General features: G+C 43.2%; 1 protein-coding gene across 1 annotated transcript; it reads left to right on the top strand.

Moving 5' to 3' along the window:
- The first annotated feature begins 31,582 nt into the window (after positions 1–31,582).
- Positions 31,583–208,512, top strand: LOC124719659 (putative sodium-dependent multivitamin transporter). Its single transcript, XM_047244871.1, has 10 exons — positions 31,583–31,652; positions 68,748–68,846; positions 80,130–80,235; positions 157,309–157,477; positions 179,303–179,440; positions 182,673–182,897; positions 187,663–187,814; positions 194,624–194,819; positions 200,109–200,276; positions 208,153–208,512. The coding sequence occupies exons 1-9, from the start codon at positions 31,583–31,585 to the stop codon at positions 200,235–200,237; spliced, it is 1,284 nt and encodes a 427-aa protein (XP_047100827.1). The 3' UTR covers positions 200,238–200,276; positions 208,153–208,512.
- The last annotated feature ends 79,846 nt before the right edge of the window (positions 208,513–288,358 follow it).

A 288,358-nucleotide genomic window follows, 5' to 3' on the forward strand; every position in this document is an offset into this window, starting at 1 on the left:
CACCATATGTGGTCTATGGGATAAAAATGCCGTCATCTTTTGATATAATCAGGCAGAAAAACGGAAAAGTCGGAGAAACAGTAAAAGATTTCTGTCGAATGATGAAGGATGTATGGAAAAAGGTTCAAAAATCTAATACAAAGGCTTTGGAACGACAGGAAAGATTAGGTAATGCCCAAGCTAAATATCCACATCGGTCAGTGGGTGATGCTGTCAACCCCATACACTGCAAAAGAAAAAACGAAGAAATTTGTAACAAACTACAGAGGTCCTTATCAAAATATTGAGATCACATCACCAGTCAACGTTAAACTGAAACTGCCCACCCAAACTACCATTGTCCATGCAAGTCGTTTAAAGCCTTTTAAAGGCGCTCCAGATGTAATTCCTTCAACAATAGTGTCTGCTTTTCCGAAGGGTGGAGGAAGTGCCCGAAAAGGAAAAAGAGTGGCCATGCCAGCACAACATACAGGCATGGCACCATACCATATTCGACCAAGGGTGCAAATGTCCTAGTTGAATCATAGTAGACTGTGGATAGTATACAAATGTAAATAATTAATAAATGATAGTGGTTTATTTTTTAAGAAAAAAAATGGTTGAACGTAGAAACATGTAATTCTTGTAGTTAACAATATATTCCTTCTTTCCTTTGTTTTTGTTTTTACTAGCATTTCCTACACAAAACCTATCCTACGTCAATTACTCCCATGACAGTTCCCTTCTGAAATCATTAGATATGTTCATAAACTCACAGCAAGGCAAAATTGATGCGAATGTTATGATGCAACATGCCTTAAAGTTAAAAAGTGAACACAAAACTAAAATTATAATGCTAAGAACGGGTATATCTGGAACCTTGGTGTTGGTGTTTCTGCTTTGTACCGTTTTGTTTTATTTAAGACGAAAAAGTAAGCCAAATAATAATATACCACTTCATCAAATCCCTGTTAACTGGATACCACACTCCTAACTGGTTTGCTTCAGTGGTTACTTTTGAGCATTAGTGTATTAATTTTGTATATTGTACTTCAGTCTTTATTAAACAGTCTCATGTTAAAATAAACAATACTGTAGAATAGATATTCTTGCATTAATATAGGGTAGATTAAACAAGTGTTGCTATGTAATTTTCTAAGTGAAAAATATATTTTTGTTTATTCATTGTCATCAAGATTTGTTACACTTATTATAACGATTTATGTGTGAACTATGTGATTCATGAGCGTACAGTGCTTTAGTAAAGTGATAAAGTATTTTCAACATACTTAATGTGAAGCGTGTGTAATTGTCTAAGTCGAGAGTTTTCATAGCTTGTGTTAGTGCTTTTACCGCGTGAAGGGTGGAGGAATGTGGAGTGGTAAATTCGAGGGCGAATTTCTCCGAGGAGTGGACGAATGTTGAGTGGTACAAAACTTTCAATAAAAGGTATGTAAAAATGCTGTTTCATTCTACCTCATACCCGAGCCAAGGAAGAACTCACCCTGCCCCCATGTTGTGAAGAGAGAAAAAGTAATTTATTTAGTGTTTTTTCACCCTGTCATAATGCCTTAGAATCAAATGCCCTTTGCAGTAATGCTCATCCTGACAATTGACTAGCATCAAAAGAGAAAACCCAGTTACACCTGAAAATCAATCCTTCCAAGACCTAGGCAATCATCCTAGGTCGTACCATTCGCTCCTTCCGGCTCCTGGATTTCTCTCTTACCATCTGTGCCCATCATGTCCGCTCTCCCCCACCCTCACCTACCTTGGCCTTACCATTGACCATCACCTCCCCTGGATCCCTCATCTCCGCTCCATCCAATCCAAAGCCCACAACTGTCTCCTAATCCTCAAACTCCTCTCTGGCTGGACATGGGGTTTGCACCCCTCTACCATCCTCCACACCTTTAAATCCTTAATCCGTCCCATCCTCTGTTATGCCAGTCCTGCCTGGATATCTGCCCCCTCCCCCCCAAATTCTATTAGGCCCTCCAGATCAATGAGCGTCATGCACTCCACCTCGTCTTCCGTATACGCCTCTCGTCCCCCATGTGAATCCTCATTCCTTTCCCCCATCTGCTCCTATTCCTCGAACATATCCGCATACTCTACACCTCCCGCCACCTTGATTCCCCTCACCCCTGGTGGCTCTTCTCCTCTACTGTCCCCACCTCCTGCCACACCTACACTGTTGTGACCCCCCTACCCTCCATCTCTACACCCTTCATCTCCTTTCCAAAGGTGGCTTTCATCAACTCCCCCTCCTGGATGATGCCCTCTTTCCCTCCATCTATCCCTCCTATCAACTCTGATCCTCACCCCCCCTCCTTTCCTCCGTCCATTCCCTGGGCTCCCTCTTCCCCCCCCATCCATCTTGTTTTCTCCCCACCAAATCTCTCCATACCTCCCTTCTCCCCCCGAGTCCTTTTGTATTCCCCTCCTCTGCCTTCCTCACTCTCTGTCACATCTGCCCAGCACCCCCCCCCCCCCCCCGCTCTTACGGGTCCTCATCCTCCATTGGCTCCTTTCCCCTCTCCCCCATTTGCTTTTCCTCTCCTTCCCCCCTTTTTATTTTCGCATCATCTGTCCAGTTTCCCCCACCTGCTCCCAGCTGTGGTATGTCACATTTGCCAACTTTTTAGTGCAGTGTTCCAGTGAATGTTCAGTGCTGTTCGTCTTTCTAGTGTTGCGAACAGAAACCATGCAGTTGCTGGGTGTGAATTTTATGTCTTTTGCGAGCAGAAACCAGACTGTCACCCTGTGTTTTTAATTGTCTGTCTATTTTTTTACGGTCACAGCATAGCCAGTTATCGAAGTGTTAGGTGTTCCAGGACCTGCCAGCCTGCGAGCCCGGCAGCCTCTGCAGTCACCTCCTGCCAGCGGCAGTGGAGTGGGACTTTGGCCTCAGTCTTCTTTTTGTCCGTCTTTGTGAGCTCCTTGTTTTCTTCTTTAGTTTTGCCCAGTCCTGTCCTGTTCTTTTCCTTCTTTTCTCGTTGTAATCATGACAAGCACCACCACCACTACCACCACCACCACTATTGTATATAGCTCTCCCTCTGCCACCACCACCACAATTACGAGGTGTAATTGCCCCCCCTCATTCCATCCCTCAAGCTTCTCACCCTCCCTTCTCCTTCTCCTTCTCCTTCTCCTTCTCCTTCTCCTTCTCCTTCTCCTTCTCCTTCTCCTTCTCCTTCTCCTTCTCCTTCTCCTTCTCCTTCTCCTTCTCCTTCACTCTTCGTAACTCCGTTCCCTGCTCCTTCCTCCCTCACCTCCTCCTCTGATCCCTTCCTTCCATTCCCTCACCCTGTTCTTTCTGTCTTTGCAACCCCTGCCAGGGTGGAGGCCCATCACCATCCCCGTATTCGGAGCCAGCACCAGCATCCATGCTGGGACCTGCCACCTCCCGCCATCTCCCAGTTGCTCCTGTCCCACACACCTCCTCTTACCCTTCAGTCGCTGTTAAGTGCCCCTTTGGCACCCCTGCCTCCTCCACTCCCAAAACGTCCCAGTCCCCTCCTCCTACACCCCCCCTGTCCCTTCTGCCACCACCGCTCCCTCCTCCTCCACTTCTTCCTCCTCCTCCTCCTCATCCTCATCCTCCTCCTTACCTCCTCTTGCAAATACCTCCTATCCTGTCCTGACCCCTCAGTCCTCGAGGCCCAGAAACTCATGAAGCTCCTCTGCCAACACTACCCCGGAGTTCCCATCTGCCTCCTCACTCCCCGTCGGGACTCCATTCTCATCACCTCCCCTTCACTCAGACATCCTCTCCCGAATCCCCATCACCCTCTTTCGCCCCAGTGCCTCTCTCTACCCTGTTCCTTCCCCTTCCTCCTCCCGCCAACCCCAAGCCCCACATTGCCCGCCAACCCTTACCACCATGATCACTTAGCTTAGTCTGACGATCACAGAAGAGGAGGTACTGTTGGAGCTTAAGGCGCATCCCTACCTAGACGTCCGTACAGAGCACCGGAATTTCAATTCTGCCGACCCCACCCACCTTACTTGGGTGTCCAGTCCTGTCCTGTTCTTTATGTTCTTTTCTCATTGTAATCATGACAACCACCACTACCACCACCACCGCCTTTGTATATAGCTCTCCCTCTGCCGTCACCGCCAGAATTATGTGGTGTGCCCAATCGCCCCTCCCCCCCTCATTCATCCCCCAAACTTCTCACCCTCTCTTCTCCTACTCCTGAAGTAGGGTGCCCCTCTGTTCCATCGCTGGTACAAGGTTAACCCCTCCCATTCCCCTCCTCAATCCATCCGCTGCCAGAGGTGCCAGTGCTACAACGCACACCCAACATCAGAGTGCTGCGAGGCCCCCATCTGCCTGCACTGCAAACAGGTGCACTTCCTCAGGCTGTGTCCTGCAATACCTGCAACCTCCCGCATCCCACCTACTCCCAGAAATGCAAGGCCCCCCCTCCCCACAACTCCTGAACTAACCGTCCCCAACCGCCCTCTGGATGCCCCACTCCTCCTGGCAACTCCGTCCGTACCCCCCCCCCCCTCCCCACTTCTGAGGACATCATCTGGTTTGTCACCATCGTCCTCCAGAATGTCCACCCATTACAGCGCCCCCTCACCCACCAGCAGATATCCCTCGCCACCCAATCTGCCTTCCGCCTTAACACTTATGCGACTTATTCCCACAACCAAGCCCACTTCACCTTCTCCCGTCTCGGCACCCTTGTCTAAATTCCTGTCATGGCGCGACAGCACTGTATTTTGTTTAACATCCACTCCCTAGCCACCAACAAGAACCTCTTCATGCACACCCTTACGACCCATCGTGTGGATGCCTTCCTCTTAAACGAAACCTTTCTACAGCCCCAGCATAATGTCCACACTTCTCCCTACCTCCTCCACCACTCCGATAATCCCCTCCCGATCGTGCATGGCGGAGTCGCCCCCATCCCAATCCTCACATCACCCCTCCTCTGAAACACATCCATGAATAATCCCGTGTCAACTGGGATGCCTACTGGGATACCCTCTCTACCCAGGTCGATAGCCACTCCCTCACATTTTTTTTTTTTTTTTTGGTCATCAGTCTACTGACTGGTTTGATGCGGCCCGCCACGAATTCCTTTCCTGTGCTAACCTCTTCATCTCACAGTAGCACTTGCAACCTACGTCCTCAATTATCTCTGTCTTCCTCTACAGTTTTTGCCCTCTACAGCTCCCTCTAGTACCATGGAAGTCATTCCACATGTCTTAGCAGATGTCCTATCATACTGTCCCTTCTCGTTATCAGTGTTTTCCACATATTCCTTTCCTCTCCGATTCTGCATAGAACCTCCTCATTCCTTACCTTATCAGTCCACCTAATTTTCAACATTCATCTGTAGCACCACATCTCAAATGCTTCGATTCTCTTCTGTTCCAGTTTTCCCACAGTCCATGTTTCACTACCATACAATGCTGTACTCCAGACGTACATCCTCAGAAATTTCTTCCTCAAATTAAGGCCGGTATTTGATATTAGTAGACTTCTCTTGGCCAGTAATGCCTTTTTTGCCATAGCGAGTCTGCTTTTGATGTCCTCCTTGCTCTGTCCGTCATTGGTTATTTTACTGCCTAGGTAGAAGAATTCCTTAACTTCATTGACTTCGTGACCATCAATCCTGATGTTAAATTTCTCACTGTTCTCATTTCTACTACTTCTCATTACCTTCGCCTTTCTCCGATTTACTCTCAAACCATACTGTGTACTCATTAGACTGTTCATTCCGTTCAGCAGATGATTTAATTCTTCTTCACTTTCACTCAGGGTAGCAATGTCATCAGCGAATCATATCATTTATATCCTTTCACATTGTATTTTAATTCCACTCCTGAACCTTTATTTTATTTCCATCATTGCTTCCTCGATGTACAGATTGAAGAATAGGGGCGAAAGGCTACAGCCTTGTCTTACACCCTTCTTAATACAAGCACTTCGTTCTTGATCGTCCACTCTTATTATTCCCTCTCGGTTGTTGTACATATTGTATATGACCCGTCTCTCCCTATAGCTTACCCCTACTTTTTTCAGAATCTCCAACAGCTTGCACCATCTTATATTGTCGAATACTTTTTCCAGGTTGACAAATCCTACGAAAGTGTCTTGATTTTTCTTTAGCCTTGCTTCCATTATTAGCCGTAACGTCAGAATTGCCTCTCACGTCCCCTTACTTTTCCTAAAGCCAAACTGATCGTCACCTAGCGCATTCTCAATTTTCTTTTCCATTCTTCTGTATATTATTCTTGTAAGCAGCTTCATTGCATGAGCTGTTAAGCTGATTGTGCGATAATTCTCGCACTTGTCAACTCTTGCTGTCTTCGGAATGTGTGGATGATGCTTTTCCGAAAGTCAGATGGTATATCGCCAGACTCATATATTCTACACACCAACGTGAATAGTCGTTTTGTTGCCACTTCCCCCAATGATTTTAGAAATTCTGATGGAATGTTATCTATCCCTTCTGCCTTATTTGACCGTAAGTCCTCCAAGGCTCTTTTAAATTCTGATTCTAATACTGGAACCCCTATCTCTTCTAAATCGTCTCCTGTTTCTTCTTCTATCACATCAGACAAATCTTCACCCTCATAGAGGCTTTCAATGTATTCTTTCCACCTATCTGCTCTCTCCTCTGCATTTAACAGTGGAATTCCCGTTGCACTCTTAATGTTACCACCGTTGCTTTTAATGTCACCAAAGGTTGTTTTGAGTTTCCTGTATGCTGAGTCTGTCCTTTCGACAATCATATCTTTTTTGATGTCTTCACATTTTTCCTGCAGCCATTTCGTCTTAGCTTCCCTGCACTTCCTATTTATTTCATTCCTCAACGACTTGTATTTCTGTATTTCTGATTTTCCCGGAACATGTTTGTACTTCCTCCTGTCATCAATCAACTGAAGTATATCTTCTGTTACCCATGGTTTCTTCGCAGCTACCTTCTTTGTACCTATGCTTTCCTTCCCAACTTCTGTGATGGCCCTTTTTAGAGATGTCCATTCCTCTTCAACTGTACTGCCTACTGCGCTATTCCTTATTGCTGTATCTGTAGCGTTAGATAACTTCAAACGTATCTCGTCATTCCTTAGTACTTCCGTATCCCACTTCTTTGCGTATTGATTCTTCCTCTTTCATTCCTTGTCCCAAGCCCATATTCTCCTGTAACCTTTTCTTCTACTCCTTCCCCTACAACTGCATTCCAGTCGCCCACAACTATTAGATTTTCGTTCCCCCTTTACATACTGCATTACCCTTTCAATATCCTCATACACTTTCTCTATCTGTTCATCTTCAGCTTGCGACATCGGCATGTATACCTGAACTATCGTTGTCGGTTTTGGTCTGCTGTCGATTCTGATTAGAACAACCTGGTCACTGAACTGTTCATAGTAACACACCCTCTGCCCTACCTTCCTATTCATAACGAATCCTACACCTGTTATACCATTTTCTGCTGCTGTTGATATTACATGATACTCATCTGACCAGAAATCTTTGTCTTCCTTCCACTTTACTTCACTGACCCCCCACTATATCTAGATTGAGCCTTTGCATTTCCCTTTTCAGATTTTCTAGTTTCCCTACCACGTTCAAGCTTCTGACATTCCATGCCCCGACTCGTAGATCGTTATCCTTTCATTGATTATTCAATCTTTTTCCCATGGTAACCTCCTCCTTGGCAGTCCCCTCCTGGAGATCCGAATGGGGGGCTATTCCGGAATCTTTTGCCAATGCAGAGATCATTATGACACTTCTTCAATTACAGGCCACATGTCCTGTAGATACACATTACGTGTCTTTAATGCAGTGGTTTCCATTGCCTTCTGCATCCTCATGTCATTGATCATTGCTGATTCTTCCGCCCATAGGGGCAATTTCCCACCCCTAGGACAAGAGAGTGCCCTGAACCTCTATCCGCTCCTCCGCCCTCTTTGACAAGGCCGTTGGCAGAATGAGGCTGACTTCTTATGCCAGAAGTCCCACTTTACCCCCACAGGCCGTCATTCTCCTCCATGAATCCCAGCTTCCCTAACATACCTGGACACACTACAACACCATCGGCAACTACAAAGACATGTCCAAACCTTGGACACGGCTAAGAACCGCCGTGACTGGTGACAGACATGCACCCGTCTTACTGTTACACTTCCTATCAACTTGTCCAAGTACAGGTCTGCCTTCCGCCACCTTACCAGATCTAAACACCCCCCTACTACCCTATATTCATAAATCTTTTTAATAAGATATTGAGTAACAATTCAGCGATAACTTCAGCCTGGGAGAATGTTAGCCACAGATAATGCAGTGTCAACACCACAACCTGCCTTCCTATGAAACTAAAAGAGAAAATTAGTGAAGATCAGCTTTGCACTGCCTGTCTTAGTTAAGGCTGTAGATCACGAGTGTGTAAAAAGAGCACCGATGCTATTACACTGAACGATATAAGGATTGGTTCCAGTGTTTATCACAACATGTTCCCATTGCACACCTGGATATGCACAAAATGTGAACATATATTTCGTTACTTATTATTATTAATTTTTATTGCTGTTGTTGTGGCCTTCAGTCCAGAGACTGGTTTGATGCAGCTCTCCATGCTACTCTAGCCTGTGCAAGACTCTCCATCTCTGAGTAACTACTGCAACGTTCATCCTACTGAATCTGCTTACTCTGTTCATGTCTTGGTCTCCTTCTATGATTTTTACAGCCCCCTTCCCTCCCACCCCCACTTCCATCCAGTACTGAATTGGTGATCACCTGGTATCTCAGAATGTCTCCTATCAACCGATTCCTTCTTCTAGTCAGGTTGTGCCCCCACAACTGTATTTAGTACCTCCTCATTAGTTACACAATCTAGGCATTAAATTTTCAACATTCTTCCATAGGACCCCATTTCAGAGGCTTCTAGTCTCTTCATGTGTGAACTCTATCTTCCGAACATGGCTACATACACTGATAAAAATAGCTTCAGAAATGACTTCCTAAAGCTTAAATTGATAGTCAATTTTAACATAATTTCTCTTCTTCAGAAACGCCTTACTTGCCATTGCCAGTCTAAATTTTATGTCCTCTCTACTCCAGTCATACTAAGTTATTTTGCTGCCCAAATAACAAAACTCGTCTACTGTTTCAAGTGTGTCATTTCCTAATTTAATTCCCATAGCATAACTTGGTTTAATTAAACTATATCCAATTATCCTTGTTTTGCTTTAGTTGATGTTTATCTTATATCCTCCTCTCAAGACACTGTCCATAATTTTCAACTGCACTTTCAAGGCCTTTGCTGCATTACACTGTCATTGACAGACCTCAGAACTTTTATTTCTTCTCCTTGAACTTTAATGCCCACTCCAAATATGTCTTAGGTTTCCTTTCTTCTTGCTCAATGTACAGATTGAATAACATTAGTGATAGGCCTACAACCCTGCCTCACTCACTCAGTGACTGCTTTCCTCTGTTCCCTCAACTGTTATAACTTCCACATGGTGTAAATAGCCTCTTGCTCCCTGTATTTTACCCCTACTACCTTCAGGATTTAAAAGAGAGCATTCCAGGCAAGGCTGTCAAAAGCTTTCTTAAGTCTACAAATACTGTAAATGTAGGGTTGCCTTTCTTAATTTATCTTCTAAGATAAGTTGTAGGATCACTATTGCCTCATATTTTGCTGCATTTCTCCAGAATCTATACAAACTTTCCACCAGGTCAGCTTCTACCAGTTCTTCCATTCTTCTGTAAAGAATTTGTTTTAGTGTTTTACAATCATGACTTACTAAACTGATAGTCTGGTAATATTCACACACGTCAGCAACTGCTTTCATTCTAATCAATACTAACTTCTTGATTAGTCTTAACATTTCTGCATATATGAGTACTTCAATACATTTATACTGTTCCTAATAACTTATTGAAAAGCTATTGAAACACTGTGCATCTTCCACTTACAAGCAACTATTAATGAAATGCAATGTCTCATAAAATGAGATTAACATAAAATCAGCAAAGAATATACAGAAAACATTCAAATATGGCTCATAATAGTGGAATGAAGCATCACCTGAGAATAAAAGGATGGAAGTATGAAATAACGCACACACTATGGTGTAGTTTAGTAACCGGAAATAGTAGCGTTCAATTAAAATTCCGTATTGGCAGTAGAAATGTTGGAACACGTGAGACTATGCTGACCCTATGACTTATCTTAGAGAATAGATTAAGGAAAGGCAAGCCTGTGTTTGACAAAGTTGATTTGAATACTCTCTTTCAAATTCTGAAGGTGGCAGGAGTAAAACACAGGGAGAGAAAGATTATTTACAATTTGTACAGAAACCAGATTGCAGTTATAAGATTCAAGGGGCATGAAAGGGAAGCAGTGGTTGGGAAGGGACTGTGACAGGTTTGTAGCCTATTCCCAATGTTATTCAATCTGTATATTGAGCAAACAGTAAAGGAAGCAAAAGAAAAATTTGGAGTATGAATTAAAATCCATGGAGGAGAAATAAAAACTTTGACGTTTGCTGATGACATTGTAATTCTGTCAGAGACAGCAAAGGACTTGGAAGAGCAGCTGAACGGAATGGACAGTGTCTTGAAAGGATGATATAAGATGAACAACAAAAGCTAAACGAGGATAATGGAATGTAGTCGAATTAAATTGGGTGATGCTGAGGGAATTATATTAAGAAATGACACGCTTAAAGTAGTTAATGAGTTTTGCTATTTGGGGAGCAAAATAACTCACAATGGGCAAAGTAGAGAGGATATAAAATGTAGACTGGCAATGGCAAGATAAGCGTTTTTGAAGAAGAGAAATTTGTTAACATTGAGTATAGATTTAAGTGTCACGAAGTCGTTTCTGGAAGTATTTGTATGGAGTGTAGAAATTTATGGAAGTGAAATGTGGATGATAAGTAGTTTAGACAAGAAGAGAATAGAAGTTTTCAAAATGTGGTGCTACAGAAGAATGCTCAAGATTAAATAGGTGGATCACATAACTAATGAGGTATTGAACAGAATTGGGGAGAAGAGGAGTTTGTGGCACAACTTGACTATAAAAAGGGATCGGTTGGTAGGACATGTTCTGAGGCATCAAGGGATCACCAATTTAGTATTGGAGGGCAGCGTGCAGGACAAAAACTGATGCCTATAAATATCTAGGATACAGACAAAAAATAGGAATAGATAATACAAATATCAAAGAAGAACTAAAAGAAAAATATAGACAAAGACTAACAAAAATCCTGAAAACAGAATTGACAGCAAGAAACAATACTATACCACTATTGACCTACTCATTTGGAGTAGTGAAATGGACCTAGAAACACTCAATACACTTACACGATCACAATGCCACAAATGAAGAATACATCACATACATTCAGCAACAGAAAGATTCACATTAAGCAGAAAGGAAGGAGGAAGGAGATTTATCGACATAAAAAACCTACCTTATGGACAGGTAGACAATTTAAGAAAATTCTTTATAGAACGAGCAGAAACTAGCAAAATATACAAAGTAATCACTCATATAAATACATCGGCTACACCACTGCAATATCGTAACCACTTCTACAACCCTTTAGATACATAACATCAACAGATATGAAGAAAGTAAATTGGAAAAACAAAACACTACATGGCAAGCACCGTATCATCTAACACAGCCACACATCGATCAAGACGCATCCAACACGTGGGTAAGAAAAGGCAATATATACAGTGAGATGGAAGGTTTCATGATTGCAATACAGGATCAAACAATAAACACCAGATATTACAGCAAGCATATTATTAAAGATTCCAATAACAAAACAGATAAATGCAGACTTTGCAAACAACAAATAGAAACAGTAGATCACATCACAAGTGGATGTACAATACTAGCAAATACAAAATACCCCAGAAGACATGACAATGTAGCAAAAATAATACATCAACAACTTGCCATAAAACATAAACTAATAAAACAACACGTTCCCACATACAAGCATGCACCACAAAATGTACTGGAGAATGATGAATACAAATTATACTGGAACAGAATCATTATAACAGATAAAACACCACCACATAACAAACCTGACATCATACTCACCAATAAAAAGAAGAAATTAACACAACTAATTGAAATATCCATACCCAATACAAAAAATATACAAAAGAAAACAGGAGAAAAAATTGAAAAATACATCCAACTGGCTGAGGAAGTCAAGGACATGTGGCATCAGGATAAAGTTGACATTATACCAATTATACTATCAACTACATGAGTCATACCACACAATATCCACCAGTACATCAATGCAATACAGCTACATCCAAACTTATATATACAACTACAGAAATCCGTAATTATTGATACATGTTCAATGACCTGAAAGTTTCTAAATGCAATATAACATATACCGTACAGTTAAAAGGAAGTCACGCTTCATCAAGGTTAGCGTCACTTGCCTTCTTTGACCAGATGTGGCGTCTGAGGGGGGAGAGAAATAATAATAACTTATAGATCACTGCAGTAGCCATTACAATGTTACCAGTGGAAGCTGCTGTGTCAGAGCACAAGAGACCGTGAGCACCCTAACTTTTGACACCTTCTGGATTTATTGTTTTCTTTTATTTCTGAATGCCGTTAAAATGTAATGTATAATCTGAAATACACGGCACTAAGTCTACCGCGCTACTCCTCTAGATTTGGTGGAAACTGGCATCAGGATCGTGAGCTCACCTTTACTTGTGCAATTTTAAGGAGCTTCTGCGCATGCACAACTGGCGTGATGTAATTGCCTTACGGGCCAAATAGATACAAATTTGATAAACAACGTGTAGTGTTCACAGCGTGCACAGCTATACTCCATACGGCGAGAGAAGAGCTCCGTCAGTTGACGCGGCCTCGGCGCACTTGCTTTGCGCATCCGCGACGGCCGATCGGATCATGAGCTTTTGTTTACGTTATCGTGGCAACGGCCCAGTGTTGCCGTAGTGCTCGCCGGACCACTGCTTTCAGTCAGTTATGCCTCGTGTTATGTTCAGGTTTGTGTGTACACATGTGCTTGCTGCTACATCTGTGAGTATTGCCGTATAAGTGCAAAAGTGTGTATATGGGGAAAATGGCTTTTGGGAAAGGAGCTACGCTGAAATCCTAAGCACACGAATTTATATACAGATTGCTTGTTACACCAGGACATCAAACTTATTTGTGGTCAAATGAAGCTAATTTGGTGGACAATCTCAGAAGAATGAGCAATACTGCAGCTGAACCAACAGCAACACCAGGAGCTGAAGAGCCATCAGTAACAACAACAAAAGTGAATATGCGGTCAGGGTCATCAAGGAAAACACCAGAAACAGTTTTAGAAAAGAAGAAGGTATCCACAGTCAGCACTAAGTCACCACCAATATCCTATGCAAATATCTCGTCAAGTGCCGCAAATCAGTTAGCCCACGACATCCAAGTGGAAACAGCAAAAAATGTGCAGCCACACTCCAAATCAGTACCTCTGGAAACTGTGACAAGATCTTCAACACGAAAACGCAGACCTCCAGCCTACAGCCAAGATTTTTTATGGGCAAGAACACCAGTAGCTCCCTGCTAGCAGTAAACCAAAGGAAAACAAGTGCAGAGCAAATTCTTCATGAACCAAAACTACAAGAAAACCCGGTGAGTGGTGTCAAAAATCATTCCATTGGGAAACAGTCACTATTATCCTTTAAAATATTACACCATAATGTGCAGTCAATGTTTAATAAGTTACTAGAAATAGATCTCTTCCTAAAAACAAAGCCACACTTAGATGTTCTCTGTATTACTGAACACTGGTTAACAGAAGACAAAATTAAAAAAACGCCACTTGGCGAATTTACTCTAGCTGGTTATTCTTGTCGGAACAAAAGTAAGGGAGGTGGTACAGCAATCTATGTCAAAAAATATTTAAGATACAAAAGCCTCACAAAGTATAATAATATGCAAATAGAAACAGACTTTGAATTCTCCTTAATTATCTTAATGGACTATAACCTATTGATACTGAATGTATATAGAGCCCCTGATGGGAACATCCAAACCTTCAAACACTCCCTCGAAGCACTACTCACAAATATTCACTCACTAAACAAAAATCTATTAATAAGTGGAGACTTTAATATTGACTTCCTCACACCTGGAAAAAACAAAGATGAATTGTTGAATATTACAAATTCATTCAACCTATCCCCAACTGTAAACACACCAACCAGGATCACAAAAAATTCAAAAACAGCTCTAGATCAGATTTTCATAAACGTAGACAAACTACACCACTCAATCGAAGTCATCAGCACAGGTTACAGTGACCATGAATCCCAAATACTAACAGCAAATTTAAATTACACAGGACAATATCCCACAATAACCAAAATGCAAAGGCAATTTAATGATGATAATATAAGGCTTTTTAACTATCTGTTAACGGCTGAAAACTGGGCAGAGGTCTATAAAGAAAATGATGTAAACTACATATTTAATTCCTTCCATGAAACATTTCTCCACCACTTCAATATTGCATTTCCACTGAAATCCAGGAAAATCGGAAACAAACACACAAACTCATGGGTAACAAAAGGGATAAGGATTTCCAGCCAAAAAAAGCGTGACTTAAAAAATCACATGAAATACCATGATGTCGATGATCAGTTTAGGTCATATTGTAAGACCTATTTTGCAATCTACAGAAAAGTTATCCAACAAGCAAAAAAATTATACAATGATAAATTTATAAAGGAATCTAACAATAAAATGAAAGGCTTGTGGACAGTTGTAAAAAATGAAACAAACAGTAAGCAGCAGGTTATAAACAAAACATTAAAACTAAACCTAAATGATGAAGTCACATCAGATCCCCAAAAAATAGTAAATGGTTTTAATGACTATTTTAGCAAAATAGCAGAAAACCTGATAAAGAACAACTGCTACCAACCAAATACTCAACACCAAACACTAATAGAAACCATACCAGTACAGGCATCAATGTTTCTTCACAAAGTCTACATTACTGAAGTACTTACAGCTATAAAAGGGCTAAAGAATAAGTACTCCAGTGGTAGTGACAACATTCCTGATTTAATTGTAAAGAAATGTGGAGAATCCATTGTAGAACCCCTAACCCACATAATAAATGCATCCTTTACAAATGGAGTTTTCCCTGACCTACTAAAGACTTCTAAAATTACCCCACTTCACAAAAAGGGCTCTAAAAATGATGTAGCCAATTACAGGCCCATAGCACAACTCAGCTCATTCTCAAAAATATTTGAAAAATTATTTTACACCAGATTGGAAGACTTTACTAATAAACTATCCTTGTTGACAAAACACCAGCATGGTTTTAGAAAACAAAAGACAACTACCACAGCTATTTATGAGTATCTCAACAAAACCTTAAAAGCACTGGATAATAAGGAAATCACTACTGGTATCTTTTTAGATTTATCCAAAGCCTTTGATGTAATTGACCATACCATACTCCTTAAGAAGTTAGCAAATAAAGGTATAAGAGGAATTACAAACAAATGGTTAGAATCTTACCTGTCAAACAGATTTCAAAAAGTTGAAATTAATTTTGAAAAAAAGAATACAACCACCCATCGATCTACTGTCCACTCCTCTGACACAATGCCCATTAGATATGGTGTGCCACAAGGCTCAATCCTGGGACCCATACTGTTTCTGCTATACATTGATGATATAAGCACGAAGCTTGCTACAGGACATACCACACTATTTGCCGATGACACAAGTATACTAATAACAGGTACTGATACAGAGGACCTCAACCTAAAAATTAAACCGCTTATGTCGTCGCTCAGCAAATGGTTCAACGAGAACAAACTGATTATAAACATACAGAAAACAACGTACATCAACTTCAGACTCTCATCCCAAAAACAAGAAATGCCTGATGTGATTCTAAATAACCAAGAGCTTATGTGTGTGGACTCTGTCAAGTTTCTTGGCATATGGCTTGAAGGAAATCTTAAGTGGGAGACTCACACAAATTATATCTCAAAAAAGCTCTCAACTGTGTGTTACATTTTAAGAATACTCAAAAAATCAGTCACAAAATCTGTTCTCATACATGTATATTATGCTTACTTCCATTCTACATTACAGTATGGAATAATATTTTGGGGGAACTCACCTGGAGGTAGATATATTTTCAAAATGCAAAAACAGGCAATACGCATAATATGTAATCTAAGACATAACGAATCATGCAGACAACATTTCAAAACAAATGGCATTATGACACTGCCCTCTGCTTACATTTATAATATCATCTCATTTGTCAAGTCATACCTGTTAAACAATGACTGCACACTAAAATTCAATGGAGATATTCATAACTATGCAACAAGGCAGCAATCTGACCTACACATGATTCAGTCCAGAACTACCTGCTACCAAAAAAGTGTTTTAAATGTTGGGATACAAATGTATAATAAGTTACCCAATGAAATCAAAGCAACAAAGAACCCAAGAGCCTTCTCACATAAGTTAAAAAAATATCTCTTGGACCATTGTTTTTATGCAGTTGATCATTTTTTTGAAAGGGGTTAAAAATGTAAACAATATGAGAAATGTTCAATTAGGTCTGAAAATTATATACTGTGCATGTCTATAAAATATACTGGATTACTATATACTGTGCATGTCTATGAAATACACTGGACTACTTTACTATTACATTTGTACTGGCTGTTTGTATTTTACCATACAACATTTGTATTTACTGTTTTGTTAAAGATAGCTAACTTCCTCATTGCAAAATAATGTAAAATCAATTTATTAAATATTACTTGTAAATATGTTCCCTTGATGTGTCCAGTATCATATGTACAACCTTACAGTTCTATGATTTGTATTAACTGCTTTGTTTAAGATAGATAATTTCCTTGCTACAAAATAATGTAAACATCAATTTGTAAAAATTTGTATTAACTGTTTTGTTTAAGATAGATAATTTCCTTGCTACAAAATAATGTAAAAATCAATTTGTAAAAATTACTTGTAACTAGCTCTCTTGACCTATCCAATATCATATGTACAGCTGTACAATACTATGATTGCCTGGATCAATAAAAATACAATACAATACAATACAATACTTTGAAAGGGAAAGGGTAATTGGTGGGCCTTTTGTTATCAGTGAGAAAATTGGTTGACTGAAAGGCAGAAGCATTGCACATCTCTGCAGCGACAGTGAAGAGAGTTACAAATGATAAAGAAGCTGCCAATTCAGCTGCGAGCCCTGTTATTGTGATGCCTGGAAACCCCAGGAAGAGATCGTGTCGTGTGACTGAAACAGACAACTTTGTTGAAAGTGCTATCAGGCAACACATATACGCGTACTACAGCAGGAAGGAGAATTGGAAACTTAAAAAGTTGATGGCATCACTGTCGGACAGTGGTTTGTTTGCAGGCAGAAGGACAAGTCTCTCCATTGTTTTGAAAAAAAAGAAATTCGCTTCCATTGGAAAAAGTTCTCAGTACGAAAGGTATTAATGGAATGTGGAAACACTGTAGCACGGAGATGTTGTTTCCTGTGTGAGTTGCTAGCAGTCAATCTGGAAAATGTAATACGGATGGACGAAACGTGGGTCAATGTGCATCACGCACATTCTGTCACAAGGACAGACGACACGCGCCAAGGAACTATGTGTGTACCAACTGGTAAGGGAGGGCGACTAATTATATGCCATGCTGGCTCTATGAACGGTTTTGTGCCCAGTGCTATGATGATGTTTCAGTCAATAAAATCTCTCAACTACCATGAGGAGATGAATTCAGATACATTCAAAGACTGGTTTGTTATTCGTTTGCTACCAAACGTCAGTTCTGGTAGTGTTTTTGTAATGGACAACGCGCCATACCATTTGTACAATTAGATAAGGCACCAACAGTTGCTGCAAGGAGAGGTGGAGTAGTCAGCTGGTTGAAAGATAATAAACAGGCTTCGAACAGAATATGTGGAAAGCGGAACTTCTGGAAGTAGTCAAATGATACAAGCCACAGAAGACGCATTATGTGATTGATACGTTAGCAGATAACCACGGCTACAAAGTTATTTGTCTTCCACCGTACCACTGCCATTACAACACAACTGAACTCATCTCGGCTCAAATAAAAGTAGATATTGCGGAGCGGAAAAAAAAACCTTTACATTGGGTGACACAGAGAGGATGGTAAACGAGAATGTCATATGAATAACGCCAGAAAAATGGAAGAATGTCGTGAACCAGGTTTAGGAGATGGGTAGGGTTTGGGAAAGCCACCCAGAACACTGGGGCTGGGGAGACTTACCAGATGGATGAAAAGTAAGAAGTCTTTCCTTCTTCTGGTTCAATCTACGTTATACTGGGAAGAGAGGGCTGGGTATGTGTAAGGAGATCTTGGGTGGGTCACATTTTAACAACCATCTTTCAATTTTTTGACCTCTGATTTCTTTTTCTACATCTGGGAAATCTGAAGGGACTGATTTGTTAGGTTTGGTTTTTGTTGGGTTGCTTACATTGGTCAGTAAGAGATCTTTGCCTTCTTCACAGTCCAAAAGTTTATTAAATACTTCTGTCATGGTTTCAGCATTTTCTTTGTTACTGTGTGAGTGTCTTCTAGCTTTATCCTTAAATATTACCGTAGGTAGTTCATACTATTGCAATTAATTCCCAAGGATTTTGTAGAATCTCCTGGAATTTTTGTGATTTTGAGGTTTATGGTTCTTTTTAATTTAATGATTTGTTTTATTTGGTGGTACTTCTCATTTTTAATCAGCTGATGTAGGTTGTATCTAATTTTCTTTAAAGGTGTAAGTTTGATATTAATTTCAGCTATGTAGTGGTCTGAGCTAGTGTCTTCTGCTCTCAATGAAGACGTAATGTAATTTTGTAGATTCAGATCCACTCAATAACTGGTGGCACGAGAAAAGATATACAAAGATTATAGAAATGTGCAAGATTTTGGAGACAGTGGCTCAATCTTCTTGTAGAAGGATTGAAGAGGAAAGAAGAGGGGCAAAGGAAAAGGACTGGTTAGGTTTAGGAGATGGGTAAGTTTTGGGAAAGGCACCCAAAAACTGTGTCTGGGGAGACCTACCACATGGATGAAAAGCAAGAAGTCCTTCCTTCATCTGGATCAGTGTATGTTGTACTGGGAAGAGAGAGCTGTGTTTAATGCAGAGAAATAGCTGTAATCAAGACTTTAAAATTGCCCATGGACAATATTGTGAATAACTTGACCCAGTTATCAAAAGATAACAACTTTTAATAATGGATTAAAGCACTTGATCCTTCAATTACCAAATGTGGAGCACTGTTACCCACGAAACAAATTACATGTAAAACAAATGACGATCAACTCCCTAATGACAATAGCTGAAGGATACCACTTTTCTTGTTGTTCATCTTATACACTCTTTTAGAGACACTATTCCTTCCATTCAACTTACCCTCCAAGTCCTTTGCCAACAGTGACAGAACTACACTGTCATTGGCAACCCTTAAAGCTGTAACTTCTTATTCATGAACTGTAAAATCATGTCGAAACTTTTCTTGGTGTCCTTGACAGATTGTTCAGTGCACAGATTGAATGACATGGTGAATAGGCTACAACCCTGTCTCAGTCCCTTCTCAGCTACTGTTCTACTTTCGTGCCCTTTGCCTCTTACACTTGCAGTTGTAGGTTATGATCCATCTGTCCATTTTATGTCTAACAACGTACTAAATCCAGAGTATTTATGGCTGAAAAATACTATCAGGAATTGTATACAGAAGTAGTGAATAGAGAGTAAGACATGACCTCAAGAAAGATCAGATAAGATTTAGGAGTAAGGTAAGAACACAAGAAGCAATACTGAACTATTTTGTAAATGAATGGGAATATTAAGAAAATACACACATCCATTTTTTGACAACATTGAGTTAGGTAAGGTTTTGTGCTATAGTGATGTACTCTAATAAAGATGTATAAAAACCCCATATGTTCTGGTACTTTTTGTATTGTTATGCAGTCATTGTTATCACTTTCACTGAAGGGAATGCCCACAGGTACAAAAGATTGGCGCTCACACAAAATTTAATATTGTCAGCACAATTTTAAGAAGGGCAAATAATCATTATTGACTCATTCTCATTGATTAATCTCTATTATCATTGGTGATAAAATGTCAGACAGTCATAACATTAGTGACAAATGTCAGGGAGTGATGAAGAAAGAAAGAATGTAGTGGAGCTCCCAAAACATGTAACCATAGAGCGAGCAGAGTGAAAAATGAAGCTTGTATAAATTGGAGAGGGAACAGAGTTCAACCAAAACGTCATGGTTCTAACAGCATGTGAGTTCTAACCTGAAGTGTAGTATTACTTCAGAATTAAAGGGAGGGGGAGCTAGCGAAAGCCACCTTGGCAGAGGGTAAGGAGGGTTGAGAGATGGAGTCCAGGTGGGACGTGGGAATACAGGCGCGGCAGCGGGCGGGGGTGGGAGAGGATCGGGGAGACGAGCGGGTGAGGAGGGTCGAGTTTATGGGTGGTGTACAGGATCCGTACCCTTTCAAGGAAGAGGAGGAGGTGGGGGAAGGGGATGAGATCATACAGGATCCGCGTGGGGGAGGGGAGACGAATGCGATAGGCGAGGCGGAGAGCATGGCGTTCAAGGATTTGGAGGGATTTATAAAAGGGAGGGGGGGCGGAGATCCAAGCTGGATGGGCATAACAAAGGATAGGGCGGATGAGGGATTTATAGGTGTGGAGGATGGTGGAGGGGTCCAGACCCCATGTATGGCCGGAGAGGAGCTTGAGGAGACTGAGTCGGGAGCGTGCCTTGGCTTGGATTGTCCGGAGGTGGGGAGTCCAGGAGAGGCGACGGTCGAGGGTGACGCCAAGGTACTTAAGGGTGGGAGTGAGGGCGATAGGACGACCATAGATGGTGATGTAGAAATCAAGGAGGCTGAAGGAAGGGGTGGTTTTGCCTACAATGATCACCTGGGTTTTGGAGGGATTGACCTTGAGCAATCACTGGTTGCACCAAGCAGTGAACCGGTCAAGATGGGATTGGAGATGGTGTTGGGAGCGCTGTAGGGTGGGGGCAAGGGCAAGGAAGGCGGTATCATTGGCAAACTGGAGAAGGTGGACGGGGGCTGACGGCGGTGGCATGTCCGCCGTGTACAAAAGGTACAGAAGGGGGGAGAGGACGGAGCCTTGGGGCACACCGGCAGAGGGGAAAAAGGTGTAGGAATCTGTGTTATGGATGGTGACATAGGAAGGACGGCGGGAGAGAAAGGAACCGATCAGACGGACGTAGTTAATGGGAAGGGCGAAGGTTTGGAGCTTGAAGAGGAGACCGGAATGCCAAACGTGGTCATAGGCACGTTCGAGGTCCAGGGAAAGAAAGATGGCGGAGCGATGGGAATTAAGCTGTTCGGAAAGGAGATGAGTGAGGTGAAGAAGAAGGTCGTCGGAAGAGAAGGACGGCCGAAAGCCACACTGGGTAACGGGAAGGAGGCGGTGCTGGCAGAGATGCTGGTGGATGCGTCGAGTGAGGATAGATTCCAGCACCTTGCTGAAGACCAAGGTAAGGCTGATGGGGCGGTAGGAGGAGACGGCGGACGGCAGTTTGCCAGGTTTAAGGAACATGAGGATACGGGAGGTTTTCCACAGGTCGGGGTAATAACCGGTGGACAGGACTACATTGTAGAGCCTGGCCAGGGTGGAGAGGAGAGAGACAGGAGCTTCACGAAGGTGACGGTAGGTGACAAGATCGTGACAAGGAGCGGTGTTGCATTTTGTGCAGAGTGTAGCAATGAGATCCTGTGTAGTGATAGGGGCATTGAGTTCCGTGTGTGCAATGTTGTCCAAGTACTGGAAACCAGGAGCGAGGGGAGGGACAGAGGTGTCAGTTGGATCGCGGATATCCGGGAAGAGGGAGTAATCGAACTGGGAATCATCGGAGATGGAAAATACATCGGAGAGGTAGGAGGCAAAGTGGTTGGCCTTACTAAGGGTGTCAGGGAAGGGGTGATCATCATGGAGAAGAGGATAGTAGGGGGAGGGTTTAGTTCCGGTAAGGCGACAGAAGGCTGACCAGAACTTGGACGAGTTGATTGGTAGGGTAGCATTTAAACGGGTGCATGTCTGTCGCCAGTCCCAGCGTTTCTTAGCCGCGAGCAAATTGTGAATGTGTCGTTGGAGTTGCCGGTGGCGTCATAGTGTGTCCGGGTCACGCGTGTGGAGGAAGGCACGGTAGAGACGGCGGGATTCACGGAGGAGGAGGACGGCCTGTGGGGGTAAGGTAGGACGGTGGGGGTGGATGGCAACAGTAGGGACGTGGGCCTCCACGGCCTCAGACAAGGTCCGCTGGGGAAAGGAGGTAGCATGGGTGACATCATCGGGGTGGTGGTAGGTGAAAGGGTGACTATCGACCTGGGTGGAGAGGGTATCCCGGTAGGCATTCCAGTCGGCACAGGAATAGTCATGGACATACTTAGGGGGCGGGTCAGTATGAGGGTCGGGGCGAGAGCGACGACCGTCTGAAACGGTGAGGAGGACAGGGAGATGGTCGCTACCAATAGGCTCCAGGACATCCACCGTTATGCGGCCAAGGAGGTTGGGGGAGGAGAGGATAACATCAGGAGTGGAGTTGGATTCGGGACGGGTGTGCTGGGGGATGGGGATGAGGTCGTCTTGAAGGGAGGAGAGGAACCGATGCCACCGCCGTAACTGGGTGGCGGAACGACTATGGATGTTGAGGTCGGCGGCAATCACATAGGAGGAGAAGGTACGGTCAATGTGGGAGAGGATGTCGAAGGGAATAGGGGCGTTGGGACGGACATAGATGGTGGCGCAGGTAACGGCAAGGCCGGGGAAGAAGAGACTAAGGATCAAGTGTTCAGTGGGGACGGGAAGGAGAGGTTGGAGCCGAATGGGGATCTGGCGGTGGTGACCAATGGCAACTCCGCCACGCGCAATTGGGAGGGGGTTATCGGAGCGGTGGAGGAGATAGGGTGAGGTGTGGATGGAGTGGTGGGGTTGGAGGAAGGTTTCATTGAGGAGGAAGGCATCCACGCGGTGGGTGGCAAGGGTGTGCAGGAATATTACAATTTTTTTTTCTTTATTGTGATTTCATTCCCCTGCCCCATATGTCAGCAGCACAATCCGCCGCTCTTCAGCCGAGTGACATGTGACATGACAACTAAAATAAGAATAACAGAGTACATACATAAGGAGGTAAAAAAGGGGAACATAAAACAGAGTAAGGGGAGAAAATGGAGGTAAAAATACACTGACATGTAGATGTTCATTGGGGACAGTTAAAAAAGTCACCAGAAAGTTAAAAAACACAGTGGGCGATTCTTAAAACACAGAGAAGACTCTGGATGCGCACGCACAGGTTAAAAGATGGCCACAGTATTAAAAACACTCCGAAACAACACACTTACAACCCACTTGGAGCACACACGACGAAGAATAAAACTACCAGGCAGGACCTGCCGAGGGAAAGGTCAGACAGGATGGAAAAGGAGGGGAGAGCATGGGGCAGCGGGGAAGCGGCGGGTTGAAGAGAGGGGGGCAACCGTGGGTTCACGAAGAGGCAGGAGACACATGGGGCGGGAGAGGAAAAGGGAAGACTGGGCAGGAGGGAGCGCAGAGACACTGAAAGAAGGCACAAGAGATGGAGGGGGAGTAGGAGGGGAAATCCGCTCAGAAAGAGGGAGGGGGAGGAGAGAGAGCCCTGAGGAGGAGGCAGGAAGAGGGGGTTAGAGTTGGTAGGAAGCGTAGATGTCAGGGCGAAGCTCATCATCCGGGAGTGGTAGATGGTGGAAGTTGTGTTGGGAAAGGAGATGGAGGGTATGGAGATGGAGAGAGGGAGGGACACAACGGTAAAGGCGCGGCAACTGGTCGGGAGTGGAGAGGAAGGGAGACACCAGGGGGTGAGGGGAATCAAGGCGGGGGACAATATATAGTGTGCGGATGTGTTCAAGGAAAAGGAGAAGGTGGGGGAATGGGATGAGTTCATAGAGGATGCGCGTGGGGAAGGCGAGGCGGAGTGCATGGCGTTCGAGGATTTGGAGGGCGTTATAGAACCGGGGAGGGGCGGAAATCCAAGTGATGCTGGCAGAACAAAGGATGGGGCGGATCATGGATTTGTAGGTGTGGCTTATGGTGGAAGGATGCAGATCCCATGTCCGGCCGGACAGGAGTTTCAGGAGGCGGAGGCAGTTGTGAGCTTTGTGTTGGATGGTAAGGAGATGGGGAGTCTAGGTGAGGTGGCGGTCGAGAGTGAGGCCAAGGTATTTGAGGGTAGGAGTGAGGTGGATAGGACGGCCATAAATGGTGAGGTAGAAATCATGGAGGCAGAAGGAGCGGGTGGTGCGGCCTATGATGATCGCCTGGGTCTTGGAGGGATTTACACGAAGGAACCACTGGTTGCACCAAGTGGTGAATTGGTCAAGGTGTGTTTGGAGGGTACGTTGGGACCGTTGAAGGGTAGGATAAAGGGCTAGTAAGGCGGTGTCATCAGTGAACTGGAGAAGATGAACAGGAGGGGGAGGTTTGGGCATATCAGCAATGTACAGGAGATAGAGGAGAGGGGAAAGGCCAGAACCTTGGGGCACGCTGGCAGAGGGGTAGAAAGTACGAGAGTTGGAATTGTGGATAGTCACATAGGAGGGACGATGGGAGAGGAAGGAAGCAACGAGACGGACGAAGTTGATGGGGAGAGCATAGGTCTGGAGTTTGAAAAGGAGCCCGGGATGCCAGACATGGTCATAGGCATTCTGGAGGTCAAGGGAAACAAAGATAGCAGAGCGACGGGAGTTATTTGGAGGGAAAGAAGATGGGTAAGGTTAAGGAGCTGGTCGTCAGCAGAGAAGGAAGGCCGGAAGCCACATTGGGTAAGAGGAAGGAGGCGGTGCTGGTTAAGGTGGCGGTGGATATGGCGAGAGAGGATGGCCTCAAAGACCTTACTGAACACGGAGGTGAGGCAGATGGGACGATAGGAAGAGGTTGCAGAGGGGGGTTTGTTAGGCTTAGGGAACAGCAGGACACGGGAAGTCTTCCACAGGTCAGGGTAAAATCCAGTGGAGAAGAGGATATTGTACAGGATAGCAAGGACAGACAGGAAGGATGGAGAGGATTCCCTGAGGTGACGGTAGGCGACGCCATCATGACCAGGGGTGGTGTTGCGTTGGGAGCGGAGGACGAGTGTGATGTCTTGCATGGTGATGGGAGTGTTGATGTCGGAGGGGGGTAGCCGATCCAAGTACTGGAAGCTAGGGGCAAGCGGGGGGACCGAGGTGTCAGTGCGGTCAAGGACAGTGGGGAAGAGGGAGTAATCAAAGTGGGGATCGTCAGGAATGGAGAAGACCTCGGATAGGTGGGAAGCAAAATGATTAGCCTTACTGAGGTTGTCAGGAAAGGGGCGATCGTCATGGAGGATGGGGTAATGCGGGGTGGGATGGCTACCAGTAAGGCGGTGGAAGGCTGACCAGTACTTGGAGGAGTTGACAGGGAGGGTGGAGTTGAGGCGTGTGCATGTCTGACGCCAGTCCTGGCGTTTCTTTGCCGTAAGGAGGTTCCGGATATGTCGCTGTAATTGCCGGTGGCGGGTGAGAGTATCCCGATCACGAGTGTGGAGGAAGGAGCGGTAGAGCCTGCGGGATTCACGCAGAAGAAGGACGGCCTGTGGAGGAAGCGTAGGGCGATGAGGATGGATGAGTTTGGTAGGGACATGAGCCTCCACAGCGTCAGTGATGGTCTGCTGAAGGAAGGAAGAGGCATGGGTGATGTCATCAGGGTGGTGGAAAGTGAGGGGGTGGCTTTCGACATGTAAGGCAATGGATTCCCGGTAGGCATCCCAATTGGCACAGTGGTAGTCATGGATAGATTTTGGAGGGGCAGGTGGGCGGGTGGCTGCAGTGGCAGGACGGGTAGAGGAGATGGTGAGAAGGACAGGGAGATGGTCACTACCGACAGGATCGAGGACATCAACGGCAATGCGACCAAGGAGGTTGGGGGAAGCGAGGATAACATCGGGGGTGGAGTTACTTTCAGGACGGGTGTGCTGCGGGAGAGGAACAAGGTCACCATGGAGGGTGGCAAGGAACTGATGCCACCGCCGAAGGGTGGCAGGGTCACGGCTGTGGATGTTGAGGTCAGTGGCGATCACATAGGTGGAGAAGGTACGGTCAACATGGGAAATGAAGGCAAAGGGGAGAGGAGCTGCGGGGCAAATACAGATAGTGGCACAGGTGATGGTGAGGGAGGGAGAAAAGAGGCTAAGGAGAAGGTGTTCAGTTGGGTCATTGAGGAGGGGTTGTGGCCGGACAGGGAGATGCCTGAGGTGGCCGATAGCGACCCCGCCTCGAGTTAGGGGAAGGGGATTGTCAGTGTGGTGAAGGAGATAAGGGGAGATGCGGACCACATGGTGGGGTTGGAGGAAGGTTTTATTAAGGATGAAGGAGTCAACCTGGTGCTGGGAGAGGGTATGCATGAAGAGGTATTTGTTTGCAGGGAGGGAGCGAATGTTGAGGTAGAGGAGACGATACTGTTGACGAGCCATGTGAGTGGGTGCGGGAAGGGTGCGGGAAGGGGAGAGAGGGGCTTAGACGAGGGTGTCCAGGCGGGCGAAGGTAAAGTGGGCCTGGTTGTGGGAGTATGTGGCGTAGGTGTTTAAGTGGAAAACAGAGCGGGCAGCAAGGGAAATCTGCTGGAGTGTGTGGGGGCGCTGGAAGGGGTGGATGTTCTGCAGGACGACGGTGAGGAACCGGATGATGTCTTCTGCTGTAGGGGGAGGGCGGAGGGAATTGTTAGGGTGGATAGGTGGGTCAATGGGGCGAACGGGGACAGTGAGTTCAGGGTTGGTGGGAGGGGGCTTGGCTTTGCATTTGGAGGAATAGGTGGGGTGAGGTTCATTGCAGGTGTTGCAGGATGGGGGGGAGGCGAGGTTGGGACACTGTTTGAGAAAGTGGGAGGCTTTACAATGGGGGCAGGTGGGTCGGTTCTTGCAGTTTTGGGTGAGGTGGTCATTGTACAGAAGACAACGCTGGCAGCAGTAGGATTGAGGAGGGGAACGGGACGGGTCAACAGGGTGGCGGCAGTTGAAAATCAGGGCTCCCTGCGTGAGGAGGTGGTCGATGGAGGAGGCGGACTCTGTAAAGATACGCATGAGGAAAGTAGGGCCAGAGGAGTTGTAAATACAGCGGGCAGAGCAGACTTCCAGGGAGGGGTGGGCATTCAGTTCCGCCAACACCTCAGCCTCTGTGACCACAGGGCTGAGTTTTGTGATGACGGCAGTGAGGGTCGGCGGACGACGAGGTGGTTGGGGTTGACGAGGAGAGGAGGATGTAAGGAACGTGGTGAGGGATGCGTGGGGCCCAAAGGTGATGCGGGGAAGGCGCCGGAGGAGATCAGTATGGAAGGACGGAGAGGGAGACTTGATGAGAACAGAGTCTGTGCGAGGGATAAGTTGGGTGATAGGTGCACTGGGGATGTACTTCCGGATTTCAAGGGTGAGGGTGCTGGCATCCAGGAATTTCGGATCAGGGTTGGCTAGGACAAAGGTATACAGGGAGGGGGCTGGAGAGGAGGGAGGTGGGGTGGTATCCATAGCGGGGTCAGTGGAAGGTGGGGCGGACAGTGGCTTTTTGGAGGAAGGAGTAGAGGAGAGGTCGCCACTGGGCCGTTTGGAAGATTTTTTGGCGGGTGTTGCCTGGGAGGAGGGAGGAGGGACTGGATGGATGGAGAGGTGGTGGGAGGCAGGGCCCTCCTGTGAGGCAGTAGCACCAGATGAGAGGGTAGGGCGCTCTGTGGCGGCGACTGTGGCGCGGCGGGCGGAGAATCTGGCAGGGGAAGCAGTGGTAGTTGCAGGGGGGAGAGGAGGAAAGTCGTCTCGGCGGGCGACAGGAGCGGGAGGGGGGTTGGGAGCAGGGGCAGAGGCAGGAGCGGGAGAAGCAGCAGGGGCAGTAGCAGGGGTAGGAGCAGGAGTGACATACAGGTGGGGATACATCGATGGAGAGGAGATAGATGGGGAGGAGACTGTGAGTAGGGGAGGTGCATGAGACGAGTGAATCCCAGAGGAAGCACTCCATGACGTTACAGTGGGGGCAGGTGAAGGAGAGGTGTAGATGATGGTGGTAGTTGGGGCGTCCATGATAGCAGGCGGCAGCGAACACCGGGAGACGGCGGCAACGGCGAGCACCGAGAGACGGCGGCAGAAGAAGCGGCGAGCACCAAGAGACGGCGACAGCGGCGGCGGCGGCGGCGGCGGCGGAAGAAGCGGCGACCAGGTGGCGGCGGCAGAAGAGGAAGCGGCGAACACCGACAGACGGCGACCAAGCGGCGGCGGCGGCGGCGGGCAGCAGTGACGGCGTGCACACGGGCAACAACGCGACAAGTACGGTTGTGGCTCTTCCACGTCGAAGATACACCCTGAGAGTAGCCCAGGCAGTGCGAGTCCTCGATGAGGAAGTGAGGGAATCCAACCCTCGAATGAATATTACAATAAACTGAGTTGCGTATTGATTTATGTGCATTTATTGCACTGTATTCAAGAAGGCCATATGTTCACTTAGTAAATGTTAACAGAACATCAAGAAAATATATTAGGTTTACCAGCAGAGCATCTGCATTCATCCCTCCATAGAATAATGCTAGTGTTCACTGCAATTAGTCTGTGTTTGCTCCGCTATACAGGTACTGCAGAGCAGACGGCGACAGGAGGTGGAGGTGAAAGGCTCGCCATGTTTTCCCCGGCAGGCCTGCCGCGCTGACATCTGTCGGTGACGCCAAGCAACAGAGCTTTCAACCTACGGCCGATTATTCGATGTCGAAATAAGAAGCTCACCAGGAAATGGTTGCAAATAACAAAAACCTCCTTATCTACTGCAATTGAATATATTTAGCTTCTTAACAAAGGTGGTAAACTCATCCGTGTCTCTTTTTTATTTACAAAGACAATTTTTCACACTCAGCAATATTTGTGGTGACATGTTCGTTAAAAATGAGAAAGACATAAGTAGGGGTCTCACCCCCACCCTCACCTACCCTGGCCTCACCGTTGACCATCACCTCACCTGGATACCTCATCTCCGCTCCATCCAATCCAAAGCCCACAACCACCTCCGACTCTTCAAACTCCTCTCTGGCCGGACATGGGGGTTGCACCCCTCTACCATCCTCCACACCTACAAATCCTTCATCTGTCCCATCCTCTGTTATGCCAGTCCTACCTGGATATCTGCCCCCCCCAAATTCTATCAGTCCCTCCAGATCCTTGAGCTTCATGCACTCCGCCTCGCCTTCCTTATCCGCCTCCCGTCCCCCACGCGGATCCTCTATGATCTCATTAACATATCCGCATCCTCTACACCTCCCGCCGTCTTGAACCCCCTCACCCCCTGGTTGCTCCTCTCCTCTCCCATCCCCGCCCCCTGCCACGTCTTCACCGTTGTGTCCCCCCTACCCTCCATCTCTACACCCTCCATCTCCTTTCCCAAGGTGGCTTCCGTCAACTCCCCCTCCCGGATGATGCCCTCTCTCCCTCCATTTATCCTTCCTATCAACTCTGATCCTCCCTTCCCCTCCTTTCCTCTGTCCTTTCCCTGGGCTCCCTCTTCCCCCCCCTTCCGTCCTGTTTCCTCCCCACTAAACCTCTCCCTACCTCTCTTCTCCCCCCCAGTCCTTTTGTATTCCCCTCCTCTGCCTCCCCCACTCCCTGTCGCGTCTGCCCCCCACCCCTCTTATGGGTCCTCATCCTCCTTCAGCTCCTTTCCCGGATCCCCCCTTCGCTTTTACTCTCCTTTCCCCCCTTTTTTGTTTTCCCATCTTCTGTCCAGTTTCCCCCCACCTGCTCTCGACTGTGGTGTCACATTTGCCAACTTTTTAGTGCAGTGTTCCAGTGACTATTCAGTGTTGTTTGTCTTTCTCGTGTTGCGAACAGAAACCATGCTGTCGCTAGGTGTGAAATTTATGTCCTTTGCGAACAGAATCCAGACTGTCGCCGTGTTTTTTTAATTGTCTATTGTTTTCCCTGTCTGCTTCGTATGTATTTTTACTAGCGTCATCATCCCTGTGTTGTTGTTTTAAGTTCCACGATTTCTTTTCGCCTTGTTACTCTCTAAGTCTCCGATTTTATCGCCTGTTTTTATTATTTGTTCTCTTGATCTTTGTCACAAAATCTGTCGGCTGAAGAGCGGTATACTCAGCTGCTGCCAGCCCGCCCCCTTGGGGGGGAATTGAAATTCAATAAATGAAAAAAAAAAAAATTCAACAGTACCCCCACCCTGAAATACCTTGGCCTCACCCTTGACCGACACCTCACCTGGACCCCTCATCTCCTAACCATCCAGCAGAAAGCCCATTCCCTCCTCCGCCTGCTGAAACTCCTGTCCGGCCGGACATGGGGATTGCATCCTTCTACCATCCTCCCCACCTACAAATCCCTCATCCGTCCTATCCTCTGTTATGCCAGCGTCGCCTGGATCTCTGCCCCCACCCGCTTTTACAAGGCCCTCCAAATCCTTGAACGCCATGCGCTCCGCCTTGCCTTCCGTATCCGCCTTCCTTCCCCCACACGGCTCCTGTATGAACTGATCCCCTTCCCCCACCTCCTCTTGTTCCTCCAACATCTCCGCATCCTTTACATTGTACGCAGGGTTGATCCCCCCCACCCTCTGGTTTCCTCCTTCCTCTCCACCCCCTGCCCGTTGCCGCGCCTCTATCGCTGTATCCCTCCCTCTCTCCACCTCCACACCCTCCATCTCCTTCATCAGGGCAATTTCCAACGCCTCCCCCTCCCGGATGACGAACTTCGCCGTGACATATACCCTTCCTTCCAACTATAACCCGGCCTTGTTCCCCCCCCCCCTCCCCAGGGTCCCCTTCTCCTCTTTCCTCCTTCTCCCAGAGCGGATTTTCCTCCATACCCCCCTCCCCTGAGACCCTGCACCCCATACTTGCCTCTCTCCTTCCCACAACCCTCCCTACCTGGCCCTGTTCCGCGCGCCCCCCATTCCCCTCCCCCATCTCTTCCCCTCCCTCCCTTCTTCAGGTCTCCCTCATCTCCTTGAACCTGGCAGATCCTCTGTATTGATCATCATCAGTGTGCCACATCAGTGTTGTGTTTAGTGCTGTTTCTCGTGTGCGTCAAGAGGTGTGATTTTAATTGTGTACTGCCTTGAGGTTCGCCGTCAGTGTTACGTTGTGTGCTATGCCATCCGTCAACACCTTTATGCTCCAGTCATACTGTGCCTTGTGTTCTTTTAATCGTCGCAGTGTGTGGCTTTTTGTGTGTGCTACTTTTAAACAGTTTTTTATCTCCATTTTACAGTCACCCCGTTTTTTTCTTTGTCTATTGCCTTCCATGATGTTCTCCCTTTTTATATCTATGTTCGCCTTCTTCTCTCCTTTGCTGTTTTTAAATGTCTTCTATTGTTTTGTTCTATGTCTTTCGGCTGAAGAGCAGCGCATATGCTGCTGCCAGCCCGCCCCGATGGGGAATTGAAATACAATAAATAAAAAAATAAAAATAAAAATAAAATAAAAGTAGGGGTACGCAGAGTCGAGTTCGCGATGCCGACGAGCGAGGACGATGCGCGCGCGGCCGGGGCAGCCGCCCCGGACGCGCTGGAGTCGGCCGCTGGTCGGTCGGTTGGGCCTGGCCCGCCGGACGCTCCAGCGCCGCTCCACACAGGACGGATCCCAGGTTGACGACCCAGGCTACGGCACCGGTTCATGACAGGATAGAACGACGATCGACAGGCGCTATTCGACCGCAGAAAACTACACACCACACGACGAAACCGTATTCGGACGTCGGCCATACATCACATCACGAAGGACGCAGCAATGAAGACGACCGCCAGGACTACGCCAGAAAACTCGATATATGTCGGGAGGAGGACAAAGAAACGCTGAAGGACATACAACGCCTTATCCGCTATTCACGGGAAACACAAGAGCAGGATAACGACACCTGTCTGGCATCTCCATCTGTGGACTCAGATGTCGAATCACAGCATTCCCACCAAACGGTCGACGACGCGGAGATGGCAGCGGCCCTTCCAGCAGACAACGACAACGACTTCCTACACGTAGAGGGGGACTTTGCGCTCGTACACAACAAACGGCGCAGAAGCAACGCATTAGCCAAGGATTTAGCCAACCCGGCTAAGAGACGAACGGAGACCATCGCCACAACGAACCTATTCGCCCCACTGATACCTCAAGCTGCGCCTCTATCAACCACCAACAAGCCGCAGGTACAAACTTCTAATGCCGCAGAAGCCGTGGACAGAGACAAGAATGTGCTTCGCAAAGTACCCCCAGTCACAATTTATTACACAAAGGATTACGTTCACCTCAATGAAACGCTCAACGGACTTCTAGAGGGCAACCTTAAAGCTATATACCAAAAGGACCGCATCAAATACCACTTTGAGTCCTTCGAAGACCAAAGGCGTGCAATAAAATTCTTCACGAACCACAACTTCTCCTATTTTACACATCAAGCACCAGACGACAGGGAACTGAAAGTAGTTGTCAAACGCCTTCCGGCGGAAGTTACCGAAGAACAACTTCACTATGCCCTCAAGGAAAAAGGCTTCAAAGTGCTACAAGTCTACCAATTTAAGGAACGCGACGAGAAGACGAAACAATTGATACCGCAACCTGTGTACCGAGTCACCCTCCCATCCGGAAAAGACTGTGACAAGATATATGATGTCAAATACCTGCTCTACACACGAGTGATAATCGAAACCTATAATAGTAAAGAATGACCAGTCCAGTGCCGACATTGCCAACGTTTCGAGCATACAGCGAACTACTGCAGCATGCCAGCACGCTGCGTCCGCTGCGGTGGATCCCATAAATCATTGAATTGTACCCATCCTAGGACGGCGCTCCCAAAGTGCGCCAATTGTGAACAAGAACATCCAGCGACCTTCTGTGGCTGCCCCAAATTTCAAGAACTCCTACGGAAATATACTAGAAGGACACCAAAGAAGTCGACCCCACAACGGCCTATAATTTTTAAGAACTCGCTCATGGCAGCGATTCCGGCCACCCAACAACAAGCGGCACCTCTCCCTGTGGAAACAATCGCCTCTCGACCACAACCAGCACCCAGAGTGACTCTACGACAGACAAAACAACAGCGCTCGTACTCCGAAGCAATACATGCCCATCCGCCGACTCCAACACCAGCGGAGACGTCATCTGCCTGGTCGACCACCTTTACACCAGCGTTAACAGATATTCTTCAACTACTCACCGCCCTCCAGCAGAAGCTGACGTCTATCCTCTCGCTTGTAGAAAGCGTACTGACAGCTTTTCAGACACCCTAAATGGATAGACGGCATCACGCGAGGAGTCTTAACTTCTGCATTTGGAATGCCAACGGCCTGAAACTGAAGAAAATAGAATTCACGGACTTCTTACATCGCCACAAGATAGACGTAGCATTTGTCTCCGAAACACATCTCCGCGAGTCAACCGACCTCCGCTTGAGGAACATGCACATCTACCGGACGGACAGACGGGACCAACGGGGTGGAGGGACCGCAGTTCTAATCAAAAAATGTATTCGTCACCACCAAGAACGTTTACCCCAACTCCAGACTTTAGAGGCCACGGCAGTAACAATCCACACGACGCTCGGAAACATTACCTGTATTGCGGCTTACCTTAGCCCGAACAAGCCTCTCCACCCAGAAGATCTTTACTCCGTTACAGAGGGTTATGACAAGACCCTCCTTGGAGGGGATCTTAATAGTAAACATGTTGCCTGGAATTCCCGTAAGACTAACCCAAAAGGACATATGTTGTTTGCACTGGCTGAGAATTTACATGTTTCCATCCATGGACCACGGGAACCGACGAGGATACCTTACGTCCAGACACAAGACGCTGATGTTCTAGACATCGCCATAATCAAGAACATCAACCCAAATCTCCATCTGCGGACGCTGGATGATCTTTCGTTGGACCACAGACCGGTGTTAGGACTCATAGAGAGGGCTACTTTGCAACTCCCACTGCCGACGACAAGAACTTACGACTGGCAGCAGTTCCAAGCGTACCTCAACAACAATGTGCGACCAACCCAGGTTGTTACTACCAGAGAAGCGATTGATGTGGCAGTCGCAGTACTCACGAAGAAGATTACCAGTGCGAAACAACGTGCACTCACGGAGCACCTGCAACCAGAAGTCAATTATGACGAGTTTCCACCACCACTGCAGGAGCTTAAGACAAGGCACAATCGCTGTCGGAAGCGATGGGTCCGTTACCACCATCCAGACGATAGACGGGAAACTCACAGACTAACCCGAGAACTCCGGCGGAAGGTTCAGGACTGGAAGCAACACACGTGGGAAATCAAAATGGACAACTTTCTATTACGCACCAAAGATGAATGGCGAATAGTTAAAAGTCTCAGACAGCAACAGCCCCCCAAAAGGGCAATTCGAGGACCCCATGGCCTCTTGTACGACTCACTGGCGCAGGCGGAGCTGTATGCGGATACATACCAGCAACAGATGACTACACCCCCCACGGAGGATGGAGATGATGCACTCCACCGTGCAGAGGAGGACCCAGCGGCGGAATGGGAAGCTATTCGGGACGCCCCGACTAACACTATGCCCCAGCTGACAACGCCGGAGGAAATTCGGAGGATTATCAAGTATAGTAAACACACCTCACCTGGAGCAGATAGAATCAGCAATATGGAATTGAAACACCTCCCGAGAAAGCCTGTTGTGCTTCTCACCCGGATAGTGAACAGCTGCCTCAGGACTGGATACTTCCCAGAGGCATGGAAGATTGCCAGAATAGTGCCAATACCAAAACCGGACAAGGATCTCTCACACCCTGACAGCTACAGGCCCATAAGTTTACTGCCAACGCTGGGAAAGGTACTGGAACGTGTCCTACTGAAACGCATGCTGGACATCCTTGTGGCACACAACATCATCCGACTGGAGCAGTTTGGCTTCCAGGCGAAGCTATCGGCTGAGTTACAACTACTGCGCATCACGGAATCTATCCAAGACAATTTCAACAAGAAACGACATACTATTGGAGTCTTTCTCGATATAGAGAAGGCTTACGATAAAGTATGGCGACGCAACTTGATCGTCAAGCTCCGACGTACCACTCCCCTACCAGATTGCTATTTAAAACTTCTTGACAATTTTCTTCAGGATCGCAGATTATATGTTCGCATTGATGACAAGAATTCAACAACACGGCCTGTCCTTGAAGGACTTCCACAAGGATCGGTCATCTCTCCACTGCTGTTTAATTTATATATTAACGGCCTCCCGACGGTGCCACATGTTACTGCCAGTTTCTATGCCGACAACACAGCGCTCCTGACTGCAGGCACCAGAATGGACCACCTCGTCACACGGATGCAGCGCCAACTAGATGTAGTGGACCACTGGACCCACATGAACAAAATAATGATCAATGCAGAAAAAACAAAAGTTATTGTCTTCACACGTCGGAGACCCATCGACAATGACCGCCTGCGGATATCAGACCAGCCACTCCCCTGGGCAACAACTGTAAAATACCTGGGAGTGCATCTAGACGACAAACTGTTGTATAGTCATCACATTATGGAGAAGAAGACGTTTGGCCTCAAAATGTTGGGAGCTCTCCTCCCATTTCTGAAGAGCTCATACCTCAGCCAACGCACGAAACTCCAGTTGTACCACGCCACAGTCGAACCATCTATTTTGTATGGATCGACCTCTTGGGGTACTACGTGTGCAACTAACTACAAGAAGTTATAGGTTGTACAAAGCAGATGCCTACGATGGATCACAGGAGCCCAATGGTGGATCCGAAATCATGACATTCATCGAGCCTTAAGCGAATCTTACCTCTCAGACAAGGTCAAGGAGAAGGCACGAACCTTATTTCGGAAGTTGGACTTGATACGTGACAGTACACCACAACTCACCACATTAGGTGCGGTAGAACCCTTACGCAACCACAAATACAAAGTACCGAAGGCGATAGTATTTGAGCCTCCATAAATAATATCCCTACGGAATTCTCCATAATTTAAGGACATATCGTCCTTTAGCACTTCTACGCACATGTTTTCAAACACACACCAAAAGCAGCGAGTTAAAGGACCCTTCTGTGTGCCCAAACTAAAGCTGAAAGAAGAATAAATAAATAAAGAGAGAATTTTTATCCCTTCCATTCCCTACAGAAGTAAAAATCAACGAAGTTGATCAGACTTCAGCACCACCACAAAAAAAAAAAAAGTAAGGGTACGTGAATATAACAGTAAAAGGATCTATTTTTGGAGGGTTTGTGCCGTTAGGTGCGAACCGGCAATTAGATTGACGATGTTGTAAGGCGTTAAGTGCTGCGGCATGTCAATCAAAATGAGTTTCTGTGTTATTTTTTAATGATTTAACTACTTTAGTAGTTTCTTGAACGTTCTTGACTAGTAGCATAATATCAGCAATAAATCCCAAGCAGTTTAAGCTTTTATCAGTTTTCACACTTCCAGTTGTTATGTTCTTTGCGTTATTCTTGTAACATTCTCTCATTACATATTCCAGTGCTCAGTCGAACAGTAATGGTAATAGGCCTGTTTTTATGAGGAATGTTTCAGAATTTTTTTCTCTAAGCCTTATTTTCAATTTAGCGTTGTTTAGAGTAAGTTCTACTACTTTAATTAATTTTGGATAAAGTCTTAGATTTCTTAGAATTTTTAAAACTGGACTTCCATGGAGACATTGGATGGCTTCTTAAAGTTTACAAACGTTATTGCCATAGATTTGTTCTGTCTCCTACAGCACACCATAATCAACTTTAAACTAATGATCTGCTCTTCACAATTTCTCCATGGTCTGAAACCTTCTAGATTTCCTCGTAACTCCTGTTTTAGTTGTACCTAAAACTTTAAGTCGACAAACATTTTCAGTTACAATAAGCACATTAGGCCGAGGGAGCAATACGTAAATTACAATTCAAGGCAACAATGACAAATATATTTAGCAATTCGGAAAGTATATTCGTTTTGAAACGTCTACTTGCACGATGGCCAGAGATATTGGACTACCTTAGTGGTCATGGTTATTGTTTATGACAATGCTGTGTACAAATTATCGAGTTAATAAGCACTTTAAAACAAATGAAAAGGCATTTGTGATAAGATTGTATAGAAAAACCGTCTCTAATTCGTGATTAATGGGTTAGCTTCGTAAAATAGAGGTATGAACCTGGACATCCATGATGCCCTTTTGTCTACAATAGCTAAAATTATCTTTTGCATTAAAATTTAAAAAAAATAGTAAGTCATAGCACTACATTGGTATGCAGTGCCAAATAAAACTATTTCTAGTAATACCACATTCGGCTGTGTACAATTAGTACATGTTCACAAAATATTTGTTGTCTTGAGAAATAATATATTATACTCTTCTTCTCGTAACATTGGCCGATTTAGCAAGAGATTGTAAAAATTTTTACTTATATACCAAACTTTGAAGTTTGAAGGTATCACAGATTTTTAGAAAATGGAGTGAACGATTATTCAAGACACGTACAGAAACCAGACTGCAGTTGCAAAAGTCATAGAATGTGAGAGGAAAGCGGTGGCTAAGGGGGAAAAGTGGGTTGTAGTGTACGACTGGTGTTATTCAGTCTGTACACTGAGTAAGGAGAAAAGGAAACCAAGGAGTAATTTGTGAGCGAAATTAAAGTTCTGGGACAAACAACAAAGGCATTGAGGTTTTTTAATGATATTTTATTTATCTCAGAGACAGCAAAAGGCTATGAAGAGCAGTTGAACGGAATGAACAGTATTATGGCAAAAAAAAAAGCATTTCTTGTTGCTGAATAATGCAGCTAGCTACGAATACTTCCGAAATGTTACAAAATAACTTCACGTACTGAGACACTATATTGACATCTGCCATTTGGACCAGAAGAAAATTTGTGCCAGACCAGGATTCGAACACAGATTTGTCGCTTACCACAAGTGCTCGCCTTAAGAACTACAACTACCGGAGCACACTTCCAGTATCAATCGAAACTTACACGTGTCACATAGTCACAACCCTTATACTCACCTCGAAGAAATTGTCCACTTGGGACTGAAAGTCGTAGACATTATGTACATGTACAGCCTACCAAATGGCCACAACTGTAGAAAAATTGGTCGACTTATTCAAGAGAAAGAGCTCCACAAATTGAGCAAGTCAGTAAAGTGTTGGTCTACCACTGGTCCTTATATTAGCAGTTATTTGGCTTGGCATTGATTGATAGATTTGTTGGATGTCCTCTTGAGGGATGTCGAGCCATATATTGTCCAGTTGGCGCTTTAGCTCATCAAAATCCTGAGCTGGTCAGATGGCCTCGCCAATAATGTTACATACGTTTTCAGATGGGAGCGAACCTGCGACCTCACTGGCCAAGGAAGGGTTTTCAAGCATGAAGACAAGCAGTAGAAACTATCGCTATGTGCAGATGTGCATTATCTTGCTGAAATGTAAGCCAAGGATGCCTTTCCGTAGAGTGCTACAAATGGGTGCATAGAATATCACCCACATACGACTGTGCTCTAACAGTACTGTGGATGACAACCAAAGGGGTCCTACTCCAAAATGAAATGGAACCGTGGACCGCGGCTCCACATTGACGGTCATTGTGGTGGGTGACAGTCAGATTGGTATCCCATGGCTGTATGTAGCGCCTCCCGACACTTCTTTACTCCTCATCCAGGCTCAGTTACAAGTGGGATTCGTCACTGAAGACAATTCTACTCCAGTCAACGAAATTCCAGGTCTGATAAGTGTTTCAAGACGCCCTGGACAGCTGTGGGATGCCAACCTGAACGTCGCCCACCATGTGGCCTGAGAACTATATGGTCTGGGGTGCCATGTCTTTTCATAGCAGAGCCCCGCTGGTTGCCATCTGTGGCACCCATACAGTACAGAGATAAGTCGAGGAGATTCTATGCACCATTTTGTTTCCCTTCATAACAAGCCACCCTGGGCTTACATTTCAGCAACATTATATGCCTGTACACTGTGAGAGTTTCAAGTGCTTGTCTTTGTGGTTGTCAAACCCTATCTTGGACACCATAGCCGCTGGTTCTCTCCCCAACTGAGAATGTTTGGAGCATTATGGCCAGGGCAGGGCCATCAAACCTGCTCAGGATTTTCATCTATTGATTTATGTCTCATTTTGCCATTTCATGCATAGTATTATTTTGTGTGTGTTACCTCGTGATTTTTACGGTAGAGGAATAGATACATCATTGATTGTTCCAATATTGTGTTTATACAGTGACCGTATATTTACAGTATATTCCTTCAAACATCTATACACATCTGAGAGAGCAGAAACCTCACTGGCCATTACAGCAGTGGTAAACATTACAAAATAGCTTCGCTTACTGCGGTTATACATTGATGTCAGATGTGTGTGACACGTGAAAATTTGTTCCTGTCTGGGACTTAAATCCCTAATGTTCACCACTGCTATAATTGTCAATGACAGTGCCTGTTCCTTCAGATTTGCATGCCGTTCTGAAGGGCATAGTATTGTGAAGACACAGATACTGTATAAACAGTTTCGAAGTGCCTTATTTCAGTGCCATAACTGGCCTTGGGAATCTGTGCCCATCTTCACATGGCTGACGTTTCCAGTTACGTTTATGTATTCATCAATAGCATGTCGTCAGCTCCTGCACTATGTTCCAGTAGACTATGCTTTGTCTTGCATCAGTCCATATGTTTTTCTGCGACCTTAGCAAGAAAAAGCGTTGTGCATTGGAACATATGAAATAATAGACATCATCAGAAGAGTGGCACACCCAAGGGGAGAACAAGTTAAAAGAAAAATCAATAATAAATGGTTTATATAAGAAACGGCTTCCATAGAACCAAAATTGCACGTAATGCATAATATAAAAATACACTGAACAATATATAGGAAAAAGCAACTTAAAAGAAGAATAACCCAAACCAAAATTTTTTAAAAACTCACATCAGGATGTCAAAGTAATTCTGATTCTTCCAATTTAACAAGAAGGTCACTTTTTTTGCCACTTTCTGGCATAATTCAGAATCTGGAGATCCCACAGCATGGGTGGTCGATGCCCTGTTGACTTAAAATTCTCAACAGAGGCAGAATGCTGCTTCATCTGGCCAAAGTCTTAAACTTCCCACCAGTCATAAGATTGTGCTGGGTTTTGTTGTGGACTTCTAGAAGAATTGTAAATTATCAAACATGGATATGGAGTTAATGATCACCTGTTTAATGATCAGCTGATTAGTAAGGATCAGAACTACCTTGACACCACGATGTCAATTTTTGAAATATTTACTTAGCCAGTTTCTTTACTTTAGTTATTCTGCATTGAAATTGCTTTTTTTTTACTGTGTATTAATTTATGTATTTTTACATGATGCATTTCCAGCCAGTTTTTATGCTTCAGTTGGCTTTGTTTATGTTAAGTGTTTGATCAGTTTATTTGAGCCCTCAAATTGAACTCCCCTCAGGTAGCCCTTTTCTCTAAATGTTAATTCCTTTATATTTTTTATCCTGTAGATATATACATGCAATCTTTGTATTTTTCTAAAGCTACAAATTTACGTTTTAAATTTTAACTGCCAAACAGGATTTTGTCATTGTAATTCAAGTTTAGGTGGTAACACTTGCATATTTTACTTCACTTTCTCCTTCTTGCGGATCGTGTCACTCGCAATCTTGTGCACTACGCACGTGGCGTTATTAATTTGTAGTGTGTTTCCTGTCAGTCTCATTATTTCACTGTAGTTGTTCGTTTGTCCAAAGCTTTTCTGCTAGTGACAGCTTCCCAACGTTTTGTGAACTTCTGCATACCAGATAGAGCGCCTTCATTGTTGAGCTGTCTGATTATTCGGGTTACCTCACTGAAAGCCCGTGTACTCTTATGGAATTATGGGCAGCTTGGCAGGGTTCATGGTGTTATTTTCTTTTAGAACTACTTCAGACGTTAGTTGAGTCCATGCCATATCATGTTATGCCACCTCTACGTGCTCGCAGGGGCCCCACACCATATTAGGCAGGTACACCAGTTACTTTGCCCCTTCAGTTTATAATAGAAACATATACTTCCATAACGCAAATTAACTACTTTGTGCTCATTATCACATAGAAAACGTCCAACGAAGTCGGACATCCTGCCACTGTAGCATAATTAACCACACTCTGAACATCTACGTCTACATTTATACTCCGCAAGCCACCCAACGGTGTGTGGCGGAGGGCACTTTACGTGCCACTGTCATTACCTCCAGTTTCTGTTCCAGTCGCGTACGGTTCGCGGGAAGAATGACTGTCAGAAAGCCTCCGTGCGCGCTCGAATCTCTCTAATTTTACATTCGTGATCTCCTCGGGAGGTATAAGTAGGGGGAAGCAATATATTCGATACCTCATCCAGAAACGCACCCTCTCGAAACCTGGCGAGCAAGCTACACCGCGATGCAGAGCGCCTCTCTTGCGGAGTCTGCCACTCGAGTTTGCTAAACATCTCCGTAACGCTATCACGGTTACCAAATCACCCTGTGACGAAACGCGCCGCTCTTCTTTGGATCTTCTCTAACTCCTCCGTCAACTCGATCTGGTACGGATCCCACACTGATGAGCAATACTCAAGTATAGTCGAACGAGTGTTTTGTAAGCCACCTCCTTTGATGATGGACTACAGTTTCTAAGGACTCTCAGAATGAATCTCAACCTGGTACCCGCCTTACCAACAATTAATTTTATATGATCATTCCACTTCAAATCGTTCCGCATGCATACTCCAGATATTTTACAGAAGTAACTGCTACCAGTGTTGGTTCTGCTATCATATATTCATACAATAAAGGATCCTTCTTTCTATGTATGCACAATACATTACATTTGTCTATGTTAAGGGTCAGTTGCCACTCCCTGCACCAAGTGCCCATCCGGTGCAGATCTCCCTGCAATTCGCTACAATTTTCTAATGCTGCAACTTCTCTGTATACTACAGCATCTTCCGCAAAAAGCCGCATGGAACTTCCGACACTATCTACTAGGTCATTTATATATATTGTGAAAAGGAATGGTTCCATAACACTCCCCTGTGGCACACCAGAGGTTACTTTAACGTCTGTAGACGTCTCTCCATTGATAACAACATGCTGTGTTCTGTTTGCTAAAAACTCTTCAATCAAGCCACACACCTGGTCTGATATTCCGTAGGCTCTTACTTTGTTTATCAGGCGACAGTGCGGAACTGTATCGAACGCTTCCCGGAAGTCAAGGAAAATGGCATCTACCTGGGAGCCTGTATCTAATATTTTCTGGGTCTCATGAACAAATAAAGCGAGATGGGTCTCACACGATCGCTGTTTCCGGAATCCATGTTGATTCCTACAGAGTAGATTTTGGGTTTCCAAAAACGACATGATACTCGAGCAAAAAACATGTTCTAAAATTCTACAACAGATCGACGTCAAAGATATAGGTCTATAGTTTTGCGCATCTGCTCGACGACCCTTCTTGAAGACTGGGACTACCTGTGCTCTTTTCCAATCGTTTGGAACCTTCCGTTCCTCTAGATACTTGCGGTACACGTCTGTTAGAAGGGGGGGAAAGTTCTTTTGCGTACTCTGTGTAGAATCGAATTGGTATCCCGTCAGGTCCAGTGGACTTTCCTCTGTTGAGTGATTCCAGTTGCTTTTCTATTCCTTGGACACTTATTTCGATGTCAGCCATTTTTTTCGTTTGTGCGAGGATTTAGAGAAGGAACTGCAGTGCGGTCTTCCTCTGTGAAACAGTTTTGGAAAAAGGTGTTTAGTATTCCAGCTTTACGCGTTCATCCTCTGTTTCCATGCCATCATCATCCCGGAGTGTCTGGATATGCTGTTTCGAGCCACTTACTGATTTAACGTAAGACCAGAACTTCCTAGGATTTTCTGTCAAGTCGGTACATAGAATTTTACTTTCGAATTCACGCATAGCCCTCCTTACGCTAACTTTGACATCATTTAGCTTCTGTTTGTCTGAGAGGTTTTGGCTGCGTTTAAACTTGGAGTGAAGCTCTCTTTGCTTTCGCAGTAGTTTCCTAACTTTGTTGTTGTACCACAATAGGTTTTTCCCGTCCCTCACAGTTTTACTCGGCACGTACCTGTCTAAAACGCATTTTACGATTGCCTTAAAGTTTTTCCATAAACACTCCACATTGTCAGTGTCAGAACAAAAATTTTCGTTTTGATCTGTTAGGTTGACTGAAATCTGCCTTCTATTACTCTTGCTAAACAGATAAACCTTCCTCCCTTTTTTTATATTCCTATTAATTTCCATATTCAGGGATGCTGCAACGGCCTTATGATCACTGATTCCCTGTTCTGCACTTACAGAGTCGAGAAGTTCGGGTCTGTTTGTTATCAGTAGGGCCAAGATGTTATCTCCACGAGTCGGTTCTCTGTTTAATTGTTTGAGGTAATTTTCGGATAGTGCACTCAGTATAATGTCACTCGATGCTCTGTCCCTACCACCCGTCCTAAACATCTGATTGTCCCAGTCTATATCTGGTAAATTGAAATCTCCACCTAAAACTATAACATGCTGAGAAAATTTATGTGAAATGTATTCCAAATTTTCTCTCAGTTGTTTTGCCACTAATGCTGCTGAGTCGGGAGGTCGGTAAAAGGAGCTAATTATTAACCTAGCTCGGTTGTTGAGTGTAACCTCCACCCATAATAACTCACAGGAACTATCCACTTCTACTTCACTACAGGATAAGCTACTACTAACAGCGACAAACACGCCACCATCGGTTGCATGCAATCTATCCTTTCTAAACACTGTATGTGCCTTTGTAAAAATTTCGGCTGAATTTCTCTCTGGCTTCAGCCAGCTTTCTGTACCTATAACGATTTCAGCTTCGGTGCTTTCTATCAGCACTTGAAGTTCCGGTACTTTACCAATGCAGCTTCGACAGTTTACAATTACAATACCGATTGCTGCTTGGTCCCCGCGTGTCCTGACTTTGCCCCGTACCCTTTGAGGCTGTTGCCCTTTCTGTACTTGCCCGAGGCCATCTAAACTAAAAAACCGCCCAGTCCACGCCACACAGCCCCTGCTACCCGTGTAGCCGCTTGCTGCGTGTAGTGGACTCCTGACCTATCCAGCGGAACCCGAAACCCCACCATCCTATGGCGCAAATCGAGGAATCTGCAGCCCACACGGTCCCAGAACAGTCTCAGGCTCTGATTCAGACCCTCCACTCGGCTCTGTACCAAAGGTCCGCAGTAAGTCCTGTCGACCATGCTGCAGATGATGAGCACTGCTTTCATCCCGCTAGCGAGACTGGCAGTCTTCACCAAATCAGATAGCCGCCGGAAGCCAGAGAGGATTTCCTCCGATCCATAGCGACACACATCATTGGTGCCGACATGAGCGACCACCTGCAGATGGGTGCACCCAGTACCCTTCATGGAATCCGGAAGGACCCTTTCCACATCTGGAATGACTCCCCCCGGTATGCACACGGAGTGCACATGGGTTTTCTTCCCCTCTCTTGCTGCCATATCCCTAAGGGGCCCCATTATGCGCCTGTGTTTTGGAGAGATCATGAGTGCTGTGTATCACTGAAACTACATATTTTCGTACGACGCGTGTATAAATATGAAAAAAATCAATTACGGCCTGTTCGTTTGTAAGGTCTTGGTCCCTTCTGAAATCGCTGGTGAGAGTAGGAAAGTGGATTCACAAAATAATAGCGATTTTAATATTTGTGGCACAGTGTTTATCTTTCATCCCGTATGTTTGTGAAACTTGTCTGGTAATTACAGTAACTGCGGACGGAGTGTGCAGTACTCTCCACGTTCGTTTCGAGACAGATGCAGCTGATTTACGTGCATCTTATAACAGCAAAAGCCGAACTGCAGCACTCGTCTTCAAGCACAGAGGCGCCGTGGTATCCATCCCATCATTGTAGGTTAGAATATAGCCTACTTCATACATAAAATAGGTTCTGACCTAATCTAACCTCCTCGATCTCGTCAAAAACTAACGAATCAGGTGGGACGCACAGTGACCAAGCTGTCAGACGATGTTGGAGGTCAACCTTTGGCGACGGAGTCCAACGACCGTTGTCAGTGACAATGTGAGCGCAGCCTTATCGCACGTCTCACAATCTTCTGCACCACTGGTCCGTCACAAGTCAGCGTGGACGGCTTGCCATAGACGAAAACAAATTAATTTCTTCCTTCTATCGTCATCTGAATAGTGAAGCAATGGAGGACTGACCCCAAACCAATTGGAAGAAAAATGCAATTTCACGGCATTTATCCAGCACTTGACATCGTAACACGAAAGTCATAGAAGCTCTTTAGTTTTGAAATTTATGGTAACTGAAGTTGATGATTGGATGGGTAGGGAAAGAAATAAACAGCAGAGTAAAAAATTATTACGCTGCAGTTCTGTAAACTCGATAGTCCTTGTAAACAAAGCAAAAGCGTCACCTCTTTCCGAAGGGTAAAGTCTGGAAATACTACAGCTCGCGACTCTCGCGTTTTATTGCGAGAACTGTTGAAATCTGAGGGTTGGTTTGAGAGGAATGTGGAGTTGCGCTTGGGAGTTACCAGCATCACACATCTCACAACTCATGAGCATGCAGTCACCCACATCACACTCACTACACCGAGCGAGGTTGCGCAGTGGTTAGAGCGCTGGACTCGCATTCGGGAGGACGGCGGTTCAAACTCGTGTCCGCCAACCTGATTTAGGATTTCTGTGTTTTCTTCCCTAAATCGCTTCAGGCAAATGCCAGAATGGTTCCTTTGAACGTCACGGCAGACCCCTTTCCCGTCCTACCCTAATCCAATGCGACCAACGACCTCACTGTTTTGTCCCCTTCCCCTAAAACAACCAACACCCACTTACAATTATCTATCGTTTACTGGCTCGAATCACAGAATACAAGCTGTCCAAAATTGTCACATTGCTATCACATCACCATGAACGTTGCTGACATTGATATCATAACCAAAAATCGGCTTTCAAATATCTGTATCTTGAATTCCGTGTTCCTTTCAGGATGCTATGTTTGAGGTAACATGAATGATGTAGCAATTCCTGGTGCTTCCCAGGTGGTATCAACAACTCCTCCTCAGGAAAGGGAGCTGCACTGACCTACCTACTGGCATTTTCTTCTTACACACCCTCTAGCTTCAGGTGAAAAACAGCCCAGCAGAAATGCGTTGCTTGTTATTACCTTTTGCAAATTATTTGATTGCTGGACTTGCTTACTGGCAGAATTTAGAGAAGTTCAGCATGTCAGTACTTCATGTCTAAGTACCGGCACTAGTAATATTGTATAAAGCATTACAGTAGCCATTACATAGTCCCTGTTGTTTTACCACTTAGTATGTTTATCCGTTTCAAACGGAATACTGAACAAATCGAATTCAGTAATTGTCCACAGACATACAAGTAAAATTGCGACACACGCCTCATAAAGTCTGTAGCTGTAATTCAATGACTCGTGAACTGCCGCCACGTATTTGTCAGCTTCTGTGAAAATTCAGACGCCCATATTTTTCCTTTCCTTCGCTGCTTTGCTTTCTGCATCACCAACAGTGCAGCTGACATACACAACTATCCTGTGTGGATATCACGGCTTTTCATTGCAAGTATTTCGCTACAATAGCGCTCTATTGCATATGTGTGTGTGTGTGTGTGTGTGTGTGTGTGTGTGTGTGTAGCTCTGTGAGGTTTGCGTCTAAGAAAGAGAATCGCTTGTGTTCCTTAGCTCATTATTCGTCCGACAGTACTGTCTTTCATTCGTACTGCGTAAAATCTTGTTCGTAAGTTCAGGCCAACTGTAGTGAATACTATCATTGTTCTGATGACTGGTCGTTCGCCTGTTGTTTGCTCCGGCGTACAGGCATTGCAGAGGAATTGGAGACAGGAGACGGAAGTTTTTCCCGGCAGCGTAACGAGCTGACATCTGTCGGCGACGCCAGGCAACAGTGCATTCAACGGACGGCGTTTATTCGATGTCGCAATAATAAGCTTAACAGGAAACGTTTGGAAGTAAGAAAAGTCACCTTATCTGCGTCTATTGAGTATCGATTGTCTGTTAACAAAGGGGTAACCCCGTTCATGTCTCTTGTTTATTTCCAAAGACAGTTCTTCATACTCAGCAACACTAGTGATGATGCGTTCGTTAAAAAAGTGAAAGATATGCAACAAATTCCTCCCACCTACTCCCAAAAGTGTAAAGCCCGACCCCCTCCAACCACTCCTGAACTCACCGTACCTGTCCGTCCTCTGGACGCCCCCACCCCTCCTGGCAATTCCCTTCGTCCCCCACCCACCGCTGAGGACATCATCAGGTTCCTCACCATCGTCCTCCAGAATGTTCATCCCTTTCAGCGCCCTCACACCCTCCAGCAGATCTCCCTTGCTGCCCGTTCCATCTTCCAACTCAAGATGTACGCCACCTACTCCAACAACCAGGCCCATTTCACCTTCTCCCGTCTTGACACCCTCGTTTAAATCCCAGTCATGGCGCGACAGCAACGTATCCTTTTCAACAACATACGCTCCCTTCCCGCCAACAAAAACCTGTTCCTGCACACCCTTGCCACCCACCGCGTGGATGCCTTCCTCCTCAATGAAACCTTCCTGCAACCCCAACACACAGTCCACACTTCGCCCTACCTCCTCCACCGCTCCGATAATCCCCTCCCGATTGCGCGTGGCGGAGTTGCCATTGGTCACCACCGCCAGATCCCCGTTCGGCTCCAACCTCTCCTTCCCAACCCCACCGAACACCTGATCCTTAGTCTCTTCTTCCCCGGCCTTACCGTTACCTGCGCCACCATCTATGTCCGCCCCAACGCTCCTATTCCCTTCGACTTCCTCTCCCACGTCGATCGTACCTTTTCCTCCTACGTGATCGCCGCCGACCTCAACATCCATAGTCGTTCCGCTGCCCAGTTACGCCGATGGCATCGGTTCCTCTCCACCCTTCAAGGTGACCTCGTCCCCATCCCCCGGCATACCCGTCCTGAATCCAACTCCACTCCTGATGTTATCCTCTCCTCCCCCAACCTCCTTGGCCGTATCACGGTGGCTGTCCTGGAGCCTATTGGTAGCGACCATCTCCCTGTCCTCCTCACCGTTTCAGACGGTCGTCGCCCTCGCCCCGACCCTCGTACTGACCCTCCCCCTAAGTATGTCCACGACTATTCCCGAGCCGACTGGAATGCCTACCGGGATACCCTTTCCACCCAGGTCGATAGCCACCCTCTCACCTACCACCACCCTGACGATGTCACCCATGCCGCCTCCTTTCTCCAGCGGACCTTGTCTGAGGCCGTGGAGGCCCACGTTCCTACTGTCGCCATCCACCCCTACCGTCCTCCCTTACCCCCACAGGCCGTTCTCCTCTTCCGTGAATCCCGTCGTCTCTACCGTGCCTTCCTCCGCACGCGTGACCCGGACACACTACGACGCCACCGGCAACTCCAGCGACACGTTCACAATTTGCTCGCGGCTAAGAAACGCCGGGACTGGCGACAGACATGCACCCGTTTAAATGCAACCCTACCAATCAACTCGTCCAAGTTCTGGTCGGCCTTCCGTCGCCTTACCGGAACTAAACCCTCCCCCTATTATCCTCTTCTCCATGATGATCACCCTTTCCCTGACTCAATTAGTAAGGCCAATCACTTTGCCTCCTACCTCTCCGATGTATTTTCCGTCCCCGATGATCCGCAGTTCGATTACTCCCTCTTCCCAGATATCCGCGATCGAACTGACACCTCTTCCCCTCCCCTCGCTCCTGGCTTCCAGTACTTGGACAACATTACACACACGGAACTCAATGCCCCTATCACTACACAGGATCTCATTGATACACTCCGCACAAAACGCAACACCGCTCCTGGTCACGATCGTGCCACCTACCGTCACCTTCGTGAAGCTCCTGTCTCTTTCCTCTCCACCCTGGCCAGGCTCTACAATGTAGTCCTGTCCACCGGTTACTACCCCGACCTGTGGAAAACCTCCCGTATCCTCATGTTCCTTAAACCTGGCAAACCGCCGTCCGCCGTCTCCTCCTACCGTCCCATCAGCCTTACCTCGGTCTTCAGCAAGGTCCTGGAATCTATCCTCACCCGCCGCATCCACCAGCATCTCCGCCAGCACCGCCTCCTTCCCGTCACCCAGTGTGGCTTTCGGCCATCCTTCTCTTCCGACGATCTTCTCCTTCACCTCACTCATCTCCTTTCCGAACAGCTTAATTCCCGTCGCTCCGCCATCTTCCTCTCCCTTGACCTCGAACGCGCTTATGACCGCGTCTGGCATTCCGGTCTCCTCTTCAAGCTCCAAACCTTTGCCCTTCCCATTAACTACGTCCGTCTGATCGGTTCCTTTCTCTCCCGCCGTCCTTCCTATGTCACCATCCATAACACCGATTCCTACACCTTTTTCCCCTCCGCCGGTGTGCCCCAAGGCTCCGTCCTCTCCCCCCTTCTGTACCTTTTGTACACGGCGGACATGCCGCCGCCGTCGCCCCCCGTCCACCTCCTCCAGTTTGACGATGACACCGCCTTCCTCGCCCTTGCCCCCACCCTGCAACGCTCCCAACGCCTTCTCCAATCCCATCTTGACCGGTTCACCGCTTGGTGCAACCAGTGGTTGCTCAAGGTCAATCCCTCCAAAACCCAGGCGATCATTGTAGGCAAAACCACCCCTTCCTTCCGCCTCCTTGATTTCTATCTCACCATCTATGGCTGTCCTATCGCCCTCACTCCCACCCTTAAGTACCTTGGCGTCACCCTCGACCGTCGCCTCTCCTGGACTCCCCATCTCCAGACGATCCAAGCCAAGGCACGTTCCCGACTCCGTCTCCTCAAGCTCCTTTCCGGCCGCACGTGGGGTCTGGACCCCTCCACAATCCTCCACACCTATAAATCCCTCATCCGCCCTATCCTTTGTTACGCCCATCCAGCGTGGATCTCCGCCCCCCCCCTACCTTCTATAAATCCCTCCAAATCCTTGAACGCCATGCTCTCCGCCTTGCCTATCGCATCCGTCTCCCCTCCCCCACGCGGATCCTGTATGATCTCATCCCCTTCCCCCACCTCCTCCTTTTCCTTGAAAGGATACGTATCCTGTACACCTCACGTAAACTTGATCCTCCTCACCCGCTCGTTTCCCCACTCCTCTCCCACCCCCGCCCGCTGCCGCGCCTGTATTCGCACGTCCCACCCGGTCTCCATCTCTCTACCCTCCATGCCCTCTCCCAAGGTGGCTTCCGCCGGCTCCCTCTCCCTGATGATGTCCTCGTCCCCTCCATCTACCCCTCCTATCAACTTTGACCCTGCCCCACCCCCCACTTCCCGTGTCCTTTCCTTTCGGCACCCTCCCTCCCTTCTCTTCTCTTCCCTTCTTTTTCCATCTCCCTGTCCCCTCCCTTCCCCCTCTTCCCCCGGGCTTCCTCTCCCCCTTCCTCCCTCCCCCTATCTCCCCTGCCCGTGGCATCTCTGCTCTCCCCTCTCGCTCTCCCACTCCCCTTCCTCCTCCTCCTCTCTTGGCAGGTCCCCGGATTCGCACACGTATAGTGAACATTCGCGCGCCGGAGATCGTCGCCTTTTGTGCTTCGTGTGTGTGACGTCATATAGTGTTTTTGGTGTCCGCCGTCCCACTCCTACGTTCACTTGTGCCGTCGGACTCACCAGTGTTTTGTGCGCCGTGCCAACGTGTTTTCAGTGTTGTTATCATCACATGTGAACGACTCCGTGTTTTTTATGTCTCTGTGACCTCTCTCTTTTGCCCGTCACTTTGTTCATTGTCATTCACCATGTTTTATACTCTTGTACAACGCTATGGCTGAAGAGCGGCGTAGTGTGCCGCTGCCAGCCTACCTGAATTGTACAGGTTTTAAAATAACAATAAAGGGTTGGATTCCCTCTCTTCTTCATCGAAGAGTTTCACTGCCTGGGCTACTCTCAGGGTGCACCTTAGACGTGGAAGATCCCCGCCGTTTCCCTGCCGTGTCGTCTGCTTGCCGTCCATACTGCCTGCCGGTGCTCGCCGCCGCCGTCGCCGCCTGCCGGGGCTCGCCGCCGCCGCCTGGTCGCCGCCTGCCGGTGCTCGCCGCCGTCGCCGTCTGCGCCGCCGTTTGGCCGCCTTCCGGTCCTCGCCGCCGCCGCCGCCGCCGTCGCCTGCCGGGGCTCGCCGCCGCCGCCGCCGCCGCCGCCGCCGCCGCCTGCCGGTCGCCGCCGTCGCCGTCTGGTCGCCGCCGCCGCCCTTCTCGCGCGCCGCCGCCATGTCCCAACCCACCACCACCACCACTATCATTTTCACCTCTCCCTCCGCTGCTCCAACCACCATCACATGGAGCTCCTCCTCCACCCCACTCCCCGTCCTTCCTTCTCTCCCTGTCCACCCCACCCCTGCACCACATTCGGCTGTAACCACCCCCAACTCCTCCTCCCCTATCACTGTCGCCCCATCGACAGCTACTGACTTTCCGCCGCTCCCCGCACCGCCTCCGACAGGCTCCAAGCCAGCACGGATCTCTGCTCGACGTTCCACAGTCTCAGTGACACCCACGCCCCCTCCGTCTGCGTCATCCGCTGCTCAGGGTGGTCCTGCCCCCCGCCATCTCCCCCTGCAACCCATACCCCTGCCCCCTCTCCACCCAGTCGTGCCCGCGAAACCTTCAAAGCGCCCGAATGCTGACCCTTCCCCTGCAGTCTCCTCCAAAAAAACCCCCAGCCCCCGTAACCCACCCACCCCCATGGACGCGGCTCCGACCCCACCCCTGCCCCGCCTGCCACCCACACCTTTGTCCTCTCCAATCCTGACCCTCAATTCCTTGATGCCCGCTCCCTCACCCTCGCCATCCGGAAATACTACCCCAATGCTCCCATCTCCCAACTGATTCCTCGCAAGGACTCGGTCCTCATCAAATCCCCCAGTGCTTCCCTCCACACCGATCTCCTCTCCCGCATCCCCCGTATCTAATTTGGCCAACATGCAACCCTCACCCCCTACACCCCGTCCTCTCCCCGTCAGCCTCAACCTCCCCGGCGTCCGCCGACCTTCACCGCTGTGATCACGAAGCTTAGCCCCGTGATCACGGAGGCTGAGGTGTTGGCGGAACTCAACTCCCGGCCCGACATTGAAATCCGCTCGGCCCGTCGCATCTTCAATGATGCTGGGCCGACTTTTCTCATGCGGATATTCACCGAATCCTCCTCCTCCATTGACCGCCTCCTCACCGAGGGAGCCCTCATATACAATCAGCGCCATAAGGTGGACCCCTCCCGTTCCCCCGTCCAATCCTACCGCTGCCAACGCTGTCTCACCTACAACGACCACGTTACCTCCGCCTGCAGGAACCCCCCTACTTGTCCCTACTGCAAAGCTTCCCACTTCCTCAATCATTGCCCCAACCTCACCTCTCCCCCCTCCTGCAACACTTGCAACGAACCGCATCCTACCTACTCCTCGAAGTGTAAAGCGAAACCTCCGCCTGTAACCCCTGAGCTCACCGTGCCTGTCCGTCCTGTTGATGACCCCATCCACCCCAACAACTCGCTCCGCCCTCCCCCTACTGCTGAGGACATCATCCGTTTCACCACCATTGTGCTCCAAAACATCCACCCCTTCCAGCGCTCACACACTCTTTAATAAATCGCCCTTGCTGCCCGTTCCATCTTCCATCTTACCACCTATGCCACATACTCCCACAACCAGGGCCACTTCACCTTCACCCCCCTCACCACCCTTGTCTAACTCTCCAATCCCATGGCACAACAACCGTACCGTATCCTGTACCACAACATTCGCTCCCTGCCCACTCACAAACTCCTCTTCCTCCACACCCTACGTCAGCACCGCGTGGATGCCTTCGTCCTAAATGAAACCTTCCTTCAACCCCATCTCTCCGTCTCCACGGCTCCTTACACTCTACACCGCACCGATAACCCGTACCCTCTCGCGCGTGGCGGAGTTGTTATAGGCCACCTCAAGCACCTCCCTGTCCGGCCCCAACCTCTCCTTAACAATCCTGCCGAGCATCTCACCCTCAGCCTCTTCTTCCCCACCCTTACCATCACCTGTGCCACCATTTATGTCCGCCCTCGCACCCCCATCCCGTACGATTTCCTGGCCCACATTGACCGCACCTTCTCCACCTACGTGATTGCTGCTGACCTCAATATCCACAGCCATGATCCTGCCGACCTCCGATGGTGGCATCAGTTTCTCACCACTCTCCAGGGAGACCTGGTTCCCCTGCCTCAGCACACCCGGCCCGAATCCAACACCACTCCTGATGTGGTCCTTGCCTCTCCAAACCTCCTTGGGCCCTCACCGCGGATGTCCATGACCTCATTGGCAGTGACCATACTCCTGTCCTCCTCACTATCTCTAACGGTCGCCAACCCCGCCACGCTCCTCGCCCTGACGTCCCTCCTAAACTTGTCCATGATTACTCCCTTGCCAACTGGGATTCCATTCACACCCAGGTTGACGGCCACGACCTTACCCTCCAGTCTCCTGATGACATCGCTCGTGTTGCTGCCTTCCGGCACCAGACATTGTCTGACGCCGTCGCCACCCATATCCCCACCAAAGCCATCCACCCTCACCGCCCCGCCCTGCCTCCACAGGCCGTCCTTCTCCTTCGAGAGTCCCGTCGCCTCTACCGCTCTTTTCTCCACATTCATGACCGGGATACACTTACCCGCCACCGGCAATTACAGCGACACATCCGCAACCTGCTTGTTGCGAAGAAACGCAGAGCCTGGCGCCAGACATGTACACGACTCAACACCACACTCCCCATCAACTCTTCCAAGTATTGGTCTGCCTTCCACCGCCTTACTGGGAACCGCCCCACCCCCCAGTACCCTCTCCTCCTTAATGACCGTCCCTTTCCTGACAACCTCAGTAAGGCCAACCACTTTGCCTCCCACCTCTCTGATGTTTTTTCCATCCCAGATGATCCCCACTTTGATTATTCCCTCTTCCCTGATGTCATGGACGGTACGAATACCTCTGTTCCTCCCCTTGCTCCTAGCTTCCAGTACTTGGGCCACACCCCACCATCTGCACCTAACACTCCCATCACTACACAGGACATCAGCCTCACACTCCGCACTAAATGCAACACTGCTCCCGGCCACAACTGCGTTACCTACCGCCACCTCAAACACTGCCCTCCCTCCTTCCTTTCCCTCCTTGCCACCCTCTACAATGTCATCCTTGCCACAGGCTTCTATCCCGACCTGTGGAAAACCTCCCGTATCCTGATGTTCTCCAAACCCAATAAGCCTCCATCTGATGCCTCTTCCTATCGTCCTATCTGTCTCACATCGGTGTTCAGCAAGCTCTTGGAATCCATCCTTTCCCGGCGCATCCATCTCCACCTCCACCAAAACCACCTCCTCCCAAACACCCAATGTGGCTTTCGACCTTCCTTCTCTGCTGATGACCAGCTCCTCCGCCTCACTCATTTCCTCTCCCTCCAGCTTAACTCCCGTCGCTCCGCCATTTTTGTCTCACTTGACCTCGAAAAGGCCTACAACCGTGTCTGGCATCCCAGTCTCCTGTTTAAACTCCAAACCTACGCCCTTCCTATCAACTACATCCGTCTGGTGGCCTCCTTCCTCTCCCACCGCCCCTCCTATGTTACCATCCATCATGCCAATTCCCACACCTTCTACCCCTCTGCCGGTGTGCCTCAGGGCTCTGTCCTCTCCCCTCTCCCCTACCTTCTGTACACAGCAGATATGCCCCAACCCCCCCCCCCCATCCAGTACACCTCTTGCAATATGCTGATGACACCGCATTCCTCGCCCTCGCTCCTACCCTCCAACAGTCCCAACGCCTTCTCCAGAATCACCTTGACCTTTTTGCTGCATGGTGTAACCAATGGCTCCTGAAACTCAATCCTTCCAAGACCCAGGCAATCATCGTAGGTCCTACCACTCGCTCCTTCCGGCTCCTGGATTTCTCCCTTACTGTCTGCGCATGTCCTGTCCGCCTCACCCCCACCCTCACCTACCTTGGCCCCACCATTGACCGTCACCTCAACTGGATACCTCATCTCCGCTCCATCCAATCCAAAGCCCACAACCGCCTCCGACTTCTCAAACTCCTCTCTGGCCGGACATGGGGGTTGCACCCTCTCTACCATCCTCCACACCTACACATCCTTCATCCGTCCCGTCCTCTGTTATGCCAGTCCTGCCTGGATGTCTGCCCCCCCCCCCAAATTCTATCAATCCCTCCAGATCCTTGAGCGTCATGCACACCGCCTCGCCTTCGGTATCCGCCTCCCGTCCCCCACGCGGATCCTCTATGATCTCATTCCTTTCCCCCATCTGCTCCTATTCCTCGAACATATCTGCATCCTCTACACCTCCCGCCGTCTTGAACCTCCTCACCCCCTGGTTGCTCCTCTCCTCTCCCATCCCCACCCCCTGCCACGTCTTCACCGTTGTGTCCCCCCTACCCTCCATCTGTACACCCTCCATCTTCTTTCCCAATGTGGCTTCTGTCAACTCCCCCTCCCAGATGATGCCCTCTCTCCCTCCATTTATCCTTCCTATCAACTCTGATCCTCACTCCCCCTCCTTTCCTCTGTCCTTTCCCTGGGCTCCCTCTTCCCCCCCCCCCCCTTCCGGCCTGTTTTCTCGCCACTACACCTCTCCCTACCTCCCTTCTCCCCCCAGTCCTTTTGTATTCCCCTCCTCTGCCTCCCCCACTCCCTGTCGCGTCTGCCCTCCAGCCCTCTTCTGGGTCCTCATCCTCCATCAACTCCTTTCCCAGTTCCCCTCTTCGCTTTTACTCTCCTTTCCCCTCCTTTTTTCCCATCTTCTGTCCCGTCTCCCCCCACCTGCTCTCGACTGTGGTGTCACATTAGCCAACATTTTTAGTGCAGTGTTCCAGTGACTATTCAGTGTTGTTTGCCTTTATCGTGTTGCGAACAGACACCATGCTGTCGCTCGGTGTGAATTTTATGTCTTTTGCGAACAGAATCCAGGCTGTCGCCGTGTTTTTTAATTGTCTATTGTTTTCCCTGTCTGCTTCATATGTATTTTTCTTAGCATCATCATCCCTCTCTTGTTGTTTTAAGTTACACGATTTCTTTTCGCTCTGTTACTTTCTAAGTCTTCGATTTTATCGCCTGTTTTTTATTATTTGTTCTCTTGATCTTTGTCACAAAATCTGTCGGCTGAAGAGCGGCATACTAAGCTGCTGCCAGCCCGCCCCCTTCGGGGGGAATTGAAATTCAATAAAGAAAAAAAAAAAAAACAACAAATTCCATTCGAGGGTTGGATTCCCTCACTTCTTCGGCGAAGGCTTTCACTGCCTGGGCTACTCTCAGGGTGCATCTTCGACGTGGAAGATCCATTTCCTTGCCGTGTCGTCTGCTTGCTGTCAATACTGCTCGCCGTCCGGTCCTCCTCGCCGCCACCGCCGCCGCCTGCCGGTGCTCCCCGCCGCCGCCCTTCTCGCGCGCCGCCACCATGTCCCAACCCACCAGCACAATCATTTTCACCTCTCCCTCCGCTGCTCCAACCACCATCACATGGAGCTCATCCTCCACCCCACTTCCCGTCCTTCCTTCTCTCCCTGTCCACCCCACCCCTGCGCCACTTTCGGCTGTAACCACCCCCAACTCCTCCTCCCCTATCACTGTCGCCCCATCGACAGCTACTAACTTTCCGCCGCTCTCTGCACCGCCTCCGACGGGCTCCAAGCCAGCATGAATTTCGGCTCGACGTTCCACAGTCTCTGTGACACCCACGCCCCGGCCGTCTGCGTCATCCGCTGCTCAGGGTGGTCCTGCCCCCCGCCATCTCCCCCTGCAACCCATCCCCCTGCCCCCTGTACACCCGGTCATGACCACGAAACCTTCAAAGCGCCCGCATGTTGACCCTTCCCCCGAAGTCTCCTCCAAAAAAACCCCCAATCCCCGTGACCCACCCACCACCATGGACGTGGCCCTGACCCCCGCCCCCACCACGCCTGCCACCCACACCTTTGTCCTCTCCAATCCTGACCCCCAATTCCTTGATGCCCACTCCCTCACCCTCGCCATCTGGAAATACTACCCCAATGGCCCCATCTCCCTTCTGATTCCTCGCAAGGACTCGGTCCTCATTAAATCCCCCAATGATTCCTTCCATACCGATCTCCTCTCCCGCATCCTCTGTATCCAATTTGGCCAACGTGCAACCCTCACATCCTACCACACCCCATCCTCTCCCCGTCAGCCTCAACCTCCCCGACGTCTGCCAACCTTCACCTCTGTGATCACGAAGCTTAGCCCTGTGATCACAGAGGCTGAGGTATTGGCAGAACTCAACTCCCAGCCCGACATTGAAATCCGCTCGGCCCATCGCATCTTCAATGATGCCGGGCCGACTTTTCTCATGCAGGTATTCACATAATCCTCCTGCTCCATTGACCGCCTCCTCACCAAGGGAGCCCTCATCTACGATCGCCGTCATAAGGTGGACCCCTCCTGTTCCCCAGTCCAATCTTACCACTGCCAAAGCTGCCTCACATACAATGACCATGTTACCTCTGCCTGGAATAACCCCCCTACTTGTCCCCACTGCAAAGCTTCCCACTTCCTCAAGAACTGCCCCAACCTCACCTCTCCCCCCTCCTGCAACACCTGTAACAAACCACATCCAACCTTCTCCTAGAAGTGTAAAGCGAAACCTCCTCCACTCACCCCTGAGCTCACCGTCCCTGCTCGTCCTGTTGATGATCCCATCCACCCCAAACACTCGCTCTGCTCTCCGCCTACTGCAGAGAACGTAATCCGTTTCATCACCATTGTGCTCCAAAACATCCACCCCTCAGCGCCCCCACAGCCTTCCCCAGATCGCCCTCAATGTCCGTTCCATCTTCCATCTTATCACCTATGCCACCCACTCCCACAACCAGGCCCACTTCACCTTCACCCCACTCACCACCCTCGTATTGCTCTCGCCTCCCATGGTACAACATTCCTAACATATCCTGTACCACAATATTTGCTCCCTGCCCACCCACATACTCCTCTTCCTCCACACCATCCATCAGCACAACATGGATGCCTTTGTCCTAAATGAAACATTCCTTCAACCATGTATCTCCATCTCCACACCTCCTTACACCCTTCACCGCACCGATATCCCATACCCTCTGGCGCATGGCAGAGTTGCTATAGGCCACCTCAAGCACCTCCCTGTCCGGCCCCAACCTCTCCTTAACAATCCTGCCGAGCATCTCACCCTCAGCCTCTTCTTCCCCACCCTTACTGTCACCTGTGCCACCATTTATGTCCGCCCTCGCATCCCCATCCCGTACGATTTCCGGGCCCACATTGACCGCACCTTCTCCACCTACATGATTGCCACTGACCTCAATATCCACAGTCGTGATCCTGCCAATCTCCAGTGGTGGCATCGGTTTATCACCACCCTCCAGGGAGACCTGGTCACCTCCCCAAGCACACCCGACTCGAACCCAACACCACTCCTTATGTGGTCCTTGCCTCTCCCAACCTCCTTGGGCGCATCACCGCAGATGTCCTTCACCTTATTGGCAGTGACCATGCACCTGTTCTCCTCATTATCTCTAGTGGTCGCAATACCCGCCCCGCTCCTCACCTTGACGTCCCTCCTAAACTTGTCCATGATTACTCCTGTGCCAACTGGGATGCCTACCGGGACTCCATTCCACCCAGGGTGACGGCCACGACCTTGCCCTCCAATCTCCTGATGACATCTCTCGCATTGCCGACTTACTGCACCAGATCTTGTCTGACGCCATCGCCACCCATATCTCCATCTAAGCCATCCACCCTCACCGGCCCACCCTGCCTCCACAGGCCATCCTAATTCGATAGTCCCGCCACCTCTACCGCTCTTTTCTCCTCACTCGTGGCCGGGACACACTTACCCGCTACCGGCAATTACGACAACATATCTGCAACCTGCTTACTGCGAAGAAACGCCATGCCTGCCGCCAGACATGTACACAACTCAACACCATGCTCCCAATAAACTCTTGCAAGTATTGGTCTGCTTTCCACTACCTTACTGGAAACCTCCCCACCCCCCAGTTCCCTCTCCTCCTTGATGACCGTCCCTTTCCTGACAACCTCGGTGCGGCCAACCACTTTGCCTCTCAACTCTCAGATTTTTTTCAATACCAGATGATCCCCAATTTGATTATTCCCTCTTCCCTGACCTCATGGACCGTATGAATACCTCTGTTCCTCCCCCTCCCCTAGCATCCAGTACTTGGGCCACACACCACCATATGAACTTGACACTCCCATCAGTACACAGGACGTCTGCCTCACACTCCGCGCTAAACGCAACACTGCTCCCGGCCACGAGTGAATTACCTGCCGCCACCTCAAACACTGTCCTCCCTCCTTCCTTTCAGTCCTTGCCACCCTCTAAAATATCATCCTTGCCACTGGTTTCTACCCTGACCTGTGCAAAACCTCCTGTATCCTGAAGTTCTCCAAACCCAACAAGCCTCCATCTGATGCCTCTTCCTAACGTCCTATCTGTCTCACATCGGTGTTCAGCAAGCTCTTGGAATCCATCCTTTCCCGGATCATCCATCACCACCTCCGCCAAAACCACCTCCTACCCAACACCCAATGTGGCTTTCGACCTTCCTTCTCTGCCGATGGCCGACTCCTCCACCTCACTCATCTCCTCTCCCTCCAGCTTAACTCCTGTCGCTCCGCCATTTTCGTCTCCCTCGACCTCAAAAAGGCCTACGACCATGTCTGGCATCCTGGTCTCCTGTTTAAACTCCAAACCTACGCCCTTCCTGTCAACTACATCCGTCTGATGGCCTCCTTCCTCTCCTGCCGCCCCTCATATGTTACCACCAATAATGCCAATTCCCACACCTTCTACCCTTCTGCTGGGGTGCCCGAGGGCTCTGTCCTCTCTCCTCTCCTCTACCTCCTGTACATGGCAGATGTGCCCCAACACCCTCTCCAGTACACCTCTTGCAATATGCCGATGACACTGCATTCCTCGCCCTCGCTCCTACCCTCCAACGGTCCCAACGCCTTTTCCAGAATCCACTTGACCTTTTTGCTGCATGGTGTATCCAGTGGCGCCTTCTGTATACGCCTTCTGTCCCCCACGTGGATCCTCTATGACCTCATTCCTTTTCCCCATCTGCTCCTATTCCCCGAACATATCCACCTACTCTACACCTCCCACTGCGTTGATTCCCCTCACCCCCTGATGGCTCCTCTCTTGTCCTGTCCCCACCTCCTGCCACGCCTTCACTGTTGTGTCCCCTCTACCCTCCATCTCTACACCCTTCATCTCCTTTACCAAGGTGGCTTCCATCAACTCCCCCTCCTGGATGATGCCCTCATTCCCTCCATATTTCCCTCCTATCAACTCTGATCCCCTCACCCCCTGGTGGCTCCTCTCTTGTCCTGTCCCCACCTCCTGCCACGCCTTTACTCTTGTGTCCCCTCTACCCTCCATCTCTACACCCTTCATCTCCTTTACCAAGGTGGCTTCCATCAACTCCCCCTCCTGGATGATGCCCTCTTTCCCTCCATATTTCCCTCCTATCAACTCTGATCCTCACCCCCCCCCCCCCCGTCCTTTCCTCAGTCCATTCCCTGGGCTCCTTCCCCCCCTTCCATCCTGTTTTCTCCCAGCCAAACCTCTCCCTACCTCCGTTCTCCCCCCCCCAGCCGAGTCCTTTTGTAATCCCCTCCTCTGCATTCCCCACTGCCTGTCGCATCTGCCCAGCACCCCCCACCCCTCCATTGGCTCCTTTCCCCCCTCCATCCCCTTCGCTTACCCTCTCCATCCCTTCTTTTTATTTTCCCATCATCTGTCCATCATCTGTCTCGGCTGTGGTATGTCACATTTGCCAACTTTATAGTGCAGTGTTCCAGTGAATGTTCAGTGTTATTCGCCTTTCTAGTGTTGCAAAGAGAAACCATGCTGTCGCTGGGTGAGAATTTTAAGTCTTTTGCGAACAGAAACCAGACTGTCGCCATATGTTGTTAATTGTCTGTATTTTTTTACCCGTCTGCTTCGTATATATTTTATTTACGTCATCATCCCTTTGATCTATGTTTTAAGTTCCACGATTTTTTCGTCATGTTACTATTTAAGTCTCTGGTTTTTCGCCTGTTTTTATTATTTATTATCTTCATGTTTTTAAAACAAAGTCTGTAGGAAAAAAAACAAATTCCATCTCTGGCGGTACCTCAAAAGAGTACCGCCCTTCAGTCACGGCATAGCCACTTATCGAAGTGTTAGGTGTTCCAGGACCTGCCAGCCTGCCATCCCAGCAGCCTCTGCGGTCACCTCCCGCCAGCAGCAGCGGAGTGGTGATTCGTCCCCAGGCAGCATTTAGTCCGTCTTTATGAGCTCCTTGTTTTCTTCTTTAGTTTTGTCCAGTCCTGTCCTGTTCTTTTCCTTATTTTCTCGTTGTAATCATGACAACCACCACTACCACCACCACCACCACTACCACCACCACCACCAGCACCGCCATTGTATATACCTCTCCCTCTGCCACCACCACCACAATTACGTGGTGTGCCCAATTGGCCCCCCCTCAATCCATCCCCCAAGCTACTCACCCTATCTTCTCCTTCTCCTGAAGGAGGGTGCCCTTCTGTTCTATCGTTGGTACATGATCGACCCCTCCTATTCCCCTCCTCAGTCCATCTGCTGCCAAAGGTGCCTGCACTACAATGCACACCCAACATCAGGGTGCTGCAAGGACCCCATTTGCCCACGCTGCAAACAGGCGCACTTCCTCAGGCACTGTCGCAACCTCCAGTCCCCTCTCTCCTGCAACACCTGCAACCACCCGCATCCCACCTACTCCCAGAAATGCAAGGCCAACCCCCCCCCCCCGCATACTCCTGAAATAATCGTCCCCATCCGTCCTCTGGACACCCCCACCCCTCCTGGCAACTCCCTCCATCTCCCCCACCCCCACTGCTGAGGACATCATCTGGTTTGTCACAATCGTCCTCCAGAATGTCCACCCGTTACAGCGCCCCCTCACCCACCAGCAGATGTCCCTCGCCACCCAATCCGCCTTCCACCTTAATACTTATGCCACCTATTCCCACAACCAATCCCACTTCACCTTCTCCCACCTCGGCACCCTTGTGTAAATTCCTATCATAGCGCGACAGCACTGTATCTAGTTTAACAACATCCAGTCCCTACCCACCAAGAAGAACCTCCTCATGCACACCCTCACTACCCACAGTGTGCACTCCTTCCTCTTAAACCAAACGTTTCTACAGCCTCAGCATATTGTCCACACTTCTCCCTACCTCCTCAACTGCTCCAATAATTGTCCACCACCGCCAGATCCCTATTCGGCTCCAACCCATCCTTCCCAATCTCACAGAACACCTGATCCTTAGTCTCTTCTTCCCCGGCCTCACTGTTACCTGCGCCACCATCCATGTCTACCCTAACGCCCCTATTCCTTTTGACTTCCTTTCCTACATCGACTGCACCTTCTCCTTCTACGTAATCGCCGCTGACCTCAACATTCATAGTTGTTCCGCCTAACCTCCTTGGCTGCATAGCAGTTGATGTCCTGGACCCCATTGGTCTGTCCTCCTCACCGTTTCAGACGGTCGTCACCCCCGCCCTGACCCTCGTAATGACCCTCCCCCAAAGTATGTCGATGATTATTCCAATTCCCCTTTACTCCCACTGGCCGTCCTTCCCCTCCGTGAATGCCGACGTCTCTACCATGCCTACATTCACACGTGTGACCTGGACACACTACAACGCCACTGGCAACTACAAAGACACGTCCAAAACTGGCTCAAGGCTAAGAATCGCCGCGTCTGGCGACAGAAATGCGCCTGTCATAATGTTACACTTCCTATCAACTCATCCAAGTACTGGTCTGCCTCCCCCCCCCCCTCCTGTACCATCCTCTCCCTCATCATGACCAACATTTCCCTTACAACCTTAGTAAGGCCAATCACTTTGCCTCCTACCTGTCCAATCCCTTTACCCTCCCTTACGATCCCCAGTTCGATTACTCCCTCTTCCCAGATGTCCACGATCGAACTGACACCTATGTCCTCCATTCGCCCCTGGTTTCCAGTACTTGGACAACATTACACCCAACAAACTCAATGCCCACATCACTACTCAGGATTTCATCACTACACTCTGCACGAAACACGACACCACTCCCGGTCACGATCATGTTATCTATCGCCACCTCCGTGAAGCTCCCACCTCCTTTCTCTCCACCCTAGCCAGACCTCCCCTTATCCTGATGTTCCTCAAACCCGACAAATCGCCATCCGCTGTCACCTCCTACCATCCCATCAGCCTTACCTCAGTCTTTAGCAAGGTCCTGGAATCCATCCTTAGCCGACACAACCACCAGCATCTCCGCCATCGCAGCGTCCTTTCTGTTACCCAAGTGTGGCTTTCGACCATCCTTCTCTACTGACGACCTTCTCATTCACCTCACTCATATCCTCTCTGAACAGCTCATTTCCTGTCACTCCTCCACTTCCTCTCCCTCGACCTGGAACGCGCCTACGACGGTGTGTAGCAGTCTGGTCTCCTCTTTCAGTTCCAAATCTTTGCACTTTCTATCAACTACGTCTGTCTGATTGGGTCCTATCTTTCCCAACGTCCTTCCTATGTCACCATCCATAACACGGATTCCTACACCTTCTACCCCTCCGCCGCTGGGCCCAAGGTTCTATCCTCTCCCCTCTTCTATACCTTTTGTATACGGCGGATATGCCGCCACCTTCACCCCCATCCACCTTCTCCAGTACTTCGATGAAACAGCCTCTCTTTCCCTCACCCCCACCCTGCAACGCTCCCAACACTTTCTCCAATCGCATCTTGACTGGTTGACCGTTTGGTGTAACCAGTGTTGCTCAAGGTCTATCCTTCCAAAACCCAGGTGATCATTGTAGGCAAAACCACCACTTCCTTCAGTCTCCTAGACTTCTAACTCACCATTTATCGCCGTCGTATCGTCCTCACCCCCACCATGAAGTACCTTGGCGTCACCCTTGACCATCACCTCTCCTGGACCCCCATCTCTGGACAATCCATGCCAAAGAACGCTCTCGACTCTGTCTCCTCAATCTCCTTCCTGGCCGCATTCTCCACACCTATAAATCCCTTATCTGCCCTATCCTCTGCTACACTCATCCCACCTGGATCTCTGTCCCTCCTACCTTTTACAAATCCCTTCAAATTCTAGAACGCCATGAGCACCACCTCGCCTATCGCATCCGTCTCCCGTCCCCCACGCGGATCCTATATTATCTTATTCTGATCCCGCACCTCCTTCTCTTCCTCGAATGGATATGGATCCTCTACATCTCCTGCAAACTTGATCCCCCTCACCCGCTTGTCTCTCCCATCCTCTCCCACCCACATCCTGTGTCGCACCTTCATTCCCACATCCTACCTGCACTCAATCTTTCCACTCACCATACCCTCTCTCAAGGTGGCTTCCACCAACTCCCCCTCCCTGATGATGCCCTCATCCCCTCCATCTACCCCTCCTGCCACCTTTGATTCTCCTCTACCACATCCGGTGTTTTTTCCCAATGGCACTCTCTCTTCCTTCTCTCCCTCCTCCTTTCCTTCCTCCCTCCTCCCCCGGGCTTCCCCTACCCCCTTTACTTTCTTTCCTGCACTCCCATCTCCTCTGCCACTGGCATCTATGCACTCCCCTCTCCCTCCTCTCCCCTTTTTCCCCTTTTGGCAGGTTCCCGGACCCGTACACGTATAGTGAACTTTTGCGCACCAGAGATCATCACCTAGTGTTTGTGTGTGCCGTTGTGTTTGTCCTCAAGTGTTCCAGTGTTTAATAGTTTGTGCTCCAAAGTTTGCGTGTGTCATCTGCCATCTCTGCGCATGTCCACGTGTCTCAACATTTTTAATTTGGACTCTGTGCTTGTGAATGGCTCCGTGTGTTTTAATTTTACGTTTGTATATCCACCATGTCTGTTCTGTGATTGTCTTAATTTGTATCATTAGTTCTATCTGTGTCTGAAGAGCGGCGTAGTATGCTGTTGGTGGCCTACCTGTATAAGGTGTGAAATTAACAATAAAGGGGAAAAAAGCAAATTCATTCCAGGCCCTATAAATCCCTCCAAATCCTCGAACACCATGTGCTCCGCCTCACCTTCCGCATCCACTTTCCATCCATCACGCGCATCCCTCACCCCCTTTCCCCACCTCCTCCTTCTCTTGAACACATCTGTACACTGTATATTGTCCGCCGCGTTGATCCCCCTCACCCCCTGGTATCTCCCTTGCTCTCCACCCCCAATCCGTTGCCGCATGTTTACCGTTGTGTCCCACCCTCTCTCCATCTCCACACCCTCCGCCTCCTTGCCCAACGCAACTTCCACCATCTACCCCTGCCAGATGATGCGCTTTGCCCTCACAACTACCCTTCCCACCAACTCTAACCCCATCTTCCTGCCTCTTCTTCAGGGGTCCCTCTCCTCCCCCTCCCTTCTCCAGAGCGGCTTCCCCATCCTACTCCCCCTCCCTCTCTTGTGCTCCCCTTCAGTGTCTCTGCACTCCCTCCTGCCTTGTCTTCCCGCTTCATCTCCTGCCCCACCAGTCTCCTGCCCGCTGACGCCCCTACTCTTTTCATCCCACCACCTCCCTTGCTGCCCCTTGCTCTCCCCTCCTTCTCCATCCTCTCTGGCCTCTCCCTCAGCAGCTCCCGCGTGGTAGTTTTAATCTTCATGGTGTGTGCTCCAAGTAGGTTTTAAGTGCGTTATTCTGGAGGGTTTTTAATACTGTGGCCGACTTTTAATCTGTGCGCGTGCCTTACGTGTCTTCTTTGTGTTTTTTAACCTTATGTCGACTTTTTTAATTGTCACCCCATGAACATCTCCATGTCAGTATCTTTTTACCTCCATTATCTCCCCTTGCTCTGTTTTAAGTTCCCCATTTTATCGCCTTATGTGTGTAACATTTTATTCTTGTCATAGTTGTCATGTCACTCGGCAGAAGAGCAGTGGATTGTGCCGCTGACAGGCCTTCCCTGCCCATATAGGACATTGGAATGAAAAAACAATAAAGAAACCACTCCGTCTTCAGGCCACCCATCCTGCTGCCAACCACGCCCGACAGCGCTTAACTCCTGTCATCTCACGGGAACCAGTGCATCCACTGCGGCAACGCCGTTCCCACAGTAAAGAAACAAAGCAACAAATTCCTATACATGAAACCATTAAATGTTTACGAAATTTTGGAGGGCTTCTGCTGTGTTGTGCGAGCTGTCAAATAGTTCGTGAATGTTAGATTTTGGGGTGCCAGTTACAGTAACACGTATGCAATTACCCATTCTTGTTTATTTTTCGAATGCACTACAAAACTCATCCCTTCCCTCCAGCTACCATGCATGGAGAACTGCATCACGCCAGTACATGGTCTGAAGACGACAACGACAACAACAACAACGGTCGTTTTGAAGATGGTTGCAGATGCATATGTTATTTCTGGTTGTGTAACTGTTCTACAATGTTTTAAATTTACAACTACAGACAGGCTTTTTTGTTGTATGTGTTTTTGCTAATCTCATTTTCCTTGATGGGGTTTTTATTCTACTTTGTCATGTTTGTTTCGCATTTTGATTTCCAGTTATAATGTCACCTAAATATTTAAATTGATCAACGATTTTGATTTCCTGTTCTTCCACTGAAATTTTGTGGATCAGCTGTCATAATTTGTTTTTTCAAATGATATTCTGAGGGTGACTTTCTGTGATATTTCTTAGAGGTGTAAATAGTTTAGTGGTTTCTTGAACATTCGTGATTAGGAGAGTAAGATCTGCAGCAAATCCCAAGCAGTTTCAACTTTTACCATTTGTCAAACTTCCAGTTCTTATATTCTTTGCCTTACCTTGTACCATTCGGTCATTACATATTCCAGTGCACAGTCGAACACTAATGGTGATAGGCATTCACCTTGTCTTAAACCTCGTTTTATGAAGAATGGTTGAGAAATTTTTTCTCTAAGCTTTACTTTCAAATTCACGTTGTTTGGAGTAAGTTCTGCTAGATTCATTAATTGCATCAGAATTCGGAGTAACACAGGCGCTGGAGTATTGTAAGAGGGGAAGATGTCATCCTGGCGGTGCAAAACTAGTGGCTTAGGAAGTGGAAATGAAAAATCACATCAACTCATTTCCAGTCCAGAAAGCACATTACGCCAATGAAGAACAGAATTATCTGGACCATAAACGTGTGAAGATTATGTGGCTGATGTACAAAACTTTTGAACTCCATATTCAAGTTGATTATCAGTTTTATTTGAAAATTAAGTATGGACATTTTAATTTAAAATTTGGGCAACCACAGGTGTATGCGAGCAGTACATGTGGAGAGCCTCAGATAAATATGAAAAGTCCATCTCTGAATGATGCTGCTAAAAGGCCAGCAAAGCTGAGTTAATAGTGCACAAGAAATTACATCCAGTTACAGCAAAAACTGACTGATTCTACCATTGCAGGCCTATCGTTTGATATAATGCAGAATTTGCAATTACCTCAGATACAAAGACAACTTACATTTCACTTGTGGCAGCTTTCACTAATTTCTTACATCCGCAGAATTACAAAGTGGAACAGCCAGGTTTTTGTCTCTATCATGAAAAGGAATAGCACGAAAAAGCTCTGATGAAGCTTGTTCATTTCTTTTTAATTATATTAATGAAAATGTTGGACAATGTGTTAAAGACATTCACGCATTCTCTGACTGTTGTGGAGGCCAAAATAAAAACCATTCAATGGTGAGGTTTGTTTAATGCTTGTGGCACAGGGAAGGTTTCAGTTTATCAACCATTACTTTCCAACTGGAGGGTAGTCCTACCTTGCACATGATAGGCATATCAACAGACGAAAAGGAAAATTAGAAAGGTTGATAGGATATATGTTCTGAAAGAATATCCAGAATTAATAACTGAATCCCGCACAAAGAGGAATTTTGTAGTGAAAGTATCAAAAACATAAGAGGTTCCAAATTTTAAGGAGTGGTGGCCAAAATTCCATAGAAACACTAATATTTCTGTTCAAAGGAAAGGAAGGGCTTCACACTGAAACTAACAGCTCTTTTATATAACACAATTTGTGCAATTCTGTTGTTCTCAAGACACTCGTGGTGTTGTTAAAGTTAAGCCATTCATTGATGTGGCAGAAGAGCACACATTCCAACTTACTGATCAAACTGCAGTTCTACCAAGCCCTGTAAATCAGGCTCAATTGGGCTCATGTAACGGTAAATGAGAGGAACATGCACCATCTAAGGCGATTTCTACCATTCCTCCCAAAAGAAGACATCATAAAGAACTTCTATTCTAACATATACAATTGGCCATATGTCAAAGAATCAACCACGAGTGGAGTATAATACGAAAGACAATGGGAATTAGCCATACTATACTTGATTTTTGCCCATATTACAATAAACTGAGTTACGTATAGATTTATGTACATTTATTGCACTGTATTCAAGAAGGCCATATGTTCACTTAATAAATGTTAACAGAACGCCAAGAAAGTATATTAGGTTTACCAGCAGAGCATTTGCATTCACCCCTCCATAGAATAATGCTAGTGTTCACTGCAATTAGTCTGTGTTTGCTCCGCTATACAGGCACTGCAAAGCAGACGGCGACAGATGGAGGTGAAAGGCTCGTCATGTTTTTCCCGGAGCGCACCGCGCTGACATCTGTTGGCGACGCCAAGCAACAGGGTATTCAACCGCCGGCCGATTATTCGATTTCGAAATAGGAAGCTTAACAGGAAATGGTTGGAAATAACAAATACCTCCTTATCTACTGCAATTGAATATATTTTGTATCTTAACAAAGATGGCAAGCTCATCCGTGTCTCTTTTTTATTTACAAAGACAAGTTTTCATACTCAGCAATATTTATGATGACATGTTGTTTAAAACTGAGAAAGTAAGAATGTTGGGTCCATCTGGAGGGTTGGATCCCCTCCTTCGTAAGCGTCAGATTGCAAAGCCTGGGCTACTCTCAGGGTGGAATCTCCGTCTTCGAAGATTGTGTGTGTCTGTCTGTCTGCCCGCTGCTGTCGCTGTTCGTTCGTTCGTTCGTCCGTCCGTCCGTCCGTCCGCCTGCTGGCTGTCCATCGCCGTCGTCATAACCGCCGCCGCCGCCACCTGCTGTTCGTCCGTCTGTTCGCCGCCGACGCCGACGCCGCCTGCTGTTCGCCGCTGCCCACCGCCGACGCCGACGCCGCCTGCTGCACGTCCGTCTGTCCGTCGCCGTTCGTCTGCAATGAGTACTCCCACCTCCACCGTCATCTACACCTCCCCCTCCCCCTCTCCCACAGTCACTTCCTGGAGTGCCGCCTCTGGCCTCCCTCCTTCCACCTCCCCTTCCCTTCCTCCACTTACCCACCCCCCTCTCTCCTCCCCTGCTGTATACCCACACCTCTACACCCTTCCTCCTGCCTCCACACCCTCAACAGCTCCCACTACTACCCCCGCCCTCACGTACGCCTCTGTTGCCGCCGCTGCTGCCGCCCCTCAGGTGGTTGGCTACCCCTCTCTCACCGACCCCGTCGCTTCGTCTTCTGCATCTCCCGCACGCATCACGTTGCGCCGAGCCACCATCGCCACCACTGAACCAGCTGCTTCTCCCGGTGCCTCCACTACGCCACAGGGATCTGCCACCCGCCACCTCCCTCTCCTCCCCGTCCCTCTCCCCTCCTCCCAGCCTCCAGTCTCCAAAAAACCCCAAAAGCGCGTCCTTACCGACTCTGCTCCCGCCACTTCCCATAAAAAATCAACGCCACCTCCCCCTCCCCCTGCCGTCACCATGGACACCACCCCTCCTCCTGCCACCCCTACCTTGGCCCCCACCCTCCACACCTTTGTCCTGTCCACTCCCGATCCTAAGTTCCTCGACGCTCGTACCCTCACCAAGGAAATACGAAAGTACTTACCTGGTGCTCCCATCTCCCAACTCATTCCCCGCAGGGACTCAGTCCTTATCAAGTCCCCGTCCCCATCATTTCACACAGACCTCCTGCGAAAACTCCCACGAGTTATGTTTGGCCCCCACGCCTCTCTGACACCCTTCCTTTCCGCTTCCACTCCTCGTCAGCCCCAGCCTCCCCGTCGCCCCCCCACCTACACCGCTGTGATCACCAAGCTCAGCCCGGTGATCACAGAGGATGAAGTGTTGGTAGAACTGAACTCCCACCCGGACTTGGAATTCCGCTCTGCTCGCCGTATCCACAATGCCTCTGGTCCCACCTACCTCATGCGGGTATTCTCTGAGTCCGCCCCGTCCATAGACCATCTCCTCACCCAGGGTGCCCTGATATACCACCGTCGCCACCCTGTTGAATCCTCCAAATCCCCTCCCCAATCCTACCGTTGCCAACGGTGCCTGATGTACAATGACCACCTGACTCCCGACTGCAAAAACCCCCCCACCTGTCCCCATTGCAAGGCCTCCCACTTTCTCAAGAACTGCCCCAACCTCGCTGCTCCTCCTTCCTGTAATACCTGCAATGGCCCCCATCCCACATACTCCCACAAGTGTAAAGCTAAACCCCCTCCAGCCACCCCTGAACTTACAGTCCCAGTTCGTCCCGTCGATCCTCCTGTCCATCCTAACAATTCCCTCCGTCCACCCCCCACGGCCGAGGACATCATCCGGTTCATTACCGTTGTACTCCAAAACATTCACCCTTTCCAGCGCCCCCACACCTTCCAACAAATATCCCTTGCTGCTCGCTCTGTTTTCCACCTGAACACCTTCGCCACTTACTCCCACAACCAAGCCCACTTCACCTTCACCCGCCTCAACACCCTAGTTTAAGTCTCTTCCCTTCCCTCTCTTCCCCCCCTCCTTCCCGTCATGGCGCGGCACGAGTCTCGCATCCTCTTCCAGAACATTCGCTCCTTCCGCTCCAACAAATACCTCCTCATGCACACCCTCTCCCACCACCAGGTCGACACCTTCCTCTTGAACGAAACCTTTCTCCAGCCCCACCATTCTATCCGCTCCTCCCCCTATATCCTCCACCGCACTGATGCTCCTGGTCCTCGTGCGCAGGGTGGAGTCGCGATTGGCCACCTTAAGCATATCCCCGTCCGGCCACAACCTCTCCTCAATGACCCCACTGAACACCTTATCCTTAGCGTCTTCTTCCCCTCCCTCACCATTACCTGTGCCACCATCTATGTCCGCTCCACTGCTCCTCTTCCTTATGACTTCATCTCACACATTGACCACACCTTCTCCACCTATGTGATTGCCGCCGACCTCAACGTCCATAGCCGCACTCCTGCTGCCCTTCGGCGGTGGCATCAGTTCCTCTCCACAATCCAGGGTGACCTTGTTCCCATTCCCCAGCACACCCGACCCGAAAGTAACACCACCCCCGATGTTGTCATTGCCTCCGCCAACCTCCTTGGGCGTATCACAGTCGCCGTCCTTGACCCCACAGGTAGCGATCACCTCCCTGTCCTTCTCACCATAACGTCTGCAAACCGCCCCCCTCCAGCTCCGCAACCTGCACCCCCTCTCAAGGTCGTCCATGACTATCGCCGTGCCAACTGGGATGCCTACCGGGACTCCATCTCCACCCAGGTCGAAAGCCACCCTCTTACCTATCGCCATCCTGACGACATCATCCGCGCCTCGTCCTTCCTTCAGACGGTAATTACTGACGCCGTGGAGGCCCATGTTCCTACTAAAACCATCCACCCACACCGTCCCACTCTCCCTCCGCGGGCTGTCCTCCTCCTCCGTGAATCCCGCCGCCTCTATCGCTCCTTCCTCCGCACTCGTGACAGGGATACACTCCAACGCCACCGGCAAATACAGCGACACGTACGGAACCTTATTACAGCAACGAAACGCCGGGACTGGCGCCAGACCTGCACACGACTCAATGCCACCCTCCCTATCAACTCCTCCCAGTACTGGTCTGCCTTCCATCGTCTTACTGGTTCCCTTTCCGCTCCCCACTACCCCCTTCTCCATGACGATCGCCCCCTTCCAGACAACCTCAGTAAGGCGAACCACTTCGCTTCCCACCTTTCCGAGGTCTTCTCCATCCCCGATGATCCCCACTTTGATTATTCTCTTTTCCCCACCGTCATGGAACGTGCTAATACCTCAGTCGCTCCACTTGCTCCTAGTCTCCAGTACTTGGGGCAGTTGCCCCCCTCCGATATCAACACTCCCATCACAGCACAAGACATTAAGCTTCTCCTCCAGTCCAAACGCAACACGGCCCCTGGTCACGACTGTGTCACCTACCGTCACCTTCGAGAAAGCCCCTATTCCTTCCTAACTGTCCTCGCCCATCTCTATAATGTCATCCTCTCTACTGGCTTCTACCCTGACCTGTGGAAGACCTCCCGCGTCCTCCTCTTCCTCAAACCCAACAAACCCCCTTCTGCCGCCTCTTCCTATCGTCCCATCTGCCTCGCCTCCGTCTTCAGTAAGGTCCTTGAATCTATCCTCTCCCACCGTATCCATCGGCACCTTGCTCAACACCACCTCCTCCCCCTTACCCAGTGTGGCTTCCGACCCTCCTTCTCTGCTGACGACCAACTCCTCAACCTTGTTCACCTTCTGTCCCTCCAGCTCAACTCCCGTCGTTCCGCCATTTTTGTTTCCCTTGACCTCCAAAATGCCTATGACCGTGTATGGCATCCCGGTCTCCTCTTTAAACTCCAAACCTACGCCCTGCCTATCAATTTTGTCCGTCTGGTCGCTTCCTTCCTCTCGCACCGTCCTTCCTATGTCACCCTCCACAACACCAACTCCCGTATCTTTTATCCCACGGCTGGCGTCCCCCAGGGTTCTGTCCTCTCCCCTCTCCTTTATCTCTTGTATACAGCTGATATGCCCAAGCCACCCCCACCAGTTCACCTTCTCCAATATGCTGATGACACCGCCTTCCTGGCTCTCTATCCTACCCTTCAAAGGTCTCAACGTACCCTCCAAACCCACCTTAACCAGTTCACCACTTGGTGTAACCAGTGGCTCCTCCGTCTGAACCCCTCCAAAACCCAGGCAATCATCATAGGCCGTACTACTCGCTCCTTTCGCCTCCAAGATTTCTACCTCACCCTTTATGGTCGTCCTATCCAACTCACCCCCACCCTGAAATACCTTGGCCTCACCCTTGACCGACACCTCACCTGGACCCCTCATCTCCTGACCATCCAGCAGAAAGCCCATTCCCGCCTCCGCCTGCTGAAACTCCTGTCCGGCCGGACATGGGGATTGCATCCTTCTACCATCCTCCACACCTACAAATCCCTCATCCGTCCTATCCTCTGTTATGCCAGCGTCGCCTGGATCTCCGCCCCCACCCGCTTTTACAAGGCTCTCCAAATCCTTGAACGCCATGCGCTCCGCCTTGCCTTCCGTATCCGCCTTCCTTCCCCCACACGGCTCCTGTATGAACTGATCCCCTTCCCCCACCTCCTCTTGTTCCTCCAACATCTCCGCATCCTTTACATTGTTTGCAGGATTGATCCCCCCCACCCTCTGGTTTCCTCCTTCCTCTCCACCCCTCGCCCGTTGCCGCGCCTCTATCGCTGTATCCCTCCCTCTCTCCACCTCCACACCCTCCATCTCCTTCATCAGGGCAATTTCCAACGCCTCCCCCTCCCGGATGACGAACTTCGCCGTGACATATACCCTTCCTTCCAACTATAACCCGGCCTTGTTCCCCCCCCCTCCCCAGGGCCCCCTTCTCCTCTTTCCTCCTTCTCCCAGAGCGGATTTTCCTCCATCCCCCCCCCCCCTGAGACCCTGCACCCCATACTTGCCTCTCTCCTTCCCACATCCCTCCCTACCTGGCCCTCTTCCGAGCGCCCCCCATTCCCCTCCCCCATCTCTTCCCCTCCCTCCCTTCTTCAGGTCTCCCTCATCTCCTTGAACCTGGCAGATCCTCTGTATTGATCATCATCAGTGTGCCACGTCAGTGTTGTTTCGTGCTGTTTCTCGTGTGCGTCCAGAGGTGTGATTTTAATTGTGTACTGCCTTGAGGTTCGCCGTCAGTGTTACGTTGTGTGCTATGCCATCCGTCAACACCTTTATGCTCCAGTCATACTGTGCCTTGTGTTCTTTTAATCGTCGCAGAGTGTGGCTTTTTGTGTGTGCTACTTTTAAACAGTTTTTTTTTTTTTTCTTTTATCCATTTTACAGTCACCCCGTTTTTTTTTTTTTTTTTTTTGTATATTGCCTTCCATGATGTTCTCCCTTTTTTATATCTATGTTCGCCTTCTTCTCTCCTTTGCTGTTTTTAAATGTCTTCTCTTGTTTTGTTCTATGTCTTTCGGCTGAAGAGCAGCGCATATGCTGCTGCCAGCCCGCCCCGATGGGGAATTGAAATACAATAAAGAAAAAAAACAAAAAAAAAAAAAAAATGTTGGGTCGAGATTCGAGGGTTGGATACCCTCACTTCTTCGTCGAAGAGTTTCACTGCCTGGGCTACTCTCAGGGTGCACCCTCGGCGTGGAAGATCCCCACCCTTGCCTTGCCGTCTGCTCGTCGTCAGTACTGCTCGCCGCCGCCGCCGCCTGGTCGCCGCCTGCCGGTGCTCGCCGCCGCCGCCTGCCGGTGCTCGCCGCCGCCGCCGCCGCCGCCGTCGTTTGGTTGCCGCCTGCCGGTCCTCACCGCCGCCGCCGTTTGGTCGCCGCCTGCCGGTGCCCGCCGCCGCCGCCGCCGCCGCCGCCGCCTGGTCGCCGCCTGCCGGTGCTCGCCGCCTGCCGCCGCCGCCGCCGCCGCCGCCGCCGCCGCCGCCGCCTGGTCACCGCCGCCGCCGCCGCCTGGTCACCGCCGCCGCCCTTCTCGCGCGCCGCCACCATGTCCCAACCCACCACCACTACCACTATCATTTTCACCTCTCCCTCCGCTGCTCCAACCACCATCACATGGAGCTCATCCTCCACCCCACTTCCCGTCCTTCCTTCTCTCCCTGTCCACCCCACCCCTGCGCCACTTTCGGCTGTACCCACCCCCAACTCCTCTTCCCCTATCACTGTCGCCCCATCGACAGCTACTGACTTTCCGCCGCTCCCCGCACTGCCTCCGACAGGCTCCAAGCCAGCACGGATCTCTGCTCGACGTTCCACAGTCTCAGTGACACCCACGCCCCCACCGTCTGCTTCTTCCGCTGCTCAGGGTGGTCCTGCCCCCCGCCATCTCCCCCTGCAACCCGTCCCCCTGCCCCCTCCCCACCCAGTGGTGTCCACGAAACCTTCCAAGCGCCCGAATGCTGACCCTTCCCCCGAAATCTCCTCCAAACAAACCCCCAATCCCCGTGACCCACCCACTCCCATGGACGCGGCCCCGACCCCCACCCCAGCCACGCCTGCCACCCACACCTTTGTCCTCTCCAATCCTGACCCTCAATTCCTTGATGCCCGCTCCCTCACCCTCGCCATCCGGAAATACTGCCCCAATGCTCCCATCTCCCAACTGATTCCTCGCAAGGACTCGGTCCTCATAAAGTCCCCCAATGCTTCCTTCCACACCGACCTCCTCTCCCGCATCCCTCGTATCCAATTTGGCCAACGTGCAACCCTCACCCCCTACCACACCCCGTCCTCTCCCCGTCAGCCTCAACCTCCCCGACGTCCGCCGACCTTCACCGCTGTGATCACGAAACTTAGCCCCGTGATCACGGAGGCTGAGGTGTTGGCGGAACTCAACTCCCGGCCCGACATCGAAATCCGCTCGGCCCGTCGCATCTTCAATGATGCCGGGCCGACTTTTCTCATGCGGATATTCACTGAATCCTCCTCCTCCATTGACCGCCTCCTCACCGAGGGAGCCCTCATCTACAATCAGCGCCATAAGGTGGACCCCTCCTGTTCCCCTGTCCAATCCCACCGCTGCCAACGCTGTCTCACCTACAATGACCACGTTACCTCTGCCTGCAAGAACCCCCCTACTTGTCCCCACTGCAAAGCCTCCCACTTCCTCAAGCATTGCCCCAACCTCACCTCTCCCCCCTCCTGCAACACTTGTAATGAACCACATCCTACCTACTCCTCGAAGTGTAAAGCGAAACCTCCACCAGTAACCCCTGAGCTCACCGTCCCTGTCCGTCCTGTTGATGACCCCATCCACCCCAACAACTCGCTCCGCCCTCCCCCTACTGCTGAGGACATCATCCGTTTCACCACCATTGTGCTCCAAAACATCCACCCCTTCCAGCGCTCCCACACTCTTTCCCAAATCGCCCTCGCTGCCCATTCCATCTTCCATCTTACCACCTATGCCACTTACTCCCACAACCAGGCCCACTTCACCTTCACCCCCCTCACCACCCTCGTCTAACTCTCCATTCCCATGGTACAACAACCGTACCGTATCCTGTACCACAACATTCGCTCCCTGCCCACCCACAAACTCCTCTTCCTCCACACCCTACGTCAGCACCGCGTGGATGCCTTCGTCCTCAATGAAACCTTCCTTCAGCCCCGTATCTCCGTCTCCACTGCCCCTTACACCCTACATCCTAGCGATAACCCGTACCCTCTGGCACGTGGCGGAGTTGCTATAGGCCACCTCAAGCACCTCCCTGTCCGGCCCCAACCTCTCCTTAACAATCCTGCCGAGCATCTCACCCTCAGCCTCTTCTTCCCCGCCCTTACCATCACCTGTGCCACCATTTATGTCCGCCCTCGCACCCCCATCCCGTATGATTTCCTGGCCCACATTGACCGCACCTTCTCCACCTACGTGATTCCCGCCGACCTCAATATCCACAGCCGCGATCCTGCCGACCTCCGGCGGTGGCATCAGTTTCTCACCACTCTCCAGGGAGACCTGGTTCCCCTGCCCCAGCACACCCGGCCCGAATCCAACACCACTCCTGATGCAGTCCTTGCCTCTCCCAACCTCCTTGGGCGCATCACCGCGGATGTCCTTGACCTCATTGGCAGTGACCATGCTCCTGTCCTCCTCACTATCTCTAACGGTCGCCATCCCCGCCACGCTCCTCGCCCTGACGTCCCTCCTAAACTTGTCCATGATTACTCCCGTGCCAACTGGGATGCCTACCGGGATTCCATTCACACCCAGGTTGACAGCCACGACCTTACCCTCCAGTCTCCTGATGACATCTCTCGCACTGCTGCCTTCCTGCACCAGACCTTGTCTGACGCCGTCGCCACCCATATCCCCACCAAAGCCGTCCACCCTCACCGCCCCGCCCTGCCTCCACAGGCCATCCTTCTCCTTCGGGAGTCCCGCCGATTCTACCGCTCTTTTCTCCGCACTCGTGACCGGGATACACTTACCCGCCACCGGCAATTACAGCGACACATCCGCAACCTGCTTGTTGCGAAGAAACGCCGAGCCTGGCGCCAGACATGTACCCACCTCAACACCACGCTCCCCATCAACTCTTCCAAGTATTGGCCTGCTTTCCACCGCCTTATTGGGAACCGCCCCACCCCCCAGTACCCTCTCCTCCTTAATGACCGTCCCTTTCCTGACAACCTCAGTAAGGCCAACCACTTTGCCTCCCACCTCTCTGATGTTTTTTCCATCCCAGATGATCCCCACTTTGATTATTCCCTCTTCCCTGATGTCATGGACCGTACGAATACCTCTGTTCCTCCCCTTGCTCCTAGCTTCCAGTACTTGGGCCACACCCCACCATCTGCACTTAACACTCCCATCACTACACAGGACATCAGCCTCACACTCCGCACTAAACGCAACACTGCTCCCGGCCACGACTGCGTTACCTACCGCCACCTCAAACACTGCCCTCCCTCCTTCCTTTCCCTCCTTGCCGCCCTCTACAATGTCATCCTTGCCACTGGCTTCTATCCCGACCTGTGGAAAACCTCCCGTATCCTGATGTTCTCCAAACCCAATAAGCCTCCATCTGATGCCTCTTCCTATCGTCCTATCTGTCTCACGTCGGTGTTCAGCAAGCTCTTGGAATCCATCCTTTCCCGGCGCATCCATCTCCACCTCCACCAAAACCACCTCCTCCCAAACACCCAATGTGGCTTTCGACCTTCCTTCTCTGCTGATGACCAACTCCTCCGCCTCACTCATCTCCTCTCCCTCCAGCTTAACTCCCGTCGCTCCGCCATTTTTGTCTCACTTGACCTTGAAAAGGCCTACGACCGTGTCTGGCATCCCGGTCTCCTGTTTAAACTCCAAACCTACGCCCTTCCTATCAACTACATCCGTCTGGTGGCCTCCTTCCTCTCCCGCCGCCCCTCCTACGTTACCATCCATCATGCCAATTCCTGCACCTTCTACCCCTCTGCCGGTGTGCCCCAGGGCTCTGTCCTCTCCCCTCTCCTCTACCTCCTGTACACAGCAGATATGCCCCAACCCCCCCCCCCTCCAGTGCACCTCTTGCAATATGCTGATGACACCGCATTCCTCGCCCTCGCTCCTACCCTCCAACGGTCCCAACGCCTTCTCCAGAATCACCTTGACCTTTTTGCTGCATGGTGTAACCAATGGCTCCTGAAACTCAATCCTTCCAAGACCCAGGCAATCATCGTAGGTCGTACCACTCGCTCCTTCCGGCTCCTGGATTTCTCCCTTACTGTCTGCGCACGTCCTGTCCGTCTCACCCCCACCCTCACCTACCTTGGCCTCACCATTGACCGTCACCTCACCTGGATCCCTCATCTCCGATCCATCCAATCCAAAGCCCACAACCGCCTCCGCCTCCTCAAACTCCTCTCTGGCCGGACATGGGGGTTGCACCCCTCTACCATCCTCCACACCTACAAATCCTTAATCCGTCCCATCCTCTGTTATGCCAGTCCTGCCTGGATATCTGCCCCCCCCAAATTCTATCAGTCCCTCCAGATCCTTGAGCGTCATGCACTCCGCCTCGCCTTCCGTATCCGCCTCCCGTCCCCCACGCGGCTCCTCTATGATCTCATTCCTTTCCCCCATCTGCTCCTCTTCCTCGAACATATCCGCATCCTCTACACCTCCCGCCGTCTTGAACCCCCTCACCCCCTGGTTGCTCCTCTCCTCTCCCATCCTCGCCCCCTGCCCCGTCTTCACCGTTGTCCCCCCCTACCCTCCATCTCTACACCCTCCATCTCCTTTCCCAAGGTGGCTTCCGTCAACTCCCCCTCCCGGATGATGCCCTCTCTCCCTCCATTTATCCTTCCTATCAACTCTGATCCTCCCTTCCCCTCCTTTCCTCTGTCCTTTCCCTGGGCTCCCTCTTCCCCCCCCTTCCGTCCTGTTTCCTCCCCACTACACCTCTCCCTACCTCCCTTCTCCCCCCCAGTCCTTTTGTATTCCCCTCCTCTGCCTACCCCCCCTCCCTGTCGCGTCTGCCCCCCACCCCTCTTATGGGTCCTCATCCTCCATCAGCTCCTTTCCCGGTTCCCCCCCCCCTTCGCTTTTACTCTCCTTTCCCCCCCTTTTTGTTTTCCCATCTCCTGTTCAGTTTCCCCCCACCTGCTCTCGACTGTGGTGTCACCTTTGCCGACTTTTTCGTGCTGTGTTTAGTGACTATTCAGTGTTGTGTTGCGAACAGAAACCATGCTGTCGCTGGGTGTGCGTTTTATATACTTTGCGAACAGAGTCCAGACTGTCGCCGTGTTTTTTTAATTGTCTATTGTTTCCCCTGTCTGCTCCGTATGTATTTTTATTCGCTTCATCATCCCTCTGTTGTTTGTTTTCATTTCCCCATTTTCTTTTCACCTTGTTACTCAATGAGTCCCCGATTTTATCGCCTGTTTTTTATTCTTATTTATTCTCCTGCTCTTTGTCAGAAAACCTGTAGGCTGCAGAGCGGCGTCCTAAGCTGCTGCCAGCCCGCCCCCTTCGGGGGGAATTGAAATTCAATAAAGAAAAAAACAAAAAAAAAAAAAAAAAAAAAATGTTGGGTCCTCCGGCGGTACGCCGCAAGGTTACCGCCCTTCGATAGTGCCATTTTCGCGCTAATCGAAGTGCTAGGGGTTCCAGGTGCCAGCCAGCCAGCCAGCAAGCCAGCAGCAGCAGTTCCCGGTCCCGGCCTGCAGCAGTGGTCCCGCAGCCAGCCAGCCAGCCAGCCAGCCAGCCAGCCCTCCGGTGGCAGCAGCAGTCCAGCCAGCAGCAGCAGCAGCAGCAGCCGCCGCCGCCGCCCCGGCCCCGTCCGCGGCAGCAGCGTCCCTGCCTCTCGCCGTCGCCGTCGCCGTCGCCGTCGCCGTCCGTCGTCTCCCAGTGTGTGTCCTGTCCTTTTAGTGCTGTGTTTTTTCTTTCTTCTTCTTGTCATCATGTCCGCCCCCACCACCACTGTCACTACTACCACCACCGCCATCGTGTATACGTCCCCTTCCGCCGCCTCCACCACTATCACTTGGTGTGCCCAGTCCCACCCCCCTCCTTCCATCCCTCCCCTCCTCTCTATCCCTTCGCCCTCGCTCTTTGTCGCCCCCTCTCCCGCATCTTCCTCTCGTTCTGATCCTTTCCCCCCACTCCCCCAGCCTGTCACTGCAGCTCCGGCTAGGGTGGTGGCCCGCCGGGCCACTGCCCACGCCCAGCTCTCCCCGTCGCCATCGCCATCGCCATCACCGCCGCTTCCGCCACCACCGTCATCATCGTCACCATCACCATCACTGCCACATTCGCCTGCACCGTCACAGTCACTATGTCTGGCGCCGACTGCTGCGTCCGTGCCGGGACCTGTCCCTTCCCACCACCTCCCCATCGTTCCTGTCCCTCCTGTCACCACCCGCCCATCTGCCGCTGTCAAACGCCCTAGTGGCGCCTCCACTTCCTCTGCTCCTAAAAAGGCTCCACCCCGCCCCCATCCCCACCCCAAAATGCCATGGACGTCTCCCCACCAGGCCCCGCTCCCTCCTCCTCCTCCTCCTCCCCACCCGGTCTCTACAAATATCTCCTGTCCCGTCCCGATCCTTCCTTCCTCGAGGCCCGGAATCTCTCCCTCCTCCTCCGCCAACATTTCCCTGGCGCCCCCATCTCTCTCCTTACTCCCAGACGGGATTCTGTTCTTATCTCCTCCCCCAGCCCAACCCTCCATACTGACATCCTCTCCCGCCTCCCCATCACCCGTTTTGGTCCTCACGCCTCCCTCACCCCTGCTCCCTCCCCATCTCCTACCCGCCAACCCCAACCCCCGCGTCGCCCGCCGACCCTCACCGCCGTGATCACTCGGCTTAGCCCGTCGATCACGGAGGAGGAGGTGCTGGCGGAGCTGAAGGCCCATCCCACCCTGGAGGTGCGGGCAGTCCGCCGCATTTTCAACGCGACCGGCCCCACCCGCCTTATGCGGGTTTTCTCTGAGGATGCCCCCTCCATTGACCGTCTCCTGAAGGAGGGTGCCCTCCTCTTCAATCAGCGGTACAAGGTCGACCCCTCCCGTTCCCCCCCTCAATCCCTGCGCTGCCAGAGATGTCTGCGCTACAATGCACATCCAACAGCAGAGTGCCGCGAGGCCCCCACCTGCCCGCATTGTCGGCAAGCGCACTTCCTCCGGCAGTGCCCCAACCTCCAATCCCCTCCCTCCTGTAATACCTGCAGCCTCCCCCACCCCACCTACTCCCAAAAGTGTAAAGCCCGACCCCCTCCCACCACTCCTGAACTCACCGTACCTGTCCGTCCCCTGGACGCCCCCACCCCTCCTGGCAATTCCCTTCGTCCCCCCCCCCCACTGCTGAGGACATCATCAGGTTCCTCACCATTGTCCTCCAAAACGTCCATCCCTTTCAGCGCCCCCACACCTTACAACAGATCTCCCTCGCCGCCCGTTCCATATTCCACCTTAAAATGTACGCCACCTTTTCCAATAACCAGGGCCATTTCACCTTCTCCCACCTTGACACCCTCGTATAAGTCCTTATCATGGCGCGACAGCATCATATCCTTTTCAACAATATCCGCTCCCTTCCCGCCAACAAGAACCTCTTCCTGCACACCCTTGCTACCCACCGTGTGGATGCCTTCCTCCTCAATGAAACCTTCCTCCAACCCCACCACTCCATCCACACCTCCCCCTATCTCCTCCACCGCTCCGATAATCCCCTCCCAGTTGCGCGTGGCAGAGTTGCCATTGGCCACCACCGCCAGATCCCCGTTCGGCTCCAGCCTCTCCTTCCCGACCCCACCGAACACCTGATCCTTAGTCTCTTCTTTCCCGGCCTTACCATTACCTGTGCCACCATCTATGTCCACCCCAACGCCCCTCTTCCTTTCGACTTCCTCTCCCACATCGACCGTACCTTCTCCTCCTACGTGATCGCCGCCGACCTCAACATCCATAGTCGCTCCGCTGCCCAGTTACGGCGGTGGCATCGGTTCCTCTCCTCCCTTCAAGGCGACCTCATCCCCATCCCCCAGCACACTCGTCCCGAATCCAACTCCACTCCCGATGTTATCCTCTCCTCCCCCAACCTCCTTGGGCGCATTACGGTGGATGTCCTGGAGCCTATTGGTAGCGACCATCTCCCTGTCCTCCTCACCGTTTCAGACGGCCGTCGCCCCCGCCCCGACCCTCGTCATGACCCTCCCCCTAAGTACATCCATGACTATTCCCGTGCCAACTGGAATGCCTACCGGGATACCCTCTCCACTCAGGTCGATAGCCACCCTCTCGCCTACCGCCATCCCGATGATGTCACCCATGCCGCCTCCTTTCTCCAGCAGACCTTGTCTGAGGCCGTGGAGGCCCACGTCCCTACTGTTGCCATCCACCCCCACCGTCCTACCTTACCACCACAGGCCGTCCTCCTCCTCCGTGAATCCCGTTGTCTCTACCGTGCCTTCCTCCGCACGCGTGACCCGGACACCCTACGACGCCACCGGCAACTACAGCGACACATTCGAAATTTGCTCGCGGCCAAGAAACGCCGGGACTGGCGACAGACATGCACCCGTTTAAATGCTACCCTCCCTATAAACTCGTCCAAGTTCTGGACCGCCTTCCGTCGCCTTACCGGAACTAAACCCTCCCCCTACTATCCTCTTCTCCACGATGATCACCCCTTCCCTGACGCCCTTAGTAAGGCCAATCACTTTGCCTCCTACCTGTCCGATGTGTTTTCCATCCCTGATGATCCCCAGTTCGATTACTCCCTCTTCCCAGATATCCGCGATCGAACTGACACCTCTGTCCCTCCCCTCGCTCCTGGTTTCCAGTACTTGGACAACATTCCACACACGGACCTTAATGCCCCCATCACCACACAGGATCTCATCAATACCCTCCGCACCAAACGCAACACCGCTCCTGGTCACGATCGTGTCACCTACCGTCACCTTCGTGAAGCTCCTGTCTCTTTTCTCTCCACCCTGGCCAGGCTCTACAATGTAGTCCTGTCCACCGGTTACTACCCCGACCTGTGGAAAACCTCCCATATCCTCATGTTCCTCAAACCGCCGTCCGCCGTCTCCTCCTACCGTCCCATCAGCCTTACCTCGGTCTTCAGCAAGGTCCTGGAATCTATCCTCACCCGCCACATCCACCAGCATCTCCGCCAGCACCGCCTCCTCCCCGTTACCCAGTGTGGCTTTCGGCCGTCCTTCTCTTCCGACGATCTTCTCCTTCACCTCACTCATCTCCTTTCCGAACAGCTCAATTCCCGTCGCTCCGCAATCTTCCTCTCTCTTGACCTCGAACGCGCATATGACCGCGTATGGCATTCCGGTCTCCTCTTCAAGCTCCAAACCTTCGCCCTTCCCATTAACTACGTTCGTCTGATCGGTTCCTTTCTCTCCCACCATCCATAACACCGATTCCTACACCTTTTTCCCCTCCGCCGGTGTGCCCCAAGGCTCCGTCCTCTCCCCCCTTCTGTACTTGTTGTACACGGCGGACATGCCGCCGCCGTCACCCCCCGTCCACCTTCTCCAGTTTGCCGATGACACCGCCTTCCTTGCCCTTGCCCCCACCCTGCGACGCTCCCAACACCTTCTCCAATCCCATCTTGACCGGTTCACCGCTTGGTGCAACCAGTGGTTGCTCAAGGTCAATCCTTCTAAAACCCAGGCGATCATTGTAGGCAAAACCACTCCCTCCTTCCGCCTCCTTGATTTCTATCTCACCGTTTATGGCCGTCCCATCGCTCTCACCCCCAACCTTAAGTACCTTGGCGTCACCCTCGACCGTCGCCTCTCCTGGACTCCCCATCTCCAGACAATCCAAGCCAAGGCACGTTCCCGTCTCCGTCTCCTCAAGCTCCTTTCCGGCCGAACGTGGGGTCTGGACCCCTCCACCATCCTCCACACCTATAAGTCCCTCATCCGCCCTATCCTCTGTTACGCCCATCCAGCCTGGATCTCCGCCCCCCCTTCCTTTTATAAATCCCTCCAAATCCTTGAACGCCATGCTCTCCGCCTTGCCTATCGCATCCGTCTCCCTTCCCCCACGCGGATCCTGTATGACCTTATCCCCTTCCCCCACCTCCTCCTCTTCCTCGAAAGGATACGAATCCTATACACCTCCCATAAACTCGATCCTCCTCACCCGCTCGTCTCCCCGATCCTCTCCCACCCCCGCCCGCTGCCGCGCCTGTACTCCCATGTCCCACCCGGTCTCCATCTCTCCACCCTCCTAACCCTCTCCCAAGGTGGCTTCCGCCAGCTCCCTCTCTCTGATGATGTCCTCGTCCCCTTCATCTACCCCTCCTATCAACTTTGACCCTGCCCCGCCCCCCACTTCCCGTGTCCTTTCCATTCGGCACCCTCCCTCCCTTCTCTTCTCTTCCCTTCTTTTTCCATCTCCCTGTCCCCTCCCTTCCCCTTCTTCCCCCGGGCTTCCTCTCCCCCTTCCTCCCTCCCCCCTATCTCCCCTGCCCGTGGCATCTCTGCTCTCCCCTCTCGCTCTCCCACTCCCCTTTCTCCTCCTCCTCTCTTGGCAGGTCCCCGGACTCGCACACGTATAGTGAACATTCGCGCGCCGGAGATCGTCGCCTTTTGTGTCTCGTGTGTGTGACGTCGTATAGTGTTTTTGGTGTCCGCCGTCCCACTCCTACGTTCACTTGTGCCGTCGGACTCATCAGTGTTTTGTGCGCCGTGCCAACGTGTTTTCAGTGTTGTTATCGTCACATGTGAACGACTCCGTGTTTTTTATGTCTCTGTGACTTCTCTCTTTTGCCCGTCACTTTGTTCATTGTCATTCACCATGTTGTATACTCTTGTAAAACGCAATGGCTGAAGAGCGGCGTAGTGTGCCGCTGCCAGCCTACCTGAGTTGTACAGGCTTTAAAATAACAATAAAGTAAAAAAAAAAAAAAAAAAAAATGTTGGGTGTAACCATTAGTGAACTCGTTTGTTTTAATTTTTGGAAGGTTCGTGCCGTTAGGTGCGAACCGCGAATAACATAGATATACTAGTGATGGGCTAAATTGCGATTTTCCTATATCAGTGATTTATGTGAATGCTACTTTTCAGTATCTGTTATTCTTAACTGAGATTTGTCGCAGTTAAGAGTCGCAGTTAAGGAACCTAAGTCGCGTATCCCTCCGCCACTGCTATTTCTGCTACTTCTGCGATTTCTGCGACTTCTGCTACTTCTGCGACTTCTGCGATTTCTGCTACTTCTGCGATTTCTGTGACTTCTGCTACTTCTGCGATTTCTGTGACTTCTGCTACTTCTGCGATTTCTGTGACTCCTGCGATTTCTGCGACGTACCACCGTATGAAAAAGTTACATCTGTCCACACAGAAAATTGCATCTCAACAAACCTGTCATTGGTAAGTATGTTTTACGTTTATTCTTCCGCTGGCTTTAATTTTGTATTAAAGAAACAACTGTGAAAATATTAATAATGTAATTAATATGTAAGTAGCCGCACAGTACCGTAATAGTTCGTGTTTAGAAAATGAATTCTAACATATTGTTATGTTCATAGGTACCTGAACTACATTTCAGTCACTCAGTAAAGAGATAATTCAAAATATCATTGTCAACAGATCTGAAGAAATTGCCTGTCTTTAGACCGTTTTCGTCAGACGAGAGGTTAGTTTCTATGCGTTTTGATGGACTTAATTACTTCAGTGAGATCGTTCTTGCGAATGTGATATAGCAAATATTAGCAATCTACTCTGTCAATTATATTGCTAGTAATTACTGACAGCAAAAATTGTTTAATAATCCTTGTGTTTTTGCAGACGCAGTTCTGACTGATTACTGGTTGCTGTACATATCTATCCACATCAAGGCTGTTGAGAGAGACTCGTGAAGATTCAAGACAGCTCTTAGAAGATTTGCAGTTTAAAAGTGAAATAATTATGAAATAAGTGTGCGACTGATTAAAGTGTTTTATTGAAGTTGTTGTGCGATTTTAAAGGAATAATAAATGTTAAATAAATTGAGTGAATAATAAAAATCTCATTTTCCACATGTTAAGTCGTCCTATATCCGTAATTTTCCGCCACTTATTTATTGGTAAACACTTGTTGGATACAGATGTGCCGCCCCCCCCCCCCCCCTTTCTCCACAATCTTGGTGTGACACTGACATGTAACATATCCCAAAGTCTACAATATGCATTTTGAGGCTGTTGTTATGAAAGTGGGGAAGTACAGATCTTCCAGTTAAATCAGGAATAGCTTAAGTGCATTACTTGAAAGTGACACAGGAAAAGCTTACTTATGTAGGTGGTAGTAGTGTCGGCAAAAAGTTCTTGTGTGTGAAGTTGCCATGTAGAACACCAGGTGTAAAACTTTTCTCCCGAGGCTTGAACTGTGTCGGAAGAAAAGTGAGGCATTCATATGACTGTTTTCATTTCGCTACACTTATACAGATGTCTGAGTTCTGCTGTGTTAACATTGCAAAGTCCTGTAGGCATGTGGAGTATTAACAAAAACTGTCATATTGGAAGCAGAATCAAACACATTTGTTACGTTACTTGATATTTTCAGGAGAAAAAGGCAATGTTGCTTCTTATTAATATAATACATTCAGAGTCACAGCAGTATTTGACCAACCATAACTGATGCTGAATGTGCATGTCGTCATATAATATGAAGGGCTTATTTCAATAGTGGTACAAGTCCATTACCAACACTTTTCTGTCTATAATGCTTCTGAAATTAGTGATCCAAACAAACATAAATAAAGGTTCATCTCTAGCAAGAAGCCATATGCTTGAATATTTCTGGTATCTCAACTGCAGATTTTTCAGCGCTCATTTAACTTTACGACTCTATATCTCAAAATTAACAAAAATGGACTTGTACCACTACCGAAATAAGCCCCTCATATGCACACACAGCACATCGATCTCGTGAGGCACAAGGCTCTCATAACGAAGTACGTACGTCGGTCAACAGATGACACAAGGAAAAGTATGTTAACTGCGCTTTTTAGTTGCTACTTGCGACTCTTAGTTGCGATTTGTCACAGAAATCGCAGTTTGACTCGGTAGCGAATAGCGTAGTACGAACTTTGCTCAACAGATGGCAGTGCTAACTGCGCTTTTTAGTTGCTACTTGCGACTCTTAGTTGCGATTTGTCACGGAAATCGCAGTTAGACTCCATAGCGTACCGCAGAGATGGACGTAGTACGAACTTTGGCCAACAGATGCCACTGTTAACCGCGCTTTTTAGTTGCTACTTGCGACTCTTAGTTGCGACTTGTCACGGAAATCGCAGTTAGACTCCATAGCGTACCGCAGAGATGGACGTAGTACGAACTTCGACCAACAGATGCCACTGTTAACCGCGCTTTTTAGTTGCTACTTGCGACTCTTAGTTGCGACTTGTCACTGAAATCGCAGAAAGCAGTGCTAAATTCGACCAATAGATGGCTCACGTCTTTGAATATGAAATACTATTTGCGACTGCTAACTGTGACTGAAATCGCAGATTCTGTAAAGTTGCTACTGTGATATCTGTGACTTCTCAGTCACTGTGATTTCTAACAGATACGCGATTTCCTGCCCACCACTAATAGATACTGTAATGAGGCCTAAAGCAGTGATGCATGTTAGTCACAATTACGTGTTTGTAAGTAGACGGTCCTACGATTATTATTTACAATTTTTGGAGGGTTCGTGCCTCTAGGTGCGAACCGGCAAATACATTGATAATGGTATAAGGCGTAAAGTGGCGAGGGATGTTAGTCAAAATTACGTGTCTGTAAGTGCACGGTTTTATTTTAATTTACTGAATGCACTAGAGAGCTCCCCATTTCTCTCCAGCCACCATGCATGGAGAGCTGCATCGAGCCAGTACCAGGACTGAAGGCGCCAACAACCCTTGTCCTGAAAATGGTTGTTGCTGCATGTGTTATTTTTGGTCGTTTGATTGTTTTGTAATGTTTTAAATTTGCAACTACAGACAGCCGTTTTTTGTTGTATGTCTTTTTTTTGCTGATTTAATTTTCCTTAGTGAGATTTTTATTATATTTTGTCATGTTCCTCATTTAGATTTCCCGTTATGATGTCACCTAAATATTTAAATTGATTATCGATTTTGATTTCCTGTTCTTCCGCTGTATTTTTGTGGACCAGCTGGCATAATTTGTTTTTGCAAATGGTATTCTGAGGGCGAGTTTCTGTGCTATTTTTTTAATGATTTAACTACTTTAGTAGTTTCTTGAACGTTCTTGGCTAGGAGCATATTATCAGCAACAAATCCCAAGCAGTTTAACCTTTTATCAGTTTTCACACTTCCAATTCTTATGTTCTTTGCGTTGTCCTTGTACCATTCTCTCATTACATATTCCAGTGCTCAGTCGAACAGTAATGATAATAGGCATTCACCTTGTCTTACGCCTATTGTTATGAGGAATGTTTCAGAAATTTTTTCTCTAAGCCTTACTTTCAATTTAGTGTTGTTTAGAGAAAGTTCTACTAGTTTAATTAATTTTGGATAAAGTCTCAGATTTCTAAGAATTTTTAAAACTGGAGTTCCATGGAGACATTGAATGGCTTCTTAAAGTTTACAAACGTTATTGCCAGAGATTGTTCTGTCTCCTACAGCACACCATAATCAACTTTAAACTAATGACCTGCTCTGCACATTGTGGTATAATGTTCAGGGAATGGCTACATAGTCCATCTTTCTGTTAGTCATGTGTAACGAGATATTGACTGTGTGACTTAAATATATTCACATTTCAGCAACAGCCTTACCAGATTTTGATCTGTGAGTTCTCCTTCAACATCTAGGAAATTTTAAGAACCTGATTTGTTAGGTTTGGTTTTTGTTGTGTTATTTGCACCGATCTGTAAGATATATTTGCCTTTTTCACAGTCCAAACGTTTATGAAATGCTTCTGTCATGGTTTCAGCACTTTCTTTGTTACTGTGTGTCTTCTATCTTTATTCTCAAATATTACCGTTAATAGTTAGTACTACTGCAGTTGTTTCCCAAGGATTTTGCAGTAACTCCTGGAAGTTGTTTTGTTGTTTTGAGGCTGATAGTTTTTTGTTTTTTCTTGTAATAGATATCAGTTCACCTAGGTCATTTCTTAATTTGATGATTTGTTTTATTTGGTGCTACTTCTCATTTTTAATCAGCTGAGGTGGGTTGGAACTCATTTTCTTTAAAGGTGTGAATTTGATTTTAATTTCAACTATATAGTGGTCTGAGCCTGTGTCTTCTCCTCTCATTGAAGTCATAGTGTAATTTTGTAGATACAGGTCTACTCAATAAGCGGTGGCAGGAGAAAACATATACAAATATTGTAGAAATACTCAAGTTTAGGAGCCAGTGGCTCCTTCTTCTTGTAGAAGCATTGAAGGGGAAACAAGAGGGGTGAAGGATAAGGCTGGTGAGGTTTGGGAAAAGTGTAGTGTCTGAGAAAGCCACCCAGAACACTGGGTCTGGGGAGACTTACCCAGTGGATGAGAAGGAGGAAGTCTTTCCTTCCTCTGGTTCAATCTATGTCATACCAGGAAGAGAGAGCTGTGTTTAATGCAGAGAACTAGCTGTAATCAAGACTTTAAAATCGCCCATGGACAATATTGTAATTATCTTGACTTTCTCATCAAAATATAAAAAAAAAAATTATGGATTAAAACACTTGATCCCTCAGTTACCAAATGTGGAGCACTGTTACCCATGAAACAAATGACATGTAAAACAAATGATGATCAACTCCTTAATCACAATAGCCACAAGGAACCACTTTTCTTGATGTTCATCTTATAATCTCTTTTCGAGACACTATTCCTTCCATTCAACTTACCCTGCAAGACCTTTGCCAACAGTGACAGAACTATACTGTCATTGGCAAACCTTAAACCCATAATTTCTTCTTCATGAACTATAATAACATGTCCAAATTTTTATCAGTGTCCTTGACAGCTTGTTCAGTGCACAGATTGAATGACACGGTGAATAGACTACAATCCTGCCTCAGTTCCTTCTCAACCACTGTTCTACTTTCACGCCCTTTGCCTTTTACAACTGCTGTTGTAGATTATGATCTATCTGTCCATTTATTGCCTAATAACTTACGAAATACAGCATATGCATAGCTGTAAAAAAACTACCAGGAAATATCTACAAGATGAGTGAATAGGCAGTAATACATGAAATTACTTTTGAATACATTGTGGGATTATGCAGTGATCAATGCTATTATAAATATTTAATATCAAAAACAGTCTTGATCACAAATTATTTATTCCAGAGACCAGTTTCGACCACAATTGTGGTCATCTTAATATCAATGAGTAATAACCTCCTCCTGCTGGTAAATCACTACAGTGCTCATTTACTACCAGAAGGAGGTTCTTAATCTTTGGTCTGAAAATGACCACAGTTGTGGTCGAAACCGGTCACCAGAATAAATAATTTGTGATCAAGAGTGTTTTTGATTGTAAATATTAGTAATACATGACCTCAAGAATGATCAGATCAGGTTTAGGAGTAAGGTAAGAACAGAAGAAGCAATACTGATTTATTTCGTAAATGAATGGGAATATTACAAAAACAAACACATCCATTTTTGACAGCATTGAGTTACATATGTGTTTGTGCTTTAAGGATGTAGCCCAATCAAGATGTAAAGAAATCCCTTATGTCCTGGAACATTTTGTATTGTTATACAGCCATTGTTATCACATTCTCTCGAAGTGAAAGCCCACAGGTACAAAAGATTTGGGCTCGCTAAAAATTTTGTACTATCAACTCAGTTTAAGGCAGGGAGAATAATCAATATTCCTCTTACTCTTTTATTAATCTATTTTGTTATTGGTGGTAAGATGTCAGACAGTCGTGATGTTAGTGACAAATATCAGGGAGTAACGGAAAAAGAAAGAATGCAGTGTAGGTTCCAAAACATATAGCCATATAATGATCAGAGTGAAAATGAAGCATATATAAATTGGAGAGGGAATAGATACCAACTAAAACGTAATGGTTATATCAGCACGTGTGTCTTAACCTGAAATTTAGTATTACTTCAAAATTAACGTTTTACTACCACAGCGAACATAATAATGTAGAACATTAAGTTCAACTGAATATGTCATTCTGTTTCCAGTTGTCAGATAAAAAGCATGGCAACTGGGATGACAGAGGGCAGCAAGATAGAACAAAAAATGAACAGGATGGAATCGTTCAAAGCCTCATAGAAGTAAAACAAGTGCAAGAAAGAAGCCTAGAAGTGATAAGGAATTTAGTGGGAAGAAACCAAAATTGTAGTGATGCATTTGTTGGCTATCAAGGTCTGAAGGAAAGATTCAAGTTTGTAAAACTGCCTTCCAAAGTTGTTGGTGATGTCAGCAATGGGTGAATATAGCAATATGTTAAAGAAGGTAAATCTCCAAGAGGTAAAGGAGGAAACCTGGAATGAATTCACAGTTGCGAAAATGGACAACCAACACCTGTATAATGGAGTGATGACAATGAAAATTTTTGCCAGAGTGGCACTCGAATCCAGATAACCCACTTATCAAGAGGGTCCTTGTCCCATGGAACATTGCATCGTAATTCAGAATAACACAGGCACTGGTGTGTTGTAAGAGGGGAAAATGTAACCCTGGTCATGCAGAACCAGTGGCTTAAGAAGTGGAAATAAAAAGCACATCGAATCGTTTCCAATCCGGGAAGCACATTACGCCAATGAAGAATCTAATTATCTTGACCCCAAACATGTGCAGATTATGTGGCACATGTTCAAAACTATTAAAATGGATATTCACGTTGATTGTCAATTTCATTTGAAAACTTTCCACTTTAATTTAAAATCTGGGGAACCACAGGTGTATACGAGCAGTACATGTGAAGAGATTTGGATAAAAATCAAAAGTCCATCTCTGAATGATGCTGGTAAAAGGGCAGCAATAGCTGAGTTAATAGTGCACAAGAGGTGTGGTGATTAATTCTTCAAGAAATTACACACAGTTACAGTAAAAACTGACACTGATTCTAGCATTGCAGGCCTCTCGTTTGATTGTATGCAGAATTTGCAATTACCTCAAGTACCAATTCAATTTCCATTTAACTTGGGTCAGATATCATTAAATATCTTTAATGTGCACGAGTTACAGAGTGCAATGGCCATATGTTACCTCTATCACGAAAAAGCTCTGATGAAGCCTGTTTTGGAGGCAAAAATAAAAACCATGCACTGGTGAGGTTTGTTTAATGCTTGTGGCAGAGTGAAGGTTTCAATTCATCACCCATTACTTTCCAACAGGAGGGTAGTGCTACCTTGCACGTGATAGAGATTTCAACAGATAAAGGGGAAAATTAGGAAGATGGATAGGATATATTTTGTGAAGAAAGATGCAGAATCAATAATTGACTCCCACAAAAAGATGAATTTTGAAATGAAAATATCAAAAACAGGAGAGGTGCTAACGTTTAAGGAATGGTGGCCAAAATTCTACAGAAAAAATAATATTTCTGTTGAAAGTAAAGGAAGGGCTTCACACAGAAATAACTAACAGCACTGCCAGGTAACACAATTTGTGCAATTCTGTTGTTCACAAGTTAGCCCTTTCATTGATGCATCTGAAGATCACACATTCCAACTGTCTGATTAGACTGGAGTTCCACCAATCCCAATTGGGGTCATGTACCCATAAATGAGAAGAACATACCATCTAAGGCGATTTGTACCATTCCTACCAAAAGAAGGAATCATCAAGAGTTTCTAATCTAATGTATACAACTGACGATAAGTCAAAGAATGAACCATGAGTAGAGTATAACGCCAAAGACACTGGGAACTAGCCATAATTTGTACGATTTTTGCTTCTATTGGCAAGAAACTCTGAGTTATGAACTGAGTTATGTGCATTTATTACAATATATTCAGAAAGGCCATATGTTCAATTCATAAATTTTAACAGAACATCCAGAAAATATATTAGGATTACTGGCAGAGCATTGGCATTCATTCCTCCACATTCATTTTAATGGAGCAGAAAAACATAATTTAAGCATAATATTAAGACATAGAATAATATCTGAGTTATGTAGTGATTTATGTGCATTTATTGCAATATATACAGAAAGGCCATTTTATCAAAATGTTAAGCAAACATATTACGATTTGCTGCAGAGCATTAGCCTTAATCCCTCCACATTCATCTTAACGGAGTAGAAAAAGAAAATTTTAGCATAATATTAATACATGGAAAATGTATTGTATCGTCTGAAAATTTTAGTATCTTGAAGATGTGGGATATTCCAACATTCCAATTCAAATGTGGAATTGCATTTCTTCAAGGTACCAGATGAGTCATGTGATGCTCTTCCACGTTTACAGTTTCAAATAATGACAGCATCTGGAGTAAGTGTAGTTGCTGGGATATGGGTTGTTGTGGGAATGAAGAGAAACATGTCTGAAAATGAACTGAATAATGGGAAATACTAATTGTGAATTTATCGTACAGCCTTGTATATACGTTTCTGTGTTTTCTAAAATGTGTTTTGTACTTGGAATGCTTGAAGTGTAACAAGTATACTAAAGAGATTGCTTATAAATCAATTATGCGACCCATCTTAGATTACTGCTCAAGCATGTGTACCTATACTAGATATACTTATATACTGAACTTATACAGAGAAGGGCAGCATCTGTGACCACAAATTTGTTTAATTCATGGGAGAGTGTCATATACACACTAAAGGAACTGAAATGGCAAACTCTTGAAGACAGACATAAACTACCCCAAGAAAATCTGTGAAAGTTCTGAGAAAAAGCTATAAATGATTACTCTAGAAATATGCTACACCCCCCCCCCCCCCCATGTATTGCTCATGCAGGGATTGTGAGTGTGTCAAACAATGATTATTCCCATGCTCCATTCGAGAAGGAAACAGGAACACTACTATAGTGGAGCATACCCTCTGCCATAGACCCCATGGAGGTTGGCAGTAGGGCTACACAACCCGAAACTTTAAGTTGACAAACATTTTCAACTACAGTAAGCACATTAGACCATAGGAGCAATACGTAAATTACAATTCAAGGCACAAATGACAAATATATTTAGCTATTCGGAAAGTATATTTGTTTAGAAATGTCAACTTGCATGATGGCCAGAGATAATGGACTACCTTAGTGGTCATAGTTAACGTTTATGACAATGCTGTGTACAAATTATCCAGTTAATAAGCACTTTAAAACAAATAAAAAGGCATTTGTGATAACATTGTATAGAAAGACCATCTCTTATTTGTGATTAATGAATTAACTTCGTAAATTAGAGGTATGAACCTGGACATCCATGACGCCCTTTTGCCTACAATAGCTAAAAGTGTCTTTTTTATTAAAATTTTCAAAAAATAGTAAGTCATGGCACAAAATGGTATGCAGTGCCAAATAAAACTCTTTCTAGTGATACCACATTTGGCTGTGTACAATTAGTAAATGTTCACAAGAGATTTGTTGTCTTGAGAAATAACATATTATGCTCTTCTTCTCATAGCATTGGCTGATTTAGAAAGAGATTGTAACAATTTTTACTTATATACACTCTTTGAAGTTTGAAGGTATCACAGATTTTTAGAAAATGGAGTGAACAATTATTCAAGACTGGTACAGAAACAAGACTGCAGTTGCAAGAGTCACAGAATGTGAAAGGAAAGCAGTGAGTAAGTGGAGAAAACTGGGTTGTAGTGTACCACTGGTGTTACTCAGGCTGTACATTGAGTATGGAGTAAAGGAAATCAAGGAGAAATTTGTGAGGGAAATTAAAGTTCTGGGACAAACAACAAAGGCTTTGAGGTTTTCTAATGATATTGTAGTTCTCTCAGAGACAGCAAAAGGCTATGAAGAGCAGTTGAATGGAATGAACAGTGTGTTGAAAAGCGGTCATATGAAGAACAGTGACAAAAATAAAACTAGGGTACAGCTATGTAGTTGAAACAAACCAGCTGATGCTGAGGGAATTAGACTAGAAAATGACACACTGAAGTAGTATACGCCTTTACCAAATTAGGTGGCAAAATAACTGATTCTGGCTGAAGTGAAGAGGATATAAAATGTGATAACAAAAAAAAGCATTTCTTGTTGCTGAATGATACAGCTAGCTATGAATACTTCCGAAATGTTACAAAATAACTTCATGTACTGAGACACTATATTGACATCAGCCATTTGGACCAGAAGAAAATTTGTGCCAGTCCGGGATTCAAACCCAGATTTGTTGCTTACCACAAGCGCTCACCTTAAGAACTGCAACTACCTGAGCACACTTTCAGTATCAATCGAAACTTACACGTGTCACATAGTCACAACCCTTATACTTGCACAATTCATGATTCCCACATGGGGAAAAACCTCTAAGATAGAAAAAAAACAACTCACCTTGAAGAAATTGTCCACAAGGGGCCGAAATTGATGAATGTTATATACATGTACAGTCAACCAAATGATCACAAATGCAGAAAAATTTGGACGACTTATTCAAGAGAAAGAGCTTCACAAAAGGAGCAAGTCAGTAATGTGTTGATGCGCCATTGGTCCTTATATAAGCTGTTATTTGGCTTTGCATTGATTGATAGATTTGTTGGATGTCCTCTTGAGGGATGTTGAGCCATATACTGTCCAGTTGGCATCACCAATAATGTTACATATGTTTTCAGATGAGGAGCGATCCTGTGACCTCACTGGACAAGGAAGGGTTTTTAAGCATGAAGACAAGCAGTAGAAAGTGTCGCTGTGTGGAGATGGGCATTATCTTGCTGAAATGTAAGCCAAGGATGCTGCTCTATCAGCCACTGCAGATCAGATGGTGACAGGAGACAGGTGGTAAAAGGATCGCCATATTTTTCCCGGCATCGTGTCGAGCTCACGTCGGTTAGTGACACCAAGCACCAGTGCAAGCAATGGAGAACCTTTTATTTGATGTCACAATTAGAAACTTTATCTATGTTTATTGCTTACTTATAGTTTGTTAACAAAGTTGGTATAAGTGCTGAAGTTTATTAATTATTTGCAAAGAGAATTCTTCACACTCAGCAACACTTGTGGTGACGCATTGATTAAAAAAATTAAAAAAAAAATCCAATAGAAAGCTCACAACTGCCTCTGACACATTCAAATCCTTTCTGGCTGGACATGGGGTTTGAACCCCGCTACCATCCTCCACGCCTAGAATTCCTTAATTCATTGTGTTGTTGTTTTTGTGGTCTTCAGTCCTGAGACTGGTTTGATGTAGCTCTCCATGCTACTCTATCCTGTGCGAGCTTCTTCATCTCCCAGTACCTACTGCAACCTACATCCTTCTGACTCTGCTTAGTGTATTCATCTCTTGGTCTCCCCCTACGATTTTTGCCCTCCACCCTGCCCTCCAATACTAAATTGGTGATCCCTTGATGCCTCAGAACATGTCCTACCAACCGATCCCTTCTTCTGGTCAAGTTGAGCCACAAACTCCTCTTCTCCCCAATCCTATTCAGTACCTCCTCATTAGTTATGTGATCTACCCATCTAATCTTCAGCATTCTTCTGTAGCACCACATTTCGAAAGCTTCTATTCACTTCTTGTCCAAACTATTTATCGTCCATGTTTCACTCCATACAAATACTTTCAGAAACGACTTCCTGACACTTAAATCTATACTCGATGTTAACAAACTTCTCTTCTTCAGAAACTCCTTTACTAATTTAAGTGTCTCATTTCCTAATCTAATACCCTCAACATCACCCGACTTAATTCGACTACATTCCATTATCCTCGTTTTTCTTTTGTTGATGTTCATCTTATATCCTCCTTTCAAGACACCATCCATACCGTTCAACTGCTCTTCCAAGTCCTTTGCTGTCTCTGACAGAATTACAATGTCATCGGCGAACCTCAAAGTTTTTATTTCTTCTCCATGGATTTTAATACCTACTCCGAACTTTTCTTTTGTTTCCTTTATGGCTTGCTCAATATACAGATTGAATAACATCGGGGAGAAGCTACAACCCTGTCTTACTCCCTTCCCAACCACTGCTTCCCTTTCATGTCCCTCGACTCTTATAACTGCCATCTGGTTTCTGTACAAATTGTAAATAGCATTTCGCTCCCTGTATTTTACCCCTGCCACCTTTAGAATTTGAAAGAGAGTATTCCAGTCAACATTGTCAAAAGTTTTCTCTAAGTCTACAAATGCTAGAAACGTAGGTTTGCCTTTCCTTAATCTTTCTTCTAAGATAAGTCATAAGGTCAGTATTGCCTCACGTGTTCCAGTATTTCTATGAAATCCAAACTGATCTTCCCCGAGGTCGGCTTCTACTATGTTTGCCGTTCGTCTGTAAAGAATTCGTGTCAGTATTTTGCAGCTGTGGCTTATTAAACTGATTGTTCGGTAATTTTCACATCTGTCAACACCTGCTTTCTTTGGGATTGGAATTATTATATTCTTCTTGAAGTCTGATAGTATTTCGCCTGTCTCATACATCTTGCTTACCGTATGGTAGATTTTTGTCAGGACTGGCTCTCCCAAGGCTGTCAGTAGTTCTAATGGAATGTTGTCTACTCTGGGGGCCTTGTTTTGACTCAGGTCTTTCAGTGCTCTGTCAAACTCTTCACGCAGTATCGTATCTCCCATTTCATCTTCATCTACATCATCTTCCATTTCCATAATATTGCCCTCAAGTACATCGACCTTGTATAGACCCTCTATATACTCCCTCCACCTTTCTGCTTTCCGTTCTTTGCTTAGAACTGGGTTTCCATCTGAGCTCTTGATGTTCATACAAGTGGTTCTCTTATCTCCAAAGGTCTCTTTAATTTTCCTGTAGGCAGTATCTATCTTACCCCTAGTGAGATAAGCCTCTACATCCTTACATTTGTCCTCTAGCCATCCCTGCTTAGCCATTTTGCACTTCCTGTCGATCTCATTTTTGAGACGTTTGTATTCCTTTTTGCCTGCTTCATTTACTGCATTTTTATATTTTCTCCTTTCATCAATTAAATTCAATATTTCTTCTGTTACCCAAGGATTTCTACTAGCCCTCATCTTTTTACCCACTTGACCCTCTGCTGCCTTCACTATTTCATCCCTCAAAGCTACCCATTCTTCTTCTACTGTATTTCTTTCCCCATTCCTGTCAGTCATTCCCTTATGCTCTCCCTGAAACCCTGTACAACCTCTGGTTCTTTCAGTTTATCCATGTCCCATCTCCTTAAATTCCCACCTTTTTGCAGTTTCTTCAGTTTTAATCTACAGGTCATAACCAATAGATTGTGGTCAGAGTCCACATCTGCCCCTGGAAATGTCTTACAATTTAAAACCTGGTTCCTAAATCTCTGTCTTACCATTATATAATCTATCTGATACCTTTTAGTATCTCCAGGGTTCTTCCATGTATACAACCTTCTATCATGATTCTTAAACCAGGTGTTAGCTATGATTAAGTTGTGCTCTGTGCAATATTCTACCAGGCGGCTTCCTCTTTCATTTCTTAGCCCCAATGCATATTCACTTACAACGTTTCCTTCTCTCCCTTTTCCTACACTCGAATTCCAGTCACCCATGACTATTAAATTATGTCTCCCTTTACTATCTGAATAATTTCTTTTATTTCATCATACATTTCTTCAATTTCTTCAGCATCTGTAGAGCTAGTTGGCACATAAACTTGTACTACTGTAGTAGGTGTGGGCTTTGTATCTATCTTGGCCACAATAATGCGTTCACTATGCTGTTTGTAGTAGCTTACCTGCATTCCTATTTTCCTATTCATTATTAAACCTACTCCTGCATTACCCTATTTGACTTTTTGTTTATAACCCTGTAGTCACCTGACCAGAAGTCTTGTTCCTCCTGCCACCGAACTTCACTAATTCCCACTATATCTAACTTTAACCTATCCATTTCCCTTTTTAAATTTTCTAACCTACCTGCCCAGTTAAGGGATCTGACATTCCACGCTCCGATCCGTAGAATGCCAGTTTTCTTTCTCCTGATAACGACATCCTCTTGGGTAGTCCCCGCCCGGAGATCCGAATATGGGACTATTTTACCTCCACTGCCTTTCCCACTTCTTGCGTCCACCCAGCCCCCCTTTTTCTATGTCCCCTCCCTCCATTGGCTCCCCTCTTTTTTTCCTCTCCTCCCGCTTCCCCCCTCATACAGTAAAGCTGCATGCCCTCAGGAAAATTACGGCTGTTGTTTCCCCTTGCTTTCAGTCAATCATCCAGACTGTTGCCCTTGCAACTACTGAAATTCATTGTATCCTCTCTTATTCCAGTCCCACCTGGATATCCCCCCCCCCTCCCCCCCAAATTCTACGAGTCCCTCCAGATCCTTGAGTGCGATGCACTCTGTCTCATCCATATACACCTCCTGTCCCCACGTGGATCATCTATGACCTGATTGCTTTCCCCCATCTGCTCATTTTCCTCGAATATATCTGGATCCTTTACACCTCCCGCAAACTTGATATCCCTCATTCCCTGGTTGCCCTTCTCCTCTCCAACCCTTGCCTTCTCCCGCACCTTCACCATTGTGTCCCCCCTACCCTCCGCCTCTGCACCCTTAATCTCCTTTCCCAAAGTGGCTTCCACCAACTCCCGCTCCCAGATGATGACCTCTCTCCCTCCATTTATCCCTCCTATCAACCCTGATCCTCACCTCCCCCTCCCTTCCTCTATCCTTTTCCCGGGTTTCCCCTCCCCGTCCTTCCATCCTGTTTTTTTCCCTGCCTACCCTCCCTCTTCCCATCCTTCCATCCTGTTTTTCCCCTGCCCGCCCTTGCTCTTGATTCCCTTCTCTCCCCTGACCCCTTTTGCTCTCCCCTCCACTGCCTTTCCCACTTCTTCCGTCCACCCAGCCCCCATTTTTTCTATGTCCCCTCCCTCCATTGGCTCCCCTCTTTTTTTCCTCTCCTCCCGCTTCCCCCCTCATTGGTCTGGTTCCTCTCTCCCTCCATCTGATGTCGTGTCGCCTTTATAGTGCTGTTTCAACTGAGTGTTCAGTGTTGTGTGTCCCCTGACAGTGTTGTGAACAGCCACCATTCTGTCGCTAGTTGTGTTTTTTATCTCGTGAAAACAGAAACCAGACTGTCGCCATGTTTTTTTTAAGTTGTGCTTGTCTATTTACTATGTGTTTTAATCAGCATCGCCGACTGTTTGCTTTTATCTTTTCTTCACATCTTTTTCTCCATGTTTCAGTTTATAACAGTCCCCATTTTATCGCCTGCTTTTATTGTCCTCATATCTCCTAATTCTGTTTGTTAACTTATCTGTAGGCTGCAGGGCGGTGTATTGTGCTGTTGCGTCTTTTCATATTTACTGATACTGCTACAAACACATGGACAAACCCATGAAAAAGGAAAATTACTTTTCTTTCATAGAACAGTATTACAAATGTTCAATTATATTAGTACGACATTGCATAAAACAAATACACAGAATTTGAATGAAAAGAAAGAAGTCATTGTATGAGAGTCTGCCAGAACAAGAAAGGAACTGTGGTTTTTATATGGGTAGTTCTGAGCAAATTGCTTTATCGGGAGCATCTGCATTCAGTGCAATCAAGGAGGTATCTGCTGTTGTATGTATGCAATCTCCTCTCAATAGAAGACTGTGTATAAAGTGAAGACAATGATGAGCTGCTGACTAAGAATCCACCTTTACCGTTTTGTGGTGATGACTCATGATTATTCTGGTATATAAATGTCAGGTCATTAAAAATGAAATTTGTAATCTTAGTAGTCTATTAGGTGTAAACAATAAGACTACATTGTGTGTTAATAAACACTGGCTCAGTGAAGGTAAGCTACAACTGAACATATCACAGGGGATGATCGTGGCATACTGTGGCAGATCGAGCTGGCTTCCGCCACCTGCACTAATTACACCGCAACTACTGCCAGTAATTTTTTTCTCTCTTTTCTGACCTTGGGCGTCTTTTGGTTCTGATTTTCAGTAATATTTGTATGTGATGTAGGCATAAATCTGCCCATTTGTTATTTAGGTCAGATTTCATTGTTACAGTTGTAGTCTCAGTATCTGACAGCAAAAATACAATTAGTTTTGTTTAAAACCATGTTAATTACAAGTTATGTCTGATTTAAAAATTTTACTATAGTAAAAAGCAGTTAAAATATTTTGAGCTAATAAATAGATTTGTTAAAGATGATACCACTCATTGTAAAGACTAGCACTCCAACTTGTCATTAACATAGTTAAAGTTTTATGGAAAAAATTAACTTACAAGAAAATTATCGTAAGGGAGAGGGTAAGGAGTCATTCCAATCCCGGGAGCAGAAAGACTTACTTTATGTGGAAAAAGAGACAGGTATACACTCGCACACACACACACACACACACATATCCATCCACACATATACATCCGCACATACACAGACACAAGCAGACATTTGTAAAGGCAAAGAGTTTTGGCTCTCTGCCCAAACTCTTTAGTTTCCTTAAAATGGATGATTTGTATTGCATTAATGATAGTTCATAATAATTTTTCTGTCATCATCAGGATTCATTAACAATGCTTCAGAGAATGACAGGGTTTCGACTACGTCTCATCATGTCCTGAATTGAAAAATATCCCTCCCTCCCCCCCCCCCCCCCCCCCCACACACACACCAATTGTCCCATGGGGCTTATCTGTAATAGATGCAAAACCTGAACCATATGACAACATGCTCCAGTCCTGTCCCAGGCATCTCCCATCCCATCAAAGGCAGGGACAAATGTGAAAGCAGTCGTGATCTACCAAGTTATCTGCAACCACTTTCAGTCATTCTACATGTCAAGACCACTGCCAAGTTGTGTGCCCACATGAATGGCCAGTGCCAAACTGGCCAAGGACAACTGGATCACCCATTTGCTGAGCATGCCACCGAACATGATATGCCCGAAGTCAATGACTGCTTCACTGACTGGACTCTTTCCACCCACACCACTGCCTGATCTCAACCTACACTCCTTCCACTCGAGCCCTACACAACCGTCTATCCCACCGGCGCAGTGGCAGAATCCTTTTACCTTCTCTACTTTACTCCACTTCCCCCACAGTCCCAGCATAGCCTGCAGATGCTGCAATTAGCAGCTCATTATCCTGTGTCTAGTATGTCCCAGCATGCTCGCTCGCTCACTCGCTCACTCGCTGTGTCAATGAGTGCACTGTACAGTATAGAACTTAGTATTGCAGTTTCGGGCACCCTGTTTTTTCAGTTGAAAAGGAAGTTCCTTACAAAATGCTTTTTTTTTTAATGTGCACTGCTCTCATACTTAGTTGTATGGGTAGGCACATTTTATGTTTAAAGCATCCTTAGGAAGCTCTTCATCATCATTAGGGATTCTCAGTTGCCCAGTGAAAAGCCAAACATACTACGTAGCATTACTGACCTGGTTATATAGCTGGTATTCTTTCGTAATGCTAAACTTCTGAAGTCTCATTCTCTGAAATTGGTTGAAATTGTAATCTAATATTTCAGTGATGGACATGACATCATTGATTTAAACTTGAGATTACTTCACATTTCTTGGTGCCAAAACACACAATGATGATTAACTTCTGCTATCAACTATTTTTATAATTCAAATAAACCAAGTCAGCTACTACACTTTATGAACCCTAAACAGTGGCAGGTTCTTTCTGTGGCAAAGTCATCATCCAAATCTACAAAAAAGTAAATCTTCAGAAAATAACATTTCAAAGAACTTTGTCTCCAAAACTTTACTAACACTTTAATACAAAGAAGTTATATGTGGACGAATAGACAGATTTTTCAAACAAGTTCATTAAATAATCACACTGAGTGACTGTAAAAGTAAGATCTGCTCATATTAGTGACTGACATTAGAATGTGGAATGTTTGAGTGAACTCTATGAATATTCACATCGAGATATTAAAGTGAAAGTAGCTAGTCGTGACTCTGCCGTGCAGAAGTTCCTGTAACTTTTACTAGGACCTGAATTCCTGTTGCTATTTAAAGAGAGCAATTTCGAAATTAGTGGCAATGACATTATGGGGAAGAAAATAATAATTTGGTTTATGTATGTGATAGATGATTGGCAAATAATAAAGTTGGTGGATTACTTTATTCATACCATGTGCACTTCCATGAGAATTTACTTACCCACTTGTACATTTAACAAGATAGTGTTCTTCCTTTCTTAATTGTCAAATTACTCTGATAACCAAAGCTATTTTCTAGTTCAGAAAAATTACAGCAAGAAATTATTACAGCTATGATTTTGTAAACATACTTAAAGGTCCAAATAATATTATTTTCTGGGTATGGAAACTTTAATTGCGAACAACATTTTAGTTAATGACTTTTCACAAATAACAAGATATTTACTGATAGAGTGAAATGAGTGCTTTCAAATAATTTGTCATTCTTGTAATATTCAACTGCTAGCTCACAATATGTTCCTGAGCATATGGCTTCTCAATAAAGCAAATTAAATATTTCTCTTAAAAGAACATGTACAGTGAAAAATTAACTATACCATTGGCATTAGCAGAACTCAGATAAATTGATGAATAATTAATTTTACTGATACATTACCTAAATACAACTTTTTACTCGAACTTGCTAAGTTTCAAGTTCCTCATCTGTACACTAGAAGCTTGTATTCTGGTGCCCTCTTCTACCAGATTTGGGATATATTTAATCCAGCACACAGCTGCAAGTTTGAAGTGAACACAGTATTAAAAAAAATAAAATGCTGTGAAACAGTAATAGAGCACTTGTGTACATAGAACACAGATCTACAAAAGCAAACGTAAGATAGAGTAGCTTTCAAGGGCAGTGAGATTAATACGAAAAAGATGGGAAAAAAGTAAGTAAACTATTCATTAATACAGAAATACTTGCCATAGTTGTTAACACATTTACAACGGTCAATGCCTTGGTGGAAAAATGTTTGCAGTTGCCAGGCACGTACCTCTTTATCTGAACCAAAGGGACAGCCATGAATACCTTTCTTCAGGGCTCTAAAAATATGGAAATCACATGAGGACAGATTGGGACTTTATGGATAATGTGTGTTTCCCAGCGAAACTTCTACAGCATACTCTGTACAATCTTGGCAGGCACTTTATTGCCAGGTTGCTTAAACTGTGCCGCAGTTTTGTCTGGGAGGCCTTCACACAACCTCCATAGCATCCCAGTCTCTCCTCGTGTGATTTCCATATTTTTGGAGCCCTAAAAAAACATTCTTGGCCATTCGTTAGTTCACACCAAGAGGTGCACACATGGGTACAATTATGGTTTCATAGATAACCGCAAACATTTTTCCATGGAGTGATTGACCATCTTGTCTCACAGTGGCATAAATGTATTCACAGATATGGTGATTACTTTTGTAATACTAAACATTTTACTTACTTTTTCCATCAGTCTTATTTTCATTTGATAGCCCCTTATACATGGAGCTTTTATCTTGTGTACTCTTTCTGAAGTTTTGCATCAGTGTATCCAAATAGATTACGACAAAAAAGATGAATATATTAATTCTGCTATGTTGACTCAATGATAAATCTATAATGGCAGATCCATGATGAGGTTGGGATTTCTTAATTAACACATGCTAAGAGAGATTTTTCCATGTGAGCAGTGCAAACCATACCCTCTGTTTCCACCCTCCCCCCTCCACCACACAAAAATTCATAAGATCAATTTCATTTATCAGTTTCTTTGGGGGGAACAAGGACATAATTCAAAGGAAAATTTAAAACATATATCATTAGTGACTCCTTCTACTGATTGTCTTACAAGGAGATGGCACGACGGTGGACGTTATAACAAATCCAAAGAGGAAAGGCCGCTGGACCTGATGGGATACCAGTTCGATTTTACACAGAGCACGTGAAGGAACTTGCCCCCATTCTTGCAACAGTGTACCGTAGGTCTCTAGAAGAGCATGCTGTCCCAAAGGATTGGAAAAGGGCACATGTCACCTCTGTTTTGAAGAAGGGATGTCGAACAGATGTACACAACTATAGACCTATATATCTAACGTCGATCAGTTGTAGAATTTTGGAACACGTATTATGTTCAAGTACAATGACTTTTCTGGAGACTAGAAATCTACTCTGTAGGATTCAGCATGGGTTTCAAAAAAGACGGTTGTGTGAAATCCAGCTCACTCTATTCGTCCACAAGACACAGAGGGCCATAGACACGGGTTCCCAGGTAGATGCCGTGTTTCTTGACTTCCGCAAGGCATTCCATACAGTTCCCCACAGTCGTTTAATGAACAAAGTAAGAGCATATGGACCATCAGACCGATTGTGTGATGGGATTGAAGAGTTCCTAGATAACAGAACGCAGCATGTCATTCTCAATGGAGAGAAGTCTTCCGAAGTAAGAGTGATTTTAGGTGTGCCACAGGGGAGTGTCGTAGGACCATTGCTTTTCACAATATACATAAATGACCTTGCGGATGACATCGGAAGTTCACTGAGGCTTTTTGCGGATGATGCTGTGGTATATCGAGAGGTTGTAACAATGGAAAATTGTACTGAAATGCAGGAGGATCTGCAGCAAGTTGACGCATGGTGCAGGGAATGGGAATTGAATATCAATGTAGACAAGTGTAATGTGCTGTGAATACATAGAAAGAAAGATCCTTTATCATTTAGCTAAAATATAGAAGGTCAGCAACTGGAAGCAGTTAATTCCATAAATTATCTGGGAGTACGCATTAGGAGTGATTTATAATGGAATGATCATATAACATTAATCGTTGGTAAAGCATATGCCAGACTGAGATTCATTGGAAGAATCCTAAGGAAATGCAATCTGAAAACAAAGGAAGTAGGTTACAGTATGCTTGTTCGCCCACCGCTTGAGTACTGCTCAGCAGTGTGGGATCCGTACCAGATAGGGTTGATAGAAGAGAGAGAGAAGATCCAGCGGAGAGCAGCACACTTCGTTACAGGATCATTTAGTAATTGCAAAAGCATTATGGAGATGATAGATAAACTCCAGTGGAAAACTCTGCAGGAGAGACGCTAATTAGCTAGGTACGGGCTTTTGTTAAAGTTTTGAGAACATACCTTCACTGAAGAGTCAAGCAGTATATTGCTCCCTCCTACATATATCTTGCGAAGATATGATGAGGATAAAATCAGAGAGATTAGAGCCCACACAGAAGCATACCGACAATCCTTCTTTCCACGAACAATACGAGACTGGAATAGAAGTGAGAACCGATAGAGATACTCAAGGTACCCTCCGCTACACACCTCAGGTGGCTTGCGGAGTATGGATGTAGATGTAGATGCAGATGCAGATGTAGATCCATAATGGAGGTGCTGAGTTATAGATACATACAATAAAAAGACTGTCACACAAAGCTTTTGGCCAAACAGCCATTCATAAGAATCTCTCTCTCTCTCTCTCTCTCTCTCTCTCTCTCTCTCTCTCTCTCTCTCTCTCTCACGCACACACACACACACACACACACACACACACACACACACACACACACACACACAAGCAGCAGTACTAGATGCTCAAAGTCTTTCCTTGGCAGCCAGAGCTACAATAGTTACAGCGACAGAAACCAACCAACCAGAATCATTAGCAGTCACAGCAACATCAGAAACAGTAGTTCCAACATCAATAACCAAGCAACCAGAATCACTGACATTCACTGCAACAGCACACAGCAGCAGCAGTGGAAATCGGAGCAGTCATCACACCAGAAGAAGGCAGCCACCCTTTAGAAGCCAGGATTTCTGCTGGGGCAAAACAGTGAACAACAGCACATAACAGGGAAACAGGGAAATGTTTGCAAGCAGAGGAATCTACAACAAGGTATGGAATCTTGTAACAGTGTAAGAGAAAATGCATCAACAGAGTGTAAAGTCACAGGTCAGTTGGATTGTTCAAATCAGCTAAGAATTATGAGTCTGAACATTCAGTGTCTTAAAAACAAGTACCTTGAACGTGAGGTAGCAGCAAATAGTGACCATATTGATTGTTTATGTGTTATAGAACATTGGTGCAGGGACAATGAACTAAACAGCGTAAACTTAAGCCAATATAAACTTGCCAGTCAGTACTGTAGGCAAAATGCCAAAGGTGGTGGTGTATGCATTTATCTAAATCTCAAGCTTAAATTTAAGTTAAGATACGAGGCTAAACCATTAATCATAGAAAAGGATTTTGAGGCAATAGCCATTCAGTTATATAGTTTAAAGAAGAAAATAATTGTTGCAGCAATATACAGGTCACCATCTGGAGATACTGAAGTCTTTCTTTAGAATTTGGAAGAAATGCTCAACATTTTCTCAAATGAGAACTCTACCATAATTCTTTGTGGTGACCTTAATATTAATCTATTGGTCCAGAGTCCAGTAAAAAACAAGTTTTTGGACATACTAAAAAGCTTCAACATGTTCCCCCACATATCAGCTCCCATTAGAACAACAGATTCCAGTGAAAGCCTAATAGATAACATCTTCTCCAATGTGGACACACATGAAGTTGCAGTTACAAATGTGTATATAGGATTATCAGATCATAATGCACTAACCTTTAATCTCACTGCAACTCCCAAGGAGGAGGAAAATAAAAATGATTTTTCTCTACAGAAAACTGTAATCAGTTCAAAAATAATTTTAAAAATGCAGTTTGGTCAGAGGTCCTGGCACAAACAAACACAAATGATGCTTACAATATATTTGCTTCCACTTTTATGACATACTTTGAAATGTGTTTCCCAAAAAAGCTTTTGAGTTATAGATCATCTGGATCCAAAGGGACCTGGATTAAACCCGGAATTAAAAAGTCAAGTGAAACCATGAAATTACGAAGTTTAAAGTTAAAAACATGTCATGATCAGCAGTTTGTTGAGTATGTGAGGACATACAAAAAGACTTACCGCAAAGTAATAGCAAAAGCAAAATTATTAAGTAATGATAGATTAATAAGACAGGCTAGTAACAAGTCCAGAATGGTGTGGAAAATGGTTAAAAAAACGGAGTCAAACTAAAGAACAGGAAATCAATCTTAAAAATAATGAAAATATTCCCATAGAAAAAGATGCTATGGCAAACTATGTAAACAATTATTTTGTAAATATTCCCCTTACTTTAAGTAGTAAATTTAAGCAGCAACCAACAGTGACAACTCCAATGGTAAATACCAGCATGATGGCAATGCCAACAGACGAGCATTAAGTTCTAAAATTCATTAAATGCTTGAAATCCAAAATGTCCTCTGGGTTGGATGATGTGCCTGTATCAATAATTAAGAAAATTGCTCCATGTGTTGTCAAACCTACAGTGCACATAGCAAACTTGTCCCTTAGTGAAGTGATATTCCGGACAAACTTAAAATCTCCAAAGTGATACCTCTATACAAAAATGGTGACAGACATAAAATAGAAAATTATCGACCTATATCTCTCCTCCCAGCCTCCTCCAAAATACTTGAGGAATTTATGAAAATCAGGGTTACAAAATATCTAGAAAAACATAAACTAATAAATAACAGTCAACATGGCTTACGAGCAGGGCACAATACAGAAACAGCCATATTGGACTACACAACAGAAATAGTAAGAAATTTGGAGTCAAATAAACAGATTGTTGGAATTAATCTAGATTTATCCAAAGCCTTCGATACTGTGAACCATGTGATATTATTAGAGAAACTTGAAGCAATAGGCATCAGGGGTACTGTTACAAGATGGTTTGAATCTTATCTGCAAAACAGGTCACAAGTTGTTGAGCTGAGGTCATCCAACAATCTTCACAATTTTAAACTCATACCTGAACCAAAACAAATTGAAATAGGTGTTCCACAGGGCAGCATTCTGGGCCCATTGTTATTTCTAATTTATATCAATGATGTACAAGCTCCAGACAGCTCAGCCAAAATTCTACTATTTGCAGATGACACGAGTATCATAATTAGTAACATAAAAGAATCATTGTGTACTACAGCAGAGAAAACGCTCTCATACATACAGTCATGGTTTTATTCATAAGCTGACATTAAATACAAAGAAAACAAACCTTATACAGTATGGAAGCAAGTGTCAAGGGGAAAATATGTGCCTTATGCTGGATAGCAAACAAATAGAAAAAGTGTGCACCACAAAGTTTCTGTTTCTGGAAATGCGAATTGACCAAGATTTAAACTGGAATGAACACAGTGTATATCTTACTCAGAAACTTAGCTCAGCATGTTTTGCCTTAAGAATAATATCCAAGGTATGCAGCAAAGAATGTATTAGAGCAGTGTATTTCAGTTATTTCCAATCAGTTGCAAGCTATGGCATAAGTTTTTGGGGAAAAACCAGGTCAAGACTAAATGACATTTTTGTTATGCAAAAAAGAGTTATTCGTATCATGACACACAGCTCACCACAAACTCACTGAAGACCCTTATTCAGACAACTAAAGATACTTACAATACCATCAATATATATTTTTAAATGCCTGGAAATGATAAGTAAAAATAACTGCGATCTCCAAACCAGCTCAAGCTACCATGATCACAATACAAGGCATTGTAAAGACTTCCACATTCCGTATGTAGCAAAAACTAGAAGTCAGAAACATGTTAGCCACTTAGGAATAAAGCTTTTAAATGCACTTCCATCTCAAACTAAAGAATTGAAAGGCAAAAATAATTTCAAGCATGAAGTAAAAAAATACTTGATGGAAAAATGCTGCTATAGTGTAAATGAATACCTGTCTCAGACTGTGGATTGAAACCTGTAGCCTACTTATTTTTTAAAAATTCAGACTAATTAAATGATGTTTTCAACTTTGTAATTATGATACTTAGGAAAAATCTGTTAAATATCTGTAATACAATTTGTGTACATCCGTAACATGTTTTGGGTATAAGGCATAGTTCATTATCTAAAATTGTTTATCGTGAGCATGTACTTTTGTTTTTTGGGTAATAAGTTCTTGTACACTACTTATGTACTATGTATATGTAATTTGTTTGCTGTTTGTATATGTTTGTCAATTTATTATGTGTATGTGTTGTTATGTGTTACGTGTAATCAAATGACAATTCCTATATCACATGTGTGATCTACTGGATGCTAAATAAATAAATAAATAAATAAATAAATAGAATGTGGCCACATCAGCACACATTGCATTTGTGTGTTGTGTGCAGTCTAAATCTAATGAAGACTTACTGTAGCCAAAAGCAGTGTTTGACAGTCGTTTTGTTGTGCTTATCTGTGAATCAGCGACTCCCACTGTATGGTGAGTAGCAACTATTCTTTTCATAATACTGTCAAACATAAATCTTCCTTTTTTTATTGCTGTGAGATGACAAAGGAAAACCAAACAATTGCTTTTGTTGTTATAACCAGTCCTCTATTTGTGATGTTACGCCATATTGATACCTCTGGTAAGTCACAGTACTAGTACCTTTTCTATTTTACAAATCAAGCACTGGTCGTAACTGTTGCTACTCCTACTTGTTTTATTCCTTCACGATCATGTTGCATCCAAAAGGTCAAACCAAACTGCACATATCTAGAAGAAACTGTTGTAAATGATGGTTCATTTTCATAGCCCATTTCATACTCTCACGGACTGATCAATCTGAAGTTACAAACAGAGGAGAGGTGATGTGTGGAAAGAATCAAGGAAAAAGAACTGAATACATGACAAATAAAAAGCTGTGTATCATTGGCTGAATGTGTTACAAGTGGCTCATTATACCTTATTCTAAACATATACATGGTGAATCTCTGATGAGGTTCCTAGGACAGATGAATATTCAGTATTTCTTCATCCCATAAAAATTCAGATTGCTGGAAGTTATGCAGTCAAAAGACTGGTTCAGTAACAAAAAATGGATCTGAACACTATGGGAATACATCTATGGTCATCAGTCCCCTAGAACTTAGAACTACTTAACCCGAACTAACCTAAGGACAGCACACAACACCCAGCCATCACGAGGCAGAGAAAATCCCTGACCCCGCCGCAGTTCATCTGACTGCAAACCCAGAACATCTATGATACTACTACAGACCATGACATAACATTAATATATTACCCGACATATTAATTTGGCACAGATGGTAAAATAAAAATAATGATCTTGGGTATTTTCTTTCGCCTAACCCCAGTAACCATCCCAGAAAATATAGTGTTGTGGCAGAGAACATTTGGTTGCACAATCCTGTAGCCATTCTGTTGTGGTACTGGCTTTGCAATGTGTTTCTGAAAATAAATCAAAGGTATATTGAATGAATTATAGAATATTTTATAGAACCTGGCGGTATGGAAAGAACAAACATAAGCAGAATAACATCACTAGATATCAAATTAGAAAACATCATTAGAATAACATCACTACATGTTGCGAAAGTTCTACAAAGTAACGTTGGACGGATGAAGGAAGACAGACCTGGCATGGAAAAGGACAAAGAGGATGGAATACAAGTAAATGAAGGAGGAAAAATTAGGAAGAAGGAACTATAAGGTGTAGATCAGATCTATATACTGGTACTTGGAATGTGAGATGCCTATATCGACCAGGAGCACTGAAAGTAATGCTGCATCAAATAATGAGTCTGAAGCAAAGTATAATAGCACTACAAGAAATTAAATGGACAGGGAGTGGAGTTTTAGAAAAGAAAGAGACGAATATATACTATAGCTGCAGTGAAAGAAATCACCAGCTGGGGACAGTATTTGTTGTACATCATCAATTAAAGCATTTGGTAATAGGATTTACACCCATTAGTCCAAGATTATCAACACTCAGGATAAAGGGGAAATTCTTTACCCACTCCATAATTAATGCCAATGCGCCAACAAGAAGAATCTGAAGAAGAAGAGAAAGAAGTATTCTATGAATCTTTGGAAAGAGTATATGATGAGTGCCCAGGGCATGATATTAAAATAATAGCTGGAGATCTAAACGCTCAGGTGGGGAAAGAACAGATTTAGAGACCGATAATTGGCCCCCACAGCAAACACGCAACACGTAATGATAATGGAACAGCCTTATACTGTTCGTAGCATCTAGAAATATGGTAATAGGATCAACACTGTTCCCACATAAAGAAATTCATAAGGGAACATGAAACTCATCCGATGGAAACACAATAAACCAGATTGACCATGTGTTGATAGATGTGAGACACAAATTGGACCTATTGGACGTGAGGAGTCTCAGAGGCCCAATCATAGATACAGATCATTTTCTGGTATGGGTATGCAGCGAAAAGAGACTGACCCAGGGCACAGAAATATGAAATAACAACTTTAGAATCAGTGGAAGTAAGAGAACAGCATCAGGAGAAGATAACTCAGATTCTGGAAAATGCTGAAGAATATAACAATATTAAAGATCAGTGGGAAGCGATAAAAATGACAGTGAAGACATTGGCAAGAGAGATACTTGGAATTGGGACAAGAGCAGTAAGACCATCATGGTGTGACACTGAATGTGAAATAGTAACTGAAGCAAAGAACAAAGCATATAGAAGGACACTGCGATCACACTGTACGAGGAGGATAGTAGGAGAATACAAAGAAAAATGGAGGATTGAAAAGAGGACTCACCAAAGAAAAAAAAAAGAGAATGGATGAAAGCAAGTGTCAAAGAAATGGAGCTCATGAGAAGCAAAAATGAAATAAGAAAATTCTATAGAGAGGTGAATGCGGACGGAAGACTTTTGGTAGCAAAACAAGCTTAATAAAAAATGAGACAGGGAATATAATAAGTGAAGGGAAGGGAATATGAAAAAAATGGCGCAGGTACTTTGGTAGTCTCCTCAATCCTAGAAGAACTATGCCAGAGAACCCAAGAGACACGAATGGGGAAGAGGATCCAGACAACAACACTACCCCACCAAATATAGAAGTGAAAACTGCCATGAAGAAATTGAAAAAACAAGAAGGTGGCAGGGACAGATGGTATTCCAGCAGAACTGTTTAAGCAAGGAGGCAGAGAGCTGGAACAAAGCCCTCTGAAAATGGTCACCAGAATATGGGAAGAGGAGAAAATACCCCAACAATGGAAAGAGGGTATCATGTGTCCCATATATAAGAAAGGAGATAACATGGAGTGTGGCAGTTACAGAGGGATCACACTACTTAATTTGGGATATAAAATACTTTCTAATATACTATTCGACAGAATACTCCCAATCATACAGAGGGAGACGGGGCCGTACCAATGCGGGTTCCTTCCTGGGAAGTCAACCATAGATCAAATATTCACCGTAAGACAAATCTTGGAAAAAACAAATGAATACGGAGTTGGCACGCATCACCTCTTTATAGATTTGAAAGCAGCTTATGATAGCATAAATAGAGAGCAGTTATATCAAGCTCTAGATGAACTGCGAAACTGTAGAAAGTTGGTAAGGCTGGTGAGAATGACAACGAGCGAAACACAAGGTAGTGTAAGAATAGGAGGAATGATGTCCAACACAATGAGTATTAAAAGTGGAGTGCGACAAGGGGATGCTTTGGCATGCCTTCTCTTTAATGCCGCCCTGGAGAAGGTGATGAGAAACGCAAACCTTCTGAACAGAGGAACAATCTTCTATAAATCGATGCAGATACTGGCCTATGCAGATGACATAGATATAATAGCAAGAACCCAAAAAGCAGTGGAAGAGACATTTACGGCTCTTGAACAGGCCAGTAGGAACATGGGGTTAATTATTAATGAACAAAAAACAAAATATATGGCAGCTGGAAAAGCACATAGAGAAAATATGCCAAATGTAATAACAATGGGCAATTATACATTTGAGAGAGTTGAACATTTCAAGTATCTGGGCTTGACAGTTACACATCTAAATGATACCTCCTTTGAAATTAAGCAGAGATTAATACTGGCCAACAGAGCCTACTTTGCCATAACAAGACTTCTATCCTCAAGGCTACTGATTCGTACCACGAAATTAACTATGTATAAATCACTTATACGACCAGTGCTTACATATGCCTCTGAAGCCTGGACATTAACAGCTAAAGATATTGAAACACTGGATGCATTTGAAAGAAAGGTACTTAGACGAATTATGGGCCCAATCTGTGAAAGAGGAAGATGGAGGAGGAGATACAACCATGAGTTGTATACCATGTACAAAGACCAGCCCATCAGAAGGGTAGTGAAATTGTCCAGACTGAGGTGGGCGGGACATGTGGTTCGCTTGAATGATACAGAAGTAGAAAAAAGAAGGAAAGCCAGGAGGGCAGAGAGGACGTGATCGGCTAAGAGCCAGATGGGAAGTTGGAGTAATCGAAGATCTTAGGAAGATGGGCTATAGAAACTGGAGAGTATTGGCAAAGAGAGATGGAAGGAAATTGTAGAAGAAGCCAAGGCTCATCACGAGCTGTAGAGCCAAGAATGAAGAAAGACATGTCAAATTAGAAAAGAATTAAGAATGCAGTGATCAGTAACATGTATTTTGTACATAGATTGGCTTGATTACAACACTCTGTCATCAATGAGGTGCAAATCAATCACAAAAGAAGTACCTAGAAGTAAAAACTTCTACTTTTGAGCACATATCAAGTTGTCAAATGGTGAAACATATAATCAGCTAATCTGATAATGTATTGCATTCACATTGCAAGTGGGCAGCTGAAAATAGTGATGCTGCAGATTTATCGACAGTCATTATATAGGTGCATGTTCAAGGCATTAAGCATTCTAACAGCACCTTCACATTATATACATTTACTAATGTGGCTTGATATAAATAAACCATCACAATTTCAAAAGGATAGAGACTACTTCTACTCATTCATCACATTCTGTACATCCCATTATGAAGGTGAACCTACAAGGCCAAGGAACATGTGAGGGTTCACACTAAAAAAAGACAACCAAACATTGCTTAAACTGTACACCATATTAACAAGAAACTATCACAATACTGCTTACTATTAGTTCTGTTTTTGTGCCGGTTAAATGTTTTCTAGTGAATTAGAAAGAAAGCTGCTGCTACTTTAGTTATATTAGGTAGCTGCAGGCTGTCTTATCACAAACTTAATATTTACTTCATTAATCAATTAATTTTTCAAAGAAAACAGTAACCTAAATAAGTAATTACACAGGACAGTTTACAACACAGTTCTTGCCACCCATCTAAAGAAGGAGTCAAATTCTTCCACTAAGATAGTCAGTAGAAGGAGTCACTAATGAGATATGTTTTAAATTTTCCTTTGAAATGGCTGAGATAACTAATTACTTACTGTATGTTAGATGTGAACTGCTCAAATATCTTCATACCATAGTACACAACTTTGTTAAACCCTAGGTAAGGATGCAATGTCTACACAATAGTTATTTTTGTGTCTTGTATTTATAGTGCAGATCACAGTTCAGCTTGAACTGATTTTTTACAGCCACACTACACCTTGACTAAAATAACTCTGTGAGTGTGGCAAAGGCTGGGAGTCAGCCAACTGCAGTTCTTTCTTGACACCTATGTGCCCAGTATAATGTCTGATTTTTTTAGGCACCACACAGCTTTCCCCTGCACAGTACAATGCACAGGAAGGGGAGAGCCAGCTGTTGCCTATCCACCTTCCCCACTCATGTACTTCCCACTGCTGCTGACAACGACAACAATAAAAGTAATCTGAACATATGTTTTGTTCTATTTGCATTGCATGTGCAGCTCTTGCTCATTCTAAGTATGTGGAATGATGTATATAATAAACAACCCAGTGTCACCATAGCTGTCTGTCAACCAAGAGATTATTTTAACCAAACTTAGAAGAAAATATAATAATCGTTTATCACTAAGTGGGCCAAAGGTTCATGAAAACGTTCAACACCAAATTTTTCTATTATTTTCCCACTAATATGATCTGACAGGTGCCAAAAATTTTTTTAACTTTTCAGAAATTACTGCTATCAGCCACCTTTTGTATTATTTTTCAATCTTTATTTGCCAAGACCAGTTTTGAATCACTATCAGCAGATGGTGCATATTTATTGGATGTTTGTAGCATTGTTAGAATTGTGCAGTTGTGGCCAGGCATGAACTGTTCTCTTGCCATATCTACATGAGCCACAAGAATGCTGCAAATATGCAATAAATATGTCCCATCTGATGACACATCACTTGTCAACTGAAAATCGGTCGTGGTAAATAGAAACTGAAGAATAAAACTGAAGGTAACTGGCTACTGTAAACCTTTACACAAACTTAAATCTGAACTCAAATTGCCTCTTCTGGTGGCAACTTCTGCTCTAAATATGGATATTTAACAGAAAACTTGTGGTGTAAAAGACTACAATTATTGCTTGTGCAATTTAGAAGTAGATCTAAACATTCTGTAACAGTAACATGAACAGTGACAGAGTCCAATGTGTTCATTATCATTACTTTTCAGGAAATAAGCTGGCTGGTAATCTATAAATAACCAGTATGTAGCCATAAACACAAAAAAGACAAAAAGTGTAAAACCAATGTAATCTACGTCATTTTGATAGAAGCAGACCGATGATCCTTGGAACATAGCATTATTTTTAATTAATCAAAATGCACACAAACTATATCTGAAGAACAAAATCAGTTTATATAAAGTGATCCACTTCTCTATTATAAGATGTAGAGTGGTGTAAAGTCATGACTCCACCTGGCTATTTTGACTAATAATGCCATCGACGTGGTGTACACTATTTCAAGCACATACAACATGGCGACCATGACATCAATCATTACACTGTGAACGTGAACAGAATGAATCCAAACGGACAACCAAATGAAGAGGGAAAGCTTAATAAATGATAGTAAGAATAATGACATTGCTACAAAACAAATATTCATCTAAAAATCAAGCACATGAAATCCTCACAATTTAACACAAAAAAGAAAACTTTTGGTTTTGTAAATTTTGTGTGATGTTTATATCTGAAATGAAGTACTCAGAACCAGTAACCTATACAGAACTCAAAAACTCAACACAATTTTCACTTGACCTACATAGCTCCAACAAAGCCATGAAATTTCATTTCACCCACATAGCTCAAGCAAAGCCCTAGATACCACACTTTCACATTCTCTATCTAAACCAAAGTTCTCAGTACAACACACCAAACCATGCTCACATGACTAATATCAGAAATGTATCCTAACCAACGATGGTACGTCAGTGATACCTACCAATAACAATCCAACAATTGCCAAATCCTAACAAGGAAATCCCCAAAATTCATGAAACCTTTCATCACCATTGATATCAATATACACAAACAACTTTGCCCATTGCAACAAGCAATGAGCTACTTATAAATACCTGTATCTTCTTCACAATTGAAGGAAAGAGAAAAATATTATATCTCCAACCACAAGAAACACATGTCACTAATATTTCCAAACATAAAAATGAATCCATTACCCAAAATATGCAAATTCAAAGTACCTCACCAGAAAGCCAGCACAAATCCTTTCATTAGCAACCTGAAACATTCAATTCATGTCAAACAACTCACTGCCAGACATCCAGCACAAGACAGCACCACAAAATACTACAACACACAATCTACAAACACAAAGACTCAAAAACATCAAGGCTCATGGACCAAAGCAGATGGGTGTAACATCAGCACCTGACCTTGTGCGAATAACATCACGTTAGGTAGGAAACAGTGTTGAGACAATGACTGCCAGTTGGCAAGAAAACAGAACTAAATTGACAGAATGAAGCTTAATTACTGTAGGACATTTGTTCAGAGTTTGCATCTTTTCGGTACTACCCAAAAAGGCCAATACTGCCTGCTTTGCACTTAGGGGATCTTTCTCACTGTACTGGCCCACAAACAGGACTGACAGCATATGTTTATTCCATCTGTCCTACAGCATTTTCTTTCTAAGCAGCGCAGCTAAGATCTAAAAATAGTCCATTCTAACACTGAAGCTCTAATACTTACATCCAAAACCATTTACTCCCTAATGGTACATGTGTTTAATAATAAATTTACTAGTCACTGATTTGATTTACGAATTTTCTGAATGTCCAGCGAGACATTCATATAAATCCTTCTCTGCTATTTCTGCATCTTGTTTTGCAAATGCAAATTTTCCACAGTATCTCCAATTTTGCTGCATTCTCTTCCTGTTTTTAGCGAGTTTCATTGCTATATACTTGAGAGACTAAAAATAAAGTTAAACTCAATTTATTAACGTCTTGAGATGTTTAAATGAGGGTTACTTTTGAAGAACCCTTCCAACAGCCACTACAACAGTACTAAGTTGCATACAACACAGCTATTAAACTAAGTCTGTCATTTATAATGTGCATGAGTACAACACTACACATGCAGCTTGAGTACATACATCACAGCATTAAATAAAGCTTATACATTTATATTCTATGGGAAAATACGTTATGCTAACTAAAATCATTTTGACTGATAAACTTACTTGCCTCCCAGAAATGCGAATGCATATTATGATTCCTGTTTTCTCTCCAACAATTTTGCATTCCATTTTTCGTCTCTTACAAACCACAATAGCACAAAGCCTATTACTCAGTTATAACAACAATTCCATGCAGCATCTGCCACCTTGACGAAAACAATAACAAACACAGACCTTTCTGTCAAGTGTCAACCCAAAATTTTATCTTCAAAGTTATTAGTCGCAACGACATTAACTGGATATGGTAACTTCTTTTAACTATGTCAATTCCGGTGTTTTGCTGTCGCTAGAGTCTTCCAGTTGAAGGCGTTGTGAGTATTAAATTTGAAGACGAAATTTTTGGCGGACAGTTAGATCAGTGTTTGTTATTGTTTTCATCGAGGTGGTAAATGTTGCGTGGAACTGTTGTAGTAACTCAGGGAAATACGGAAGCATCCGATCCCACCCATCTACTTTGACCCATGACGTCATGAATATGGCAGAAACGACCATATACTACGATTCGAATATGGCATATGTAAAGTCGTTACGTACACATTATAAAGACAAAAATGCATCAAAAAACAAACATACACACGTTCCAAAAAAAACCTAGTGACACTAACGGACACATGCGTGAAATTGGGGGGGGGGGGGGGGGGAAACTAAATATAAAGATTAGACACCCACCCCCATACAAAACCATGCAAAACGGCCAAAAAAACTGACATCACAAAACTCCCCAAATTCCACTAAACACGATATCAACTGGAATCAGACACTACCCTTGACCTATATAGCTTAACAGCAGCTCCCGATCCCATAAATTGGGATCAAACACTTCCCTTGACCTATATAGCTCAAAAACATCTCCCAATACCAATTCACAGCCACACATGGGGATCGAACACTTCCCTTGGCCTATATAGGTCAACAGCAGCTCCAGAACCCATAAATTAGGATCAAACGCTTCCCTTGACCTATATAGCTCAAAAACATCCCTCCACCCCCTCACAAACACTCTAACATGAAATAAACCACCCACCCCACCCTGAGCCGCAGCCACCCACCCACCCACCCGCCTACCCAAACCATCCTAACTAACCACTTCTTGCCTATACATTTTACTAACAGCCCTTAAAAAAACCCAAAAAACACAATAGCCCTCAGGGCACTCTTCCGCCAACAGTACACATCTAAATGAGACTGAAGGTTGGAAGAGCGCCACTTCCCCCTCCCAAGAACTGACTTAACAGCGCCCCCACATTCCCCCTATTGTATTTGTACAAGCCCCTGTCTCATAATTTTTGAACTCTAAGCTATGGTTAATGACTAATTGATTAAATCCCCTCTCACCCAACCCCCTATATGAAGAAAATGCATCTGAAACTACTGTGGATCCCGGTTGTATGTACTCCTCAATTATCCCCACTAATTCCACCTTAGACCTCCCTTCCACAATCCTAAAAACACATTCAGAACACCCACCCCCTGGAACAACAGCCCCCCACACCCAGAAACCAACCACAGGCTTACCCCTCCCATACTTCCTTTTCCCAAACTGCGACTCATCCACCTCCACAACAACCCCATGCCTCCCCAACTTACCCCTGTACTTAATAAACTCAGAACACACTTCACGGCAAAAAGAAAACCAATCAGACACACTCCTCTCACGCACACCAGTCTATTGAACACAAAAACTGTGTGGGGATCTATAACAAAAATAATGTCACCAGTACAATCTTGTACATGCCGAACTTAGACTTCTCGAACCAGGAACTATGCCGTATGGAACGCCAAATGTCATCCTTTCGACAACACCACATATAACAACTGTCCCTGGTTCGAGATGCCAGGACATTAGCCACCTTCCTTTCTTTGCCACAAATAGAGCACTTCACGATCTCGGCAATGAAACCAAACAGCTGCAAAAACTTTATCAGTTCCAAAGTGGAGTTTCCCATCATTTCCCACAGACACACACTATTAATTTTATCCTTCATATCCATTCTTGAACAAAAACAACAACCGATTAATTTCCTAAAATTATCACACGACCTACAGCGAACAATACTAAATCTACCTTCACACAAAACCAGTAAATTGTTGACTCACTGAAACAAATTCCACTACAAACACAGCCAGCACTCAAACAATTCTGTATAATGAGCAAGATCAAACTAAGTCCATTTCACCACACAAACAAAAGCCTTGAACATACCACCAGAGAGCACAACAAACCACAACACGCTGACATCTACAAACACGCCATACTCACAAACCAAACTCTGCGCCGTCATGACATCACATAACACAACACTCTTATGTCACGGGTCAAAGCCGACACCTGGGATCGGATGTTTCTGTCGACCCTAACTCAGTAATAGGCTTTGTGCTATTGTGATTTCTAAGAGATGAAAAGTGGAGAGAAAACAGGAAATGTAATATACAATCGTATTCTGGGAGGCAAGTAAGTTTATCGGTTAAAATGATTGTGGTTAGCATTTCGTATTTTCCCATAGAATATAAATGTGCGGGATTTATTTGATACTGTGACGTATGTACTCAAGCTGCACATGTAGTGTTATACTCATGAACGTTATAAACGGCAGATTCAGTTTCATAGGGGTGTTGTATGCAACTTAGTACTGTTGTGGCTGTTGGAAGGCTTCTTCGAAGGTAACTCTCATCTAAACATATTGATATGTTAAGTAATGGAGTAGTAGAACTTTATTTTTTATCACTGAAGTATGTAGTGATGAAACTCGATAAAAACAGGAGGAGAAATGCAACAAAACTGCAATACTGTGGGAAATATGCATTTGCAAAACAAGGTGCTCAAATAGCAGGTAACGATTCATATGAATGTGTCGCCGAACATTCAGAAAATTCATAAATCAAATCAGTGTCTAGTACATTCACTCTTTATTATTATTCATAAGTACTATTAGGGAGTAAATGGCCTAGGATTTAAGTATTAGAATTTCAGTTTAGAATGGACTATTTTTAGATCTTAGCTGCGCTGGTTAGAAAGAAAATGCTGTAGGGCAGATGGAATAAAAGTATGCTGTCAGCCCTGTTTGTGAGGTAGTATGGTGAGAATGATCTAAGTGCAAAGCAGACAGTACTGGTCATTTTGGGTGGTACCAAAAAGATGCAAACTCTGAACAATTGGCAGCCATTGCCTCATCACAATTTCCTACCTGAGGCTAAGATGAAGCTATTCGCACAAGCTAAGGTGCTACACCCATCTGCTTTGGCCCATAATGTCATGGTCAGCCTTGATGTTTTTGAGTCTTTCTATTTGTAGATTGTGTGTTGTAGTATTTGGTGGTGCTCTCTTGTGCTGGAGGTTTGTCAGTGAGTTGTTTGAAATGTATTGAACGTTTCAGGTTGCTATTTAAAGAATTTGTGCTGGCTTTCTGGTGAATTACTTTGAATTTGCATATTTTGGCTGATGGATTCTTTTCTATGTTTGGAAATATTAGTGCTGTGTGTATCTTGTGGTCAGAGATTTTATATTTTTCTCTTTCCTTCAGTTGTGAAGAAGATACAGGTATTTATGAGTAGCTCATTGCTTGTTGCAATGGGCAAAGTTGTTTGTGTATGTTGACATCGATGGTGATGAAAGTATTCACGAATTTTCGGGATTTCCTTGTTAGAGTTTTGTAATTGCTGGATTGTTATTGGTAGGTATCATGGGTACTGTTGTATTCTCATTGGTTAGGATATATTTCTGATATTAGTCATGTGAAAATTGTTTGATTTGTTGTACTGAGAACCTTGATTTAGATAAAGTAAGTGAAAGTGTGGTATCTTGGGCTTTGCTTGAGCTATGTGGGTGAAGTGAAATTTGCAATACCATGTTTTAGAGTAGTTGGTTCCTGGTATTGAGAGCTACTAGTATTGAGGTCTTCCCAATCTGAGATATGTAGGTCACATGAAAATTACGACACCAATAGTTTTCATTTTTGTAATTATTTGTAAAATTTTGAGGATTTTGTTTGCTTGATTTTGGGTGAATCTTTATTTTGCAGTGAGTGTAATAAATCGCTACTCTTTTGAAATTTTGATTGTTTATTTATGTCACACCACATTAGTAAACGTTTATATTGTGTAGATGCTGTGATGAGAATGCTTAATGCCTTGAAGATGCATCTACAAAAATCACTGTTGTTAAACACCAGCGCCACTATCTCCAGCTTCCCATTTACAGTGTGATGTAATATGTGATCAGATTAGCTGGATATGTTCTTCAGCATTTGAGAACTTAATATTTGTTCAAGTGCAGGAATTTTTACTCATAGGTACTTCATTTGAGGTTGTTTTGGATCACATTGGCAACAGAGTGTGTACTCTACATACAAAATTGATGTTACTAATCACAACGTACATAATTTTTTCGAATTTCACATGTAGTGATAATACTCTACTTATGTTTGTTCTTTTCATTACTGCCATGTTCTGTCAAAAAGTATTCAATATTTCATTCAGTATACCTTTGATATATTTTCAGAAACATATCACAAATCCAGTACCACACCAGAACTACAGGATTGTACAACCAAACGTTCTCTGCCACCACCCTATATTTTCTAGGATGGATACTAGGGATAGGCCATGGTGAATACCCTAGATAATTATTTCATATTTTACCACCTGTGAAAATTAATGTGTCTGGTATTATTTTAGTGTTATGGGGCTGTCATAGATACACATTAAGAAAATGAAATGGTTTACATTCCACTGTGAAAACCCACTGTCATAAAATGTTTATTGAAGTGGATGACACTTGTATCTCTTATGATGGAGTTACTGTTGCAATGAATGTGATTTTTTAGTATGAAATCTGAAAAACAACTGCAGTAAAATTAGTTTGTTTATTGGAAAAGGAGTTATGTCTCTTACATATGTTATATTGGCCCATTTTATATGTCTGTTGTTCACAATCCCTGCTCCCATCCCTGACCAGAGAAAGCAATTACAGAATCATTGCATAATGTTACATCATGTGTGTGTGTGTGTGTGTGTGTGTCTTGGAAGGGTGGAGTAGTGCACGCACTTTTGGGAAGAGTTTATTGGTCGATCCACTAATGATTACAGGTCCAAAGATAATATTTTTTGATGGAGTAGCTTACATTTCTTCATAACATTGTCATTATTACATAAGGGATATTTGTATTAAGATTAGTGTTTAATGTCCCATTAACCACAGTAATAAGGACAGACTATCAGGTTTCTAACAACAGACAGTACATGCAATTTTTATCTTGCCAAGAGTGGTGCTTACCTCTTACTCTGTGGTCTCTATGAAGATGGACACAATCTCCCTCAAGGCTTTTCGCTTCAGATCTGTGGCTGACTATCAGCCAACTGAATGTTGCCTCAAACCGAATTAGTGATAAGTAAAAATAAATAAACAGACAGGAAATTTGTTCAGGGCATAAACTTGAAACTGATATTAAATTGACAGATTCTTTGACCAAAAGTTCACTTACACTGCACAAAACATTTTTGCAGTAGAAGTTTTCTTCATAACTGAACTTCATAACAGTTTCTCTTCATAAGTATTTTTGGGAATTATTTCCATACTAAAAATATATATAAAAAGATTTTAGTGCCAACTGAAATATAGTAAGTTTGATTTCTTGGCTATTATTTATTTCCGTTTATCTGCTTTCCTTTTCTGATTTTCTTCAGCTGGCATACGTGGCACAGCTGTTTGCACCAGAATGATGGATTTTCATTTCCTAAAAATGCAACTGAAGGTGGAAAAAAATACTGTTGTGGTCAAACAAGGTAAAAAGTAGGAAATTCCATGTAACTGCAAAAGAATTGTAGTGTCGCAGAATAGTAAACAGGCGGAAACGTGGAATATTGTCAAAGTTTCATTGTCTATGCCGAGAGCAAGAAGCAGTAGGTTAGCCAAGAGGTAAGAGAATTGCACACATATTGGAATGTGTTGGCACACAGGGGCAGTGACCCGGTTACACACAATAGGCGAGAGAGAATTGCTTAACATGTGAGTTTGTGTTAGATGGAGACTTTCATAGAGTGTAAGACAGAGGTATAGCATCAACTGTACTGTATTTAACAACTTCGCATAAGTCTGCTGTAACAACATGTAACTCTATCGCAAGAGCACCTAAGGGGCGAGTACGGCAGATAAGCCAGCAGTATAAGTGGAATGAATGCATTCATTACAAACGAGCATGACGTCAGGACGTCACTCGTGCTTCCTTTAAATACGCCAGCTTTGACAGCAACAAGCACCCACAGTTAGACTTGCAGTTAGATGTGTACTGGGTCGCTGCGTAGCACTCAGCTCGGTGATCGACATGTTAATCTATATTAAGGAGATGTTGCAGAAAGGGCGGTCCATCCAGCAGCAGACGTGAGGGGACAGTAGCAGCTCTGGTTCTCTCTTCTGCTGCCGCTGTCAATCATCGACCCAGGATTAGCATACATCACAACAGACTCACTCGCTGCCAATGCTGACCACATCAGTGAGCTGTCGTTGAGATCGTGCAGGGCCTAGGCCCTGTGCATCCGCCATCACGACCGGGTGAGCCGACGATGCTGGGGGACTGCAGCTGCTCCTCCCTTCCACCACAGACGAGCCACCAGGAGGAGCAGGGAAGAGGACGGAGTGGGATAGAGTACACTCCACACTACGAGAATGCCTCTGGTGCCAACAGCGCCAGGACTCCAACCTGGAGCCTCTTACGTGCAGCGGCTTGCTGTCCGCAGCCAAGCTAGCTGTCCAGCCGGGTGCCACCAGCTACGCACAGCTGAAGTACGATGTAAGGACATTTTGCCGCTACGTCAGAGTGTGCGGCACTGCGCTAGCAAGACTAGTGTGGCCCAGAGCTGGTGTCATCACTACGAGTCAGCGAGGACTTGGGAAAGGTCGTTGATATCACACAAACTCAGCCAGCCTGTGTTACGTGGGCCACATTGTACTCAGCAGGAATAAAGGGGTTATGAATTAATAATGTTTCTTTAGCGTTTCTGATGCGTTCACAGTCATTTCCTAGTATACTGACAACTGGAGAGGTCACCACTCGGCTTCCAGTCCACCATTGGGGACCGGGACCACCGGAGCGCCTACAGAATGAGATACTGCGTAATTGGAGCTTCAGTAGTTACATGAGTCTGTTTATTTGTATGGAGACTGAGAAGCTGGAAGATTGCAGCGAAGTGCAGGAAGACTTGCAGAGAATCAACAATTGGTGGAGCAGCTGCCGCTGTGAATAACTGTCAAGACAGATCTCCACATTGCTGCACCACATCCTAGTGAGCAACAGTTTGTCATTGTAGAGTTCACTCCAATTTCTGTCAGCTGAAGTTTTGGTACAAGAACTGCTGTCCACAGAACAATGACCTGTGCTTGTGCACATTTTTGCATTTGTGCAAAAGCAAAGTCAGTTACGTTGCATTTGTTTCTTCAGTGGCTGTACGTCTGTAGGTAATAAGTTTCCAGCAACATTACAGTGAGAGAGATACAGAAGATGAAATGGGTTGTGGCCAAGACTGGATTCGTTTGTTTTTCAGGTGCATAGTACGATCATGTAAATTCTTTATCAGTGGTCATCAACTTATTTGGACATAAACCTACAAGAATGAAGTCACTTCTTTTGTATTGGATGAATACAGTTTAAAATAATATAACATATCATACGGCTATGTTCCTTACCTGGTTTATGATTCAGGATCGAAGGTTGTGAGAATTTCAGGTCTTCTGATGCAATAAATCCATCATTTTAGGATGATCTGGGCAATAATTCACTTATTTCTGCAAACATGTTTGGGAAAAATAACTTCTTAATAGAGACTCTGCTTCTGTGTATTTAACAAGATAATATTAATGACAAGATTTCTGTGATTGAAATGGAAATGTCTAGTTGGAGGCACTGATTTGATTGTGTAACTTAAGCCATAGCTATTGTAAATGTAAATGATGTGGTTGAGATATGGTTATGACAATTCATTTCATGATGTATGGCTTGTAAGTGCCGTGTCTAGACATTTGTGAGGGCAAGGGGGGGAGGGGGGGAGGTTGTGTGAAATTTTACACTGCCATCTCATATCTGTAACTGAGTAGGCTGATGACCAAACAAAAAGATAGCACCACTGTAGTTTCTTTGTCACGGTAAACATGATGGTGCTACAGTTTCGATGTCTGTCTGATGTCTCTCCTGCTGTGCAATGCTGTGATGGGAGACCTCAGCAACATCTTCTGACATGCATCTGGCTGGTGTTAGGCACTTTTCCAGATGACTGAACCCCACTCACAAGAGTTTCACTAAGATATTGATGGCAATGATACAATTAACTCTGAAACACACACTGCCTGAGAAAGCAGATAAATGTGCTTATGATTTTTGCAGAAAAGTTGCTGAAAATATCAACAATGATTTGCGTTCAGTAGCTGCAGAAGACTGTTATCATCAAGACTGCTATGCTAAATTAGTGTCAAACCCCTCAACTGTTTGAAATGGGGGGGGGGGGCACAGTATTGGTACCAAGTTTGATGCTGCTTTGCCAGAAGTATGCAGTTTTCTAGATTCCTCAGAGAAATCCCAATTATCACTGTAGCATTTATTGCAGGATGTCAATGAATGACTCTTAGACTGAGATACAATTACTATGAAAATGCTTAGAATGCAAACTGACCGAACATTACAGTTATGGAGTCATTCCCCAAATATTCAATGATCCATCTCCCAACCCCCCAGTCTTGTTAAGATTTGTTGAAGGTACATCTTAACAATCTGGCCTCAGGGCCAAGGCAACCTATCCACATTCCTTCAGAACCTCAACACCCTTTCTCCTATGTGCTTCACCTGGTACTCCTCTACACAATGTGCCACCTTCCTGGAAGGTGACCTCCACCTCTCTGATGGCTCCATCCACACCTCAGTCAACATCAAACTCACTGACCACCAACAGTACCTGCATTTTGACAGCTGCCATCCCTTTCACACAAAAAAATCCCTCCATCTACAGCTTAGCCACCTGTGGACGACATATCTGCTCTGATCACTCTCTTGCCCCGTATACTGAAGGGCTCGCAAAGGCCTTCGCAGACAGCAACATTCCCCCAGTCTAGTCCAGAAATAATTTTCCAATGCTGTATCCTCACACACACCCAATCCTTCCACCATCCCCAAGAAGCAGCTAAAAGGAGTATCCCCTCATCACCCAATATCACTCTGGAGTGGAACAGGTTAACCATATTGTTCACCAGGGCTTCATCTCTCTTCCTGCCCTGAAGAGGGGCATTGTACCCAAGAACCTTTACAGCCCTCCTAAAGTGGTGTTTTGCTGGACACCCAACCTACACATCATCCTAGTGTATCTCTGTGCCACGCCCACACTCATCTGCTTATCACAAAGATCTTATACATGGGGCAGACCAAAGTACAAGATCTGTCTAACCCACACACTCAGCACCTACTACACTAGTTGTGTCACTGGCTTATCCTACCCCATTAGAGGCTGGGCCACCTGCGAAAGCAGAAATCATATACCAGCTCTGTTGCAATCACTGCACAGCCTTCTGTTTTGTATGACTACCAACCAGCTGTCTACCAGGATGAATGGGCACCCCCAAACTGTGGCCAAAAACAAAGTAGACCATTCTTGTGGCACAACTTGCAGCTGAATACAAAATGAATGATTTTAATGGCTGGTTCACAACCCAGATTATATAGATCCTCCCCTCCACCATTAGCTTTTCTGAACCACACAGACCAGAGTTACCCTTAAAGCATTTTCTCTGTTTCTGAAATTATCCCGGCCTCAACCTACATTAACCTGCTGTCCCTAAATCCTCAACCTAATTTCTGTCCTCTCTGTCCTGTCACCCCTCCCAAGTTAAGTTGCTTTCGGCATGTGCCCCGTCCCACTGGCCACTACAATTGTGCCAACCCATATATCAGCCACCCCTCCTTCCCACATTCCTAGCAGGCAAACTGGCCCTCTATGTCCAAGCTGCTAGCTACCCATTACCAGCTCATCTCGCTGCCTCCCACCTCCTTTCCCTTGAGCCACCCCACTTGACACTACCCCGCCACAATCAGCCCACCTGCCACAAAATCAAAATATCACTGACATGTCAGTCTAGCTGGCAGCATGGAGACAGAGATAGAGAGAGAGAGAGAGAGAGAGAGAGAGAGAGAGAGAGAGAGAGAGAGAGAGTAAGTTTGTTTTTGTTAGTCTAGCTTGTCAAAGGATAAGTCTTAAAGCTAGCAAGTTTTTTTTCTTTTGTTTGTGTCTATCAGCAACTCAATACTTCTGTTTTCCAGTGAGTGGTCTCCTGTAATCCTCAACTTGTTTGTCTTGTTTAAAACATGCATATGAACTTCTTTGAGCAGAATTTCACTAGAAATATTTTTCATTGTAATAGACGTCTTTGAATGATGAACTGTTTTACACAAAAACAGAAAAATAAAGTTCAAAAAATTGAATTAAAGGGCAGTGGAGGCAGACGCTCACCCACAAGGAGAGGGAACTTTTCTGTTTCTCATTACTAAATCCAGTATGAGTATTTTCCTAAAGTTTCAAAAGCTTATAAATTATTTCCCCTATTTCTCTTAATTTGCCAGGGGCATGAGAAAGGCGACTAGCTACAGGTTGTCCATTGATTAACCTCAACTTTTTTTTTTTTTTAAGTTACCTGAAAGAAATAACGTAGATAAATAACTATCAACTATATTCCCTGAGTAACACATATTTAGAACCATGGGTATGGCACGTCATTAACAACATGGCTTAACACTGTATCTTATTTTTATTAATATTAGCAGATGCAAATCGCTCCACTGCTATCCAAGCTTGCCCTCCATCCCCCACCCCCACCCCCAAAAAAATTAAAGGTAAGGTTATCATCCTCCCTCCCCCTCCCCCCTCCGCTGCCCCTAGTCTCCTCCATCAGGGGGAAGAGCAGGCTGTTTGAGTGCATGCTAACTACCCTTTCCAGCCATAGGTATTAACAACTTTTACTTTTATTGCATTTATACCCCCTTTTCTTGCAAAAAGCAGATAATTTCTTTTGTTCGATCTTACCATTTTAAACTATATCTTTAAACTGCTGTTACAAATTTGATACAGAAATAATACACATAGCTAAAGAAAAGACAAGAACTTTGAATTTATATGTGGTACATGTATAGCTAAGGGATATATTACAAGAAAATGACAAGTAAATAATGTTATGCGTTGGGTTTTTTTTCCTCAGGTTCCAGCTTTAGCTGGGACTAATCTTTTCCTTTCCAATATGGTAGCCAAAATGGTCTGCCATGGTGTCTCATAGACGACTCAGTCTTCTGTGTCTTTAATCTTCTTCAATGTTGCTGATATTATGATTCAGTTCTTCCTGCTGTGCCAGCCACCCTTTGTAGTGTCTTACTTCATCAGCTATCATTGTTTGGGCAATCTTCACTGTTCGAGTTGATCTGACTCTATCCTCTCAGGTAGCCTCTGTCATTCGCGTTGCGCAGTTGGCCAACATCACCCTTTTGCCTTTCATCTCAGGGTGATCACTGTGGATGTCCATCTGGGGTGTCGGTGTCTTTCATGTTGTTGAGAGTGATCTTTAAATTGGGAGGCTGTTATACACCCATTTGCGCACTGACCTGCATCAATCACGGCTCAGCTTGTGCTCGCCAGTGGTGGGCTGTTCAGTAGGTGGTAGGCTTCCTTCAGTAGGTGCCAGGCTCCTTCCAACTGAACAGATTGTATGCTCCTTGCAACGAAATTATAAAGGATTGCCAATGAAGTACATCAATGAGTGTGATGATTCTCGTTGTAAATAGGTCAAATCCATGTTCACCTATAGTAAATTCATTAACGAACTAGAAATATGCAATTTAAAGAGGTGTCTTATTGTAACTATGATTCGACAGAACTTTATAAAGTCAACACAAGACCATTCCCACATCAAAACATGGGAAGTAACATTGTTCACAGAAGATACCGCATCCGCTTCAACTACTGTGTATTGTCTTAACGCTCTCAGACTATGCCCAAATACTGATGCTGCATGCTTGAGGGATGTGCATAAAGTACAGCACCGTTAAGTGCTTCAAGAATGACTACAGGTTTTTGGCTTATTTCTACATTAGTCATAAACATGCTAATAAACAATGGTTAATGTATTGTCTATTCTTGTTAGCAAATAACAGTACTCACTCTAATCGGTACAGTATTGATAGTATATTTAAACGCTGTACTGTGATTTTTGCAATTACATTTTTACAGATTTATTATTCAGTTGTGGCAAAGGAAATACACTGAGAGTAAAGATGAGCAAAATGTGTAATTGTAACTGTATTAAACATTACAGTATTGATTGAGGTTTTATTACACGGGCATTCATTGTCTAATATTCCAGGTTCAACTTGGTTTTCAGGGAACAAGGGCATAAGTTATATTGCATTATTAACACCACTGACAAAGTATTGCCAACAGATGTGAATTTTACCTTGAGGGAGTATCCTGTAAGCTTGCTTCCTGTGTTGAAATACGTATCTAATACTCTTTATTTGTGGGGAAGCAATTTGCAAGTAGCCATTTTTTAATCACTGATCTTGTAACACTGAAATAAATAATATCGCAAACATACAAATCTGCTAGGGGTGAAAATATTACACAGAATACCTAAATATTTGGAGCCCATAGTGATTAAAAATTATTTTGTATTTAATGTTTTTTGTGTAAACATGCTGAAGTTTGTGAGTTACATATTACACCAAGGAACATGCGCAAGTCAATTGCACCTTAATTTCCTGTGGTCTCAACACAATAAAAAATGAAACCAATATTTTTCTTGGCCAATGGTCTTGCCGCAGTGGTAACATCGGTTCCCATCAGATCACCGATACTATGAGCTATGGGCTCGGCTAGCACTCGGATGGGTCACCATCGGGGTCTGCGCAGTGCTGTTGGCAAGCGAGGTGCACTCAGTTCTTGTGAGGCCTATTGAGAGCTGCTTAACTGAGAAGTAGCGACACTGGTCACAAAAGCTGACAGCGGCTGGGAGAGTTGTGTGCTGACCACACACCCCTCTGTATCCACACCCGGTGATGACTAAGGCTAAGGATGACATGGCAGCCAGTCAGTACCGTTGGTCCTTCAAGGGCTGTGTGGATGGAGTGTTTTTCTTGTACACTTTCTTCAACATGCTGGATCATATTATAAATGGGTCTACATCAACAGACTATTATATCAAATGTTTGTTGCTAGTAAATATTTGAACTAAGAATAGTTAATTGAAAATAAAAGTGATACTGACTTGTATTTGATACGCCTGACAATTTGTACTGATGCACAAATCCATTAGGATATCACACTTAAAAGCATGGGCTGTAACTGTAATTAATTTATTCAGGAAACTTGGATACATTTTGTTATAAGGCACAGCTTCCATTACATTTTATTATAAAGCACAACTTACATCCATTTGAACCTGCATACCATAGTCAGACCTAGGTGCACCTCTGTAATTTTTAACCCACCCACTTCCCTTCAGTACCAAATTTACTTGACTATTCCTTCATGTCTCAAGATGTGTCCTAACAGGCAGTCCCATTTTTCAGTTGTGCCATTAAATTATCACCTTATAATAATATAAGTAATACATTATTTGGTCATCTTTTCATAGTTACTGTTGATGCTACAAATGCATAGACAAATCCATGAAAAAGGAAACAATTACTTTCCTTTCATTGGACAGTATTACAAATGCTCAATTATATTAGTAGGACATTGCATAAAACAAATACAAAGAATTTTGTATGAAAAGAAAGAAGTCATTGCATGAGAGTCTGCCAGAACAAGAAAGGAACGGTGATTTTTATGTGGGTGGCTCTGAGCAAATTACTTTGCTGGGGGCATCTGCATTCAATGCAATCAAGGAGCTATCTGCTGTTGCGTGTATGCAATCTCCTCTTAACAGAAGACTGTGTATAAAGTGAAGACAATGATGTGCTACTGCCTAAGAATCCACATTTACCATTTTGTGGTGATGACTTATTTATTATTCTTATATATAAATGTCAGGTCATTAAAAAATAAAATTGGTAATCATAGTAGGCTATTAGGTGTAAACAAGAAGACTACATTGTGTGTTAATAAGCACTGGCTCAGTGAAGATAAGCTACAACTGAACATATCACAGGGGATGGTCATGGCATACTGTGACAGATCAAGATGGCATCTGTCACCTGCTCTAATTACACTGCAACTACTACCAATAATTTTTTTCTCTCTTTTCTATCTCTGGGTGTTTTGGTTCTGATTTTCAGTAATATTTGTATGTGATGTAGGCATAAATCTGCTCATTGGTTATTTAGGTCAGATTTCATTGTTACTGTTGTGACAGTGCCACGACATTTAACAGTGCCGCCACGACAGTACGCGCAAACGGCGATAGAGGCGCTCCGTAACTCGGCTGAGCGCGGGAGCGCCACCTAGTTACGAATGGCACCGGCCGCATGTCACGGCACGGCAGTCGAATAAGAGATACTGAGTTGTTATCATGTAACCAGCTATTGTTTCTAAGTGAATGTGTTTGAATATCCACGCAATTATTGGTGATTAAAGGTTATAACACTTTTTGGCGATGAGGTCAGATATTTTCACTGCATTGTGGATTTGTGTGTTCGTGACGGGGCAGACATGGAACAGCTTATGCAAGCGCCCATTGAACAACAAACACGGCTGCTATTCAGGCGTTCTCAACGTCGCTTACTCATCGTCTGTCTTCCTCTTCTCCGCCTCCGTTCCCTCCTTACGACGAGGCCACTGAAGACTGGGAGGATTATGAGAAGCGTTTGCGGCAACACTTCTTGGCTTTCGGCATTGTCGACGCTCCTATATGTAAGTCGGTATTTCCATCTTGGATTTCCCCACGGATCTATCAGCTGCTATCTCAGTTAGCCCCTCTGCAGGAACCTGCCTCTCTGTCCTTCCAAGAAATGTGTGACTTATCGTCTAACTATTACCGAAAAAACACCCACGTCGTTGCCGCCCGCGTGGCGTTCTACAAGTGTCGTAAACAGCCCCATCAATCTTACCGGACTTGGGCGGCAGAACTACACGGTCTGAGTAGGAAATGTCAGTTTGTCACGGACACTCATCATGAGTCTTATGCTGATTCAATGGTTAGGGATGCTATTCTACGGCTTGCTCCTGATGAAGAAGTTCGGCAATGTGCCCTACAACTGCCAAACGCGTCGTTGTCGGAAGTTCTAAGCATCGCTCAATTCTTTGAAGTGTCTCACGCTGATGGCGGGCAAATAGACGCGTGGTGTGATATAGGCGCTGTACAGTCAACTTTCGACACGGACAATTTGCCTGTTTCACAGGAGAACGAAGATGTGGCGGTGGTTCACTCGCGTACACAACGTCACGTTGGGCCGCAACGCTTGCAGCGACAACAGCACCCACAGAAGCAAGTTCGTTCCGCACTTCCTTCTTGTCCACGTTGTTTCGTACAGCATGACAGGGCCGCGTGTCCAAAACGTTGGACCACGTGTAATTCATGTAGGAAAAAAGGCCACATTGCTTCTGTGTGTCAGTCCCCTAAAGTTCCTGTCGACGAGGACGAGGCATCGGACATGGATGTCAACTGTGTGCTTTCTCAAACAAATAAGTTGTTTGTTACTGTTTGTGTTCTGGATAAAGACATTCGCATGCAAGTGGACACTGGCTCTGCAGTAACTCTCATTAATTCTCGCACGTATTTGGAGTTGGGCTCCCCTCCCTTGTGTCCAGTCACGCGAAATCTGAGAACTTATAATAAACCTTTTTATGTGGTGGATCATGCGGGCACTGAAAACCTGTTCGGTTATGATGCTTTCCAGTTGTTCGGGTTCTCCACTGATGATGATGTCCACCTCATATCTGAGGATATTCCGTATCAGCAGCTGGTTGGATTGTGTTCTGAATTTTCGTCCGTGTTCTATGCTGGTCTGGGTCGCGCCAAGGATTTTGAAACCCACATTACTCTTAAACCTACAGCTCGCCCTAAGTTTTTCTGGGCACGCCCTATTCCGGTAGCGTTGCATGCACCTGTCAAGGCTGAGATAGACAGGTTAACAGCTTCAGGGATTTTCCTTCCTGTTACCTCCACCTAATGGGCATCGCCAATCGTGGTGGTTTCTAAACCAAACGGGAGTCAGCGATTGTGTGGTGATTTTAAAGCCACTGTCAACGCTCAGAGCCTCATTGACACTTATCCTCTTCCCCGCCCTAAGGAGTTATTTACCAAGCCCGCTGGGGGTCAGTTCTTTTCCAAACTTGACTAATCGGAGGCATACCATCAGTTGCCGTTGGATGATTCTTCCAAGGAATTTCTCGTCTTCAACACTCCTTGTGGGTTGTGGCAGTACCAGCGGTTACCATTTGGCGTCGCTAGCGCGCCGGCCATTTTTCAGCGGTTTTTGGAGCAGCTCACGGCTTCCGTTTCCGGCTGCCCCCGTGACATTGTTGTCACGGGGGCCTCCACTGAGTAGCACCTTCGCAATTTGCGTTCACTGTTTCGGGTTTTGCGTTTGGCTGGGTTGAGGTGCAATCTGGACAAGTCACAGTTCTTCGAACCCTCCGTTGTGTGTCTTGGTTTCCACTTGTCCTGTGAGGGTATACGTCCTCTACGTCAGCACGTTGCGGCCATTAACGCTCTACCCCGGCCGTCTACGGTCAAAGAACTTCAGGCGATTCTAGGCAAGATTGCTTATTATCACAAATTCATTCCATCCGCGGCGGCGGTAGCTCATCCTCTGCATCAGCTGTTACGAAAAAACGTCCCTTTCTGTTGGTTCGACGAGTGTGAGCAGGCTTTTGTCCGCCTGAAGGCTCAATTCCATTCGGCGCCTTGTCTTGCCACATTCCGTCCGGTTCAGCAGTTGGTTCTGGCGACTGACGCGTCACAGTATGGCCTAGGGGCTGTTCTCACCCATCGGTATGAGGATGGGTCGGAACAACCCATCGCCTATGCTTCCAAGACCCTCAACGATGCGCAACGGCGTTACTCTCAAATCGAAATGGAGGCGCTCTCTATCATTTATGCTCTAAAAAAGTTCAGCAGTTTTTTGTATGGTTCTAAGTTTCACCTCATCACCGACCACAAGCCACTGGTCTCTCTGTTCAGCTCATCGGCGTCACTTAGGGATAAGGCAGCTCACCGCCTGCAACGTTGGGCCTTATACTTGTCTCGTTTTCACTATGAGATTCACTATCGCCTCACGGCCCAGCACGCCAACGCTGACGCATTGTCGCGATTGCCGATGGGCCCCGACCCGGTTTTCGATCGTGATGAACTACTCTGTTTCCACATTGATGTGGAAGAACGTCATGCGGTCGAGGGTTTTTCACTTACTGGTTCGCAGGTCGCGTCGGCTACTGCGCGGGACGCGGTCCTGCGTCAGGTGATCGATTTTGTTCAATGTGGTTGGCCGGACAGGACCGAAGGCCGGGCATCGGATCCCCTTCGCAACTACCATGCCTTGCACCTTCGTCTGTCTGTTCATGATGGTATTGTTCTTCTGGCCACGGATGGCGCATCTCCCCGGGTCGTGGTGCCAGCCTCTCTTCGCAAGGATGTTCTCGAACTGTTGCATGAAGGCCATTGGGGGATTTCTCGGACTAAGTCCCTGGCCCACAGACACGTTTATTGGCCTGGTATTGATTTGGACATCGCCCACATGGTTGCTGCGTGTGGCCAGTGTGCTGAACAACTGGCTGCACCTCGTCCAATGCCCTCTCCGTGGTCTGATCCGGCGCAGCCACGGGAACGGGTGCACGCTGACTTTGCCGGCGCCTTCCTCGGTACTTATTGGCTAGTTGATTGACGCCTTCTCGAAGTTTCCGTTTGTTGTTCGATGTCCGTCGCCCACCACTGCGGCGACGACGCTGGCTTTGTCCAAAATCTTTGCGCTAGAAGGCCTTCCATCCACGATCGTCACGGACAATGGCCGTCAGTTCTCTTCACAGGCGTTCCGTAATTTTTGTACTGGACAAGCGATTCATCATGTTACAGCACCGCCCTTCCATCCGCAATCGAATGGGGAGGTCGAGCGCCTTGTCCGCACTTTCAAAAGCCAGATGAAAAAATTCCATAGTGATTTTTCCACAGACGACGCTCTGCTGCAATTTCTGAGTTCTTATCGCTTCACGCCTCTGGGTGATCGCAGCCCTGCTGAACTCTTGCATGGCCGCCAACCGCGCACTCTACTGCACCTGCTTCACCCTGTCAGGCCTTGTGCTGTGTCCCCTAGTGCGGGAAAATATTCGGTGGGCGCCGACGTGTGGGCACGAGGGTACGGATCTCACCCTAAATGGATTCCAGGGGTGGTCAAGGCTCTTCGCGGCCGCCGGCTTTGTGAAATACGTACGGACGACGGCACGATTGTTCGCCATTACGACCAGATGCGCCCACGAGTGGTAGCCTCGCCGATGCCACCGCCCCTTCCTTCACCTCCTCCAGCCCGAGAACCAGTCCTGTTGCTGCTGCCGGTCTACCGTACGTGTTGATGCAGCTGACGTCGCTACCGCTTCCGAGTACACCAGAACCGGCCCCAGTCGCGACGCCGCCTTCTCCGGGACCCATCTCGCTGGAGCACATCCCCAGGTCCACGACACCTATGGATGCTGCTCCGGAGTTTTCACCCATCATCTCGTCCAGGAGGCACGTTCCACGCACGAGCTCCGTCCTGGACATTTTCGACCATACTCTCGTGTCTCTCTGCGGAATTTTCTCGGGGCCTCACAAGAGGCCATGGATGTCTCCGCGCTGTCCGTGTCTCCAAGGAAGTGAGTGTTTTTTTTTTCAAGAGTGTAGAAAGTGTTGTGACAGTGCCACGACATTTAACAGTGCCGCCACGACAGTACGCGCAAACGGCGATAGAGGCGCTCCGCAACTCGGCTGAGCGCGGGAGCGCCACCTAGCTACGAACGGCGCCGGCCGCATGTCACGGCATGGCAGTCGAATGAGACATACTGAGTTGTTATCACGCAATTATTGGTGATTAAAGGTTATAACAGGTGTACTGTCCAGTTTGTAAGATATTGAATGCCTTGGCCAGGCTGCTATTGGGAGCATTAGTTTCAGCATCTTATTCATGAGGTCAGGGTCACCTGCCTTCCTTGCATTGAGGTGGTTGGAGTCGTCACTCTTTCTGCAGTGATATCTTCAGTGTGGCAGTTTTTATCCTGACTCGCCATAAATATTTGTAGCTGTCCCACTGCTTCTGGAACGTGGTCTGGGTTGGTAGGTTCATGGATGTGGATGAAGTCATTTGTGAAGACTTCTACGAGAATGTCTGCCTTAGCGTCTGGGTCAATTCTGCATTTTTTTTTCAGTAGGTGAGGAGTACAGTAGGCTCTTGCAGCTCACATGCCCACCTGTGGGCTACCTGATGCCCACAGACTCTGTATGAGTGAAGGCAAGCTGCCTGTCGCATACACGACCATGCTGTCGTGTGTCCAGGTGGCTAACCCATATTTCGAATTCATGCATATAGTAACTGCACTTATCTCAGAGTGAGCTGACAGGTGCCCATGTAGCACCAGGAATCTCCAGCAGGAGGACTGCGCAGACTAAACTGCGGAAGTTAAGAAGAGAGAAACAGAATTAACTGTAGAGGATATGCAGATACAGTATGTGATGAAAAGTATCCGGACACCCCCAAACGTTTTTCATCTTAGGTGCACTGTGCTGCCACCTGCTGCCAGGTACTCCATATCAGCGTCCTCAGTAGTCATTAGACATCGTCAGAGAGCAGAATAGGGCTCTCCACACAACTCAAGGACTTCGAACATAGTCAGGTGATTGGGTGTCACTTGCGTCATACGTCTGTAAGCGAGATTTCCACGCTCCTAAACATCACTAGGTCCACTGTTTTCGATGTGATAGTGAAGTGGAATGGTGGAGGGACGTGTACAGTGCAAAAGCGTAGAGGCTGACCTCGTCTGTTGACTGACAGAGACCGCCGACAGCTGAAGAGGGTCGTAATGTGTAATAGGCAGACATCTATCCAGAACATCGTACTGGAATTCCAAACTGCATCAGGATCCACTGCAAGTACTATGACAGTTGGGTGAGAGGTGAGTGAACTTGGATTTCATGGTCGAGCGACTGCTTGTAAGCCACACATCACGCCAGTAAATGCCAAATGATGCATCACTTGGTGTAAGGAGCGTAAACATTGGACAATCGAAGAGTGGTAAAACATTGTGTGGAGTGACGTATCATGGTACACACTGTGGTGATTTAATGGCAGGGTGTGGGTATGGCAAATGCCCGGTGAACGTCATCTGACAGCGTGTGTAGTGCCAATAGTGAAATTCAGAGGCGGTGGTGGTAGGGTGTGCTACGGTCGCAGGTTCGAATCCTGCCTCGGGCATGGATGTGTGTGATGTCCGTAGGTTAGTTAGGTTTAAGTAGTTCTAAGTTCTAGGGGACAGATGACCACAGATGTTAAGTCCCGTAGTGCTCAGAGCCACTTGAACCATTTTTTGTTAGGGTGTGGTCGTGTTTTCAATGGAGGAAGCTTCCAGCCTTTGTTGTTTTGCGTGGCACTATCACAGCACAACCCTACATTGATGTTTTATGCACCTTCTTGCTTCCCACTGTTGGAGAGCCATTTGGGGATAGCGATTGCATCTTTCAACACGATGGAGCACCTGTTCACAATTCACGGCCTGTGGCGGAGTGGTTACACGACAATAACATCCCTGTAATGGACTGACCTGCACAGAGTCCTGACCTGAATCCTGTGGAACACATTTGGGATGTTTTGGAATGCCGAGTTCGTGCCAGGCCTCACCAACCGGCGTCAATACCACTCCTCAGTGCATCACTCCGTGAAGAATGGGCTGCCATTCCCCAAGAAACCTCCCAGCAACTGATGGAACGTATGCTTGCGAGAGTGGAAGCTGCCATCAAGGCTAAGGGTGGGACAACACCATATCGAATTCCAGCATTACCGAGGGAGGGCGCAACGAACTTGTAAGTCATTTTCAGCCAGGTGTCCGGATACTTTTGATCGCATAGTGTATGTAAATACTGTAAAGTAAGAAGCAAGGGGGAATTGCCGCTGTATAATTAGCTGGTACTTCTTTCTGAAGTCCTTATCTAATACAACATACTATCTGCTCACCATTTGGTCTGACTTCTAATGGTTTGGTGGTGTTTGAGACTCCAGATGAGAAATAGGCAGAGTAGATGCCATTTTTATTAATGACACGGGTGTTGGAAGTCGTTACAGATCACAAAGGTTTAAACTGCATTTAAATTTCAGCTACACTTATGAGATACTTGGTCATAGACTTAACAAGAGACGTTGGACCAGCAACATATTAAACATGTTGGCGTTTGTCACACACTTTTAATTTTGTATGAAGCACGTTAGAAAAGCTACATTAATAAACAGAACTTTGTCTAACCTCATGTTATTGCGGAATTTTCACACTTTTGGTGACACTGTCGTAACACGAGGTGCACCTGAAAAGTTCGCTGAATGATCTCTGAAAATAAAGGAAACAAAAGTTGCTAGCAAAGTTCCTTTACTGGCCTGCAGAGCAATCACCATTAAATACAAGAAACTTCTGACACTGGTTGTAAAACTATTCGAACCTATCAACAAGTGCTTCTTGTGGAATCTGTACGTACAGTGGTCTCACGTTGTTGGATATTTACGAAGTTTGCGAATATTTGTGAATAAAGTACACACATCAAAAAATGTTTTGCATCTCCTTAGTTCCGAGAGTTCGGGAACCTGCACAGAAAATTGGAACAGGGATCAACACAAACATCATTTCCGCCCTTTTTATTGCTCATGCAAACCACAAATTGCATGTTGTATCACCAACATACCGAGACCTTCAGAGGTGGTGGTCCAGATTGCTGTACACACTGGTACCTCTAATACGCCCTCTTGCATTGATGCATATCTGTATTCGTCGTGGCATACTGTCCACAAGTTCATCAAGGCACTGGTGGTCCAGATTGACAAACTCCGCAATGGAGATTCGGCCTAGATCCCTCAGAGTGGTCGTCCATAAACAGCCCTTTTCAATCTATCCCAGGCATGTTTGATAGGGTCCATGTCTAGAGAACATGCTGGCCACTCTAATCGACCGATGGTGTTATCCTGAAGGAAGTCGTTCACAAGATGCCCATGATGGGGGCGCGAATTGTCGCCCACAAACACGAATGCCTCGCCAGTATGCTACCAATATGCTTGCACTATCGGTTGGACGATGGCATTCACGTATCGTACAGCTGTTACAGCGCCTTCTCTGACTACCAGCGGCGTATGTCGGCCGCACATAATTCCACCCCGAAACAGCAGGGAACCTCCGCCTTGCTGCACTCACTGGACAGTGTGTCTAAGGCGTTCAGCCTGACAGGGATTCCTCCAAACACGTCTCCGACGATTGTCTGCTTGAAGGCATATGCGACACTCGTCGGTGAATAATGGTCCATTCAGCATGTTGTTGGGCCCATCTGTACCGCCCAGCATATTGTCGTGGTTGTAAAGATGGACCTTGCCACAGACGTCCATGGTGAAGTTACCCATCATGCAGCCTATTGCGCACAGTTTGTCGTCACAGGACGTCCTGTCTACTCGAAAAGCATTATTCGACATGGTGGCGTCGCGCCAGGGTTCGCCCGAGCCAAAATTCATAGATAGCGGTCATCCACTGCAGTAGTAGCCCTTGGGCGAGCTGAGCGAGATATGTCATCGACAGTTCCAGTCACTCTGTATCTCCTCCATGTCCAAACACAATCGGTTTAGTTCTCTCCGAGACACCTGGACACTTTCCTTGTTGAGAGGCCTTCCTGGCCCAAAGTAACAATACGGACGCGATCAAACCGCGGTACTGACCGTCTAGGCACGGTTGAACTACAGACAACACGAGCCATGTACCTCCTCCCTGGTGGAATGACTGGAACTGATCGGCTGTCCGACCCCCTCCAACTAATACGTGCTGCTCATGCGTGGTTGTTTACATCTTTCGGCGGGTTTAGTGACATCTCTGAACAGCCAAAGCGACTGTGTCTGTGGCACAATATTCAGTCATCATCTATCTTCGGGATTTCTGGGAACTGGGGTGATACAGAATTTTTTTTGATATGTGTGTTTACTGTCTTAGCTTATTTTCAACTCTTCTGTTCTCATTGTTAAAGTTTGTCGCCGGTCATCCAGAAGCATCCATCACTCTCCCTTGAGGCTGTTTGGGACTGTGCATGTTGGCTTGAATGCGGCTTATCCTCAACACCCTCCTTTCCATCTCTGAAGCGTTTACACACACACACACACACACACACACACACACATACCGCCGTTTGGGACTCGTACAGATTCCCGTATGGAGGACACAGTGATAGACATCCCTGGGCTTATGAAACAGCTGAATGGGTTGAAAATAAATAAATCGCCAGGTCCTGATGGGATTCAAATTCGGTTTTTCAGAGAGTACTCTACTGCATTGGCTCCTTACTTAGCTTGCATTTATCGCGAATCTCTTGTCCCGAGCGATTGGAAAAAGCGCAGGTGACGCCTGTGTATAAGAAGGGTAGAAGGACGGATCCTCAAAATTACAGACCAATATCCTTAACATCGGTTTGTTGCAGGATTCTCGAACATATTCTCTGTGGTGTCACCGCCAGACACCACACTTGCTAGGTAGTAGCTTAAATCGGCCGCGGTCCAGTAGTACATGTCGGACCCGCGTGTCGCCACCGTCAGTACTAGCAGACCTAGCGCCACCACATGGCAGGTCTAGAAAGACGGACTAGCACTCTCCCCAGTTGTACGGACGACATTGCTAGCGACTAGACGTACGAAGCCTTCCTCTCATTAGCCGAGAGACAGTTAGAATAGCCTTCAGCTAAGTCCATAGCTACGACCTAGCAAGGCGCCATTTGTAACATTGCATGTATCTTACTGAGTCTCACTTGTATCATGAAGATTGCTGTATACCAAAGGATACATAAAAGTTAAGTATAAAGCAGCTACGTACTTTTATTGCTACCATTCAATAGTTATCCTGTTTCAGACTTCACGCCCGTCTGCATTAGTTCGCGTGCCTTTCGGCTACCTCCGAGTGGCGTGGCTGTCTTGCTACGCCACAACAGTTTGGCGACGAGTCAACGTGTTCTTCCTACTTGTTTTGCTCTGATTTGATTTGCTTGTGTCATGGCTTCGCCACAATCTCCAGATGTACTGTCCGAATTTTATCGCTTGCAGAATCAGCAGACGCAGGCGTTATTGGATGCCCTGGGACAGCTCGTCCAGGGTCAACGTGCGCTGCACAACGATGCGGCCGCCGCCGCTTCCTCACAGCTACCGCAACCACAACATGCAGTTGCACCGCCGTTTCGCCCGTTCGATTCCACTCAAGAATCTTGGGCGGAATATTCGCGACAGCTGGATTTTCATCTGGCAGCCTACAGAATTCAAGGTAACGAACGGCAGCCTCACTTATTGTCTTGTGTCGGCGTGCAAACGTACCGTGTGATAGTGAAATTGTTTCCCCGACGCGACGTAGCTACACTGTCCTACGAAGAAATTGTATCGGCTTTAGATGCCTATTTCAAAGAAACAGTTAATGTGGTTGCAAAACGGTATACGTTCTTTCGTACAAAACGTACGGCCGGTCAAACTAATAGGGAGTGGGTTGCAACTTTGCAAGGCCTTACTAGGGATTGTGAATTTCAGTGTGACTGTGGCCTTCCTTATTCAGATACAATGGTGCGTGATGCAATAGCACAGAACGTTTCTGATGTTCGCATAAGGGAACAGATTTTGAAACTAGTTAATCCCTCCCTTCAACAAGTGATAGACATATTAGATAGGCAAGACACACTTGACTGTGCTCAGGAATCTTTTGAAACTTCGCCAGCAGTGTGTAACATTAACCGGCCCGCTGGACGCGCTGCGCGGCCCGGTAACCTGCCCTCGCGCACTTCGACGCAGCTGCCGCCGCGCTCTAAACCAGGTGTGCCTCGCCAGCACGCAAATGCAGTGAAATCATGCCCGCGGTGTGCTACTAGACATTCGCGTGAACATTGCCCGTCACGCCAAGCTATTTGCTTTTACTGTCAAAAGAAAGGACATGTTCAAAGTGTTTGCCAGAAAAAGCTCAGATCAGACAATCACAACCGTTCCAGGCCCTTTGCTTCGCGCCAGAATCGAACCAAGGACACTCAGGCTCGGGAACATTCGCCCATAGACATTCACGTAGTTAATGCCACTCCGCCCAGTGTTCCTCTCTTTAATAGTGACTGTGTTCGTCCCACAAAAAGTGTGCGTCGACGTTGACGGCAATCCCGTCACGTCGCAAGTGATTCTGTACCAGTGTCTGTTCAAGTTGCACAAAACAGTCGCTCTTGTCGTCGGCAGGACAATAAACTTTTTGTCGAATTGGACTTTGCCGGACAAGTGATACCATTCCAGCTCGATACCGGAGCTGCAGTTTCATTGCTCAATCACGCCACGTACAAACAACTGGGCGCACCGCCGTTGCGTGCCGCAAAAGTTCAGCTCACTAGTTATTCAGGACAGCATATCCCTGTGTTAGGACAGTGCAGCCTTCTTGCAACATACAAGGGACAAACAAAACTTGTGTCGTTTTACGTTCTTCGTTCTTCTGCTGCAGTGAACTTGTTTGGTTTAGATTTATTTCAATTGTTTAACTTGTCTATAGTGAATCAGGTCCTATCAGTGAACCAGACTGTGCCTTCAGCCAGTGTTTCTAGTCTATGTGAGGAATTTGCAGACATTTTTGCACCGGGCCTTGGTTGCGCTAAGAATTATGAAGCACATTTGGAACTAAAAGTCAACACGCAACCGAAATTTTTCAGAGCGCGCAATGTTCCCCATGCATTGCGTGATGAGGTCGCAAGAACTTTAAACGATTTAGCATCCCAAGGTGTAATTGAACGTGTGCAGGCTTCTCTCTGGGCCTCACCCTTAGTGATTTTGCAAAAACCTTCCGGAAAATTGAGACTTTGCGTGGACTTCAAGGCAACTGTGAATCCACAACTAGTGCCTGCTACTTTTCCTTTGCCCCGCCCGGAAGATCTTTTTGACAAACTGTGCCCGGGAAACTATTTTTCAAAGTTGGACCTAGCAGATGCGTACTTGCAAATACCGGTGGACGAAGAATCCCAGCGCGTATTGGTGGTTAACACGCATCTTGGACTATACAGATTCAAAAGACTGCCATTCGGGTGTGCATCCGCCCCTGCATTGTTTCAGCAATATTTACAAACTATTTGTGCGTCGGTCCCTACTGCAGCAAACTATCTGGACGATATAGTGATCTCAGGAAAGACAGAAGCAGAACATTTACAAAATCTCCGAACATTATTTCAGGTCTTGCGACAGAATGGTCTTCGCTTGAGGAAGGACAAATGTGTGTTTTTTGCTCGTGACTTGCCGTATCTGGGACATGTTATAAATGCCCAAGGCATCCATCCGAGTCCAGAGCACCTCAGTGCCATACAGGACTTGCCTGCACCGCACAATTTGAAGCAGCTACAGAGTGTGTTGGGAAAAATTAATTATTATCATCGCTTTCTGCGCAATGCCTCTTCCATTTCAGCTCCGCTTCATCGCTTACACCGTAAAGGTGTTCCGTTCGTCTGGTCGACGGAATGCGAACGCGCCTTTCGCCAATTGAAATCGGCGTTGCTTTCAAATACGTGCCTTACGCCATTCGATCCCCAGAAACCCCTTTTGTTGATGGTAGATGCATCGGATTTCGGGATCGGTGCTGTGCTTGCGCACAAAGATGGTTCGCATGATCGCCCTATTGCCTTTGCGTCCAAATTGCTCTCGTCAGTGCAAAGAAATTATTCCCAGATAGAGAAAGAAGCTTTGGCTCTCGTGTTTGGTGTTACAAAGTTTCACGATTTCTTGTATGGTCGTCACTTTACCATCATCACAGACCACAAACCTTTGAAATCGCTTTTTCATCCGAACAAGCCTGTACCTCCGCGTACCGCGCAGAAATTCATTCGCTGGTCTATTTTCCTCTTGCAGTACCGCTACGATATCTTGTACCGGTCCACTGCTAAGCACGGCAACGCTGATGCGTTGTCCCGTTTGCTTGTTGCCGAGGATAAAGCATTCGATTCTTCCGAACTTGCTTGCATGTTCATTGATGCGGACACTGATGACGTGGTCGAATCGTTTCCGATTGATTTTCGTCGTGTAGCTACAGCCACAGCTGCCGACCCAGTCCTTGCTACCGTTTTGCGTTTTGTTGCTACGCAATGGCCCTTGTCGAAGTCGCGGATCGAGGATCCGATGGTTCGCCGATTTTTTGCTCACAAGGAGAGACTTTTTGTACGACGTGGTGTTTTGTTGTTGCGTTCTGATAATGATCAGTCTAGGGTCGTGGTCCCACGTTCGTTACAGTCCTCTGTCTTAAAGCTTCTCCACCAAGGACATTGGGGTATAGTGCGTACGAAACAACTTGCTCGTCAACACTGTACTTGGTTCGGCATCGATGCTGCGATTACGACTATGTGTTCTTCTTGCATGGCGTGTGCCGAACAACAATCCGCACCGCCGCGGAAATTCTTTGCTTGGCCGAAAGCCACTTCCCCTTGGCAACGCTTACACATAGATTTTGCTGGTCCGTTCTGGAATGCTCGATGGTTGGTTGTTGTCGATTCCTTCATTAATTTTCCTTTTGTTGTCCGGATGTCTTCCACGACGTCATCTGCCACCATCCAAGCGTTGTCTGCTATCTTTTGTATTGAAGGTCTTCCACAGACTATTGTTTCCGACAATGGTCCACAATTCATGTCCGCAGAATTTCAGTCATTCTGCCAGGCCAATGGTATTCAACATCTGACATCCGCGCCGTTTTCGCCTCAGTCAAACGGTGCCGCTGAACGTTTGGTCCGGACTTTTAAGTCACAGATGTTGAAATTGAAAGAGTCGCATTCTCCGGAGGACGCGTTGTTGCTCTTTTGTCTTCGTATCGCTCTCAGCCCCGCGATGGTCGCTCGCCGGCTGAGTTGCTTCACGGTCGTCCTCATCGAACCTTGATGTCTTTGCTGCATCCGCCGCATCAGGTTCCTGTGCAGCGGCAGACTCCTGCTTTTGCTCCTGGCGCCGTTGTATTCTATCGTAACTATCGCGGTTCACGGCGTTGGCTCGCAGGGCGCATTCTTCGCTGCCTCGGCCGCGCGATGTATTTGGTTATGGGGGCCTCTGGTGAGGTGCGTCGGCATCTCAATCAGCTGCGCCTCTGTCGTCGCCTGGGTTCTGCCGCTCCCCGTCTGCTTTCAGCGACGGAGCCGTCCGGTCAGCGCCCTGGGGACCCATCTACTGGCTCGCCTCATCCCCAGGTGTTACCGACGATGCCTTCCATTCTGCCCCATGGCGTCGCGCCGCCGCAGCCGCCGCTGCAGCCGCCGCCGGCGCCGCCCGCCGAGGACGCTTCGCTGCAGCCGCCAACCGCCTCCCTGGGTCACGCGCCGCCGATCGCTTCCCGTGACCAGCTGTCCTCCGCCATGGAACTCTTGCCCGCTCCGGACCACATGGCGTCATCGCGCGTCGGCTATCCCGACGCAATGGAGGTCGACCCTGTCTCATTACGGGCGCATACGCCGCATGTTGACGTGCACCCTGGAGTAGGTTTCCAGGCGTTTCCTAGCTCCCCTCGGACCGAATGGCCGGGTGCGGGTGGCACAGCCTCGCCTGTTGTTAGGCTCCCCACCTCATCGCATACGTCAACATGTGGCCCTTTCCACGGCGGGCGGAAGCCTTATAACACGACCGTTCGCCGATTTGCGGGGGAGGAATGTGGTGTCACCGCCAGACACCACACTTGCTAGGTGGTAGCTTAAATCGGCCGCAGTCCAGTAGTACATGTCGGACCCGCGTGTCGCCACCGTCAGTACTAGCAGACCTAGCGCCACCACATGGCAGGTCTAGAAAGACGGACTAGCACGCTCCCCAGTTGTACGGACGACATTGCTAGCGACTAGACGTACGAAGCCTTCCTCTCATTAGCCGAGAGACAGTTAGAATAGCCTTCAGCTAAGTCCATAGCTACGACCTAGGAAGGCGCCATTTGTAACATTGCATGTATCTTACTGAGTCTCACTTGTATCATGAAGATTGCTGTATACCAAAGGATACATAAAAGTTAAGTATAAAGCAGCTACGTACTTTTCTTGCTACCATTCAATAGTTATCCTGTTTCAGACTTCACGCCCATCTGCATTAGTTCGCGTGCCTTTCGGCTACCTCCGAGTGGCGTGGCTGTCTTGCTACGCCACAACATTCTCAGTTCGCATATCCTGAATTCCCTTGAGAGAGAAGTTGCTGTCCATGCATCAGCACGGCTTTAGAAAGCATCACTCCTGCGAAACGCAACTCGCCCTTCTTTCACATAATATCTTGCGAACCATGGATGAAGGGTATCAGATGGATGCCATATTTTTCGACTTCCGGAAAGCGTTTGACTCGGTGCCCCACTGCAGACTCCTAACTAAGGTACGAGCATATGGGATTGGTTCCCAAGTATGTCAGTGGCTCGAAGACTTCTTAAGTAATAGAACCCAGTACGTTGTCCTCGATGGTGAGTGTTCCTCGGAGGTGAGGGTATCATCTGGAGTGACCCAGGGAAGTGTGGTAGGTCCATTGTTGTTTTCTATCTACATAAATTATCTTTTGGATAGGGTGGGTAGGAATGTGCGGCTGTTTGCTGATGATGCTGTGATGTACGGGACGGTGTCGTCGTTGAGTGACCGTAAGAGGTTGCGAGATGACTTGGACAGGATTTGTGATTGGTTTAAAGAATGGCAGCTAACTCTAAATAAAGCTGAATATAAATTAATGCAGATGAATAGGAAACAGAATCCCGTAATGTTTGAATACTCCATTAGTAGTGTAGCACTTGACACAGTCACGTCGATTAAATATTTGAGCGTAACATTGCAGAGTGATATGAAGTGGGACAAGCATGTAGTGGCAGTGGTGGGGAAGGCGGATAGTCGTCTTCGGTTCATTGGCAGAATTTGGGGAAGATGTGGTTCATCTGTAAAGGAGACCGCTTATAAAACACTAATACGACCTATTCTCGAGTACTGCTCGAGCGTTTGGGATCCCTATCAGGTCGGATTGAGGGAGGACGTAGAAGCAATTCAGAGGCAGGCTGCTAGATTTGTTACTGGTAGATTTGATCATCACGCGAGTGTTACGGAAATGCTTCAGGAACTCGGGTGGGAGTCTCTGGAGGAAAGGAGGCGTTCTTTTCGTGAATCGCTACTGAGGAAATTTAGAGAACCAGCATTTGAGGCTGACTGCAGTACAATTTATTGCCGTCAACTTATATTTCGCTGAAAGACCACAAAGATGAGAGAGATTAGGGCTCGTACAGAGGCATATAGGCAATCATTTTTCCCTCGTTCTGTTTGGGAGTGGAACAGGGAGAGAAGATGGTAGTTGTGGTACGAGGTACCCTCCGCCACGCACCGTATGGTGGATTGCGGAGTATGCATGTAGATGTAGATGTAGATATAGACGTACAGTCGTGGACAAAACGAGCGAGACCCCTCGCCTTTTCGTTACGCTGATCCGCACAGCTTTAAAGTCTGCTAGACAGAATAACAGACAAGGCGACGAAGTGCTACCAACATAATATGCACAGCTGTGAAATTGAAAAACTATCCGAAATTTGTCAGACGGTTTTCAATCATGTGTAAGACTATATTAATACTGTTTAGTGTGTTAACCACAACACCTAAATATAAGATATAAATGAAAGAATAAACGCTAATTAGCATGAACTGTACTAATAAAAATGAATATCAGCTTATCGAGATAACATAACTGTTTTAGTAAGACTAAGTACTCCAGATCGTTACGAATTAGCAAAATATTATGCGCATTCTTTCCCGAAATGATCTGTGTCAACGTTCAGACCAGTCATACTGGTTTACCGTTGCTGACCTACCATGAAAGTGTGCAAATTTAGCAATGCGTGAAGATTCATAACGAAATTCAGTTAAAAATCATTCAGTTATTGACAGAAGCGGAAAAAGTAGGCAGTAACAAGTATGAAATTCTACAAGAGTTTCACATCGATATCCACAGGGCGCCAGTACAGAATTAAGGTAGCAATAAAACCTATTGGGGGCGGGAGAATTTTTTAAAATTCCTTTACTGATAGTCTATCTGCCTCCATCGAATAGAAAACAAACCAGACCTCCCTTGCAGTAGCAAACACCTTTCACTACGCTAGCAGACAACCCAGGCAAACAGCCCTCTATTATTACCCCAGACATGAATAAGCCGGCAATTTGGCAATGAAAATGGCAAAATGATCTGCATTTTCTGTTGGATGAAGTTTTCTGGACTCAAAAACATGAATCGTCTACCTTTATGTCACCGCTTATGTGACAATCATTCGGGATGTTTATCGAAATGTCAAAAAATTGTTATTAGCGAGTAAATTTAATAAGATAATGCTGCACCACCCCAGGAAATAAACGGCGACGCAGCTGTCAAACGTATTCTAAAATATTTCGAATTCTCCATTCTGCCACAGCCAGAAATCGTTTATTAGCCGACGAGTTCCTTAAGGTAGCTAGTAATGGGAATGCTCGCACATTTAAAACGCGGTTGCATTAATAGTGGGATCTGAATCACCACGTGTATAGGAAAACTGATTTTATTTGCATTCCTTTAAACGTGATTTGGATCCTAAGCGTAGCTACGATTAGTATGCTGATGTATCGACTGCAACTGCAAACATTTCGAATAAAGAGTAGGGGAAATTATTATGCAGCCCTCATATTCAGTAACTGTGGTAACTATTTTCATTGTTAGGATTTCGTCACGTAAATCGGTAAAAACTCCTATCAATTTCTTGACCGTCTGTCTGTCTACCTAACCCGTAAAACACGTTTACCTCGAGTACGGGTCGACATAATAAGGGGAAATGTATCGCACTTTCTGCGGTATACGGTCCCTTGGTAGTGTAAAAAAGTGAGGTATGTCAACGCAATCTAAAGATACGGCCGTTTATGTGAAGAAAATTTACGCGAAAGGTCAAAAGATGGCTCTAAGAACTATGCCAACAAACTGCTTAGGTCATCAGTCCCCTAGATCTAGAACTACTTCAATCTACCTAACCTAACACTGAAAGAAGGCCCCCAGAGTAGACAACATTCCATTAGAACTAGCGACAGCCTTGGGAGAGGCAGTCCTGACTAAACTCTACCATCTGGTGAGCAAGATGTATCAAACAGGCGAAATATCCTCAGACTCCAAGAAGAATATTATAATCCCAATCCCAAAGAAAGCAGGTGTTGACAGATGTGAAAATTACCGAACTATCAGTTTAATAAGTCACAGCTGCAAAATACTAACCCGAATTCTGTACAGACGAATGGAAAAACTGATAGAAGCCGACCTCGGGGAAGATCAGTTTGGATTCCGTAGAAATGTTGGAACACGTGAGGCAATACTGACCCTACGATTTATCTTAGAAGAAAGATTAAGGAAAGGCAAAAATTCTGAAGGTGGCAGGAGTAAAATACAGGGAAAGAAAGACTATTTACAATTTGTACAGAAACAAGATGGCAGTTATAAGAGTCGAGGGGTATGAAAGGGAAGCAGTGGTTGGGAAGGGAGTGAGACAGGGTTGTAGCCTGTCCCCGATGCTATTCAATCTGTATATTGAGCAAGCAGTAAAGGAAACAAAAGAAAAGTTCGGAGTAGGTATTAAAATCCTTGGAGAAGAAATAAAAACTTTGAGGTTCGCCGATGACGTTGTAATTCTGTCAGAGACAGCAAAGGACTTGGAAGAGCGGTTAAACGGAATGGATAGTGTCTTGAAAGGAGGATATATGATGAACATCAACAAAAGCAAAACGAGGATAATGGAATGTAGTCGAATTAAGTCGAGTGATGCTGAGGGAATTAGATTAGGAAATGAGGCACTTAGTAAAGGAGTTTTGCTATTTGGGGAGCAAAATAACTGATGACGGTCGAAGTAGGGAGGATATAAAATGTAGACTCGCAATGGCAAGGAAAGCATTTCTGAAGAAGAAAAATTTGTTAACATCGAGTATAGATTTAAATGTCAGGAAGTCGTTTCTGAAAATATTTGTATGGAGTGTAGCCATGTATGGAAGTGAAACGTGGATGATAAATAGCTTATACAAGAAGCTTTCGAAATGTGGTGTTACAGAAGAATGCTGAAGATTGGATAGGTAGATCACATAAGTAATGAGGAGGTATTGAATACAATTGGGGAGGAGTTTGTGGCACAACTTGACTAGAAGAAGGGATCGGTTTGTAGGACATGTTCTGAGACATCGAGGGATCGCCAATTTAGTATAGGAGGGCAGCGTGGAGGGTAAAAATCGTAGAGGGAGACCAAGAGATGAATACACTAAGCAGATTCAGAAGGATGTAGGCTGAAGTAGGTACTGGGAGATGAAGCAGCTTGCACAGGATAGAGTAGCATGGAGAGCTGCATCAAACCAGTCTGAGGACTGAAGACAACAACTACAACAACAACAACAACCTAACAGATATCTATGCCCGGGGAAGGATTCGTACTGACGGTACAAGGAGCAAGTCGGGCTGCGATATGACGCCGTTGAGCGCACGGCTAACCCGCGCCGGCAAGCTGTTAATATCATTTGGTGTTACTAAAAAGTTACTCACTTCTGGTGAATGATTTTCTGCGCAGTTCATTTAAAAAAGAATAACTAAAATATATTTGATGTTGGACGCTTAATTCATTTCCCCTTGTCTTTATTCATGATGTTAGATTCGCAATCTGAGCATACGTACTATCCATAACCACACTTTAGATACAAGTCATAGTCACATATATGCAAATACAACACGTTGGCTTATACTTGAGGTATTTCGTTTCCCACGAAGTGGTGGCAGAGGATGCTGTTTCTCCAGTGCTAGCTATCTCAGCAATCAGCTGACAAGGAGACGGCACGACCGTGGGGTCGGGGATTTGTCCGAAATTTTGTGTGGTGAAAGAGGACCCCTAACACCTCGCGTGGTTAAAATATTTGGACGCACTACCCGGAAAATCCCCGGTAAAATCGATCGAAAGTTTCTTAGGTGCCTTATGAACATAAAATGTTAGCCCACTGACCAGCCGCCGTGTGGCCTCGATGTTTAGGGCGCAGAGTTTTCCGCTAGAGGTCTCGGGTTCGATTCCTCCTCCAGCACAATTTTTTCTGTCCTGTTTCATTTTCTTTTGTTATTCCACCAATTATTCAGAAAGCTTCCCAAGCCTACATTATCTTTAACAAATTAGTTACATTATTGAATAAAAAGTATTTTCATTTTGTCCAACAACACAATTCATGGCGGTGGGTTTTCCCAATTTTCGTTGTAAAGTAGATGAGGAGCAACATTGGGTTTTTAACCAGAATAACAAAGTCGATTGGGAAACATTCAATTATTTTTATAATTATAAACAAGAACCGCAGTGGTAATTATCGTAAAAACAAAGAAAGCAATAATTTTTGCAACATCTTGCGCAGCACATAAAAGCGTATTTTTTACAATCACAGGGCGTTTGCAATAAATCTGTACAAAAACATGCCCCATTAACATTTACGAAAATGTTTTGAGTTTCTGATAATTTTGAGGCAAACCGGGCATATTTAATCATGACTCGGGATATTGGTGACGATAATTGAGGGTGAATTATAGAATGAATTTTTATACAATCTTCCCGAGAATTAATTTCACGATTCTCCTGTAACAATGCGCTGCAATTTTGCAAGCAACAGAAGAAAAAAAAAGTACCGGAGGAGGAATCGAACCCGAGACATCTGGCGTAAGGGTCCGAGCTCTAACCATGAAGGTTAGACAGCGGTTTGGCAATGGACTAATATTTTGTACTCATAAGGCATCTAAGAAACTTTGGATCGATTTTTCTCGGGATTTTCCGAGTAGTGCGTCCTACTACTGTATTTTAAACATGTGAGATGTTAGGGGTCGTGTTTCACCTCACACAATTTCAGACAAATCCCCGACCCCACGGTCGTGCCATCTCCTTGTGAGTGAACTTGCATATTATGTTGGTAACACTTCGTCGCCCTGTCTATTACGCTGTGTAGCACACATTAAAGCTGTGCGGATCAACATAACGAAAAGGCGAGGGGTCTCGCTCGTTTTGTCCCCGACTGTACGTCTGTATCTACATCTACATCTACATACACACTCCGCAATCCACCATACGGTGCGTGGCGGAGGGTACATCGTACCACAACTACCATCTTATCTCCCTGTTCCACTCCCAGACAGAACGAGGGAAAAATGACTGCCTATATGCCGCTGTACGAGCCCTAATCTCTCTTATCTTATCTTTGTGGTCTTTCGGCGAAATGTAAGTTGGTGGAAGTAAAATTGTACTGCAGTCAGCCTCAAATGCTGGTTCTCTAAATTTCCGCAGTAGCGATTCACGAAAAGAACGCCTCCTTTCCTCTAGAGACTCCCACCGGAGTTCCTGAAGCATTTCCGTAACACTCGCGTGATGATCAAACCTAGCAGTAACAAATCTAGCAGCCCGCCTCTGAATTGCTTCTATGTCCTCCCTCAATCCGATCTGATAGGGATCCCAAACGCTCGAGCAGTATTCGGGAATAGGTCGTATTAGTGTTTTATAAGCGGTCTCCTTTACAGATGAACCACATCTTCCCAAAATTCTGCCAATGAACCGAAGACGACTATCTGCCTTCCCCACAACTGCCATTACATGCTTGTCCCACTTCATATCACTAAATGATTTTTAACTGAATTTCGTTATGAATCTTCACGCATTGCTAAATTTGCACTCTTTCATGGTAGGTCAGCAACGGTAAACCAGTATGACTGGTCTGAACGTTGACACAGATCATTTCGGGAAAGAATGCGCATAATATTTTGCTAATTCGTAACTATCTGGGGTACTTAGTCTTACTAAAACAGTTATGTTATCTCAATAAGCTGAAATTCATTTTTATTAGTACAGTTCATGCTAATTCATCTACTTCTACATCTACATCCATACTCCGCAAGCCACCCGGCGGTGTGTGGCGGAGGGTACCTTGAGTACCTCTACCGGTTCTCCCTTCTATTCCAGTCTCGTATTGTTCATGAAAAGAAGGATTGTCGGTATGCTTCTGTGTGGGCTCTAATATCTCTGATTTTATACTCATGGTCTCTTCGCGAGATATACGTAGGTGGGAGCAATATACTGCTTGAGTCTTCGGTGAAGGTATGTTCTCGAAACTTTAACAAAAGCCCGTACCGAGCTACTGAGCGTCTCTCCTGCAGAGTCTTCCACTGGAGTTCATCTATCATCTCCGTAACGATTTCGCGATTACTAAATGATCCTGTAACGAAGAGCGCTGATCTCTGTTGGATCTTCTCTATCTCTTCTATCATCTGGTATGGATCTCATACTGCTGAGCAGTATTCAAGCAGTGGGCGAACAAGCGTACTGTAACCTACGTCCTTTGTTTTCGGATTGCATTTCCTTAGGATTCTTGTAATGAATATCAGTCTGTCATATGCTTTACCGACGATCAACTTTATATGGTCATTCCATTTTAAATCACTCCTAATGCGTACTCCCAGATAATTTATGGAATTAACTGCTTCCAGTTGCCGACCTGCTATTTTGTAGCTAAGTGATATGGGATCTATCTTTCTATGCATTCGCAGCACATTACACTTGTCTACATTGAGATTCAATTGCCATTTCCTGCACCATGCGTCAATTCGCTGCAGATCCTCCTGCATTTCAGTACAATTTTCCATTGTTACAACATCTCGATAGACCACAGCATCATCTTCAAAAATCCTCAGTGAACTTCCTATGTCATCCACAAGGTCATTTATGTATATTGTGAATAGCAACGGTCCTACGACACTCCCCTGCAGCACACCTGAAATCACTCTTACTTCGGAAGACTTCTCTCCATTGAGAATGACATGCTGCAGTCTGTTATCTAGGAACTCTTCAATCCCATCACACAATTGGTCTGATAGTCCATATGCTCTTATTTTGTTCATTAATCGACTGTGGGGGAACTGTATCGAACGCCTTGCGGAAGTCAAGAAACATGGTATCTACCTGGGAACCCGTGTCTATGGCCCTCTGAGTCTCGTGGACGAATAGCGCGAGCTGGGTTTCACACCATCGTCTTTTTCGAAACCCATGCTGATTCCTACAGAGTAGATTTCTAGTCTCCAGAAAAATCATTATACTCGAACATAATACGTGTTCCAAAATTCTACAACTGATCGACGTTAGAGGTATAGGTCTCTAGTGCTGCACATCTGTTCGACGTCCCTTCTTGAAAACGGGGATGACCTGTGCCTTTTCCAATCCTTTGGAACGCTACACTTTTCTAGAGACCTACCTAGCGTTTATTCTTTCATTTCTATCTTATATTTAGGTGTTGTGGTTAACACACTAATCAGTATTAATATAGAATGAGATTTTCACTCTGCAGCGGAGTGTGCGCTGATATGAAACTTCCTGGCAGATTAAAACTGTGTGCCCGACCGAGACTCGAACTCGGGACTTTTGCCTTTCGCCGGCAAGTGCTCTACAATCTGAGCTGCCGAAGCACGACTCACACCCGGTACTCACAGCTTTACTTCTGCCAGTATATCGTCTCCTACCTTCCAAACTTTACAGAAGCCCTCCTGCGAACCTTGCAGAACTAGCACTCCAAAAAGAAAGGATATTGCGGAGACATGGCTTAGCCACAGCCTGGGGGATGTTTCCAGAATGAGATTTTCACTCTGCAGCTGAGTGTGCGCTGATATGAAACTTCCTGGCAGATTAAAACTGTGTGCCCGACCAAGACTCCAACTCGGGATCTTTGCCTTTCGCGGGGAAGTGCTCTACCATCTGAGCCACCGAAGCACGACTCACGCCCGGTACTCACAGCTTTACTTCTGCCAAATTTGGAAGGAAGGAGACGATATACTGGCAGAAGTAAAGCTGTGAGTACCGGCCGTGGGTCGTGCTCCGGTAGCTCAGACGGTAGAGCATTTGTCCGCGAAAGGCAAAGGTCCCGAGTTCAAGTCTCGGTCGGGCACACAGTTTTAGTCTGCCAGGAAGTTTCAGTGTTAATATAGTCTTACACATGATTGAAAACAGTCTGACAAATTTCGGATAGTTTTTCAATTTCACGCCTGTGCATAGTATGTTGGTAGCACTTCGTGGCCTTGCCTGATACGCTGTGTAGCAGACTTTAAAGCTGTGCGAATCAGCATAACGAAAAGGCGAGGGGTCTCGCTCGTTTTGTCCACGACTGTACATTTTACCCCCTGCTTCGATACTGCAGACCTGCATTGGTATTCGATGAATTTCTGTCGCTTCTTTCCCTAATTTGAAGCAGAACTTCATGTTAATGCGGGGCTCCATTTTGTGCTTTTGACTGCGAATGCCTTTGTAAGTTGTGGCGTGTGTATGAGCAGGAGCATATTGACAGCCGTGGCCGGTGCACGGCTTTTGCAGTACCTGGAGATGCGCTTCGGCGTGGCGGCCCAGCTGTGCGCCAGCATTGCCTTCTCGCTGCAGATGGTGCTCTACACGGGCATATTGCTGTACGCGCCCGCGCTCGCCATCCGCGCCACCACAGGACTTGTAGTGTTTCCTTTTCCTTCGGGGTTCTGCCGTGAAAATATAAAATCTGTTTGGGTTTTGAATTTTGGTGGTTTCAGTTACGGATAAGGCGGACTTCGTATTATTGATTGAGATCGTGCTGTAATTTGAACGTGCATGGCAGACCGGGTCGGCAACACTACAAAAGGCGACTGTACGGAAATAGCATCAGAAACTAATTGAAATTTACCTTATAATCTTGTTAGATATGCAGTCTTCATGGCTGTCCTCCTAATTTCTCTTGTAGGACGACCCGTCTTTCACTTTTCTCCGTTTGTTGAAAACTTCTTCAAGTTGTCACTGTCATGATCAATTTACAAATTTGGCGATAACCACCTCGAATCACTATTGAAACAACCTCGCTTTGTAATATAATTTTAATTTCCACCCAAAAGCACATTCAACACATCGCCGAAAAATACACGTCTTTCGTATGAAGACAAGAGAGAGAGTGTCATCAATTAGTTGTTAAAAACAAAAACCTATGCAAAAAGTAAAGAGACGAACAAAATTATTTATAAAAATCGGTCGCTGGTGCAGCGCTCTTCTGCGTGCGCGATCGTAAATTATATCTTTGTATTGGCGGAGGCGCGGTAGTCAAAGTACCATTACAATGCCTCCTCTACTGACACGCTCCGCAAGCGAGCGTGGCAGTATAGATAATTTACATAGATACATATATATATGAGAAAATAAGAAATTTACATATTACAAAAAATATTTCTGAGCAAAATGCTCTTTGCTTATCAGTCTTTATATACAGTCTTTCCGGTGTGTATCTTCTTTAGGAGTCGTAACATTAATGTCTTTGAATTGCAGAGTATTGTCGTTGTTTAGCACAGCGTTTGAATTCAGTTCACATGATTCATGTTTACATTGGATTTAATTCGAACAATAAATGTTTCTATTATATTGCTCCAATGTCTTTAAACGTAGTATCGGATTCTGAGTGTGTGTGTACTGCCTGGATCTCTTGCGTGTGACTTGAAGAAAATCCAAAGGTTGTGCAGTGTGTCAACACGAAATTGTGATCTCCAGCAGTCGAATTTTGGTGGCGTCTACCGGGGTATAAATGGTCAATGAGGGCACAGGAAACACCTCACTGCCTACGACAGGTAATGAGCTTGCCTTTTACACCAACCTGAAGACCTGCCGGCTTCCACTACAACATACACTCTAAGACATATTGGTACTACGTAAATATTTCTTGACCAGTGTTCCATCACGTTAGTTTCTTCTTTGCATTTTCAGTTCCATTTACATGCACAAGTCCTTTGCAGTTCATTAACATCTCCTTAAAATACATTTCTTGATATAGTAAGTACACAAATATACAAATATTTACAATTAATCATTACATTAGATAGTTACATTGTTGTCATATAATACATATACAGAATTAAATGATAAATATAGTAAATTTTTACGTTACATTCAATATCATTGTGCTGATATGTGAATTACATTACATTCAGATTGAAATATACATTTTATTTGTTAGCTCATTCTTTTTTCTTTCATTCCCTTTTTTTTTCTCGTTACACTTGCAACATTTGAAAATAATTGTGGCAACTCGCTAGAATATTCAATTTAAAATTCATCTTGCCTCCTGGAATAAAATTTACACATATTTCAAGCTTCAAGACAGCCCTCTGTAGGAGGATAGGTTCATGGGATGGTTGCTAACTACTTCATAAATACTAGTAAAGTCATCTCGTACAGTGGACTACACAAAATAAAATATGATAAATAAAATACATGTTAACTTAATATAATGTAAAAGTTCCTATACCTAATACCGTTTCTAACTGTGGTGTCCCCACTATTGCTGTTTCTAAGAGTGGTACCCCTCTATTACCGTTTCTAAGAGCGGTGCCCCTCTAAATATGTTAGGATCCTACAAGTATGTACATCAGTATGGTAAGTGTATATATAATCTAGTTCAAGTCAATCATGTTCTTATAAAGTTTGTGTAGTTCATCTCCTTCCTTTCATGAGTATCAAGCAATATAAATAAATGTTTTACTTAATAAATAAATAAATCTTCTTAGATAATTGCTGCTGTGTTCCATGCTGTATATGTATTCTGTATTTACCTCGTGGTACCTGTAAAATTCTATTCATAAATAAATATGTGTGTATGTCTCTCCATACTGTCAGATAATCACGAATTATATAATGTCAAATATTTCATCATCATGTATAAATTTTTCTAAGGGAGGGATGAGAGTATGAGCCACAACAGAGGACTGATATTTTGTGTACTCCTTTCTATTTAATGGTGCATTAGTTCAGTACAGTAGATGAGCTTTAATTATGTCATTAGATGACTGCTAAATATGTTCTCTTAAATAATTCTTCCAATCTGAAGTGTCAAGCCTACATAACTCCAAAAATTTCATTACAAGTTCCCATTAGTTTAGTGTTCAAGTGTTATAGATTTAAATCTTCTGGTATATTTCCAACAGTGGCTGCTGTAAATAATTCTTTCCACATAAATCTATACTTTCACCTGTAGTTATAAGAATATAGAAGACATCACATATGTTATTATCTCAGGCATACCAATCTTTCAATAAATAATATTCTTTCCACTACTTTCATTCTGTATTCCATGAGTACATGTGATATAGCGTTCAAATCTAGTTTCTCTCCTCTCAACATATTCTCAATTACTCATCCATTATTCATTCTTCACGAAATAACATACTTATTCCTCAGCATGTTTTATTACTATTTATCCTCTTATTAAACTAAAATTACATTCACTCATCTCATTCAGTCACTCACATCACTCATATCAACATTACTATTATCACATGCCTCCTAAAGAAAATAATTGTGTTCAGTTCTCTGCCTCCTCTAATGTGTATATGCCTCAATAGCAACTCCTCTTATAACCAAATATCTAATTAGCTATTGGATGGTTCACATTGCTTTCTAGACTTACCTGCATTCATTAGATTGTAAGTATCTGTATAACTTAAATGTAGGCTCATCATAACTGTATATCATATTAATTATCTTCTTCTCATTGGCTAACATTTTACTGTATGTATTTTTTCAAATGTCTGTGTGGATGTAGACCTCTGGGTTTATGTGTTAATGGATATTCTAATGAATAACAGCCAGGGTGTGAAATATTTTCAATTCGGTATGGTCCAGAGTATAAGATCTGCCATTTCCTGTTTAAATGTTTCAGTTTTGTGGGTTTAAGGATGTGTTCTTAGTAAAACTAACTCATCAACTTGAAATGTTTGTGCTTTCCTGACACCTCTGTCATATTTCTGCTTTCTTTCCTTAGCTTTGTCACATAATGTTGTGTAAGCTTGTCTTACCTTTTCTTCTAAACTAACATGATTTGTTGTTGCTGTAAATTTAGGTAGAGGGTCTGTCCATTCATTTCTTTCTGTTTTATCCATAATTAATTCAGTTGGTGTGTATCCAGTAGAAATGTGAGTTAAATTGTTCACTATTTGTTCAAATGGTGCCAGGTATTCTACCCATTTTGTGTGATGCTCTGGTGTGTGTGTTCTCATAAACTGTCCAAATTCCCAAAATGTTCTTTCTACTGGGTTTCCTGCCGCTTGAAATCTTGAAATTAAAATATGTTTAACATTCTGTTCTTCAATAAAAGACTTCCATTTTAAACTGGTAAAATATGCTGCATTATCCGTGATCATAACTTCAGGTTTTCCTATTCTTACAAAATAATCTGTTAATAGACGTCTGGTAATAGCAGTGGTAGAAACTGAACGTAAAGCATATAATTTTAAATACTTTGTGAAAACATCTAACACAGCAGGGATGTATTTCATTCCTCCACGTGCTTGTGGATAGGGTCCTGCAATATCTAAAGAAATTAGCTGTAATGGCCTCTTAGATATGATTGGGTGCAATTCATTCATGCTTGTGCGATTAGAATATTTGGCTTTCTGACATATGATGCATTTCCTAATATTACTCAATACTCTTCGCCTTAAATTTGGAAAATAGCAATATTGTATAATCTTATCTGTACATTTGGTTACACCATAGTGTCCCCAAGTTCTGTGTGTGAATAAAATAAAATCATCGACATGAGCTTCAGGTAAGCAAACACACCAATGCTGTGATTCAGGGTTTCGTCGGTGAAATAATACTTCTTTGTGTAATGTGTAATATTTTTCAAGATGTGGGTCTGTTCCTGCACGTAATTTATTCTTTTTCTGGATCCACCTGGGATCATTGTCATGCAATATGGCTAGCTTCCTGCACATGTTTTTTTAGTACGGTGCAAATGTACCGTCATACATGAGTAAAATTTTGAAATCTGATGTTTGTTCTGTCACATTTGAAAATTCTTGTAGGCCTTGTGGCAAACGAGATAGAGCATCGGCTATAATGTTGGATTCTCCTTTTATATATATAATTTCAAAATCATATTCTTGTAGTGATGCACACCAGCGTGCAAGACGTGAATGTAATAACTTGCATGATAGCAGGAAAGAAAGAGCTTGATGATCAGTATTCCCCATAGAAAGTAGCGAAACTTGCAAAATGCCCATACTATGGCAAGTGTTTCGCGCTCGGTCACTGAATATGACTTTTCGCATTCAGTGAGCGTGCGTGCGGCTAGCAAAACTTACAGGTTTGATGATTGTTTGTTCATTTTCTACATGAATTTGGAATAAAAATGCTCCGAGCCCATAGGAACTAGCATCTATTACTAGGCAAAAGTCTGATGTCATGTCAGGATGACATAACAACGGTGCATTAACTAAAGCATTCTTAATCGCTTCAAAATCTGTCTGACAGAACTCTGTCCATTTCCAGATATTATTTCTTTTGAGTAAAGATAGAAGATGTGGACTGTTAAGAAGGTGGTAGGGTACAAATTTCCTAAAGAATGAAGATAGACCAAGAAAGGCTTTGAGTTGTTTACGATTCTGTGGGGATGGAAAATTCTTTATTGCATCAATTTTTCTTGAGTCTGGATAGATGCCTTCAGTTGATATGATGTGACCAAGGAATTTGATGTCTCCCCTCCCTAATTTCGTTTTTGATACATTGATAGTGACACCTGCGTCAGAAAATTTAGTCAGAAGTTGCTTCAAAAGATTAACATGTTCTTCCCAAGTAGTGGTGGCAATGACAATGTCGTCAACATAAACTGTGATTTGTGATAACAATTGTGGTCCAAGAACAGCATCTAAGGCTTCAATAAATACTCCAGCACTCACTCGTAGACCAAAGGGTAGAACACAAAATTGATAACTACGTCCCTCACATAGAAATGCAGTGTATTTACGACTGTTTTTATGGAGGTTCACCTGCCAAAACGATGAGCGGAGGTCAATATTGGTTAAATACTGTACATTATGAAATTTTAAAAGTTGTTCTTCCAAATTTGTCGGTCGTGTGTTGATTGGGATTATAACTTTAATTTCTCGTGCGTCCAGCACTAACCTTACACTACCATCCTCTTTATTAACTGCTAGGATCGGACTGCAATATGGTGAATGTGACCTTTTCAATGATACCCCAAGCTTGCATTTTTTCAATCTCTTTCAAAACTGCGGGTTTCTTTGACCAAGGAATATTATAATATGTTCTACAGTATGTTTTGTGTGGTTTAACATCCATCTCATAAGTATAGCCTGTAATAATTCGAGGTTTCTCCACAAATACCTCAGCAAATTGCTGCAAAACTTCAAGTAATTCAAGTTGTTCCTTTGTCAGAGCGGGCCGCGGTGGTCTAGCGGTTCTTGCGCTGCAGTCCGGAACCGCGGGACTGCTATGGTCGCAGGTTCGAATCGTGCCTCGCCCATGGGTGTGTGTGATGTCCTTAGGTTAGTTAGGTTTAAGTACTTCTAAGTTCTAGGGGACTTATGACCTAAGATGTTGAGTCCCATAGTGCTCAGAGCCATTTTGAACCTTTGTCCGATTTTCAGATTCTGTGCATTTTTGATATAAATCATTAGATATAATTCCTGAGCTAAAGCTTCATTAAAAGTTAAATCACATATGTTTGTTGCTGGTGGATACACAAAATGTAACTGTTCAAACTTACCTTGTTTACTGTTTAAGTTTGTACCCTGTGTTAACTCTTTGTCAGTTGTTGTTGGTTTACGGTTAAATGACATTTCCCTTTTCCTAAATCTATGATTGCTTGATATTTGTTCAAAAAGTCAATTCCTAATATGGGAAATACGGAAGCGTCCGATCCCGCCCATCTGCTTTGACCCATGACGTCACAAATATGGCGGAAACTAAAACAAACACACACACTTTCCACAAGAAGCCTAATGACACTAACGGGACAAGTGCTGGAAATGGAGTGTTTTGGGTGGGGGGCAAACTAAATATAAACAAATTTAGACGCCTTGCGTAGCTACAACGTGTAAGTGAAGACAGCCATGCATGAATACCCACCCACCTCCCCAGGGGTCGTAACCCCTGCAACCCATAGAGGATAAAGATGCTTCTGTAGCTGATTAGTGTTTTTTGTCTTTAAAAAAAAAAAAAAAAAAAAAATCTCACGGGTTAGAACGAACATATCGGAAAGATAAATATAATAAACTAAAACAGAAATTGGAGGAAACAGATAATTAAAATAAGTAATAAGTGTTTTTAAATTAAAAAAAAAAAAAATCTCACGAGATAGAGCGAACAGATCACAAAAGTAAATAAAATAAGATAAAACAGAACTGGAGACAGCCACACTCAAACCAAACTCCTCGCCGTCATGACGTCTCACACGACAACACCCTTATGTCACGGGTCAAAGCCGACGCGTGGTATCGGACGCTTCTGCCGACCCCTAATATGCAATGCATAACTAATTTGTCTACTACCAGAAAATTGTAATTGAGTGGTATATTTGAAAATGTGAAGTTAATTAGCGCTTGAAATTTCACATTCTTCGATTTGTTACCGGTGGTACTTATAAAGTGACAATTCTGTACTGGCAATGTTTGTATGTTCATTATTTGTTTGACTTCATTATATAAGGACATTGAAATGACACTTGCTGCTGCTCCTGTATCTAACATTACTTCCACTTCATAACTACCAATCGTAACTCGTGTTATAGCCTGAATAATCTTCTTTGTTTTACTGGTACTATTAAAATCTACATCCTGATATAATTCATTTTCTATTTTCTTACTGTCATCATATTGGAGAAAACAAATCGTCGGTTCCGTTGCGCTCTGCTCCCTATCGACCGTAACTCGAGCGCTTAGCTTGGTCGTCATTCGTTTTCTGGTAAATTCAGTTGTTGCTGCGGGTTGGGTTCAGTGCCCAACTCTATAATATTTACATTTCTGTCGCGCGTCACCCAAGTATCAGCTGTTTGGTTGTTGACATTAACTCGCGTCGCATTGGGAGTTCCGTTAGGTAGGAATTGAGGGTTGCTGTATTGCATGTGTCGTGGCGGTGGTCCATTGTGATTTCCCCATACATTATTTCGTCCATGACTGTAACTGGTATTGTCATTACTGTTATTCCTGCAAAACATGTTTGGATGTTGTTGTACGTTGTTTCTCTGAAAATATCCTGGATGCTACCTGTTATCCTATCTTCTTTGATCTCTATGATTTCGGTTCCTTCTTCTGTTGTTGTTATTTTGAATATAACTGTTATTGTTCTGATTGTAATTACTGTTCGGATAACCATTATAGTAATAATTACTGTTTCCTTGCCAATGCTGCGAGTTGTTTCTCCTAATATTGAATGGATTTGTCCCAGTGCAGTGCGAATTGTTTCTTTGAGTGTTTTGTTGTGGTGTCGGAGGCGGATTCCAATAGCCTCTGTCATTTCTGTTGTGCGTACGCAAATTGCTTGGATGGATCGGATACAATTGATTGAAATTCCTGATCTCATCTCTGTAAACAACATCTATCTCATCAACATAACTGAAAAAATTCTTTATGTTGTCTCCGGACACTCCTATTAATTTATCACGGTAAGGAAATGGTAAGCGGCTTTTAAGGGGATACGGAATCACCTATCCCCGCAATGTTAATATATGCCTACTATAGGGAACATTTTCTCACAAACTACTGGAGACAGAGAGGTAAAAATTTTACTGTATGTGCATTCATATGTTACAACAATACTGAAACAACAGTTTATTGTCAAAGTATTTTCTTACAGAGATATTGTACATTTATTTTTAAGTAAATTTTTTCCATCGCTTTTTACTAGACTATCACCCCTAAGTCTTTTGTAAATCAAGTAATTAAAAAATCGTTGTTTCAGTATGTAATAGGGACCTATGTCACAACGTCATAAAAATTTCAGACTTCTAGGTTGACCAGTACCTGAGATAATGTTCCTAGATGAAGTAAGAAGTAAACATACGGGAAACGGAGAAAGAAGATTAAAACATTCCTGATCCGTAGCTAATACCCCCTTCACAGTCTTCATAATCATCTTCAAGTCTTCTTTTGGCACCGCTCTGCACCTGTCTTGCTTTTTTCACTAATGTCTTGATTATATTATCAGCATGCCTTAGTCTGTGCTGATCTAAAAAGAACATAGCACGTACCGTACGGGAACCAACACACATACCCAACTTTTGAAGGACCTGGCATTTAGTTATATTTCCAAGATTGAAGGTTGCCACAGCATCATACACACCAAAATGTAGTGTATTAATTCCGACAAACACTGTTTTTGGGAGACGATGCCATATCACACTATTCAAGCACTCGTTGGGGTTCTGCGTTTTTCCGTGAAGACGTTTCATCAGAAGACTTCTGTCAGCCAGATCTCTGAAAATGGGCTTTATTTCTGCCATGATGGCTGATGGTAGACTGTGGTGGTGAATGTATTTCTCTCCTGTTGTTAGTCCCCTATTGTATTTACACCAGCTGTTTTCACCTTTGGGGCACAAACCATGTTGTGGATGCTCATCCGTGGATGCGGTGTGGAAATATAAAGCCCATATAGCTCTCCTCATTTCTTCAAGATTGCCTGTATTTTGCCTGATTGCAAGGCCACAGCAGTTCTGAATGTGGTCTATTATGGAATCAGTCAATCTTCCTCTGCCATCCAAGGTTTTCCCATCATCTAGTTTTTTCCCTTTCATAACTGATTTTAACCTTCTCAGCCTGGCACCCATTCTCTTCTGCACATGTCCTATACATTCAAGTTTGCTTATATTTACACTGTTCCCATATGGTTTGCTTTCCAAAACTTCTTTGAATGCTTTAGAGTCACCATCTCCCAGATATTTGACATAGCGAACATTATACCACTGTGAAGAGCGATGAAAAATTTTCTTCACCCCAGCAACCTCCATGCCACCACTACTACCATAATAATTAGCAATACAGTCATCACTGTGTTCATTTTTCAGCCTGCCTGTGCACCTACAGTATTTAAACATTATTGCAACATCAATAACCTTGCCAGTATCAACACTAGTTGCTGTTACAACACCATTGTTGGAGGTGTGGCCCCTTTTCTGCCACGTGCCATCAAACGCCACTGTGAGGTCACGACTGCCGTCATTTTCTTCCACTGCTTCTTCCCCAGCAACCTGCATTGACTTCTGTGCTACATCTTCAACTGCAGATCCTAGTACATAATTGTAAGCTTCAAACTTTGAAGGTGCACTTGGAAGATTTAGAACACCACATAGCATATCACCAGCTGCTTTGCCCTTACCAATTGCTCGCAATCCATAAACTAACCTAATATTTACACTATAAAGTTCACTTTTCTTGTATCCATTATTTACAGTTACTGAAACCGAACTTGGAAACTTACAGCTGTATTTACAAACACTGCATATTAAATTAAACTGGGCAGCCAGGCCAACATGGGATTCTACTTTCAGAGAAACGTTTCCATGACATTTTTTGCAGCACAAACTGTTTTCAAGAGCTTCACACAATATATTCGTATCAATGAGTTCAAAAACTTCATTCCCTCTATCAAGTAAATTATATTTCTCTTCCAAATCTCTTAGTTTTTAATGAGAAGCACTGTTTTCATTTGGTGTAAGTTCGTTCGGCAAATCGGTAATAAGTGGATTCACATTTTCCAACAGTGATGATGATGAACTGCTTTGCTTTGCTAATGAATCATTATTTCTTTTCTTTTGCCAGTTCACACGCTTTTTAAATACTTTTGCTTTAGCTCTAGGCATTTTCACTGCGAAAAATGAAGCACTAAATACGAAATAACTCAACAACAACTACTTTCTTATATCACACTGTTTACAAAACAGTCCCGCCACAAAGTCAAAGAGTAACTTGAGGAAACCAGAGAGAAACATTTTCGGGCAACTAGTGTATAAATAGTCGCTGGAAACCGGGATATTTGAATTCATGTCACTTTAAAGGTACTGCCAAAAAGTTCATGGTCAGCCACGAGAGACGTGTATAACTAAAGCACAATACCCGATCTCACAAATATATAAAAATAAAATAGTTATAATTGTAGTAGAGCTATGTATGATACGTCATTTTAAAGAGGAAACATGGCAGAATATAATACGCCAATAAAAAAAAATCGATTTTTTAACCCAAAATCCGATTCCGTATCCCCTTAAGTGTTCTAATTACGTCTGGTAAATCTGCTGGTTTTGTCCAATATAATGTTTTGTCTAGGTAGTGTTCAAAGTATTGACGTAAAGTCTCTTTCTTCGGGTTGTAAATTTCTGGATTGTACACTTCTCGTTTTAAACTTTGCTGTTCTGTGATCGACCAGAATTCCTCAAGAAATGCTTGTTCAAACTGTTCAAATGTTAAACATCGTCTTTTCATTGCTGCTCCCCACTTAGCTGCTCTTCCACGTAACAAATTTGTAACATATCGAATTTTATCGGCTTCTAACCAATGTCTCGGGAAAATCCCATCAAAAGAGCGGATGAAAACAATTAGATCCACTTTGTCTTTCTCATCACATGAAAATGTCTGAAAGTATCCATGTCGTACTAATGTTTCATCAGCTGCTCTCGATGGTATTATGGGTCCTACATTTTGTGTCAAACTGTGCATAGTATGTGGTGATGTCTAATAGCAATTTTGATCTTGTGGTAGCATTGAAAATGGTTCATTGGGATTTGTATCACTCATTGGTAATTCTGTTTTCGGGTGTGTGCTGGGTCTAGCATTATTTGGATTCTCATTTGTGTTTTGGTTGCCTGTTATGGGTTTTGGTATCACTGACAAACTTGGTATTATATTTTCTTTAAGTTTACGTACCTCTTTCTGAATATTATCTGTTTCTCCCTTTACTTGTTCCTTTGTCTTATCTAAAATGATCTGTGTCATTGCCTCAAACTACTCATCTAAATATTCATCACATAATTTGCATTCATGTACAAGTTTCTCTGCTAGAGTTGTGTCATTCTTCAAAGATGCTACATCTGCTCTGTCTTCAAGTTTTTCTAACTTTTCCTGTAAGGATTTCTGCTCCAATGTTACATCATTTAATCTGTCTGAAAGGTCTGTAATCGTCAGGTCTAAGTGTTCTTGGTTTGTTTTTACGGAATTGTGTGACTGTCGTAATTCGTCAACTTGGGTACTGGTTTTCTGTTGTTCAAAAACTACTGTTAAAAATTTCTCATTACATCGTTGTAAGTCAGTTTTTGTCTCGTCACTGAATTCCACAAATACCTTTTCTTGTCTCGTAACTTTGTCTGATAAGTCAGTAAATTTCCTTTCAAGACTACTGGTGGTTTCTGTCAAGTCGGCAATTTGTCTCGATTGTTTTTCAAAATTTTGTTTTATGTCCCGTGTCAGTTCATCGAATTTAGTGTCAAATTTCCCAATGTCACGTTTTAAATTGTCATTTTTCTCTTCTAAAGCGTCAAATCTTTTGTCAAATTTTCTGTTTTGGTCACCAAGTAACTTCAGAATCTGGTTGAGCATGTCAGAGTCCTGTGTCTTAGTTTCGTCATTTTTTCGTGTCTGATTGATGTCTGGTTCTGAAGTTGACATTGTCAATGTCGCGTTTTGTCGCGTAGTACTCACTCTCCATTCGCCTGTATATCTGTTTAAATATAGGGGTTGTTGTCTTAATCGATCCGGTAACATTATGTCTTGAACATCCTCACAATTAAGTTCAATATTCATTTGACTGTCGGACATGTTTTGCAATGTGTCACTTTTACTAAGCTCGTCTGCAGAAACAATTTCTACGCGTCTAGCGTCCATCTTGTGGTTTTCGTAATTAATTGCAAATAAAATTTTCCAATGGCAAAAAAAAAAAAAAAAATGTAAAATATGATGTGTTGAAATCTGAAATTTCTCTTATGGAAATGGATATTTCGATATGATTTTTAATTAGAAATTGAATTATTAAACTGGTACTGAAATTTCCCTCTCACAAATAAATTCCTGTGAATATGCTCGGGTCATTCCATATCAAATCACCCAATAAAAAATAAATTTTACACCCACCTCCTTAGATTTTCATGAAATTTGGCTCAAATGGTTCTAATACCATCCTGACAACACCTGCAATTTTTTTTTTTGCTGTATCTCTTACAGTTTTTTTTTATAAATTTTTAAAGTTTTTATGTTTTGCGTTTTCTGAACCTTCGGAAATGGTCAGTTTAATTTGTATTCAAAACTTTAAATTTGCTTATCTTAAAAACTCTTTTAGATAACATCATGAATTTTTGCAGCAAGTTTATTTATTATACATATTTGAAGATAAAAATGATGCTATTAAAATACATTAATATTTTCTATGAAAAAAAATATATATATGTATTTTTTTCTTTTTTTTTTCACGGATGTTTTGTTTTATAAGAATTGCAATATCTCGAGTCTCAGACCTGATAGAATGCTCAAATTTGTTTTAATTTACTCTTAAACATATAGGCTACTTGATACAACAAAAATAATGATGGCTTTTTAACATGTTTATTAATTATAGTAGATTACATTAGAATTATGTACAAAGATAGTTTACTTACGACACTTATGTATAACCCAACTGATTGCTTGAAACATTGAATTTTTTGAGTAATTTTGTCTTTTTAATAAACATTAATGCTGATTCAAACTGTTTTTCCACTTCATCCAAGAGCTTTCAGTTCTTTTGATACAGTCTTTTTTGAAGTAATACATTCTCCCAGTGCCGCTTGATTGAGGTGCGTCTACTACGCAGACTATGTGCTCCAAAGGCACTATGCAGGAATCTTCTCTTTCAGGCCAATAAAATGATGCAGCGGGTCCTGAAGGATGTAGAAATAGAATTTCTGCATCTTCTTCATCATTGAATATTGTTTTTTACCAGTCCAAAGTACCAGTTACCATCATAATTTGCAGCCACATAGCAATTTATGGATGGTTCAACACGAACCCAATCAGAAGAAGAATGGAAAGAAAAGACTAAGGAGGGTTTTACACTATCTGTAGTCCTTCTAATTTCAAGGTTGTTTGTTGGAAGTGGTTTGAAGTTATGAAAACTTCTAGTTCCAGGAATGGTTCGGGTTGCTGAAAAACGTTTTTCTAGTTTTAACTGTAGCAAATCAGCTTCTTTTTTGTCAATAAAGTGAAAATGAATATTTTCAATATTTTTTTCACAAAACTTATACACATCGATTGCTGTCATTATTTGTTCTTTGTCTGAAAGCTGTAGACTGGCTTTCCTTAAAATTCTTTTAATAGTTCCTCCTAGGCCATCACAAATTGACTTCCCATGACTTGTTGCAAAAAAAGAGTGTTGGGCCTTCAAATTAAAGTCTCTCAAGTGTTCAGTCAAATTTTTAAAACTGTTTCTGTTTTTGTACTGCCCAGCACAACCATCTGTAAAGTAGTGAACTGAGTCAATGTCAGTATGATGTAATGACAGCCACTTTGTAATTTCTTTTTGTACAAAGTTAACAAAACCAGTGTCATGTTCTTGGTCATCACTAATAAAACAGTGGTTGGAAACAAAAACATTGTTTTCCTCATTTCTTAGAAAAACTCCAACTGGGTGTAGAGTACAACCACCTCTATTCCAGTGGTAACTTTGGATCTCATTTTGTATAACAAAGGAATAATTTTCACTGAAATCCATCACAATAATTGCTGTTTTGGGTGGCGGGTCTTCTTTCAATCTTTTAAAGGCTGCTGATTGGGATTTTGCTATAAACGAGTGTGGGGTGAGCTTTTCCAATGACCTAACCAATAAAGAAATGTAGTCTTCAACACTGATAGACTGTTTGATCATTTCTGCCATGTCTGTGTTAACCCACTGACTGATTACAATTTCTTCTTCTAAATCATAATCTTCACTTAGTTTTTCAGTTAAGCACTCTGTTAGCGCAGTATTTGCAGGGCAGCTGTTGCAATGATGTAGCATGCAGTTTTGGTTTTCTGTGTTGCACACAAGCATCTTAATTAGGTCTTTATAAGATTCTTCAATTTTCACAGCATCCAGTAATAGTTTAACATTCTGGTGGATACTGCATACACATACAGTGTGTGTGCCTGCAGCACCAGCAAGGATACACCATTTAGGTCTCAAGAAACAAAATTTTGAAAATCCTACTTGTACCTCGGGATTCTCCCATTTGAAATAATAATAGAGTTCTCTCAAGTTACACAAAATGAGTCTTTTTTGCATGTACACATTTTTTTGAACACTTACTTTGTCTTTTGTTCCAGGTAGCACTCTGGAACTTTCATCCTTTTCATAAAAATCTATTACAAGTCTTACTGTATTTTCAGAAAGAGTTTTACCTTTTTTTGGACCAGGAGTTTCCAAAATACCCTTTTCAGATTTTAGCTTTCTAGCTTGTCGCACCATGTACTCACTTACATTAAATTCTTTCATCACTTTATTTCGAGTCCAAGAATCTGGAGCCAAGGTCAGAATCTGGATTTTTCTAGATCTCCCAACAGATGAAATCTTCTCTTTCATAAGAGAAATCATTACATCAAAATCCTTTGCTTTCTCAACCACACTTTTATCTTCTTCGTCATCATCAGAACTTGGTGCATCATATTTTAATGCTTTTGAAACCACCTTTTTTGCAGTCTTTTCAATACTGCTAATCTTCCTTTTAAAATAAGACCCTTTACTTTGTTCTGACAAGCCATGAAGCTTTATCGGTGTTAAACCTAAATAATCAAGAGCAATGTTTGTTTGTACGAGGGATTCATTTCTGGATTCCAATGATTCTAATTCAACCATGACTTCATCATCTGTTTCACTTTCATTGACTTCAACTCTTAATTTTTCCTCACAAAAGTTACGGCATGTTGAGCAAAGCTTTTGTCCAGGTTTTATGCTAATATTTTTTGTCAGTAATTGTTTAGAAAGATCCAAGCCTACACTTCTCAACGATTTTTTGATGGGCTTTTTGTGTTTTTTTAGTGGGTCTACACATGTTGTTTGATACTTTTCAAAAACATTTAAAAAGTAGTAGCTGTGGTGTGAACATATATTCTTAAATTCACACAGATTAATTCCAGATCGTAAGTGGATCAAATCTTTTTCTTCCTCACTCAATTCTGATACCGGTTGTAACATTTTTGAAGGTGTGTAGGTTGTTTGGAAACAGTCAGATTTTTTAAATAACCCTACATTACAGGTTTGAATATCTGACATACTGATTTCACTTTTGGTCTGATTATTGTTCTGGTTACTTTTATAGGATATTGGAAAAGAATCTCTGTAAACTAAGCAACCGTACTTACTGAGAGTTCGAATAAACTTAATAAAATACTATCCAAGCACTATTTAACACTGTAATAATTTTTTACTTCAAAACACAGGAGTAACAATACAAAATCCAAGTGTACATTGTTACTCCAAGAAGACAAAAACTTATTTTTGGTGTCTAAGTCACTTGGCATTTTTTATTTTTTAAATATAATTAATATTATTTTAAAAATTAGATAACTATTAAACACGTTAAAAAGCCAACATAATTTTTCTTTTATCTAATAGCCTATACAATTAAGAGTATTTTAAAACAAATTTGAGCTTTCTATCAGGTCTGAGACTCTAGATATTGCAGTTTTTGTAAAACTAAACATCCGTTAGCTAAAAAAATAAAATAAAAAACTTATAAATTTTTTTTCATTTGGAAGAATTTAATATATCTTTAAGGTAATTTTTTTTAACATTTAGATATAATATACAAACTTATTCCAAAATTTCATACTGATATCTTGAGTATTCTTTAATATACAAATTTTTTTAGTTGTGAGGACACGTTTAAGTTACAATTTCCGACTGCTGAAACAAAGCCAAATCTAAAAACTTTAAAAATTTATAAAAAAAAAAAACTATAAGAGATAGAGCAAAAAAATTTTACAAGTGCTTTCAGGATGATAAAAGAAATAATTGTACCAAGTTTCATCAAAATCTGACATGGTTGGTGTCAAGGCCTGGGTGACTTGACATGGAATGACCCGCTCTTCACTTATCATTTGCAATAATAGTAAATCAATTTTAACTACAATTTGAAAAAATAATTGCGAAATAAATGGATCGGAATAAAGGAAGTACAGGTGGCTGCTTGAAACTGGAAAAAATGTAAATTTCGGTACTCACCAATTTTTTTTTTTGTTCTTCAGTCTTATGTTGCAAATGTAGCGTCAAATTTACAGTTTTCAATCCAAAATTTTTCTTTCGCGTCCGTGCAAATTATTTTATGGAACGCTATTCTTTTTCCTTTTTTTTTTTTATTATTTATTTTTAACCAAATTAATTTCCTCAGCATGAAAATGAAAATTAACACGAATTAATAACAGGGAAAACAATATTGTTGTAAATTTCATGCACGTAACATTACAATTGAAATGAATGAGACTTAGTCCAAATTCATTTTCTGATGCTATAAAGTGGTTAAAATGAGTTCAAATGTCCAAAATTTATAATAATTGCACCTGTATAAAATCCGGAGATTGTAAGTCCTGTCACTAGGACGCCAATTGTAGTGTTTCCTTTTTCTCAGGGTTCTTCCGTGAAAAATATAAAATAGAAAATCTGATTGGGTTTTGAATTTTGGTGGTTTCAGTTATGGATAAGGCGGACTTCGTATTATTGATTGAGATCGTGCTGTAATTTGACCGTGCATGGCAGACCGGGTCGGCAACACTACAAAAAGCGACTGTACGGAAATAGCATCAGAAACTAATTGAAATTTACCTTATAATCTTGTTAGATACGCAGTATTAATTACAATAAGGTGTCACTGTCATGATCAATTTACAAATTTGGCGATAACCACCTCGAATCACTATTGAAACAACCTCACTTTGTAATATAATTTTCATTTTCACCCAAAAGCACATTCAACACATTGCCGAAAAATACACGTGTTTCATATGAAGACAAGAGAGAGAGTGTCATCAATTAGTTGTTAAAAACAAAAACCTACACAAAAAGTAAGAAGACGAACAAAATTATTTATGAAAATCGGTCGCTGGCGCAGCGCTCTTCTGCGTGCGCGATCGTAAATTATATCTTTGTATTGGCGGAGGCGCGGTAGTCAAAGTACCATTACAAGTACTAGAAGTGGCTAAAGAATGTCTTGGAACAGTAGTGTGTAAAAGTAGTATGAAGCAAACAGCTTGGTGGAATGACACAGTCAAGGCAGCCTGTAAAAGGAAAAAGAATGCGTATCAGAAATGGCTACATACTAGAACTCGAGTAGACAGAGAAAGTTATGTTGAAGAAAGAAACAAAGTCAAACAGATAATTGCAGCATCCAAGAAGAAATCTTGGGAAGACTTTGAAAACAGGTTGGAGACTATGGGTCAAGCTGCTGGAAAACCATTCTGGAATGTAATTAGCAGTCTTCGAAAGGGAGGTAAGAAGGAAATGACAAGTATTTTGGACAGGTCAGGAAAACTGCTGGTGAATCCTGTGGATACCTTGGGCAGATGGAGGGAATATTTTGAAGAGTTGCTCAATGTAGGTGAAAATGCAATCAGTAATGTTTCAGATTTCGTGGTAGAATGGGATAGGAATGATGATGGAAATAGGATCACATTTGAGGAAGTGGAGAAAATGGCCAATAGATTGCAGTGCAATAAAGCAGCTCAGGTGGATGAAATTAAATCAAATACAGTGGAATGTCAGGTCTTAAATGGCTACACAGGATAACTGAAATGGCCTGGGAGTCGGACAGGTTCCATCAGACTGGACAAAAGCAGTAATCACACCAATCTTTAAACATGGAAACAGAAAAGATTGTAACAACTACAGAGGTATCTCTTTAATCAGCGTTGTGGGTAAAATCTTCTCAGGTATTGTTGAAAGGAAAGTGCGAGTATTAGTTGAGGATCAATTGGATGAAAATCAGTGTGGGTTTAGGCCTCTTAGAGGTTGTCAGGACCAGATCTTTAGCTTACAGCAAATAATGGAGAAGTGTTATGAGTGGAACAGGGAATTGTATCTGTGCTTTATAGATCTAGGAAAGGCATATGACTGGGTTCCTAGTAGGAAGTTATTGTCTGTTCTATGAGATTATGGAATAGGAGGCAAACTTTTGCAAGCAATTAAAGGTCTTTACATGGATAATCAGGCAGCAGTTAGAGTTGACGGTAAATTGAGTTCATGGTTCAGAGTAGTTTCAGGGGTAAGACAAGGCTGCAACCTGTCTCCACTGTTGTTCATATTATTTATGGATCATATGTTGAAAACAATAGACTGGCTGTGTGAGATGAAGATATGTGAACACAAAATAAGCAGTCTCGCATATGCGGATGACTTAGTTGTGATGGCAGATTCGATTGAAAGTTTGCAAAGTAATATTTCAGAGCTAGATCAGAAATGTAAGGACTATGGTATGAAGATTAGCATCTCCAAAACGAAAGTAATGGCAGTGGGAAAGAAATATAAATGGATTGAGTGCCAAATAGGAGGAACAGAGTTAGAACAGGTGGACGGTTTCAAGTACTTAGGATGCATATTCTCACAGGATGGCAACATAGTGAAAGAACTGGAAGCGAGGTGTAGCAAAGCTGATGCAGTGAGCGCTGAGCTACGATCTACTCTCTTCTGCAAGAAGGAAGTCAGTACAGAGACTAAGATATCTGTGCACCGTTCAATCTTCCGACCAACTTTGTTGTATGGAAGCGAAAGCTCGGTGGATTCAGGTTACCTTATCAACAAGGTTGAGGTTACGGATAGGAAAGTAGCTAGGATGATTGCAGGTACTAGTAGATGGGAACAATGGCAGGAGGGTGTCCACAATGAGGAAATCAAAGAAAAACTGGGAATGAACTCTATAGATGTAGCAGTCAGGGCGAACAGGCTTAGATGATGGGGTCATCTTACACGCATGGGAGAAGCAAGGTTACCCAAGAGACTCATGGATTCAGCAGTAGAGGGTAGGAGGAGTCGGGGCAGACCAAGGAGAAGGTACCTGGATTCGGTTAAGAATGATTTTGAAGTAATAGGTTTAACATCAGAAGTTGCACCAATGTTAGCACTGAATAGGGGCTCATGGAGGAATTTTATAAGGGGGGTCTATGCTCCAGACTGAATGCTGAAAGGTATAATCAGTCTTAAATGATGATGATGATTAATTAATCCAATGTATTTTCTGTTCCATGTACTATGCATTAAGAGTATGAATGCAAGAGTTGAAGAAGATTAAGCAGTTCAGTCATGATGTCTTAGTCATGAACGCTTGATGCACTGATGTGATCTATTCGGCCTGTTGTAGGGGCCCAACTGTACGACGCTGCACGGTGTCGTGGTTGCACAGATGGACCTTGACCCGGATGTCGGGAGGGAAGTTTCAGACCGTGCAGCCTATTAGGCACAGTTTGAGTCAAGTCATGACATCCTGTGGTTGCACAAAAAGCATTATTCAACATCGTGGCATTGCTGACAGAGTTCCTCTGAGCCATAGTCTATAGGTCGCGGTCATCCACTGCAGTAGTATTACGGCCTGATTGAGGCATTTCATCAACAGTTTCTGTCTCTCTGTATCTCCTCCATGTCCGAACAACATCGCTTTGGTTCACACTGAGACGCCTGGACACTTCCTTTGTTGAGAGCCTTGCTGGCACAAAGTTACAATGCAGACATGATCAAACTGCAGTATTAACTGTCTAGGCACGGTTGAACTATAGACAACATGAGCCGTGTACCTCCTTCGTGGTGGAATCACTGGAACTGATTGGCTGTCAGTCCCCTCCATCTAATAGGTGCTGCTCATGCATGGTTGTTTACATCTTTGGGCACTTTTAATGGAGTTCTGAACAGTCAAAGGGACCGTGTCTGTGATACAATATCCACAGACAACATCTGTCCTCAGGAGTTCTGGGAACCGGAGTGATGCAAAGCTTTTTTTGATGTGTGTATATGATTTAATATACAGTTTGGAAGTTAGGAGATGAGGTACTGGCAGAAGTAAAGCTTTGAGGACGGGGCGTGAGTCGTGCTTGGGTAGCCCAGTTGGTAGAGCTTGGTAGAGCACTTGCCCACGAAAGGCAAAGATCCTGAGTTCGAGTCTCAGTCCTGCATACAGTTTTAATCTGCCAGGAAGTTTCATATCAGCGCACACTCTGCTGCAGAGTGAAAATCTCATTCTGGAAACATATATTACCTGCCCTATCATCCTATTAGAAATATCTTTAAATGCAGTAGTTTTGAGTGCATTTTTGAAAGGATATTTTAGATATGTATTTATATAATGTATTTTGAAAGATATTTTGATTTTTACAGATTTACTTGTATGTTCCTCTCGTGCTGTCATATCTATGTCATCGTTTACTGCTGTACTTTAAACACACTTTAAACAAAAGTTTAAGTACTATAGTAGAGCCACATTAATCATTAGGCCTGTCAGCCAACTTTAAACGTAAATCACAATACTGGTAGGAGAATATGTATTTCATGTGATGTCAGTGTAAGTTTCCTGTATTGCCTCAATTTGTATCTTTTACAGTGTATATTCTGATGATGCTCTTGTTAATCTGAAGAGTGAAACCAGTCAATACAACAAAAAAAGTGTGACTTTTAGCTGTTTTCAAAAATTTAATTTGGATATTGCATAATTAGAAAATCTGCCCAAATGGAAACTCAATATGAGGCCTCTGCAGGTGCTGATAACGCTTCTCATATGATTATGCAGCTTCTCTGTCTCCTTCACAGTGACCACTTAATGTCTTAATATGTTCATGCCTTTTTTATATTGTACCAGACCTGGTAACAACACAAAACATAAAAAACAGTAATGCACTCTTATGGCCATTCTACCCGTTGCAGGTGTGTGTGTGTGTATGTGTGTGTGTGTGTATGCATGCTCTGTTACATTAACATCTGATCAGTCTTCAAAGTGCTTCACTTTCTTGGCCAGGCACTGTATATACTCGTAATTATTTCTCTTGACTCCAGTAAAACTTGTAGCAATATCATAAACTTTCTTTCCAATTTTTTCACAGTAAATAGGTATCTAAGTATCTAATTAAATTATATGCTTTATTTCAGTAACAAATTTGGTTCTTGTTACATAATTTATAAGGTAATTTGAGATAATTTAGAGCAAGGAGTACTGGTAGTCTTGAGTGAAGTTTGAAAAGTACTGGAGAGGCACTGGCAATAGTCAGACTGTGAGGATGGGGTGCCAACTGTACCAGGGTAGTTCAGCCAGGAAGAGCATTCCACTGAATGGTGACATTTCAGGTTTGAATCGTGGTCTGCACCAAGTTTTAGTCTGCTAGGAAGTTCCAAGTTGATACAAATTACAATGCAGTTGCAGTAACTGAACTGAGAGGTATTTGACAAGAAATCAGACACATGTCGGTCCATCCTCTCTTTACCCGAGTCAGCGCTGTCACGGTCTCCTGTGCCGGATGTAATGCAGCTGCCCTCGGAATGACAGGAGCACTTCATTTGCAGCTGATGCCATTGTATGTGGTGGACACAATGAGCGGCATGCCGGGCCTCTTCATCGCTGGCATCTTCAGTGGTTCCCTGAGCACCGTCTCGTCGGCCGTCAACTCGCTGGCTGCCGTCACATTGGAGGATTACTTTAAGGTGAGGCCTACTGCAGCTGCGATGAGAGGAATATGTGGGCTATGGGTGGATAGGTGTCATATGTCCCTGTATTAAAAACAGCTGATGTATGGTGTTTGTGCACCAATATGTGTGTGTGTGTGTGTGTTTTTAAATGCATCAACTGGATGGGCCTACTTTCTTATTTGTTTTGAATTGTAGATAATTTTTGTTGTCTGGAGCGTGGTTTGCACAGGAGAAGATACAGGAGAATGACCATCTGCCGAGAAATGTTCTGTCTTTTGTAAATGGTACGTAAGTGAACAGCCTTTGATTACATTTGGTTCACAGTTACTTACACTCACACTTGTTCCACTGGTTGAATTGGAGTGAGTGATGGAGTGGTCTGGAAAAAAAAAACAAGTAATGTTGGTGATACAGCACTATATGTATCATATATGCTTCTGGGAGCCAAGCGATCCACACAACAAATGCGCAACGAAAAGAAATATGATAAGTAGATAGTTGCCAAAGCTCTTACAGGTCCAGCTGGGGTTGTGAGAATGATGATAAATCCATTACATGCTTCTATCAGGTGAGAACGGAGCCAATAAGTACAAGCTTTCTTGTTTCTTCTTGTTAAAAAGGAAAAACATAACATAATTCTGCAAAAGTAAACAAGTATGAATGTGTGTCTATTGTGGTGACTAAACTAAAAACGTACAAAATATTTTATCATTCTCTCTGCTTAAGAGCATGGTAGCTGTAACTAAATTGATGATGCCTGTCATTTTAGAGGTTTTTAATGTTAGACCTGAATAAATAATAATCTTTTCCGTTGATTATGCAATCTCTCTTCTAACTCATTTGACACGTTTACATACATTTGATGCTTCATTAATCATACTTTCACACTATAATCATTATAAGTAGTAGTGTGCATGATAATGGAATGTTCGTGCTAGAACACTTGTCTCATTAAATTTAATTTCATGATTCCCATCTCGAAAAACATGCTCAGCTACGGCCGATTTTTTGATGTGTCCTAAGCGACAGTTTCTTTTATGTTCGGCTAAGTGGGTATTTACACTTCTTTTCGTTGTTCCAATATATACTTGTCCGCAACTGCATGGAATTTTGTATACCCCAGGTGTTGCTAGGGGATGTCGGTCGTCTTTTGCAGTTCTCAAATATTCCTTAATCTTCTTGGTGGGTCTGAAGATTGTTTCGATCCCATACTTGGCCAGAACTTTCCCGGCACGGTCCGTAACATTATTAATAAATGGTAGGAAAACTTTTCCAGTAGGTGACCGTTGTTGCTCTGGACATAGCAGATTTTGTTGGCTCTGGCCACCAAGGTTTTAATGATACCTCTTTTTTGCCTAGGATGATGGTTAGATTCCTTGTGGAGGTATCAATCCGTGTGAGTGTTCTTTCTGTAAACCTTGTGTCCCACCGTCCCATCCACCCGTATAATTACCGACGCATCCAGGAAATTGAGTTGATCATTGCTCTTTTTCTTCATCGTAAACTGTATCTTCAGATTAATGCTGTTCAGGTGCACCAAGAAGACATCCATCTCTTCTTCACCATGAGTCCACACTACAAATGTGTCATCAACATAGCGGTACCATTTAGCACGCTTTTTACTGGCAGTCTGCAGTGCTGGCTGTTCGAAGATCTCCATAAATAAATTGGCAACAGCTGGGCTGAGAGGGCTTCCCATAGCCACCCTGTCGATCTGTTCGTAAAACTCGTTATACTGGAAATAAGTTGTCGTCAGGCAGTGTTTAAATAAAGCCACTATGTCAGTCGTAAAAATATCTGCTATATATGAAATAGCTTCGTTTACAGGCACAATGGTAAACACTACATCGAAGCTCACAAGAATATCACTTGGGCTGATGTTATTTTCCCTCAGTTTTTCAATAAAATGCGCCGAGTTTTTAATGTAACTGTCCGTTCTGCCGATGTGTGGTTGCGGCAAGCAGGTGAGATATCTGGCCACCTCTTGTGTTGGAGATCCTATGGCACTCACAATTGGTCTCAACGGGACCTGTGGTTTACGCACCTTTGGGAGTCCAGAAAGTCTGGATGGATAAGCTTCGTTTTGCAGAGTTGTTTTTTATCTTCCAAAGAAAGAGAAGATTGTTTCACCAGTTGATTGGTATTTCTCAATATTTTGGTTGTAGGATCCTTCTGAAGCTTTTTGTACATAGTGGGATCCAAAAGGTCAGTAATCTTCTTTTGATAATCTTCGGTGTTCAGCAAAACCGTAGCATTTCCTTTATCAGCTGCAAGTACAATAATGCTCTTATGCGCATTGATCTTCCTCAGTGCCCTCCTTTCCGATTGAGACAAATTGCTGGTAGGTGGTTTCGCTTGGCGTAATATTCTGGCTGTTTCAGTCCCGATTTCATCCACGGAGTGCGATGATAACAAACGGATTCCTGCCTCCACATTCGCTATAATGTCCTCCGTAGGAACCTTTAGTGGCGTGACTGGAAAGTTGCCTCCTTTCGACAGAACTGAATGTTCCTCTTTTGTTAATTCTCTCCCAGACATGTTAATCACAGTTTGAGAGTTGCCAGCAACTGATGTTTCACCTCTGCCTTTCTGTAGGCCATGGAATTTCCTCTTATTGCCTATTAGTTGCCATTTCTGCACTGAGGTCCATGGTCCTGAACCATAGACAGTCCACCTTATTCCAGTCATAACACTGCATTATGTTACTGATGTATAAATGGAGATGTAAGAGCTTACTGCTAGTTTCCGCTAGTTCTCGCTGCGTATGGTGAATTCGTTCAGATATCGCTAAGACTGCCATCCGTGCTTCTTCACAGAGCAGGCGAGCCACAGACCTCCACACTCTGTTAACTGGCACAGACATTAAACACCTTGTCACCGACTTGCGATTCCACCACCCTTCGACCACTGTCCGTAGATGCTAATGACGGTAGTACGCCAAAATCCAATGAACTGTGCAGTTTCCACAGTGCTCGTAGCCACTTGTTCTCACATCACATACCTACAGTGCACCAGGCGGCACTGAATCTGGCAATAGGCAGCGGCCTCACAATTTTGGCTTACCGGTGTAAACACGGATTACTGTCACGATACCGTGAGCAGACTGCCGAGAGACCACTACCGGAACATTGCGGAGACAGGTATTGGTCCCCGTGTTAGTGCAGGGGCTGTGCGTACGTGGTCACTAGCCAGCTGTGCGATTGCCGTTCGTGACGAAACGGTGACGCAGTTTTGCGGTGTTCGGCAGCCACTGTACGTGCGGTACCGGTGCCACCCGCTGGCGGAGTCGCGGTCGCCGCTTGTGGGGAAGCTGCTGGCACTGGTGTTCGGACTGCTGTTCCTGGGACTGGCCTTCATGGCGCAGTTCCTGGGTGGCGTGCTGCAGGCCAGCCTCACGATATTCGGCGCCGTCGGCGGACCCGTGCTCGGCTTCTTCTCGCTCGGCATGTTCCTGCCCCACGCCAACGAGCCGGTACGTACTCCTCGTTCTGCTGCCTCGCCAGAGACTCTGCTAGAGAGGTCTGGTGTGTAGAACTGGGATGCCGAGGTATACCGGTAGTGAACTCACTTATCTATTGTTATTGGCACTGTGATGAAATAACTGAAGTAAAGCAGATGAGACATAGCAAGCCTGACAAACTCCCACAGTGATCTGTTTGTACCATTACCCCTCAGTGTTCTCAGAAGTAAATACAAGAGACGACATGAGACCTGTTTTTCTGTCAGTGTTGAAATAAATGATTTTGTTTTATCTGCCATTCAGTGTTAATTCATTATCAGGGATTGTTGTGGCTTGCACAAGGCATCTACAGATGCGGAAGAGATTTTAGGGTTCAAATTTCGTTGTGTGTACTATATTAAAGGATCTGTAACATGCAGGTTACTTCTTTTCTCCACATTTCATTCAATCTTCACTGATAATTTACATCTATATTTCTACCATACACATTGTAAGGGGTCCGCAGGCCCTTACTACTAGGTTTGCACTCACACAGGTCGACAGGGCAACTATCGATAGTGTGTCGGGTCGCGAGAGCGAGAGTTGAGTCAAGGCAGTGCGTGTTGTAGGTTCCCGCGAGGCAGGCAGAGCTGAGCAGAAGTCAGCAATTGATAGAAATTGATGGCAAAGGGAGTGGCCATCGCCGCGGTTCAACCCCTTTGTATTAGTATTATACGGGAAAGTGAGAAAGTATACTTAACAGAGTGATTCAGTGATATTTATGTGCCGTTATTGAGATTCCGCGTCTACCGCGCCGACATTATTTGGATTGCAGTGTTGGATTGCAGTGATTTGGATTGGCGTGTGACGATAATGAATAGCGAGGAAGCCTGTGCTGAGATTAGCCGTTATTAACAGTGTATTGACGAAGGCAGTGGCTGTCTCCTTATCTTTGTGGTTTTTGGTAAGAATATAGGTTTTGTTTAGTGAAGCTGTGTTTGTTGTTCTTCTTGCCACCAAACAGTACATTATTACAGCATTGAGAAGGACAGAATGGAATGTAACAACTCCGTAGCAGTCCATTCCGATTGCCAGCCCCATTACGTACACGGTCACATTAATTAATTATTATCTTGGCTGCTATCAGATCCTGATCGAGCGGGAATGTAAAAAAATTAATAGGGAGTGTTACAACATCACTGTGAAGTGCGTAACAGATGGTATGTCCCACTGTACCAGTTATTAGGATTTCTTCCCATTGCATTCACGTACGGAGTGCAGGAAGAATGATTTTTGAATGCCTCTGTTCATGCAGTAATTATTCTAATCTTACCCTCACAATCCCTATCTGAATTGTCACATCCTGTACAACACAATGCACCTTGCCTTTATGCTACACGGAAACTTACTTCCAAAACATGTCAGACTGTAACTGGTGCTGCTCGCCAAGGGTCAGCGGGTCCAAAACATCCAAAGATATTGCTTGCTGTAAGTATCAATCACATCGTAAATATAAGCAATTTTGTGCATATTTCATTTATAATTAATTTTTAATTTTTGTAGTTCAGTATCCAGTATTAATGCCAACAGTAGTAGTAATTGTGGTGATGGTGAGGAGGAGGAGGGGAGAATGTTTCTAGTTACATGAATGCACAAAATATGCATGACAGTTTTAAAATTACATTATTTGTGTGAAAATATTTTTTCTTATATAAATTTTTGTTAGTTTGTGTGTGAATGTTACACTAATTTTTTAATGTTGTAATCCAAAAAAATTGTGGAAGATATCTTGTTGCACCATAAAGGAAATTAGGAGTCTATCACATACTTCACTGATACTATTGAGCTGTTCCATTACATACTGAACATCACCAACAAACTGGTTACATACAGCTCTCCCCAAACACGTCATGTCTAAGCTGCTTAGTGGCTGCAACCTTCATTACTTGAACCTGCTTGCTGTGTTTGAGCCTCGGTCTCCCTCTGCAATTTCTGTCCCCCACACTTCCCGTCCGTTGCCAAACTGATGCTTCTTTGATGCCTCCAGATGTGTACCACTCATCTGATCTTTTTTCAGATGTGCCACAATTATTTTCTCTCCAATTTGATTTGGTACCTCTTCCATAATTATCCAAACTACCCACATGTCTCTTAGCATTCTTCTGTAGCACCCATTTTGAAAATGTTCTATTTTCTTTTTGTCTGTAGTGTTTATTGTTTTTGTCTAACTTCCATATAATGATACATTCCAAACAAATTCTTCCAGAAAAACTTACTTAAATATGTGTTAGAAATTAAGGTATTTCTCTTTTTCAGAAAAGTTTCCCTTTCCCTCCTTCATCCTCTCTGCCCTCATTGCCACTATCAGTGGCTCCTTTTCATTCTGGTGTCCAGGTGAGCTACCCCTCCTTCTAACATTCCCCAATCTATCCATCTCTGTTCCCTGAGAAAGGAACTAATAGTGCCATAGTGCCAACTGCAATGATTAGCCCTTTTGCTTTAGATCGGACTATAAAATAATTGTCAATTAGGATGAGCAGTAATCTGATAGATCCTTAAGTGTGAATAAATGAAAGATAAAAGTTATTATAAATGGAGGGAACCTGATAGCACTCAGTTAAAAAATGGATGATAGCTTGTGTAGGCTTTCATATCACCTGTCCGAAGATAATACTAAGAATGATTATAAAATGAAATCTCGAAACCAGTTGTAGCAAAAGTTCTGAAAAACTAGGACTTGGGAGGGTCCTGAGAATATGCAATACATGTGTGAAGGGAAGGAAGGAAGAAAGAAAGGAAGGAAAAATTAGTATTTAATCCAGTCAACATTGAGATCAATAGAGACGGAGCAGAAGCTCAGGATGTTCAAGGATGTGGAAAAAAATTGGCTATGCCCTTCCAAAGGCATCATCCTGGAGTTTGGCTGGATTCATTTTGAGAAATCATGGAAAACCTAAACGTGGATGACCAGACACAGATTTGAACTGTGGCCCTCCCAGGTAGGAGTCCAGCGTGCTAACCAATGCACCAGCTCGCTTTGTATCTGTAAAGGAATTGACACGTGAGACACCAGTTTTAGCAATGCAAGACTGCTATTCCAGTGTTAAGGTCAACTTACTGACCTGACGGTAGCCATCTGTGAAACTGAGAGACAGACATTGCGAGAATTGTAACAGCTCAGTATATGCCATATAACAGTTTTAGCTTACCGAACATGCACATAAACATCTGCACCTTCTGCTGCTTGATAGTTGAATGTGGTGCACTGTTATTAAATGATATCCCAACACTGTGGAACAATGTGTTCGTTTCTCTTCACATTTATTAACACACAGCTCAGTTGATGGTCAGCTTTGTGAACTATAGAATGTCCGTATCTTTGCTGACATCATTAAGTGGCAGCAATCAGTAAAAAGTTCGCCAACACAAATGACACTGTTTTGCACTGTTCCATTGTTGTTTCACAGTTGTGGGGCTATACCAATTCCTTCGTTTTTGCTTCAGCTAGATTGGTGATTGAAATATGTCCAAGTGATTAGCAGTAACATAAAATAAACAGCGAGTTAGGAAACAAAAAAAATTCATGGGCCACACACGAAAGTGACACAGATGGTGAGCTAGCAGCAAAACCCTCTAATGAAGCTGTTCCCTATGAGTTAATTAGTAATCAAATAATTGGTTGGTTGGGGTCCGATGCAGCTGTATACCGTGGGTCATTACCAAGAAGTAACACCTATCCATGGCAACAGAGCGACGTAATGAAAGTTTATTTCATTATAGTTTAGTTAAGCAATGCTTTAGCAAGGGTTGTTGTGTTGTTGTGGTCTTCAGTCCTGAGACTGGTTTGATGCAGCTCTCCATGCTACTCTATCCTGTGCAAGCTTCTTCATCTCCCAGTACCTACTGCAACCTACATCCTTCTGAATCTGCTTAGTGTATTGATCTCTTGGTCTCCCTCTACGATTTTTACCCTCCACGCTGCCCTCCAATGCTAAATTTGTGATCCCTCGATGCCTCAGAACATGTCCTACTAACCGATCCCTTCTTCTAGTCAAGTTGTGCCACAAACTTCTCTTCTCCCCAATCCTATTCAATACCTCCTCATTAGTTACGTGATCTACCCACCTTATCTTCAGCATTCTTCTGTAGCACCACATTTGGAAAGCTTCTATTCTCTTCTTGTCCAAACTAGTTATTGTCCATGTTTCACTTCCATACATGGCTACACTCCATACAAATACTTTCAGAAACGACTTCCTGACACCTAAATCTATATTCGATGTTAACAAATTTCTCTTCTTGAGAAACGCTTTCCTTGCCATTTAGCAAGGGTATGTAAGTTTATTTTACGGTTGTGTAATCAAACTAAGATTAAACAATGATTTTGCTCACACATCTTAATCTCGGTATCATAAAGACCACTACTCTTTACAAGTGTACAAAGTATACCGTATGCCGGCTTGTGTTACGAAAAATGGTGAACCCACTGGATGGTTAAGTTCGTTTCCCGTTGCTTCACTTTTAAGGGTAGTAATCAGTGACATTTTTCCTCGTTACTTTTCTTAACAATCGACACGAATTTCCCAAATACTTTGGTATCAGAAATGGCAGTATTAGTCTTGCCCAGATTGCATAAATATCTACAGATGCCCACGAGGCTTTCTCATCCTTCAGTTCTTTCTGCTCACCGTCAACTGAAAGAGCGACGTGAACTTTTCTCAGATCCCTGCAGACTCTTTTAACTATTTTTCATCCCCTCTTCCCACTGAACGCCTACTGCTACCTGACGGTGTTGCAGGGAGCCATAACGGGCCTGGCCACGGGGCTCGCCTTCTCCATGTGGGTCGGCTTCGGCGTCTCCCGGCCGGACGCAGTGAGGCTGCCCACCAGGACGGACGGCTGTGACTTCAACGTTACGGCCACACCGCCGCCGCCCACCCAGGACCCCAGGTCGGCTGCAGCATCTCCTCAAACATTTCCGCAGCGTGATAAATTAACACTGTACTTTTGGGTGCTCAGCAGAGTTGTCAGTTCCATTATACCACACGATACTTCAACGACTGACCCAGTCATCTTCTCCAGTTGATGTGAGATGTACTGTTAAGTGTACCTGCTGCCTGGACTCTCACAAAATTCAATTTTTTTCCTTTTTTGCACACATTATTTCACCTTTGCTATCACCTGCATGACATTAAAATATTTAGTTTATAAGTTTGAAAGCACACATTCTTTTGATTCCTTTAGGGGAAGATTTGGGTCATAAGTTGTCAGTTCCACACCTCACGGGTTCCATGCTACAGAGGAAAAACTTTGCTTATTGATATGTAATTTTTAATAGCACATAGAAGCTGTTTTGGGGTCTAGATTTTTCTTCATAAATCTCATTTCTTAGTAACAGTATTGTGAGAAGGATAGTTGCTACTCACCATATAGCAGATATACTGAGTTGCAGACAGGCACCAGAAAATGAGTGTTTGGCCAACAAGACCTCATTGGGCGCAACGCGCGCGCGTGGGCGCACACACACACACACACACACACACACACACACACACACACACACACACACAAATGGGGCTCACTCATACATGACAGCAGTCTCTGTCTGATGAGGCCACAAACCAAGTCAGGTCTCAGTAGCCAGAGACTGCAATTATCTTTCTCATAATGTTGTTACATTCCACACTGGATTTACCTTTTTTTTTTAAAGAAAGTCATACGAGGGCTATTCAGAAAGTAAGGTCCAATCAGTTGCAAAAAAGGAAACCACAGTGAAACCCTGATGAAGTTTTGCACAGATCTGTAGGACAGTGTCTGTAATACACCTGTCGATCGCGCGTCACGTCGCTCCTCACAGTTCTGAGTGCACAGTAAGGATGTAAAGATGCCCCAATTTGGAAGGGAAAGGGGGGGGGGGGCAGGGGTGCACAGAGATTCCCAAAGACTCCACTTAATGACTTATTTTGTACTAACTGGCCTATTTTGTTGAGTAATGGATGGAAGTTCCCAGATTATAGTTCCTTACATGGGTGCTGAAAGACATGTTTCCATGTTCTCATAGAATATGACTTTGTTTTTTACTTGGAAATATCTTTTTGTAAAGAATGATGTTAAAATTTGTGTCACACCACTATTTATAGCTGAGTTTGACTCCTAGCTCCTGCTGCACTGCTTCACATGTTTGTTTTACTGAGATGACACAATTTTTTCTGAAATACACATACTCTTGGTGTTCCAGATATTTTGCTAGCCGGTATGTAGTAGGTGTTCTAAAGCCACCGTTTCCTGCTGTATGATTAAAATATGTTTGAATAACTGTTGCAGTAAAAAGTCACACGTCTGTCTGTGGACATGATATGTAGAGTTGACTAAAAGAAATTGCAGGGCTCAGGTGCTAGAAACATTTCATTAACATAGTGAACAATAAATAGTTAAGAATAACACTCATCTTAAGTACATTGTTGTACTTGTTGTTCTTGCTTGCTGTCTGGAAAAAAAAATGGGGTATGATTTTACCAAAAGGGTGTCTGGATCTTGAAAATGTTCCAGAACAATATATCCTTCTCCTTCTTGGTCTCAGTATACTAGCACAATTCATTAATGCAATGAAATAGTCAACAATGCATTTCAGTCATGTTCTCAGAATTTTCTAATCACGTATAAAATGAAATTCTTAAAAAAAAAAATAATAAATTTCAGTTTTTCAGATTTGTTCACACATAAACAATGTGTTTCACATGGGTGCAATGGAGAGAAGTTGCAGTTTTGCCTCCACATGTCTGATCATCAACACAGTTACAAAACGGGTTCCTTTCTCCACAGCTGACTGCCAACTACCTCCAGCTAGAGAAACATAAACCAAAGATACAAGATGGATTGTAGAGTATCACTCATATCGGTATTTGTTCACAAATGGAATGTGTATAATACTTTAATCAAATAGTAATTGAAGTTTTGTTAAGCTTGAATAATCAATTAGTGTTAGATGCAATAAATTTAAAATGGGGTTTTAACAATTTTAAATATTGTTAAGACCAAAATTCTCTGCTGATAATTGATAAGTGGGAACATAATTTTTCACATATGGTTATCAGTATTTCATTCTGGAAACTCAAAATACAAAGGCATAGGCTTTCAGAAATAAAGGAAAATAGTTAAATGTGACATAAGAAACATGGCTCCCCAAACATCAAAATAAATCAATAAATTAAAACTAAGGAAATACACTTTGCTAGTGTTACAAAATATTATAATAACAAAAGATATATTACTTTATATGTTAGTTCCAGCTGAATCACTATCCGATGTACTCCAGAACTACACAGGTGTAGGCTCATTGTACTGTGCCATTATTACCAACTATGGGCATTGCGGCAAAGCCTTCCTCGTGTAGTGTCAGATCATGAGAGCACTGCTGCAGAATTATATCATCTACAAGAAGTGTACTGAAATAGAGGTTAGTTGGATTGATACACTGAGTGGGCTTTGTAATCAACTCCTGAGATACAGGGGGGAGGGGGGGTGGAGGTTACATACAAATAATTACTCAATATCTACTGAAATCAGTAGGCCTGTATGGAAAACGGCATCCACAGTATTTCACTCACGTCAACAAAGATGAGCAATGTGGCTTGCAATGTTAGAGATGATGTGCTTCTCAGAAGGTCAAGTGTATGTAGCATATCTTACATGGGGCAGACTAGGAGAACAGTCGAGGACAGGTTCACTGACACACCCAACTAAAACAGCTCAGAAAATCAGCTGTCGCTGAGCACTGCCTCTGATATAATCTCAAGATGAAATGCTGTAAGGCCAGTGTCCTCGTGTAAACACAAAGTTTCTGGGACACTGTAATTAAGGATTCTAGCAATACAAAGAAGTCCAAAAGTTGTAGTAAACTGGAATGGAGGTATCAGTTTAAATTAGGCTGGGCACCTTGCCCACCAGGGGGGGGGTAAACACTGAAGGCATTTGCATTTCACGGAATATCAGTGCGGTCTCTGAAAAACAAAAGAGGATCACAGTGTGTAACTGGCACTGGGAATCAGCCTCAGCTACGAATAACTGTGTGACGTAGACAGTGCTTCGGTCCAGTTGTAGGCCAGGCAGCAAGTATGCATAGTGACCCAGCTAGCAGCTCCCAAAGGTGACGACTGTGTCTGTTGTTGAAATATCATACAGGAACGTGCATTTCACAACTCAGCTGATCACCTGGAAGCACAGTGTCAAGAGCTTCACTGTCCACGGTGGTGTCGGCCTGCAGTAGTAGTGGGGCAGTGAGGAGGTTGTGGACAGTGGGTGCCAAAAGTCACCAGAGCAGGCATGGAGCAGCTACTGCCACATCTCGTACACTTTCTACCTTCCATAGCATATAGGACTTATATTCATAAATCTTTTTAATAAAATATCGAGTAACAATTCAGCGATAACTTCAGCCTGGGATAATGTTAGCCACAGATAATGCAGTGTCAACACCACAACCTGCCTTCCTATGAAACTAAAAGAGAAAATTAGTGAAGATCAGCCTTGCACTACCTGTCTTAGTTAAGGCTGTAGATCATGAGAGTGTAAAAAGAGCACCGATGCTATTACACTGAACGATATAAGGATTGGTTCTAGTGTTTATCACAACATGTTCTCATTGCACACCTGGATATGCACAAAATGTGAACATATATTTCGTTATTTATTATTATTAATGTTTATTGCTGTTGTTGTGGCCTTCAGTCCAGAGACTGGTTTGATGCAGCTCTCCATGCTATTCTAGCCTGTGCAAGACTCTCCATCTCTGAGTAACTACTGCAACGTACATCCTACTGAATCTGATTACTCTGTTCATGTCTTGGTCTCCCTCTATGATTTTTACAGCCCCCTTCCCTCCCACCCCCACTTCCCTCCAGTACAGAATTGGTGATCACCTGGTATCTCGGAATGTCACCTATCAACCGATTCCTTCTTCTAGTCAGGCTGTGCCCCCCAACTGTATTTAGTACCTCCTCATTAGTTACACAACCTAGGCATTAAATTTACAACATTCTTCTATAGCACCCCATTTCAGAGGCTTCTAGTCTCTTCATGTGTGAACTCTATCTTCCGAACATGGCTACATACACTGATAAAAATAGCTTCAGAAACGACTTCCTAAAGCTTAAATTGATACTCAATTTTAACATAATTTCTCTTCTTCAGAAACGCCTTACTTGCCATTGCCACTCTAAATTTTATGTCCTCTCTACTCCAGTCATACTAAGTTATTTTGCTGCCCAAATAACAAAACTCGTCTACTGTTTCAAGTGTGTCATTTCCTAATTTAATTCCCATAGCATAACTTGGTTTAATTAAACTATATCCAATTATCCTTGTTTTGCTTTAGTTGATGTTTATCTTATATCCTCCTCTCAAGACACTGTCCATAATTTTCAACTGCACTTCCAAGGCCTTTGCTGCCTCTGAGGGAATTACACTGTCATTGACAGACCTCAGAATTTTTATTTCTTCTCCTTGAGCTTTAATGCCTACTCCAAATATTTCTTAGGTTTCCTTTTCTTCTTGCTCAATGTGCAGATTGAATAACATTAGTAATAGGCCTACAACCCTGCCTCACTCACTCAATGACTGCTTTCCTCTGTTCCCTAAACTGTTATAACTTCCACATGGTGTAAATAGACTCTTGCTCCCTGTATTTTACCCCTACTACCTTCAGGATTTAAGGAGAGCATTCCAGGCACAGCTGTCAAAACCTTTCTTAAGTCTACAAATACTGTAAATGTAGGTTTGCCTTTCCTTAATTTATCTTCTAAGATAAGTTGTAGGATCACTATTGCCTCATATTTTGCTGCATTTCTCCAGAATCTATACAAACTTGCCACCAGGTCAGCTTCTACCAGTTCTTCCATTCTTCTGTAAAGAATTTGTTTTAGTATTTTACAACCATGACTTACTAAACTGATAGTCTGGTAATATTCACACATGTCAGCAACTGCTTTCATTCTAATCAATACTAACTTCTTGATTATTCTTAACATTTCTGCATATATGAGTACTTCAATACATTTTTACTGTTCCTAATAATTTATTGAAAAGTTATTAAAACACTGTGTAACTTCCACTTACAAGCAACTATTAATGAAATGCAATGTCTCATAAAACGAGATTAACATAAAATCAGCAAAGAATATACAGAAAACATTCAAATATGGCTCATAATAGTGGAATGAAGCATCACCTGAGAATAAAAGGATGGAAGTATGAAAAAATGCACACTGTACGAGGTAGTTTAGTAAACGGAAAGAGTAGCGTTCAATTAAAATTCCATATTGGCAGTAGAAATGTTGGAACATGTGAGGCTATGCTGACCCTATGACTTATCTTAGAGAACAGATTAAGGAAAGGCAAGCTTGTGTTTCACAAAGTTGATTGGAATACTCTCTTTCAAATTCTGAAGGTGGCAGGAGTAAAATACAGGGAGAGAAAGGCTATTTACAATTTGTACAGAAACCAGATGACAGTTATAAGACTCAAGTGGCATGAAAGAGAAGCAGTGGTTGGGAAGGGACTGTGACAGGGTTGTAGCCTATCCCCAATGTTATTCAAAAATGGCTCTGAGCACTATGGGACTTAACTGCTGAGGTCATTAGTCCCCTAGAACTAAGAACTACTTACACCGAACTAACCTAAGGACATCACACACATCCATGCCCGAGGCAGGATTCGAACCTGCGACCGTAGCAGTCGTGCAGTTCCAGACTGTAGCGCCTAGAACCGCTCGGCCACACTGGCCAGCCCCAATGTTATTCAATCTGTATATTGAGCAAGCAGTAAAGGAAGCAAAAGAAAAATTTGGAGTAGGAATTAAAATCCATGGAGGAGAAATAAAAACTTTGAGGTTTGCCGGTGACATTGTAATTCTGTCAGAGACAGCAAAGGACCTGGAAGAGCAGCTGAATGGAATGGACAGTGTCTTGAAAGGATGATATAAGATGAACATCAACAAAAGCAAAACGAGGATAATGGAATGTAGTCGAATTAAATCAGGTGATGCTGAGGGAATTATATTAAGAAATGAGACACTTAAATTAGTAAAGGGGTTGTGCTATTTGGGTAGCAAAATAACTGATGATTGTCGAAGTAGAGAGGATATCAGATCTAGACTGGCAATGGCAAGAAAAGCGTTTGTGAAGAAGACAAATTTGTTAATATTGGGTATAGATTTAAGTGTCAGGAAGTCGTTTCTGAAAGTATTTGTATGGAGTGTAGAAATGTATGGAAGTGAAATGTGGATGATAAGTAGTTTAGACAAGAAGAGAATAGAAGTTTTCAAAATGTGGTGCTACAGAAGAATGCTCAAGATTAAATGGGTAGATAACATAACTAATGAGGAGGTATTGAACAGAATTGGGGAGAAAAGGAGTTTGTGGCACAACTTGACTAGAAGAAGAGATCGGTTGGTAGGACATGTTCTGAGGCATCAATGGATCACCAATTTAGTATTGGAGAGCAGCGTGGAGGGTAAAAATCATAGAGGGAGACCAAGAGATGAATACACTAAACAGATTCAGAATGATGTAGGTTGCAGTAGGTACTGGGAGATGAAGAAGCTTGCACAGGTTAGAGTAGCATGGAGAGCTGCATCAAACCAGTCTCTGGACTGAAGACCACAACAACAACATTGGCAGTTATATCGTGATGTCACACGCACACCACACCTGGGATCCACATGTTACACATGTGTACAATACGTATTATCCCCCACATTGCAGCGAGTACTTCTACCTGTACCGCGTGTCGTACCTGTGGGTTGTCATGCTGGGATTCCTGCTGACACTCGTCGTGGGCGCCGTCGCGTCGTGGGTGGCGGGCGTCACCTGCAAGGGGGACCGCAGCTTGCCGCCGCCAGACCCCGACCTCTTCGTGCCGCCAGTCCGGAGGGTGCTGCTCGCGAGGAGAGGGCGCAGGGTGAGTGGCAGTGGTAACAGTGGCAGCACTGTCTCCAGCTGAGCGATGTCCTGACAACTGATTAGGCAGTCAATTTCAGATATAATCTGTTTGAAGACACATTTAGTATTGGATTAAAACCTGTTTTAGTGGTGGAGTTGATTATAAAGTGTTTCTGAAATAAACCTCTTTCACTTGTATATGAACTATTATGTGAACACAAAAACTTTTGTGATTTCAAATCACATCTTCAGGTGTACAAGATAGGAAATGTACAATGAACATTATGATAAACAGATAGCTATCCTAATAACCTATGCTGACGACAACCAATATGAAGTACTCACACATCAGTGACATGTTTAAACCCAGATACAAAAAGGAGGGGTAGTCGACATCTCAAAGTAAGGTACTGTTACCCACAACAAGCGGGATGTAATTCAAATTGACAGGTTTAAAACTGAAATGTTAAATGTGCACCTACCTACAGTGAAAAGAGCAAAATAACAAAACAAGAAAAGTAAAAGCCCCAGCTAGATACATTGAACGCCCCTGGTTATGAATCCTCAGTTCATACTGGGAAGCTGCAGACAGCAATGCTTCAGCCTCCTCAGTGTGCCAGTGTGTTCATGTGTATCATGGAGGGCACTAGCATCACCGTGCACATAGCAGGGAAAGCTACAAACATTTTTACTCAATCCAAATATTTTGGGAATGTTTGAGGCCTCTGTTACACAGCATAATCATATAAATTATAAAATATGTCAGCAAAAAAATTGTAAAACCAAATAGACCAGAAACAACAAGCCCAGGATCAATAATCTAGCAAATATCACACTACATCTTTGAAAGGTGATCAAAGATAGACAGTATATTGTAACGTCTTAACTCCAGCTGATTGTTAAGGGTATGTTTGGGGTATAACTTTAGACTCTTCCACAACGTTTAAGATCTGGTCCTTCACTTCTCTGTCTAAGACTTTTGAATTATTGACTACACCTGTTATGGAATGGCGTGAATCACGTAAGCTGGTACTTAAAGTAGACTTTGAATTTCTCAGACTGTAGTGTTCTCGAAACATAATAGCAGACCCTCTGCCAGTCTGCCACACATACCTGGCAGGACAATTGTCACAACTGATGCAATATATACCAACAGTGTCGTACTTTTCACAGGCCACATACTATTTATTTACAAGTGTTTGACCAAGATTCTGTGGGGTAAAGAATACTAGCTTTATCTCTTTTGTCCTTTACTTTATTATTAAACTTAATTTATTTAATTTTATTATTAAATTATAGAGTGTCTTTCTTGACTGCAGACTTATTTAGTCTAGTGGCTTAAATGGCTCTCAAGAGACAAATCTTGGTACTTAGTTTTAAAAAAAGTCACATGAGCCATTCTGGTATGACCCCACTGGGGCCGATCTGACAACTCAGCTTCTGTGATGTAGCTACACAATATGCTCTATGACTTAATGGGCGCTGAGAGTCAGAAGAATGGCTCCACTATATATGCCGATCATTTGTCAAAGGTCGTCTCGCTCATCAGAGAGATTGAGCTTACAGGAAATGCCATGTGTCATGCTGGATCACATATAGCGGTGTTGGGGTGACCGAAAAGCTCAATATTTGTGCAAACAAGGCAACTTAAGGTAAAAGGAGAACCACCAAGAAACTGATAATAAAATGGGGAGAAAGTAAGAGCCTCACAAATTATATTTAGACATCGCAGAATGTAGTAAGGTACTGTTTCTCCACTTATTGTGATGTCACCCATTACATATACAGGGTATTATAGAAAATTGTTACATATACCTATAGGAGCTAATATTGGTCAAAAATGGAATAAAAGATGTGTCCGGAAACCAGTATCTGTTGAGATATGGCTCAATGTGTTCTCTCATTCCCATCTGTATGTTACATAGAAATATATGCTACAGGCATGCACTTACCATGCATTCTGATGCATTCTTCAGTGCTACTTCACAGTGAATAAGCGTTCTTTCAGATATACGGAGCACCATTTGGATTGTGTTTTGTGCATTGGTCATAAGCTACTGCAACATTTTGACATTGTTGATGGGTCGGGCACACATCAATGTTGTTAAATATCCCCAGAGCCAGAAATCCAACGGATTCAGATTTGGTCAATGAGGAGACCATGGTACTGGACCTCCCCAGTCAATCCATTACCCATGAGCATTGCAGTGAGATACTGTTACACAATCAGTAGAAAATTGGGTGGTGACCTGTCATGCATAAAACAATCATCATTCTGTAATGGTAATGTTCTCCATTAGTGCTAATAATTTATTGTACAGAAAACTGATATGCGGCACCTGTTTAACTGTATGGTAAAGTCTACGGCCCTAAGAGCCTTTCACTGACAATTCCCAGCCATACATTCATTCTGAAGTGATCCTGATGCCTTATCACTGTGATTGCTCAAGTATTGCATTGGTCCATACATGCATACTGTAGTTATTTACTATGGCATCTCTTGTGAATTCTGCCTCATCTGTAAATAAAATACAGTCTGAGAACTGCGGATTTTCAACAGCTCATGTCATAACAGGTATTGATTTTTGGACATATCAAAATAAGTACTTTCCTTCTATTATTCACCAATACTAACTCATATAGGAATATATGACACTATATTTAAACACCCTGTATTTAATGTATAGGTTGTTTGTTTTGGTATAGAACAACTGAATAGCTCCAAAAAATGTGAATTGTATGAAAAAATGTTCCAGATAAAAAGTTAATATTTTCAAAGGGGACATATATCTGTGCTGCCCACTAACTTCTCTCCCCACAATGCAGTGGTCAATTTTTTTATTTTCAAATGGAAATCTTCATTTTAACGCAGATTTGGAGTCTATGCCAAAAAATACCTAGGGTTTACCTGAAACTTTCTTTGCATTTGTGGTAGGTGGGGCAGTAATGAACAGATTTAAGATTCTCTGGCTTTTGCAATTAAGAACTGACTCATTTCATTCTACATTGCATTTGTGATAAAAGTGTAAACTTTACTCTTCTGAACAGTTGTTCTTGTGTTCAAAACTTGATTGCACAGTAAAATTTTTTTGTTTAGACCTTTGAAAATGTGGAAAAGAAGCTACTTTTACTATAACATGGGTTCTGTTCCCCACAGCACCAGGATGATGAATTTTAGTGAGTCCCCTCAAATCTCAATGTGTTCTTCCACATAATTCTAGTACACGCTTAAAATTTTGCTCATAAAACTAGAACCAGCTACATGTGTTGTTTTTTGTGCATTCAGATAGTTGTTAATCAAAATAACTTAATTGCTTAATGTATATATGTTTTCTCTACTTTTCTGTCTTTTATATTACTGTTGAAATTCAGCAACTGCATAATTTATTAAAATTAAAATTTAAAACAGTCTTGATTTTAACTACTTTTAAGATCACTGACTATGTTTTCAAAAATCTTATACATAATTTATTGTTCTGTAGAGACAGATTTATATGCATCTGTAAACAGCTGCTGCTACAGAGCAGAGGGCAGTTCGTGCACAACCGTGTACAGTCACTGGGCTGGTCAGTCAGTATAAAGTCACTTCTGCAAATTCCCAGTTGTACAATTACTTACAATAGACAAAATATTATTGCTACTTATTAATTTTTTTAAACTCCTTCTGAAAAGCCATTGGCACTGAAATGTGAATTTGTCTCCATTATCCATTTTTTAAATATTTTTTTTATATAAAGTGGTTTCACTGTTGAGTTCTTTAAGCATTCAGGAAACTAAACATTACTAAAAGAAGAATTACAAATTTGGCCAAGTACTGGACCAACATAGGCAGCACAGTGCTTTAGTATTCTGCTAGATAATCCATCATGTACCTGAGAGTTCTTAGTCTTCACTTATTGACTCAGTGACTGAATCTCCACCTTTCCAGTATCATAGAGGTGTATTTCAGGTAGCAGTCTTTGAAAGCCATTTCCTAAGAGAATTAGATAATTACCTGGAGAAACTAAGATTTTATTTAACTTACCCACTATATTCAGAAAGTTACTGTTAACTACTCTACATTGTACTTATTGTTGAAAGTTACTTAAAGTTCACTTATAACTTCCCAGCAACTGACTTATGAAGAAGTAGAAGAAGAAGAAGAAGAAGAAGAAGAAGAAGAAGATTTCAGAGTAACCAAACTAACGGGACTGTAAACTTAAAGAAAGGCAAAACTACACTGTACACAAACAGGCTTCAGTGATAGGCCTGGGTGTAGCTATTCTGGCCTGCTGTGAAGGTATTGTGATGTGGTTGTGCTGCAAATGTCTGCATATCATAGACATTTGCAACCCAACATTTACATTATGCACTGTGTGTCTTGTTTGGAAACAAATTTGTTCCATTTGCTGGCGATTCTTGCTGCCAACATCAGTAATGTCCATTTTAATCTTTCCCCTCAAGCTGGATTTTCAAACAGCTCAGTACTTTCTTAGGTTTCTTTTCTGGCAGTGTTAGCTGTATGTTAACAGTGGTGCAGAGTAGTATGGATCGAGTTGGCCAATATATCTAGTGTGAAGGTTCACTGAATGCAGTGGAAGGAACAATACAGCGATGCTATAATGAAATATTCTCACATGGATGGCAAACCATATCATAATATCTTCATACCACATCAGAAAAGCTACAACCAGTGAACAGTGGAATTCTGTGTCTCTGTGAGTTCAATGTCCTGTTAATTAGATTGCTCTGTAATCATCATCTCCTTGTAAAGTCAATTGCGGGCAGTTACAAGTGAAGTCCAAATATTTTTCCATGACAATAAAATATACAGTATTTAACAATTAGGTCCCGTATATAGCAGCTGAGTCAAATGAAAGCTTAGTTTGCAGCCCAATCCAGATATGAAAAAAAAAATTGTGTAAAGAGTTAAACTAGAAGCAATTATTCTGTAAAAAGCCACTGGATAGCATGGATTTCTCATACCAATACGCCCAGAATTATTGCTCAAGAATCTCTATATCACATTTTATTTAGGGCAAAACAGTAGTGGGCGAAATACTTATCCTTGTGGATCTCCATACTTAGTGCATTTCTCACTGTGAATTTGGTTTTATTCCTGTATTATAATTTGTTAATGTGATCTGTTTTCTGTAACTGAGACAAGACTTTGTTCACAATGCAACATTTTATAGTTTCTCTTGTAGAATTAAAAGATCTGTGCATCTGAAGGCCTTTTAAAAGTTCCATAAAATATTGACAGTTTAAAGTTTTACCTATTTGGCTCTAGCACAGTCAGTGGGTGCAGCCAGTATGTATGTGTGTGCAGGGCTCCAACCCGGTGCAGCTGACACGTGTGGCCGGTGACCTGTCCAATGGTGTGGGACCAGCTGCAGACACCAAGAGCCAGGAGGAGCCGCTCAATGGCATAGGTGGCCACCACGTCACCCCAATGTGATGTCGACAGAGTACAGTGGGGACTGCTGTGAGCTGAAAGGTGAATCCACATGGCATGCGACCATGAATGTATGTACCCTATACTTGAGGGATCATCATAATTTGACCCAAGATAAACAACAGACCTGGTACTGCCACTTATGGGACCTACATTTGATGTTATACAATTGTCAAGTTTGTTTCGTTCTTGTGTCTAAGTGCACCAGTGCAACCCTCTACTTTCTATTCTGAAGGTTAGATGCCATTTGTAGAAGGCATGATGTCACAGACTGTAGCAAGGTCACAGAGTATACTGACTGGATAATTTTTCTTGTTTACCTGTGCCAGAACTTAATTTGTGAGGTCATGCTCAGCTATATGTGTGTTAGTCCTTTCATTACCACCACCTGGTACCAAATTATACAGGGTGTTAGAAAAAGGTACGGCCAAACTTTCAGGAAACATTCTTCACACACAAATAAAGAAAAGATGTTATGTGGACATGTGTCCGGAAACGCTTAATTTCCATGTTAGAGCTCATTTTAGTTTCGCCAGTATGTACTATACTTCCTCGATTCATCGCCAGTTGGCCCAATTGAAGGAAGGTAATCTTGACTTCGGTGCTCGTGTTGACATGCGACTCATTGCTCTACAGTACCAGCATCAAGCACATCAGTACGTAGCATCGACAGATTAGTGTTCATCACGAACGTGGTTTTGCAGTCAGTGAAATGTTTACAAATGCGGAGTTGGCAGATGCCCATTTGATGTACGGATTAGCACAGGGCAATAGCTGTGGCGCGGTGCATTTGTACCGACACAGATTTCCAGAACGAAGGTGTCCCGACAGGAAGACGTTCGAAGCAATTGATCGGCGTCTTAGGGAGCACGGAACATTCCAGCCTACGACTCGCGACTGGGGAAGACCTAGAATGACGAGGACACCTGCAATGGATAAGGCAATTCTTCGTGCAGTTGATGATAACCCTAATGTCAGCGTCAGAGAAGTTGCTGCTGTACAAGATAACGTTGACCACGTCACTGTATGGAGAGTGGTATGGGAGAACCAGTTGTTTCCGTACCGTGTACAGCATGTGCAGGCACTATCAGCAGCCGATTGGCCTCCAGGGGTACACTTTTGCGAATGGTTCATCTGACAATGTGTCGATCCTCATTTCAGTGCAAATGTTCTCTTTACGGATGAGGCTTCATTGCGACGTGATTAAATTGTACATTTTCACAATCGACATGTGTGGGCTGACGAGAATCCGCATGCAATTGTGCAATCACGTCATCAACACAGATTTTCTGTGAATGTTTGGTCAGGCATTGTTGGTGATGTCTCGATTGGGCCACGTGTTCTTCCACCTACGCTCAATGGAGCACGTTATCATGATTTCATACGGGATACTCTACCTGTGCTGCTAGAACATGTGCCTTTACAAGTACGACACAATATGTGGTTCATGCACGATGGAGCTCCTGCACATTTCAGTTGAAGTGTTCGTACGCTTCTCGACAACAGAATGGGTGATCGATGGATTGGTAGAGGCGTACCAATTCCGTGGCCTCCACGCTCTCCTGACCTCAACCGTCTTGACTTTCATTTATGGGGGCATTTGAAAGCTCTTGTCTATGCAACGCCGGTACTAAATGTTGAGACTCTTCATGCTCATATTGTGGATGGCTGTGATACAATACGCCATTCTCCAGGGCTGCATCAGCGCATCAGGGATTCCGTGCGTCGGAGGGTGGATGAATGTATCCTCACTAACGGAGGACATTTTGAACATTTCCTGTAACAAAGTGTTTGAAGTCACGCTGATACGTTCTGTTGCTGTGTGTTTCCATTCCATGATGAATGTGATTTGAAGAGAAGTAATAAAATGAGCTCTAACATGGAAAGTAAGCGTTTCCGGACACATGTCCACGTAACATATTTTCTTTCTTTGTGTGTGAGGAATGTTTCCTGAAAGTTTGGCCGTACCTTTTTGTAACACCCTGTATAAATATTTTTGTGGATTTGTGGATGTCAGAGCAACACATTTTCTTAAGCAAGCAGCAGATTTCCAACTTTAATAGACAGTTATCCAGTGAAGAATCACAATACTACAACGTAAAAGTCCATGCAAGAAAAATATCAGAGCTATAGGATCTCATGGAAGACCTCATGGAAGAATTACAAAATGTGTGAAAAGAAATATATATACTCTTATATAAATGGTATGCAAATAAATGAATGCTAGCTTTCCAAGTAGTAATCAGTTACACCACTGAATACCTCAATATTATGAACATTTGTTGCCTGCTTTTATAGAAGGAGCAATAACTCCATACACCAAAATTCCAGAGTTTATTCCTCGAGTCATTACTCTTTCCATTCACTGCAGTATTTTCAAAAATGGCATTCCTGTGATGCAACTTCCTTGGGGGTGACAATCTCCCACCCCCTTGCATCAGTAATTACATAAAGATATCATGCATTGGACAAACCAATAATACCACTTTTTATCCACTGAAATAACGCCTTTCCAGCATTTCCATAGGTTTGATATAATCACGCTGTAGGAATGTCATTTTTAAAATGGATTATTTCTCTGTGTGTAACTATCTCCCTTACCTCACAAAAAAGACTTTGCATTTCAGACATAATACAGACAGAATTGTACGAGGTAATGGAGCAGGATGAAATGTAAATATGTGGTACAGTGGGCTGTGTCTTCTGCTGTGCACTTCATAATGAACTTCAGAATTAACTGAAATGTGTAATAAGTGTAATCAGTAGAGATGAAATCAGTGAAGATAAGAGGGAGGTCTCGAAAGTTCTCTGCCGCATACTGAAAAACGTGCATTTATGTTTCCAGAATGTTTTTCAACATAATCTTCTTTAACATTAACATATTTCATCCAGTGAAATTTCGTATTTGTAGTGTACCATTGGAAGGGCTGCAAGGCACTCTTCCACAGCTGGAGTTGCTTCTGTGTTAGGTGAAAAATGCTGATGAACAAGAGCAACTTTGAATTTTAAGAGGAAATGGAAGTCTGAGTGAAACATGCCAGGGGAATAGGCTGAACTTTCATCCAACACTTTACAGTGCATATCTAAAAGTAAATTATGTCAAGGTTGTCTATTTACTGCCATTAGGGAAACTCCATGATACACTGTCACTGCAAAGAAACTTCTAAACAAACAAAGATTACTGCATAACAGGTGTAAAACAAATAGTAGGGCTATAGATAGATGCTGAATGAAATGCATTTGGCTGTCAAGAGATCAATTACTGATGCCTTCAATGACTACCATAGCAGAATATTATGAAAATGACATTTCACAAAAACCAAAGAAATTCTGTTTCTATGTAAAGGCTGTTAATGCACAAAGTTAGTGTCCAGCCCTAGTGAATGAGACAGGAACTGAAATTGAGGGTAGCAGAGCAAAACCTGAAATGCTTAACTACATTTTCAGATTTACTTTGCAAAGGAAAACCCAGGAGAATTGCTCAACTTTAGTCCTTGTACCACTGAAAAGATGAATGAAAGAAGTATTAGTGTTAGTGGTGTTAAGAAATAGCTGAGATTATTGAAACTGAACAAAGCTGCAGGTCCGATTGAATCCCTGTCAGAGTCTATACTGAATTTGTGGCTGAGTCAGCCCATCTCATAACTGTAATCTATCATAGATCCCTTAAACAAAAAACTGTGTCAAGTTCTCCGAAAAAGGTTTAGGTCACACCTATCTACAAGAAAGGTAGTAGAAGTGATCCACAAAACTGTCATCTAATATCCTTGACATCAATTTGTTGTAGAATCTTAGAACATTTTCTCAGCTCAAACAAAATGATGTACATTGAATAGAATGACCTCCTCAATGCCAGACAGCATGATTTTCAAACCAAACTTTCACATTTCTCCCATGACATATTGAAAGCTTTGGATCAAGGCAACCAGGTGGATGTTATGTTTCTTGTTTTCTGAAAAGGATTTGACTTAGAACCACAGCTTTGCTTATTGTCAAAAGTATGATCATATGAGGTATCAAGTGATATTTGTGACTGGATTGAGGACTTTTTGGTAAGAAGGATGCAGCATGCTATCTTGGATGGAGAGTCATTGTCAGATGCAGAAGTCATTTTAGCTGTTGTGACGCAAGTAGTGTTCTTGTTGTATGTTAATGACCTTGCAGATAGTATTAATAGTAAAATCAGGATTTTCACAGATGATGCAGTTATCTATAATGAAGTACTATCTGAAAGAAAGTGGGATAAATATTTTATAAATATTCAGTTAGATCTTGTTAAGATTTCAGTGTGGTGCAGAGATTGGCAACTTTCTCTAAATGTTCAAAAACGTAAAATTTTGCACTCAACAAAATGAAAAAATGCAGTATCCTATGACTATATCATCAATGAGCCACAGTTTGGATTATCCAGCTCATACAAATAACTGGTTGTAATGCTTTGTAGGGATATGAAATGGGATGTTCACTCAGGCTCAGTTGTGGGTAGTTGCTGCTGTTAGACTGTGCTTCATTGGTAGAATACTGTGGAAGTGCATGCAGTCTACAAAGGAGATTGCTTACAAATCACTTGTGCGGCTCGTTCAAGAATATTGCTCAAGTGTGGGACCCATACCAGACAGGACTAACAGGAGATATTGAATGTACATTCTGACAGCTATTGAACTATATGAAATAAAATCATCATCAAATTCTGAATGGCTTGCGTTAGGATGTTCAAACTACACGGTTGGCTGCAGGGCATGATGGGAATTGGTATGTGAATTCACACATGCCTTTCACCATTTGCATGCAAAAATGTCACAGCACAGTGTGCCTGAGTGTATAGTGCTTGTAAAGGCCTACCATACGAGCAATAGAACCCCAACTGTGGTCCGAAGGAAATAGTTCGAGCTGAAGACAACTGGTCCAAGTGTGCTAACAATCAACAATTTGATTTGCAAGTTTGAGAGAATGGGTAGTGTCGTGAGGACAGTGTCAGCAATATTGGTCATCCAAAAGGCTGAAAACTTCAAGAATATGCATGCTGTGTTTCAAACCGGCCACAGGAAATTGATGAGATGAGCTGCACAACAGGTGGGAACCAACCGGAGATACTGCGACAAATTGTTGTTGAAACATGCGTCTATTCCCGTACAAAATTCAAACCCGTCAGCCATTTAGCCCCAAGGGTATGGAACAGTGGTTGCGTTTCATCAGCACTATTGTACACAGAACTGACAAACAGGACTTTGATCTGAATATTGTTCGGTTTAACGGAAAAGTGCATTTTCATTTAGACGAGTCCGTCAACAAGCAAAATTGGTGCATTTGGGGGGACTGAGAATCTGCATTTCATTATCGAGAAGTCTCTTCACCTTCAGTGGGTGTCTGTGTGGTGTGCAATGTCCAGTCGTGGAATAATCGGTGCTATCTCTCTTGCTGGCACAGTAACTTCTTAATAGTATGTGAATGTTTTGTAAGACAATTTTGTCCCCATTATCTAAAGTGACCCTTATTTCTACAATAAGTGGTTCATGCAAGACAGAACTTAACCCCACGAAAGCAGGAGCGTGTTTGATGCCCTGGAGGAGCACTTTGGGGACCCCATTCTGGCTCTGGAGTACCCAGAGGCCACTGGCACAGGCCACGTTCCCCTCATCCAGATCCTCTGGATCTGAAAACATGTGACTGCATTTTGTGGGGCTATATTAAAGACAAGGTGTACACAATAACCCCAAAACCATTGCCGAGCTGGAAAACGCCATTTCGGAGGTCATCGACAGCATCAATGTTCAGACAATTCAACAAGTCGTGTACAATTTCGCTATTCATCTGTGCCACATCATTGCCAATGTTGGCAGATATATCAAACGTGTCATAACCTAAATCCAAATATCTGTAGTGACATTTACATGTTGAATAAAGTGTATGCATGCCATAGTTTGTAACTAATTTAACTTTTTTTCATATAGTTCAATAGTTGTCACCCTGTATACAGAGCAGGGCAGCTCAAATAATCACAGGTTTGTTTAATCCGTGGAAGATTGTCAGATAGATACTGAAGGACCTGAACTGGAAGACTCTCAAAGATAGGTGTAAAGTATCCCCAGAATGTCTACTGACAGAGTTTCAAGAAGCAGCTTTAAATGATTACTCTAGGGATATACTACAATCCCAAATGTATAACTCACACAGGGACTGTGAGGATAAGATTAGAATAATTACTGCATGCACAGAGGCATTCAATCATTCTTCCCACACTCCATACATGAACGGAACAGGAAGAAAGCCTAATAACTGGTACAATGTTATGTATCCTCTGCCACGCACCTCACAGTGGATTGCAGAATATGGATGTAGATGTAGATATGAATTTAAACTATGTATGACTCAATATAGCGAAAATAGTATCAAATATGCAACATATCTTCTCATTGTAAAAGAGACTGAGATTACATTGTTATCAGCCTTATTTCTGCAGCAAAGCTCTACAATTCCCCCCCCCCCCCCCCTCCCTGCAGATACTCCCCTACAACAATTCATTGCTGCCTCAGGATTAAGTCCTCTCAATCAAACTACTCTTTCTGTCAAGTTGAACAATAAATTTCTTTTTTTTCCATAATTTGGTTCTGTACCTCCACATTAGTCTACCCATCTAATCTTCAGAATTCTCCCATAGCACCATGTTTCTTCCCAGAAGTCCATATTGTTGACATTTGACTTCTATACAGGGCTGCAATTAAGAAAGATACTTTCAGAAGAGACTCCTTAACACTTAAATTTGTATTTGATGTTAATAAATTTCTCTTTTTTGTGAATAATTACCTTCTTATTTGCATTTTACATCCTCTCTGCTTTGGTCATTGTCATTTATTTTGCTGTCCATATAGCAAAACTCATCTGTAGCTTTCAGTGTCTCATTTCCTAATAAAATAGCCCCGCCCCCTCCTTATTTAATTAGGCTACATTCCACTAGCCTTGCTTTACTTTTGTTGGTGTTCACCTTGTAACCTCTTCTGAAGGCGTTATCCATTCCATTCGACTGATTCCCGCAGCCCTTTGCTGTCTCTGATACAATTATGATGTTATCAATAAACTTCGATTTTTTGTCTGCTCCCTAAATTATAATTCCCTGTCCAAAATTGTCTGGTTTCCTTTTCTATTGCTCAATGTACAAACTGAGTAACTTGGGATATAGGCTAAAACCTGGTCTCATTCCTTTTGTGTCCTTCAGTTCTTCTCACTGCAGTCTAGTTTGCTACAACCCTGACTCTTTCTTCTCATGCTTTTTAATTCCTGTACCTGTACTCTGGTTTCTTTACAGACTGTAAGCTTGTGCACCCTGAATTTTATTCCTGCTATCTTAGCAACTTAAAAGAGGAGATTCTCCTCTGATTTGGCTTGTATGATTCTTTCCATTCTTCTATAAATAATTTGCTAGAAGTTTGCCGTCATGAATTATTAAACTTATGGTTCAGTATTATCACACCTGTCATTTGCCTTCACACCTGTCACTTGCCTTTTTTGAAATAGCAGTTATAAAATTTTTCTTGATGTTTGTGGGTATTTCACCTGTAACACATGTCTTGAACACCAGGCAGCATAGTTTTGTCATGGCTGACTCTTCCAAGGAGCTCAGTATTTCTGGGGGAATTTCATCTATTTCCAAGTGCCTTGTTTTCACTTACATCTTTCAATGCTCTGTCAGACTCTTCTCACAATGTCATATCTCCCATATCATGTTCATCTACTGCCTCTGTATATTTCTTCCACATTTCAGCCTTCCTTTCTTTGCTAAATATGAGTTTGCCCTCTGAGCTTTTCCAAAGGTTTCTTTAATTTCCCTTTATGAAGCATGTATGTTTCCCACAACCACGTAAACTGAATGTTTGAAATCCAGTGTGTGTGACTGTTTGTTTTCCCTGTTATTGTGTTGCAGGTGCTGATCTGCAGGTTCCCAGCCTGAGACATTCCAGCCTTCTCTACAGAGGCTGCAACAACTTAGTCTATTTATTTTCTAGTTTTGTAAAAAAGGAAAAAAAAATGTAAACACTCAGTATTCCTCAGTTTGTAATAGCTGTGCTTTTTATTCTCAGTTCTCTTCTGTTCAGCTGAATTGCTGCAAATAATAAAGCACTGCAAAATCAGTTTTATAGGTGCATGAAGTCTCGACAGAAGCAGCCAAAGAGAGTGGGAGAGATTATATGAGACAGAAAAATGTTGCTGAAGTTAACTGGAGATGCAATACTGCGCAGTGTAGAAACTTTCACAAATGTAACATTTCAGTGGACTTATTAAATATGGGCAATTGCTTACCTGGTAAACTGTGAGCAAAGTATGACAATAATTATTACAATATTGGAAAAAGTTCTGACCAGCAAATCAATAATCGTGTGATGAAGATCAATACTACAGGAGGATGGAGGCATTGGATGGTGTAAAGATGGCTGAATAATATTGTTGAATGGCATAGAAAAGATGCCTCCAAAATAAAACTAGTTGCCTATAAAAGGTCACAGATACAAACCAATCACAAAATTTGCACATGTACGTTTTTCATCATATTTGCTGCACCGTAATTATTTTTCTAGAGCACATTGCACTTTAGAAGAATCTGTCTTGTCTTGTGTGTATGGGTTCCTAGCCAAAGTAAATTTTTTGAAGGTTAAAACCATTTTGCCATTTCAGCTTTAAAATTTTTTTAAATATGAATGTTTCTTTATTTCATCATTCACTCACCCACTGTCAGCTGATTTTTGGCACCTGTAGTAAATTGAGTAATTCGAAATCAAGCTGCATCTGTACTTCACTCTTTTGAATAATGCATCAGTTTAAATAGAACTCAATACAACACACTGCATTGCTATCTGCACCACTTCCACCACAGCTGAACTTATACAAACACATATTGCATAATTGGCAAAGAAATCAACAAATATGGTATTTCTAATGTGGGTTCAACTTGTACAGTGTAAAAAGAATTTAGTGGTAAACATGTTTTTCATCCATTCATTCACCCATTTTGTTCTGGCTCCACATTAGGGGTATGGAGTGAGTTAAAGTATTCATTAAAAGGTGTGGGTAGAGACATGAAATTTGTTGAACATTAGCTGTTGTGTTATCCCTGCTTTTTTCAAGTCATCTTTACTGTCATGACAAGTTCCATTGTCTGTATTCTAGCTTTACTGCTGGTTTTGTACAGCTCCACAACTTACCTGGTTAATGTGGTTGACTGCATTCTTTTAATATCCCGTAGAAGTTTAGTGCATATTTTTACATGTGAAGAAATACTGATCTAATTTAGAATCTCCTTGTTTGCTCCTTCATCCATCCTTTTTTTAACAAAATAATTTGTGATTACTTTCTTCTCTTCTATATTTCCTCAGTGCCTCTTTGCCCATTTTAAATACTTTGTTAGTGGGCTACGCTACATCCATTATGTTTTCAAAACTAGTTCCTAGAACAATTTATCCAAATATTTGACTCAAGAAACACTTAATTGTTTTGTATTTAGTTTCCAGAATTTTGTTTAGCAGAATGTAGTTGGACAAGAGCAACATTATTATTTTTTAAAGGAAATTACTGATCATCTTATCATACTACTAGCTGCTGTTTTTATCTAATAGTTTTGTGTAAATTTGCACAGAACAGTGTCAGCTGCCTACAGAACATTAAAGTTAAAGCACAGTTTAACATATACGGTCATGATATTCATTGCTGTGGGAACTGTTACCGTCTGCAAGCTGGAACAACACTAGTGCACATTGCAGCAAGAAAGCCTGCAGGATTGTTGCTTTTGACATTTTATTGTAATGTCTGTGTGGTTTCACCTTCAGCTGCATCTGTGGAGGCATATGTAGTACATTAAGTAATGCAGGTATTGCGTTCCAAACAGCTTTCCTACATTACATATTCTCTGATCCGATTGGAACTGTAATGAAAAGAGTTAACATTGTTGAGTAGATACTCAACATGGGTGTCTTTCTGCAAAAAGTCAGTTCTTCTGCTGTTTACTAGTACTTTCTGTTCTTAAGACCCTAACCCAAAACATCTCTCAAGTATGTAACAAGAAACATGTCTCCTAAAGCTTGTAATATTGTTATCACATATCCCCACATTAGCTGACAAAAATTAAGTGAATAGTCAACTGTTTCATATTACGAGTAGATGCAATACTATTGAGAACTTACAGTATTCAAAATGAATACAAAACATATGTGCAGTCATTTAGTAAGAATCTTGAAATGATTTAACATTGTGACATCAATCACGATGTTCATGAGTATAAATGAAAGATTGCAGAAAATGCAAACAAAAGCAATTCAGAGAACTTTTTCACACTCAATGCACATCTTCCTATTGCATTCCATGAATGTTGGCTGAGCACGATTGATGCACTTATGAGACCACCAGTTCTTTTTTTTATGCTGGGTACTTTATACACATCTTCTTCTTTTCCCTTCTATCATTTGGTATGCCTCTAAGGTGTCATCAAATAAATTCTCCTGTGTTTGAGATTTAATAGGCATTTGCACCAAAATTCGATTTCTGCTTTTAGTAGAACCATTCCTCTTTCCAAAATATTATGCTGAGCTGTTTTTCTTGTTGTAACAGACTGAATGTTTCTGCTTGAAATTATCTTTGCCATAAAATTACTGTGTTTGCTGTGAGTAATTGGCTGTGGTACAATTCAAACAGGCTCTCCTTCCAGTAAAGCAACGTCTTCACCGTTCCACTCCTGTTTTGTGGTGACCATCAGCTACTACAAAGTCAGAATCGATACTAGAATCATCAAAAATGTTATTCTTTTTCCCATTTTCCACTTCATCTTCTTTGGTTCAACTGCAGACCCCTTAGTCTTCTTAGAAAGTTGCTGCATGCTGAAGCTAAAAATAGCATAAATTCACACATACAATAAAATGCTATAAAATAAGAATATCCAAAATATCAACTGAAAGCAAAATATGTATTGACTAGAAACATGCAGTGTGTTGGACCCACCTAATTATTACACATAATGTGAAACGTGGTCACACAGGCACTCAATTTTGCACTAACTTCGAAATGATATGTCTTATTGCTAGGCTGACAAAGTCAAGCTCATTGATGAATGTTGCTTTACATGCCACATGTTTTAGAATGAATGTTTAAAATGAATGATGGGTCTGAGAGACTATTGTTTTGGGTCAAGGGTTAAAGAAAAAAAAAAAAAAACATGCTTCAGCAAATATCTCTAGGCTATAAGGGAACTATAAACAAACTATTCTGTAACGGACTGTTTTATACCTCCCAAGGCCCTTAGGAAACTAAAGAAAGACAAATGTGGTCTCACCCACTCTTCCTTCTTCTTCTTTCTTAGTTAGTGCTTATTTTTACGGCAGTACATGAAGTTCCCTATTGTAAAAACTGTTAGAAATCAACATAAATGATACTGTTTGCACTAGTCTGATACCATATTTGTAAACGTAGCTTTCTGTTGGCTTGGAACACTGCTGTTGCAATATATAACAAAAATGAGTCGGAATGTCATGACTGTATGTGTTAGACCCTAGTTAAACCTGACTAATTATCAGTGTTCGGGCATTTAAAACTCCATTGTTCTGATAACCTGTAAGTGTGATGGTACCACTGCACCTCAGTTTTGAATATTTGGAGATTTCCAGTTCTCTACCTGATGTCTGTTGGCAACATTCCAAAAACATTTTCACCAGAACATAAAACTCAGTCCCAAACCCCAGCCAGGAATCATAGTCTACCTGAAAAGCATTTTTACTTCTAGTATTTTGGCTGTTTGTCCTACATTCATTATTATTTACCTCAGATAAGACAAAAGAGTGAACATATGTTTATCTGTTGATGTTGGTTTTTCCACTTTACTCAATATTCTCACTATAGACTAAGTACTTTTTTGACCTCTGCTTCTCTGCGATAGAGCCTCAATTGGTAGTGAGTGTGCTTTGTGGATGTTTCCTAGAGTGGCTGCTTCTGCCTGGCGATCCGTGACTCATATCAGCCCGCATTGCTGCAGGCTCTCCACTATGATGGGATTTACCGTACACAGTATGCGAATTAATGAATGAGTGAAGATTATGCCACAGGCCAACACTGAGTGAAAATGTGCGAGGTACACTGTTACCAACCACTCAAATTCCACAGACTGTGTTCATTTTTTACCGCAAAACACAGTAAGTTTTGGACACAAATTGTGTTCTAAGAATTCTGGCTGTGATGAAAAACAGTGACAACATTGCATTGCAGACTGAAGTACAGAGCTGCAAAAATTAGCCACAAAGTTTACTACTTTACCTGTGTGTGCATCCACTGCCTAGAACCTCTTCCGAATCCTATCTAGTTTTCTTTTTGTATTCCACTAGTTATATAATCCATCCAAAACTGTCATCACATCATATTCTGGAAAATGTGGCAAAGGGACCAACAGCATCCAAATAAATGTCAAACCAATTTATTTTTTAATGTAAAGTATTACATCATCCTCCACAATTTGGCACCATCGCCATCACATTCCGCATGTCGTCATCCCTTGGCCGAACATCTTTCAATATATAGCCCATCTGTCTTTCATTAAAGTTGCATCCTGTCTCCAAGTCTCTGGTAATCTGTCCACTAGTTAACACTGTCTTCAGTTCCCACTGAGAGGCTATAGGATTTGCAGGGGGTACACTGATCGCACCACCACTGAAATAGGTGTGGGTTACAAAACTATCCCCAGTCAAAAATAAACTTTTTCAAGACAGTGGTAAAACCTGCTGAGCACACAGTTAATGCTTTCATGGCCAGTTGTCTTAGTTGCTAACGAATCTTCCAACTTGTGTGGTTAACGTTTTAGGTCTCGCATTTTGTCCAGAGCTGTGTTTTGACATCTTCAGAGATGCTCCTGGTGCCACTTTGTTTTGCCGAATGAAGAGTTAGGCATTGGAAAGAAATGTAAATACAAATATTTCATATACAGTGATGAAATGTTGTCCACAGCTATATAGAGAAGCCATCAAAGTACATAAATATGTGGATGATTATAACAGAAAAGAAGCCATGAGACTTAGTGGTATGTGGATTGATAAAAATATTTAATAATGAACATACAGCACTGGAATTGTCACAGATCATAGCCCTCTAGACAACACAACTATTCAACATAGTTGTCATGCATTTATACACATTTGCACCATCATTGAACCCAGGCATCAAAACCAATTTTGGGGAAAAAAAATCACACTTTTGCTTCTTAACCTATTTTTGTCACCATGTCTGTCACTGTGAATCACTTCAACAACACATCCTCAATTGACATCTGTGACATATGTTGGCACAGCAGTATCTGTTTCTCTGTAACCCAACTCTTTCACGCAATACCACACACAGCCGATGTTGGCTGCAGCATCACCACACGCTTGGTTCATGGATGACATAAAATCAGCTTTACAACAGTGGGTCAAGAAGCAAAATACTGAACCCCTATTCCAAACTGGCTTTGATGCATGTTTTAAACAATGGCATAGGTGCACTGTCACATTTTTAAATACCAGTGTTATGCAGGGACACTTTGGTCAATGATCTGTACTAATTCTGCTGTTCTTTGTCCACTATTAATTTCTTGATGAACAGTAGCTCCAAAGAATCAATAGTTAAGTTTCATCTTTGCTGGATGTCTGTCAATCACATTAAAACACGTACCATGCCCACTTTTCACAATATTCGTGTCACATGACTGACCTGGGTCTCAGCAAGACATGGCAGAATCAGAAGCAGCTGTGGAGATATCTGACTCTGCTCTATATGACATGTCAGGGCCAAAAACATTTGTGGACCATGAAAGTGCAACCCCAAAGATTTGCCAGCAATTAAAATCTTCTCAATCTGACTGTCTGCTGTCTTGTCTCCATTACATTTTGTATGTTACTTCCTAATCCTTCTAGCAATGTGCCTTTGGCATCTCAAGTAATGTAATTTGTGTCCTAACAAAAATTAATATTCTAATAAAATACAGTCTTCAGTGATGAATGTCTTGTCAGAAAATCACGCTTGGAACATATCAAGTTCCTAGAAAAACAAAAATTACATTAGAAATGCAGAAAACTCTGCCATTTATGTCGCCTCCCAACTAGTGTTGTCAGACTCACTCACTACCAACTTTGGTTGATTTTCTGCTTGTCCCAGAGCTTAAAAATGAACATAAACAGTCTCGACTGCAAAAAACTTTATTTTTGTAGTTACCGGTTTCTGTCAGTTACTGACCACCTTCAGACCACATATAATGCTGACAGGTGTTGGCAGAGAACAGAGCAGGCATTACAAACTGCATTAATGTCAACTGCGGAGTTTTGTGGAGTCCATACCACCTACCATCAGATAGTAACGGAAGGAAACTAGCAACCACAAAAATAACGGTTCTTGTGGTCGAGACTGTTTATGTACATTTTAAAGTACTAAGGAAAACTACTGTTCAAGAAAAATGTTCTCAAAAATTACTGTCCCAAAGCTATCACTGTTTTGAAGTTTTGGGTTGAGAAAGGAGAGATGAATTTGAGGTGGGCTTCTGACTTAATAATTTCGATCTCTTTCTGGTAAACTGTTGAAGAGATTTCATTTTGTTCCAGAGTGCAATAGATCTCGAAGATATGCCTAGCAGTTCTGGCACATACTGTAGCTGCATACATTCTCAATATTTTGTGGTTGTCACGTTTTTTCACTGGACATGTGAAAGGCTGAGCAACAGCTTCCTCCCACACGTAGGAATACTCTATATTACAGATACCGAAGGGTACCGTATATTGTATAGAGGAAGTAATGACTGTATCCTAGTCATTTGGTACTATGACAACTAGATTCTTCACAAAGGAAATTAATGAGAAATCCTGATTTGGGGGAAAAATGGCCTCTGTTGGGTTGAAGGTAAGCTATGATGGTCAGGTAGTGAAACAATGAGTGACTTTGAGCTCATGCTAGCTTTCTCACAAAAATAACGTGTGTCAGATGACAGAAACTCTTTCTGCCATAAACTTTTTGGAGACAGGATTTTTTTAACCATTTAACTGTGGATTAGAGATGTAACTGGGTGATGAAAATTTTGCGTTTCGGCTGTGGCTACTGTCATACATGTTTTCTCAGATGTACTTAAGGTGGGTCATCTTCAAGGATCTTAGGGACACATTTAAACATGAAAACCCTTCTTTTAATGGCAGAAAATGAGATGAGTCCCTACTTGAGTGTACTGTGCATGAGTCTGTTTTGAATTAATTAATTCTCAAGGAAAAAATGGAATATTAAGTTTCATAAATACTGTCACAAATACTGGCAACTTACCCACTTTTAGCAGTTATTTAAGACTGTCATTACTCTCCGCTATTGCCCCTGACCATCAGTCCTCACTTTCATTCTTCATCACCATCCATTTGACACCCACTACTAAATAAAAGCTCCCTCTTCACTTTGCCACACCTTACAAATTTTCACCCACATCCATTCCTACTGCTGCTGCTTGTCATTTTCTAATGTCATCTACTTATTTGTGTAGCTATTGGCTTCCATGTGTCTCCCACTAATTTCCAGTTTGCTTGCTGAGGATCCTCCCAACATTTGAACAGAATTCTCTTTAAAACTGCAGGTTTCACTCCAACTCCATCTACCAACCTATTATACTACACTCAGTCTAAAACAGAGGATTGGCTCAACAGAAATGCAGTTACCTCAGCTGGATCTTTGCCTGGAACTGTTAGCTGTTATGTAGTGCTGTTACCAAACCGGGCGGTCTTGTGTTGCCATACTTGTGTTAATGTGAGTTCCATTGAAAGGTGAGGACACAAGTGGCTGCAACTCACGAGAAAGATCCACTATTTTGTACTCAAAGTCCTAATTATTACTGTAGGCCAATTTGTTGGAAGCTCACTGATTACACTTATGTGGTCAGGAGTTGGGAGGTATTGTGTAATGCTGAACTCTTTGTTGAAAATGTTTGTTGCAATAGTAAAACAATCACAAGCATATCATTTCATAAAGAGGACTTGTGCAGATTAAGGTAAGTTGTGTGAAGCCAAGAACTTGCCAATACAAGTGGAATCTTTTGGATAAGTGTCAAAATAAGAACAAAAAATTTGGGTAACATAAATTGTGGAGAATTAATATATGAAAGCTGTACTTTGCTCCATTGGCATATTTGGGGAAAATTTTCTATTGTATCCAATTAATCTTCTCGTATTCCTCTGACGCTGGGTGATCCACGTCATAAGAACTGAGGGCAGCCTTCTTCTGTAACCTTTGAACCAAATGTTGGTTCTCTTGGATTATCTGATGTCCTGTGCATCATATGTTTCATTTCTGTATTTGGTTGATAGTGTAGATGTTCCTTGATCAGTGTACAACATTCTTGGTACTGATCTTACATCCTAACAGGCTTCAGGACATTGTAATATGGTTCATAACATACCTCCATCAATTACAGGACCAATGCAGGAGTAGTGGCATGTCGTAATGGCGTTTGTTGGGTGTATCCTGTTGGTGGAATACCCTGGCTGCTCTTGACAAGCAGTGGTACCTTTGCCATCTAAAGACGGCTCCATATATCTAAGATGTCTGTCCTTTGCTCTCCTACTTCTCCACTAGCTGTTCATCTTTCATATCTGTAAAAAGACACATCACACTCAAAACTCATAGTAAATCATTCCCAAAGGTAAATACTTGTGGTGAAGCCCCTTCTTTTTTGAAAGATTTCCTTTATCAGATTATTCCACATGATATTTCTAGCAGGCTGCTACTTATTGTGATAACGTGGCAAGCAAAATCACAGATAAATAAAAAAAAATGAAAAATAATTAATAAATAATAAAAAAAACTCATCGAGTTTTCCATTGAGGTTTTTGAATATCCATTGGTTGGGGAAAGAACACTGATGAGCTGTATAGGGATGTATCAAACAGAAAGGAGTAAGAGCCACTTTAGGAAAAACTTGATTTAAATCATTCCTAATGTAGTTTGGTGATTATTGGCTATGTCTTGTTAAGTTATCCGCACATAAAAATGTAATGTGATAGTGTATGACTGCCTTATTGTAGTGGCACATGGCAACTGGTAATGGAAAATACTTTCACATGCTGGTGCATCCTTAGGTTCCTAATACCCTGTGTGTGTGTGTGTGTTTTTGTGGTTCTGCAGGAGTGTATGTGCAGTGTTTGTTGTACTTATAATTAAAAGAAATGTGCTAGCAATATTGTTGTTTGAGGAAGATAAAAGTGTTTCCATTTTCGAAATAACTGAGAAGCTAAGTTTCTTGGTCAGAATTTTGTGATCAGTTTGTATTGGAGTGTGTGTGTGTGTGGATGAATTCTTCTGCACATGGGTTTCCATTATTGTTACTGCAATGCGTGTTTGGCAACTGCCAACACACACAGACAGACAATATCATATGTAGAAAATGCACATCTCCATTGAGCTGTTGGTAAGTGCCTTTTGTCTGTCATTGTTAATTTTGCAGTTCATTGCAGTAGATTACTTGTTAAATGTCTAATTTGCACAAAAAGCTTGTACTCTTTCCAAATGTCTTCCAGCAACAAGAAGTGATGAAGAGAATGTGTGTTCAGTGAAAAAAATGTATATTAGTGGATAAGTGAGAGCATTCAGCAGTATTATAGTGACAACTGTGGTATACAGAATGTGTTAGTGATGTGGGAAAAGAATAATAAACTTTTTGAGATAATAACTTATAACCTGTGCTGTAAATCTGCAGACCACTTCAACAATGGACTCCTACTCCATTCTTCCTTCCTCATGTTTTTATTATTGTTATTGGTTAATATAACTGTTAATTTGTTACACAAAAGGTGTCCATTAAACTGCATTTAATGGTCATCACACAGGCTGTATTTTCACATCACTGAAATGTGCAAAGAAGATGGAAGCAGCAGTTGCATCTGAAAACAGTGAAAAGATGGCAGGAAGTAGTCTCCATATACTGGAGGTTCAATATGGTACATCAGGACCAAAGCTTCCGAGAGCTACTATTCAATGCTGAATACAGTGCTTAATAAGGAACAAGGAAATTATAGGAACATAATACATTGGGATGAACTGGTAGTAAACCTTTTAATATGCTCTGCGATTATGCACACTAAATGAAATACAGTGAATCAGCAGGGATGCTGCCATTTTTAACAATGCTGCTACTGACTCAGTTGTACCAGATATTCAATGTTCATCTTGTATTGGTAGCTTAATGTTTACTTGAGTGGATTTCTGTGTTTTGCAGAAAATGCTTCCCTACAACTGTAACAAAGTTGTTGTTGTAATGTTATATCACCAGTTGTGCATCTTTACAGCCAATACTGTTACTTGTCAGTATCTGACAGTAACGTTTAAACCTTGAATGTAGGTAGTCAGGTCAGTTGTGGAGGAAGTGCATTCATTTAATTTTTTGTTTAACTGGTGGCAATTTGCAGTGTCATGTTTTGTGTTAAGTGGAAGCTAATCCACTGAAATAACTGGGAACACTTTCAATTATTTATTGCACAAAAACCAAACACTGTACAGATATCATAGATATGTCATTTTGAAGAGAAACCCTGAAAGTTTTTTTTTTCTTCACTTATACCGCCACAGTGTAGTTTGGTAATTTGCTTATAGTCAGCGCCAGTCGCAAACATGCCAAGTTCAGGTGCGGAGCAAGCTTTCTGTGTGTTGGAGTTCGAAATGACCTCCCAGATCCCCAGATGTCACTCTGTGTGACTTCTTTATGTGGGGACATATTAAAGATGTGGTGCATGTACCGCCTCTACCACGTGATGTAGGAGAGCTCCGGGAGAGAATACGGGAAGCAACTGCCACAGTCAACAATGCAATGCTCAGACGGGTATGGCAGGAATTTGATTACCGTATTGACATCTGCCAGCTCACTCATGGTTCACACATCGAATGTTTGGGGGAAAAAGAAACACTTTCAGATTTCCTCTACAAAATGCCATATGTATGACATTTCTACAATATTTAGTTCTTGTGCAGTAAATAATTCAAAGTGTTCCCAAACTTTATGTACATCCTGTATTTTATTCCTTTAAAGAATTTTCCCAGTCAGCATACTATTAGTCTGTAGAAATGTCATTCTCGAACAGCATAATTTCTCTGGATGTAACATACCCTTTTACTTTACTATAAATACTTTGCATTTTAAACACAGTACAAACAGATTTATACAAGCTAATGGAATTGGAAGACGTATCAATTACAACAGGAAGTACTTTGTGCCACGCACTTCACACTGACTGCAGAATACTATGTAGCTGTGGAACTATCATGTTTTTTTTCATAATCAGTCACTTTAACATATATAAATTATGTTAAAATACTCCCTCTGTCAAAAAAGTTTCAGGACAGGTTTTTCTTTTTTTTTTATTTCAAAGTTTGCAAAACTGAAAAATGTTGTTTTTATGTGACATGGTACGAGTGTGTCCTTGAAATGAACTTGGCCACATTGCCATGTAAAATCACTAAGTGACAGGACAGTGCTTAGCAACACGCTGTTTAGGTTTTAGTTATGGTCACACAATGAATGCCGATTGTGAGCAATGAATTAACATTATGTTCTGCTTTACGCTCTGGAAAACCACTTGTGAAAATTGGACAATCCCTCATTTCTGTCAAAGGTTATTACTGAGGAAGAAAGTTGGTGCTACCAGTATAGCCCTCACACCAAGTGTCAAAAGTGCTGAATGGCGGAGACCTGGATTACCAGCCTAAAAAATACAAGTCAAATGACAACCTTTGAGAATATAGGAAATGTTGACCGCATCCTTTGATAGGGATTATTCACCATGAGTATACTCCTACAGTTCAAACAGTGAACCAAACTCTTTACACTGAAATCTTGAAACATTTACGACAAGTCATTTGATATCACCGCCCTGATTTGTGACATTCTCAGTACTGGTTTTCACTGCATGACAATGCAATACCCCAAAGCTGGGCAGACATTCTGTTATTGCCATCCCACATCCACCATATTCACCTGACCTTTCACCTCTCAGTTTTTTGTTTTTTCCTTGTTTGAGTGAAAGGGTGACTGAAAGGAAAGCTCCATCAGGATGTTGCAGACATCCAACGGGCTGTGAGAAATGACCTTACAGCAATTGCAGTTGAAAATTTTCCTGCTTGCTTCCAAGACCTCCAGAAACGTTGGCCACTATGTATAGAGAGCCAAGGGGACTAATTTCGATAGGAGCTAAGATAATTATTTGGTAAGTGTAATTTTCTAATTTTAAAAAACCTGTCACACCGGAAACCAATGAACTCTGAAGCAACATACTGAAGACATTTGCAAATTATGTGGCAACAAATTCAAATTATGGCAGTTTTTTAAAAAATACTTTTATAAGCTCACCAGACCCAAAACAACGTGACGTGATAAATCTCAAATTGTTGAACCACTCTTTGTATGGTAAACTTTATCATTGCAGGCAGAATAACTTTTAATGGATGCTGCATTACACTTCCAAGTGACACAGATATGTGGCACTATTTTTTTCAGCACAGTCGCCAAGTCTCTGTAAACAACGGTCAGAACGTTGAACAGTTGTTCAGTTCCTCAACAATAGAAATCTGCTCCTAGGCCATGGAACCATGCTGTATGAATGTTGACATTATTGGAAAAGCTCTCCCCCCCCCCCCCCCCCTTGCCGAAAATTGCACAGTGGAAGACCTGGAGTTACCAACCAGCATTGCCCAGGTCTGTTCGACCTTGGTCAAATTGTTGCCACAATTTCACTGTGGATGGACATGACATTGCATTTGGTCCATACACCAAAAGGCATTCACAGAAATTCAGTACACTGCACCTTATATATGAACTTACAGTAAATTTCCAGTCGGTACTGTAACACACCTGTATGTGCTGGAAACCTGCAATGTGTACCCTTTCTGACAATGTGTCAATCTCCTTGGACAGTGACCTTTGCATGGGATGATATGTGTAACTTGTCTTCTAAGGTCCCTTCATGCTTACCACACCAGAATCCTGACCACATGTTGACATTTGCACGGCACTGCCCATGAAGTTTTTATACAGTAGTGTTTTCCATTGCAGATTTAGTCAGAGCCACTGTTAGACTCTGGGCTTCAACTACTTTCTTACCTTAAATTTTCTATACCATCAGATGTACAGCATTGATGAATCAACATACTGATTATTTCAAGTAATCCATTTCAATTTGCACTTTTTCTCATTCATATAGAAGACAAGGCTCACAATGCAGAAGAAAAATAATGTTCATTTTTGTAAATTTTTAGCCAGCAAAGTTGTATGTAATTCAGAATTCTGTTGATTCTTTAGGGCATAAAAAACTAAATTCCAATCAAGCCATATTTCTTTGCATTATGTTCTTTTCTAAATAATAATTCATTCTTATCTACATCTATAAGTAGTTAGACATCACCCAGAAAAGCCAGTCCACAGTTGAATGGACTGGCAAGTGAATGGGCAACAAGTGAATGGGCAACTACTATGTTGGAGGTGCCAGCATTCCAAGTTACTGTCAACAAGTTCGTTTCATTTCTCTAGACAGCAAATAATGTCTTTTTTTTTCCCCCCCCACTGTCTTTGTGGGTGTTCTAGCTTGTGTACTGAATAATATAAATAGTAATCCATAAAAATCACTGACTTATTTTGTAACGTTTTTAAGTACAGTATCCTAAAACCATTTTACAAAAGTCCTGTGCCTCACCTCTTCTTCGGAGGTCTTCTGCGAACTTAATAACAGCAGACAACTAGGAATGAAACTTTCTGAAGTTCCAGTGTGCTCTACAATTATTTTACTTCTCTATGTCAGTTTGAGCTGCCACACTACTGCTGATGGTATCATATTTACAACCTTTTCCAAAGCTGTATCCCGCTTTTACCCAGGTTTCATCAAGCCAAATGATTTTGTAAAAATTCGTCCCTACTGATTCACTCAGAAAATGGCAGTGCCTGGCTGTAGTATCTTGGTGCTGCATTAATAACATCCAGCCACAAACAGGTATGTAATGGAATCCTAACTTTCTTACAAATTGAGGCAAGAACGATTAACTACCCTGAAACAGGTCTGCTGCCACAAGAGAAGCAGATAGTTTTATATGCATTGGCTGTTCCTTTCTCGAATAATACACAAACTGTATATTTTATGATGAGAAAGAATACAATTTGCGACTGTCCTCTTGAGGTGCTTCTGCTTCCCAAGCATCACCGATTTAGATGATGGCTAATCTTCTTTTGCTAATGTCTCACTGTTAATTCTTATTATTTGTCACTCACTAATTTTTAGAGCATCAATAGTGCCCATCATTTTGTCCAAAGACACGAGAGACGCACCTGTGTGCAGCATAGTGATGCATTTGAGCTTTGGTGCTGACAGATTACTGTACATAAAATGGATGGAAAGAAGAACAGATGTTTGTTGTTGAGCAACTGAATATCTCCAGACACCTTTCTTCTTGTATCAATCAAAAAAATTCTCCACCCTTTGGCCATACTGTGAGAAGATGTGGAGAAAATAATCTCGGAAGGGAACATCGAAGGCAAGAGACCGAGGAGAAGATAATCTCTGGTCTACTTCTTCAACAGGGCCTAACAGGATGGAGATACTCAGTTTCTGGAGTCATAATGCTCCATGATGAGCATGAAAACTTGTGACATGAAATAACAAAATAGCACCAGTTGTTATTTTCTGTGATCTATCTAAGACATCTGAGTGTGTAAATCACAACATTCTTGTAGATGATCTGAGGTTTTATGGAATTAATGGCACAGCCAACCAACAGATAATATCATGCATAACCAATAGAATGTGAAAAGTTATGCATAGTAAACCAACCAATGTAATCAGGGTAGATTCTTCTAATGAGAGAAATCATATATAGGGTTCCCCAAGGTCCCATAATAGATTTGCCATCATGTAAATTACCACTCGTCTAACACACAACAAACAGAGTTAGTTCCTTTTGTAGATGACACTAGTTTTGCAATCAATCCAAGCATGTATACAGCAGGAGAAGAAATGAGAAACAGTCTTCTTAAACGTATCATTGACTGTTTTCTTCACATGGTTTCGCTCTCAATTTCAAAAGGCACAAATTATGCAGTCTCTTAGGGGTACTAAACCCATGATAACTGTAACAAATGTTGGGGGGGGGGGGGGGGGGGGGGAATGATACATAGGCTGGAACATCAAAATTTTCTTAATGTCTGTATTGATTAGACTTACTAGGGAAATAAAAAGCTTTTGTAAGTCCTAAAACAACTTAGTTCAGCTGCATTTGCACTCTAGAACCTCGCAGATATTGGGGAGAGGCAACATATTTTCCATACTTCCGTTCAATAATGTCACGTGGAATAAAGTTCTGGTGTAACTTATCTTTGAGAAAGTCTTCTTCGCTCGGAAAAGTGCTGTAAGAATAATATGTGGTGCTTACCCATGGTCAGCTTGTAGACATCTGTTTCAGGAGTTTGTTATTTTGACTACTGCATCACAATATGTTAACTCCCTCATTAAGTTTGCTGTATATAATCCATTACAATTCAAAAGGAGCAATGATGTGCATAATTACTATACCAGAAGAAAAAAAATGACGTTCACTATCCATGTTTGAGGTTATCTTTTGCACAAAAAGTTAAGCACAATACTACTATCAAAATTTTGATCAGAGACATGTGACACGCGGCAAAGTTAAATTTGAAAACCAACTGAAAAGATTCTCCTCGATAACAACTGTTCTGTATTTCTGTTTGTGTACCGATAATGTGTAAAATGTGGTTGGTAGTAATTAGTAATTAACTTCTTTATAATTAAAAAATAATAAAAACACCCTGTAAATAGTCTGGGTGTAGCAGCATATTGTAAATTTGTTACTTGAGCGTAAAATGATTCTTTCCACATCATTACAACTTGTTGTGCAAATGATCCAGGGAATACGAAACTACCATACTGATTCCAAGTTTTTTTTCTTTTTCATAGTAGTGCAAAAAGTAATAGTAAATGTAGAAGTCCTATAACACTGTACTGTATATATGTGTTATTAAAACTGTCTAAATAACGAACTGGGGAAGGACTGGAATCGGTAAATAGAATAAACCAATTAGGTCAATTGGGGTTACTGATTCCAATATTTGTTACTTTCCCGTAGTAGTTCAGAGAGTAATTATTAATGGTGAAACCCTATTACCCAGTGCACAAACCTGCTGGATAAACTATCTAAATAATGAACCATGAAATGACTGGAATCGGTAAATAGAACTGACCTACATCGTTTAATGCTACTTACTGATGCCAACATTTGTTATTTTATGTGACTGTTCATTACTTGTATACCGACAGCTCTTTCAGGATTTGTGTGTCAGTTTCTTCACACTTCTTGCTACTGTTTTTGTAATGTTTCATATATGTTCAATTTATTTCATTTTCTGTTATTGTGTTACATTTTAGTTTCTCCATGCACAAAAACTCCCACTTTCCCACAGTAGAATTTTTAGATTCAATAATTATTATATATTAACGCTATTTTATAATATAATGACTTCACCACATGCTATACTGTAATAGATTTAAAGGTTATCTGTCCTTTTCTTACTCACATAAATTACGATATTAATTTATTCCAGGGTGCGATTTGTGCTTCTACCAGTGGGGGGGAAGTCGTAGGGGGTTAGTAGAATTATATATGTTACTAGCTTGGACCATGGCATTACGCATGGTTAAACAGCTATTTATAAATAGATGTTAAAGCCGAAACTCACTATTGACGCGTATGCACTATCAGAAAAGCCATCCCTTGTTATATCTTTAAAAGTACATAATAGGTAAAGCTTATTTACAAAATCATCTACATACAGGTACAGATATACAAGGGGAATTCAAAACGTAGAGGCACATTTGTGAAAAGTTGTACTTATTGTGATGATGGAAAACTGAAACATATTAATAGTGTTAATAGTCATACTTATTAAAAACTTTGTGTTCGGCTCCACAAATTTACATTATATGTCAAGTTTTACTCCAGTGCGTGGGAAATAAACATCCCAGGTTGGGATGCATAAACCAAAACCAGACGAGGGGATGGTCTGATTCAGAAGGGGGGGGAATCCCCCCTCCATCGCCCCTGCAAATCGCACACTGATTTATTCCAGACACGGATATTACTCTTTTTCTGTTATTTTAATTTCATTACCTTCAGTTCTTTCCGATATAAATCTTGGCTAAGTAATGAATCACCTGTGATTGTACATAATTTTATAGTATGCTATATTCGTTTTTCTTTTATCAGTTTTTTTTTGATCAGTTACTTTCATAGATTACCTCAATGTAGCGTCTTTGCCTTAGATATGACATCACTTTTCAAAGCCGACAGTTGGAATCAGACACTGCAATTAACTCTTCAACTGGATGTTGTAACTTATGTGAACTATGTCCCTTACTCTGTCGGTGTAGTCTTGTCTCTCCTGTCGCCGTCTGCTGTGTAGTGACTGTGCACCGCAACAAACACAAGCGAACGAGCAATCCAGACAACAGTTCAATACAATTCGCTCGTACTTACGAACAAGTGTTTACACTAGACGAGTGAAAGAAAGCACCGCCAAACGAGTATTGAGAGAGTGAACAAAAGTGAAGTCTGCGATTTTGTTTCTTTGGCACTAAACTTACTTACACAGATACCCGATAGAACCACACCACAGTGAAATAGTTGCGATGAAAACAGTGATATCTAGACAGGATTGTCGTGTACGTCAACTGCGCTGTTGCTGATCCAGGAAACAAAGCAGCGAAGGAAGAGAAAAATTTCGGTCTGAATTTTTGTGGAAGCGTCAGATATGTGGTGGCAGTTCACTAGTCACTAACTTCATAAGGCCTGCTTCGATATGTATGTTGGTGGATGACTTTCGCTGGTTGGTAACACGTATTGAAAGGAAAACTTAAAATCAAGACCGTGGCTATAGACTAGAGACCTCGGCTGAAGAGAGACTCGCACTTACGCTCCGTGCCAACAACTGGAAACATCTACACAAGTCTAAAACATTTATTTCGAATTTCAACAACAGCTGCATCACACAGAGTTCCTGAAATCTGCAGTGGCACATATGCGAAGCACTCGAGGATTATATCAATGTCGGGAAAATAATTTCAGTAAATATGAACAATGTAAATTCAAAATATAGAAATGACGTGCTATAGTCGATAAAGTATATGTTACTCCTTGCCTGTGGTGGCAACAATTATAAGGTCATTGTCCCTACCCCTGAGTGCGTAAGGTATTAGCTAATTCCCCCTCCCTCCTATATCACAAACATTATTGCCAAACTTAATTTTAGAAAAAAATTCTATTAGTTTTATTTTAAAATGATTAAAGATAAATAATATTTGGTTCTTGTTTCTATTATACTGAACCAAGAACTAGTGAGACTGTGAGTCCGTGCTGCTTATTTTTATTCATTTTTTTTTTTTTTTTACATCTGGTTTCTTCTCAGGCACTACACATTGTAAGTCATGCACAAAGTCTATTCAGGTTTTTTTTGTTTCATTGATATCATAATCAAAAATCTACTTTCATATCAGTATATCTTGAATGCAGTTTTTCTTCAAAATGTTCAATTGTGTGTGAAATCTTATGGGACTTAACTGCTAAGGTCATCAGTCCCTAAGCGTACACACTACTTAACCTAAATTATCCTAAGGACAAACGCACACACCCATGCCCAAGGGAGGACTCTAATCTTCGCCAGCACCAGCCGCGCAGTCCGTGACTGCAGTGCAGTGTTTCTTTCAGTGTGTGTGTGTGTTGCAGCAGTCTGTGAGCTAAAATGAACGGTAAAGTAATTCCCAGTGCATCACAAGTGCCATCAACATCTCCACCTCAGAAAAGAAATGAGCACTGTCCTACCTACTGGCATTTACTTCTTCCACACACTTTTCCCACAGATAAAATCAACACAGTTAAAATGTGGTTCTTCCTCTTTGGAAATTATTTGATTGCTGGACAACCTTTCATACTAGCAGAAATTAGAAGGCTTCAGCATGCCAATGCTTCATGTCCGAGCACTCCCACTAAATAATAATAATAATAATAATAATAATAATAATAATAAGCGATGGAAAAAACAGATGCCTATAAATACCTAGGATACAGACAAAAAATAGGAATAGATAATACAAATATTAAAGAAGAACTAAAAGAAAAATATAGACAAAGACTAACAAAAATACTGAAAACAGAATTGACAGCAAGAAACAAGACAAAAGCTATAAATACTTATGCTATACCAGTATTGACCTACTCATTTGGAGTTGTGAAATGGAGTGACACAGACCGAGAAGCACTCAATACACTTACACGATCACAATGCCACAAATATAGAATACATCACATACATTCAGCAACAGAAAGATTCACATTAAGCAGAAAGGAAGGTGGAAGGGGATTTATAGATATAAAAAACCTACATTATGGACAGGTAGACAATTTAAGAAAATTCTTTCTAGAACGAGCAGAAACTAGCAAAATACACAAAGCAATCACTCATATAAATACATCAGCTACACCATTGCAATTTCATAACGGCCTCTACAACCCTTTGGATCACATAACATCAACAGATACAAAGAAAGTAAATTGGAAAAAGAAAACACTACACGGCAAGCACCCGTATCATCTAACACAGCCACACATAGATCAAGACGCATACAACACATGGCTAAGAAACAGCAATATATACAGTGAGACGGAAGGATTCATGATCGCAATACAGGATCAAACAATAAACACCAGATATTACAGCAAGCATATTATTAAAGATCCCAATACCACAACAGATAAATGCAGACTTTGCAAACAACAAATAGAAACAGTAGATCACATCACAAGCGGATGTACAATACTAGCAAATACAGAATACCCCAGAAGACATGACAATGTAGGAAAAATAATACATCAACAACTTGCCATAAAACATAAACTAATAAAACAACACGTTCCCACATACAAGTACACACCACAAAATGTACTGGAGAATGATGAATACAAATTATACTGGAACAGAACGATTATTACAGATAAAACAACACCACATAACAAACCTGACATCGTACTCACCAATAAAAAGAAGAAATTAACACAACTAATTGAAATATCCATACCCAACACAACAAATATACAGAAGAAAACAGGAGAAAAAATTGAAAAATACATCCAACTGGCTGAGGAAGTCAAGGACATGTGGCATCAGGATAAAGTCGACATTATCCCAATCATACTATCAACTACAGGAGTCATACCTCACAATATTCACCAGTACATCAATGCAATACAGCTACATCCAAACATATATATACAACTACAAAAATCTGTAATTATTGATACATGTTCAATTACCCGAAAGTTCCTAAATGCAATATAACATATACCATACAGTTTCAAGGAAGTCACGCTTGACTGAGGTCCGCGTCACGTTCCATTTTTAACCAGACTTAAGTCTGAGAAAAAAAAGATAATAATAAACCCCGTGGAGGCCCGGGAAAAGAATAGGCCTCTGGTATGTTCTGCCAGTCGTAAAAGGCGACGAAAAGAACAAACCACTAATAGGGCTAACCCCCCTTTTAGTGTGATTACTTGGTTCAGGACAGAACTAAAGAAGCCTCGGACAAGTGCCGTTATGGTCGGGGATGATGCTTGAACCTTATGCCCGCCCACAATGGTAACGACACTGCTAGCCAACTGGAAAAGGATTTAAATCCGAATAGAGGTGTTTTGCAGGATATGCTTCCTGCAACCACCCTAGAAGGAAAACAAAGACAGAGGATGAGATGGTCAGATGAAGTTAATCGACACCTCATGTTCTGTTATTACCAAGCAACAAACCTAGGAACCAACACAACTGGATACAGATCACAAGTATACACAACATTTATTACCAGATACCCGGAATTAAAATTTTTAACAGAACAACGACTAGCTGATCAGATCCGTGTAATAATCAAAAATAACAGGATACCCCAGTCAGAATTAGAAAACATCAAACAACAAGTACAACAAATACTGGAACAAAATAATGTGCAATCAGAAGAGGAAGAAAACACAGTAATGGACTCAAACATCCCAGAACAAACAAACAAAGACCAACACGCATCAATTAAACAATCAGAGGAAAACGAAATCTTAAGACAGCCACCAGAACAAGCACAAATAGAACACGAAGAGAGACACGTGTTAGATATAGAAGAGAAATTCCAGCTGACATATATAGAATACAAAGACACAAATACAGACATTAGACCATTCTTGCATAGACCGCCAAATAAACCACAAGTCGAAACAACAATAAAAACTATCAACACAATCATACACAACAAAATAAATGAAAATACAACTATGGAAGAGTTACAACTACTGATTTATATAGGAGCACTCACTACACTAAATATACACACTAGGCAGAGATCAGAACAAACCAACACACAGAAGAAACGCACAAAACCAGCATGGCAACACAGGTTACAGATCAGAATAGAAAAACTGAGAAAAGATATCGGACAGCTAACACAATTTATAAGAAATGAAATATCAGACAAAAAACGAAAAAGGTTAGGTAAAATCTCACAACAAGAAGCAATAGAGCAATTAGATGAAAAAAAGCAGAAATTGCAAGCATTGGCCAAACGACTTAGAAGATACAAAAAAAGTGAAAATAGAAGGAAACAAAACCAAACATTCAACACAAACCAAAAGAGATTTTACCAAACAATGGATAACACACACATTAAAATAGACAATCCACCAAACATAACAGACATGGAACACTTCTGGAGCAGCATATGGTCAAACCCGGTACAACATAACAGGCATGCACGGTGGATACAAGCAGAAACAGACACATACAAGATGATACCACAAATGCCTGAAGTGATAATTTTGCAACATGAAGTCACCCGAGCAATTAATTCTACACACAATTGGAAAGCCCCTGGAAAAGATAAAATAGCAAATTACTGGCTAAAGAAGTTCACCTCAACACATTCACATCTAACTAAATTATTTAACAGTTACATTGCAGACCCATACACATTCCCTGATACACTTGCACATGGAATAACCTATCTGAAACCTAAAGATCAAGCAGACACAGCAAACCCAGCTAAATATCGCCCCATAACATGCCTACCAACAATATACAAAATATTAACTTCTGTCATCACACAGAAATTAATGACACATACAACACAGAACAAAATTATAAATGAAGAACAAAAAGGCTGCTGCAAAGGAGCACGAGGATGTAAAGAGCAACTGATAATAGATACAGAGGTGACATATCAAGCGAAAACTAAACAAAGGTCCCTACACTACGCATACATTGATTATCAAAAAGCCTTTGATAGTGTACCCCACTCAGGGTTACTACAGATTTTGGAAATATACAAAGTAGATCCTAAATTGATACAGTTTCTAAACACAGTAATGAAAAACTGGAAAACCACACTTAATATCCAAACGAATTCAGATAACATCACATCACAGCCAATACAGATTACACGTGGAATATACCAAGGAGACTCATTAAGTCCTTTCTGGTTCTGTCTTGCTCTGAACCCACTATCCAACATGCTAAATAATACAAATTATGGATACAATGTTACTGGAACATACCCACACAAAATCACACATTTGCTATACATGGATGATCTAAAACTACTGGCAGCCACAAATCAACAACTCAACCAATTACTAAAGATAACAGAAGTATTCAGCAATGATATAAATATGGCTTTTGGGACAGACAAATGTAAGAAAAATAGCATAGTCAAGGGCGAACACACTAAACAAGAAGATTACATATTGGATAACCACAGCGACTGCATAGAAGCAATGGAAAAAACAGATGCCTATAAATACCTAGGATACAGACAAAAAATAGGAATAGATAATACAAATATTAAAGAAGAACTAAAAGAAAAATATAGAAAAAGACTAACAAAAATACTGAAATTGACAGCAAGAAACAAGACAAAAGCTATAAATACTTATGCTATACCAGTATTGACCTACTCATTTGGAGTAGTGAAATGGAGTGACACAGACCTAGAAGCACTCAATACACTTACACGATCACAATGCCACAAATATAGAATACATCACATACATTCAGCAACAGAAAGATTCACATTAAGCAGAAAGGAAGGTGGAAGGGGATTTATAGATATAAAAAACCTACATTATGGACAAGTAGACAATTTAAGAAAATTCTTTCTAGAACGAGCAGAAACTAGCAAAATACACAAAGCAATCACTCATATAAATACATCAGCTACACCATTGCAATTTCATAACCACTTCTACAACCCTTTAGATCACATAACATCAACAGATACAAAGAAAGTAAATTGGAAAAAGAAAACACTACACGGCAAGCACCCGTATCATCTAACACAGCCACACATAGATTAAGACGCATACAACACATGGCTAAGAAACGGCAATATATATAGTGAGACGGAAGGATTCATGATCGCTATACAGGATCAAACAATAAACACCAGATATTACAGCAAGCATATTATTAAAGATCCCAATACCACAACAGATAAATGCAAACTTTGCAAACAACAAATAGAAACAGTAGATCACATCACAAGCGGATGTACAATACTAGCAAATACAGAATACCCCAGAAGACATGACAATGTAGCAAAAATAATACATCAACAACTTGCCATAAAACATAAACTAATAAAACAACACGTTCCCACATACAAGTACACACCACAAAATGTACTGGAGAATGATGAATACAAATTATACTGGAACAGAACGATTATAACAGATAAAACAACACCACATAACAAACCTGACATCATACTCACCAATAAAAAGAAGAAATTAACACAACTAATTGAAATATCCATACCCAACACAACAAATATACAGAAGAAAACAGGAGAAAAAATTGAAAAATACATCCAACTGGCTGAGGAAGTCAAGGACATGTGGCATCAGGATAAAGTCGACATTATCCCAATTATACTATCAACTACAGGAGTCATACCTCACAATATTCACCAGTACATCAATGCAATACAGCTACATCCAAACATATATATACAACTACAAAAATCTGTAATTATTGATACATGTTCAATTACCCGAAAGTTCCTAAATGCAATATAACATATACCATACAGTTACAAGGAAGTCACGCTTGACCGAGGTTCGTGTCACGTTCCATTTTTAACCAGACTTAAGTCTGAGAAAAAAGTCAATAATAATAATAATAATAATAACAATAAAGGCCCGGGAAAAGAATAGGCCTCTGGTATGTTCTGCCAGTCATAAAAGGCGACGAAAAGAACAAACCACTAATAGGGCTAGCCCCCCTTTTAGTGTGATTAGTTGGTTCAGGACAGAACTAAAGAAGCCTCGGACAAGCGCCGTCATGGTCGGGGACGACGCTTGAGCCCTATGCCCGCCCACAATGGTAACAACACTGCTAGCCAACTGGAAAATGATTCAAATCCAAATAGAGGTTTTTTGCAGGATATGCTTCCTGCAACCACCCTAGAAGGAAAACAAAGACAGAGGATGAGATGGTCAGATGAAGTTAATCGACACCTCATGTTCTGTTATTACCAAGCAACAAACCTAGGAACCAACACAACTGGATACAGATCACAAGTATACACAACATTTATTACCAGATACCCAGAATTAAAATTTTTAACAGAACAACGACTAGCTGATCAGATCCATGTAACAATCAAAAATAACAGGATACCCCAGTCAGAATTAGAAAACATCAAACAACAAGTACAACAAATACTGGAATAAAATAATGTGCAATCAGAAGAAGAAGAAAATACAGTAATGGACTCAAACATCCCAGAGCAAACAAACAAAGAACAACACACATCAATTAAACAGTCAGAGGAAAACGAAATCTTAAGACAGCCACCAGAACAAGCACAAATAGAACACGAAGTGACACACATGTTAGATATAGAAGAAAAATTTCAGCTGACATATATAGAATACAAAGACACAAATACAGACATTAGACCATTCTTGCATAGACCACCAAATAACCCACAATTCGAAACAACAATAACAACTATCAACACAATCATACACAACAAAATAAATGAAAACACAACTGTGGAAGAGTTACAACTACTGGTTTATATAGGAGCACTCACTACACTAAATATACACACTAGGCAGAGATCAGAACCAACGAACACACAGAAGAAACCCACAAAACCAGCATGGCAACACAGGCTACAGATCAGAATAGAAAGACTGAGAAAAGACATCGGACAGCTAACACAATTTATAAGAAATGAAATGTCAGAAAAAAAAAAAACGAAAAAGGTTAGGTAAAATCTCACAACAAGAAGTTATAGAGCAATTAGATGAAAAGAAGCAGAAATTACAAGCATTGGCCAAACGACTTAGATGATACAAAAAAAGTGAAAATAGAAGGAAACAAAACCAAACATTCAACACAAACCAAAAGAAATTTTACCAGACAATAGATAACACACACATTAAAATAGACAATCCACCAAACATAGAAGATATGGAACACTTCTGGAGCAACATGTGGTCAAACCCCGTACAACATAACAGGCATGCACGGTGGATACAAGCAGAAACAGATACGTACAAGATGATACCACAAATGCCTGAAGTGATAATTTTGCAACATGAAGTCACCCAAGAAATTAATTCTACTCACAACTGGAAAGCCCCTGGAAAAGATAAAATAGCAAATTTCTGCCTAAAGAAATTCACCTCAAGACATTCACATCTAACTAAATTATTTAACAGTTACATTGCAGACCCATACACATTCCCTGATACACTTACACTTGGAATAACTTATCTGAAACCTAAAGATCAAGCAGACACAGCAAACCCAGCTAAATATCGCCCCATAACATGCCTACCAACAATATACAAAATATTAACTTCAGTCATTACACAGAAATTAATGACACATACAACACAGAACAAAATTATAAATGAAGAACAAAAAGGCTGCTGCAAAGGAGCACGAGGATGTAAAGAGCAACTGATAATAGATACAGAGGTGACATATCAAGGTAAAACTAAACAAAGGTTGCTACACTATGCATACATTGATTACCAAAAAGCTTTTGATAGTGTACCCCACTCATGGTTACTACAGATATTGGAAATATACAAAGTAGATCCTAAATTGATACAGTTCCTAAACATAGTAATGAAAAATTGGAAAACCATACTTAATATCCAAACAAATTCAAATAATATCACATCACAGCCAATACAGATTAAGCGTGGAATATATCAAGGAGACTCATTAAGTCCTTCCTGGTTCTGCCTTGTCTGAACCCACTATCCAACATGCTAAATAATACAAATTATGGATACAATATTACTGGAACATACCCACACAAAATCACACATCTGCTATACATGGATGATCTAAAACTACTGGCAGCAACAAATCAGCAACTCAATCAATTACTAAAGATAACAGAAGTATTCAGCAATGATATAAATATGGCTTTTGGAACAGACAAATGTAAGAAAAATAGCATAGTCAAGGGCAAACACACTAAACAAGAAGATTACATATTGGATAACCACAGCGACTGCATATAAGCGATGGAAAAAACAGATGCCCATAAATATCTAGGATACAGACAAAAAATAGGAATAGATAATACAAATATTAAAGAAGAACTAAAAGAAAAATATAGACAAAGACTAACAAAAATCTTGAAAACAGAATTGACAGCAAGAAACAATGCTATACCAGTATTGACCTACTCATTTGGAGTAGTGAAATGGACCTAGAAACACTCAATACACTTACACGATCACAATGTCACAAATGAAGAATACATCACATACATTCAGCCACAGAAAGATTCACATTAAGCAGAAAGGAAGGAGGAAGGGGATTTATCAACATAAAAAACCTACCTTATGGACAGGTAGACAATTTAAGAAAATTCTTTATAGAACGAGCAGAAAATAGCAAAATACAAAAAGTAATCACTCATATAAATACATCAGCTACACCACTGCAATTTCATAACCACTTCTAGAACCCTTTAGATCACATAACATCAACAGATACGAAGAAAGTAAATTGGAAAAACAAAACACTACATGGCAAGCACCCGTATCATCTAACACAGCCACACATCGATCAAGACGCATCCAACACGTGGGTAAGAAAAGGCAATATATACAGTGAGATGGAAGGTTTCATGATTGCAATACAGGATCAAACAATAAACACCGGATATTACAGCAAGCATATTATTAAAGATCCCAATACCAAAACAGATAAATGCAGACTTTGCAAACAACAAATAGAAACAGTAGATCACATCACAAGCGGATGTACAATACTAGCAAATACAGAATACCCCAGAAGACATGACAATGTAGCAAAAATAATACATCAACAACTTGCCATAAAACATAAACTAATAAAACAACACGATCCCACATACAAGTATGCACCACAAAATGTATTGGAGAATGATGAATACAAATTATACTAGAACAGAATGATTATAACAGATAAAACAACACCACATAACAAACTTGACATCATACTCACCAATAAAAAGAAGAAATTAACACAACTAATCGAAATATCCATACCCAATACAACAAATATACAAAAGAAAACCGGAGAAAAAATTGAAAAATTCATCGAACTGGCTGAGGAAGTCAACGGCATGTGGCATCAGGATAAAGTTGACATTATACCAATTATACTATCAACTACAGGAGTCCTACCACACAATATCCACCAGTACATCAATGCAATACAGCTACATCCAAACTTATGTATACAACTACAGAAATCTGTAATTATTGATACATGTTCAATTACCCGAAAGTTCCTAAATGCAATATAACATATACCGTACAGTTAAAAGGAAGTCACGCTCGATCAAGGTTCGCATCACTTTCCGCCTTTGACCAGACCCACGCGTCTAAGAGGGGAGAGAAATAATAATAACTTGTAGATCACTGCAGTAGCCATTACAATGTTACCAGTGGAAGCTGCTGTGTCAGAGCACATGAGCCTGTGAGCACCCTAACTTTTGACACCTTCTGGTTTTATTGTTTTCTTTTATTTGTGAATGCTGTTAAAATGTAATGTATATGCGGTAATCTGAAATACACGCCACTAAGTCTACCGCGCTGTGCTGGATTACTCCTCTAGATTCAGTGGAAACTGGCATCAGGATCGCGAGCTCACCTTCACTTGTGCAATTTTAAGGAGCTTCTGTGCATGCACAACTGGCATAATGTAATTGCCTTATGGGCCAAATAGATACAAATTTGATAAACAATGTTTAGTGTTCACAGCGTGCACAGCTATACTCCATACGGCGAGAGAAGAGCTCCGACAGTTGACGTGGCCTTGGCACACTTGCTTCGCGCATCCACGACGGCCGATCAGATTGTGAGCTTTTGTTTATGTCACCGTGGCAACACCCCAGTGTTGCCATACTGCTGACCGGGCCACTGCTTTCATTCAGTTGTGCCTCATGCTACGTTCAGGTTTGTGTGTACACGTGTGCATGCTGCTATATCTGTGAGTCTTGCCGTATAAGTGCAAAAGTGTGTATAAGAGGAAAATGGCTTTTGGGAAAGGAACTACACTGAAATCCTAAGCACACGAATTTATATACAGATTGCGTGTTTAGTTTGAAAGGGAAAGGGTCATTGGTGGGCCTTTTGTTATCAGTGAGAAAATTGGTTGACTGAAAGGCAGAAGCATTGCACATCTCTGCAGCAACAGTGAAGAGAGTTAAAAATGCTGAAGAAGCTGCCAATTCAGCTGCGAGCCCTGTTATTGTGACGCCTGGAAACCCCAGGAAGAGATCGTGTCGTGTGACTGAAACAGACAACTTTGTCGAAAGTGCTATCAGGCAACACATATACGCGTACTACAGCAGGAAGGAGAATTCGAAACTTAAAAAGTTGATGGCATCACTATCGGACAGTGGTTTGTTTGCAGGCAGAAGGACAAGTCTCTCCATTGTTTTGAAAAAAAAAAAAAAAAATTGGCTTCCATTGGAAAAAGTTCTCAGTACGAAAGGTATTAACGGAATGCGGAAACACTGTAGCATGGAGATGATGTTTCCTGCGCGAGTTGCTAGCAGTCAATCTGAAAAATGTAATACGGATGGACGAAACGTGGGTCAATGTGCGTCACGCACGTTCTGTCACAAGGACAGACGAAACGCGCCACGGATCTATGTGTGTACCAACTGGTAAGGGAGGGCGACTAATTATATGCCATGCTGGCTCTATGAACGGTTTTGTGCCCAGTGCTATGATGATGTTTCAGTCAATAAAATCTCTCATCTACCATGAGGAGATGAATTCAGATACATTCAAAGACTGGTTTGTTACTCGTTTGCTACCAAACGTCAGTTCTGCTAGTGTTTTTGTAATGGACAACGCGCCATACCATTTGTACAATTAGATAAGGCACCAACAGCTGCTGCAAGGAGAGGCGGAGTAGTCAGCTGGTTGAAAGATAATAAACAGGCTTCAAACAGAATATGTGGAAAGCGGAACTTCTGGAAGTAGTCAAATGATACAAACCACAGAAGACGCATTATGTGATTGATACGTTAGCAGATAACCACGGCTACAAAGTTATTTGTCTTCCACCGTACCACTGCCATTACAACGCAACTGAACTCATCTTGGCTCAAATAAAAGTAGATGTTGCGGAGCGGAAAAAAAAAAAAAACCTTTACATTGGGTGACACAGAGAGGCTGGTAAACGAGAATGTCATATGAATAACGCCAGAAAAATGGAAGGATGTCGTGAACCAGGCTTAGGAGATGGGTAGGGTTTGGGAAAGCCACCCAGAACACTGGGTCTGGGGACACTTATCAGATGGATGAAAAGTAAGAAGTCTTTCCTTCTTCTGGTTCAATCTACGTTATACTGGGAAGAGAGGGCTGTGTATGTGTAAGGAGATCTTGGCTGTGTCACATTTTAACAACCACCTTACAATTTTTTGACCTCTGATTTCTTTTTCTACATCTGGGAAATCTGAAGGGATTGATTTGTTAGGTTTGGTTTTTGTTGGGTTGCTTACATTGGTCAGTAAGAGATCTTTGCCTTCTTCACAATCCAAAACTTTATTAAATACTTCTGTCATGGTTTCAGCATTTTCTTTATTAGTGTGTGAGTGTCTTCTAGCTTTATCCGTAAATATTACCGTAGGTAGTTCATACTATTGCAATTAATTCCCAAGGATTTTGTAGAATCTCCTGGAATTTTTGTGATTTTGAGGTTTATGGTTCTTTTTAATTTAATGATTTGTTTTATTTGGTGGTACTTCTCATTTTTAATCAGCTGATGTAGGTTGAATCTAATTTTCTTTAAAGGTGTAAATTTGATATTAATTTCAGCTATGTAGTGGTCTGAGCTAGTGTATTCTGCTCTCATTGAAGACGTAATGTAATTTTGTAGATTCAGATCCACTCAATAACTGGTGGCACAAGAAAAGATATACAAAGATTATAGAAATGTGCAAGATTTTGGAGGCAGTGGCTCCATCTTCTTGTAGAAGGATTGAAGAGGAAAGAAGAGGGGCGAAGGAAAAGGACTGGTTAGGTTTATGAGATGGGTAAGTTTTGGGAAAGGCACGCAAAAACTGTGTCTGGGGAGACCTACCACATGGATGAAAAGCAAGAAGTATTTCCTTCATCTGGATCAATGTATGTTGTATTGGGAAGAGAGAGCTGTGTTTAATGCAGAGAACTAGCTGTAATCAAGACTTTAAAATTGCCCATGGACAATATTGTAAATAACTTGACCCAGTTATCAAAAGATAACAACTTTTAATAGTGGATTAAAGCACTTGATCCTTCAATTACCAGATGTGGAGCACTGTTACCCACGAAACAAATGACATGTAAAACAAATGACGATCAACTCCCTAATGACAATAGCTGAAGGATACCACTTTTCTTGTTGTTCATCTTATACACTCTTTTAGAGACACTATTCCTTCCATTCAACTTACCCTCCAAGTCCTTTGCCAACAGTGACAGAACTACACTGTCATTGGCAACCCTTAAAGCTGTAATTTCTTATTCATGAACTGTAAAATCATGTCTAAACTTTTCTTGGTGTCCTTGACAGATTGTTCAGTGCACAGATTGAATGACACGGTGAATAGGCTACAGCCCTGTCTCAGTCCCTTCTCAGCCACTGTTCTACTTTCGTGCCCTTTGCCTCTTACACTTGCAGTTGTAGGTTATGATCCATCTGTCCATTTTATGTCTAACAACGTACTAAATCCAGAGTATTTATGGCTGAAAAATACTATCAGGAATTGTATACAGAAGTAGTGAATAGAGAGTAAAACATGACCTCAAGAAAGATCAGATAAGATTTAGGAGTAAGGTAAGAACACAAGAAGCAATACTGAATTAATTTGTAAATGAATGGGAATATTAAGAAAATACACACATCCATTTTTTGACAACATTGAGTTAGGTATGGTTTTGTGCTACAGTGATGTAGTCTGATAAAGATGTGTATAAATCCCATATGTTCTGGTACTTTTTGTATTGTTATGCAGTCATTGTTATCACTTTCACTGAAGAGAACACCCACAGGTACAAAAGACTGGCGCTCATACAAAATTTAATATTGTCAGCACAATTTTAAGAAGGGCAAATAATCATTATTGCCTCATTCTCATTGATTAATCTCTATTGTCATTGGTGATAAAATGTCAGACAGTCATAACGTTAGTGACAAATGTCAGGGAGTGATGAATAGAGAAAGAATGTAGTGGAGCTCCCAAAACATGTAGCCATAGAGCGAGCAGAGTGAAAAATGAACCTTGTATAAATTGGAGAGGGAACAGAGTTCAACCAAAACGTCATGGTTCTAACAGCATGTGAGTTCTAACCTGAAATGTAGTATTACTTCAGAATTAAAGTTTACCTACCACATTGAACATTATAATGTAGAACATTAAGATCAGCTGAATATGTCATTCTGTTTCCACTTGTGAGATGAAAGGCATGACAGGATAACAGAGGGCAGCACAATAGAAGAAAAAATGAACAGGATGGAATCATTCAAAGCCTCATAGAAGTAAAACAAGTGGCAAGGAAGAAGCCTAGAAGTGATAAGGAATTTAGATGGAAGAAACCAAAATTGCAATCATGCATTTATCGGTTATCAAGGTCTGAAAAAAGGATTCAGTTTTGGAAAACAGCCTTCCAAATTGTTGCTGGTGTCAGCAATGGCCGAGTAAGGCAATATGTTGAAAGAAGGTAAATCTCCAAGAGATAAGAGGGGAAAACATGAAATGTATTCACAGTTGTGAATATGGACAACCATCAGCTGTATGATGGAAAGACGACAATGAAAATTTGTGCCATACTCGGATAACCCACTTATTAAGAGGAGGCATATCCGAAGGGACATTGTATCATAATTCAGAATAACACACGTGCTGGAGTATTGCAAGAGGGGCAAATGACATACTGGCAGTGCAAAACCAGTGGCTTAAGAAGTGGATGTGGAAATGAAAAATCGGATCAAATCATTTCCAGTCCAGAAAGCACATTATGCCAATGAAGAAAGGAATTATCTTGACCATAAACATGTGAAGATTATGCGGCAGATGTTCGAAACTTTTAAACCGGATATTCAAGTTGATTATAAACTTTATCTGAAAATTAAGCATGGACATTTTAATTTACAATTTGGGCAACCACAAATGTCTGCGAGCAGTACATGTGAAGAGCCTTGGGTAAATATGAAAAGTCCCTCTCTGAATGTTGCTGCTAAAAGGCCAGCAAAGCTGAGTTAATAGTGCACAAGAAATTACACCCAGTTACAGCAAAAACTGACACTGATTCTACCATTGCAGGCCTCTCATTTGATATAATGCAGAATTTGCAATTACCTCAGATACAAAGACAACTTACATTTCACTTGTGGCAACTTTCATTAATTCTTTTAATGCGCAAAAATTACAGAGTGGAACAGCCAGGTTTTTATCTGTATCATGAAGGAACAGCACGAAACAGCCCTGATGAAGCCTGTTCATTTCTTTTTAATTATATAAATGAAAATGGTGGAGAACATGTTAAAGACTTTCACACATTCTTTGACTGTTGTGGAGGCCAAAATAAAAACCATTTAATGGTGAAGTTTGTTTAATGCTTGTGGCACAGGGAAGGTTTCAGTTCATCACCCATTACTTTCCAACTGGAGGGTAGTCCTACCTTGCACATGATAGGCATATCAACAATCAAAAAGGAAAATTAGCAAGATGGATAGGATATATGTTCTGCAAGAATATGCAGAATTAATAACTGAATCCCGCACAAAGAGGAATTTTGAAGTGAAAATATCAAAAACAGAAGAGGTTCCAAATTTGAAGGAGTGGTGGCCAAAATTCCATAGAAATACCAATATTCTGAAAGGAAAGGAAGGGCTTCACACAGAAACTAACAGCTCTTTTATGTAACACAATTTGTGCAGTTCTGTTGTTCACAAGACACTCGTGGTGTTGTTAAAGTAAAGCCATTCATTGATGTGGCAGAAGAGCACACATTCCAACTTTCTGATCAAACTGCAGTTCCACCAAGCCTTGTAAATCAGGCTTAATTGGGCTCATGTAACCATAAATGAGAAGAACATGCACCATCTAAGACGATTTCTATCATTCCTCCCAAAAGAAATCATAAAGAACTTCTATTCTAACATATACAATTTGCCATATGTCAAAGAATGAACCACGAGTGGGGTTTAATGCGAAAGACAATGGGAATTAGCCATAATTTACTTGATTTTTGCCCATATTACAATAAACTGAGTTACGTATTGATTTATGTGCATTTATTGCACTGTATTCAAGAAGGCCATATGTTCACTTAGTAAATTTTAACAGAACGTCAAGAAAATATATTAGGTTTACCAGCAGAGCATCTGCATTCATCCCTCCATAGAATAATGCTAGTGTTCACTGCAATTAGTCTGTGTTTGCTCCGCTATACAGGTACTGCAGAGCAGATGGCGACAGGAGATGGAGGCGAAAGGCTCGCCATGTTTTCCCCGGCAGCCCGCCGCGCTGACATCTGTCGGTGACGCCAAGCAACAGGGCTTTCAACCTACGGCCGATTATTCGATGTCAAAATAAGTAGCTCACCAGGAGATGGTTGGAAATAACAAAAACCTCCTTATCTACTGCAATTGAATATGTTTAGTTTCTTAACAAAGGTGGTAAACTCATCCGTGTCTCTTTTTTTATTTACAAAGTCAATTTTTCACACTCAGCAACATTTGTGGTGACATGTTTAATAAAAATATGAAAGACTTACGTACTGGTTAGCGAATACTTTTGTGGCGGTGTTCGTAGCAACGAGCATTTACAATTTTTGGAGGGTTTGTGCCGTTAGGTGCGAACCGGCAAGTAGATTAATGATGTTGTAAGGCGTAAAGTGATGGGGCATATTAACGAAAGTTACGTGATTTGCTAGTCACCATGTATGGTGAGCTGCATCGAGCCAGTAGCTGGACTGAAGACGCCTAAATATTTAGATTGATTTATCGATTTTGATTTCCGCTGTATTTCTGTGGACACGCTGGCATAATTTGTTTTTGCAAATGATATTCTGAGGCTGAGTTTCCGTGCTACTTTTTAATGATTTAACTACTTTAGTAGTTTCTTGAACCTTCTTGACTAGGAGCATAATATCAGCAACAAATCCCAAGCAGTTTAAGCTTTAATCAGTTTTCACACTTCCAGTTGTTATGTTCTTTGCATTATCCTTGTACCATTCTCTCATTACATATTCCAGTGCTCAGTCGAACAGTAATGGTAATAGGCCTGTTTTTATGAGGAATGTTTCAGAATTTTTTTCTCTAAGCCTTATTTTCAATTTAGCGTTGTTTAGAGTAAGTTCTACTACTTTAATTAATTTTGGATAAAGTCTTAGATTTCTTAGAATTTTTAAAACTGGAGTTCCATGGAGACATTGGATGGCTTCTTAAAGTTTACAAACGTTATTGCCATAGATTTGTTCTGTCTCCTACAGCACACCATAATCAACTTTAAACTAATGATCTGCTCTGCACAAATTCTCCATGGTCTGAAACCTTCCAGATTTCCTCGTAACTCCTGTTTTAGTTGTACCTAAAACTTTAAGTCGACAAACATTTTCAGCTACAATAAGCACATTAGGCCGTAGGAGCAATACGTAAATTACAATTCAAGGCAACAATGACAAATATATTTAGCAATTCGGACAGTATATTCGTTTTGAAACGTCAACTTGCACGATGGCCAGAGATTTGAACTACCTTATTGGTCATGGTTATTGTTTATGACAATGCTGTGTGCAAATTATCCAGTTAATAAGCACTTTAACACAAATGAAAAGGCATTTGTGATAAGATTGTATAGAAAAATCGTCTCTAATTCGTGATTAATGAGTTAGCTTCGTAAAATAGAGGTATGGACCTGGACATCCATGATGCCCTTTTGCCTACAATAGCTAAAATTATCTTTTGCATTAAAATTAAAAAAAAATAGTAAGTCATAGCACTAAATTGGTATGCAGTGCCAAATAAAACTATTTCTAGTGATACCACATTCGGCTGTGTACAACTAGTACATGTTCACAAAATATTTGTTGTCTTGAGAAATAATATATTATAGTCTTCTTCTCGTAACATTGGCCGATTTAGAAAGAGATTGTAACAATTTTTACTTATATACCAAACTTTGAAGTATGAAGGTATCACAGATTTTTAGAAAATGGAGTGAACGATTATTCAAGACATGTACAGAAACCAGACTGCAGTTGCAAAAGTCATAGAATGTGAGAGGAAAGCGGTGGCTAAGGGGGAAAAGTGGGTTGTAGTGTACGACTGGTGTTATTCAGTCTGTACACTGAGTAAGAAGAAAAGGAAATCAAGGAGTAATTTGTGAGCGAAATTAAAGTTCTGGGACAAACAACAAAGGCTTTGAGGTTTTCTAATGATATTGTACTTCTCGCAGAGACAGTAAAAGGCTATGAAGAGCAGTTGAACGGAAATGAACAGTATTATGGCAAAAAAAAGCATTTCTTGTTGCTGAATAATGTAGCTAGCTACGAATACTTCCGAAATGTTACAAAATAACTTCACGTACTGAGACACTATATCGACATCAGCCATTTGGACCAGAAGAAAATTTGTGCCAGACCAGGATTCGAACACAGATTTGTCGCTTACCACAAGTGCTCGCCTTAAGAACTACAACTACCTGTGCACACTTCCAGTATCAATCGAAACTTGCACGTGTCACATAGTCACAACCCTTATACTTGCACAATTCGTGATTTCCACATGGGGAAAACCTCTAAGACAGAAAATAAAGCAACTCACCTCGAAGAAATTGTCCACTTGGGACTGAGATTGGTAGACGTTATGTACTTGTACAGCTAACCAAATAGTCACAACTGCAGAAAAATTGGTCGACTTATTCAAGAGAAAGAGCTCCACAAATTGAGCAAGTCAGTAAAGTGTTGGTCTACCACTGGTCCTTATATTAGCAGTTATTTGGCTTGGCATTGATTGATAGATTTGTTGGATGTCCTCTTGAGGGATGTCGAGCCATATACTGTCCAGTTGGCGCTTTAGCTCATCAAAATCCTGAGCTGGTCAGATGACCTCACCAATAATGTTACATACGTTTTCAGATGGGAGCGAACCTGCGACCTCACTGGCCAAGGAAGGGTTTTCAAGCACGAAGACAAGCAGTAGAAACTATCGCTATGTGCAGATGTGCATTATCTTGCTGAAATGTAAACCAAGGATGCCTTTCCGTAGAGTGCTACAAATGGGTGCATAGAATATCACTGACATACGACTGTGCTCTAACAGTACTGTGGATGACAACTAAAGGGGTCCTACTCCAAAATGAAATGGAACCCTGGACCACAGCTCCACATTGACGGTCAGTGTGGTGGGTGACAGTCAGATTGGTATCCCATGGCTGTGTGTAGCGTCTCCCGACACTTCTTTGCTCCTCATCCAGGCTCAGTTACAAGTGGGATTCGTCACTGAAGACAATTCTACTCCAGTCAACGAAATTCCAGATCGAATATGTGTTTCATGTTTCAAGACGCCCTGGACAGCAGTGGTATACCAACCTGAATGTTGCCCACCATGTGGCCTGACAACCATATGGTCTGGAGCGCCATGTCTTTTCATAGCAGAGCCCCACTGGTTGCCATCTGTGGCACCCATACAGTACAGAGATAAGTCGAGGAGATTCTATGCACCATTTTGTTTCCCTTCATAACAAGCCACCCTGGGCTTACATTTCAGCAACATTATATGCCTGTACACTGTGAGTGTTTCAAGTGCTTGTGGTTGTCAAACCCTATCTTGGACACCATAGCCGCTGGTTCTCTCCCCAACTGAGAATGTTTGGAGCATTATGGCCAGGGCAGGGCAATCAAACCTGCTCAGGATTTTCATCTATTGATTTCCGTCTCATTTCGCCATTTCATGCATAGTATTATTTTGTGTGTGTTATATCGTGATTTCTTGCGGTAGAGGAATAGATACATCATTGATTGTTCCTATATTGTGTTTATACAGTGACCGTATCTTTACAGTATATTCCTTCAAACATCCATACACATCTGAGAGAGCAGAAACCTCACTGGCCATTACAGCAGTGGTAAACATTACAAAATAGCTTTGCATACTGCGGCTATACATTGATGTCAGATGTTTGTGACACGTGAAAATTTGTTCCTGTCTGGGACTTAAACCCGTAATGTTCACCACTGCTGTAATTGTCAATGACAGTGCCTGTTCCTTCAGATTTGCATGCCGTTCTGAAGGAGATAGTATTGTGAAGACACAGATACTGTATAAATAGTTTCGAAGTGCCTTATTTCAGTGCCATAACTGGCCTTGGGAATCTGTGCCCATCTTCAAATGGCTGACGTTTCCAGTTACATTTATGTATTCATCAACAGCATGTCGTCAGCTCCTGCACTATGTTCCAGTAGACTATGCTTTGTCTTCCATCAATACATATGTTGTTCTGCGACCTTAGGAAGACAAAGCGTTGTGCATTGGAACATATGAAATAATAGACATCATCAGAAGAGTGGCACACCCAAGGGGAGAACAAGTTAAAAAAATGCAATAATAAATGGTTTATATAAGAAAAGGGTTCCATGGAACCAAAATTGCACGTAATGCATAATATAAAAATACACTGAACAATATATAGGAAAAAGCAACTTAAAAGAAGAATAACCCAAACCAAATTTTTTTAAAAACTCACATCAGGATGTCAAAGTAATTCTGATTCTTCCAATTTAACAAGAAGGTCACTTTTTTTGCCACTTTCTGGCATAATTCAGAATCTGGAGATCATCCAGCATGGGTGGTCGATGCCCTGTTGACTTAAAATTCTCAACAGAGGCAGAATGCTGCTTCATCTGGCCAAAGTCTTAAACCTCCCACCAGTCATAAAAGTTTTGGCAGACATTACACTCCAGTTTATATAGTGGGAGGGGGGGGGGGGGGGAGTAGTTAGCACTTCTGTGTTTATGAGGCTGTTCATTAGGTACATGATTGTGCTGGGTTTTGTTGTGGACTTCTAGAAGAATTGCAAATTATCAAACATGGATATGGAGTTAATGATCACCTGCTTAGTGATCAGCTGATTAGTAAGGATCAGAACTACCTTGACACCACGATGTCAATTTTTGAAATATTTACTTAGCCAGTTTTTTTTACTTTAGTTATTCTGCATTCAAATTGCTTTTTTGTACTGTGTATTAATTTATGTATTTTTACATGATGCATTTCCAGCCAGTTTTTATGCTTCAGTTCGCTTTGTTTATATTAAGTGTTTGATCAGTTTATTTGAGCCCTCAAATTGAACTCCCCTCAGATACCCCTTTTCTCTAAATGTTAATTCCTTTATATTTTTTATTCTGTAGATATATACATGCAATCTTTGTATTTTTTTAAAGCTACAAATTTACTTTTTAAATTTTAACTGCCAAACAGGGTTTTTGTCATTGTAATTCAAGTTTAGGTGGTAACACTTGCATATTTTACTTCACTTTCTCCTTCCTGCGGATCGTGTCACTCGCAATCTTGTGCACTACGCACGTGGCGTTATTAATTTGTAGTGTGTTTCCTGTCAGTCTCACTATTTCACTGTAGTTGTTCGTTTGTCCAAAGCTTATCTGCTAGTGACAGCTTGTGAACTTCTGCATACCAGATAGAGGGTCTTCATTGTTGAGCTGTCTGATTATTCGGGTTACCTCACTGAAAGCCCTTGTACTCTTACGGATTTATGGGCAGCACGGCAGGGTTCACGGTGTCAATTCCTTTTAGAACTACTTCAGACGTTAGTTGAGTCCATGCCACATCGTGTTATGCCACCTCTACGTGCTCTCAGGGACCCCGCACCATATTAGGCAGGTACACCAGTTTCTTTGCCCCTTCAGTTTATAACAGAAACATATACTTTCATAACGTAAATTAACTACTTTGTGCTCATTATCACATAGAAAAAATGTCCAACGAAGTCGGACATCCTGTCACTGTAGCGTAATTAACCACAATCTGAACATCTACATCTACATTTATACTATGCAAGCCACCCAACGGTGTGTGGCGGAGGGCACTTTACGTGCCACCGTCATTACCTCCCTTTCCTGTTCCAGATGCGTACGGTTCGCGGGAAGAACGACTGTCTGAAAACCTCCGTGCGCGCTCGACTCTCTCTAATTTTATATTCGTGATCTCCTCGGGAGGTATAAGTAGGGGGAAGCAATATATTCGATACCTCATCCAGAAACGCACCCTCTCGAAATCTGGCGAGCAAGCTACACCGCGAAGCACAGCGCCTCTCTTGCAGAGTCTGCCACTTGAGTTTGCTAAACATCTCCGTAACGCTATCACGATTACCAAATAACCCTGTGACGAAATGCGCCGCTCTTCTTTGGATCTTCTCTAACTCCTCCGTCAACCCGATGTGGTACGGATCCCACACTGATGAGCAATACTCAAGTATAGGTCGAACGAGTGTTTTGTAAGCCACTTCCTTTGTTGATGGACTACATTTTCTAAGGACTCTCCCAATGAATCTCAACCTGGTACCCGCCTTACCAACAATTAATTTTATATGATCATTCCACTTCAAATCGTTCCGCACGCATACTCCCAGATATTTTACTGAAGTAACTGCTACCAGTGTTTGTTCCGCTATCATATATTCATACAATAAAGGATCCTTCTTTCTATGTATTCGCAATACATTGCATTTTTCTACGTTAAAGGTCAGTTGCCACTCCCTGCACCAAGTGCCTATCCGCTGCAGATCTCCCTGCATTTCGCTACAATTTTGTAATGCTGCAACTTCTCTGTATACTACGGCATCATCCGTGAAAAGCCGCATGGAACTTCCGACACTATCTACTAGGTCATTTATATATATTTGAAAAGCAATGGTCCCATAACACTCCCCTGTGGCACGCCAGAGGTTACTTTAACGTCTGTAGACGTTTCTCCATTGATAACAACATGCTGTGTTCTGTTTGCTGAAAACTCTTCAATACAGCCACACAGCTGGTCTGATATTCCGTAGGCTCTCACTTTGTTTATCAGGCGACAGTGCGGAATTATATCGAACGCCTTCCGGAAGTAAAGGAAAATAGCGTTTACCTGGGAGCCTGTATCTAATATTTTCTGGGCCTCATGAACAAATAAAGCGAGTTGGGTCTCACACGATCGCTGTTTCCGGAATTCATGTTGATTCCTACAGAGTAGATTTTGGGTTTCCAAAAACGACATGATACTCGAGCATAAAACATGTTCTAAAATTCTACAACAGATCGACGTCAAAGATATAGGTCTGTAGTTTTGCGCATCTGCTCGACGACCCTTCTTGATGACTGGGACTACCTGCGCTCTTTTCCAATCATTTGGAACCTTCCGTTCCTCTAGAGACTTGCGGTACACGGCTGTTAGAAGGGGGGCAAGTTCTTTCGCGTACTCTGTGTAGAATCGAATTGGTGTCCCGTCAGGTCTAGTGGACTTTCCTCTGTTGAGTGATTCCAGTTGCTTTTCTATTCCTTGGACACTTATTTCGATGCCAGCCATTTTTTTCGTTTGTGCGAGGATTTAGAGAAGGATCTGCAGTGAGGCTTTCCTCTGTGAAACAGCTTTGGAAAAAGGTGTTTAGTATTACAGCTTTACGCGTGTCATCCTCTGTTTCAATGCCATCATCATCCCGGAGTGTCTGGATATGCTGTTTCGAGCCACTTACTAATTTAACGTAAGACCAGAACTTCCTAGGATTTTCTGTCAAGCGATTAAACTTGGAGTGAAGCTCTCTATGCTTTCGCAGTAGTTTCCTAACTTTGTTGTTGAACCACGGTGGTTTTTTCCCGTCCCTCACAGTTTTACTCGGCACGTACCTGTCTAAAACGCGTTTTACGATTGCCTTAAACTTTTTCCATAAACACTCAACATTGTCAGTGTCGGAACAGAAATTTTCGTTTTGATCTGTTTGGTAGACTGAAATCTGCCATCTATTACTCTTGCTAAACAGGTAAACCTTCCTCCATTTTTTTCTATTCCTATTAATTTCCATATTCAGGGATGCTGCAACGGCCTTATGATCACTGATTCCCTGTTCTGCACTTACAGAGTCGAAAAGTTCGGGTCTGTTTGTTATCAGTAGGTCCAAGATGTTATCTCCACGAGTCGGTTCTCTGTTTAATTTTTCGAGGTAATTTTCGGATAGTGCACTCAGTATAATGTCACTCAATGCTCTGTCCCTACCAGCCGTCCTAAACATCTGAGTGTCTCATTCTATATCTGGTAAATTGAAATCTCCACCTAAGACTATAACATGCTGAGAAAATGTATGTGAAATGTATTCCAAATTTTCTCTCAGTTGTTCTGCCATTAATGCTGCTGAGTCGGGAGGTCGGTAAGAGGAGCCAATTATTAACCTAGCTCGGTTGTTGAGTGTAACCTCCACCCATATTAATTCACAGGAACTATCCACTTCTACTTCACTACAGGATAAACTACTACTAACAGCGATAAACACGCCACCACCGTTTGCATGCAATCTATCCTTTCTAAACACCGTCTGTACCTTTGTAAAAATTTCGACTGAATTTATCTCTGGCTTCAGCCAGATTTCTGTACCTATAACGATTTCAGCTTCGGTGCTTTCTATCAGCGCTTGAAGTTCCGGTACTTTACCAATGCAGCTTCGACAGTTGACAATTACAATACCGATTGCTGCTTGGTCCCCGCATGTCCTGACTTTGCCCCGCACCCTTTGAGGCTGTACTTGCCCGAGGCCATCTAACCTAAAAACCGCCCAGTCCACGCCACACAATCCCTGCTACCCGTGTAGCCGCTTGTTGCGTGTAGTGGTACTCCTGACCTATCCAGCGGAACCCGAAACCCCACCACCCTATGGCGCAAGTCGAGGAATCTGCAGCCCACACGGTCGCAGAACAGTCTCAGCCTCTGATTCAGACCCTCCACTCGGCTCTGTACCAAAGGTCCGCAGTCAGTCCTGTCGATGATGCTGCAGATGGTGAGCTCTGCTTTCATCCCGCTAGCGACACTGGCAGTCTTCACCAAATCAGATAGCCGCCGGAAGCCAGTAGGATTTCCTCCGATCCATAGCGACACACATCATTGGTGCCGACATGAGCGACCACCTGCAGATGGGTGCACCCTGTACCCTTCATGGCATCCGGAAGGACCCTTTCCACATCTGGAATGACTCCCCCCGGTATGCACACGGAGTGTACATTGGTTTTCTTCCCCTCTCTTGCTGCCATACCCCTAAGGGGCCCCATTACGTGCCTGTGTTTTGGAGAGATCATGAGTGCTGTGTATCACTGAAACTACATATTTTCGTAAGACGCATGTATAAATATGAAAAAAATCAATTACAGCCGGTTCGTTTCTAAGGTGGTGGTCCCTTCTGACTCTAATCGCTGGTGAGAGTAGGAAAGTGGATTCACAAAATAATTGCGATTTTAATATTTGTGGCACGGTGTTTATCTTTCATCCCGTATGTTTGTGAAACTTGTCTGATAATTACAGTAAGTGAGGACAGAGTGTGCAGTACTCGCCACGTTCGTTTCGAGACAGATGCAGCCGATTTACGTGCACCTTATAACAGCAAAAACCGAACTGCAGCACTCGTCTTCAAGCACAGAGGGGCCGTGGTATCCATCCCACCATAGTAGGTTAGAATATAGCCTACTTCATACATAAAATAGGTTCTGACCTAACCTAACCTCCTCGATCTCGTCAAAAACTAACGAATCAGGTGGGACGCACAGTGACCAAGCTGTCAGACGATGTTGGAGGGCAACCTTTGGCGACGGAGTCGGTGGCAATGTGTCGGTGACAATGTGAGCGCAGCCTTATCGCACGTCCCACAATCTTCTGCACCACTGGTCCGTCACAAGTCAACACGGACGGCTTTCCATAGACGAAAAAAATTAATTTCTTCCTTCTATCGTCATCTGAATAGTGAAGCAATCGAGGACTGACCCCAAACCAACTGGAAGAAAAATGCAATTTCATGGTATTTATCCAGCACTTGACATCGTAACGCGAAAGTCATAGAAGCTCCTTAGTTTTGAAATTTGTGGTCACTGAAGTTGATGATTGGATGGGTAGGGAAATAAATAAACAGCAGAGTAAAAAATTATTGCGCTGCAGTTCTGTAAACTCGATAGTCCTTGTAAACAAAGCACAAGCGTCACATCTTTCCGAAGGGTAAAGTTTGGAAATACTACAGCTCGCGACTCTCACGTTTTATTGCGAGAACTGTTGAAAACTGAGGGTTGGTTTGAGAGGAATGTGGAGTTGCGTTTGGGAATTACCAGCATCACACATCTCACAACTCATGAGCATGCAGTCACCCACATGACACCCACTACACCGAGCGAGGTTGCGCAGTGGTTAGAGCGCTGGACTCGCATTCGGGAGGACGGCGGTTCAAACTTGTGTCCGCCAACCTGATTTAGGATTTCCATAATTCCTTCCCTAAATCGCTTCAGGCAAATGCCAGAATGGTTCCTTTGAACGTCACGGCCGACCCCTTATAGTATGTATATCCGTTTCAAACGGAATACTGAACAAATCGAATTCAGTAATTGTCCACAGACATACACGTAAAATTTTGACACACGCCTCATAAAGTCTGTAGCTGTAATTCAATGACTCGTGAACTGCCGCCACGTATTTGTCAGCTTCTGTAAAAATTCAGACGCAAATATTTTTCCTTTTCTTCGCTGCTTTGCCTTCTGCATCACCAACAGCGCAGGTGACATACACAACAATCCTGTGGGGATATCACGGCTTTTCATTGCAAGTATTTCGCAACATTAGCGTTCTATTGGATATCTGTGTGTGTGTGTATGTGTGTGTGTGTGTGTGTGTGTGTGTGTGTAGCTGTGTGAGGTTAGCGCCAAAGAAACCGAATCACTTGTGTTCCTTTCGCTCATTATTCGTCCGACAGTACTGTCTTTCATTCGTACTGCATAAAATCTTGTTCGTAAGTTCAGGCCAACTGTAGTGAACACTATCATTATTCAGAGGACTGGTCGTTCGCCTGTTGTTCGCTCCGGCGCACAGGCATTGCAGAGCAATCGGACCCAGGAGAAGGAGGTTTTTCCTGGCAGCGTAACGAGCTGACATCCGTCGGCGACGCCAGGCAACAGTGCATTCAACGGACGGCGTTTATTCGATGTCGCAATAATAATCTTAACAGGAAACGGTTGGAAGTAAGAAAAGTCACCTTATCTGCGTCTATTGAGTATCGATTGTCTGTTAACAAAGGGGTAACCCCGTTCATGTCTCTTGTTTATTTCCAAAGACAGTTCTTCATACTCAGCAACACTAGTGATGATGCGTTCGTTAAAAAAGTGAAAGATATGCAACAAATTCCATCATTCGACGGTTGAATCCCTCACTTCCTTAATGAGGACTCACTCTGCCTGGGTTACACTCAGGGTGTACCTTCGACTTGGAAGATCCCACACTTTACCTGTCGTGTTTTCTGCATGCTGTCACTACTGCTCGCCGTCCGGGCCTCCTCGCCGCCGCCTTCGCCCCCCCTTCACGTGCCGTCACCATGTCCCAACCCACCACCACTATCATTTTCCCCTCTCCCTCTGCTGCTCCTACCACCATCATATGGTGCTCATCATCCACCTCCATTCCGGTCCTTCCTTCTCTCCCTGTCCACACTACTCCTGCGCCATTTTCGGCTGTAACTCCCCCCAACTCTCCCTCCTTTGTCACTGTCGCCCCATAGACATCTGCAGACTTTCTGCCGCTCCCTGCACCACCTCCGACAGGCTCTAAGCCGACACGGATTTTGGCTGGATTTCGGCTCGTCATTACACAGTCTCTGTGACACCCATGCCCCCTCCCTCTGCGTCATCCGCTCCTCAGGGCAGCACTGCCCCCCGCCATCTCCCCCTGCAACCCATCCCCCAGCCCCGTCTCCACCCTGTCATGACCACAAAACCTTCAAAGCACCCGAATGTTGACCCTTCCCCCGAAGTCTCCTCCAAAAAAAACCCCTATCCCCGTGACCCACCCATCCCCATGGACGTGGCCCCAACCCCCGCCCCCGCCACACCTGCCACCCACACCTTTGTCCTCTCCAATCCTGACCCTCAATTCCTTGATGCCCGCTCCCTCACCCTCGCCACCCGGAAATACTACCCCAATGCCCCCATCTCCCTTCTGATTCCTCGCAAGGACTCGGTCTTCATTAAATCCCCCATTGCTTCCTTACACACCGATCTCCTCTCCCACATCCCATGCATCCAATTTGGCTAACATGCATCTCTCACTCCTACCACACCCTGTCCTCTCCCCGTCAGCCTTAACCTCCCCGACGACCATCAACCTTCACCGCTGTGATCACGACGCTTAGCCCTGTGGTCACGGAGGTTGAGGTGTTGGCGGAACTCAACTCCCGGCCCAACATCGAAATCCGCTTGGCCCATCGCATCTTTAATGATGCCAGGCCAACTTATCTAATGCGGATATTCACTGAATCCTCCTCCATTCACTGCCTCCTCACCGAGGGAGCCCTCATCTACAATCGCCGTCATGAGGTGGACCCCCCCCCCCGTTCCCCAGTCCAATCTTACCACTGCCAAAGCTGCCTCACATGCAATGACCATGTTACATCTACCTGCAAGAAACCCCCTACTTGTCCTCACTGCTAAGCTTCCCACTTCCTCAAGAACTGCCCCAACCTCACCTCTCCCTCCTCCTGCAACATCTGTAACAAACCACATCCTACCTTCTCCTCAAAGTGTAAAGCGAAACCTCCTCCAGTGACCCCTGAGCTCACCATCCCTGCCCGTCCTGTTGATGATCCCATCCACCCCAAAAACTCGCTCCGACCTCTGCCTACTGCAGAGGACATAATCCATCTCATCACCATTGTGCTCCAAAACATCCACCCCTCAGTGTCCCCACACCCTTCCCCAGATCGCCCTCAATGCCCTTTCCATCTTCCATCTTACCACCTATGCCACCTACTCTCACAACCAGACCCACTTCACCTTCACCCCCCTCACCACCCTCGTCTTGCTCTCCCCTCCCATGGTACAACAACCCTAACATATCCTGTACCACAATATTTGCTCCCTGCCCACCCACAAACTCTTCTTCCTCCACACCATCCATCAGCACCACATGGATGCCTTCATCCTAAATGAAACCTTCCTTCAACCCTGTATCTCCATCTCCACACCTCCTTACACCCTTCGCCGCACCGATAACCCATACCCTCTGGCGCATGGAAGAGTTCCTATAGGCCACCTCAAGCACCTCCCTGTCCAGCCCCAACCACTCCTTGACATTCCTACTGAGCATCTCACCCTCAGCCTCTTCTTCCCCACCCTTACTGTCACCTGTGCCACCACTTATGTCCGCCCTCGCACCTCCATCCCGTATGATTTCCTGGCCTACATTGACTGCACCTTCTCCACCTACATGATTGCCAATGACCTCAATATCCACAGCCGTGATCCTGCCAATCTCCAGTGGTGGCATCAGTTTATCACCACCCTCCAGGGAGACCTGGTCCCCTCCCCAAGCACACGTGACCCGAACCCAACACCACTCCCGATGTGGTCCTTGCTTCTCCCAACCTCCTTGGGCGCATCACCGCAGATGTCCTTCACCTCATTGGCAGTGACCATGCTCCTGTTCTCCTCACTATCTCTAGTAGTCACAATCCCCACCCCGCTCCTCGCCATGACGTCCCTCCATCATTACTCCTGTGCCAACTGGGATGCCTACCGGGACTCCATTCCACCCAGGGTGATGGCCACGACCTTGCTCTCCAATCTCCTGATGACATCTCTCGCATTGCCGATTTACTGCACCAGACCTTGTGTGACGCCTTCGCCACCCATATCTCCATCTAAGCCATCCACCCTCACCGACCCGCCCTGCCTCTACAGGCCGTCCACCTTCCAGAGTCCTGCCACCTCTACCGCTCTTTTCTCCGCACTCATGGCCGGGACACACTTACCCTCTACCGGCAATTATGACGACACATCTGCAACCTGCTTACTGCGAAGAAACGCCGTGCCTGCCGCCAGACATGTACACAACTCAACACCACGCTCCCAGTAAACTCTTCCAAGTACTCATTTGCTTTCCACGGCCTTACTGGTAACCGCCCCACCCCACAGTACCCACTCCTCCTTGATGACCATCCCTTTCTTGACAACCTCAGTACGGCCAACCACTTTGCCTCTCAACTCTCCGATGTTTTTTCAGTACCAGATGATCCCCAATTTGATTATTCCCTCTTCCCTGACCTCATGGACCGTACGAATACCTCTGTTCCTCCCCTTACTCCTAGCTTCCAGTACTTGGGCCACACACCATCATATGAACTTGACACTCCCATCAGTACACAGGACCTCAGCCTCACACTCCACACTAAACGCAACACTGCTCCCGGCCACGACTGCATTACCTGCCGCCACCTTAAACACTGCCCTCCCTCCTTCCTTTCAGTCCTTGCCACCCTCTACAACATCATGCTTGCGACTGGTTTCTACTCCGACCTACGGAAAACCTCCCATATCCTGATGTTCTCCAAACCCAACAAGCCTCCATCTGATGCCTCTTCCTGTCGTCCTATCTGTCTCACATCGGTGTTAAACAAGCTCTTGGAATCCATCCTTTCCTGACTCATCCATCACCACCTCCGCAAAAACCACCTCCTCCCAAACACCCAGTGTGCCTTTCGACCTTCCTTCTCTGCCGATGACTGACTCCTCTGCCTCACTCATCTCCTCTCAATCCAGCTTAACTCTCGTCGCTCCGCCATTTTCGTCTCCCTCGATCTCGAAAAGGCCTACGACCGTGTCTGGAATTCTGGTCTCCTGTTTTAACTCCAAACCTACACCCTTCCTGTCAACTAAATCCGTGTGATGGCCTCCTTCCTCTCCCATCGCCCCTCATATGAGTATGTTATCATCCATAATGCCAATTCCCACACCTTCTACCCCTCCACTGGGGTGCCCCAGGGCTCTGTCGTCTCCCCTCTCCTCTACCTCCTGTACATGGCAGATGCGCCCCAACACCCCCTCCAGTACACCTCTTGCAATATGCCGATGACACTGCATTCCTCGCCCTCGCTCCTACCCTCCAACGGTCCCAACACCTTCTCCAGAATCCACTTGACCTTTTTGCTGCATGGTGTATCCAGTGGTGCTTTCCGTATACGCCTTCCGTCCCCCATGTGGATGCTCTATGACCTCATTCCTTTCCCCCATCTGCTCCTATTCCCCGAACATATCCACCTACTATACACCTCCCACCACCTTGATTCCCCTCACCCCCTGGTGGCTCCTCTCCTGTCCTGTCCCCACCTCCTGCCACGCCTTCACTGTTGTGTCCCCCCTACCCTCCATCTCTACACCCTTTATCTCCTTTCCCAAGGTGGCTTCCATCAACTCCCCCTCCTGGATGATACCCTCTTTCCCTCCATCTATCTCTCTTACCCTCCATCTATCCCTCTTATCAACTCTGATCCTCACCCCCCCCTCCTTTCCTCAGTCCATTCCCTGGGCTCCCTCTCCCCCCTTCCATCCTGTTTTCTCCCAGCCAAACCTCTCCCTACCTCACTTCTCCCCCCCTGCCGAGTCCTTTTGTATTCTCCTCCTCTGCCTTCCCCACTGCCTGCCGCATCTGCCCAGCACCCCCTACCCCTCCATTGGCTCCTTTCCCCCCTCCACCCCTTCGCTTTTCCTCTCCATCCCCCCCTTTTTTATTTTCCCGTCATCTGTCCATCATCTGTCTCAGCGGTGGTATGTCACATTTGCCAACTTTATAGTGCAGTATTCCAGTGAATGTTCAGTGTTGTTCGCCTTTCTAGTGTTGCGAAGAGAAACCATGCTGCCACTGGGTGAGAATTTTAAGTCTTTTGCGAACAGAAACCATACTGTCGCCGTGTGTTGTTAATTGTCTGTATTTTTTTACCTGTCTGCTTCGTATGTATTTTATTTGCGTCATCATCCCTTCGTTCTATGTTTTATGTTCCACGATTTTTTCGCCATGTTACTATTTAAGTCTCCGGTTTTATCGCCTATTTTTATTATTTATTATCTTCATGTTTTTAAAACAAAGTCTGTAGGAAAAAAAAACAAATTCCATCTCTGGCGGTACCTCAAAAGAGTACCGCCCTTCAGTCATGGCATAGCCACTTATCGAAATGTTAGGTGTTCCAGGACCTGCCAGCCTGCCATCCCAGCAGCCTCTGCAGTCACCCCTTGCCAGCAGCAGTGGAGCGGGCATTCGGCCCCAGTCAGTGTTTCGTCTGTCTATGTGAGCTCCTTGTTTTCCTCTTTAGTTTTGTCCAGTCCTCTCCTGTTCTTGTCCTTCTTTTCTCATTGTAATCATGACAACCACCACTACCACCACCACCACTACCACCACCACCGCCATTGTATATACATCTCCCTCTGCCACCACCACTATTATGTGGTGTGCCCAATCGCCACCCTCATTCAATCCCCCAACCTTCTCACCCTCCCTTCTCCTTCTCCTTCGCTCTTCATAGCCTCATCCCCTGCTCCTTCCTCCCTCACCTCTTCCTCTGATCCCTTCCCTCGACTCCCTCACCCTGTTCCCTCCGTCTCTGCAGCCCCCGCCAGGGTGGAGGCCCATCACCATCTCCGTCTTTGGCGCCTGCACCAGCAGCCATGCCAGGACCTGCCACCTCCGCCATCTCCCAGTTGCTCCTGTCCCACACAGTTCCTGTGACACTTCAGTCACTGTGAAGTGCCCCAGTGGCACCCCTGCCTCCTCTGCTCCCAAAAAGTCCCAGTCCCCTCCTCTTACCCCCCTCCCCCAGGAGGGCATGGATGTCTCCTCACCTGTCCCCTCTGCCACCACCACTACCTCCTCCTCCTCCTCCTCCTCCTTCATAGACCTCCTATCCCGTCCTGATCCCTCACTCCTCGAGGCCCACAACCTCACGAAGCTCCTCCGCCAACTCTACCCCGGAGCTCCCATTTCCCTCCTCACTCCGTGTTGGGACTCCGTTCTCATCACCTCCCCTTGCCCCACCCTTCACTCAGACATCCTTTCCCGAATCCCCATCACCTGCTTTGTCCCCAATGCCTCTCTCTCCCCTGCTCCTTCCCCTTCCCACTCCCACCAACCCCAAGCCCCGCGTTGCCCGCCAACCCTTACCGCCATGACCACTTAGCTTAGTCTGACAATCACTGAGGAGGAGGTGCTGTTGGAGCTTAAGGCGCATCCCTACCTAGACGTCCGTGCAGTGCACCGGATTTTCAATCCTGCCGGCTCCACCCTCCTTATGCAGGGGTCCAGTCAAAAATCAAAGGTCTCTGAGCACTATGGGACTCAACTGCTGAGGTCATTAGTCCCCTAGAACTAAGAACTAGTTAAACCTACCTAACCTAAGGACATCACAAACATCCATGCCCGAGGCAGGATTCGAACCTGCGACCGTAGCGGTCTTGCCGTTCCAGACTGCAGCGCCTTTAACCGCACGGCCACTTTGGCCGGCAGGGGTCCAGTCCTGTCCTGTTCTTTTCCTTCATTTCTCATTGTAAGCACCACCACCACCACCACCACCACCGCCGCCGCCGCCATTGTATATAGCTCTCCCTTTGCTGCCACCACCACAATTACGTGGTGCGCCCAATCGCCCCCCCCCCTCATTCCATCCCCCAAGCTACTCACCCTCTCTTAGCCTTCTCCTGAAGGAGGGTGCCCTTCTGTTCCATCGTTGGTACATGGTCAACCCCTCCTATTCCCCTCCTCAGTCCATCTCCTGCCAGAGGTGCCTGCACTACAACGCACACCCAACATCAGAGTGCTGCAAGGACCCCATCTGCCCACACTGCAAACAGGCGCACTTCCTCAGCCACTGTTGCAACCTCCAGTCCACTCTCTCCTGCAACACCTGCAACCATCCGCATCATGCCTACTTCCAGAAATGCAAAGCCAACCCCTCCCATACTCCTGAAATAACCGTCCCCATCCGCCCTCTGGAAACCCCCCCTCCTGGCAACTCCCTCCATCCCCCCCCCCCCCACTGCTGAGGACATCATCTGGTTTGTCACAATCGTCCTCCAGAATGTCCACCCGTTACAGTGCCCCCTCACCCACCAGCAGATATCCCTCGCCACCCAATCCGCCTTCCACCTTAACACTTATGCACCTATTCCCACAACCAATCCCACTTCACCTTCTCCCGCCTCGGCACCCTTGTCTAAATTCCTGTCATAGCGCGACAGCACTGTATCTAGTTCAACAACATCCAGTCCCTACCCACCAACAAGAACCTCCTCATGCACACCCTCACGACCCACAGTGTGCACGCCTTCCTCTTAAACAAAACCTTTCTACAGCCTCAGCATACTGTCCACACTTCTCCCTACCTCCTAAACTGCTCCGATAATTGTCCACCACCGCCATATCCCTATTCGGCTCCAACCCCTCCTTCCCAGCCCCACAGAACACCTGATCATTAGTCTCTTCTTGCCCGGCCTCACCGTTATCTGCGCCACCATCCACGTCTGCCCTAACGCCCCGATTCCTTTTGACTTCCTTTCCTACATCGACTGCACCGTCTCCTTCTATGTAATCGCCGCCGACCTCAACATTCATAGTTGTTCCGCCGCCCAGTAACAGCGGTTGCATAGGTTCCTCTCCTCACTCCAAGGTGACCTCGTCCCCGTTCCCCAGCACAACCGCCCTGAATCCAACTCCACTCCCGATGTCATCCTCTCCTCCCCTAACCTCCTTGGCTGCATATTGGTTGATGTCCTGGACCCCATTGGTCTGTCCTCCTCACCGTTTCAGACGGTCGTCACCCCCGCCCTGACCCTCGTAATGACCCTACCCTGAAGTACGTCCATGATTATTCCAATTCCCCTTTACTCCCACAGGCCGTACTTCCCCTCCGTGATTCCCGACGTCTCTACCGTGCCTTCATTCACACGTGTGACCCGGACACACCACGACGCCACTGGCAACCACAAAGACACGTCCAAAACTGGCTCAAGGCTAAGAATCGCCGCGACTGGCGTCAGAAATTTACCTGTCATAATGTTACACTTCCTATCAACTCATCCAAGTACTGGTCTGAATCCCTTCCCCCACCCAGTACCATCCTCTCCCTCATCATGACCAACATTTCCCTGACAACCTTAGTAGGGCCAATCACTTTGCCTCCTACCTGTCCAATATCTTTACCCTCCCTTACGATCCCCAGTTCGATTACCCCCTCTTCCCAGATGTCCGCGATCAAACTGACACCTATGTCCTCCATTCGCCCCTGGTTTCCAGTACTTGGACAACATTACACACAACGATCTCAATGCCCACATCACTACTCAGGATTTCATCACTACACTCTGCACGAAACACAACACCACTCCTGGTCACGATCGTGTTATCTATCGCCACCTCCGTGAAGCTCCCACCTCCTTTCTCTCCATCCTAGCCAGACCTCCCCTTATCCTGATCTTCCTCAAACCCGACAAACCGCCATCCACTGTCACCTCCTACCATCCCATCAGCCTTACCTCGGTCTTTAGCAAGGTCCTGGAATCCATCCTTACCCGACGCAACCACCAGCATCTCTGCCATCGCCGCCTCCTTTCTGTTACCCAAGTGTGGCTTTCGACCATCCTTCTCTACTGACGACCTTCTCCTTCACCTCACTCATCTCCTCTCTCCGAACAGCTCATTTCCTGTCACTCCACCATCTTCTTCTCCCTCGACCTGGAACGTGCCTACGACGGTGTGTAGCATTCTGGTCTCCTCTTTAAGTTCCAAATCTTTGCACTTCCTATCAACTACGTCTGTCTGATCGGGTCCTTTCTTTCCCAACGTCCTTCCTATGTCACGATCCAAAACACGGATTCCTACACCTTCTACCCCTCCGCCGGTGTGCCCAAGATTCCATCCTATCCCCTCTTCTATACCTTTTGTATACGGTGGATATGCCGCCACCTTCACCCCCCATCCACCTTCTCCAGTACTTCGATGAAACAGCCTCTCTTTCCCTCACCCCCACCCTGCAACGCTCCCAACACTTTCTCCAATCGCATCTTGACTGGTTGACCGTTTGGTGTAACCAGTGTTGCTCAAGGTCTATCCTTCCAAATCCCAGGCGATCATTGTAGGCAAAACCACCCCTTCCTTCAGTCTCCTCGACTTCTAACTCACCATTTATGGCCGTCCTATCGTCCTCACCCCCACCATGAAGTACCTTGGCGTCACCCTTGACCATCATCTCTCCTGGACCCCCATCTCTGGACAATCCATGCCAAGGAACGCTCTCGACTCTGTCTCCTCAATCTCCTTTCTGGCCGCACATGGGGTAAGGACCCCTCCACCATTCTCCACACCTATAAATCCCTTATCCGCCCTATCCTCTGCTACGCTCATCCCACCTGGATCTCTGTCCCTCCAACCTTTTACAAATCCCTTTAAATTCTAGAATGCCATGAGCACCACCTCGCCTATCGCATCCGTCTCCTGTCCTTCACGCGGATCCTATATCATCTTATTCTGATCCCACACCTCCTTCTCTTCCTTGAATGGATACTGATCCTCTACATCTCCTGCAAACTTGATCCCCCTCACCTGCTTGTCTCTCCCATCCTCTCCCACCCATGTCCTGTGTCGCACCTTCATTCCCACATCCCATCTGCACTCCATCTTTCCACTCACCATACCCTCTCCCAAGGTGGCTTCCACCAACTCCCTGATGATGCCCTCATCCCCTCCATCTACCCCTCCTGCCAACATTCATTCTCCTCTACTACACCTGGTGTTTTTTCCCAATGGCACTCTCTCTTCCTCCTCTCCCTCCTCCTTTCCTTCCTCCCTCCTCCCCCGGGCTTCCCCCACCCCCTTACCTTCTTTCCTGCCCCTCCCATCTCCTCTGCCTCTGCCACTGGCATCTACACACTTCCCTCTCCCTCCTCTCCCATTTTTCCCCTTTTGGCAGGTCCCCAGACCCGTACACATATAGTGAACTTTTGCTCACGAGAGATCATCGCCTAGTGTTTGTGTGTGCCGTCGTGTTTGTCCTCAAGTGTTCCAGTGTTTAATAGTTTGTGCTCCAAAGTTTGCGTGTGTCATCTGTCATCTCTGCGCATGTCCACGTGTCTCAACATTTTTAATTTGGACTCTGCGCTTGTGAACGGCTCCGTGTGTTTTAATTTTACGTTTGTATATCCACCATGTCTGTTCTGTGAATATCTTCTTTTGTATCATTAGTTTTATCTGTGTCTGAAGAGCGGCGTAGTATGCTGTTGGTGATCTACCTGTATAAGGTGAGAAATTAACAATAAAGGGGAAAAAAGCAAATTCGTTCCAGGCCCTATAAATCCCTCCAAATCCTTGAACACCATGTGCTCCGCCTCACCTTCCGCATCCACTTTCCGTCCATCATGCACATCCCTCACGCCCTTCCCCCACCTCCTCCTTTTCGTGAACACATCTGTACACTGTATATTGTCCGCCGCGTTGATCCCCTTCACCCCCTAGTATCTCCATTGCTCTCCACCCCCAATCCGTTGCCGCACGTTTGCTGTTGTGTCCCACCCCCTCTCCATCTCCACACCATACCGCCTCCTTGCCCAATGCAACTTCCACCATCCACCCCTGCCAGATGATGCGCTTTACCCTCAGATCTACCCTTCCTACCAACTCTAACCCCATCTTCCTGCCTCTTCTTCAGGGCTCGCCCTCCCCCTCCCTTCTCCCGAGTGGCTTCCCCATCCTACTCCCCCTCCCTCTCTTGTGCTCCCCTTCAGTGTCTCTGCATTCCCTCGTGCCTTGTCTTCCCTCTTTATCTCCTGCCCCACCAGTCTCCTGCCCGCTGATGCCCCTACTCTTTTCATCCCACCACCTCCCTTGCTGCCCCTTGCTCTCCCCTGCTTCTCCATCCTCTCTGGCCTCTCCCTCAGCAGCTCCCACATGGTAGTTTTATTCTTCATGGTGTGTGCTCCAAGTGGGTTTTAAGTGCGTTATTCTGGAGGGTTTTTAATACTGTGGCCGACTTTTAATCTGTGCATGTGCCTTCAGTGTCTTCTTTGTGTTTTTTAACCTTATGTCGACTTTTTTCATTGTCACCCCATGAACATCTCCATGTCAGTATCTTTTTACCTCCATTATCTCCCCTTGCTCTGTTTTAAGTTCCCCATTTTATCGCCTTATGTGTGTAACATTTTATTCTTGTCATAGTTGTCATGTCACTCGGCAGAAGAGCAGTGGATTGTGCCGCTGACAGGCCTTCCCTGCCCACATAGGGCATTGGAATGAAAAAACAATAAAGAAAGCACTCCGTCTTCAGACCACCCATCCAACTCCCAGCCACGCCCGACAGCGCTTAACTCCTGTGATCTCACGGGAACCAGTGTATCCACTGCGGCAACGCCGTTCCCACAGTAAAGAAAAAAAAAGCAACAAATTCCTATACATGAAACCATTAAATGTTTACGAAAGTTTGGAGGGCTTCTGCTGTGTTGTGCGAGCCGTCAAATAGTTCGTGAATGTTAGATGTTGGGGTGCCAGTTACAGTAACACGTTTGCAATTACCCATTCTTGTTTATTTTTCGAATGCACTACAAAACTCATCCCTTCCCTCCAGCTACCGTGCATGGAGAACTGCATCACGCCAGTACATGGTCTGAAGACGACGACAACAACAACGGTCGTTTTGAAGATGGTTGCAGATGCATATGTTATTTCTGGTTGTGTAACTGTTCTACAATGTTTTAAATTTGCAGCTATAGACAGGCTTTTTTGTTGTATGCGTTTTTGCTAATCTAATTTTCCTTGATGGGGTTTTATTCTACTTTGTCATGTTTGTTTCTCATTTAGATTTCCAGTTATGATGTCACCTAAATATTTACATTGATCAACGATTTTGATTTCCTGTTCTTCCACTGAAATTTTGTGGACCAGCTGTTATAATTTGTTTTTTCAAATGATATTCTGAGGGTGACTTTCTGTGATATTTCTTAGAGATGTAAATAGTTTAGTGGTTTCTTGAACATTCGTGGTTAGGAGAGTAAGATCTGCAGCAAATCCCAAGCAGTTTCAACTTTTACCATTTGTCAAACTTCCAGTTCTTATATTCTTTGCCTTACCTTGTACCATTCGGTCATTACATATTCCAGTGCACAGTCGAAAACTAATGGTGATAGGCATTCACCTTGTCTTAAGCCTCTTTTTATGAAGAATGCTTGAGAAATTTTTTCTCTATGCTTTACTTTCAAATTGACGTTTTTTGGAGTAAGTTCTACTAGATTCATTAATTGCATCGTAATTCGGAGTAACACAGGTGCTGGAGTATTGTAAGAGGGGAAAATGTCATCCTGGCAGCGCAAAACTAGTGGCTTAGGAAGTGGAAATGAAAAATCACATCAACTCATTTCCAGTCCAGAAAGCACATTATGCCAATGAAGAACAGAATTATCTGGACCATAAACATGTGAAGATTATGTGGCAGATGTTCAAAACTTTTGAACTCCATATTCAAGTTGATTATCAGTTTTAATTGAAAATTAAGCATGGACATTTTAATTTAAAATTTGGGCAACCACAGGTGTATGCGAGCAGTACATGTGGAGAGCCTCAGGTAATATAACAAGTCCATCTCTGAATGATGGTGCTAAAAGGCCAGCAAAGCTGAGTTAATAGTGCACAAGAAATTACACCCAGTTACAGCAAAAACTGCCACTGATTCTACCATTGCAGGCCTCTCGTTTGATATAATGCAGAATTTGCAATTACCTCAGATACAAAGACAACTTACATGTCACTTGTGGCAGCTTTCATTAATTTCTTAAATGCGCAGAATTACAGAGTGGAACAGCCAGGTTTTTGTCTCTGTCATGAAAAGGAATAGCACGAAAAATCTCTGATGAAGCTTGTTCATTTCTTTTTAATTATATAAATGAAAATGTTGGACAACATGTTAAAGACTTTCACTCTTTCTCTGACTGTTGTGGAGACAAAAATAAAAACCATTCAATGGTGAGGTTTGTTTAATGCTTGTGGCACAGGGAGGTTTCAGTTCATCACCCATTACTTTCTAACTGGAGGGTAGTCCTACCTTGCACATGATAAGCATATCAACAGACAAAAAGGAAAATTAGAAAGGTTGATAGGATATATGTTCTGCAAGAATATGCAGAATTAATAACTGAATCCCGCACAAAGAGGAATTTTGTAGTGAAAATATCAAAAACATAAGAGGTTCCAAATTTTAAGGAGCGGTGGCCAAAATTCCATAGTAATACTAATATTTCTGTTGAAAGGAAAGGAAGGGCTTCACACAGAAACTAACAGCTCTTTTATGTAACACAATTTGTGCAGTTCTGTTGTTCACAAGACACTTGTGGTGTTGTTAAAGTTAAGCCATTCATTGATGTGGCAGAAGAGCACACATTCCAACTTTCTGATCAAACTGCAGTTCCACCAAGCCCTGTAAATCAGGCTCAATTGGGCTCATGTAACGATAAATGAGGGGAACATGCACCATCTAAGCGATTTCTTCCATTCCTCCCAAAACAAGACATCATAAAGAACTTCTATTCTAACATATACAATTGGCCAAATGTCAAAGAATCAACCACGAGTGGAGTATAATGCGAAAGACAATGGGAATTAGCCATAATTTACTTGATTTTTGTCCATATTACAATAAACTGAGTTACGTATTGATTTATGTACATTTATTGCACTGTATTCAAGAAGGCCATATGTTCACTAAATAAATTTTAACAGAACGTCAAGAAAATATATTAGGTTTACCAGCGGAGCATTTGCATTCACCCCTCCATAGAATAATGCTATTGTTCACTGCAATTAGTCTGTTTGCTCCGCTATACAGGCACTGAAAAGCAGACGGCGACAGGAGATGGAGGTGAAAGGCTCGCCATGTTTTTCCCGGAGCGCACAGCGCTGACATCTGTCGGCAGCGCCAAGCAACAGGGCATTCAACCGCCAGCCGATTATTCGATTTGGAAATAGGAAGCTGAACAGGAAATGGTTGGAAATAACAAAAACCTCCTTATCTACTGCAATTAAATAGATTTAGTATCTTAACAAAGGTGGAAAGCTCATCCGTGTCTCTTTTTTTATTTGCAAAGACAATTTTTCATACTCAGCAATATTTGTGGTGACATGTTGGTTAAAACTGAGCAAGTCAGAACGAAGCAGTGAAGGTAGCCGATATGGCACGCGATTAATTTTTGGAGGGTTCGTGCGTACATGCGCGAACCGCCAATTACGTTGATGGTTAGGTTAGGAGAATTGCATGTTTTAAATAATTGGAGGGTTCGTGCCGGTAGGTGTGAACCGCCAATCACGTCGATGATGTTATGAAGTTACGTTACTTTAGGAGGCCGAATTGCAGTTTTTAAGTTTTTGGAGGGTTCGTGCCGATATGTGTGAGCCGCCAATTACATTGGTAATGTTATGAGGTTATTTCCTGTTCAGCTTCCTATTTCGAAATCGAATAATCGGCCGACGGTTGAAAGCCCTGTTGCTTGGCGCTGCCGAAGGAAATTCGTTTGTTTAAATTTTTGGAGGGTTCGTGCTATTGATGGGCTAAACTGCGATTTTCCGATATCGGTGATTTCTGTGAATGCTACTTTTCAGTATCTGTTATTCTTAACTGTGATTTGTCTTAAATAAAATCGGTTGTGTATCCCTCCGCCACTGCCACTTCTGCGATTTCTCAGACTCCTGCGATTTCTGCGACCTACCACCGTATGAAAAAGTTACGTCTGTCAACACAGAAAATTGCATCTCAACAAACCTGTCATTGGAAAGTATGTTTTACGTTTTTTCTTCCGTTGGCTTTAATTTTGTACTAAAGAAACAACTGTGTAAATATTAATAGTGTAATTAATATGTAAGTAGCCGTACAGTACCATAATAGTTCGTGTTTTGAAAATGAATTCTAACATATTAATATGTTCACAGGTACCTGATCTACATTTCAGTCACTCAGCAAAGTGTAACTCAAAATATAATTGTCAACAGATCTGAAGAAATTGCCACTGCGACTTTAGACCGTTTTCGTCAGACGAGAGGTTAGTTTGTAAGCGTTTCGATGGACTTAATTACTTCAGTGAGCCGCTCTTGCAAATGTGACATTCATTATAGCAAATATTAGCAATCTACTCTGTCAATTATATTGCTAGTAATTAGTGACAGCAAAAATTGTTTAATAATCCTTCTGTTTTTGCAGACGCAGTTCTGACTCTGATTACTGGTTGCTGTACGTATCTGTCCACATCAAGGCTGTTGAGAGAGACTCGTGAAGATTCAAGACAGCTCTTAGAGGATTTGCAGTTTAAAAGTGAAATAATTGTGAAATAAGTGTGTGAATGATTAAACTGTGTTTTATTGAAGTTGCTGTGCGAATGTTAAATACAGTGAGTGAATAATAAAAATCTTATTTTCCACATGTTAATCCGTCCAATACCCGTAATTTTCCATGCAGCCCCCCCCCCCCCCCTTTCTCCACAATCTTGGTGTGACACTGACCTGTAACATATCCTGAAGTCTACAATATGCATTTTGAGGCTGTTGATATGAAAGTGGGAAGTACAGATCTTCCAGTTAAATCAGGAATAGCTGAAGTGCATTACTTGAAAGTAACACAGGAAAAGCTTACTTATGTAGGTGGTAGTAGTGTCGGCAAAAAGTTCTTGTGTGTGAAGTTGCCATGTAGAACACCAGGTGTGAAACTTTTCTTCTGAGGCTTGAACTGTGTCGGAAGAAAAGTGAGGCATTCATATGACTGTGTTCATTTCACTACACTTATACAGATGTCTGAGTTCTGCTGTGATAACATTGCAAAGTCCTGTAGGCATGTGGAGTATTAACCAAAACTGTCATATTGGAAGCAGAATCAAACACATTTGTTACGTTACTTGATATTTTCAGGAGAAAAAAGCAATGTAGCTTCTTATTAATATAATACATTCAGAGTCACAGCAATATTTGACCAACCATAACTGATGTTGAATGTGCATGTCGTCATATAATATGAAGGGCTTATTTCAATAGTCGTTCAAGTCCATTACCTCCACTTTTCTGTCTATAATGCTTCTGAAATTAATGATCCAAACAAACATAAATAAAGGTTCATCTCTAGTAAGACGCCATATGCTTGAATATTTCTGGTATCTCAAATGCAGATTTTTCAGCGCTCATTTAACTTTACGGCTCTGTATCTCAAAATGAACAAAAATGGACTTGTACCACTATTGATATAAGCCCTTTTTAATTGTAAAAATTAGTAATACATGACCTCAAGAATGATCAAATCAGATTTAGGAGTAAGGTAAGAACAGAAGAAGTAATACTGATTTATTTTGTAAATGAATGGGAATATTAAGAAAACAAAGACATCCATTTTTGACAGCATTGAGTTACATATGTGTTTGTGCTTTAAGGATGTAGCCCAATCAAGATGTAAAGAAATCCCATGTCCTGGAACATTTTGTATTGTTATGCAGCCATTGTTATCACATTCTCTCAAAGGTACAAAATATTTTGGCTCGCTAAGTATTTTATACTATCAACTCAGTTTAAGGCAGGGAGAATAATCAATATTCCGCTTACTCTTTTATTAATCTATTTTGTTATTGGTGGTAAGATGTCAGACACTGGTGAAGTTAGTGATAAATATCAGGGAGTAATGGAAAAAGAAAGAATGCAGTGGAGGTTCCAAAACATATAGCCATATAGCGAGCAGAGTGAAAATGAAGCATATATAAATTGGGGAGGGAATAGATACCAACCAAAACGTAATGGTTATATCAGCACGTGTGTCTTAACCTGAAATTTAGTATTACTTCAAAATTAACATTTAACTACCACAGCAAACATAATAATGTAGAAAGTTAAGTTCGACTGAATATGTCATTCTGTTTCCAGTTGTCAGATGAAAAGCATGGCAACTGAGATGACAGAGGGCAGCAAGATAGAACAAAAAATGAACAGGATGGAATCGTTCAAAGCCTCATAGGAGTAAAACAAGTGGCAAGAAAGAAGCCTAGAAGTGATAAGGAATTTAGTGGGAAGAAACCAAAATTGTAGTCATGCATTTGTTGGCTATCAAGGTCTGAAAGAAAGATTCAAGTTTGTAAAACTGCCTTCCAAAGTGTTGGTGATGCCAGCAATGGGCGAATATAGCAATATGTTAAAAGAAGGTAAATCTCCAAGAGATAAAGGTGGAAACCTGGAATGAATTCACAGTTGCGAAAATGGACAACCAACAGCTGTATAATGGAGTGATGACAATGAAAATTTGTTCCAGAGTGTTACTCGAATCCAGATAATCCACTTATCAAGAGGGTCCTTGTCCCATGGGACATTGCATCATAATTCAGAATAACACAGGCACTGGTGTGTTGTAAGAGGGGAAAATGTAACCCTGGCCATGCAGAACCAGTGGCTTAAGAAGTGGAAATAAAAAGCACATCGACTCATTTCCAATCCGGGAAGCACATTATGCCAATGAAGAATCTAATTATCTTGACCCCAAACATGTGCAGATTATGTGGCACATGTTCAAAACTATTAGTCTGGATATTCAAGTCGATTATCAATTTCTATTTTAATCTAAAATCTGGGGAAACACGGGTGTATACGAGCAGTACATGTGAAGAGATTTGGATAAAAATCAAAAGTCCATCTCTGAATGATGCTGGTAAAAGGGCAGCAATAGCTGAGTTAATAGTGCACAAGAGGTGTGGTGATTAATTCTTCAAGAAATTACACGCAGTTACAGCAAAAACTGACACTGATTCTACCAGCGCAGGCCTCTCGTTTGATTGTATGCAGAATTTGCAATTACCTCAGATACCAATTCAATTTCCATTTAACTTGGGTCAGATTTCATTAAATTTCTTTAATGTGCACGAGTTACAGAGTGCAAGGGCCATATGTTACCTCTATCACGAAAAAGCTCTGATGAAGCCTGTTTTGGAGGCAAAAATAGAAACCATGCACTGGTGAGGTTTGTTTAATGCTTGTGGCAGAGTGAAGGTTCATCGCCCATTACTTCGCCCATTACTTTCCAACAGGCGGGTAGTGCTACCTTGCATGTGATAGAGATTTCAACAGATAAAGAGGAAAATTAGGAAGATGGATAGGATATATTTTGTGAAGAAAGGTGCAGAATTAATAATTGACTCCCTCGAAAAGACGAATTTTGAAATGAAAATTTCAAAAACAGGAGAGGTGCTAATGTTTAAGGAATGGTGGCCAAAACTGTACAGAAAGAATAATATTTCTGTTGAAAGTAAAGGAAGGGCTTCACACAGAAATAACTAACAGTACTGCCAGATAACACAATTTGTGCAATTCACAAGTTAGCCCATTCATTGATGCTTCTCAAGATCACACATTCCAACTGTCTGATCAGACTGCAGTTCTACCAAGCCCAGTTGGGGTCATGTACTCATAAATGAGAAGAACATACCATCTAAGGTGATTTCTACCATTCCTACCAAAAGAAGGAATCATCAAGAGTTTCTAATCTAATGTATACAACTGACCATATGTCAAAGAATGAACCATGAGTAGAGTATAATGCCAAAGACACTGGGAACTAGCCATAATTTGTACGATTTTTGTTTCTACTGGCAAGAAACTCTGAGTTATGAATTGAGTTATGTGCATTTATTACAATATATTCAGAAAGGCCATATGTTCAATTCATAAATTTTAACAGAACATCCAGAAAATATATTAGGATTACTGGCAGATCATTGGCATTCATTCCTCCACATTCATTTTAATGGAGTAGAAAAACATAATTTAAGCATAATATTAAGACATAGAATAATATCTGAGTTATGTAGTGATTTATGTGCATTTCTTGCAATATATACAGAAAGGTCATGTGTGCACTTAACACATTTTATCAAAACGTTAAGCAAACATATTAGGATTTGCTGCAGAGCATTAGCCTTAATCCCTCCACATTCATCTTAACGGAGTAGAAAAAGAAAATTTTAGCATAATATTAATACATGGAAAGTGTATTGTATCATCTGGAAAGTTTAGTATCTTGAAGATGTGGGATATCTCAACATTCCAATTCAAATGTGGAATTGCAGTTCTTCAAGGTACTGGACGAGCAGTGTGATGCTCTTCCACTTTTACAGTTTCAAATAATGACAGCATCTGGAGTAAGTGTAGTTGCTGGGATATGGGTTGTTGTGGGAATGAAGAGAAATATCTCTGAAAATGAACTGAATAATGGGAAATACTAATTGTGAATTAATGGTACGGCCTTGTATATACGTTTCCGTGTTTTCCAAAATGCGTTTTGTACTTGGAATGCTTGAAGTGCAATAAGTCTACTAAAGAGATTGCTTATAAATCAATTATGCGACCCATCTTAGATTACTGGTCAAGTGTGTGGACCTATACTAGATATACTTATATACTGAACTTATACAGAGAAGGGCAGCATCTGTGACCACAAATTTGTTTAATTCATGGGAGAGTGTCATATACACACTGAAGGAACTGAAATGGCAAACTCTTGAAGACAGACATAAACTACCCCAAGAAAATCTGTTAAAGTTTTGAGAAAAAGCTATAAATGATTACTCTAGAAATATGCTACACCCCCCATGTATTGCTCATGCAGGGATTGTGAGTGTTCTAGAAATATGCTACACCCCCCATGTATTGCTCATGCAGGGATTGTGAGTGTGTCAAACAACGATTATTCCCATGCTCCATTCGAGAATGAAACAGGAAGTAACCCTATTAACTGCTATAGTGGGACATACCCTCTTCCATAGACCCCATGGAGGTTTGCAGTAGGGCTACACAACCTGAAACTTTAAGTTGACAAACATTTTCAACTACAGTAAGCACATTAGACCATAGGAGCAATGCGTAAATTACAATTCAAGGCACAAATGACAAATATATTTAGCAATTCGGAAAGTATATTTGTTTAGAAATGTCAACTTGCACGATGGCCAGAGAGAATGGACTACCTTAGTGGTCATAGTTATTGTTTATGACAATGCTGTGTACAAATTATCCAGTTAATAAGCACTTTAACACAAATAAAAAGGCATTTGTGATAACACTGTATCGAAAGTCCATCTCTTATTTGTGATTAATGAGTTAACTCCATAAAATAGAGGTATGAACCTGGACATCCATGATGCCCTTTTGCCTACGATAGCTAAAAGTGTCTTTTGTATGAAAATTTTCAAAAAATAGTAAGTCATGGCACAAAATGGTATGCAGTGCCAAATAAAACTCTTTCTAGTGATACCACATTCGGCTGTGTACAATTAGTAAATGTTCACAAGAGATTTGTTGTCTTGAGAAATAACATATTATGCTCTTCTTCTCATAGCACTGGTCGATTTAGAAAGGGATTGTAACAATGTTTACTTATATACCGTCTTTGAAGTTTGAAGGTATCACAAATTTTTAGAAATTGGAGCGAACAATTATTCAAGACTTGTACAGAAACAAGACTGCAGTTGCAAGAGTCACAGAATGTGAAAGGAAAGCAGTGGGTAAGTGGGGAAAACTGGGTTGTAGTGTACCACTGGTGTTATTCAGTCTGTACGTTGAGTATAGAGTAAAGGAAATCAAGGAGAAATTTGTGAGGGAAATTAAAGTTCTGGGACAAACAACAAAGGCTTTGAGGTTTTCTAATGATATTGTAATTCTCTCAGAGACAGCAAAAGGCTATGAAGAGCAGTTGAATGGAATGAACAGTGTGTTGAAAAGTGGTCATATGAAGAACAGTGACAAAAATAAAACAAGGTACAGCTATGTAGTTGAAACAAACCAGCTGATGCTGAGGGAATTAGACTAGAAAATGACACAGTGAAGTAGTATACGACTTTAATGAATTAGGTGGCAAAATAACTGATTCTGGCTGAAGTGAAGAGGATATAAAATGTTATAACAAGAAAAAGCATTTCTTGTTGCTGAATAATACAGCTAGCTATGACTACTTCCGAAATGTTACAAAATAACTTCATGTACTGAAACACTATATTGGCATCAGCCATTTGGACCAGAAGAAAATTTGTGCCGGACCGGGATTCGAACCCAGATTTGTCGCTTACCACAAGCACTTGCCTCAAGAACTACAATTACCTGAGCACACTTCCAGTATCAATCAAAACTTACACGTGTCACATAGTCACAACCCGTATACTTGCACAATTCATGATTCCCACACGGGGAAAAACCTCTAAGACAGAAAAAAAACAACTCACCTTGAAGAAATTGTCCACATGGGACCGAAATTGATGGATATTATATACATGTACAGTCAACCAAATGATCAGAAATGCAGAAAAATTGGACAACTTATTCAAGAGAAAGAGCTTCACAAATGGAGCAAGGCAGTAATGTGTTGATGCGCCATTGGTCCTTATATAAGCTGTTATTTGGCTTTGCATTGATTGATAGATTTGTTAGATGTCCTCTTGAGGGATGTCAAGCCATATACTGTCCAGTTGGTGCTTTAGCTCATCAAAATCCTGAGCTGGTCAGAGGGCCTCACCAAAAATGTTACATACGTTTTCAGATGAGGAGCGATCCTGCGTCCTCACTGGCCAAGGAAGGGTTTTTAAGCATGAAGACAAGCAGTAGAAAGTGTCGCTGTGTGGAGATGTGCATTATCTTTCCGAAATGTAAGCCCAGAATAGCTTTCCATACAGGGCTACAAATGGGTGCATAGAATATCACCAACATACGACTGTGCTCTATCTGCCACTGCAGATCAGATGGTGACAGGAGACAGGTGGTAAAAGGATCGCCATATTTTCCCGGCATCGTGCCAAGCTCACATCTGTTAGTGACACCAAGCAACAGTGCAAGCAATGGAGAACCTTTTATTTGATGTCACAATTAGAAGCTTTATCTCTGTTTATTGCTTACTTATAGTTTGTTAACAAAGTTGGTATAAGTGCTAAAGTTTATTAATTATTTGCAAAGAGAATTATTCACACTCAGCAACACTTGTGGTGATGCATTGATTCAAAAAAGAAAAAAAAATCCAATAGAAAGCTCACAACCGCCTCTGACTCATTCAAATCCTTTCTGTCCGGACATGGGGTTTGAACCCCTTTACCATCCTCCACGCCTACAATTCCTTAATTCATCCTATCCTCTCTTATGCTAGTCCCACCTGGATATCTGCCCCCCCCCCCTGCCCCCCAAATTCTATGAGTCCCTCCAGATCCTTGAGCGCGATGCACTCTGTCTCACCATCCATTTACACCTCCCATCCCCACATGGATCCTCTATGACCTGATTGCTTTCCCCCATCTGCTCATTTTCCTCGAACATATCCGGATCCTTTACACCTCCCGCAAACTTGATATCCCTCATCCCCTGGTTGCCCTTCTCCTCTCCAACCCTTGCCTTCTGCCGCACCTTCACCATTGTGTCCCCCCTACCCTCCGCCTCTGCACCCTTAATCTCCTTTCCCAAAGTGGCTTCCACTAACTCCTGCTCCCAGATGATGACCTCTCTCCCTCCATTTATCCCTCCTATCAACCCTGATCCTCACCTCCCCCTCCCTTCCTCTATCCATTTCCCGGGCTCCCCCTCCCCGTCCTTCCATCCTGTTTTTTCCCTGCCTACCCTCCCTCTTCCCATCCTTCGATCCTGTTTTTCCCCTGCCCGCCCTCGCTCTTGACTCCCTTCTCTCCCCTGAGCCCTTCTGCTCTCCCCTCCACTGCCTTTCCCACTTCTTGCGTCCACCCAGCCCCCCTTTTTTCTATGTCCCTTCCCTCCATTGGCTCCCCCCCTTTTTTCCTCTCTCCTCCCCCTTTTCCCCCTCTTTGGTCTGGGTCCTCCCTCCCTCCATCTGATGTCGTGTCACCTCTATAGTGCTGTTTCAACTGAGTGTTCAGTGTTGTGTGTCCCCTGACAGTGCTGTGAACAGCCACCATTCTGTCGCTAGTTGTGTTTTTTATCTCGTGAAAACAGAAACCAGACTGTTGCTGTGATTTTTTTAAAGTGTGCTTGCTTATTTACTATGTGTTTTAATCAGCATCGCCGACTGTTTGCTGTTATGTTTGCTTTGCATCTTTTTCTCCATGTTTCAATTTTTAACAGTCTCCATTTTATCGCCTGCTTTTATTGTCCTCATATCTCCTAATTCTGTTTGTTAACTTATCTGTAGGCTGCAGGGCGGTGTATTGTGCTGTTGCGACCCCCCCCCCCCCTCCTGCCTCTCAGGGGGAAATCGAAATCCAATAAAGGAAAAAAAAGAAAAAAATTGAAATACATATTTGCAAGTGTGAAGCTAAACAGAGTTGGGGAGTAACATAGTTCACAGAAGTTACCCAATCCGCTTCAACTACTGTGTACTGTCTTAACGCTCTCAGACTATGCCCAAATACTGATGCTGCTGCAAGCTTGAGGAATGCGCATAAAATACAGCATCGTTCAGTGCTTCAAGAATGACTATAGATTTTTGGCTTATTTAAGATACCTGGGCAGAAAGAGTAGTTTACGGGAATGCTCAAAAAATGACTGTACTCCAATTATGGGATGGCAAGTAATGTTGTGAAATAAATAGCTAATGATGTGCACATTTAATGTAGTTTTATTGTTCCTATCAAAAAGTGAAGAACAGTTCTTGGTACATTTATTGAGTTTCATCTTTTGTGGCCATTATTCTGATGCAGTTTTAAACTCTTATTTTGACGTGTATATAAAGATTTTTCTTTGTATTAATGTCCCATTCTCGGAAGAATTTGCTTCTATTCTACATTAGTCATCAACATGATAATCAAAAATGGTTAACGTAGTGTCTATTCTTGTTAGCTAATATCAGTAGTCACTGTAATCTGTATAGTATTGATAGTATATTTACACGCTGTGCTGTGATTTTTGCAATTACATTTTTACAGATTTATTATTCAGTTGTGGCAAAGGAAATGCACTGAGAGTAAAGATGAGCAAAATGTGGAATTGTAACTGTATTAAACATTACAGTATTGATTGAGATTTTATTACACAGGCATTCACTGTCTAATATTCCAGGTTCAACTTGGTTTGCAGGGAACAAGGGCATAAGGCATATTGCATTAGTAACACCACTGACAAACTATTGCCAACAGATGTGAATTTTACCTTGAGGGAGTATCCTGTAACCTTGCTTCCTGTGTTGAAATACGAATCTAATACTCTTTATTTGTGTGAAAGCCATTTCTAAGTATCCATTTTTTAATCACTGATCTTGTAACACTGAAATAAATAATATCGCAAACATACAAATGTGCTAGGGGAGAAAATATTACACAGAATACCTAAATATTTGGAGCCCATAGTGATCAAAAATTATTTTGTATCTAATGTTTTTTGTGTAAACATGCTGAAATCTGTGAATTACGTATTACACCGCCGGCCGCGGTGGTCTCGCGGTTCTAGGCGCACAGTCCGGAACCGTGCGACTGCTACGGTCGCAGGTTCGAATCCTGCCTCGGGCATGGATGTGTGTGATGTCCTTAGGTTAGTTAGGTTTAAGTAGTTCTAAGTTCTAGGGGACTGATGACCACAGCTGTTGAGTCCCATAGTGCTCAGAGCCATTTGAACCATTTGAACGTATTACACCAAGGAACATGCACAAGTCAATTGCACCTTAGTTTCCTGTGGTCTCAACACAATAAAAAATGAAACCAATATTTTCCTTGGCCAATGGTCTTGCCACAGTGGTAACATCAGTTCCCGTCAGATACTAAGAGCTGTTGGACTCGGCTAGCACTGGGATGGGTCACCATCGGGGTCTGCGCAGTGCTGTTGGCAAGCGAGGTGCACTCAGTTCTTGTGAGGCCTATTGAGAGCTGTTGGACTGAGAAGTAGCGACACTGGTCACGAAAGCTGACAGCGGCTGGGAGACTGGTGTGCTGACCACACGCCCCTCTGTATCCACACCCAGTGATGACTAAGGCTGAGGATGACACAGCAGTCAGTCAGTACCGTTGGTCCTTCAAGGGCTGTTTGGATGGAGTTTTTTCTTGTAAACTTTCTTTAAGATGCTGGATCATATTATAAATGGATCTACATCAACAGACTATTATATGAAATGTTTGTTGCTAGTAAATATTTGAACTGAGACTAGTTAATTGAAAATAAAAGTGATACAGACTTGTATTTGATACCCCTGACAATTTGTACTGATGCACAAATCCATGAGGATATCACACTTAAAAGCATGTGCCATAACTGTAATTAATTTATTCAGGAAACTTGGATACATTTTGTTATAAGCCACAGCTTACATTACATTTTGTTATAAAGCACAACTTACATTACATTTTGTTATAAAGCACAACTTACATCCATTTGAAACCGCATACCATAGTCCAACCTAGGTGCGCCTCTGTAATTTTACCCCACCCACTTCCCTCCAGTACCAAATTTACTTGACAATTCCCTCATGTCTCGAGATGTATTCTAACAATCAATCCGATTTTTTAGTTGTGCCATTAATTTCTCTTCTTACCAAAGTTATTCAGTACCAGCTACTTAGTTATCCAGTGTACCCATATAATCTTCGCCATTCTTCCATAACACTACCTTTCAGATGCTATATTCTTACACAAATTAATTTTCAGGATGTGTAAACACCTACATTATCTCCCTAAATGAACGCTGACATAATAAGATTGAACAGGCGTTTTGTTGTGATGACTGATGTGTAGTGTAACCAGAGGATTAGGTTAGTGTGGTTAGGTGACAGTTCGGTTGCGTGTGGCCAAGCTGAATGTGGGAACAGAGTGTTAAGAGTGAAGTATTGTCCCATACCTGTGCAGATGGTATTGTATGGGTGGGTACAATGGAAGTGATGAGGATTTCGTTGTGTGCGAGCACTATCTGGAAGGGGGGGATTCTGAGGCCTACTCAAAAGCAGAACTCCTAAGCTACAGTCAGCGAGTCTGCGAAAGATCATATGGACAGCTCATCACAGTATGACTAATAATATAACTGACTGGAGTGCCTAATAAGAAAATCACCCCATTAACAATTAATGCAACTGCTGATAGTGGACCAAGCACACTGCTCAGCAGATTATTGCAGACTAAGATGGTCACTCCTTCATAACAAAAAGGTAGACACATCTGGAGCTGTGTGGGTGCCAAGCTATTTGGAGCTAGATGTAACATATTGATTTGTAGAGTAGCATGATGTATATGTTCATGCCATATTTAGTGCACTTTTTGTTATAAAACGAACTGCAAGGTAAATTAAGAAAGCACATAAGGGATAATAAACAATTATCTCATGAATGCTTGACAAATATTGTACATAATCTACAAAAAATGCAGTGGGGGAATGTCATACTGTCTTTTAACCACATACAATAAATAGCTCATTTGTTTCATGATAAATAGTTGAGAAGATCTAACTTATATTATTACATTACTTCATTATATCACTGTTTGCATTCCATACAATGACTGAAATTTAAGTATTACATTATTTGGCCAACTTTTCATATTTACTGATACTGCTACAAACACATGGACAAACCCATGAAAAAGGAAACAATTACTTTTCTTTCATAGAACAGTATTACAAATGTCAATTATATTAGTAGGACATTGCATACAACAAATACACAGAATTTGTATGAAAAGAAAGAAGTCATTGTATGAGAGTCTGCCAGAACAAGAAAGGAACTGTGGTTTTTATGTGGGTAGTTCTGAGCAAATTGCTTTGCTGGGAGCATTTGCATTCAATGCAATCAAGAGCTATCTGCTGTTGTATGTATGCAATCTCCTCTTAACAGAAGACTGTGTATAAAGTGAAGACAATGATGTGTTGCTGACTAAGAATCCACATTTACCATTTTGTGGTGATGACTCATGATTATTCTTATATATAAATGTCAGGTCGTTAAAAAATAAAATTGGTAATCTTAGTAGTCCATAGGTGTAAACAAGAAGACTACATTGTGTGTTAATAAACACTGGCTCATTGAAGGTAAGCTACAACGGAACATATCACAGGGGATGGTTGTGCCATACTTTGGCAGATTGAGGTGGCTTCCGCCACCTGCTCTAATTGCACTGCAACTACTACCAATAATTTTTTTCTCTCTTTTCTGAACTTGGGCATCTTTTGGTTCTAATTTTCAGTAATATTTGTATGTGATGTAGGAATAAATCTGCCCATTTGTTATTTAGGTCAGATCTCATTATTACAGTTGTAGTCTCAATATCTGACAGCAAAAATACGATTAGATTTGTTTAAAACCATGTTAATTAAAAGTTATGCCTGATTAAAAATTTTACTATAGTAAAAAGCAGTGAAAATATTTTGAACTAATAAATAGATTTGTTAAGAATGATACCACTCATTGTAAAGACTAGCATTCCAACTTGTCATTAGCATAGTTAAAGTTTTATGGAAAAAATTAACTTACAAGAAAATTATCATTAAAGTTCAGAATTAGACACATTTTACGTTGTAGATTTTGGCTCTGTGCTTATTAGATTTCATCTTTTACTGCTGTACTTCTGTTACTCCACTTTCTATGCACAAGGTGGCTCGCTTCACTAACTGATTGATCCATTAGTTATGAATATTGCATAATTTCCCATGATGTTCAGTATTGAACTTGTATCTGTAAACGCATTAATGCCAATGCCGATGTGTAAAATGATTCCATATACTTTTCCAAAGTCCTAGATCACTACACTTCTTACTAACAAAATTATTATTAATAATTACAGTCTAACCTGAGTAGTAATTTTTTCATATGAAGTTAAGAAATTGGTCACCATCCATCAATAGGACCCTGCAGACAACATATGAAACAGTGAAACCAAAATTGTGGTGTGTGTGTGTGTAGCTTTGAGGAAACACCATCCTGAACTCATTAATATTTTCAACTTTATGACTTCAGACTGATGTGCTACCGAAGAAGCATCACATATTTATCCACAAAAATACAGACACAAGCAGACATATATATATATATATATATATATATATATATATATATATATATATAAAATAGAGGGAAACATTCCACGTGGGAAAAATATATATGTCTGCTTGTGAGATGTCTGCTTGTGTCTGTATATGTGTGGATGGATATGTGTGTGTGTGCGAGTGTATACCCGTCCTTTTTCCCCCTAAGGTAAGTCTTTCCGCTCCCGGGATTGGAATGACTCCTTACCCTCTCCCTTAAAACCCACATACTTTCATCTTTCCCTCTCCTTCCCTCTTTCCTCATGAGGCAACAGTTTGTTGCGAAAGCTTGAATTTTGTGTGTGTGTTTGTGTTTGTTTGTGTGTCTATCGACCTGCCAGCGCTTTCGTTCGGTATATATATATATATATATATATATATATATATATATATATACCGAACGAAATATATATATATATATATATATGTATATATATGTATATATATATATATATAAAATTCAAGCTTTCAAAACCAACGGTTGCTTCATCAGGAAAGAGGGAAGGAGAGGGAAAGACGAAAGGATGTGGGTTTTAAGAGAGAGGGTAAGGAGTCATTCCAATCCTGGGAGCGGAAAGACTTACCTTAGGGGGAAAAAAGGACAGGTATACACTCACGCGCAAACACACACACACACACACACACACACACACACACACACACATCCATCCGCACATACACAGACACAAGCAGACATTTGTAAAGGCAAAGAGTTTGGGCTCTCTGCCCAAACTCTTTAGTGTACTTAAAATGGATGATTTGTATTGCATTAATGATAGTTCATAATAAATTTTTTGTCACCATCAGGTTTCATTAACAATGCTTCAGAGAACGGCAGGGTTTCGACTACCTCTCATCATGTCCTGAATTGAAAAATATCCCCCCCCCCCCACACACACACACCCTAATTGTCCCATGGGGCTTATCTTGTAATAGATGCAAAACCTGAACCATATGACAACAAGCTCCAGTCCTGTCTCAGGCATCTCCCATCCCATCAAAGGCAGGGACATATGTGAAAGCAGTCGTGATCTACCAAGTTATCTGCAACCACTTGCTGTCATTCTACATGTCAGGACCACTGCCAAGTTGTGTGTCCACATGAATGGCCAGTACCAAACTGGCCAAGGACAACTGGATCACCCATTTGCTGAGCATGCCACCGAACACGATATGCCCGAACTCAACGACTGCTTCACTGACTGGATTCTTTCCACCCACATCACTGCCCTGATCTCAACCTACCCTGCTTCCACTCGAGCCCTACACAACCGTCTATCCCACCGGCGCAGTGGCAGAATCCTTTTACCTTCTCTACTTTACTCCACTTCCCCCACAGCCCCAGCATAGCCTGCAGATGCTGCAATTAGCAGCTCATTATCCTGTCTCTAGTATGTCCCAGTATGCTCGCTTGCTCACTCACTCGCTCGCTGTGTCAATGAGTGCACTGTACAGTTTAGAACTTAGTATTGCAGTTTGGGGCACCCTGTTTTTTCAGTTGGAAAGGAAATGCCTTTTTTTTTAATGTGCACTGCTGTCATACTTAGTTGTATGGGTAGGCACATTTTATGTTTAAAGCATCTTTAGGAAGCTCTTCATCATCATTAGGGATTCTCAGTTGCCCTGTGAAAAGCTAAACACACTACATAGCATTACTGACCTGGTTACATAGCTGGTATTCTTTCGTAATGCTAAACTTTTGAAGTCTCATTCTCTGAAATTGGTTGAAATTGTAATCTAATATTTCAGTGATGGACATAACATCATTGATTTAAACTTGAGATTACTTCACATTTCTTGGTGCCAAAACACACAATGATGATTAACTTCTGCTATCAACTATTTTTATAATTCAAATAAACCAAGTCAGCTACTACACTTTATGAACCCTAAACAGTGGCAGGTTCTTTCCGTGGCGAGTCATCATCCAAATCTACAAAAAAGTAAATCTTCAGAAAATAACATTTCAAAGAACTTTGTCTCGAAAACTTTACTAACACTTTAATACAAAGAAGTTATGTGGACGACTAGACAGATTTTCCAAACAAGTTCATTAAATAATCACACTGAGTGTAAAAGTAAGATCTGCTCATATTAGTGACTGACATTGGAATGTGGAATGTTTGAGTGAACTCTATGAATGTTCACATCGAGATATTAAGGTGAAAGTAGCTAGTCGTGACTCTGCCGTGCAGAAGTTCCTGTAACTTTTACTAGGACCTGAATTCCTGTTGCTATGTAAAGAGAGCAATTTCGAAATTAGTGGCAATGACATTATGGGGAAGAAAATAATAATTTGGTTTATGTATGTGATAGATGATTCGGAAATAAAAAAGTTGTACATTTAACAAGATAGTTTTCTTCCTTTCTTAATTGTCAAATTACTCTGATAACCAAAGCTATTTTCTAGTTCAGAAAAATTACAGCAAGAAATTATTACAGCTATGATTTTATAAACATACTTAAAGGTCCAAATAATATTATTTTCTGGGTATGGAAACTTTAATTGTGAACAACATTTTAGTTAATGACTTTTCACAAATAACAAGATGTTTACTGATAGAGTGAAATGAGTGCTTTCAAATAATTTATCATTCTGGAACTATTCAACTGCTAGCTCACAATATGTTCCTGAGCATATGGCTTCTGAATAAATCAAATTAAATATTTCTCTTAAAAGAACATGTACAGTGAAAAATTAACTATACCATTGGCATTAGCAGAACTTCGATAAACTGATGAATAATTAATTTTACTGATACATTACCTAAATACGAATTTTTACTCCAACTTGCTAAGTTTCAAGTTCCTCATCTGTACACTAGAAGCATGTATTCTGGTGCCCCCACCTCAAAAAAGTGAGTCTACAGTTCTCAAATCCAAAATTGTGCATGTCAATCAGTGTTTATTAAGCTAGTGTTGATTGCTTTAGCACTGCAGATAATCTAGCTGGATTATGAAAACCTACCAAATTTAGGATATCTTTAATCCAGCACACAGCTGCAAGTTTGAAGTGAATACGGTATTTAAAAAAATAAAATGCTGTGAAACAGTAATAGAGCACTTGTGTACATAGAACACAGATCTACAAAAGCAAACTTAAGATAGAGTGGCATTCAAGGGCAGTCAGATTAATACGAAAAAGATGGGAAGAAAGTAAGTAAACTATTCATTAATACAGAAATACTTGCCATAGTTGTTAATACATTTACAACGGTCAATGCCTTGGAGGAAAAATGTTTGCAGTTGCCAGGCACGCACCTCTGTATCTGAACCAAAGGGACAGCCATGCATACCTTTCTTCAGTGCTCTAAAAATATGGAAATCACATGAGGACAGATTGGGACTTTATGGATAATGTGTGTTTCCCAGCAAAACTTCTACAGCATACTCTGTACAATCTTGGCAGGCACGTTATTAGCAGGTTGCTTAAACTGTGCCGCAGTTTTGTCTGGGAGGCCTTCACACAACCTCCATAGCGTCCCAGTCTCTCCTCATGTGATTTCCATATTTTTGGAGCACTAAAAAAACATTCTTGGCCATTCGTTGGTTCACACCAAGAGGTGCACACATGGATACAATTATGGTTTCATAGATAACCGCAAACATTTTTCCATGGAGTGATTGACCATCTTGTCTCACAGTGGCATAAATGTATTCACAGATATGGTGATTACTTTTGTAATACTAAATATTTTCCTTACTTTTTCCATCAGTCTTATTTTCATTTGACAGCCCCTTATACATGGAGCTTTTATCTTGTATACTCTTTCTGAAGTTTTGCATAAGTGCACCCAAGTATATTACGACAAAAAAGATGAATATGACAGTTTAGATCCCATGCAGAGCCAATAATAAAATATTTTGATTTCATTCATCACTTTCGAATTAAATAATAATTCAGCTATATTGACTCAATGATAAATCTATAATGGCAGATCCATGATGAGGTTGGGATTTCTTGATTAACACATGCTAAGAGAGATTTTTCCATGTGAACAGTGCAAACCATACCCTCTGTTTCCACCCTCCCCCCTCTACCACACAATAATTCATAAGATCAATTTCATCTATCAGTTTCTTTGGGGGGAACAAGGACATAATTCAAAGGAAAATTTAAAACATATCTCATTAGTGACTCCTTCTACTGATTGTCTTACAAGGAGATAGCACGACGGTGGACATTATAACAAATCCAAAGAGGAAAGGCCGCTGGACCTGATGGAATACCAGTTCGATTTTACACAGAGTACGCGAAGGAACTTGCCCCCCTTCTTGCAGCAGTGTACCGTAGATCTCTAGAAGAGTGTGCCATCCCAAATGATTGGAAAAGGGCACAGGTCACCTCTGTTTTGAAGAAGGGACAGATGTGCACAACTATAGACCTATATCTCTAACGTCGATCAGTTGTAGAATTTTGGAACACATATTATGTTCGAGTACAATGACTTTTCTGGAGACTAGAAATCTACTCTGTAGGATTCAGCATGGGTTTCGAAAAAGACGGTTGTGTGAAACCCAGCTCGCTTTATTCATCCACGAGACTCAGAGGGCCACAGACACGGTTTCCCAGGTAGATGCCGTGTTTCTTGGCTTTCGCAATGCGTTCGATACAGTTCCCCACAGTCGTTTAATGAACAAAGTAAGAGCATATGGACCATCAGACCAACTGTGTGATTGGATTGAAGAGTTCCTAGCTAACAGAGCACAGCATCTCATTCTCAATGGAGAGAAGTCTTCCAATGTAAGAGTTATTTCAGGTGTGCCACAGGGGAGTGTCGTAGGACCGTTGCTATTCACAATATACATAAATGACCTAGTGGATGACATCGGAAGTTCACTGAGGCTTTTTGCGGATGATGCTGTAGTATATCGAGAGATTGTAACAATGGAAAATTGTACTGAAATGCAGGTGGATCTGAGCGAGTTGACACATGGTGCAGGGAATGGCAAATGAATCTCAATGTAGACAAGTGTAATGTGCTGTGAATACATAGAAAGAAAGATCCTTTATCATTTAGCTACAATATAGCAGGTTAGCAACTGGAAGCAGTTAATTCCATAAATTATCTGGGAGTACGCATTAGGAGTGATTTAAAATGGAATGATCATATAACATTAATCGTTGGTAAAGCAGATGCCAGACTGAGATTCATGGGAAGAATTCTAAGGAAATGCAATCCGAAAGCCAAGGAAGTAGGTTACAGTATGCTTGTTCGCCCACTGCTCGAATACTGCTCAGCAGTGTGGGATCCGTACCAGATACGGTTGATAGAAGAGAGAGAGAAGATCCAATGGAGAGCAGCGCACTTCGTTACCGGATCATTTAGTAATTACTAAAGCGTTACGGAGATGATAGATAAACTCCAGTGCAAGACTCAGCAGGAGAGACGCTCAGTAGCTCGGTACGGGCTTTTGTTGAAGTTTCGAGAACATACCTCCACCGAGGAGTCAAGCAGTATATTGCTCCCTCCTATGTATATCTCGCGAAGAGACCGTGAGGATAAAATCAGAGAGATTAGAGCCCACACAGAAGCATACTGACAATCCTTTCCACGAACAATACGAGACTGGAATAGAAGGTAGAACCGATAGAGGTACTCAAGGTACCCTCCGCCACACACCGTCAGGTGGCTTGCGGAGTATGGATGTAGATGTAGATGCAGATGTAGATCCATAATGGAGGTGCTGAGTTATAGATACATACAATAAAAAGACTGTCAAACAAAGCTTTTGGCCAAACAGCCCTTCATAAGAATATCTCTCTCTCTCTCTCTCTCCCTCTGTCTCTCTCTCTCTCTCTCTCTCTCTCTCTCTCTCACACACACACACACACACACACACACACACACACACACCTCACCAGTCTCTGGCTGCCAAAGCTGGAATGAGAGCAGCAGTGCAAGATGCTCAAAGTCTTTCCTTGGCAGCCAGAGAATGTGGCCACGTCAGCACACATTGCATTTGTGTGTTGTGTGCATCTAAATCTAATGAAGACCTACTGTAGCCAAAAGCAGTGTTTGACAGTCGTTTTGTTGTGCTTATCTGCGAATCAGCGACTCCCACTCTATGATGAGTAGCAACTATTCTTTTCATAATACTGTCAAACATAAATCTTCCTTTTTTTTTTATTGCTGTGAGATGACAAAGGAAAACCAAACAATTGCTTTTGTTGTTATAACCAGTGCTCTATTTCTGATGTTACGCCATACTTATACCTCTAGTAAGTCACAGTACTGGTACCTCTTCTTTTTTACAAATCACGCACTGGTCATAACTGTTGCTACTCCTACTTGTTTTATTTCTTCAAGATCATGTTGCATCCAAAAGGTCAAACCAAGCAGAACTTATCTAGAAGAAACTGTTGTAAATAACAGTTTATTTTCATAGCCCATTACATACTCTCACGGACAGATCAATCTGAAGTTACAAACAGAGGAGAGGTCATGTGTGGAAAGAATCAAGGAAAAAGAACTGAATACTTGACAAATAAAAAGCTGTGTATCATTGGCTGAATGTGTTACAAGTGGCTCATTATACCTTATTCTAAACATATACATGGTGAATCTCTGATGAGGTTCCTAGGACAGATGAATATTCAGTATTTCTTCATCCCATAAAAATTCAGATTGCTGGAAGTTATGCAGTCAAAAGACTGGTTCAGTAACATCTGACTGCAAACCCAGAACTTCACGGAATATTACCTCACAACATGAGAGAAATGTAGGTTCAAGTTGAAGCCCGGCAGAAATTTTCACAAGTCTCTAATAGGTATTACATTTATACCTAATACAGCTGATGTCTAATAGTTTACAGCAAGCGAATAAATTTTTAATAATTGAACATATTATAACAAAACATTCAACATTTCGTGCAGAATTTGGGCCTATAATCATTAGTGGATGGACCATTGAACTCTTCTCAAAAGTGTGTGCACACCTCCCTCTCCCCCCTTTCCAAGAGAGAGAGAGAGAGAGAACTTCCCTCCCCCCCTTTCCAAGAGAGAGAGAGAGAGAGAGAGAGAGAGAGAGAGAGAGAGAAAACACACACACCTAAGATAATGCTGTAATGATAAATGGGATGATATAACATATGTAAGAAATGTAACTCATTTTTCAATAAACAAATTTATTTTACTGCAGTTGTTTTTCACGTCATATTAAAAAATCCCATTCTTTGCAACAGTAGCTCCAACACAACAGATACAAATGTCAAACCAATTCAATGAACATTTTATGACCGTGGGTTTTCACAGTGGAATGTAAACCATTTCATTTTCGTAAAGTGTATCTATGATACTACAATAGACAGTGACATAACATTAATACATTACCAGACACATTAATTTGGCGCAGATGGTTAGTAAACATCCCAGAAAAAATATTCTGGTGGCAGAGAACGTTTGGTTGTGCAATACAGTAGTTATTCTGTTGTGGTACTGGACTTGCACCTTGTTTCTGAAAATAAATCAAAGGTATACCGAGTGAAT

This window comes from Schistocerca piceifrons, chromosome 11, assembly GCF_021461385.2.
Source record: "Schistocerca piceifrons isolate TAMUIC-IGC-003096 chromosome 11, iqSchPice1.1, whole genome shotgun sequence".
Lineage (NCBI taxonomy): Eukaryota > Metazoa > Arthropoda > Insecta > Orthoptera > Acrididae > Schistocerca > Schistocerca piceifrons.

What these genes read in the sequence shown, in the direction of transcription:
- LOC124719659 (XM_047244871.1), top strand. Translation starts at nt 31,583, where the DNA reads ATGCCGACGAGCGAGGACGATGCGCGCGCGGCCGGGGCAGCCGCCCCG. An exon ending in TGGCGACGCCAAGCAACAGG is followed by an intron (nt 68,847 to 80,129) that starts GTATTCAACCGC and finishes CCCGGCCTGCAG; the next exon opens with CAGTGGTCCCGCAGCCAGCC. An exon ending in CAGCCGCCGCCGCCGCCCCG is followed by an intron (nt 80,236 to 157,308) that starts GCCCCGTCCGCG and finishes GTGTATGAGCAG; the next exon opens with GAGCATATTGACAGCCGTGG.